Raw genomic sequence first — 234,480 nt, forward strand, 5'->3', positions numbered from 1 at the left:
GATGATCTCATGAGCACCACATACCACAGGCCACACCACAAGATGGAAACATCTCACAACCAGATTAAATGTAATAAAAAGAAATACACAGATGATCTACAATACTTCTGCAGCAAAGTTTTATGGACCAAGTGGAACCTCTCCCAAAGTGATGGAAAGGCCAAAGTGTAGAGGAAGAAAGGATCTGCTAATGGCCCAAATCAGACTGGCTCAGCACAGTGGTCTTAAGCGATTGTATCAGCAGAATGAATTCAGAGGTGAACAGAATGATTTTATCTGCATGTTTATGAGGAAATGCATCAAAATGAATTGAAAGGCGCTTCATCATAGAGCAAGACAGTGATCCAAGGTGTGTTTCCGACTCACCAAAGAACGTCATCAAAGGGAAAAAGTGAAAGTGTTTGGTTGGGACAAGTCAATCACCAGACCTTAATCCAAATGAACATGAATTTAACCTGCTGAGGAGAAGATTAAAGGGAGAAACTGCCAAAACAAACAACAACTGAGGGAGGCTGCAGTAAGAAGCCAACCATTTGATCATGTCTCTGATTCACTGATTTGATGTAGTTACTGCAAACAAGGAATTTGCATGAAACAAATTGCATTTGTATTAGTTTAATTTACAACAAAACTGTCTGTTCCATTTCTTCTGGAAGATGTAGAAGATCTGACACAAAAGGTGCTTTACCTTCTTTGTTGTTTAATGTATTGAGGTGTAAATACCATAAAAAAATCTTATTCTTTCTTCTTCCTTCATTTGATCTTTGATCTTAAACCCAAATGTCTTCAGTTCAGCAAAAACAAATAAATTAGCCTTGACGTTACTACACCTTTAGGGCACTGTATGCAATAATATTACAGTTTAAGGAAGATTTCGATTTACTGCCCTAGTGCCCAATAAAAACACTTCAAATTTGTAATTTTTTATCAAATACAAGAACTCATCAGATGTGATCCTTTAAAATTTAAATTGTATTGCATTTAAATTGTGATAATGAACAACAAACCTTGAATTTATGAATCACACAACAAACCTTTTCTCTTCATACATATACAATATGAAAAATGACAAAATAGAATTTAGAGTGGTGGACTTTAATGTTATTGCATCATTTAAAATCCTATTAATGTTGACCTTGGATGGAAATTTGATTTGGTGATCTGAAAAATAAACAGTGATTAAAACGAGGGGGGGGGGAATTACCACAGTCAAACAATTCAAACAGACATCCTCACTGAGAATAAATGATATTATATTTAATGTGAAGAACAATGCAATAATTCACTCATAATTGGAGGGAAAATTGAGGTTTTTGGCAACACAAAATAAAATCAAACAACACAGCTCTGTTGGACAAAACACTGCATCTTGTTTTAAGACAAACGTAAAAAAATATAAATCTCCTTTGTATCTGAATGTATAAAAACTGAACAGAAGGACAACTGCAAACGGAGCCTAAAAAGTAGGCATTGAAAAATAAATGACATGTTGAATAGCCACCAATACATAGCTTATCATCAATATCATCTTTAATATGTTGCCTCCATTACCCTGCAGGCAGATGTGACTTCAGAAAGTGGGAAAACTGTCTTTGGCCCCCGGTCTGCAGCGTTCACGTTCAAAAAAAAAAAAAAAATGACAAAGTTGATTCCAATCATCATTTACGGTATTTTAATGAATGCGTGTCCTAAATATTCGTGTGCCTAAAAACCGGAGGGTAGAGGGTGCTGGTCCAATGGGCAGGATCAGATACCGTCTGATCCTGAACTGGGTGTAAACTCTGAGTTCGAGGCGGGGAGAAGAAACCACAGCGGACCGGTGTTCCGGCAGCACTGGGAGTGTGTCAGGGAGGGACACTGGTGCCACTGGTTTCATTTCCAGTCCCGAAAAGTTGAAGAAGTTGGAATATTTTACAGAGAGGGAAGGAGACAAATATTTCTGTTTCCGGGAGGAAAGCCTGTACAAAGAGCCATGCTCCACGGAATATTTTGGATATTTTTCCTGTGATGTTCTGGGGAAACTTATATTGGACGATGTTTCTGCTACTTTTGGAAGATTATCCGTGTATGAAGTATATGTTTTTTATTCCGTAAGACCAGCATCTTATTTTACTGCCTCCAATATTTATACCGTAGCTGGTAATTAACATAATCTTGCATTGCTGTTAATTTCGACGAAATGACGGACAACACGGACTCCGGATTACCACCCAAACGCAGATTTTTGGCAGTTTATGAATGCAGCTGTAATCACCCAGGGGAGCCTCAAGTACTTAAATTGGTCCATCACGAGAAAGAGACAATCAAGCTCCTTTATGCCTCAAGATCAGCTGCAGTTTCTGCACATTGTCTCTTATGAATAGACCGATCTCCAATTGAGCCTCTTCACTTTAGAGATTTTTCGATTTTCGATTATACAGCTATTGAAATTAGGAGGCCCCGCTTTTTTCTCTCTTAGCTTGGTGGCTCGGTTGCCTTTTCTTGATTGACAGATGAAATTGACACTCGGGTTGCCTCTTATCAAGCGAAGCATTTCAAGCCATCGCTAATTGCAGATATAGTGCCATCCTTTCTTTTCACTGCGTTTGATTGCATTGGAATACAGCCTCCTATTGCGCACAAGAGGAATGATCGATCATATATAGTTTTTTTTTCCTTCTAATTGCATCAAAATGTCTTTTGTTGCCAGGGTTTAAATGCAGGAGAAACTGTTATTCGTTGTTTTGGACCGGATATAGTGTGGGTTGGGGCAGAGATGCGTAATGCGCAGAGCAAGCTCCATCTTCTCTCCAAATAGGCAGCGTTCAAGACCCGAAAATGGTGAGTCACAAACATCTGGACGAGTTTGGTTTGCAACCTTTTGATTTCTTTGTCTTTCAGGCTGTGTGAGGCTTTGTGGATTCCTCTTTCTGCTCTCTTCACAAACTTTTTGCATGCTGCATAGCCGTCGCAGGGCTGCGAAGGTTTGCCGAAGGCACAGGTTTATTCAGGAGGAGACTGTACCTATGCTCATTTATGATGGAGCGTGAAATCCAACACAACTCAATTCACCCACTTTTCATTTGCTAAATAAAGGTCCACAAGACGCAACATGTGAGGTTCGAGATCATGTAATTTAAATACATCATATGTGGATGTATAGTGTTCAGTTGATTGGAAATGTAACATACTCCCGAACAGTAGAGAAAAGAACCCTTTTCCGGAGAAGAAATCAAATTATTCTTTGTTAGAGACACAACATCGCTGGTTAGGACTAAAACATGTCACGGACCCACCGCAGCTGACTCCGTATTAATAAACGTATAAAGAAACCTGAAAGATGCGATGAAACTAGTCCTGGTGTTTTTTTTGACGCAGTCTAAGTCGGAGGTGAAGAAGGAGTCCGGCGAGTCCAGTTCGTCGGAGGCCGCCTGCCTCTGTTCTCCACCGGCAGCCAAGACCCAGTGCGCCAACTGCGGCATGGAGATCCATGACCGATACCTGCTGAAGGTGAGAAACTATACGACCCGCAGTGCCGAAAATGCCAAACATTTTAAAATATATTTCACCACAAATTGAGTTCTAGAACATGAGCGAAACACGTGGAAACAGGGGCGATAATATTTCAAATTTCCTTTGTCGAAATTGTCATCTTAGTCCTTCTTTCTAATTAAAAAAAATTGAATAAAGTGCACATAGACCTTGTTTAAATTATCTAAATTTTTAGATTAAGGAAACGTTATGGTACGTTGATGAACATCTTGATGAAAGTGTCTTTGCACTGTGCATAGTCTGTAAAGTGTGTGTGTTTGTGTGTGTGTAAAAATTATTGAATTTAATTCACATTCGCGCAGGTCAACAACCTGAACTGGCACTTGGGATGTTTGGAGTGTTCAGTCTGCAGAGCGTCTCTGCGCCAACACAGCAGCTGCTACGTTAAAAACAAAGAAATCTACTGCAAACTGGATTATTTCAGGTATGAACTGTTTTATTCTGTTTTATTTAATGGGCCTTATTATTTAAGGTCATCACTTGAGGCACGCATGGAAATTATTATTAATCAATTAATATTTTGTTTTCATCCTTTGAATGGAGTTCCGTGTTTTGCCAAATTATTGATATTATTTTTTCTAACCTTTATATTATTACAATTATTTTTTCTTGATTGCTTTGCGTCGATGTGTCAGTGTAAATTATTTACAAAAATAAACGGGTTCATCATACCCGCTTCATAAATATAAAAATAACGATTTTTAGCCTAAATGGCAAAAAAAAGACAAATTAAAAACCTAAATGACCGTCTCTTTTTTATATTTTTGTTTCCTACATTATTATTGCATCTCTGTGCACAATCTAGACAATTCAGATATCTTCTTGTTTTCTCTTTTAATAATTTTTATTGAGTCCCCAAAATCTTTGTAGGCCAATAATTTCTTCCATATTAAAAAAGCCACGCAGACAAACGTAATTTGCATTAAAATGCACATCAATCATTTAATTGCGTAGACTAATTATTTCTACATATGCAAGATTATATTCTGATGTTGATGAGTTTTTAAATACGTTTCCCAGACTTGGCTCAAGAGCTGTAATTTCTGCAATTTTATTGCAACAAAATGGACATTTCTTTATGCAAAGGAGAAACAATGATTGAAATGATCAGTTAAAGAAATTACATCTCAGAAATTAAGTTTAGTTTCAATATATCACAATGCATTTCTTTGAAACTCAGACCTAAATCTGATCAGTCAACACAAAGTTACAGTAAAACAGTACAGTAATGCTGACATAAGACAGGGGTAAATGGTGATTTCCCTTTGCATCCAACTGCATGTCCGTGGGTTTTAGTAATTTTATTAATGGCAAAGTTTCACTTTTAACGTCCAGCTTCAACTGCATTTTTAGCTGGTTTCATGGCCCCGTCTTCTTGTGGGACCCTGCATCCTAAAGGCAGTTGCAGAAGTATATTAATTTAGTTTCTATTGTGCTCCCACGGTCTATTATCCTTAATACAGTTATTTTAAATCAACTTACTACAAACTGGCGCAAGTTACTGTAGGATTCAAGAAATGTTGTCACGTTAAAAATACATATTTTTACCTCCACTATTTGCATTGTCTTCCTGTTGTATTGGCTTCCTACATCAATGTGAGAGAAGGTCTGAGTTGACACAAATAAATATACAGTCATGGAGGTCGCCTCCAGTTACCACAGTGCAATAAACACAAGCAGCAGTGAGTCAACTGGGAATTGTTTTGCCCTGAGTTTTACCTCTCAGGCTACACATAGACTGGTGAAACTAGATTTAAAGGCCATGCTGAGTTATGTTTTTCAAGAAGGACATCAATCAATGACAAAAAAGCAAATAACATCGTCTTTATTGAAAAGTAGTGTATGACAGCAAGTTCTCTGAGGTACTGGACAATAGTTTAATCTTTGAATGCCTCTGAAATTAAAATTGAACCTTTCAAACTTGGACAATTGCTTTTGGTTCATCTGCATTTGTGCACACATGTAATATGGGAAAAAGGTTTTAGTTCAAGGCTGTCTTGTTTTAAGGGGTTGTGTTTCGAAAAGTCAGCAACCAAAAGAACTACTAGAAAAAGATTTGGCATGAAGACCAATACTAATACAGGTAAAAAAAAGATCAGAAACATAAAATTTGGTGCTGTGGCATAATCTTTGAAATATCATACTAGTGGTCCTTTGTTCCTGCTATTAACCCGTTAAATGAACTGTGGTCTGCTTTGTTTTCTTCAGACATTGCCTGAGGAGACCAGATGAGGCATTTTAAAATAGAAGGACTGAAATATTAAGAACCTTTGTTTTAATCAACCTATGACCCCTCTGCTGATGAGCATTTTACACACTTTTCTGATTCCTGTTCCATATTTCCTGCCACAGAAGATCAGCAAAATATCTCACTTAGACAAATATATGACAACACAGCAAGCCATGCACAGTGTTATGGGCGACCACTGAAGAAAGCGCCACATATATAGTTTCTCTGCTGCTTTGTCTGTTTTCTTAAATGTTGTCTGCTCCGATGCTTAGCCTGAATTGTTATTATTCTAAAATGTGCGGTAGACATGGACAGAGAGCAGATTGCAATGAGCAAGGCAAAAAATATAAAAAGATTAAATTGGAGCAGTGAACTTGCACTGCACAATGGGATGGTTCAGTTAAAACATGTAAGGCAAAAATCCAATGGAAATATTCAATCTACTTTTGCACATTCAGGTTGAAGTATGATTGACATAAAAAAGCATCAAACTAAAGATAAAAACAGAAATGACCTTTGTTTACAGGAAAGTGGACCATAGGCAGCAATATGTTTGCATTTGGACTAATCCAACTGTTGTATCTGAGACTGTCAATTCTCATTGTAGCTGTCAATGTATTTGGATTATTTTATTGTAATGCATTATGTAAGGTGACATTTGCTGTAAAGATTTAAAAGCTGGATCTAAGCTTCACCTGCCTGTTTCCGTCTCCCCCACAGTAGGTTTGGCACTAAGTGTGCGCAGTGTGGCCGGCAGGTGTATGCCAGTGACTGGGTGCGGCGGGCCCGAGGCAGCGTGTACCACCTTGCCTGTTTTGCCTGTTTCTCCTGTAAGAGACAGCTGTCCACCGGGGAGGAGTTCGGCCTGGTGGAGGGCAGGGTGCTCTGCCGCAGCCACTACGACATCATGGTGGACAACCTCCGCAGAGCTGCAGAAAACGGTAATCAACAGTATGAAAGATATACATTAGCTCTGTGCATGGTCTTGAACAAAAATGACACAATAATACAGATGAGTAACGCCCATGGCTAAAATGCGATCCTGTAGAGGCCCCTGTTGACCCCCACTGCACCAGTCTGCAGTGGGGGCATCAATTCATCTAATGAATGTTTTAAGTCATTTTTTTCAGTAGTTTAAAGTAAAAATGACAAAACTTTACACATAGGATCATCTCGTATGTAAATCTTTGTTAGTGTGTGTGGTTTTTGCTGCTCGCTGGTGGTCGGACTATAGAGGAACCATATATTTTGGACATTTCTGAACCATTTCTTTCTTTTTGTTTATAAAACAAATAATGATCCACTTATTAATAAAAATAGCGGTTAATTGCAGTCTTGCAGTTCCACTGTGGTGCAGAAATACTGGCCAGTGATTTCTGGCCAACAGAAACACCAAAGCCATTTGATAAAAATACAACTTTACAACAAATGAACTCAATATAAACGAGTTAAGACCCTAAAATTATTTTGACACAGAGGCCACAAGATGGAGGATCTGCTGTATTTAACATTGCATTTTAATGATTTTCCAGCTAATTTTCAATCAATTAAATCAGAACCAAATGACATGTAGTAAACCTCGGGCTGTTTGGAGGCTGTGGTGGTCTGGGGCCCATACACAGGTTTGTCCGGTTGGTAATCCATCTTTGGTCAGGGCCGCAATGATAAATGGAACAAAATAATCAGACAAGTTTTGATCAATGAGCTCTAAAGTTTGCAGGGCTCCTAAATTTGCTTTTTTCCACACTGGCTGAAACTTCAGGTTTTGTATAAGAGCTTGATCCAGCTCCTTGTTGCAGCCACGTAGCACTGTTCATGATTAAAATACAAAGAATCATTTATTTGTTGTGGATTAATTCTTACATTTCTTAGTATCCTGACATGACTTATTAATATTTGATGTTTGTTAACATCTTGAACAAAGATCTGAGCTTTTGAACTCCTTCAACATCTGTAAAGTTTTGTTGTCTTAATTTGAAAAGGTTTTGAGGACTTTCAACCAAAATGCAGAAGTCATGTTTCCTATATTTCTTATCATGATAATAACTAGTTGCACTTTTGGGAGAATTAAGCAAACCATGATGTTATCAATACTTTAAACAGCGGTCGTTTAGCAAGAAAATAATTTATTATGTTTTGTGGTTGCTTGCACAAATTTCCAATGTTATGACACAACCGTCGTGGAGTTGTGAAACTGTTCACAGTGATGACTGAATTTTCACTGTTGGTGAAGTGACATGGGGAAACAAGTTGTGGTTTTCCCTGATTGTCTTCAGGCACAGGACTGACTCTGGAGGGAGCACTGCCCTCTGATCAGGACTGCCAACCAAAACCAGCAAAGAGGGCCCGGACGTCTTTCACTGCTGAGCAACTGCAGGTAGATCCCACTTCTTTAGTGAAGACAAACTCCACTCTATTACATGTAATTGACCTGACCTAAAAATGTCACTATAGTCAAAGTATGTTGTATAAATAGGAAAATGTTGTATTTTTACTCAAGCTGTACTATTTGGGCACAATTTAACTCTTTTTACTGGTTGAGGTGAATCAGATTTTGTGTCTTGGACTTCAGATGATAAATGAATAGTGTTGTCATACTGAATTAATTGCTCTTATTCTGCCTATTTATTTTGTTTGTAATACACATAAATGTCCATTACAAGTATTATAAAGCAGCCAACACCCCTTCAAAAGTCAAAGCAATTAGTCATTTTGAAGACAGTTTTTTTCCATAGCGACTTACTGCACTACTAAGTACCATACACTCAGGGGCAAGTTTGGAGTTTAGTGTCTTGCCCAAGGACACTTTGACATGCAGCCAGGAGGAATGGGCAGTTCTACCTCTGAACCTGTGGTTCGTGGATAACTGCACTACATACTGAGCTACAGTACATCTGCCCAATAGAGTTAATACTTTTCAGCCTGACTGAGGCAAAAAAGTTATGGTATGGAATGCAGACACGAAACACTCTCAGAAGTTTGCTACCTAAGAGCAGTGGCACAACCACGTTCATGGCCACAAATCAAAGCCGGGTCATGAGTGAGTGCAGAATCTTAGCCATTAGAGCATCAGTGACCAACTACAAAAGCACTGGGTTTATTGAAATCTTTAGGCATTAGAGTTGTAGGACTTGATGGATTATTGTCATGTGGGACTAGGAATTGCAGTAAACTTGACGGATCTGAAGGGTTGAAGCCATCAAATGTTTGGAAATATTATGTAAACAGTGACTTAAATATTTATGAACTTACCACCTGCTAATTGATTTAACATTATCTAGTGTAGTTCTGGAATAACCATGATCTGGGTACCTGAGAATGTTCACTCAGACTTAAGTTTTACCTGGTCTTCATGTGAGTGTAAAAGTAATTAAATCTGTCAGAAAAATGTAGGCCGGTAAAAAGTTTAATATTTCTATTAAATTTCTCTAGTATTTTAAGTATAATTAAAAAAATGTAATAGAACTTTACTCGAAATTAGCAGAGCACAATCACTCAAGTAATGCACACTACTTGAATAAATACACTTGTGTTGATTTATACCATCTGTGCTTGCAGGTGATGCAGACGCAGTTCGCTCAGGACAACAACCCTGACGCTCAGACGTTACAGAAACTGGCAGAAATGACAGGACTGAGCAGACGAGTCATACAGGTGGGCAATGGTAAAACATAGCTCCACAATATAGAAAATTCAGTCAGCAGTTTTCTTTTGAAGTGAAGATTTTGTTTGTCTCTTCACGTCTCTGAAATGTGTTCACATAAAGGGGAGATCACTCTCTGGTTGTAATGACCAGTCTGTCACTGATTTGTTTTAATGTGTTACAGGCTTTTTTTTAAGGGTTCGTAAACCAAAATGTTTGCGAACCATTATTCTAGGTAAAACCTACAAAGCAGATAAAGCCTACACAGCTGGGGGTTTTTTTTTTCTGGAATATAGTGTATTTCCAGATGTTGTGTCAGTGACTGATGAAGTGCTCGCATATTTTACAATAGCACAGTGATTAAATGCTGACAATACTGAATAAATCACTTTTTATAATATAAAAGTAGAAGTTCGTAGTATTAGAATATATTTAAAGTGTGCTAAGGAAAAAATTAATTAATAAGGAACTTTTAACAAAATGTTTAAAATACAGTTACTGGGGAAATTCATATTTGCCTCTGGAATGAAGTGTGAATTTATTGCAAATTAATTTCCTTATGGTGAGGTGGAATCATTTCTGAATTCTCGTGTGGATTAGTGGCTCCCAGTGTTTTTAGAGCAATTAAAAGAAAAGTTACATTCTAACACAGTTTTGTTATTGTGTTATTTGTTAATTTTTACCCCTTCAATAAAATTCTTAGAGAGGTTACAAGTTGTATTTTAGACTGAGTTTTATTGTGAGTTTACTCACTATCACCATTGCACAGATGTGTACAATCCTCCCAACCCACAGCTGGGGCAGGATGACTAACTGATTAACTGTTCAGTATTTAAATGTCAGAAGAAAATAGTGGAAAGACTTGAAAATGGCCATCATCATTCCCAGAATGCTATGTTGTTATGTTTTAAAATTCTTTTGTTGTCGGAGCAGCAGTCAAAAACTGTAATAAAATCTTAACCTTTGAGAAGCTGGTACCTGTAATTGTTTGGCTTTTTTTTTTTTTATCAATCATAAAAATTGTTTACAATGAATTTCTTCTCAAATAACTATTAAATGAACCAGCATAATATTTTAAGCTTTACAATACTCGACAGGTGCCCAAAACCAAACTCGGCCATGACACAGACAAAAAGACAAACAAATGGGGTTTGGTGTTTGGACCACAGTGAATCAGTCAAACCTTGGCTCTGATTTCCTGTGTATTATTAGTCATATCTCTGCTATCTGCATGTTCACATTATTTTTGATATTTCGTAGGTTTGGTTTCAAAATTGCCGTGCACGACACAAAAAGCAGCCGCCTCAGAGCAACTTCTCCCAGAGCGCTCCCCTCTCCAGGATGCCTCCATCGCTACCAGATGATATCCACTACTCACCTTTCAGCAGCCCCGACCGACCGCACCTGCTGGCCCTGCACGGATACCTGGACAGTGAGTGTTAGCTCTTTATGTCATTCCTGAACACACGTGAAAATTATAGTTGTTAATAACCAGACACTTATTAACACTACTTCAGATCCAAAAAATTTACTGTTTCAGTAGGTGTTGTTTTAATTAAGATTCAAAGGTTGTGTTTGTTATATTGTATCCAGTGGTAGGATTTACCTAAATACAATAAATCAAACACGTACTATAGTAAAAAAAGTTACTTTTACTTTACTTGAGTATTTAGATTCCCTGCTTTCATGCTTACTGTACTCAGTTGGACCCTATTTTGTAACAGAATTACGTCAGATACTCTTTTTTTAATTTCCATTGTTCTCAGTGCTGTAGTCCCATACTAATTAAAATGAAGCAAGCTATATTTACATAAAACCACCACTTTACACAACACACACTGCTATAGACTCATTAAAACTGTAAAAATACTGCGTATACAGTACATTAGTCAAATTTAACAGTAAAATAACTGTCTAAATTAACATCTAGTAAATTCATGGGGAGTAGAAAAAAATTAAAATGTTAGTTGAGCATTTTTGCATAGTAGTATGGTTTTAATAATTTTCCTTTGGTGGATTAGTTGTAAACACTGAGATCAGGAAGAATAGCCATCACATTAGTAGCAGCAAGTGAGGATTCAAATAAAAACATACTGTTGGAGTTTTGCTTAAGTGAAACATTTAATGCAGGATGTGTAAAGGACAAGGAGTTGGATTTTTATTGATTATTGTATTGAATGTTTCTATAATGTCTGGGGTTATTGTTACATGAAGGGATTGTAAAGCTGTGTGTGGAAAATACAAAAAGATTTTAAAAATCTAACAATTGAAACATAGTATTGTTGCTTTACATCTACTATGCATTCTGCATTATTTATTTCAGATGATTTCTAAGCTAGAATCTCTCTCTGTGGTTTAACTGAATGGTTGCTTTATCTCTCATTATAGTGTTTTTCTTTAGTTCTATGACATTAACATGGCCACACCGTTTCCCTAAATCCATGTTTCTCCTCGTCCTGTCTTCGTGCAGCTCACCCCTTCTCTGTCCTCGCTGCTCCAGGCCACTTGACCCATCCATCTATAGCTCTACCACAGCTTCCCATCAGCCGCTGACCTCCCGCATCTACTCTTCCGTCGTCACGACTGGTATTATTGTGACACAAAGAAAAAACAAATCGCGTGGGACATACTGTCAGAAATTAGCTCTGTTTTGGAGTCTAATCCTTGGCAGCAGGACCTTCGACAATCTGTTTTTAATCAGTTGGATTCTTCGATGTGAGTCTGCAGAGCTAAACTTTGTCTTTTTAAGACAGCTGACTGTGGTGATGGGAGAAACATGGGAGTTCATTTCAATTTTGTTTGGTTTTTTTATGATGCAGAGAAGACCACTCTTTGTTTTTCCTTATTGACGGGACACAGAACATTGCATCAGGTCAAGACTTTTTTGTTTTGTTTACTCACTCATGCAGTATTTTAATTACTGTAAATTGCTGCAATATGAGGTTTCAAAAAAGAAGACAAAATATGTGTTTTAGCAGTGTTACAGTAAAACCTCAGTTTTTTTTACCATTATGTACTGGTGATGAGCACATTTGCAGCTTTACTGTTGTTTGTTGTTGTATTGTTGTCAGAAAATGCAAACTCTTATTTATTCAGAACAGAAATTCACTTTTAAAAAGCACTTTTAAATGTGTCTTGAAATGGAATCGTTCAGTGGTTGTACATTGTAAATACCACTCTTGTTTAATAAAATGTATCAGATCTGTTATGAAAATGTTAATGATTGAGGATCTGGGTGTTTCTAATGTGTGCGTGTGGCTGAACATGTCAGGACAAACAAAGGAAGGTGAATGCATCTCCACTAAAAGCACATTATATCACTATTTTTACACCGAGACTACAAAATTCTAAAGGTCGCCTGTTGAGGCCAAGCACTTCCTGCAGTAACCTGTTATTGAGAGCAATATCCAGCCACAAACCTACACATCATTTCCCATTTACATGCTGTACTTAACGGGAAATGTAAAACGATTATAGATTATTTTCACTCAACGCTGTGATTGATCGGGCAGTTTGCTGGCTTCTATGAGACCTTTTCACACACCTTTGTTAGACTGGTTGACAGCACTTGAGCTGCAGTGAAGGCAAGAATGAATGAGTCAAAGGATATAATTAAATCTGAATTTGCCAAACTGGATCAATGTGCCCTTTGTAAATTCTCTAAGTGCGCCACGCCCGTACACTTATATTTTCACGGTCCTGTTCACATTTACACCACTGATACTCAGAGAGCAACTGCAACAACTAAAAGTAAAGGAGGATTTCAAGGTTCCTGGGAAGATTCCAATTTCTATGGCTAAAAACTGAGAAAATGGTTAATTTCTGCTAGTGTTCACTTATTTATTTATTTTTTTTACATAAAATGAAGAGCAAGAAATGTACTCAGCAGGACATTTGTCAGTGCTTTTGTGCACATGTGAGCAATATGTTTATTTAATACCTTAAAACAGTTGTCTTTGGTAATTCTTTAATTTGGAGCCACGTTGACAGGACAAAACGGGAGAGACACTTTTACTGTGAAAAACAGTGTGGAAAGAACCACACTATTTTTGGTAAATGATTTGGAAATGCCACAAAGGAACATCCAGCTTATGTAACCGCAGTTCATGCCTTCTCAGTATTCAGCATTACTGTAGCAATTTTTTACGGCAATGCTAGCTGCATAGTTGCATTGTCAAACTATTATTTTAAGTCCAACATTTCCTTACTGGGAAGGGATCTATGACATATGAATAGGGAGTTGGTACGGGGAAAAAGATTGATAGCAATTAATGGTAGCTGTTGATCTCTTAGCATAAAAACAAGCACATTTGCCCAGACGACGAGCCCCATAAGGAGAAAAATGCCTGCTCATTTAGGTTTTATATTTGGTCAAATGTTTGACTGGTTTCTTATTTGAGTGCTTGGTTTCAAAGAGTGAGATCACATCTGCATTTTAATACAGTTTCAGGTGTCAATAGTGTTTCTCCTGCTGCCTGAAGAGGAATGTCAGGAACTCGACAGTTTGACCCACAGTGCCATTCACATAACAGCAGAACCACAGCAGATAAAAACATGCAGACAATGGTTCTCCTCATGCTGCACAGAGATTTAATTAAAGATGCCCAAACACTGACTGGACCAGGTGTACGTGAGCGTGTGTTTAGTCACCGTTGTCTGATTTTTAGCTTTATGTACAGTGTGCGTGTCTTTTGGTAGAAGAGTATTGAATATCTGAGATTGGAGAACACCACATAAATAGAAGACTGATGGAGCACCCTTGTTCTTTCCTAAAACTTTACCTTTAGAGCAAATTTTTACTCTAATCAATCACTTTTAATCAATTCAATCCAGATGGAAAACGATGCTGCTCCTCGTGAAATCTTAGAACAAAAGCTGTCTCCATGCTGAGAGATGATTATCAGGCTGACACAGTTTGGGCCACCTGCCAGCACTACACTGTAAAAACATTTTTCTCCAACATTTCTTCCCCATTAAAGGCCCTCTCAGATACAACCGCTTAAAGCAGCATTTAGGCATGTCTCTCTCCATGCACAAGTATCCCTGAGCATATAAGCCGCCCCGTTTTGTCATCCTGTCATGCGTCCGCCTTGGTGATTGGCAGCTTGAAGTGGTTACAGATGAAAGCGGGCCCCCCATGCTAATGAATAGGCCCCTGATTGCAGAGCTGCTCACTCGCTGAATTACAGCGTCGCCCGCCTAATGAGCAGATACACTGCAGTGCCCCTCGTCTCTGCTTATTCACATTTCCCTCCTTCACGCTGATGAGCTCTCCCCTGCACAACAGTCAACAAAACCTCTGTGGTAGATTGCAATGTGAGCCATCTTCATCAGCACCGTCCTCCTCCCCCACCTCCTTCTCAAGTTTATTTCAGATGCTGCCATATGCTGGCAAGGTCTTTTCAATTTTTTTCTAGCTTTACTTGAGGATAATATTTGAGGGAACTGGTGATACCATGCAAAGTATATCGCTGGCTGATGAGTAAGAAAATGTCTGAGGTTAAATGTGAAATAAATAAAACGAGGGATATATTCAAGGCAAGTGAAGGGGACATATGCCATTAACAGTAGCTTACAGGTTATGTTTAAAAAAAACGTATTAATCTCTGGAACATCTAATTCGTGGACTTCAGTGCTCCTCCATCACAGTTCAGAACAATGTTGCTTTACCAAGCTCCAAGCTATTTTTGTTTAGGTTCCAACAGCTCAAAACTTGGATTGAATAGCACAAAGTCTGCCAAAAACATTATCCCTAATGCTCAAATCCTTTTATAAAGATAAAGCATAATAACATTAAATCATATCCACCACTTGCTTTTCTTAAACATAAAGCAAACCACTGGTGTAATATTAATAATACAAAACGTGGCTGTAGCGCAGTTGGTAAGGTAGTGGTCCACGGACCACAAGGTCAGTGGCTGCGTCAGGAAGGGCATCCGGCGTAAAAACTGTTCCAAATCAATGTGCGGACAATGATCCGCTGTGGCGACCCTGAACTCACATGATAAGCCGAAAGGACAAAAATAAATAAATAAGAAAATGTGTTGCTGGATGTGCTGGTGGTTTTCTTCACCTGAGAAATGATGGTATTACAGTATGTCATGTTCACTACATGAGCTATCTGAGTCACAATGTTTTTGTTTAAATGGATCGGTCAGAAAAACTAACATGAGAGAACCTGCATGTTTAAATAAGTAGCTAGTTAAGCTTTAATTAGCTTAACTAGCTACAGCTAAGGTTATTTTTCCAAATGACTTTATAATTTAATGATTTTAGCCTTTCCCGCTTTTTCCCTCTGTATATTCTTTTAGTCTTAGAACATATTCTTTTTTTAAACAGGTAAAAAAATCAGTGGCTACAGTCTTGAAAGGTTTGTATTAAGAGCAAGATTTTTCAGTAACACGTTTGTCGTTTGCCTTTACATTCTTACTGCAATTCATAATTACCATAACTTTTACAAAAAAAACACAAGTAGTGGCTACTGCGCAGTGTATACATGTAATCTCACAAAGCTGGGATTATAGCTAATAAATTAATGACGGAAATGAGAAACTAAGGGTTCATGGTTTAGAAAATGTAGTCTTTGACCGTTTAGCACGGTAAACTGTGACGTAACCTGATTGTCATAGCAACAGTAACAGGGGGCGGGGCTAAACTAAGGGTCACGTTTGATTAATTCAAAATGGCGACACAGCACTTTCCTGTACTAGTATCTTTTAACTCCAGACGCCTGGCACTTTTTCCTGTTTAGCTTTGAATTTCTCGTAGAGTTGGCCTTTACGTCAGACACTGATAGATTTTCTCTTCCTTTCTCTAATTTATAGGCTTGTTCTCCACCAAATATTGTACGTGTGCCATCTGGCTTCAAAATTTAGGGTGAGTTTTCCTTCAACAGCAGCCTATTCCTGGAACCACTTAGAGCATAATAGTAAAATGTCATGGTGTCTGTCAACTGCTTGGTGACACAAAAGAAAACCTACAATTTGAGCTACTTTCAGGCTGAGGGTGATTGTTTAGGCCTGGACTATGTGAGGCATCAGAGTTAGGACCACATCAACAAACACCAGTAGGCTATGAGGGTTAACACTACACGAGTGAACATTTTCAGGTGAAACATGTTTCCTTGAGGCAAACTGGACCACAATGAATTTACTTTGTGGCTTGGGGTGTTGTTAAAATGAAGATACTACATAGGCCTACGATTACTATACTGAGGAATAGAAGCTTGGCACAACTGTGTTTGATATCAAGTTTCCAAACAAAGTCAAAAGAAAGCTATATTAATTCAATTGAATCAATGTCTAGTAGGCTACATAGTGTGCTATAGACTGAGAAATATGCAAAGAAACCCTTCTCATGTGTAATTTATGACTCTTACAGTAGCACACAAGAGCAAGGGAAGGGTGCTCAAAAAGCAAGAAAATAGCTGAAACATATGATTCACTTCACCCAGGCTGACAGCCAATTGTACACTATGAGAAAATAAACATGGGACTCTACAGCAGGTTCCCAGAATGTGTTTATTCTGGTGGGGGACGACAGCAGCTTTTGAAATATCACAGCACGTCAGTTTGATTTATAAGAAGTTGGAGCAGGATCTAAATCACTCTCCCGAGGCATGTTGGAGGCAGAAATGCCTGGCTGGCTGCTGCACGCTAGGAACAGATGGTGGCGCTACATTAGAATCCATCCCTGAGCTATTTCCATCTTTTTCTCAGATGGTCAAAGTGGAAGAGCAAAACCCTCTGAAACTTTATGACTTTGAAACTGTGACTTGAATGTCACTTTAGCTGCAAAAGAGAATATAAATTATCCTCACAAATTCAGAAAAAAAGTATGACATTATTTAATCTAAATAAAATTACTAGGCTAGCTCATTCTAGGACAGGTCTGAACTTGTATGGTGTCCATATTTGCTAATCTGCCTCAATAAACAAGACGAGTAAGTCACCCAAACAATAGATATATTCTCACAATAGTAAAGTTTAGAACTATGCAATTAACCACTTGAGTTCCATTGTAGTTCAGGGCCAATGTCATGTAGCTGCTTAAAATATTTATTATTAATAAGAATAATATTAATGATGATGATAATTTAATATATTATTAAAAGTATCTGGTCAATAGGTTCTATGCTATACTGTTTGATATACTCTTAAGTTTTTATTTTTTAGTTTGTGTTCTTGTTCAGTTTGATGATGTTCTTACAAATTTGGGCCCAGAAGTCCACATAGGTTCTAATGAAGACGTTTTGTTCCTCTATGGATCCTGCAAGAAAAAGTGTCCAAATAGAGGAGTATTATATAAATTTCTAATTGGTTTGTTTGTTTGTTTTTAAAAGTTTCCTCTATTAGGACTGTTCTCAAGTTTGCTCAGACTTTTGATTCCTGGCAGGATGACACCCAACTCAAAACCCAATACCAAAATTAAATTTTCTTTACACAGTGGGCAGTGTAAAAAAACAGTGGGTCAGCTTGAACACTTTACAGAAGAATTTGCAGCATGCGAGCTGTGGGGCTTGTAATCTGTACTTTATGTAGTATGTTTTCCAACCCACAAGGTGGCAGTGTATCCTTGCTCCATCCTGTTTGTTTTATTGTGATTCATGGTGGTACACCTTACTGTAACCCTAGAAGGATGTGAGAAAGAATAGAACCTGGAAAAGGTTTTGTTGTTTTTTTTGGTTTTTTTTGGTATTTATTTCAAAGATAAAGTATTTAAAAATGTGTATGAATGCATATGCTCTATAATATGGATTAAGCCAACATATTTAAGAGCTTGACTTTAAAGGAGTTGATTGAAGCTGATTGTTGACAGAGCTAGATATAGTTAAAGTAATCATGTCTTTGTGTCTGACCCAAGTAAAAGATAACGCCTACATTCAGATTACAAACAGCTAAACGCACTGTCTACGAATCTCAAATCCAAGTGTAATGCTGAAATTACACCATTTTGACTCAGAGTTCATGTTTTAATTGGGTCATGTGGACTATTTTAATAGAAAAAAGGGCATTTCTTACAGCCTGTTGTCCTTGTCAGTGTTTTTGGGGTTGTGTGTGTTGCAGGCAGGGGTTGGTGGGGTTGGGTGGAGTGAGGCATGCAAGGCACCAAACCAGGTCAGTGTAACTGTGTGATTTGATCCTACAGAGAGAAAATTGCTCGGCAAAGGAATTTTACAATACAGTAATGGGGATTATACACTGTATAACAACAAGTAAGGGGCTGAGTGATAGTTGAAAGTTATCAAATTTACAAAAAGGTGTGTCTGTGACTATACAGGTTTCCAGTTCAACTAGACCTACGCCCTGCATTTCTCAGGGGTCTTTACTTTCTTTTCATTCCACACCTTCATTGTTCCTGCTTTGGTCTCCATCCTCAGGTGAAACTGGCTTCTCACATTGCTCTGAATACACTGTTTCAACGCTCAATGGAATCACTGTGGAGAAAGCGACATCCCTGTTTCCAGCCTGCTTGCCACACCAGTTTGTGATCCAGGTTTCACCCATTCAGGCCAGAGGAGCTCCTCAAGGGGGTTACTGTCACTGTGAGATAAGAGGCCAAATATAGCAGTGCTACTGTAACTTATACATTCATGCAAGCACTGCACTTATGGACAATTTACAGTTGCTTGTACTTGACTGTTTCTATTTTCTGGTGCTTTGTTTTTCTACTTAAATACATGTCAGAAAGAAATATACTTTTTATTTCACTACATTTTATTACTATAATTAATAGTTTCTTTCAGATAATAGTTTTTTACTTTCATGGATTTCAGTAAATTGTTAAAACTGCTGAACCAAAATATCAAAATATTTCTTACAGTTTACTAAACAATCAGTGGCAGTAAGCAAGTAGCTTTACTCAAGTACTGTATAAAAGTACAATATACTTGATTATTTGCAATTTCTGCTACTATATACTCCACTGAATTTTTAAGGCAAATACTTTCCAGTCTGCCGATTTTTTTTTTTTTTTTAAAGCTTTAGTTACTTAACAGTTTTAGAGCAAAATACTTAGAAGTAGTCACAGTTAGCCCCACTTCGGCCAGCTGAAACATTAATGACCAAGTTTTACTATTATAGGAAATAAATCAATCACATTTGTTACAGCTGCTGTTTGGACAACAAACTGCATTTATAATTGTAACACTGTGTTTTGTGTGCACCTCTTTGTTTTTTCCCTCCTCCACAAGGTATCATGTTGTATCCTCTTTTTGTTGCTTTGGGATTAGACACATCCCAAAGCATACAACAGTGGCTCCACCCCGACAAAGTGAGTTGTGCCTCTGCAGCCAAACTCACTTGTGAAATCTGGTCTTGCAACAGTGGTCACACCATCAGGGTTGAAACCTGACCGAGGAGGACAAGAAAAAAAACTCTGAAGAGCTGAGCTTGATGTAAGTATTGTTTTGTTCTTTTCTGCTCTGTTCTCACACTTTATAATACTAAGTTAAAAACAGAGTTTTAGCACAGAAGGAAGCAAATCAATGACAATAATGTAAAAAGACTTAATGAGACACAAAACTGTATTTTGCACACACCACATTGGCGTAGAAATTGAATGTTTATTCCAGGCCTATGTTTTCAAGATCAAGAATAAAATTTCAATCAGTCAGTTAAATGCATGTGATTAGTTTCTAGCACAGATAAACTTAACATTACTTTATATCTTCTGCAGTGGGCGACATGGCCTCCACCCTCTCTGTGCGCAGCTACTCTGTACGCCAGCCCTCCTTCTCCAGCATGTCTGTGAGGGACAGTGGGCGCAGCATCCGCTCCAAGCCTGCAGTCTCCCCACTGTCCACTGTCAGCACCTTGTCTCTGTCTCGCTCTCTCTCAGTGGGAAATGGCCTCAACTTGCTGGGATCCAGCTTCTCCCTCAATGGCCTCAGTGTGGGTGCCAGTGAGAAGGAGACCATGCGAGGTCTGAATGACCGGCTGGCCAACTACTTGGACAAGGTGCGCACGCTAGAGAGGTCCAATGCTGAACTGGAGGTGAAGATCAAGGAGCTCATGCTGGAGAGGAGTCCAAAAGGGCATGACATTGAGGGGATGATGGCCCAGGCACATGCCATTGGTCAAGAGGTCAGTGTCAGTAAATGTTTGTATCTCTGCACCTGACAGAAAAATAAATGTGCTAACTGGAACCAAAAATAGTTGTTGAGACTGATGCCATAGAAGAACCATTTTTGGTTCCACAAAGAACCTTTTAGAAGATGGTTCTTTGAAGAACCATTTTTTGTCAGTGGTTCACTGAAGAACCCTTAAAAGTGCCATAAATGGTGCCATTAAGAACCTTTCAGAAGATGGTTCTTCAAAGAACCCCTAAAGGTGCCTCAAAGAACTACCAAAAATAGGTTCTTTAAGGAACTTTATATGGTTGCTTAAAGAACTTATCTAAAAATGGTTCTTTGAGTAACCAATTTTAAGAAACCTTTCAAAATAAAATATATCATGAATTGATGTGTCAGGTAAAATAAGTACAAGAACGTTGATGTAAATGCTTTACTGACCATACTTGGCATACGCAGAAACAATAAAACCATTTCCACCATCAGCACAGCTATTAACATATTGGCAGTCCAAGCTGTCTTATACATAAATTCACAGTAAAACATGACAGAACACATTTTCAACTTTGGCTTGCACTGTTTTTTTATATGCAAACCCTTTATATATATATATTTTTTATGGTACATATTTTGTGTTACATTTCTTTAAAAATGTACCACATACAAAAAATGTAAGACCTCATGAGTATAATATAAAAATTATTTAGTACTAAAACAACCAAGAATTATATTATATAGGTTTATCTGTTTAGCAGCTTTTAACAATAAATAAATTAACAATGTAGTTAATAAAACATTCCGTTATTTCAAAATACACCCTGGCACCTAATGTGGCCTCCACAAAAATCTTTTTGTTTTTTTAAACAAAACAGTTTAAGAAACATTTTGCATGCCAATTTAAACTTCAACCTTAATATGAAGATAAAAACAGTTTTATTTATTTAAGCAGAATTATTATCTAACGATGGACTTACCAATCAGTTAATTATTCACCACGGCTTTTCTGTATCAAGATTTTAATGTTGGAATTATTGTTCAAGGTTAGTCCATTTTAGGACAATGCAAGGCTCTTCTTACAATTTGCTGGCACTAGGAGACTAGGACACATTAAGTGCATTTGCCACTCTTTGCACAGCTATTGGTGCAGTTGTAGTCAAAGTTTCAAGCTTCAGAACAAATACTTCCAAAAAGTATCCATCTGGACATTGACCTCAGTGCAGTCATTCTGGGGCTTGCCATCACTGGTGCTCAGGACAATGATGGACACTGGGCTGAGTGGATCCTAAAACACTAAATGACAAATCACACTCATAGCTCCAAATAATTTAATTTTCTAGAAATCATATTATTTATTATTAATTTTATAATTGTTAAAAATCACCTTAAAATTTTTAATTAATGACAAACAGATGGCAGTCTCTTTGAAAACAGAAGGCACGAGAAGTATCGCTGTGTTCACCATCTGACCTAAAAATGAACCAATGTAGAGATCACAGGGCAGGAGAAGAGCCTTTACACATTTTGGATACTGTATACAGTTATGAATGAAAGTTTACATACACTAATCATGGGCATGACTGTCATGACAACATTAGGATTTAAATTATTTCTTTGAGTTATGCTACGAGTTATACACCAAACATGTTTAATATGTAGCCATAACCAAGCTTGTGGTAGAAGTCTGGTTAGATATTTGGCAACTCTTCTTTTGGTAGAGCTAAATAAAATGTGTTGCTTTTGTGGCACAGACCTGATTCTTAAGCATGGTCAACATTATTCCAATAGGTTTAAAGTCAAGAATTTGGGAAAGCTAATCCAAAAGCTTAATGATACCCTGTCAACTTCCTGTTAGAGATCATGATTAAGAGGCCTTGGGGCTGGCAAATTAAAAGACATTTTCTATCAGATGTTCATGTCAGAGCCGTAAAAAGTGGCATTTGGGATGAAGCTGGAAAATCATTCTAGGACGTTATTGACGTATGTGCTTACCATTTCTTTTGTGTGTCTGTTTGGCTGTTGTCAACTGACTGTAGGCAGAGACGTTTGAGTTCACTGTTTGGTGCTATGGACACAAGCTTGTTTGGCAGCTTCCTGAATCCTCTGACTGCTTTGTCCGCAGCCATTTTAGGCAAAGCTGATGCCTCTTCAAGAACCTAAAATAAAAATAATATATTAGAATTTTACCATAATATCATGGAGTTGGAAAATGGGACCAACAATTAAAAAGTACATAATTTCAAACATCAATTAATATTTATACAAAAACTCAATCATGAAATGCCTTTGTGTTTTGTTGACCCTAGCACAGTCTGACCACAGGGTCAGTGGTTCGATCCCCGGTCCCAGCTATATGTCGAAGTGTCTCTGGGCAAGACATCAAACCGACATTAAACGCAGTACAAATACCAATGACAGTAACTGCTGTCACCAAGAAGTTTAATTTGGAAGAAAGTTCTCGTAGCTCGCTGACATTCTGCGTGTGTGCACCTCTTTTTTTTTTTTTTTGTAACTTACAGCGGAAAGGTCAAACACAAGTAATAAGTTGAACTTGACTAATATTCCACCATGTTTCCCTTCTTAGGTGAGAAAGAAGACACTGGAGAACGCCCGTATCATGTTGGAGATTGATAATGCCAAGCTGGCAGCCGATGACTTCAGGGTCAAGTTAGTGTCACACACATTCCCTTATTTTACTTGCTTGTGAGTGTTCACATGGGAGCTCCATACTGCAAAGCAATGTGAATAAATTACCTTTCTGTCAGGCTACAGAATAAGAGCCCCATTCCCACGGTGCTCAGGCAGACAGTGTAGAATGTAATGGGTTGTGCTGGTCAGAGAGACATCATCAATTTCTGAAGAGTCCACAGGTGAAGCTGGAGGAGACATGTTAGACTCAGGTTACATCCATTGCTGTTGTATTTCACATTGTGTTGATGGTATGTTCATTCGCATTGTGTGAAAATGAGTCAGCTGGCAGTGATTCATGGTGTTACCAAAAAACATTACATGAAAGGAAAATTTTCCCATGTGCATCTATAGCAGGGTTTTAAAAGTGGTTTTTTGTGTCTCTTTTTCATCATTGGGGGAAACGTATTATTGTTATGCTGTTACTAGGCCAGTACGATTCTGAAGCACTGGTACTTTATTAAACAGTTGTATTTCTGTTTTGTACTTTTGTGTCTATACTTGAGGTTAAATATTGTTTTTTTAATACCACTATATTTGCACATTTTTATTGCATATATGTTATGATGCTTTGTCACATTTTAAACCACCTACTAGTTTGTTTTTTGAAACCAGTGTCAGAGTGAAAGAATACGACAGTAAAATGTTGCTTCTGAGCTAATGAAGCAATTTTTATGACCTACTCTAATCAAGTCACTTTTTTTCACCAATCAAAATCAAAAGTTTCCCTCTAAGGTCTGTCCATCGCACCTTTATTCTCACCTCTACTTTTTACTACTTTTATTAAACTGTTTTTTGTTTTGGTTCTTGTAGTTGATTATTGTTACTATGTGTAGAGAACATCTAAAATAAGTAAGCATTACATTTACCACCACAGATTCTCATCAAAGTTGAGCTGCAGCAATGAGCTTGTGAGTTTTTTTTTGTTGTAAATCCCTGAATAATCCTATTGGATGTGACTCAAACATAATGACAATTCATGACCAACACAAAGTGTAACTAGACAGTTAGTCAACACACACACACACAGACACAGACACACAGACACAGTTACACTAAATTAAACAAATATTTTTAGAAATGTATCCTAGTTAAGCATTGAATTTCACAGAGGAACCTCAAACTGTGTGCTTTTCCCATACATTTTGATTAAAACCAACATGTCCTGTGATCCACAGTCATGGTTATTTTTTTATCTTTGCTGTTTTTTTATGCAGATGGGAGGCGGAGGCCACCTTGTGCCAGTCAGTGGAGAGGGACTGTCAGGCTCTGAAGAGAGCAAAGTCTGACCATGACCAGATCATTGCCACTCTGCGAGGAGATCTAGAGAGTCTGAAGGAGGAGCTTTATTTCCTCAAGAAAAATCACGATGAGGTGAGACCCTGCTCATGTCAGATATGATCAGTGAGTTACAAGGTTTCAAGTGTAAACCTGTTTAAATATATAATGTCTTCAAGACACAATGAGTTCTCTAATCTGCATAAAGGATAATTGTGTTGGCCTGAATATTATTAATATAATGTAAAAACCTCAGAGGTGTAATACATTACAGTGTATTTCTATATCCGCAACACAACTGAAACATAAAGCCTTGTGCTACTTTTTGTTGGGTCACAGTCAGGCCAGGGGTTTTAATGGTATTTAGTATCTGAAACACAAGAATGTTCACAGCCAGACCTTTTGTCTTTGTAACCTTTAAAATAGCAAGATAAAACCCATATATCACAGAGGACCCCATCCAGCTGGAGAGATTGTATGTACTTAGAAAGTCAGGTGTCCAGGATGTGGGCTAAGCCACACAGGTGCGTGCGCTGCTTCCTGCAGATGTATTTTAAACAAAGCTGTTACTGGAATTTTTATATTACATCTCACATACAGTATGATGAGATGATCAAAACTAAGGACAATAAAAATAGTTAGTTAATTGGGACGATCTAAATTGGTAAATAGTTTGTTCAGACACATGCTTGGTGGCTGATGTAATATCAATGAATGACATGTGGTAAAACAAAGCTTTAATAATATAAAATATATTTTGACAGGAAAGGCTGGAATTGATTAGAAATGCTGTACAATAAAAATGTCCTTAAAACACCTTATAACTGTTTATTATCAATGTAGTAAATGTTTCTATAATGCTTACGAAAGTTAAATAGAGTAACAATTAAAATCTAACCCAGCTCTAACCCACAGTTAAGTGAGGGTTGTTTCCTAGAAGTCCTGTGTATGGTAAGTGTATGGTATAGTGGACCCACCTCATTGATTACATCGTAGAATATAGTTAAGTTAGACAGTGCCAAAATAAAATCTAAATATCTCAGCCATTAACAGCTTTTCAGTGAGAGAAAGTAAGATTCTGCAGCTTTAAAAAGTACTTGGGCTTTCCTCTCTTTAAATCAATCCAGGAGATGAGCTGCCTCAAGGCACGTCTGGCTAATGAGCAGGTAAATGTAGAGGTGGATGCAGCTCAGGGTCCTGATCTGGGAGCCCTAATGGCTGAGCTGAGAGTTCAGTATGAAGGTATCGCTCGGAAGAACAAGGAGGAGACTGAGGCCTGGTACCTCAAGAAGGTAAGTTACTGCAATCTTTATTTTTCTAATGTCGCCACATTTTTATATTATTATGGACTATACAATGTAAATTACATTCTTTGTAATGTGGATATGTGCTTCTGCAGTTGGAAGCAGTGCAGTCAGAGGTCAAGGAGAACAATGAGGCTTTACGTTGTGCCCAAAGTGAGCTCGGCGAGAGGCGACGTTTTCTGCAGGCTCTTGAGGTCGAGCTCGACAATCTTCGCAAACAGGTACAGGACTGTGTAGCGCACAGGAAATTGCAGTGTGATCATGTGAACACTCATAGGTCAGAATCTATTTCTCTCTTAATATGATACATCCTAAGATAGTTTCCAACCTTTTAATCTGTGAGATTTATGGTTTCGTGTGATAGTCTTTCACTAAAGACACAGTAGTGGTTTTAGCAAAGGTAATCCTGGAATTCCCTAATCTTTATTTATTAAAATCTATTACAGTTGTCTTTAGATTTGCTCACATTTGTGCCACTCTGGGTGGCTTAATGTTGACATTTAAACCATCTATCCATTACTGTTTATTTTGGCTTTTATTCACCTGTTAACTAGTATTTCATATTCAGGCAGGAGACATAATCCTAGTAGTTTGCGAATTTTACACATCCTTATCTGTTCACAGCTGTGGGGTATAACTACTTTATAGAAAAGACTACTCACTATTCACAGGGTTAATTTTCACATTACCAACAAATTCTCTAATTTTTTTTTTAAAAACTTAAATGGTCTCATTTCTTTTCTTCTGCACACTGCAGATGTGTTAGACCTATCTTTAAATAACAGCTGCTTTCTCTGTGTCAACAATTTGACACTGTTCTAATAATCAATCTGTGTGACAAGAGCCAAGCAACTGCTTCATGTGACCACAGATCAAACCGCATAAAGAGGCGTTCTGTGTAGGCAAGTATAGCTCATGGGTGTTTGCTCAGCCTGATAGTGAGCACACAATTGTGAATGCAGGGATATTATTGTGCTGACAGTCTCTTGTACTGCGGGTTGAGCGGTGAGGAGTCATGAATAGATGAGCTCAACAGGTAAACATACAAAGCAATATTAGTTGGTAAAATGTACATAAAAGGTGTACTGATTGTTAGTTTGTGAGCACATAGTCCATCGTGCTCTGTGAACTGTATGAATCACGCTTAAACCTTCAATGTTTTAGCCACATATTTTTAGCATTTAAACTGCACTTTAATTTTCTTTTTCTTTTTTTTTTTTATTAAAACAATTCAGTGTAATGTGAAAGCAGTTGTTTGTACCGTCAGACCCACACAATTATCACCAAACTCTGTAGTCCCTCTTATCTCTGTAGAGCTTTGCAACACGAATCAGCTACAGCTCTACAGTTTAGGTTCCATGCGGTTTCATCAGAAATGATCTCATAGGTTCACTGTACACTACCAATCCAGTAGCGGAACAGCAAGCTAATGCAGGAACATTTAGCGGCTTAAACTCACATGCATTATTTACTAGTTGATGGAGACCAAAACAGAGCCAGTGGCCAGAAACTCAACTCCAAATGAATGGTAATGCTATTCTGTGTCTTCTGGATGAGCAAATAAGCCACCGTGTTTGCTTGCACCCTAAGTACATCACAGGATTCAGCATGTGTTAATTCAGCTTCTAATCTTCAAATGTGCATTAACAAGTGATTTCATAGACAGTTGAATGTGTTCCAGGTATTTAAACCTGCAAGGGTTTTTGGATGTAAATGTTTTGTCTCAGAAATCTTGTTCAAATGATTAATCAGTGCTTTAATGCTTTAATTTGAACCTACAAATTATACATTATAAATGATCATAAAGGGATTAATTTGAAAATGTTTATTTTGGTGACATTTTTGAACAAATAAATAAAAACACTGCTCCACTGTCTTATTGTGGTGTAGTTTTGTATTTCATAACCGTATAGTTGTGTGTGTTGTTGTCAGGTTGGTGTATTGGAAGGAAACCTGGGAGAAACGGGGCACAAGTACTCTGTGGAAATAGATGGTCTTCAGGCCATGCTTACCCAGCTCGAGGATGAGCTGTCTCAGCTGCGTTTGGACATGCAGCGCAACAAGACCGACTATGAACAGCTGCTGCGCATCAAACAGAACCTGGAGATGGAGATCGCCACCTACAGGAGGCTGCTGGAAGGAGAGGAAATGTAAGTGCAGGCCCAGAAAACACAGTCCTTCCTCAGAACTACATACGGTTCTATACCTCCCTATAGCTGATAAAATGATACAGTTAACATAGGTCAGTTGTAAGCTTTAGAAGTAGGCATATTTTGTTACCTTTTGTTGTGATTTAACCTAGCTGTTTAAAGTTCTCCTCCTAAACTTGGTTAACTACTGTAGCAATTGTAAACTGTACAGATATACTGTAAGAATAGCTAATCTCATGTTATGCAAAGAAGGGAATGTGCATATTCTGCTTGCTTCAGCTGTTACAATAAGTGCACATGAATTCTGTTTAGTACTTTGCTGTCTGTGATTATGTTGTCATATTCTGTTGTCCTACAGGGTGAAAGAAACACCTCCACCTCCCAAAAGTAAGTTTCATGCACGAAATGTATTTTAATGACTTGTGTGACAAGATAACCTATGTGACAAGATGTTCTTAAAGCAAACTGTTGTCTGTGGCCAAGTGGTAATTCAGCATTCAAGCATTTCTTATTTTTATTAATGTTTTGGCCCTAGTATATCAGTACAGCTTCTTAACTTCAGTATGACAAACTAACACTAGTGACAGTTTTCAGTGCTGATCCAGTCAAAAACAAAGGGCCATTCAGTGTTTTTGTAACTAACTCTGGTTTAACTTTGTTACAGAGGATCCTGATGTAAGAACCAGGAAGATTGTAAAAGTTGTCACCCAGACCATGATCAATGGCAAGGTGGTGGATGAGTCCAGTGAGGTGGAACAGATAGAGGAGCGCAAAAAATGAGCCAAAATGTACTGCAGGAAACAGTAATATCTCAAACCCAAAGTCCTTTCCAACTGTTGGTTAAATTATTTTATCTTAATGCCTCAAGTTTGTCAGAAAAGTAGTGAAATGGCAATTCTGACTAAATTAATTCTAATAATATGTCACATTTCTGTATACATGCATACTAAGTGTATGTACTTGATACTTTTTTCTACATTTTACAGGTAAAGATTATAAATACCAAACATGACCAGTTTATTGAATTTGATGCAGTTTAGTACATTATACACTATCCTGTTTTTCAACTCATTTTTGTCTTAGTTTACGGTCCTTTAAGTTTTCTTCTCTTAAAAATATATTTTAAAAGATACTTTAAAAGGCAAATCAAGTGTTTCAAGTATTTTTAAAATCATAATTTTATTGCAGCAAAGCAATTTTTACCTGTTTTTTAAAAAAATTAAGTTGTTAGGACTCGTGCATAATATATACTGTATATGTCTAATAAAAAACCTTCAGTGACATCATTTTTTAGTACTGTTTAATTTCTAAGAACATTTTGCTGATCACATTTTGTACTTTTTCTTGAATTCAGAAAATGAACTTGCATTAGAGAATTTAATGCATCACTGCTTTTACATTAGGCAGCAGTCAGTTAGCTTAACACTGTCTTCATGTTAAGCTAAACCGTTTTGACTGACTCGAACCCTGCCTCCCACCCTCTCCAATTCGCTGATGAAAAGATGACATGTTTTTTTAACTCATACAAAAACTTGAGTGTAAAGACTTTCTTGTATAGTACTGTAATCCTATTTTTTTAATATTCATTATTTTATTGTTAGATCAGTAACCAAAGCAGCTGTACAGTGTCAATAAAAGGCAGTGTTTAAAAATACATGCGCCAGTCATTTTAGAGAGATTTTGACTGAAATCGAACCCTGGACAAATTAGGGTGGCAAAACTAATAAATGCATGATTACACATCAAGAAGACCATATGTGCTGCAGTATCAGGTAACAGTTATTGTGCGTTTGTTTTTGTATACACATTAAGGGCTGTAGAATACCAGGAGATGAAATCAGAATCAGTAACTCAACTAAAGTACAACTAAGAGACATAAAACCACTGTAAAGAGACATTTTTCACAAAGTGGAATAAAACGGCTTAAAACATCTTAAAAGACATTCTGATCACAAAGTGAATGAAAATGACCATAGTCACAAAAAAGTCAGCAATGTAAAAACTGCTGCAAAGCAAATGATACCAACATAAAACAACTACAGAACATGCACAAAAACCAAAACGATCAATGATTCAGAATTATGACAAATGGCCATAAAGAGAAGGAAAAGGTTCAACACTAAACAAAACAACTACAGAGTCACAAACGTTTGACATGTTAGTGTACATAAACCCGTGTCATAATAAGTAGAATATTTGAAATGGCAACTATTATTATTATTTCATTTGATAAAGAGAATATTTAATCTTGGGGCAGCATGTTGCTGAAGTGGTTAGCGCTGCTGCTTCACCTGGCTAGCGGTGGTCTTTCTGTGTTGATTCTGCACGTTATGCTTATGCTGGAGCAATTTCCTCCCACAGTCCAAAGATGTGCACTTTAGATTAAATGTTTAGTCTAAACTGACCGTAGGTGTGAATGTGAGTGAGTCTATGTCGGATTTTTACTAAATTCTCCCCTTCTTTGAATCTGTGTCCCAGTCTGTCTGGCTTAGACAAAATGTGAAAGTGGGACAAACACAAAGGAACAGAACAAAATCCTACAGTATTGTGAATAAACCCTATTGTGCTGCCTCTGAGGGTCACTTTGATACAGGTCAGATGTCACTGCAACACAGAGAACCCACAGTTAAACAACAAAAGTTAGAAAATTGTGTCAAAGATTTATGTTCTCCCCCTGAGATTCGAGTAAATGGCTTTTTAGGGGTCAGCATGGATTATTCTGCGTATTTTCCAAACACTGTGTTGTGTTTGAAACCATGTCCCAACCAGTTTGACATTCACACCTGATCACATAAGCATTTTGACAGTGTGAGAAGTTTCACAGATGGGTGTGTGTGGTGAGGTTATGTACAGTACTGTGTATGTGCTATATATGTGTATTATGTGTGAGCTTTTCTACATGTTCTGGTAATTCATATGTGCCCCCATGTTGGACCAGTGACAGTGATCTTAAAGAACAGGTTCAGATTGAACCTACAAATAATCCATTCATGTTCATAATTGTCATTTAAAAATGATTTCCCTTTCATGTAAATGGAGATAAAATCAACAAACCTGTAGAAAGAATCAGAGTGAATAGGAGAAATTATTAATGAGCAAAAACAGTCCCAGCATTTAAAGAAATTGTAATGATTTTTAATTATCTTTAGGTTTCAAATCTAAAAAGTAGTTTAATCCATATTTTAGCTTCAGTCGTCACATTAACTCTTCTCTCTAACATCATCAGTGATTTACCTTTTTGTACTGAGACCCCTAAAGCTGCAGTTTTAGGGCTAATCACAAAAGGATATTTGTAGTGCTACAGCTAAAACTTTGCTGCATCATAAAAAGTTTTAAACACTCACTTGTACAGGCACTGTTTTTATTCTTATGTTTCATGAAATTCATGTTGAGTTTGAAAAATGCCATGCAAATAAAGCTACCTCAATTATTATTTAACGCTACTGTATGCAGAAATTAATCCATTCACCTTGATGAGAAACTAGTAAAATCTAAATATAGATGATTCTCACTGACCTTTTAATAATACATTAACCTCAACTGTCACACGAGGTCAAGATAATCAAGCAGGTGCAGGTGTTCTGTACAAACAGCAAAAGAAAAAGTATCACCTCTAATGAAGAAGCTGCGATCCATCGTTTATGTCACTGTCTGATTTCACTGTGTTATCCTTTGTTTTGGATTTGATGAACTAGAAAGGTAAAGCTAGTGGTGTAGTTATAAAGGCTCGGAGGTCAGAGGCTGGGGCCTTTCTGTGTGGAGTTTGCATGTTCTCCCGATGTGGGCATGCATTTCCCCTGGTTCTCTTACAGCCTGGAGACATGCAGTTAGATTAGCTGGGGGATGTAATGACCAGAATTGCTTGTAAATGCTGCCTGCACTGGTTTACTGATGACGTCTTTTCTATTAGTGTGGTGAAAATTTCCTCCTTGTGGTGGAAAACATACAGTGCCAATACAGAAAAAATAAAATAAATAAAACTGAAAATTTGGAAAAGGTTTGCCACAAGAGTCTTATTATTTCTCTGCTGGATTGATGTGTCTGCAAAATTTTGGATTTTGCCATGAGTTATGAAAACACATTGATACAGATTTATGTACACACAGCTTCCCTCTGGATAAACTTGCTTACATTTAATTTGTTGCAATGTGCTTGACCTTCACAATGTAATGATACACATCTGTCACTGACCTATAAATAATGTTATCGTACATTCAAACAGTGAAATGTGGTGAGAAATGTATTTATTATTATTTCAAATACATTTACACAGAGACTTTGTCTCACCTAGCACTGCTCATTTTCAACGTGATGAAATTAGCTGAATTCTTAAGTGTTTTATTTCATGCGTAGCCCTTCTTTATATTACTTTGTGTTGGCTTTATTTTAGGTAAAATTTGTATTGGTTTCCATAATGACTGTCCTTAACGTCTCCAGACAAATTTTCCGACTACGTTTTTCTTTAAAACTGTTTTGTAGTGAAAATAGGGGGGATTCGAAGTGAATTACATGAAAATTCAAAGAAAGGAACGTAACATTTTGAAATCTAAAAACGTGAAAGGAGCAAAGGATTTTGGTTGTAATCATCAGAATGAAAGAAAAAGCAGCTATCAACCAGCAAACAATAGTCAGCAATAACTTCCGTAACTTTCCGTAGTATATTTATTGACACATGAATGTAGCCTACTTTAAAGTGTAATTTTAGCCATTTGAAAAAGAAATTACAGTTTTTGATAATTTGTTTTAGTGTTCTTGACGCCCTTCATGTGGTTTGCTTATGAAATTAAATTATGTACCAGAGCGCATGCGTGGACGTTAAAGCCTTTCGTTTTTGCCGCGCAGAAAATGAAGCAGCAGCAGATTGTCGCCAATAGAAGATCTTTGACACATATTTCTCTCGCTCGACGTTTTGGTTATGATAAACAAATAACCTTAATACTGTATCATGTGAGTTTACTGTTAACCAGCAAATTTTGGTTATTTAGGCCGTATTTGTTTAATCTTAGCCAAATTATTTCTTGAAGATTTTAGAAAGAACGTAGCAAATTAACGTTCTATCTTTGCTAGCTTACCATGAGGAGATAGCTAACGCTACGCAAACAACGCTAAAGTTAAACTGTTAGGTAGCTAGCTTCATGTGAGCTATTTTATACATAATCGTCGAATTTGATTACATTTACCTTTTAGGGTGATACCTTATGTTGGTTGTTGCTAAGATAAGAAAACAAAACTTTAAAATTACATAACCTAAAACTAAGTTATATAATGGCGTTTATTTTTCCATTTTCGATGGTCACAGGTCCGATAACTGCAGCAGTTTTCCTCCTAAGTTCTTCTGTGCTATTAGATATAAAGCCGTGGACTATGTTTTTGAAGTGAGTCTGTGTTTTGGTGAAATTACTATATTATATGACATTAAACCTTAACACTTTGTTGTATGGAAAATCTAAGGGGGGGAAAAAATGACAATATTAAGTGACCATTGACCAATTTCCCCCCAGAATTTAATGTGAAAAACTGTTAAACATACATATATGATTAGCCCCTTATATTATCAGCCCCAATTTTTAAGATACCTACAACATTATTATTTTCTAATTAAAAAAAAAAAAGTTTTTGTCTGCCCTCATGAAATGGAAACTCTTTCATGAGTTTTTTTTACAACTCTGAACTTAAGTTTTAAACAGTGGCCAGGTTTTACCTAGGATGTCTCTATCTACTGTAATCTTAGTTTACTTTAAATGTCACCATTGCTTTTGGATCTGTAGAATTACATACCGACTTCACTGTTGTTCCTTTCTCCATCTTCCCTTTTGGTGTTTTCTTTCAGACCACCACCAGTATGAAAGTAATGATGAACTTGCTGGCACTACCAGTCCCTTACTTCACTGGTACCAGTGACCTGTATCCTCACAGTGGTGGGTTGCCTGACGTCACCTACAGGACACCATGGATCCGAGGTAAACAAGTCATGTAAAGAGAAATATATAACCTCTATGTTGAGTAACTTGGGCCCTGCTTTTGACCTGCAGGTGTTCATTTCAACTTAGTATGCTGCCCAAGATATTTTTGTCCATTCTGTTTTAATCTAACTACATATTTTGTTTGGATATATTGTAATATCTTTATAACATATTTTTATATTTGTCAGAAAAGGTGCTTTCTACCTGCAAACTCTCTATCAGTGGGTCTGTGCTTGGTGACCTGGGGGGAAAAAAACAACCAGTTGTTTCACCAGAAAGGTGCTGTAATTTTTACATTTAAAAGTGTTAAGTAGTTTTAAGTTATTGACTTTTAACACATTTTATAACACATTATATTTCAGATTTAATGTGAGACTGGGGGACATGAAGGATGATGTGGCAGTAATACCCAGGTCTAATCCTGACTCACTGCAGGATCCAGATGAGTATGTTTGCCATTTGAAAGAATCACAGATTAATGATCATCAGGAATCATTTTTCAAGTGGACAACTGACCAGATGAAAGCTGCAGATGAGAACAAAGGTAGACTAACACTCGACCTCATTAAATATAGATTTTTCTTAATCACAGGATATCTACAGGATATGTATGTCGTTGAAAAGTCTTAGAAAGCACTGAAAGGCCATGGATAGTATTTTAAAACTCCTAAAACACCTACTATACTTATTTTTTGAATACTGCCAGGAATTGTTGCTATATGCAAATGAGAAGACTGTTAAAGTTCACAAACTTTACTTAAGCAGAAAACCCACGTATTGTATATTGGAGTTTTCTCTTTAAAAACACATCTGTTATTTGCACATCTGCCAAAGACCTGCTGCTGCCAGAAGAGCTTGTGGTTGTTGATTACCTGCTACAATTTAGGAGACATTTACCAACACTAAGAGCCAAACTCTCCAGGTTGAGGACACTTCCTGTGGCCGACCCCCTGCTGATGTCAACAGGAGATAGCATCTCCAACGACATCCTATTCAGGTGTGTGCTGTATGTTGTCAAATTGGTTTTGCATCCTAATATTTAAATATCATTTATGTATTTATTATAAAAATGATTTTTTAATGTTAGCTATATTATCATACCCTGGTGGATTGTTTCTCTTTCAGGTGTCATCCATCCTATGAAAAACCTTCTTTTGTGAACACTTGTGACACTCAGATGTGTGCAAACATTCAGGAGGAGTTTGTTAAAGAATCACCTGTAGATGAAGAAGTAATTAAAAGAAGGATAAATGTCAAATGATGTGTGGAATTTCTTCATGGCTAATCGTTCTTCCTTTGTAGTTTCTCTTGTTGCCTGTTGTAGTGGATGCTGTTACACTGACTACAGAAAACTGTACCAGCTTTTCAAGCATTTGTGGCCGTATGAACATTCATCCTGAATTGTTGGATGAGCAGCCTCCAGTCCTGGATGTACTTAATCAAGGTTGAAGACCAGATTAGAAGGTTTTTAGATGGAAATAAAAACATGTGACTATTTAGAAGATGAACTGATTGTGAGCATTTCATTCAGCTTCTTTCTCAGAGACATCTGTGTCAGTGGACATTTCACGGTATAATGTTCCAGAGAAGGCCATCAATAAAGACAACAGGGATACAGGCCTGATAGAGTCAGAGCTTTCAGGTACAGTTTGAGAGAGCATACACAAAACATATAACCTTTGTTATGTCATGGTCCTGTGTAAAATCACAATGTACAGTTACAAAGTACCTTTATAAGTATTTTTACTTTACCATTCTCACCCCTTTTTTTTTTAATTTTATGTTTTCATAAGGATGTTTAGTCCCTCCAAGTGAAATGGAACTGGACCTGATTCTGACCCAGAGTCCAAAGAGCAGTCAAACCAGATACTGTCACACTATGTCTGAACTGCAGAAGGAAGAGTTGTCTCCACTCCGCAGACGGTGAGTGACAGCATGTGGTCGCCCTGCAGTGAAACTGCTATTACAGTGGTAACCCTGATGAGGTTTAGTGTATTTTCATATATCTAACAGTGACTAAACATACTAATAAAGTAATATATACACACACACACACACACATATATGTGTGTGTGTGTATCTATCTATCTATCTATCTATCTATATATATATATAGATAGATAGATAGATAGATAGATATATATATATATATATATATATATATATATATATATATATATATATATATATATATATATATATATATATATATATATATATATATATATATATATATATATATATATATATATATATATATATAGATACACACACACACACACACACATATATATATATAACGACATAATATACAAGATACACCACAAGCAAAATAAATACTACTTAAGACTGCTTAGTGGACATTATTCATTGTGTCATTGTGCAAATGAACACAATCCAAATGTAAATTTCTTTTACAACTGCAGATGACATTCATAGAAGATGAATGATTTAGTGACATTGTGTTCTTGTAGTGCACAATGAAGAAAAGCACTTATGACATTTACAATATTATTGTATTGATTGTGTTGTAGACGTTGGGTATCAGTGAGAGCTCAGAAAGAGATGGAGCTGGCCCTTTGGAGGTCAGAGAAACATCCAGCCTTTGTGGTCGGGTTTCTGTTGACAGGTAATTATGAGGTGTAATTTGTATAGTGTTTTATTTAATGTGGCACCCCCATTTTACACATCAATATCACTTCATATACTACAGTTCTGCAATCAATCCTCTCTTTGTGAAGGTGATAAAGTTTTTTTTTTCTGATTATTTAGGAGGGTATAAAATGTTCAGCATTATGCACTTCTCTGTAAATGCACTACACTATAATAGCAACACAAATGATAAAAAATGTTTTATTATGCACTTTGAACATAAGCCACTGCCTCAGCGTCAAAGCTGCTTTATATTTCGCAAGCCACTAGATGTCATTGTTGTTCATGAGTTTAAAGCTCTAAACTTAATAAGCCTTGATTCACCTGTCACTTATCATCATTGAGAACATCTGTGGCTCTCAACATCTCGAACTGGACTTAGAGACTTTACATGGGGGGGGAGGGTTTTTTTTTTTAACCAACTAGTGGTAAACCTGAAAATAATTTATATCCCAGGTGAAGGATATTTAATATATATATATATATATATATATATATATATATATATATATATATATATATATATATATATATATATATATATATATATATATATATATATATATATATATATATATATCATGCGCTCAAGTTTCATTATAGAAGTTTTAAAATATAACATTTTTGGATCTGGACTGGACAAAACCAAGGCATCTGCACTCAAGTGGAGTGCCCCTTTAGGAACAAACTTTCATTGATTATTACAGTAAACACACTTTTTATTATACAAACATCAAAATCAACAATGAATTGCCTCTACCCCCATGTAATGTATGTCAGACTGCAACCTGGATTTCCTGTTGTCCAAAAACTATTAATAGCAGAGTCAGAAACACTGTTCCACTGGGTGATGTTTTTTCGTTAAAAAAATTACCATAAAATCAAGTTGCCATAATTCCACTGAAGATCTTACACATGTACAATGAACTGGCTTACTGACCCACTGTACAAATTTATGAATCAGAACAGAATATTTGAGGCAACAACTATTTAAAAAAAAAGTTTAAATAGCTGAGCATGCGAAGAGCATGAGCCTTCTTTGTGTCCTTACTTTTTGAAGTTTTGTGCCTCCTGAGTACAATTCAGAATAGTTCAGAGGACAGTTTTGGAAACTTGTTTTCATGTTTGATGCAGCACATGGTGAATGCCTGAGTTTGGAAGGGACTGTATTAAAATCTAATCTGCTTCATTTCCTCACAGAGCCTCAAATATATGAACCAACCATTGACTTCCAGCCTTTGTCTGAAGCCTTGAAAGTCATTAAACTAGAGAAACAAAGTTTTAGCAGTATTGCTGCCAACCTGCAGTCACAGAAGATGAGTCAAGCCACACAGGTCTATTTATGCAATAACTGTGAGTTGATAGAGAGTATGAAAACTGAGTCTTTACCCATCAAGGTGAAGGAGACCATGGAAGACTTCAAAAAACTATCTGAACATGTTGACTGTGAGTATTTAGTAGATGACAGCTGCATCAAATGTGAGTTACTTAAAACAGGGCAAATGGATACGTTTTTCAAGAAAACTGTGTCCAATACCGACAAGACATTGAAGAAGCTATAACAGGACATGAATTTAGTGTGACTGTGTGTTCAACTATGTTAAGTCAATAAAGAGGTGTAATATATGTAAGGTGGGGTGGGGCAGCTATAGGTAGGTAAATGAGGAACACCACTACACTACTACGCATCCTTTTCTAATGGATTTAGTAACCCCAGTGGCTGTGGTTATACAGTACCAAGCACAGAACAGCACAGTAAATTATTACTTATTATTACTATAAAAAGGGAGTTTTATGACCAATCAATTGTTTAGGCAAGCTTTGAACGAGGATGGACATTTGCACTACTTGACATTTTACAGTTTCAACAAGTGGTTGATTAATGAAGAATATTAGCAGCTCAGTTGTTGGTTTCAGTGCAAGTAGTGTGTAAAGCCACTTTTTTGTTACAGTATGTTTTGCTTTAAGACCATTAACAGTTGGCTTTTTTACATATACGTGTTCTTTTCCTCATCATCGATTTCAGCTACAGTCAGCTCCGACAAAACTCCTTTAGCTCAGCTGGAGAAATCTGAATCTGCTGCTTTTCGTGCTAAAGCAATTACAGATGACATCACTGTCCACAAAGAACCTGTTATTGACATAGTCCAGAGCACCTGCCTGAAGCACAATGAGAAAGTCAGACCTGCAAACATCAAATTTTCCAAAACTTCTGCAACCACAAACGCTAAATATAAGGTTTCAGCCAAGATGTTTACAGAAGTTGAAGCAGTGTCCTCTGCTCATAACAACAACATCAACACAAATGAAGACAACTTTAGGACAGAGCAAAGCAGCCATGTCCCTGAGCAGCCTGTGTCCTTCAGACTGAATGACAGGGATCTGCTGGTTAAAAGACGTCCACCAGAGAAGGAGCTTGACCCTCTGTCCATCTTCATGATGCTGAGATCACATCATAAAGTTGTTGTTACTTCAGTCCCTCAGCCCAGCAGTCCAGGTACAGACTGTAGTGCGTCTCTGCATTATTTGGATCTCTCTGTGTGTGTGCGTGAGAGAGAGAGAATGGGTGAATGGGCGCTATTTAAGGAAACATAATTTAAAAACAGACAAGAATGTATGTTAAAACAGAAATATTTACTGATCATATCAAGAATGTAGCCACCACATATGAATAAACAGAAGTTATTTAACTGAAAACACAAAACACAGATAAATCGAATTAATATTTGATGTTTTGATACCCTCTACTTTTACAGCGGCATTGGGTATATTTGCCCATAGTTTCTCAGGATACAGGTACCGGCAGGTCGGTTGTTTCAGCATTTTGGAGAAATTAGATCTTTTGTGTCTTGACTGTGGTTTCCAGGATCAGAATGAATCTGTAAAAAGTCAGTCTTTTCCCTGGTGGGATTATGTGATTGATAGGAACCTAAACCTCTAAATTGCTTGAAACTTTATACCTTGACGTTACCTGCAGCATCCAACTTGCATCAGCACTTAGTATCCTTATGGCTTTTGTGTTAAAATTAAGACATTATTAATACTAAAATCAGCAAAGTAACTCCCACTAACATGTAATCTACTCATCTTTTTATCAGCACCAGAGGTTGACCAACAGACACCTGCCTTTGTGCAGTCTCCTTCAGAGCAGATGGAAAGATCAGACAGTAAGCACACATATAGAAGTGGTGCTGTGTCAGAAAATGTTATCAGAGAGCAGAAAGCAGTGGGTCAGACTATTGGTCACCTCTTCAGTCATCATGTCAATCAGTCAGAACCTCAGGAGAAGCAGGACAGCGAAGTAATGGAAGTACAAGCTACAGGTATGAAAAATTGACAACACCATCAGTGAAATCCTACTAGGAAAAAACAGGTCAATTTTTTTATTTGGTCATTTTAGTTTAGATTTAAGTTTCACTTAACTGAATTTGACAGTAATTAGGAGATGGTAAATGGTCTGCACTTATATAGCGCTTTTCTACCTATTGGCACTCAAAGTGCTTTACACTGCTTCTTATTTACCCATTCAAACTCACAATCGCACACACATTCATACACCGATGGGGGAGCTGCTATGCAGCTGGCCAACACTCACCGGGGGCAACTAAGTTGGGTGAGATTGGTGGACAACCGCTTTACCTTCCTGCGCCACAGTCGCAGATCAAAGATGAAAAATATAATTAAAAAATATAACTTAGATGTAGCACTCAGTGCAAAGTATTCGTGATGCTTGCTGTTTGATAGTAAACGTTGACTTTTTAAAAAAAAAAAAGTTGGAGAACTTTTAATCTAAAGTAGTGACTCAGTGGTAGAGCATTTGGCTGGCATGCAAAAGGCCGCAGGTTTGAATCCCAACCCACCAGGTGTGGGCAGCCTTGGTGACGGTCCTGAGCTTGGATAAAATGGGAAGGTTGCGACAGCAAGGGCATCTGGTGTAAAAACTTGTGCCAAAATCAAAGTGCAGAATATGTTCCACTGTGGTGATGCCTGAAGGGACAAGCCGAAAGCCGTTGATCTTTTTAGTGTGGACTTTTCCCCTTTATCAAAGTTGTTTCAGATGGGGGTTTAGGTTTGTTTATAAACCTCTGTGCTCCCCTGCAGACAGCCAGCGGCGTGCCTACTGTGAGCTGCTGGCCTTCACTCAGCCTTGTTTGAGCTCAGCTCGACAGCTGGGCCTCAAGTTTCCTGTGTGGGAAGACTTTAGCTGCCTGGCCCCGGACCAAACATACTTCCTCCTCAAACAGCAGGAGACGGCCCTTAGCAGGACACATGCACAGAGTGTAGAGCTGGTCAGAGGTATAAAATGTCTTTATCTTAATTGAGAAACCTTTGGTTTATTTTGCATTTATTATCTCTTAAACATCCATTTGAAAGCAGTACATTCCCACTGTGCTGCATGCAGATCAGGAACTGCTTTTCAACCAGGTGGCTCTGATCCATGTGCTGGTGACGTTCAAGGAACTACTGCTGAAGTGCGACCTCCCTTCTGCATTGGGTCAGTTTAAACTGCCATTTCTCCTGCAGTTTGACTTTAAAGCCTCTTTTTAAACCTAGTTTCACTTTTCTCTAACTTAAAATCTTTACTAGGAAAATACATAGTTTGACTCTCTGCTTAATGTCCTTTTATGAGGACATTATTTATTAGTAATTTGAACACATTTGATTAAAGCAGCTGGAAACATTGGCAACACCTTAACAATTGTCTTCACAATTTGATTGTCTGGTATATATTTATGTTTATCGTGCATCAATTTATTAACTAAATTCCCAAGGCTCACTATAACACGGTGTCGGTGCAGGTCTTGAAAAACAATGGATTCACTAATGAATCTTAAATTTTTTTGATTTATCTCCTGTAGGCACTAATGTTTTTATAACATTTTTGGGCTGTGAGGAAATGCTTTACTATAAACTAAAAATTAGACTGAGGATTGCTCTGTTGGAGGCGCTGTTGGAGGTTGCTTAAGTCGAGAGACTTGTTCCAAATGTTGTCACTTCTGTTACCTACAATCTCTAACAACAATCCATGTATTATAGTATTATAGTACTGCTTGTTTAAGCCCAGAATTTTATCATTCAGGAATTATTGATTTGTACTCCAGGGAAGTGCAAAAATAATTCCAGGCCAAATCTTTCTGACAGGTGTTCCATCATACTTTGGCCTGTAAGCTGGTGAAACCGCTTCTAGTTGGTGAACTCTGCTGAAACCTTAAACATCGTTTTACATCACATTGTGATATTTACAGCCTTCTCCTTATGCACTATAGATTACCTAATGCAAGCCTCCGAGTCTTGTGCAGAGCAGAGTCTGGAGCAGCTGATGAAGAGGCTGCAGATCATCCTTTTTCTAAGTCAAAAGAACCAGGAGTCCAACTTCAAACTGCAGGAACTGCAGCAGCTATTGGCTGCATGGCTGCACAGGAAAGGACACAGTAACATAGAAAAAGTGAGTATTCACAGCATGAGAAACACTGTGTTTGGTTTATGTGATTAATTGTTTTATCAACATTTTGTGTTTTATTCCATTTTATTATAAACATATTGGGGTTAAAAATCATCATCACAGTTCTACTAGAAAATAAAAAACTAGAAAATTTTCACCTTCAGATTCTTTTTTTATCAGTGAAACACTTGTCTTTCTGTAGATTTTGGTGCTTACATCAATTAACTCTGAGGAGAATAGATCAATAATCATCAACAGCTTGAGCCATGTGACTGGTAAGCGACTGATTTAACTTTCATCAGATATGTTGTAATTTAATTTAGTCTTGTGTGGACAAAAGAATTACATTTAAAATACTAATTAACTAAAATGTAATGTATTGAATTCTTCTGATCCGCCTGTGACAACTACACCATATGAAAATCCAGTATCATATAGCAGAGTGCCTTCCTTGTCTTTACATTTGCAGGAGCAGCTGTGACTGCATGTTGTCCTGAGGAGAACAAAACCAAACTGAATGGTGCCTGTGTGGTTAGCAGGTACATGTACTAGAGTGTTTTATTTTTTATATTTTTCTTCCGAGATCTGGCTACTTATAATATTGTGAATCTACCAAGCGTGATCCGATAGCTAAATTTACAAAAATTAGTACCCTTCAAAGTTTCTGCTGCTTTGGTGTTTCGCCTTCACTCTTGTACACAGGCATGTGTGAAAGTCTACAACATTTGCATTTGATTCACTTGCATTTGTTGAATAAGCAGTAGTAACAACCACTGAATGTGCAAAATAAAGATTTATCCTAGTTTAGGGGTTAAAAGGGGACATCAGCGTCAGCAGACATTGGTGTGTGAACTCTTAGCCAAAAACACAAAAAAAGTCATTATCAGTTTATAAAAAACGAGAATCTGAAAAATAAACAACTAGTTTTCTTGTGCTTCATTCTACTCAACATTCCAAAGGGGCTTTACACACTTTTTTGTGTAAAATGTATCTTGAAGCTTCCTAAGTTTGCTAATTCAACTTTTATACACAAAATATAATTGCCATTAAATTTTGGTGCGCTAAATAAAACCAAAGCAATACATAACCACTTTGCATAACACTTAAGGGCCTGTGCCAAACCTATCCTAAACACAGCATGAACAAATAAAGATCTCTAATGTAATATGAAATTTCTTTTCGCTGCACTTTCACCATGCTGTGTTATAAGCTGACATTTTACTTTGAATTATTTTTCAAGCTCCTGTGTTGAACAAAGTGTTGTGTTTTCATCCTGTTCCACCAGCGTGTGTGACTTTGTGTGTGTGGTGGTGTATGAGCAGCACATAGGCCCTGACTTCCCCTGGAACTGTTTTTCTTTGGTGGTGGAGTACGACCATCCAGGCCATTCTCCCTGGTCTACTATCTGTAGAGAGAAGAGCATCGGCCACCTCACCTTCAACACTGTGCTCCATGACACTGGTTTGTTGTTGGTAACCTGACAGACATTTACACTGTAGTGCAGCATCATCTGATTCACTGATGAATTTTTTCTGTTTGTCTTTTTCGGAAAGAGAAAACATCTTGGTGCCTGGAGGACAGTGTTCCCTATGTTTTGATTGTGACAGAGGGGCTCCTTAACAATCAGCCGTTGCTACAGATGCTGGAGTCAGGGTAAAGTTTCTCCTTTTCCCTGTCGAGTCTAGTTCCAGCATATTCACCTTGTCGGAATGGTGAAACCTAGATTTAATATGTTAATATATATTTGCATTAATATAATCTTTTGGAAGATCACAATCCAAGTCTGGTTTGTCAATAACAGTAAGAATGAAGTACAAATGAGGTGTTTTTGACTCCATTGTGTAGATTGTGGACAAAGGTTTATCCATCATACTGATGGATTGAAATTGTGGGTTGACTGGTGGCTCCTTCCCATCACCAGCTGTAGATTTTTAAGAATAGTTTGTTTTTTTTATAAAGTAAAATATTAATATTAGTCATGCATTTAAAGTCTCTTACTCATTTTTTGGTCTGGTCTTCTCTTCTTTTTCATATAAGTATTTAAATGATGTTATGTCAAATGCCTAGTTTTTAAGGGAAGTTTACCACAAATTGAGGGTCCTTTTCAAATCTCCCTGGATGTCTCTGACATTGATTTCGCTAACTGTTGTAAATATCTGAGCATCTGGCTTCATAGCACACTTTCATGTGAAACACACATAAATGTTCTGCCTACAAAGGTGAAATCGAGTATAGCTTCTCTCTTTCATAATAAATCCTCATATACTCATTCTGCAAAACATCTGGTTAAACTGACAGTTCTCGATGTTGTCTATAGGTCAGCATCTAAAACCCTCCTACATAAGCTCGATGTCCTTTACCACTCTGCCATACGCTTTGTATCCGGGGCTCCGTTTAATACTTATCACTGTGGCTTGTATTCATTGGTGAATTGGCCTTCACTCAACTCCCGCAGACAGACTCACTGATTTATAAAACCCTCATTGGAAAAACCCCCTCATACTTACACTCACTGCTCAATATTCCAATCACTAGTCGTAGTCTTCGCTCAAGTAGTTTAATTAACCTCTATATTCCAAAAGCACGTGCCTCCTTTGGTGGCACTTACTTTACGTTTCTGCAGCAAATGACTGGAATCATTTGCAACAAACTCAAAACGCTCAAATGACACTGCTCTTTTCCTTTGGTCAGGTCATCGTTGTAAATGAGAATTGGTTGTCAATAACCTCACCTGGTTAAACAAATAAATAAAAAATGAATTAACATGATGTGGCAGGAAATTACACGACAGCCAGACACAGGAGATATCAGGGAACGGTAGAATGCAACTGTAGATTCTATAATCTCATAGCTTTTATATACCATACGGTGAAACATGTGTTGTGTTACAGGTTTAATATCACTGTACTGGAGAGGACTCACTGTCCTTCATTGAAGATGCTTGGAGGTACCCATTACTATGCTGTCATCACAGTAGATGAAAGCACTGCTATTATCATTCAGGTACCGAGGGAGAGAGACGCCTACATATCCTTCAAAGCATAAACACACAAATCTGCTGTGATTCTGAATTTCCTCAATATCCTATGTCCATTTACTCACTTTCTGGACTGTTTTATGACATTGATGAACAATGAAGTCCAGTTGTGTCACTTTGTGTTGTAAGACACTGAGAGTTTCATAGCACCTTTTAGAAGTTATAGCCCATCCAAATCCACAACACTTACATCTGTGTATTAAACTTGCTTTTCCCAAAACAACAGTGCTCCATTCATCATCAACTACAAACCTTCTGTTTTTTCCCCTAATTCGAACAAATTAGCCCTAAGAAATGGTCATCAAATTGCCTCAAGGCGTACTTTTGAAAATCTGTGAATTTCTTGACAACTAATTTAACATAATTTAGTGAAATTACAGTTGGACAACTAGGATGACAGTTGTGTATGGAGTGTAACCATGTTGACGTAATTTTGTGTGTATCTCTGTGTGTGTGTGTGTGTCTAGGAGCAGGATGAACTGTGTCAGGATCGAGCCAGTGAGAGACTGGTGTTGAGGCTTACTGCTCTTTCTCTTCAGTACAGTTGCTGCTGGCTCATCCTGCACTGCCCAGACAGTCAGGAAGGAGGGTTAGTGTACACCTGCCCACACATACACAGCACACACATTGCACACAAAGTCTCGCCAATATATCTCCTCTTTGTGTGGTGGCAGATTTTCCAGCGATGCCTTCAGCAACTTGGTGTTGATTTATTCATCTCTGGTGCTGTTTGGGATGAAGTCGGGGGATCTTGATGTCAAGGTAGAGGACATACAAGACAGGCATGACTCATCGTTTTGTTGCTAACTGTACATGGTCCTAGTAAACAAACATTACTCAATTTAACCACTAATTGTTCATAACCACAACTATTGTGAACAATGTAGTGTATTGCAATTTGATCTATACAATCTCAGATAATTAATTAATGTCATAAAGATAACTTGATAATTATTAGTTTTTCACACTGTGTTTCAGGTGCTGATGGTGTCAGATGTGCTGGAAGTAGCCAAGAGCATCAGTCAGATCTGCTTCTACAGTCTGATGTCAAGTGACAGGGATCCTTTCAGCTACCTGAACAGGGACTGGCTTAATGTGATACCTTCACAGGTAACCACAAAATTAAAAAACCCAAAAAAACTTTACAGAAAAATAAAAGAGAAGACACATTACTTAGATGCTGTTTTGGCTCCATTCGGTTTTTCACTTCTGATGATAGTATATCTCAGCTAATAGTTAAAGACTTTTGGACTGTAAAAAGTTTAGTTTATCATCTGCCCAGTCTCTTTTTGGTCAGTGAAAAACATCTTTTTAATTGATTTTGTATATCCTGAACAGTACTATTTTTATAAAATCCATTAGGTTCAACATTTATTATGACTTTCAGGTTCTTTGTTAAAGCACTTTTTAACCAATCTACAAAAAGTTACCAATGATATAAATACTAAACCATACACCTACTAAATTCCTGTCAGTAAACAACCGTATTTGTTGTACTTTTTTTTCCATATCCTCAGGAGGAAAAGTGTTTGGTGAAGTTCCCGAGTATCAACCCTCTAGTTGGCCAACTAATGCTGAGGAGAGCACCGTCCTTCCAGTGGCTCCTGAGAGCCAGTCTGTCTCAGCTAAAGCAGCTTCTCCCTGAGGTGCCACTCAGAGTCATTAAGGTGAGCAAGGGACTACACGTAGTAAACGTGGGAGGAGTTGAAGTTAACTTGTAGCTCAAAGTTTCTATGTTCAGACTTGTGCGCCAAAGGCAAAAATTAGACAAATGCTCCCCATGCTGCACCGATTTCCCAGGTATTTAACACCTTGACTGTTGTTAATATCATATGTTGGTTGTTGACGTGTTTAGCCATCATTGTATCGTTACATTTGTAGGACTGTGTTTTAAGTGGATGTTAAGTATTGCTGTAGGCCTCCTCTATTGAAAGTGTGTCACTTCAGTTTGATGCTGGTGGCCTAAGATACTCTTCTTCAAACAATCTGTTTTTCTAAATGTAAACGTGGCTGCTTTCCTGTGTTACATCATGTGTTTGAGTGCGTATTCTTCACTGCCTTTAGATTTTATAGACTACATTGTCCTGCTTAGTGTTTTTTTCCTTAGAATGGACACAAACTTTGTTTTAAACTACATCTACATTAAGCTGGGTAGATTCTAAAAGGTTCATGCTCATTTTTTGTTCTGTAACAACATGCGTTCACCACAGACCCCCTACACATTAAAACTGTCAATATATCACAAAAAAGTGATTTTAGGAGTTTTTGGCATAGAGCCAAAGAACACCAAGAAAGGATCTTTGTAGATTTGACCAACCTCATTTTGAATAGCGACAGTTTTCTCTTGTAAAGTCCACAGCATTGTTATATTCTTGAAGGCTTCCACCACCTGTGTTTTACTTTTGACTAAGGTGTTATCTACATAAACCAGTGGGTTTGATGGAGCTTGTGGCCCTGGTCCCCAGTCCTCTACATGTAGACACTAGCTGCAACTAGGGACACTGGTGGGGCCATGACGCGCGTGCGTGAACTGGGATTGTACTTGAAATAGCGTTGCAGTTAGGCAGAGGTCTAGCAGGGTATACACATGGTCTGGTCTGGACATGTTGTCTTTTAATATTAGTTTTCACAGTGTTGACTGCCTAAAGCTTTCACTAAGACTGTTTTCACCAACTATGACATACAGTGACAGAAGTTAGAGATGTCACATTTCCCCTTAGAGGATGGAAGGGGGTGTTTTTGCTTGTTTAACTCGTCTTCTGCCAGGTTGTTATTCCTGATGACTGTGGCTATTAGGTTGTCTTCCACTAGCAGCTGCTCTGTTGTTAGTCAGTCAGTCACTTTGCTAGGAGATTTGTTGGTCGGGTAAGATCACTGTCTGACAGGTTCTTCACCCACATGTCATGAAACTGTGAAAGAGAAGTTAATTTTTCTGTCCCCTATAAACTGCTGATGCATGACTGAGTGTCTTTTATGCTTGGTGTATGGGGATAACTGTGTTTTACCAGCAAATGGTGAAACTTCCTCCAGGACTGAACTAGACTGGGATTTTGGTTTCACCTTTACATTACATGTATAGATTGTGAAATGAACCAGTCTCAATCTCCTGACTGAGGAGGTGGCAAAAGGTTTTCTGTAGGCTCTTTTCAGCTTGGTGCTCTTCACAGTGAAGCATGCACTGTGAATAAGGAAAAAAAAAAAAAGTACCTCCCCAATCATTCAAACTATTTTCAGAGGTAGTTCTGCATTTAATTCTCTTTCTCCTCTTCCTGGTTTTAGCTGTTCAGTGACACCACATCTTTGTACACACTGACCACAGACCCCAACCATCTGGAGTCTCAGACAGTTGTCACAGAGGCAAGCCAAAAACACAGCCTAAGGACTAGAACTGTTGAATCAGATCTCCATATAGAAACGTCCATTAACCCACATTCAGACCTACTTTGTAGTGACAACACCACCACCTTTCTGTTTGGAGCTGAGAGTGTAGACAAAAACTTTTGTGAACAAGACCCAGCGATGCAGGATGATTCAAAACTCAACGTGAACCGCTGGTCTTTCAGCACCCCAGATGTTGACCTGCAGAGGAGCTGGACCAGTAGTCAGAGCAAGGAGATGAATTTTCATGGATGGGGAAGCAGAGCTGGAGCTGTGGGCAAAGTTATTGAGAGAGTTAGTGATGAGTGGACATGTAAAGCTCCAACAAGCCTAAATGGCTACAATGACTACCTATATATATCTGATGACAGTCCTCTCAAACCAGACACCACCTTCAGTTACAGCTCCATCTTGCAGCAAGCAAACAGTCAAATGTCTACATCTACCACAGTCTACCGTGACTTCCACAGTATTGACGACCATCAAATTTCCTGCAACATGAGCCCTCAAGCAGGGGCCATGATGTGGGGGCAAAATCGGGGTGACAAGGACCGGTTGTCCAACAGTGGAGGGATGACAACAGTCTCAAAGTATGGCTCCAAATGCTGGATAGGACAGGAGAGGAAGAGAAGTGAAGAAGCTGCAGGTCTGGTTACAAGAGGTGAGTGATTGTGGCTACGGAGTGGACTGCAGATGTTTGATAAATTAAATAATTATATGATCTTTGAAGTTAAAAGTAGTACATTAACAACTGCTCCCATAACAAAAAAAGTCATTTTAAAAAACTCAAATGCTATTTCACTGCAACCTTTTAAATTAAAAAGTGTAGACACCGACTTATGTCAGTGCTGCATATTTTCTTATTTTTAAGCAAAATGAACTTACAATTTCTGTATCTAAAACTTGTACAATACGTGTTCTGTTTGTTATGATGCTGTTTTTGGTCTTCAAAAACATGTAAGTTATTATCGGTGGAGATGGAAGTGGTTGGATTGGGGTTCCCTCCAACCACTGAGTCAATTATGAACATGGAGGCTCGCACAAGTTCAAACACGAGTTTCAAAACATGCAAGGCAAGGATGACATACTTGTGAGGTGCGCTGGGTTTCGCTTTGACATCAAGTCATCCTTGTTCCATTATTTTCAACCACTTATCCAGGTTGCCAGTCTATCTCAGAGCCAACACACAAAGACATGGACAGACAACCATTCACACTCACAATTATACCTATAGGCAATTTAGAGTCACCAGTTAACCAAAACTGCATGTCTGTGGGGAAAAAGCCAGAGTACGTAAGCAGAGGAAGAACATGCAAACTCCACACAGAAAGGTTCTAGCTGTGATGACGCAGCGCTAACCACTCCACTGTACTACCCAATTTAGATCACCCACAATCACGAGTCAATGTAAAAAAAATTAGAGGTGCAAACTTCTAAAAGGCTGCATCTGTATCTAGTTTTATCTGTATTCTATATACAAATTAATAGATTTCTTTGTGTGTTTTGCAGTGTTGACTCCGCTGAAGAAGGGAAGGTTGAGCTATGAAAGGGTCCCTGGCAGAATTGATGGGCAGACGAGGCTTAAATTATTTTAGACATTAATAGCTGCTTCCTGATCTTTAAAGTTTTGTTAGGGTCAAGTTATTCATGTTGTGGCTTCTCAGTGTTCATTTAAATGAAAGTACATTTTAGATTGCATACGAAAACCGTGCAAACCAAATGTTCATGTTAGATATTAATTTAAAAAGCAACAGTTCTAAAGAGCATTATTGTTTAAAATCTAGAATTGGTAAAACTATTTTCATTGCAGCAAATCAGTATTGTCAGTTGCTGACAGTTGAAATCTATTGAGTTTTCATTAATCAGATTTTTAAAAATGTATTATTCCGTCTGTATTTCAAATTACATATACATTTGTTAGATCACTTGTTAATACTTCCTGTTTATCTGCCAATGCAACAATTTCCAAAATATGTTCTCAGATGTGATTATCAATACTGAATAAACACCAAGACAGTTTATACCTGCTTACGACTACACTGTGTTATAAACAATTAGTTTAAATTCTGCTAAATAAAATGTTTCCATTTTCTATTATTAAAAAAAAAGAAAAGATCGAGATTGCAGCTGTGCACATTTTGCCTTTGTTTTCCCCTACACAGCATGAACAGTAGTGGAAAACAAAGTGTGATTTATGGCTAGAGGAGTGTGATTGAGGGTCTTTCTAAGCTAAACTGATAGTCTCTCATTTTAGCAGCTCCAGTGGTGGGGCCATTTCTTTTTTCCCCATTTAGTGAAGCAATCCCCTTATCGTGGTCTCTCAGCGTGTGGAGAGTGCGCTTATCTTCGCGAGCCAGCAGAGTGAAGCCAGCTCCCTCAGGAATGATCCCCAGACAAAGACGACCCCCGGGGACATGGACTCCAAGCTTCCCTGCTTCTGGACATATAGCACTGGCTGACCACCATCAATAACCTGCCAGCTTCTTTCTCTCTCGCTACTTTTTTTTTTTTTTTTTAAATACATCTCTGTGTCTCTCTCTGTCTCTCTGGCCTCTGCCTTTCAACAAGCAGTGGACAAAGAGACCAACACTGTTTTGTTTTTTTAATGGCGTAGGAACAAAGGCAGTGGGCAGGATGGTCTGAGGAGTCCCTGCATGTGAAGGTTAGGTAAACAGCAGAGTAATGGTGCAGTAATTGTCCCTGACTGTTACTTTAGCACTGGACTGAATAGGGCAGGAGAGATATTGTGGGAATTACCAGGCTGTTTAAACCAAAGCTGTCCCTCAGATTTGGATCCTACTTTGGGCTGCAGCTGAAAGGTCACACAGCTGTTAGCAGTTAACAGAGTCACCTGGGTGTTTCCTCTCCTCCGTACATAACGGGGGTTTCCTGAAACATCTTTTTCCCCCTCAAACACAGCTTTTCAATAAGCATCCTACAAGGAAACTCGGATATGAAAGGTCTTTCTCGAAAAAATGTGTAATTTTAAGTGCCCCCTACTGATCATTTAAAAGCAGATAGATACTTTATTCATCCCAATGGGAAATTTACAAAATTCACAGTACATTAGCATTTAATAAAGTATAACAATGTAGTTATGTATAGCTATTTGTTTATTCGTTTATGGTATTATTGAACTAAGGAGACAAGAAGCCAGGAAGCTCAACCTCCCTTAATTTCATTTATGCGTTCAAGGTTATGACTAAAGCAAGCAGCATGGCCTAATATAAATCTTAAAATATATAAATAAATGTATGCAGTAAGTAAAATGATGATTAGACTAAACTTTTATAATTAATTCCAGTTGGGATTTTTACAGCTAGTCCTGCTTATCCTGCTTTCAGCCCTAACCTGTATGATGAATTACAGGTTCAGATGTAATTGTTAAACAGCCTTCTGATGATGGTCGACACACCAGCTAAACTACCCTACAGTGAGTCTGCAGATCTGCAGCAAAGGCTGAATGGAGCCAGAAAGGAGTGGCGCCTGGCCTGCAGGTGCAGCCTCTTGGACGTGCAGCAGGGCCCATGAATGGCAGATTCAAGAAACGGCCCCCACCAGCCCTGTTCTCCAGGCCCGGGGCTAATCCCAGCTCCTAATCGGATTATGTAAATTCCTACTCCACACAGAGACTTTTTTTTTTGGAAGGCTGTGTCTTTGAAACAACACTTGAAGGGTGTAAAAAGAACAGTGACAATTGGTTAAACTAGACTTGTTTTCTAAATCTGAACGGAGGTTGAAAGTGGGAGTCAGAGGAGAGTGGGGCGAGAGAAGGGTGGGGTGTGGTTGGAGAGAGGTGAGTCAGGACGCTGCACTTTCCCTGTTTCCTCTGTAATTTATGTGTGGCCCCTTGGAATGGCTCAACAAGATTACCATAGTCATAACAAAACCCATATTGTTCGACTGTCAATCTGGATATGGTATTTTTACCTTTTGTGGCCCAATCAGGGTGAACTCAATAGCAGAGCAGCCAGCAATATGAAGGACTTTTCCATGGTGGAGGGATGGTGGGTTGTCCATGCCTAATGTCAGAGAAACAGAAAGGAACAAGTGTCCACACCAGTAAGGGAAGGATCAGTGAGATGAACGTCTCAGTTTCACTTCAATGGGAATTTATTTGTCACCTTTAGTGCTAACCTTCAAGGATTAAATGAGCAATGAATCATAAAAGCTGCACAAATAGTCACTTAAAAGGCTGTTGAATCATGAAAGCTGTTTAAAAATGCCCACAGATGTAGCACAAAAACACCTAGGAAAATGATTTGAAGTGATGATTTATAGACAAGGCAGGCATACAGCAACTCAGCTGGTTGTAAATAACAGAGGTGAGGGGGGGTTTGGGTTTAAAAAAAAAAAAAAAATTTCACACAGCAACCACCAACCTCCACAACAGCACACGTCACACAATAGGGTTCACGCCGCTATAAAATGTGGGATGCGAACATGCAGCAGTTGTCCCCCCTTCTCTTTCCCTGTCTGTCTGCTCCCCATCCCTCCCACTGTTTCTCGTTTACACTCCTTCCCTCCCGTTCACAAGGACCTCAGCGAGCATGAGAAAACAGGACTAAGTGGACACTCTCGCCGGACTCTTGGACACGGATGACCAATCAACTTTGCATCTGACATCTCTACACATTTCTACACACAGGTTAGAAATGGTTTTGTTTTCCCTTGAGGCCATATGTTTCCACTTAAGTAAATAATTAATCAGCCAGGGTATGTATTAGCACAGCAGTGTGTGGCGCAATGTCTAAAATTTACTTCCAGTTATTGTGTAATAGTAAATAAGTAATATGCATTTTTAAAAGTCATTGCATAAAATGAAAAGTCAAATTGCCCGTTTTTAGTTTAATGGTTAATAATTAATGGTTATTAATGGAGTTAGCAATCATGATTACATTTTAATTGGTTAATACTACAGTGTTAATTATAAAAGTTTTCAGATGTTTTAATATAATAGCTGTGTTTTTATATTATGTGTCCATTTATGGAAAACAACAGGTTAAGTTACAGTTGCTGATCAGCAATTTAAAATCACTGTGGCTAACACTACATTAATGTGTTATTAAGCATTTACTAAAAGTTTATGCACTGTCTATATAAATAAAAAATATTGTTTACTCAGACAATTATGTTAAGTAAATATAAAAATATATGAGGACAAAAAGAGGAACAAGCATTTTTGGTATCTGTTCAAGGAATTTAAGTCACTGTCCTTTCTCTTACTCACCTAAGCATTAGGGCTGTAGTCAGTGACTTTTTTAGATTAATGTGCTGATTATTTTTTATAAATGTTAAGATCATGTATGATAATGGCAAGAAATATTCACATATACAAAGATGGAGCTTGTTCATGTTTGGAAATGTGTACATGCATGCATGCATACATACATGGTGATTCAATTACCAAAACAGCTGCTAATTAATCTTCTGTAAATATCTTTTCAGCTCCATCCAGCAACATGACCAGGAAAGTGTTCACCAACACGAGGGAGCGCTGGCGCCAGCACAACGTCAACACCGCCTTTGCCGAGCTCCGCAAGCTCATCCCCACCCATCCTCCGGAGAAGAAGCTAAGCAAGAACGAGATCCTGCGGCTGGCCATGCGGTACATCAACTTCCTGGTGCAGCTGCTGGAGAGCCAGAGTGGTCAGCCCGCCAGCCACTCCCCTGCCGCTCTGCTCACCTTTCTCAGAGGAAACATAGAGCAGCTGCAGTCCCCTGCACACCCCTGGGCCCTGACCAGTGACACAGAAGCTCCGTCACCTGGGTCCAGCTGCGACAGCTCTGAGGCCTGGTAGAAACACAGCCATGAAATTAAAAAATGATACCAACTTGAGTGGAATCTGTGATCTGTGATCCTTCTTCTTGGGTCTAAAAACTGATCTGGTCCCTTCTCAAGACATATGTTTGTCTCTGCATTTGTCGCCTGCGTATGGCTGCTGTTTCAGTGCAGAGGATGCAGTATAGTTTGGACTCCTCATGTGACTGCCTCCTCTCCGATCAGTGTTGAAATTTGATTTGCAGGTGAAAAATTAATATGTATACTGCATGGATGTGTAAAACCTGTACGATATTCCCTTTGTGTCTTCATGTTAATATTCCTTTTTGCCGACCCACCCAGAACTAATTTAGTTCTGCGGTGAGAGGGTGTTTTACCAATGAGGAAAATAGAAGGGATTAAGGAATTTCTCATTTCAAGCAATAGATTCAGGAAAGCATTTGAATAGATAATGGCTCAGCCAGTTCTCCAGGCTGCAATTGTTTCAAAATAGCCAAGAGCACAAGAAAAACAGAACATGCAAAAGAACTTTTTTTTTTGTGAAGACTAATTCTGACCTTTTCAATTATCAAGGTTATATGACTTTTGCTTTTCACTCTTTTTATAAAAAACTGTTCTGCATTTGTTGATTTATGATCACTAGGATTGAAGTGAGAAATGAAAACCCTCCTTTCGATTATTATTGTCTAAACCACACACAAACCTTCTCATTTACAGTACATGTGTTTTCATTTGAGGTTTTGTAAAATGCGCATGTCATATAGCCAAAGATTATGAACCAATTGTCCACTGTAAAGAGTGTGGTAATCATCTTCTGATACCTCATTTGTAAGTTATTTCAGTTTGCTTGTGAATACATAGTATGTTATTTATTTGAACTATTTATTTAATAAATGTTTTGTTTATAAAATTGAATGTTTAATATTTTTTGAGATGGGAACAAACTAGAGCCTAACATTTCTTATTGTACTCCATACTGTTTACTACATCTAATCATTGTTAGAATGGAAAATGACTAAAGTAAGTCTTAGCACCAATTGCCACCAAGTAAATGCAAAAGACAATTCCTAGAATAAGCATTGCTGCATATCTCAGCACTAGTCTGCATAAACTTTATCATTACCAGTTGATATGAGGCAGTTTAGTATGTTGATTTTTTTTTTTACTGTAAAATTACTTTCTTGGGATGGAATTGGAAATAGTGTTGGACTTCAATGAAATAATTGTCACGGTGTTGGACACAACTGACCTTATGTGAAGAGCAGAGCTGCTGCCTCCTTGTAAAAACTCTTTGTAATGCTCAGTAAGCCCAGAAACATTTATCCACAAGTCCTGTGAGGACCATATGGACACAAAGCTGACCTCTGCTCCCTGTCCACTGACCAGAGGCCTAAGAGAGATGTGCTGAAAGTGACAGCTTAACTTCTGACCACTGAGGTCAGAGGTCACTCTGGAGTCAAACACTGACCACTGGACCAATGTGCAGACAAAGATTTTAAGGAGAATGTTTACAGTGTTTAGATAGTACTGAAGTCATCATCATCCTCCAAAAATAAAAGATGAAAACTATTGTCAGGATTCCAACTAGATTTATCGATCAATTAATCGTGATAAAATGTCAGATAGTGGAAACAGTTGTTTACTAGTTTTGCCCAAACCATAAAGATTTATCAGTTCAGAATATGAAACAGAGAAAAGCTGCAGCTCATAACAGCTGGAGAAGCTGCTCTAAGCTCTGATATTTCACACTTAGCACTTATAAATGCCCATTTTACTAAAACAGTCGATTCATTTTAGGTCCATTGCTTAACTGATTGATGGACTTGATTCTGGTAGCAAAGCTAAAAACAAACAGTTTTCTTATGGACTCGCTTCTTGTTTTGCAGCCTTTAAACTGAGGTCAGATGTTCACATGCCTAATTGCCCTTTGTGGTTGCAGAAAATGTGGCCCACTTTTAGGCAAAAGGCTGCAACTAACTGAGCTGTAGAGTAAACACTGGGTTGGTGTTGGGGCGCTTTAACCCTGGCTCTTAAACTGTGGCTAATTGTGTGTGAGCAGAGCAGAGGGCAGCTGGACACACTGACTGGAAGCCTGTGGGAACTGACAGGTGAATCTTTGTAATCCTGCAAAAATACTAAATAAATCATATTATACTGGAAGAATGATGACTAGTGTACAGCAGCAGTCTGTCCCACAGCATGAATTTGGGAGGTATTTACCTCTTGTGTAATTTCACGCTGGATTGAGCAATTTCATGGTGAACTGAAATAATAGCAAACTAAAACTGCTGTGGTTATTAATAGATGGAACTCTCGGCAATATTAGACCATTTCAAAAAACGGTTTATGTCTTTGTGTGTTAAATGTATTAGAGCGATTCAGACTTTCCAATTATTCAATCATCATTTGAAACTGGATAGGATGGCGTGTGACAGCTTTTGGATACATGCTGTCAGGCTATGAAATGCATTTTGCTGATACACCTTATTTACGCCCAATCACAGCGCGAGCATTACTCTGACCTTAACTTTCTCGCAGGATTATGAATCCCTGCATTGAAAATAATAACAAAATCTGTACGCTTCTCGTTCCCTCCACCAAGTATAGTTTCCTGATTGACTATTCTCTCCCAAGTATGTGGGTAATCGTCTATTGAGAGCACATTTCCTTATCAGCGTCTAGCACACTGTCTGAATCCGTTATCACAATGGGCCAGATCAGTGCAGGCAGCCCCTCGCTCTCCCCGCTGAGGCACCCATGAAAAAGAATTTCTGGAGTTGGGTGCCAAACGATAGGCCCTGAGCTCTTTATCCCCTTAAAGCCAATTCACACTCTGCATGTTTAAATATCTCAGCTCAACCCCTGCCTTCCCACTCCCGTCATGCACTCAAACCCCCTCCTCCCGCTTTGCCTTGCCTCTCGCTCTCTCACCCCTCTACGGCTGCAAGTCCACGGGAAGGACTGCAGCCTCGGCCGACCTGCAGCCCTGGGTGGTTGGGTATTTGGGATGCAGGTGCAGGGCTGGTTGGAGAGTGAGAGAGGAGGGGAGTCCTCCATTGTTGGGCTGGACAGCACCCTCTCTCCTCTGGAGCACCCTCTGATGGGGAAGCCCAGTGACAATCACACATCCTAATCTGATTATGCAAATATCTACTTCAAAAAGCAATACGCTGTAACCCTTACCCTGTGGTGGCAAAACAGAGCGAGGAAGGAAGAATGGAAGGAAGGAAACAACAGAAATGTGGAGAGGAAAGGGAGGATGGTTAAATGCCAAATAAGGGCACAATGTACAGGTAGACACAGTGATCCTGAACTTTGGTATGCAGCACTTGGATATGCCCATCAGTTTTTCTCACATTTATTGCATCACCAGCGGAGGTCTGAGGACAAAACAGTACACGTTTACACACTCTGAAGGGCCAATGACTCCATCAACAGGGCATTGAATTCAATATTCAAATGCTTATTGTTTTTCCAGACGCTCCTGAATCAGGCGTCAAAAGGAATCTACAATGTTAATGAGGGGCCAAAGAAGCCAGACTAAGACTCAGACGCCCCAACAGTCTAAGGTGACACTTCCCAAGAGCACAGCTTCAACGACACTGATTGTAAAAGGCAACCCATGCTTTCCAAATATGCACACAAAGCTGACCCCTATGGCCTCAGCCAGTTGCTGTAAACAGTTGATTCATTCTTCTCGTGCTGAAAGGCGGCTCGAAAGGCTGTGTGAGGCTGTACCTGTCTGCGGGACCATAACTACAGTAATTTGAAAGATGTGCTGCGTGACAGAAAGTGTTTAGAAATGTCCCAAACAACCTCCGTGAAGTTTTTGATTGCTTAAGCTTTAGGCGCATGCTACGCAGCACGTCTCCTGACAAATGCCCTGTTCCTCTCTGCATCTCATTTTCCTCACTCTTTATCTAACTTGATACTGGATATTCTTACCTCCCAGCATCTCATGGGGACACACAGAGAATCACTTGGCCACTAGAATCTCTTGACCTTCAGTTTGTGCTTAAGTGTTTAACTACATACTGCATTGAAGCAACCTGCACCTTTTATTTAAAGCCAGATTGAATCTTCGTCATATTCTGCAAACCGAACCAAACCTCTCGTTATTTCATTAAATGCACAGTCAAAGACTCAGGCATGAGTTCAAACTATACATTTGTATAAAAAGAGTCAAAGCAGTAAAATGTTGTCTATATTAAAGACCCCTGGTTGCTTGAGGTGGAATAGGGGAGCAACTTGCATGGAAGCTGATTTCAACGGTATGATGTGTGTGTGTGTGAGTGAATGAGGAGATACATTTTAAGGAGCTTAGGATAAAAACACTATAGAAGCTCTTTAGTAAAAGTTAAAGTGCCGTTTCATGCTGACACAGTTAACTAAAGCTGTTACCTTTTACCTCTTAACACTTGCTTTAGTTGCATCGGTTATCTATTATGTCATGCTGTACAAAGAGGAACTGGATTACTAACCTGGCCTTGTTCAGTTAATCATTGTCTTTCTAGGAGCACCTATTAAAACCATAAGACCACAGCAGTCCTTACCCCCCAACTATGGAGCTGGGACAGCGAGTCTCAGCTTGTGTCCTGCTGGTTCTCTGTGTGACATGTAGCGCAGATGGAGGGAACATTTTAGTGTGGTACACTGAAGGAAGCCACTGGATTAATATGAAGCCCGTGCTGGACAATTTGATTGACAGGGGTCACACCGTGACGGTCCTTGTCCCGAGTGTGTCAATGTACATGAACAACAATGAAACCACTCGCTTTCACTATGAACCCTTCAATGTCTCCTTCTCTATAGAAGCTATGGAGAAACATCTTGAAGAGTTCCTTCACTTCTTCATGTACGAGATGAAACAAATGAACTACTTGCAGATTTACATAAGAGCCATGGATCTTATGAAGAACAACCTGTACTTTTCTCTTAAGTATTTGGACAGTGTGGTGAAATCAGACACCATCATGAAGAAGTTAAAAGAGGGAAAATATGACCTTCTCCTGGCTGACCCCATCTACCCTGGCAGTGACTTGACAGCAGAGATGTTGGGCATCCCTCTGGTGTTCACCCTTCGCTTTTCCCTAGGCAACAACTGGGAGAGACATTGTGGTCAACTACCTTCTCCACCTTCCTTTGTCCCCGCCGCTTTGAGCAAACTGACGGACAAGATGGACTTCTCAGAGAGACTGTGGAACTTTCTCTTCTATGCAGTGCAGGATATTGTGCTGGATAACACTTATTGGAAAGTATTAGATAAATATTACTCTGAAATCAAAGGTGAGCCAACTCGGATCCTTTTATGTGCACTTTGTAAACTATTTAATATTTAAAATAATTCATTAATGAACCATCTCATCTAAAGTACTGGTGATATCTTCTAATTGATGGCTGTTAATGTAAGTTTTGCATTCTGACAGGAACACCCACCAGTGCCTGTGAGATGATGAGCAGAGCAGACATATGGTTGATGCGAACCTACTGGGATTTTGATTTCCCTCGCCCTTTACTCCCCAACTTCAAATTTGTCGGTGGGATCCACTGCAGACCTGCTAAACCTTTACCAGAGGTACAGTAGGGCTGTCTCCAATATTAGTCAGTGTTCGCTCCTTAAAACAATAAAGAACAACAATCCATTTAAATGCAGAGAAGGAAAGAAAATGTTTCTTTTAGTTTGTGCTAGGACAATACTGTGCTTGTCTATTTGCAGGATATGGAAACGTTTGTGCAGAGTTCTGGAGACGATGGCATCGTGGTCTTTACTTTTGGATCCCTAATTAAAAATATCACTACTGAGAACGCAAACATGATAGCATCAGCCCTCGCTCAGATACCACAAAAGGTCAGAATACACACTTCAGGCACCAAGTATAATCAACTTGAAAGACCCCTGCAGTTTTCATGACTATAAGTCTATTCTGTCCTAGGTTTTGCATGGTTTAGCCTATTCATTGCAGATTCCTTGTTGTTTCAATTCAATTTCAATTCTACTTTATTTATATAGCGCCAATTTACAACAAAGTCACCTCAAGGCACTTTACAGAATAAAGTCAAGACTATAAAGATGTGTAGAGAGAACCCAACAATTCCCCTTTGAGCAAATCCTAGGCAACAGTGGAGAGGAAAAACTCCCTTTAACGGAAGAAAACTCCAGCAGAACCAGGCTAAGGGTGGGCGGCCATCTGCCTTGACTGGTTGGGGTGAGTGGAAAGTGAAGAGAGAGAAATGAAAAAGAGCAACAAAAGCAACAACAAGACATCAGGCAGGTTGGTAGGACCAACCTGTCCTATTTTAAATTTAATGGGAATGGAGAGAAGCTGGTGAAGGTGAACTATAATTTCTCTTGCTATTCCTAATTTTGGATTAATTGCAGGCTCTTTACGGAGTTACTGGGGCATCCTGAAAGTAGGGAATTACAGTAGTTCAACGTAGAAGTAACAAATGCATGGACTTATGCCTTCTAGAGTAACACTATGGTTGGACATCATATTTCTGTTTTTTTGGGGGGAGGCACCCAAATCCTATGACTTCAGTTTTGTCTGAGTTTAGAAGTAAAAAATTGTGGGACATCCAGGCTTTTATGTCTTGCGGTCATGCTTGAAACTTGATTAACTGCTTTTTTTCATCTGGTACCATAAATAGATAGAGCTGGGTATCATCAGCATAACAGTGGAAATTTATGGAGTGTTTTCTAATAATGTTGCCTAAAGGAGACATATATAAAGTATTGGTATTATAAAAAGTATTGGTCCTAAAACAGAGCCTTGTGGAACTCCATGCATGGAGGATTCATCATTAATTGAAGTCTATCAGATTGATAAGATTTAAACCAAACTAGTCTCTGTAATAAAATGTTGTGATCAAACAGTGAGTTTGTAAATTAATAATAAATATGACCCATTTACAGTGTACTTCAATAATAAAGTCTTTTTATAAAACGGAGCAAAGTATTTAATCGTTTGGAATGTAATAATAATAATAATGCTATATAAGATGATAGACTGTGACTGTACCGACTGTTTACAGGTGCTGTGGAGATACAGAGGAGAAAAACCAAAAACTCTGGGTGCAAACACCAGAATATATGACTGGATCCCTCAGAATGATCTACTAGGTAAACGAAGATTTTCTATAAAATTAAAAAACATTTTTTTCAATATTTAGTCTGAGAGTTCACTAGTATTTATCTAGTGTTTGGGATGGTTGTGGCCCTCGTCTGCAAACCACAGAGCCATTATTTCAATCCCTGCTTCTGCTGACCACATGCCAAAGTGTCCTTGGGTAAGATACTGAACCCCAGGAGTTGCCCTTGTAACTCGCCTTGGATAAAAGTGTGGGCTAAATGACAAATTGTAATTATTATTCAGCGCAGGCATGTTGTCACACTGTGTTCTGATTCCACACTGCATTCAACTAGTATGTTAAATAGAGTATTTGAAATTCACATGTACCCAGCAGTATTTTAGTACTTACAATTAGGTGCAAAAGTTTGCATCCCCTCATTTTAAAATGACAACTTCAAATTTAAATAACATGGTGGTAGTACTAATGTTCAAAGAAAGTAACAAGTTTTTTTTGTACCTTTACAAAAGGTAAATACTTCTCCCATCACTTACAGCCTGTTCTGATTGGAGAAACTAATCCATGTTTCATATTAGGTCACCCAAAGACCAGAGCTTTCATCACCCACGGTGGCACCAATGGGATTTATGAGGCCATCTACCACGGTGTTCCCATGGTGGGGATCCCCATGTTCGGCGATCAGCCTGAAAATATGATCCATATGAAGTATAAGGGAGCTGCAGTTATCGTGGACTTCACCTCCAAGACTGAGGACCTTAGAGATGCAGTCAATGCTGTTATCAAGGAGAAATTGTAAGTTGCCCTAAATACGTTTAGTTACCACAGGAAACCATTTACATTAACGCCGAAACCAGACTGACAACATGCCAGAATCGGCAAGAATCACCAAGTCAAGGTTTTTGACTGAAACACCAAAACAATTGACTTGAAAACCTCATGCAACACAATCTACTATCAATTCAGTCTAGAGCCGCAAATAATCAATTAGTAAAGAAACAAAAAAAAAAACAATAATATGTCAGTTCTATTTTGAAAAAATACTGTGTGCTCATGCTAAGCTCTGAAAAGTAGCAATGCTTGTACCCATTATTCACAATTTATTGACATTTCATTGAAAATCAACTACTTTAATAATAAAAAAGATGTATCAGTAAATAACTTAGTTGAAGCACTACAGCAATAAATAGGAGTAGTGCTTGTAAGTGGGGGTGTGTAGGGGTCACGATTGTGCATCATCCCCTGACCAGCCACAACATTAAAGAAGAACAGGTGAAGTTATTATTAACACTGATTATCTTATTACAATGAAACCTTCTTAAATGTGTAGAGAGCAGGAAAAATAGGAAACCATAAGGCTCTAAGCAACTTTGACAAGGGTCAAATTGTGAAACCCCGGGGTGTAGTGTTCAGTAACCATTAAAATGTGGTCCAAGGAAAGACAACCAGTGAAAGAATAAGTCACAGGTGGCCAAAGCTCACTGGTGTGCATTGGGAGCAAAGTGTAGCCCCCCTTGTCTGATCCCACGGAAGAGCTACACTGGGACAAAAATGCTGAAACATTCATGCTGGCCATGGTTGATAGGGGTCAGAACACAGCACATTGCAGCTTGCTGCTTTTGGGGGAGTTTTGTCAGACTGCTCAGGCTCACCCCTGTCCACCACTTTGTTGTGGTTAGAGATGTTTAATGATTTGTCATTTTAATTTTGCTCTTGGGACATTAGCCGTGATCTAAGAAATTCTGAAGAAATTACTAAATTAATAAATAAATCAAACTAAGTAGTCAACCGTTTTTTTTCAGTCCCCCCTCCCCATTCTTGGGAAAACAGACTTAAATATAAATGATCATCAAAAATACTTACAATAAAACACCTTTCCATCCCTCTGCTATATATCCACTTTTACAGGTATAAAGAACATGCCATGCAGCTTTCCAGTATCCACCGTGACAGACCAATGAGTCCTCTGAATGAGGCAGTATTCTGGATCGAGTACACCATGAGAAACAAAGGGGCCAAGCTCTTGAGAGTCCAGGCCCATGAACTCACCTGGTACCAGTATCACAGCCTTGATGTCCTGGCCTTCCTGCTCACTGTTGTTCTGTTTCTCATATTCCTCTTGGTCAAGTTCTGTGGACTCTGCTTCTGGTGGTCCTGTCGCAGAATAGGAAAGACAAAGAAAAAAGCTGAATAATAGGTTGAAGTGAATTGTAGTTGGTAAAAAAAAACTGAAAATAGTTAAATATGTACTATACTGCAATCACAATATAAAGTTTGGCCTTGGACCAGCAATAATTACAAGTTGGAAACAACTAATTAGGAAAAAAATGATGAGTTGACAAAAATCAAACAAATATACAGTGACCAAGATTGACTTTTTTTTTTTAAATGCCAAAGAATGGGGGTTTTGTGGTTTCACTTGTTGAATGTTTCAAATGTTGAAGTGAAAATGTCTACAATGCATTTCTAGGTGAACAGTAGACTCCTGTTGTGTGTTTGGTGCAACTCCAGAATTGATCCTTTGATGTATGACTATTGTTGCTATTGTTTTGTTTATTTCCATGATTGTAAGTTTTCCATATCAAGTATTTCTGTGTCTCCCATAACCCTGTGAAAAACTAATGCATTAAAAAAAAAAAAAGACAAAACAATGAAAACCGTCTTCGTCAGAAATAAATGACTGATTTCTCTGAGTGCACTGGTTACTCAAGTGCAAGTAAATGCAGTCACAGAGTTCAGCACCACACCACCACTTCCTGAGACCTGACATCCAGGTGGCCCCATGACTCCCTCGTTGCAAATGTGAGTCATCTGGCACGCTGACACTTTCAAATTATTTGAAATACTTAAAAAATGGTTTCAATGCAGTAAAACAATCATATGCTGGAATTTAAAACATAACTCGATTACATTTTATCAACACCTATTTTTTATTTTTATCATAAATATTCAAGCACAAACGTCAAAAAAGTTTAAGACTTCAAGTTTTTAGATGTGTTATTTTTTTTATGCTTTAGTAAACTGAACATCTTTAGTTTTTGCACTGTTGCTCAAAACAAGCTTTAATAATGATGCCTTGGAAGGTAGCTCTCAGACAGGCTTTTACACAACTCTGTGGCAGTTTTAAACCACGCAGTCAATCAACAAATTTATAACAATTGAAATGATAATTAAAATAAGTAAGCTGCAACCTTAAACAGCATACTCACTGTTCTCAGCTTCTTTCCCATAGAGGTTGTGCTTGTGTGTTTATCTGTTTGGCCCAGAGTGCATAGCCCCACATTGACAGCTGATCCTCTTGAGAGGTTTTCCCAACAAAAATGAAAAAACATAATTTAGAGAAAACACCACACAGAACCTTTGAGTGCCCTCTAGTGATACAACATGAGTAAACCATTAACATGGGCTTTCAGGGAGTTTGAGGATAGCTGGAGTAGAAACAGATGCTTTCAATCAGCCTTTTCTCAGTCAGATTGTAATGTGCCTAACTCTCATTCAATGCAATATCATTTAAGAAGCTGTTAAAATATATGACCAAAAAAATATTATTTGTCATTCTTACTATTTGCAGGGAGCCCTAGGTGACAGTGGAGAGAAAAACCTCACTTTAACGTAAGAAATCAGGCTCAGGGTGGGCGGCCATCGGCCTTGAGTGGTTGGGGGGAGAGGAAACAACACATGGGAACTATTGGAGAGCGGTACAGTAGAAGAATGAATGCTTGCAGGTTTAAATGAAATATGCTGGAGGGTTAGTCGTGTTATAGCGCTGCATTTCATTTTGTTGGAATAGGCAGCATCATGAATGCTGAAAAGTAGGAACAGTTTGATTTTTCATTTGGCTGTGTTTTTTTTTTTACCTCCAAGATGTGTGCACATTTGGCTGGGATTTCACAAACCTGTCTTTTGGGGATGGGGCCTTTTTACCCCTGTTACAACCCCACCTCAAAATGGGCCATGGGAAGTGGGGGCCATAGCACAAGACAACCAAAAGAAATGAAAAAAAGCCAGGGCAGATAAGGGAAGAAATACGGTTTATTCTCAGTGTGTTGAAAAAAACACAAAAACAAAAAAACAACTGCACACAAGAGTGGGGGACGACAAGACCAGGAGGTTGTGTCAACTCAAAGAAATGAATAAATCTGTTCTTACCTACAGCATGAGTAAGGGAACAAGAACTCAAAACAAAAGCCTGGCTTTCTAGGCTACAAACTGCTTCATTTAAAACGTGCAATGAGGCACCAACCTCTTAACGTAGTGTCTCTAAAGAAGGTCTCTTCTATGTCTTGCACATGTACAGGGTACCTCCAACTTACCTACATCCATCCTCTCACATCATAACTAAAAAATACAGAGCAAAACATGGCACGGCGCAGGAAAGAAGCTCACAAATAGGAAAGATTGGGGAAAGGAGCTGCGGCCTTTTGTAAAGCAGATGGGCAACAGAGTAGTTCAGGACGACCAAGGGGTGTGGACCAATTAAGTTCAAATATACCAATCAGTGAAGCCTCAGCACCTGGAAAGAAGAGACAAGAAAAAACAAAAGATGTCAATTTTTTTTTTGCCCCTCCCCCCAGGCAGCAACTGTAGACTTAGGATGATCAGTTGTTGACATTTTTATCTGCAGCAGGAAATATGTGAACAGATTAAAGATATGGAACGTGTCTGTCTTTCATAAACACCGTAAAGGGACATTTTAGGAACACTGTAGTTTTTCCTACATTTAGCTACAGCACTTCACTAGTTTCAGTGCATTCACTGCAACATCAAGCTTTCAGATTAGGATTTTAAACAGTTCTCTCCTCACCAAGGAAATAAAAACAATAACAGAACAGAAAAAACTTTTTTTTAAAATAGCCATCCTATATTGTGTTAGTGAAGAAGCATTCTGGCCAAACTATTCTCAAAGACACTGTTAATATTCTGTTGTTTAGCAGGTATAATGTTTAGTATCTTCAAAAGTAATTATTCACGTTACTCAATTCCCAAAACCACAAATGTACCTACACATGCTTCAATCTTTAGCTTATTGCTGCAAAATGTGGAGCTTATAACATTAGCTGCTAGAAAAAAATTAAACAGTGGGCCACAATTTGAAGAGCCTTCATATACTGTACATCATCTGAAACTTTCCATAACCATAAGAGGTTGTGTCAATATCAGCTGGTGGTGGACTTTTAAATTATAAAAGCAACTACAGTAGGAGTTATCGTCAGAGGCTCCATGAACATCTATGCAATGTTTATTTGTCTTATGTAATGCTCAGATTGGGTAAATGTGTCCGAACCCAAGGAGGTGAAATAACTCTCTTGTTCTCTCTCTCACTCACTCTCTCTCTCTCTCTCATAAGTTAATCATTGTCTTTGTACTTGGACCTATTAAAACATCAGATCACAGCAGTCCTTTAACCCAACCATGGAGCTGGGACAGCGATTCTCTGCTTGTGTCCTGCTGGTTCTCAGTGTGACATGGAGCACACACGGAGGAAACATTTTAGTGTGGTACACTGAAGGAAGCCACTGGATTAACCTGAAGCCTGTGCTGGACACCTTGACTGACAGAGGACACCAGGTCACAGTTCTTGTCCCAAGTGTATCTATTTACATGAGCAGCAATGAAACTTCTCGCTTTCGCTATGAACCCTTCAATGTCTCCTTCTCAATGGAAGCTATGGAGAAATATTTTGAAGAGTTCCTTCATTTTTCCATGTATGAGATGGACCAAATGAACTACTTGCAGATTTATATCAGATTCATAGAACTGATGAAAAGTGAGATGCACTTTTCTCTTAAGGTGTTGGATGGTGTGCTAAAATCAGACACCATCATGAAGAAGCTGAAGGAGGGAAATTATGACCTTCTCCTGGCTGATCCCCTCTACCCTGGCAGTGACTTGGCAGCAGATATTTTGAACATCCCTCTGGTTTTCTCACTGCGTTTTTCTTTAGCCCATAACTGGGAGAGACATTGTGGTCAACTACCTGCTCCACCTTCCTTTGTCCCTGCAGCTATGAGCAAACTCACGGACAAGATGGACTTCTCAGAGAGACTGTGGAACTTTCTCTTCTACGCAGTGCAGGATATTGTGCTGGATAACATTTTTTGGAAAGTATTAGATAAATATTACTCTGAAATCAAAGGTGAGCCAAGAACACACTTTTCATTGGGACTAGATGAAGCACTGTGTTTATTTAGCTGCTTTGGGTTATTGTGGTGCTCGTACGGCCAATCAATTTTGGTAACTATTTGATATTTTAGGTAATTAAAATTTACAAGAATGTCTTGTACACGCTTGACATCCGTTACTTTTGCATTCTGGCAGGAACACCCACCAGTGCCTGTGAGAGGATGAGTAGAGCAGATATCTGGCTGATGCGAACCTACTGGGATTTTGATTTCCCTCGCCCTTTTCTCCCCAACTTCAAATTTGTTGGAGGGATCCACTGCAGACCTGCTAAACCTTTGCCAGATGTAGGACTGTATCTCCATAATCTCTTGTTACACTTGAATCTCTATGCATAGTATGTTCCTCTCATTCTATTAATGATTGCAAAAGAATAACGCTGATCCAAGCTGTCTCTGGGCAAGACGGGTACCACCTGGATGGTTTATCCCAGGGCACAGCCAGAAAGCAAACTAGTCACCAATTAATCTAACCAGCATGTCATGACCCTACAGCCGTGACACAGGAGAACTAACTACTTATTTGTAAGGACTGGGAAAAAAAATTGTTTGTTTTGCACTTTGACAATACTGTACTTCTCTACTTGCAGGATATGGAAGAGTTTGTGCAGAGTTCTGGTGATGATGGCATTGTAGTCTTCACTTTGGGAACCTTGATCAACAACATCACTACAGAGAAAGCAAACCTGATTGCCTCAGCTCTTGCCAAGATCCCACAAAAGGTCAGAGTACAAACACTGAAAAGATACCAAGTGATTCTTTTATGACTAAGAAGTTAATCTGTTACACAGCCTAAACTGGGTTTTGAATCTTTTAACCAATTAACTGCAGATTATTTGTACTTTTCATTATTGTTTCATTACCACCATTATATCATTGTAGCATTATATCTGATATCAAAACTGCAAAAACTATAAGCCATATGAAAAGACTTGATGCCAAGGGTGGGGATGAGATTAGGTTCTGTAAATGTGTTAACTACAGACATATAATTTTCCAAATTAAGGTATTTAGGCTTTGCTGTTTTCCTTGGAACTGTAGTTTTAAAATCTATCTTTAAATGTGCTGCTCTACAAGATATTATGAAACAATATTAGTTAGTGTAATGGGATTTTACGATTGTTCGTAGGTGCTGTGGAGATACAGAGGAGAAAAACCAGAGTCTCTCGGAGCAAATACCAGAATATATGACTGGATCCCTCAGAATGACCTACTAGGTAAGGGAAGTGTCCATCAAAGCAGCTATAGTACACCCATCGTTAACAGTTAAAATCGTGGGTTTCAAATTGAAATGGCTTTTGATTGACACAGCAAAATCCAAGGGAAAAAAAACGCAAAAGCTTTACCAACCACTACACATACATAACGTAATTTGTTATAAACTGTCATTTATCCAAAGTTAAATATAGAGGCAGGTTCTTACACTATCACTGTGTACACGCCATACCAAAATTTTAATTACATATAGTACATACTTTTCTTTAATGAATACTTATTTGCAGTTAATAAACTGCCAATAAAAAACATTTTATATACAAAAGGATTTGTAGCATCAGATGTTACTAGGACTCTAACTATGGAAACCCCCTCCTTCACTTATAAGTTCTTGGGTCATTGTTACATTGGGATGTTTTACCTTCACTATGCAGATCAATATGGGCAGTTTGACACTAGAATGTTGTTTTCAAATTAGTCTGTTATAGAGGGAAAGTTTCTCTGTATTCACCTAAAATCAAGACTTTAAAAGCTTGTACATGCAGGTAGGATTTGTGACTGCATGACTAGTTTCTAGGACAGTGATAGTCTAGTATGCAGCTTACACAAATGTCAAACGTGAAGGCTGAACTCAAAAATACCCAAATTCCATTTGCAGTCAATAATTAATCAACATAGTCGGGGATGGCATTTCCCAATCCCCAGCCGTGCAGTGTCAGTACCAAGCCCGGTAGAACTTAAGGAGGGTTGCGTCAGGAAGGGCATCCGGCTTAAAAATCAACATGCGGACAATGATCTGCTGTGGTCACCCTGAACGTACGGGACAACTCGAAAGGAAAAAAAAAAATTAATAAATAAATACATTTTTAAAAAATATCAACATAGTCATTTATTAGAGCCATGAAGTCACAATTTACAGGTGTGAAAAGGTGCTTTTAAAGCCTGTTTATATGGGAGAAAGTAATCGATGTTTCATTTTAGGTCACAGTGTTCAGCTAAGACAAATGTGCATTCACAGCCTTTTTGTTTATTTATTTTGTTTTTTTAAATACTTCATATTTCATATTAGGTCACCCAAAGACCAGAGCTTTCATCAGCCATGGTGGCACCAATGGGATTTATGAGGCCATCTACCACGGTGTTCCCATGGTGGGCATCCCTATGTTTGCTGACCAGCCAGAAAATATGGTCCATATGAAGTCTAAGGGAGCTGCAGTTATCGTGGACCTTAAATCCATGACGACTGAGCACCTTAGAGACGCAGTCAACACTGTAATCAATATAAAATCGTAAGTTGTCCTAACTATATTTATTCTACTTTAGGGTATTTAGAGGGGTTAGATCTTTTTCAATGCGGTCGTTATGGAGAATTAATATAAATGATCTAGGCATAAGACAATGGGGGGCCTGGTGGCTCAGTGGTAGCGCATTGGGTTGGGATGGAGAAGGCAGCAGGTTCAAATCCCACCCCACCAGGTGTGGCCCCACCCAGCCACCAAGGGCAACCCTGGTTCCAGTCCCGAGCCCAGAAGAAAAAATGGGAGGGTTGCGGCAGGAAGGGCATCCGGCGTAAAAACACATGCCAAATCAACATGTGGAACATGTTCCGCTGTGGTGACCCCTGAAGGGACAGGCTGAAAGCCATTGATCTTTTTTGATCTAGGGATAAGACAGAAAACTAAGTAGAAAAGGACCCACCCAGGGGTGTTTTTAGGCACAGGACATATAGGCAGCCCAACTGAAAAGGGCACAGGAAGAGATGTTTTTACTTCTATTTTTTAATAATTTGAGTTTGAGCTACTTTTAAGATGGACTTGTTAGAATTTGCATGAAATAAACAGCACACATGTTCTTTCTAAGTACATTTTTTGTTTTTTCTAAGTACAGGTACTGACAATACACACTTCACACAGCTTCACTCTGCAACAGCAGTCAGACTGGGCTCATGTATAAAAATGACAGGTGGCTACACAACATTTGAGGAGGGGGCAATGAATTCAAACACACACACACACACACACCGCAGGAGTGCCTACTCAGCTCCACCTCCTTTTACTTACACAAATGTCTTCTTATCAGTTTGTTACCAATTTACCACAGGGCCTCAGTCCTCTGTCCTCTGAAACAGCTTTGCTTCACTCGTTACACTCTGCTCTGCTATGCACGACCCTTGAGGTAGCCATAGTTATCAATTTACAATACATGGGAATGCTAAGAAACTGAGCAGAAAGCGTTGCTCTTCTGTGAGCAACTACAAAAAGCCTTTATAACTGACATTACTGACTATTATTATTATTATTGTATTATCATAATATTAAGCATTTAGATTACATGTCACGCCCCTTTTTTTATTTTGCCCCCTGCTCTTGGTAAAACTAATATGAAAAGAAAAGCAAACAAAAATGAATAATTGACATTTTGACCACTGTGACGATTATTTACAGGTATAAAGAAAATGCCATGAGGCTTTCCAGTATTTATCACGACAGACCAATAAGTCCTCTGGATGAAGCGGTATTCTGGATCGAGTTCACTATGAGAAACAAAGGGGCCAAGCATTTGAAAGTTCAGGCCCATGAACTCACCTGGTACCAGTATCACAGCCTTGATGTCCTGGTCTTCCTCTTTGCTGTAGCTCTGCTTCTCATAATGCTCTTAATCAAGACCTGTGGGCTCTGCTTCTGGAGATGCTGTCTCAGAATGAGAAAGACAAGAGGAAAAGCTGGGAAATGGCAAAAGGTGAATTGAAGTTGGTAAAGAATGTATAGATGGAACAAAGTGTTTAATCGTTATCTTGTTGCTCTTGCTGTCTTGTTGTGTGGTGTACTTTTACTTTTTTACTGGAGATAAAATGTTGACGTTCACCTTAGTACTTTTACTTAAGTAAAAGATTTGAATCAGTACTAGTAGTGGACAGTTTTTTAGTCCAATAATTGCACATTTACATGAGTATTGAGTTTGTGTACTACTTCTTATGCACACATTGTATCACTTTTAATATAATATTAAATTAAAACAAAACACTACAAACAGTGACACACACGTAAAACAATAATCAATAAAGCGCACATCTTACAATGTGGAAAAGGCCTCTGTCTTGTTGTACCACCCGCCCCCGTCCATCTATTCATGAGATTTTTTCACTTCATATTTTACGTTGCAAAGCACTGAAAGTTCTGAGCATCAATCAAGGACACGAACTGGTTATTTAAGCATCAGCTTGTAAGACAGAAGGTCTTGACAAAGCAGCATACTTTGACACCTCTGAATGGAGAACAGCCTAGCTATCCCTGGAGAACTTTGTGATGGCTTGTCCAGCTTGGGCTTGGGAAGCTCAATCACCAGATCAAAACCTCATCAAGCTGCTGCGGGAGAAGCTGGAAAAATAATTTCAGGAACACTGCCCAACCAGCACAACGGACCTTTGGTAAGTGCTGCAAAATGCCTTGGAGAAAATCACACCTGAATATCTTCAAAACCTGATCAGCAGAATGCCACAAATTTGTCAGGCGGTTATTGCTGCAAAGGGCTTTTTTATGGTGGCAATGGTTAACATGCACACTTGATTTGGCATTATTCCCGGGGTTAAATATGCTTATAAAAATTGTTTTTCCTTGTGTGTTTTGTGAACCATTTACAAACACTTAATTCAGTAAAGTCTGTGTAGGTTTCTTGCCAGTGTATATAACATCCTGTGGTTTAGCAGGCATAATGTTCAGCATGTAAGGATTAAAAACTAATTAAAAGTTTATGTATGTAGCTCACTTCCAAAAACACACTTTTACCTATGTGGGCTTCTAGTAACATAAGCTGTGAGACAAAATAACACAGTGGGACATCACTTGAAGAGCCCTTTACCATTTTGACCTGCTTATGGTGATAATCTAATATATCTTCAAAGCAGTGACTGTTGGAGTCATCCTTGGAGGTTACATGACTTTTCTGTTATTGAAGCCCATAAATCTTGCAGGTTAAATATTTTAGTCTGCATGTGGGAATACTGACCGACCAACAATACCACCTTTGGGCCATGAAAATACAAAAATATTAAAACTGATAAGATGGAAAGGGTCCAACATCTTTTAAAATGTAACTTCAAACTAGAATAATTTCTCTTTGAATTCTAACAAACAATTCATATAAATCTTTGGCCAGTTTACATTGCTGGTGTCTGCAGAGAATTACTCAAAATGCTGTTATAGCATATTCATGTCATCTGCAAATTGTGTTAAATGTGTCCTGTGGTACAGTCAGATCAGATATACTCTCTTTCTCTCTCTCTAGGGAGAAACGGTAAAGTTTTCTGTTGTTATCGAAATTGATATCGAAAACTTTGTATTCGTTACTATTTACCTGCAAACTGCTTGGGGTGGAGCTATAAGTCTTGATAAGCCTGTGCTGGACAACTTGACTGACAGGGGACACCAGGTCACAGTTCTTGTCCCAAGTGTTTCTATTTACATGAGCAGCAATGAAACTTCTCGCTTTCGCTATGAACCCTTCAATGTCTCCTTCTCAATGGAAGCCAGGGTGAAATATTTTGAAGAGTTCCTTCAATTTTACATGTATGAGATGGACCGAATGAACTACTTGCAGATTTACACCAGATTCATGGAAATTATGAAAAGTCAGCTGTACTTTTCTCTTAACCATTTGGAGGGTGTGTTGAAATCAGACACCATCATGAAGAAGCTGAAGGAGGGAAATTATGACCTTCTCCTGGCTGATCCACTCTTACTTGGCAGTGACTTGGCAGCAGATATTTTGAACATCCCTCTGGTTTTCTCCCTGCGTTTTTCTTTAGCCCATAACTGGGAGAGACATTGTGGTCAACTACCTGCTCCACCTTCCTTTGTCCCTGCAGCTATGAGCAAACTCACAGACAAGATGGACTTCTCAGAGAGGCTGTGGAACTTTCTCTTCTACGCAGTGCAGGATATTGTGCTGGATAACATTTATTGGAAAGTATTAGATAAATATTACTCTGAAATCAAAGGTGAGCCAAGAACATACTTTTCTTGGGACTAGGTTTATTTAGCTGCTTTGGATTATTGTGGTGCTCGTGCGGCCAATCAATTTTGGTAACTATTTGATATTTTAGGTAATTAAAATTTACAAGAATGTCTTGTACAGCTTGACATCCATTACTTTTGCATTCTGGCAGGAACACCCACCAGTGCCTGTGAGATGATGAGTAGAGCAGATATCTGGCTGATGCGAACCTACTGGGATTTTGATTTCCCTCGCCCTTTCCTCCCCAACTTCAAATTTGTCGGTGGGATCCACTGCAGACCTGCTAAACCTTTGCCAGATGTAGGACTGTATCTCCATAATCTCTTGTTACACTTGAACGTCTATGCATAGTATGTTCCTCTCATTCTATTAATGATTGCAAAAGAATAACGCTGATCCAAGCTGTCTCTGGGCAAGACGGGTACCACTTGGATGGTTTATGCCAGGGCACAGCCAGAAAGCAAACTAGTCACCAATTAATCTAACCAGCATGTCATGACCCTACAGCTGTGACGCAGGAGAACTAACTACTTATTTGTAAGGACTGGGAAAAAAAATTGTTTGTTTTGCACATACTGTACTTCTCTACTTGCAGGATATGGAAGAGTTTGTGCAGAGTTCTGGTGATGATGGCATTGTAGTCTTCACTTTGGGAACCTTGATCAACAACATCAACTCAGAGAAAGCAAACCTGATTGCCTCAGCTCTTGCTCAGATCCCACAAAAGGTCAGAGTACACTCAGATGCATATTGTATGATCCCCTTTAAAATATGAATAATTAACTGCAGAGTATTTATATTAGCTCTATTAATTAAATGGAATTTTATCAGTGTAAAATAGGTGCTGTGGGGATACAGAGGAGAAAAACCAGAGACACGGGGTGCAAACACCAGGATATATGACTGGATCCCTCAAAATGATCTACTGGGTGAGGAAAGTGTGTTGTATTTTAGTAAAAAAGGTAAATGGCCACTTATATAGCGCTTTTATGCAAAGCGTTTTACAATTGATTTGATTCCGATTCACACACACACACACACACACACACACACACACTGATGGCAGTGGCTGCCACGCAACATGCTCACCTGACCCACCAGGACCAACTTGGGGTTCAGGGTCTCGCCCAAGGACACATTGACATGTAGCCAGGAGTATTTTAATTATATTTTAATATATTTAATAAAATGTAATATTTAATCAAATTTAATATTATACTTTAATATTTAATATATTAGCATTTTAATTGTATGATTGGATAATGGCTCTAAAGATCTGGAAAAAAAACACATGTATATGATCTGTGTTGAATTTTAGAACCACGTGGAAGTATTGATAGATTAATTGTAAAAGTGTTAGCTAGGACTAATGCAGAATCAAGGCTATGTGTCAATCATTTGATGATGGATACAGGATTGATTGACCTACTATTGCTCGTGTGCTAAGTTACAAGAAGAAAATCAACAATTGTATTATATTTATGTATTGCTTAAAAGCAATGTGTTAAACAGACTGTGAGAAGTGCATGGTGTTTGCAGGCAGTACACACTGTACTAGTACAGTACAGGGTGTGAGTGCCATTCAGGCATAGAGTCAGTTCATACTGGGGGAAAATGAAATGAATTCACCTGTAGTTTTGATGGAATTGCTTCCCAAATAGTTTTTCTTTCTAGGGAAAGTTTGGGACTTTCCACAGTTGACACTGCCCAAAGGGGAGAAACATTTTAGACTGGCAGTAAACTATGCATGTCCTGTAAAACATATCAAAATGGTTATATTTTGACACAATATTCTATAAATATATATTGTATAATCTCTATGTACAGATTTGGAAAAAAAGAACATTTCTCTGTATTCACTTAAAAGGTTAAAGCATGTACATGCAGGTAGGATTTGTGACTGCACAACCAGTTTCTAACTTACACAAAGTGGTTAAGATAATGGATGGATGAATGGATAAATAGATGGATAATACACAGTGAAAATTCTCAGATTTAGCAAGTTGTGTGTAACTGGATTTATGTTTGACTTATACCAACATAGTATATATAGGACAGAACAATACTTCACTTAACTCAAAGGCCCTAAAAAACAAACCATAAAACACAAGTTTCTATTTTTTAAACCTGAACTGTTTTAGTGTATGTTAACATGTGTAGTATTTTCTCCAACTACTTTACATTTACATTTAGCAGCAGACGCTTTTATCCAAAGCGACTTACAAGTGAGGTACAAGGCAAGCAAAAATCTAAGTCAAGGAGAAAAGTCCTATCAGAAAAGTGTTCACAATTCAAGAGATACAAGTGCAAGAGAGCAGAAAGGTTTTTTTTTTTTTTTTTTTTAAGAGATTTAAGTGCATAGGAAGATGCGGAAGAGTTCAGTTCACTTTAATTTTGTGTATTTACTGTAATGTCACGTTTTATCTGCCCAGTCTAACATATTTAGTTTTTTTTTTTGTTTAAATACTTCATGTTTCATATTAGGACACCCAAAGACCAGAGCTTTCATCACCCATGGTGGCACCAATGGGATTTATGAGGCCATCTACCACGGTGTTCCCATGGTGGGCATCCCTGTGTTTGCTGACCAGCCAGAAAATATGGTCCATATGAAGTCTAAGGGAGCTGCAGTTATCGTGGACCTTAAATCCATGACGACTGAGCACCTTAGAGATGCAGTCAACACTGTAATCAATATAAAATCGTAAGTTGTCTTAACTATATTAGGTCTGATTTAAGGTATTTAAAAAGGTGTTATTGTAGAATTTTCTTAATGCTGTTTTTGTGGAGAATTCACATAAATATTCCAGGTACAAGTCAGACAACTTATCAGAAAGAAGCCATGTTCTTAGAATCAATCGTTTTTAAAAACATTTTTTTTTACAAACTATTCAAAAGAACTTTGTACAATAAAACTATGTATATTGAGTAAGAAAAAGAACAGCGGGGGAAGTATGGGACATTTTACAGCACTTTTCATAAGTATTGAACAATAATTCCTATTATGTGAATTAACCACCTGGGCTTGGATAAGGAACAAAAAAAGTAATTCATTAATCAGTGTGTATTTACGCTATTGATTAAAACAAACATTGTCGTAGTATGAGATGAGCTCTCTAACTACTGTAACTAGCAACATTGACAGTGCGGGCTACAGCTCCAAAGGTGCTGAGGTTGTGCTGCTAACTCCATAACGTCATTCAGCACATTCCACTGCTGAATCTGGTTAAAGTCACAACTAATCGATCATCACAAAACTGACAAACTATTTTCAAATGTATTGTTTTCTAGCAAATTCTTTCAAAATGTTACACATGATCATGTTAAAAGCTTCAAAATAAGGATTTGCTGCATCTCTGCCCAAAACTAACTACAGTAGGCATAACAATGTTTTTAAAAAAATACATAATTCACAATTTACCCCTCTATTGTATATTTACAGGTATAAAGAAAATGCCATGCGGATTTCCAGTATTTATCATGATAGACCAATGGATCCCCTGAATGAGGCAGTATTCTGGATCGAGTTCACTATGAGAAACAAAGGGGCCAAACATTTGAGAGTCCAGGCCCATGAACTCACCTGGTACCAGTATCAAAGCCTTGATGTTCTGGCCTTCATCCTTGCTGTAGTTCTACTCTTCATATTCCTTTTGGTCAAGACCTGTAGATTCTCATTCTGGTGGTCCTGTTGCAGAATGGAAAAGACAAAGAGAAAGGCTGAATAGTGGTATAAAGTCAAATGTAGTTGGCGAATAACTGACATATGAAACAGTTCCCCGATTTTTTTGTTGATTCTAACTTAGCACTATAATGTAACCACAGTTTTCTGAAATTTTATTTCTGAATTTGTCACTAATTAAAAAAAAAAAAAAAAACTCTAAAAACCTTTTAATAGCAGTTACCAGTGTCCAGAATTTGTGTCAATGATTTTGTGGATTATCACCATAAACATAAAAAAGGTTTCAGTAAGAACACTGTTAACATATAGACAAATGCCATGCATTTGATTTATCGATGAAAGTAAATATTTATGTCCATTACGGCATCAACACTTAAACGTATTCTCATGGGTTCTCATCTCCGTTGACTTTCCATACCACTGTCACAGCCACATCTTCTACAGTGTCATGGCCACAAACCAGGAAAAGCTCACAATCATTAAATGCATACGATAGCCAACATCCTCAGCAATTTATTCTTCCTAAAACATACATTTTGATGAGACTTGAACTCAATTTTTCTTAGTTGACATGTGGTTGGCCTTCTCTGAATTTAGCTTCTGTTTCAGAGAGAAGCTACATTCCCTTCAAAATGTATTCAGAACCCCTTCCCTTTTTTTAAATTTTGTTATCTTGCAACCTGATACTACAATCACTGAAATTATTTTTTTGCCTCATTAATCTACACTCAGTACGTCATACTGACAAAGTGACAGTCAAGGTAGAAAATAAAATTTTCTACCTTGACTGTAGTAAGATAGTAAATTAGATTAATCAAAGCAACCCAGCACCTCCTATTGACCAGCAACCACGGATTTTGTCTCCAACTTTTGATCTTAAACATTGTTAGTGTACCACAAACACAAATGAAGTTGCCTTGTCATTCAATTACTTTTCCAGATTACATTATTTTCCACTTCCAATCCTTCCACAATAACATACCCCAAAATGGGAATCTTCGTGGCCCCCAAAAAACCCCATACGTTCTTGGCCTCACACTTCTACACCTCAGTGGTATGCAGGACATTTTTCACAGACACCCACATGCTCTCACAGCTTCCTACTGCAGGTTGAATCTTATTCATTTATTTAGGTAAACTTTAGCGCTTGTACAGCCATTACCTTTTACCTCCAAACATTAGCTTTGAGAGCAGCCAGTATCTCTGTCATACTGAACAAAGGGGAAACATGATAACTTGTTTAGTTAATGATTGTTCCTCTAAGAACGCATGTCACATCCACCCAAACATGGAGCTGGGACACCATGTCTCTGATTGTGTCCTGGTGGTTTTCTGTGTAACATGGAGTGTGAACCGAGGGTGTCGTACACTGACGGAAGCCACTGTAATTAACCCAAACACCTTGATTGACAGGGGTCACCAGGTGACAGCTCTTGTGCCAAGTGTATTAATACACATGAACAGCAATGAAGCCTCTTGCTTTAGCTATGAACCCTTCAAAGTCTCTGAAGATATCTGATGAGACAACTTTGGATGCTTTCATATGCACTTTTTGTCAGCTGTCATCGCTCAGCCAATAATGTTGCCTTGGAAGGTAGCTTTTAGACAGGCATTTTCATTAGGGGTACATTTTTGTTGCAACCTTAAACATCTATTGTCAGCTTCCTTCCCATAATAGCAGTGGTGGTGCATGTATCTGTTTGGTTCAGAGTGCATTGTCCCACAAAGGTTTTCCTAATAAAAAAAAGTTTATCATCAGAGAAAACTGTGCTGTGAGGAAACCCCGCACAGAACTATTGAGTGCCCTCTAGTGATACAACATGAGAAAACCATTAACATGGCCATTCAAGGGAGTTTGAGCATAGCTGGAGTAGAAACAGATGCTCTCAATCAGCCTTTTCTCAGTTTGCCTGAATGGAAAGGACAAAGCGAAAGGCTGAATAGTGGTATAAAGTAAAAGTAGTTGGTGAATAACTGACAGATGAAACAGTTCACTGATTATTATGTTGGTTCTAACTGTGCGCTATAATGTAACCACAGTATTTTGAATTTGTATTTTTAACCTGGGATCAGGTAATTTTTACCACTTTTAAAAATAAATAATTAGGAGAAAAGCTCTGTAAAAAGCTCTGATTGATTTTGTGGTTTATCACCTTAAACATAAAAAACAAACCTTGTTGTAAAACACATGAAAGCTCCCTTGGAGTTGGCAAAAAAGCAACTGAAGGAAACCAGGCATAATGGGCTTAATAAGCTTTTCTGATCAGAGAATAACTGTTTTGTGAAACAATCCACAGTGTGTTGTCCTCAAGTTCCAGAGCCACGGAGCAGCTGCTGAGAAAGTGAATATGCAGCACTGTGCTGCAGGTGTTTTATGATACCTGGTAGTCAGCTCCGTCTTCTATCCTTTGGTTTGCTGGGGCAGCAATATGAAGGTGGCAGACAGTAACAGACTGGACAATCTAAACGATGAGGGCTGGTTGTGTTCTGGGGGGAGGAGCTGGACCCTCTGCATGTTGTGGCTGAGAGGGGAACTCATCCCCCTTCTGTAAAAAGGAGCAGGACTAAATGGTCAAAATTGACAAATAGTATTGTTTTTATTTGATATATTTTTACTCCTCTAGCTGGGTTTTTTCTTACTTATTGATCCATAGAATGTACTTGTTTATTGTCTTTATTTGGTGGGAATTCTCAGATCAAGGTGAACCTGAAAGACAGCAACAGGCCAAGGCAATACCTTCATATGGCCCTTGGGCTATCACACCTGTTTCAAATAAACAAATTAAAAATCAAACCAAGACTACAAACAAATCCTCTGACTGGCAGATCAGTGACACAGTTACAATGATGCAGTAAAGTATGAATGTACTCTAAAACAAAATATTTCTATTGACATAATATTGTATAATATATATATATATTTAAATCTATGTCAAATTAAAAAAATAAAAGTAAATAAACAATAGTGTCAAATTTAGCAGGATGGCTATATTTAAAAAAAGGGGGTTAGAATTAAAGCCCCCCCTACCAAAAAAAAAAAAAAAAAAAAAGCTACAAAAGGCAGTGCACACCTCGGGCTAGTTAGGTCTGCTTCTTGGAACCATTCTTATGATTTACTGAGTGTGCTTTTTGCACCATTAATCATTTTTGCACTGGAAGTCTTCTGAAATAGCTTGTATTTGAAGATTATTATTTAAAAATAAGCCTTAAAATCAACTGGACAAGATTGGATCAATACAGAGGTCTTCAACAGCAAAAGTAATTAGTTTTAGTTTAAAATGGCTTTTGTTTGACAGTGCAAAATCCTTTGACACTTTGAAAATAAGAAAAACACATTATTTGCAAATGCACAAGAGTTCAGACACAAAAGATTTTCCAACCAATAAACATACTTTGTTATAAACTTGTAATTACTGGTACAGTACTTAAACCACAATTCTTATCCTCAGACATTTGTCTTAATGTTAAAAATCTCACCACTATCTAGATGACTGATCACCAGCCTGTTACTGAATCCCAGCTCCTTTATCCTTGTTTTTTTTCTGCTAAACACCTTTTAAAAATGCTAATGTGAGGACAACGTGTCCTTAGTGGCTACACTTCCCATCTCCTCATTCATTAACATGACCCACCTGCTGAACTGCAGCAACAGCTGGACTTGTTACAGTGAGAATGACAGAGACAGATCAGATAAATTGCAGGTCAAAAACTATTTACTACTCTCGCACTGTGGAAAAACCTATAGCTGCAAATAAGAGCCAAGCCTCAGGTCTCCTGATTGTCAAAAGGTCAGTGTCACTACGCTCATTTTACCAGAGCCCCGCACACAGGAAATATTAAGAATAATACCAGATTAACTGAATACATAAAAAAAAAATGCTATCAGGACCAGCACATGCATAAGAGTAAACAATTTACAAGCATGTTTTTTCTCCAGATAATCAAGAGGGGGCAGCAACTCCGCACCCTCGATTGTCTCCATCTTTTTATCTTACAACTAAAGGTCTTCAGTGAACAACAAGGTCTTCAGTGAACAACAGACAGAAATGAAGTTGCCTTGTTGTTCCATTACTTTTAGAGAGGACTGTATGAACCGTTACATTATTTTCAATCCTTCCAATCTAAAATGGGAAATCTTACATGGCTCCACAAAAATCCACGTGCTTGGCCTCTACACTTCAGTGGTATGCAAGACTTTTTTTTTTTTTTTACATGCACCCACATGCTCTCACAGTTTCCTCATATTATGCAACCGTGTACAAGCCCACAGAGCTGCAATCCGTATCCTTTTGGCTATTTTAAACTCCACCTCCACACAGAGAGCAGTAAGAAAACAGGGTTCTGAATTTTGTTTTCATCTTGTGCGGTTCTGGTGCAGGTTGGAGATTCTTCTTTTTTCTTTTAAGGCAATCTTTACAGCTTTTACAGCTATTACCTTTTACCTCTTACAACTTGCTTTGAGTGCACAGTATTATCTGTGTCATACTGAACAAAGGGGAAACATGAGCTGCAGTTCAGCCTTGTTTAGTTAATGATTGTTCTTCTAAGAGCACCTATAACAACGGATCAGACCGCCCTGACATATCCACCCAACCATGGAGTTGGGACAGCAATTCTCTGCTTGTGCCTTGCTTGTTCTTTGTGTGACATGGAGCGCAAATGGAGGGAATATTTTGGTGTGGTACACTGAAGGAAGCCACTGGATTAATATGAAGCCTTTGCTGGAGACCTTGATCGACAGGGGTCACAACGTGACGGTCCTGGTCCCGAGTGTATCGATGTACATGAACAGCAATGAAGCCTCCCGCTTTCACTATGAACCCTTCAATGTCTCCTTCTCAATGGAAGCCATGGAAGAGCATGTAAAAAATTTCCTTCACTTCTCCATGTATGAAATGGCTCGAATGAACTACTTGCAGATTTCCATGAGGCTCATGGATATAATGAAGGTAAACCTGCAGTTTTCTCTAACATATTTGGATGGCGTAGTGAAATCAGACACCATCATGAAGAAGCTGAAGGAGGGAAATTATGACCTTCTCCTAGCTGACCCCATCTACCCTGGCAGTGACTTGGCAGCAGAGATTTTGAACATCCCTCTGGTTTTCTCCCTGCGTTTTTCTTTAGCCCATAACTGGGAGAGACATTGTGGTCAACTACCTGCTCCACCTTCCTTTGTTCCTGCAGCTATGAGCAAACTCACGGACAAGATGGACTTCTCAGAGAGACTGTGGAACTTTCTCTTCTATGCGATGCAGGATATTCTGCTGGATAACATTTTTTGGAAAGTATTAGATAAATATTACTCTGAAGTCAAAGGTGAGTCAGCTCTGCAGTACAAAATAGCATCCAACACTTCTTTTATGCACCACATACAGGTGTACGTTTGCTTAAACTTCATTATTAAGTTGGTAGCCGATTCAATCACGTTTTTTCAACCACTAGAAATTGTAAGTAAATAAAATCTGTATTTTTGCATTCTGACAGGAACACCCACCAGTGCATGTGAGATGATGAGCAGAGCAGACATATGGTTGATGCGAACCTACTGGGATTTTGATTTCCCTCGCCCTTTACTCCCCAACTTTAAATTTGTCGGTGGGATCCACTGCAGACCAGCTAAACCTTTACCAGAGGTACACTAGGGCTGTCTCCAATATTAGTCAGTGTTCCCTTCTTAAAACAATAAAGAACAGCAATCCATTCAAATGCAAAGAAAAGGGAAAGAGAAAAAAAAATGCTTCTTTTAGTTTGGTCTAGATTTACACTGTTCTTTGCTTCTTGCAGGATTTGGAAAAGTTTGTGGAGAGTTCTGGAGATGATGGTATCGTGGTCTTCACTTTGGGATCCATAATCAATAACATCACTACAGAGAAGGCAAACATGATTGCATCAGCCCTCGCTCAGATCCCCCAAAAGGTCAGAATACAAACTTTAGCAAGAAACGTAATTAAATTAATATTACCAAGCATATTCAAGCCAGACAGAGTGAGTGTTTCATTAAATTGACGGCAGATCGATAGTCTTTCGGCTTGTCCCTTCAGGGGTCGCCACAGCCGAACATGTTCTGCACGTTGATTGAGGATGCATTTTTCCCCTGGATGCCCTTCCTATCGCAACCCTCCCATTTTATTTGGGCTTCTCTGGGTGGGGCCACACACATTACTTAGATGTTGTATTATCATTAACCATCTATTTTTTGCTAAATAAAAGTTGACACTTTGTTATAAAAGATATATATTTTTACTTTTTAATTTAGGCTCTGCAAGATATTATGAAACAAAATTAGCACTGTGTTGGTATAAAAGTAACTTTACTTTGGTTTATAGGTGCTATGGAGATACAGCGGAAAAGAACCAGAGACTCTGGGTGCCAACACCAGAATATATGACTGGCTCCCCCAGAATGACCTACTGGGTAAGGAACTGTTAAAAGCTACTGACCACGTATTCAAGTATTACCATAAAATGCAATTAAACTTTACCAGATTAAAATCTCAAAAAGACAGAGGAAAGAAAACACGTTGATTTTGTGAATTGTATGTTACTGGGATACAAGTTAGGTCTATGCCGGACAATGTGCCTGGAATGTGTACCACAACGGAAATCCAGTTCAGTATTATATCAAATCATTTCAGTCTATATAAATTAATTTATGCCAAGTTAGTTAGAAATTTGCTACACTTAAGTAAACTATGACTGGCATTCCATTGTTTATTTGGTAGCCCTGTTCTTGGAGAGGGACTAGTTTTAAGACCTGAATTAGTTTATAATGCAAATATATAGTTAAATATATAGTTTAGTTTTTAACAATTATGATAATTAAAAAAGTAATGCAATGCAGAGCCAACAACAAATCATTGCCCTGGTGCCATTTTAATCAAGTTTAATCTAGTCACGGAGTCACGAGGGCATGAAAACTTTGCATTAACATCCTGTTTTGATTGGATAATTTTATATTTGTTCTATATCAGGTCACCCAAAGACAAAAGCCTTTATCACCCATGGTGGCACAAATGGAATTTATGAAGCCATCTACCACGGTGTTCCCATGGTGGGTATCCCTGTGTTTGGCGATCAGCCAGAAAATATGGTCCATGTGAAGTCTAAGGGAGCTGCACTTATTGTGGACTTTGACTCCATGAAGACTGAGGACCTTAAAGATGCACTGAATGCTGTCATTAATGAGAAGTCGTAAGTCATTTTAACTATGATTAGATTGTTTTACAGCATTTAGTGGTGTCAAATATTTTCTATGCAGTTACACTGAGAACTAGCATAAATTACACAGATGCAAGACAAAAAAGGAACCATTGTGCAGTTATACATATATTGGTATATATACATATATATATGTAAATAAATAAACAAACACACACATATATATATATACACACACACACACATATATATACACACACACACATATATATATACACATACACACATATATATACACATACACACATATATATACAGACATATATATATATATACACACACACATATATATACACACACATATCTCTCTCTCTCTCTCTATATATATATTATATATATACACACACACACTAACATATGAAAATGTAATTTATTAACAATTCCATTTGTTTACTAAATATCCAAATTCACAGGTATAAAGAAAATGCCATACTGCTTTCCAGTATCCATCACGACAGACCATTGAGTCCTCTGAATGAGGCAATATTCTGGATCGAATTCACCATAAGAAACAAAGGGGCCAAGCACTTGAGAGTCCAGGCCCATAAACTCACCTGGTACCAGTATCACAGCATTGATGTCATGGCTTTCCTTGTTGCTGTTGTTATGTTCCTCATATTTCTCTTGGTCAAGACCTGTAGATTCTGCTTCTGGCGGTCCAGTCGTATAATGAAAAAATCTAAAAGAAAAGCTGAATAGTAAGCTGAATGTTTTGGTAAAAAAAAAAAACAATCTTTTCACTTGTCTTGTTTTGTGTAATATAATGTAACCACAATATCTGAATTTGAAACAACTGATTAGAAATGTGTTTTCCAAGTGTGATAAACATCAAATTGTTAAAAACCTTTGCCCCAATAGAGACAAACATGCATTTTTTTTCTGAAAATGGAACATCTCATTTAATTTAGTGATTAGTGCAATTTCTCACAGGTGTTTCATTTCAACTGCACCTGATGCCAATTCAGCAATAACAGCTAACAGTTGATTGGCTTGGGTAAGTTTGAAAAAAACAACACAAAGGAATTTCATTTACTGACTTTACTTTAATACTGATGAGACCCGACCCCTTAAGGTTTGCCTAGCATACAAAAGTGCCATCAGACTTTTTATATAGACACATAAAGTGCAAGTCACAATTTAACAGAAAATACTCATTAACCTAAGTGATATAATCAAAAACAAAATTGACACAAGTCCCTACAAATAGATGTGACGTTCAAATTTGCTTCGCCACATCCATTTCATGTAACAGTGTTTAATTTTTAATTTCCATCATTTTTTCAGTCTTCCATCTTCTTTGACCTTCCATAACATAAGCTCCATGCAGGCAGCAGCATCTTCTGCAGTGTCATGGCCACAAACTGGGACAAACAATACATTACAATACATTAAACAGATGCAAACAATGACCGTGAACATCTTAATCAACAGTTACGTTGGTTCAAAGACATACAGTTGCATATATATCCTCCAATTCTACATAATTTACTTTATTTGGATTTAAAATTTGATTTAAAAATGATAGTTTGTTTTTTGTCCTATGATTTCACACTTGCAAACAAAAACAAAAAAACACTTGTTTGGTGGCTGAGGTTTATCCATGATGACCCACCACTTTCTTGGATGATCCTCCGAAGGTATTCAGCAGTGAGGTCGTTGAGGGTCTGTTTGCGAGGGGGGCCCAGACGGTGCGGGAAGACTACTGACGTGTCCACAACCATCCCATGAAGCAACTACATCACAGAGGAATTTACCTGAAGCTTTTTTCAGTGTGTAAACCCTTGAAAGCATTGTTAAAACAAATAACTAAGCCAATTAAACATGTACTGCACTACTGCTACTGTATAATATGCAGCTCGAGCCACAATTACCACAAGACTATATATGCTCGATCACACTCCGCATAGCCATCAAACACAAAACTTACTAATGAAATGACAGAAATTCTCTGGCTAGAAAAGTAAGCCTTGCTCAAATGTCTGCAATACTGTTCTGTGAGTCGAACATCTGACTTTGGCAGCACTTCTTCACAGTGAGCAACTTTTTGAAATGGATGACTTCTATTAAAGAGAAATGACACAACTTGTTATAGTAACAGCAGTAGTGATAGACCACATTTAAAAGTAATGCCTGGTATTAATGCTTTTATAGGTGGATCACCTTGGTAAATGAACAAAAGCAGGATGTAGTTTCCACATCTGACTGCTGTTCCGCTTTACAATTACACATTAATATATACATATTTTTTAATAATCTGTTTATAATACTTTTGGCAGTCCTTTGGGCTGTACACCTTATTAATGTAGCTTCATAGCTAACTGAACATTGGAAACCAAATTTTACACTTGCCAATTCAAGTTTTTTTGACTATTCCTTCTTACAGGAATTCACGAGAGATATATCGCCACCCTGTATTTTATGACAAAACCATTCTCACCCTATAAGCTACTGAAATACAAAAACAAAATTTCTAGGTATGATAGAATTTCAACAACAACAACAAAAAAAGTGATGCACAATTTGTGCAATATTTTTGCTAAATTTCTTTAAAATAAACAAACCAAACAAAAAAAAAAAAAACAACAGAAAAATAAAAAGTATTTGCTGCTCAAACCCAAGGAGTGTAGTGTTCAGTTTGGATTTTTGTTACAAACCTTGTTTATGTAAACACACTACTGTCCGGCTTACAAAATCTATAATATTGTGTGAAAGTCCTTAATGCAAAAGAAAAAGAAACTTACCCCCCCCCCCCAAAAAAAGTTAGGAACATTGCAAAAAGCTTAGTCACCTTCAAGGCACAGAGGTCTGTTTCCAGGCCATGTCCAATCAGAATGGTGTCAGCACTGATGAAGCTCAGCAAAATCTGTTGGACTTCTTTGAGGGAGGTGTGGTTACCCTTCACATCTTCTTCACCGATACCTGAAAACCTAGACAAGTGGAATAAAATACTGTTAGACCAGTTGGCTGATTAAAAACACAATCTCAATTAGGGTACCCTTTTATTTTTTACCCTATAGTGGGAAAGACTGCACCTTAAAGTGCATCTCAAGTCTTGTAATACAAGTGGGTGCCTTTTGGATTGTAGCAATATTTGTGTTGACTACTGTATATTGCCCAACTTTTCTATTCAAAATTGAATTTTAAGATACTGCAAATGCTTTGTTTCAGGGGTACTCATTCTAGTTCTTCTTCCAACTTCTGATTCATTGAACACAGCTCATCTATGTAATTAGCAGTGGGTAATGTTGGCATAGTTGGAAACTTGAGGACCTAAAATGAGTATCTCTCTTCAAACCAGAGGGCTGCACAGAGCTGAAGCAAGTACACAGCACATTTAGGTCCTCCCTTAAAGAGGAAAAATACATACATTTTTTAAAAAAAATACAGCAATGAAAGCCAATTACCTACCTAGTATTGTAGTCGATGACTTCATTATCAGGTTTCACAAAGGTGTCGTAGATTACTTGCAGACTAGAATTGACCACCGTCACTCTGGACAGCTCAAGACCATGAATGGTGTAACACTATGAAGACAAACATTAGCATAATATTGTTTCCCTTCATACTTCGACAGGGTCAGGGCCAATTTATTAACATAATTGATTATGTCAAGCACATGAAAAGGTTAGGAAGAACAAAAAAAACAATATGCAGGTACAGTATACAGAGTATGTTTAGATCTTTAAAGAAGTGGAAAAAAGGTTAATCAAGTTTAACATCAGCAGTAATTAATTTGCAAGTGCTAGGCAGTTAAAATAGAGGAATTCAGCTTTTTCCTTTTTATATTCCTATATAACGTATAAGTAACAAATACTACAAGTGGATGTGGAGTTTGAGTAGTTTATCACTGAAAAGAAAATTATAGAAGCTTTAGCTGAAGTTTAACCTAAAAATTATTTACAAAACCCTGCCCATCGTGGCTCAGGATGTATTGATATCTTCCACGAATCTTCAGGTTAGTGATGTAACCCACAGCTCCTCCTGTCTATATGTTGGGCAAGACACTGAAACCCAACATTCTGCCTGGTGGGTCAGGCCAAGGCCTTGGAAAGCAGCTCCCATTCTCAAGTTGAGAGAATGGTGTGTAAATGACATTTGGGTACAGATGAGGTAGAAAAGCACATACAAGTTCAGACTAGTTAAACTGAAATTACCATTTCACAATCTAAAGAGTAGACCTTAGGACAGCTTCTGTCAGAGGGATGTCTGGGAACAGTTGACACAAACCCATCCAGGCTGAGGGAATCATGCACATGCAACTGGCAAAAAGATGAAAATTCCAATTAGTACATTTGATAAGTAATGGAAATTTATCACAATATAATTTCCTACCTTAAACACCTGACACCCAGGTGCTCCCATGACTCCCTCGCAGCAGCTATAACGTGTCTCAACTCCACCTGGAACTGTAATAGTAATTGACATCATAAAAGATGGTAACTACGCAAGACACATCATATATTTCCAAGCTTAAAACCGTAGTACTGCTATTATTAGTCAATTTACTTTTTTTTGTTTGTTTTGTTTTTTGAAAAATTGGAAACATTTAATGACCGACTAATCAAATGTGGTACTTTGTAAGTGTTCTTAGTCTTACATTTTAAATAATCTAAAGTGTTTAGATATGGAGTCAGTTTAAAAATAAACTAAAATGAAAGGAAGTATTAATGTACAAGGCATTTTCCCTTTTCCGATTCATGGCAGTGCCCAGAAGACCATTTAAAGATAAGACATTGAAATATTTATTAAAATAAGTGTTGCAGCCCTAAATGGCACTTTATACTAACCTTTATTCTCAACTCCTTTACCATAATGGTAGTTGCACTCCTCCTTGCGAATGTGTTTGCCTGTTTGGCTCACAGAATATGTAGCCCCACATCGACAGCAGATCTTCTTGAAAGCTTTTCCCAACAAAACAGAACAATTAAAAACAAAAAACAATGTGCTGTGAAAAGTCACTTGTGCACAGCTTGTGGGTGCCCTCCAGTGATACGATATGAGAATACACTCAATGTATTTTCTAGGAGTATAGCTGGAGTCTTATGTTTTCACTTACGGTCTGTGTTGCCTTTCTTACTGTCCGCAAAAAGAACAGCACAACCAGGTTTCTCTGGGTGCTGGACGGGATAGTTGCTCTCAATAAGCCTTTCTTCAGTCAAAATGTAATCTGTCAGACTCTCATACAATGCTGTATCGTCTACTGGAATTAAAATAGTTGTCAAAATATTTGAATTAATAAATAAAAATAAAAAAAGAATCTCTCAAACTAAATGGATTCTCACCATTTCCTTTAAAGCTCTTTACATTAAGAGGTACATTCCCTTTGGATCCCTGCCTGGTGACTTGATTTTCATCTGCATCAGAATAAATGGATATAAAGAATAAAAACCTTTTTATAAATTACCTTTTGATTTTGTTTCGGTTTCATTTATACTTTTTGTGAAAACCACAATGGGTTTTTTAGAGTTTTTCCACCTTTTGTTAAAACAGCACTTTGGTTTTTGAGCCTCTTCAGTGCATTCACTGCCACACTCAGATATTTCAGTTTGTTCACACTGCGATTGTAAACAGTCCTTTCTTCTGCAACGGCCTGTCAACAATAACAGCAGGGAAAATATTCACACTGTAGTTTGTCAGTGAGGATGACATTTGAGCCGTATACTCACCTTTTCAAAAGCATCATTAACATTGGCAGTTGTTTTGATGAACTCCTTTGTGAACAAGTTGACATAACGCTGTCTGACATCATGAGGGACTTTTTCTTTAGGAGCCTCAAACTGCTGCTTCAGCTTACGTTTATTAGGCACAGACTGAAAAAAATAAAAATTAAAAAACATTTAAGTCATATGATCTAAATGAATACTATCAAAATGGGCCTGTATGGGGCGCTACCTTAGCAGGAGCAGCATAAATGGCAGGCTGAGGACAAGTGAGAGCAGCTGGACTTGAGTGTGCCGAAGCAAAGGTGGTTGACAGCGAAGGTTTACATGTCGAAGCAGGGACGAACACAGGTGGTGCTGTGCGACATCTTTGCAAGGGGGTAATTGCAGGCGGACAATATGCATTTCTCACTGTGACAGTGCTCGTATGCACTTGATTGATAGGAGTTAGCACCGAGGTCACTGGGCAAGAACTGGAAGAAACAGGCAAAGGGAAAACACCCTCCGGAAGTATCAAGTGCAAGTTGTTACCCATGTCAATCACTGCAGTTCCCAAAGGTATGTAGTTCATATAAGCTGTGTGGTAAAAAAAACAAAACGCATGCATATATGGAACTTTTGAAACTGAAAGTACTACTAAATTAAATGCAGGGTTTTACATACAGAAAACTGAAAAGTTGCTACTTAACTGACATTCATACTACAAATATAATGTTTTTCAGTGGAAACTGAATTAAAATCTCCTGTGAAAGAAAATCTAAAATCACAACACAAAATTTACATTTAAATAGGGTCACTGTAAAGTGTGTTTGTATCACTGGCAAAATAATGGTTGAGATATACACATCATAGCCACTAGAGCCAACAGGTTATTACCATTTTGTACAGGAGCAAGCTGCAAGTTTTCAAGGGGTTGAGTCGAAGGAGGAGGTGCAGTCTGGGACTCTGGTTTCCTCTGACCGGTAGAGGAAATAAAAGCATGACCACCTTTAACTGATGCGGTTAGCATGGAGGCCCTTTGCTGTACTTGGTGGATTCTGGGAGTTACAGAGGGTTCAGGGCCAAATCCTGAAGTTGCTGGACCACGCAGAGGAACCAAAACCTGAGGCTGGGGTCTACTCTTAGCCCCTGGCTGGACAATGGAGCGTCAATCAGGAACTTATTGCAACTTCACCTAAAATTTTGATTTGTAATCTCAAGGTAGTAGTGTTCAAGAGCAAAATGGCCAGTCCACATTTCTAATCTGGTATTTCTTAAGTTAAACACATTAACAATGAATGAAAAGCAACATTCCTGATAAAAATATTACCAAGTTTTACTCGTTTTATCTTTTAGAGTGCCTTAAACATTTATGTAAAAGAAAACTTCTAAGATTAGCTTTGTCTTGTGTACGCAGAAAGTACCTCTATGTGTTTGGCCTCATGAGCCACCCTCTTCTTTCCCGGCAAAGCTTGAGTTTTCATATCTACCTCTGATTTCGCTGCATCCATAGCTCCAACCTAAAAATGACATGGTGAGGGAAGAGATCTGTACACAGTCCCTTTATATTAATGTTCCTCGTGTTTATTTAGAGCATACTTACAGATGTTTCAGGTTGTTCATTTCCCTTATTTTCATTGTTTGCCTCCATAAAGATCCTGTAACATTCTTCCATTGGGTCACTGTCAGACAGCTCCACTCCTGAATAACTGAGCTCTTCCTCAGAGCTAGAGTCTATCTCTATGACTTCTTCATTATCTGCTTTTGCCAAAAGCTGGTTAGTGGGTTTAGATTCATTGGTGTTAACCATATAAGGGCTGACAGATAAGTCTGCTGGATCATGGTATTGTACACAGGACGACACATGGTTAATAATGGCTTTTTCCTGCACCTGACCTGGTGTTTTGTATGTTTTCTGGGAGTCTGGTGCAAGTTGCTTGTGAGACAAGTGATTAGGAGCTTTGTTTTGAGCTCGCTGCTCTGTCTGGGCTTGCTTGGTGTGTTGCCTTGGTGGAGGATCTGCATTAGCAGCTGGTGCTTTGTAGAAAATTGAATTTTTCTGTGGAAAATCACATGGTTGCAGTGGATTCATATTTGCAACACTGTGGAGCAGCTCACACCTTGGTTCCTCAACCACAAGATTATAAGAACTATGCAATTGTTGGTCTGAGGTGGTAGAAAGACTAGCAGGTTCAGGACCGTTCTCAGCTTCTGTTCCAGCAGCCTGAAAAACATTAATTTTGCGATGTACACTTTCCTGGTCTTCTAAACATCCAGTTTCACTCCCAAAACTTAAAATATTTCCACCTTCTTTGCCTTTATAGGCATCAGAAGGATCATGATTCGCTTTGACTCTTAATGGGGTCTTGAATGTCTCAGCATTGGAAAAACACAATGGTAGAGAATTAACAAATAGAGACTCCGATTTATTCCCCAGTTCCTCTTCAGTATTCTGGGATTTGCCAGAAACACCGTTGGCAGGTTTCTGAGCTCGACTTCTCTTGTTTTCAGGCGAGGAAGGAATGTCAATAATCAGGACACTGTCTTCAATAGAGTCATCAAGTTGCTCTGGAGACCAAGAGGTTTGTTCTGCAAGTTGATTCTTTTGTTCACAAGATACAGAGTTTCTGGCTCTTTTTAAGCTTTGTCCTTTCTTAATGTGTTTTTGCTCCTTTCCCGATGAGCTGTAAGATCGCAGGCCCGCAGAAAAGTTGGACAAGGGGTCATACTCCAAATCAGTCCTTGGTTTTGAGTTGTCAACAACATACTTTCTTACTCTGGTGTCAGTTTTAGTAAAGTCTGTGCATGAAGACAAAATGTAAGAATCTACGTCTATAATTTTACCTGCAGTCTTAGACTTTGATACCGAGAAATCTAAAGGAGTGTTTTTGCTGTCCATCTGTTCAGTCTGGTAGCATGAAAGACGCCTCTGCTCCTGCTCCACCTCGTGTCTTACGGTTTCAATTTCCTTGTTGATACGCTCCAGCTCCTGGAGGCAGTCATCTGTGGTCTCATCATTCACTGACGCTCCACATCCCACATATGAATAGGTATTTTGGACTCCTGTTGAAAAACAATATGAACACAGACTTTTTTTTGTATTTTGGATACAGGGGAAAAGACAAGATGGCGCTAGAAATGGAAAACGATGGCGCTGACATGAGAAATTGGTAAAATTACAGTTTTAAAACAATAACCATTTAAAATACCAATCTCTCAATCATAACTGTAAAGCATTAGCGTTAGTACGAATTAAGCATACATCTTATTTTATTGCCCAATAAAACTCATTATGTTGCGGTTCTCAAACAATCCCCGTCCCCAGACTTGCTTAGCCAGGACTTGGTTTGTCCGAGTTAATTAGCTGACTCGTCATGCTTAAAACAATTAAATAAAAAAAAAGAAAAAAGGGAGAAAAAACACTTAAAAGTTACAGATTTTTTTCCACAAATATCGCCGGTTAAGTGACATTGGCGAAATTGAATTTTAGCTCTGTATGTTTGAGTTTATGCTAGGACAAAGCTACAGGTAGTAGCAAAGTTAAGTTATACCTCACGTACACTAACCTGCTGAGTCAACCACGGATGTGTTATACGTCCCGAACATATGCCGCATTTCTGTGACATGTTTGTACAGACAGTGAGGTCGGGCACAAGGCCCACGTTTTGAGAAAGGACACTGGATATCAACAAAAAGACCAGACGAGGGAAACATCGGCAAAGGCGCTATTTTCCACACTCCTGTTTGTTTGTTTAATTAACGACCGACAGGTGATGACTCCAACTGACCCTCGGGTGGGCGGTGTCACCCTCACTTATATAAGCTCTGCCCAGGTCGCGCGACGACAGTTAATAACTTGGGTAGTGGCTCCTACATTTACCAATAACGCTATATGTATAGTTTCAGGAAGTAAAACTAATTTAATCACGGAATCAATATAGTACACATGAGCCACTAGAGCGGTGTGTTTTGTACGACTTTTCTTTTTTGTTTTTATTTTTTACAAGTAATGGTGTCGCAGTAATTTCTCCGGGCCGGTAGGCAGCGCTAATGTACAAAACACATCCAGGGACGTGCTACATTTTTCTCCAGTTGCAGTTATACCTGAAGAAGAAGACTAATAACACCAGCACCACAACAACAACCTTACAGTAGCAGTAGTCTAAAATACCAAATTTCCGAAGTCTGAAATGGATATTAGCGAAGGTGAGATGGAAGAGGATGAAAACGAGTGGAAGAAAAGTTTCGTGGATTCTGAAGCGATGATCCCCGCTACTGCCCCTGGTAAAGTACGAGACCGAAACCAACCAGACAGGATACCTAATAATGTCACTCATTTAGCTGTTGACGCGGAGAAAAACTTCTTATCTTCCTGTTGGTAGCGCATAGGATGCTGTTTTCTCTACATTTACTCTATACTGTACAGTGTTTGTATTGCTGTGTGGAGAAGCCGAGGATAGTTTTCCCTTAAGAATGGGCAAGACCTTTCCTAACTAACTATGTTTCAGGTCCAAGCCTCAGTAAGCCATCAGGACCAACGCCTGCAGATAGGGTCATTCTGCATTTAGACCTTGACTGCTATTATGCTCAAGTAGAAATGATTAGAAACCCATCACTGAGAGAAGTGCCTCTAGGTAAGTTGATTAAACGGCATTAAAGTTGATTCTCCATCAAAGCCCAGAGTACTCTTGTGGCTCAGTAACGCATCTCATGTCATCAGGTATTCAGCAGAAATACATCATAGTTACCTGTAACTACTTGGCAAGGGAGCAGGGTCTCACCAAGCTGATGTCTGTGAGTGACGCAAAGGAGAAATGTCCTCAGCTGGTGTTGGTTAATGGAGAGGACCTGACACACTACAGAGAAATGTCCTACAAAGTGACAGGTGGGCAGAAGTTGTACTATTACTCAGTTCTCATAGAAAGTGCAGTATTTATTCAACTAGTTGAAATGGTATAAGTTGTCTGAAATATTTGTTTCAAGGGGGCTTCCAGTGTCTCATTCATTTAGCCAGTTGACTTAAAATTCAAACGTTTGGCAACTGATTAATCTTTTTAACCTGCTAGCTCATCAAATGTGAATATTTGCTAGTTTATACACCTGATAAACTTACATTTTGGGTTACATACTGTTCATCACATAATGAGCTATTTTAATGTTAATCACCATTATCACCACACCTCATTTATTAAAGATGTTTGTAAAATGTGTAATAAACTGAATAATACAACCTTGTTTGAGGTTTTCTCTAAGGTAAAACAAATGAAGCACTTGAATGAAACTTACACAATCTTCAAACTAGGTTTTAACCAAAGGTCTTTGATCATACAAGGGAAGGGGATAGAGATATTCTTAACCAGAAAATCAGCAAATTTTTTGAATTACTATATTTTCCCCAAAACATGAATAAAATCTTGCTGTTGGTGTTCCAGGGTAGTTGCTTGTTTTTTCCTCTTGAATAAATTCCATGCTAGAAAGACAATGCAAAATAGGATATCTTCTTTTTTCTCAGCTATAAATAAACCACGCTCTTGCTGTCCTATGAATATTAGTATTACATTTGTCTTATTTTCAAACATAGTATAACCCACCGATTAGTTTAAAGCATTTAGTGTAGAAGCTTAGTTTAAAAGTTTATTTTGCTTAGTTTCCTTTTGCCAAAATCGTACAGTATATATCATAAACTTTCTGTTTTGTGCTCATCCTACATTACCTTCTCCTGTGCTCGGTCTAGAGCTGCTGATGTCCTACTGTCCACTGGTGGAAAGGCTTGGATTTGATGAAAACTTCGTGGACATCACAGAGATGGTGGAAAGAAGGCGAGCACAGACACTGGGATCTAATGACTTTTCATTTAAAGGACATGTCTACAATCATTTGAGTAAGTCAGATTTGTGCCTATGAAGTCTAGTTACACTTCTTTGTACATCTGGCTCAAGGAAATTGAGAAATGGTTTGTGAAATAACCCAAGAAACTAAAACGTTTAAAATATTTGCATTGCACTTTCAGTTTCCCTGTTGTTTTTTTTTGGTTTCACACCCACAGACAATATATGGTAAATGTCTGTTTTTCTTTTCCTGCCCAGGTGCAGACATTAAAGCCAGTGACCACCCAAGGTTAGTTTTAGGTTCACACATTGCAGCAGAGCTGAGAGAAGTCATCTACAGCAAACTGGGCCTGAGTGGCTGTGCTGGCATTGCCACAAGCAAGCTACTGGCTAAACTGGTTTCAGGCACGTTCAAACCCAATCAGCAAACCACCCTGCTGCCAGAGAATGTCAGCGATATCATGGGCTCCCTGAGCAGTCTACTCAAAGTCCCAGGTATAGAACTCATCTCTAACGGTGAACATTATTCATCAGTAGATATTATCATGCAGTGGTAAAGAGAAATGACTACTACTGTGTATTCAAAGGTATAGATTTATTACATTTTACATTTATGCTTCCATCATTATTTATTAGGTGTTGGTTACCAAACTGCTAAGAAACTTAAAGCCCTGGGATTGGAAAGTGTGAAAGATCTGCAGCTCTTCCCAGTGAATGACTTAGTGAGAGAGTTTGGAGGTCCCACTGCTCAGCGCTTGAAGAATCTGGCCCTAGGCATTGATTCCTCACCTGTCACCCCTAGTGGAGCCCCACAGGTATTAGTTTAGTTAGTTTGTCATCTGCCATTGCTTGTTTGTAGTAACTTAAAAATATATAGTATCACCCAGGAAAAAGGTTTAATAGAAATTCCTGAATGAAATCTTATTTTCCTGTTTTAGTCCCTCAGTGATGAGGATTCCTTCAAAAAATTGTCATCAACTAAAGACGTTTTGAATAAGATTCAGCAACTTTTGAGCAGCCTGGTGGAGAGGTCAGAGCCCAACTATTCAACTTGAATCTGTCCTTTCAGTCTTTGAGGCATGCGTCACTGAATTTATCCTTTATCATCTGTTTGAAAACTAGAATGCACAAAGATGGGAGGCAACCACAAACCTTCCGACTCACCATTCGTAGATTCACAACGACCAACAAGTGGTTCAGTCGTGAGAGCCGACAATGTCCAATCCCAAATTACATAGGAAAAAAGATAATCTCTGGTAAGTTCATGCACTCTGTAACCTTCCACCAGTTCAGAATGCCTTATGTAGACTCTGTCTGTGTTTCCACTCACTGTAAATGCAGAGAATATTCCGGCTCATTTTCTCCAAATTTTGCCTTCTTAAAGTACAATTAAAGCATTATTTTCTGTGATGTTTCTACAGGTTGCACTGTTGATGCTGTGGTCCAGCTGATCCCATTAGCCATGAAGCTTTTCCACAAGATGGTTGACTGCAGTACTGCATTCCACCTCACCCTCATTAATGTCTGCTTCAGTAATCTGCAAGGCAGGGGAGCTGCTGTCAGCGGAAGAGGCTCTATAACGTCTTTCTTCACACATAGCACATCTTGCAGAAAAGCACAAAGCCAGGTAGCACAGTGAAGAAACACCAGTAAACAAAACTTTAAATATTTTGTCTTGCCTGCTTTATGTGGTAATATTAGTTGTTTTGGAACTGTCAGGAGACTTTATACAATGGGACAGTTTCAGAGCTGCAACTGTTATTTCCATTGTTTTATCAGTAATCTTTTTCTTTTGTAATAGTTAGAAATTACCAATCACAACTTTGCCAAACTCCTGGTGGTATCTTTTTGACATGGTGTCATCCAACCAACAATCCAAAACCTAAAGAGACTTGACAAACAAGTAAGCTAAAAGACATAATCAATATGTCAAAAATATCAAGTAAATCTGCAAGGTTCAGATTAAAATTGATTTCACTACTACTGAGTTTGGAAATAAATTCTTATCTTAAATCTTAGCTTTTTTGGGAAAAACTGCCTAGTTTTACCCTCTGTGGTGCTAATGAAAATTTTTAAATGCAACAATACATTTAAATGCCAAAACCTGCAGTGTCTTATTCATTTTATTTATTATGTCATCAGGAAGTATTGTTTGTTACTACTGGGATGAGCCAGAGATTATTCAATTGTCCATACTATTCTGCCATAATATTTAAAATCCTTGCATATTTTTTCATTATGGTATTATATTGCATTATTTGTGTGATTAAAAGGGTTAAAAAGATAAATTTAAATTTCTTGGTGCAAAAGAATGTCCTGTATGGTTACATCATGCTGTGCTGTTGCATCAGTGCCTGCAGACATACTATTTCCTTTCTTAGAAATAATGTGTCAGTATGCTGAATTAGGGTTATTTTTAAAATAATTACTGCTCCTCCTCTTTTACTCTCCAATAGGATGATTCCTCTCAGAGTGGGGGTGGTCACTGCATGCATCAACAGCCCAGCACACAAATCGGGATTACTCAACACACCTCACAAAAGACAGTAGCTGCAAGAAGCTCTGAAGCAGTATTATGTGGGTTCAAATGGAATCAAAGCTTCCTTGTTTCTGTAGAAGAGAATCCGAAATCAGGGCCAGACCCTGATGAAACAGATACTACTGTGGCACATAATTTGCCCCCAGCCATTGACCCAGAGGTTTTCAGACTTCTCCCTGGGGAAATCCAAAAGGAACTGTTATCTCCTGCCTACATGAACTCTTTTCCCAGCTCTTCCACCAGCCTATCAGTGCCAAGTACAGTACCTGATGGAGGGCATGTAACAAAAAACAAGTGTTCACAGCCATTTCAAGACTCACATGATACCAAAGACATAAAAGAGGTTGTAAACAAACTGGATCCATCCATGAGTCACCAACTGCCTGCAGGCATGTGTTCATGGTCAGGAGAAAATGTCATGGAACAAGGGGAACTTCCATTTCCCAAGTCTTCTGACTGTGAGTTCCCAGGAAATGTGGACCCTAAGGTGTTTTCTGAGCTTCCAGCAGATATTCAAAGAGAGTTGATGTCTGAATGGAAACAACAGAAGTTGGTCCTGAAGAACCCTTCCTCCAGGAAAGCAAGGAGCAACTCAATGACTAAAGATACTAAGGCCGCAGGAAAGAACTGTCAGCCAAACAGTTTATTGAAATATTTCAAACCCAGTTAGAAAGCAACATGCTGCAATCTAAAAGGAAATGTTACATGCCTTATTACGATTCTCTGTAAATCAGTATAAAAAGGAAGTTAAAATAAAAAGGAGGAACAAAATATATATATAATAAAATAATCTGATCAGTACATTCATTTAGTAAGTTGTTGATGTAACATTTGATCAGTATATTGACAAACCTACGATTTGTATGACACCTGTGAACCTCCATATACTAATTAGTAATAATAAATTGAATTCCAGTTACCTTGTTTGTCAGCTTCATTAAAAAAGCGGATACTCATAAAAACGTCCAGTTTTTAAAGATGAGAGTTAAGGTGTTTCTCTTTTTTCTCCACATGTCTGACAGATATAATACAACTTATAATTAAAAAAAATATATAATACTCATGGATTTTATCTATAAATATGAGGCCTAATTTGCATGTGCTTTGAACATGAAGCGTAACATTTCCCTGTAAGTCTATTTCTAAATGGTTTTTTAATGTAAAATATAGAATTAAAACAAAATAAAGTTTAAAAAGTCATTAATAGTTTAAGTCTTAAGCTCATAGTTGACCTTTTCCCTATTGTTTTCACACAGTGTATAGAAGGAAGATTACTTTGCTGAGCCTCTACGTTTTGGGCCCATTCCTTGGTTGGATGGTTTCCACTGAAATCCACAGACTTTCCCATTATTTGTCGGCAGGGGAAACAATCCCATTTTTAAAGAGACTTTTTTTCCTCGTGAGAAATACCAGAAAACACAAGGTCTGTAAGCACAGCCGTACTTGGTTCTTGCTGGATGAAACTCCTCCCTGAATCACATGTGAGAAGGGGGAAAGGTTCAGGAAATACTATGCGCCTTCACATCATCATCATAGTGAGTATTTTATTTGATTAGAACAAGTCGGTTGACCTCTGAATGGACGTTGGCACTTGCTGCAGATACTGCAGACTGGTAAGGATTCGTTTTTCTTTGTGATTTTTTTTTTATGTAGCTTTTGCATTATGTTATGTTTACTCAGGATAGTGTTTGATAATGCTTTTCACGTGGTCGTGTGAGTTGCCGGATTCTTTTACGTTAGAGGGTTGATTACTTGCCATTTCTTTAAGAAGCCTATACTGTGAATCATGCACATGACAACTGATCTCCAATATCATAGTGGCATCGCATGCACTAAAATCTTACCAGCATGTAGACTGGTTTAGAAAACAAAAAAATAAATGTTGATCATCAGCATTGTTTGTGCCTGGAGGGGCCCTCGAGCATCTCTTGCATAACCAAATCTGATATTCCATGCTGTGTTTATTGGCCTGACAAATGTAACTGAAGGATGGTAATGACATAAAGAGGCATCATGCTGAGCTCTTTCATTGACTTAAAGCCCATAGCGCTTTAAGTCAATCAAAGAAGTTATATTCTTCCCACAGCAAAGTTAGAGAAAAGTCTGGAGAGGCATTTGACTGCTCATGTGGAAGCCAGCTCTAGTCATGTGCTACTTGCTCTCTGATCGGTGCCTAATGAGTGGGGAGTCCAGCTAAGCCTGTGTGATGCTCTCACACCCCCAGATGGAAAACTGCAGCTTAGGTGGAAGAATTTCACCTTTGTTTTCTGGTTTAGCCACCCTGTAAGCAAGGCTGGATTACCAAACCAGGCAAATCTGGCAACTACCCAGGGACCTCCAAACCTTCAAAGTCCCGGGTTCTCTATTTTCCACCTGAGTTCAACATCTGATTTTAACTACTTAACATTTTTAAGTTTATTTTGAGTTTATTTCTTTTATAGTTTTGTTTCGTCAACTCCTTGGCTGGAACCATCTGGTATTTTAGTTATCGATATATTGTATCCTTAATCATTTTTGTTATGAGCGCGACTAAAAAAAGATTTTTAGTGTCATAGAAAACTGAAGAAACTAGCAAATACTAGCAAAGTTAGAGGCTAAGTGTCATTAATTTGTTTTTATTCGTTATTTATTATGTGATACTTCAGATCAGCTTGGGATTGCAATGTAAGTTTAACCTTGTGGCAGGTTGAACACTCAGCTGTGCAATGGCTGACTGGGACTATGACTATCTGATCAAGCTGCTGGCACTGGGGGACTCAGGGGTTGGAAAGACCACCTTTCTCTACAGGTACACTGACAACAAGTTCAACCGCAAGTTCACAACCACAGTGGGCATTGACTTCAGGGAAAAGAGAGTGGTGAGTGGTGCCTGATATAATATGTTCTCATGGACAAGACCTTAAATGTCATCTTGTCTGTTTTTAAAAAGCTCACTACCTTTGTGTTCTCGGCTTTGATTCAGATGTACACAGGGACTGGTGCTGATGGGACAACCGAGAAGAACTTCAAAGTACACCTTCAACTCTGGGACACAGCCGGACAAGAGAGGTAAATGTAGCCTCGTCTTTCTTTACTGCTCCTCCTCAGGTTTTCAGGTTTGATCCTAAATTGTGATTCAAAATTGCATGTAAGTTTCAATGTAAGCATGAATGGTTGTCTGCCTGTGTATGTCTCTCTGTGTTGGGCCCGAGATAGACTGGTGACCTGTCAAGGGCATACCCCACCTCAATGACAGCTGCAACAGGCTCCAGCCTCCTGTAGTAATTAAAGATAATAGATATATGTACATGCATGTAAATTGCAACTTGACCTTCTAGTTTTTTCCATTTAAACGTTTTGGGGGGAGTTTATCCTTATGTGATTCGAGGGTCTAAGCTGTGTAGATTTTACAGAAAGATTATGTGGGGTGGTAAAAACAATTTGACTTGATTTAAAATGTTTCAGTGAATTGCCTTCAATTGTACCTAAATGCAGTACTTGTGAACAATGTAGACCTCAAAATATCTTGGCTTTCCAGACATTTCCTCAGATATCTTACTCTGGAGCAAAGGTTGGACCAAATATCCAATTCTCATTTTGTGAGATTATGACTAAATAATTAATTTTCCTTCTGTGTTTAGGTTCCGCAGCCTCACTACAGCTTTCTTTAGAGACGCCATGGGCTTCCTGCTGATGTTTGACTTGACCAGTCAGCAAAGTTTTCTGAATGTCAGGAACTGGATGAGTATGTGTTACCTTTTTTCAATACTCTTCATCAATGTCTTCTATCCCACTAAGTGAGATCTCACGTTTTTCTTTGTCAGCTAGCTTCTCAGAGCACCAGTGCATGTGTGTTTTAACTATATGAGTTTTGGTAACTTGCCCTGTTGGTCCAGGTCAGCTACAGGCCAATGCGTACTGTGACAGTCCAGATATCGTGTTGGTGGGCACCAAGGCAGACCTTCGAGATGTCCGTGATGTTCACGCCAGACAGGCCAGAGAACTAGCAGAGAGATATGGGTGAGACAGTACACATGCGATTTTCTTTTCTTCTTCTTCTTCTTCTTATTATTATTACTTTCTTATTATTAGAGACACGGAGAAAAGATAAAATGTTATTTTGTTATGCCATAACACTTCACAAAGGATGCGTTAAAAAGCTCATTTTATATTGTTAACCCACACTCTGTTAGCACTGCGAAGTTATCACATATCTATGTTTTGGGAGACTGTGATCTGATGTCCCATCATGAGAACAATCCTGTGTATAAGTACATATAATCATCTCACATTAATGATTAATTAAGAGTTAACCATAAATTATTTTTAAGTTGTTTATATATATATATATATGTGTGTGTGTGTGTGTGTGTGTTGAATAAATAAATATAAATAGGTACAAATAGGTCATCCTAAAAAAGATAGTAAATATTCAGTATATTGAAGTCTTGCATTCTAATAACATTAATAAAAAATAATAATAATAATAATAATTTAATCTGACGTTTACTGGTGAATAACTGAACTTTAAATACAGGGTATTAAAATGTGTTATAGCATTGATTTCTGTCATTTGAAACTGTTTATAAAGTCACGCATGTTATTACCAAAGCTACAAATACAAATGTGGATGTGTTTGGGGCTACAGGAAGACTTTATGAATGAGATTATTGATCACATTTGACTGTTTTTTATTTCTCTGCTAAAATCCTGAAATGGGTCTGCACAAGTCCCACTTTGTCACCACATGATGGTGCCAGAGATCTGGTTTTAAATATTTTGTTTTTCCCATGAATCCTTTGAGTTTGCAACAGGATGTAGTCGTCAAAAAGGTCCAAGTAACTTGGAGTTAACAAGTTCAATGCTCTGTTAATGCTCAGTTAATGCTCAGAGCATTAACTGAGCATTTCTGAGGATTCTGTGACAAAAAAAAAAATTCTATATTTTTCTCTGAACTAGTGTGCATTCTCAGGTCTCTAAAATACATTTTAAACCAAACAATTTAGGAAATTTCCTATAACTGTTTTCTAAAACTATAGCATCCATCCATCTTATCACAGACCTTATCACAGCTGTCATAGGGCGAGAGTCAGGGTACATCCTGGACATGTTGCCAGTCTATCTCAGGGCCAACACAGAGAGACACACACAGACGGACAACCATTCACACTCACATTCACAACATGAGCAGTTTTAGAGCTACTAATTAACCTAACATGTGTATGTCTTTAGACTGTGGTAGGAAACCCACAAACTACACACAGAAAGGCCACGGTTGGTCGGGGTTTGAACCAGCAGCCTTGTATAGAAAGCGGTGATAGGATTTGTATTTGTAATACAGTATGGTGGTGTCTGATATAAGCGTTTTTTTAGAAAGACATTTTTTTTGCAGAGATATGATCTATAACTTAATGTGGAGGGGTGCTATTGATGCCTCCTGTGGCACCAAATCACACGCCAGCACAGGCAGCAGTTTTTGAAAGAGGGTCACCCATCTCTACATCGTCGCATGCAGATCTGAAACTACCTCGTGCGTATCTATGAGACAGGCTTTGACACAGGGTGAATTGGTTTCGAGTCTCATGCTACAGCTACATTTAATCCCAAGAGTTGCATGTTGTAGCTTTAAGGAAAACTTCTGGATATGCCCTCCACTGCCTAACAGACTGCTCTCTCCCCAGCATCCCCTACTTTGAGACGAGCGCAGTGACAGGTGCTGACGTAGACCGGGCTGTGACCACCCTGTTGGACCTGGTGATGAAGAGGATGGAGCAGAGCACATACGGAGGCCACAGCTCTGAAGCCAATGGCAGCCCCATCGCCAGCAATGAGGTGGAGGAGGCCCCAGTTCGGAGGAGGTGTGCCTGCTGATGTTGCTGGCAGATTAGCCGATCAGTAACATTTTCACACTCTGCAACAGTCGGTGAGGGAGGAGATGATTTAGGATCTTAAACCAACTGTTATCTGGTCCAAACTTTAGGGGAGCAGATCTTTGGGAATTCTGTCCTATTTCAGTTTAGGCAACATTGTCATGACAGTGTGAAACCTCTATTGATATCTTCTCTAATAGTGTTTATTCACAAAATGTGGGTAAGTGAGTTAGAGGTAGAGAGAGGGAGATGAGTAGTACAAGAACTTTACAATTACAAACTATTTATGGCCTTTGAAAGTGAAGGAGTTGGCTGCCACAGACTGTTAGAAATGTTTAAAACTTCTTTTTGTATCTGAATGCTCCTTCTTAACATTTTAACTGTTAACTAATTTTTTTGGATTTTAGCTGTATATCCAGATTCAGGTCCTATTCAGTAATGGAAAGTACATTTACCCAAGTTCTGTCCATAACTACAATTGTGAGGTACTTTACTTGAGTATTTTCATTTTATCTTTTACATTTCATAGGGAAATATTATACTTTTTACTTCACTGTTATATAAGTGTGACCTCCGTGTGCGACACCTTCTGTCTGCATTAATCATCCAGAGCTGATTAGATCTGTGCTAGCAGCAGGTTTATTCTGTATAATTGGAAAGGGACAAATGAATAAAATGGGTCATCTCATGTGGATAAACAGCGCATACTCTGGCGCTCTAGTAAATCCTCCGGTTTTTTCGTTTCCTTTTTCCTTTTGAGGATTACCCAAATTTACATATCTGGAAATTTACATCATTTATCAGCTTTGTTGTGATTGTAAAGTGAATAACATTCTGAAAATAAAATAAATGTAACAACAAAAATCTTTTCCTCTGCTAAAAGTTAAGAGAATAAATAAATCCTCAACCAAAATACTTAACCAAGTTACAGAATTAATGTAGGACACTTATTATCTAGCCCAATAATGCCAGTTGAACTTTTATGTGTTTTACAAATAAGTTAATATTATTTTACCCAGAGACACATTCAGACATGTTACCGCTCTTTTTTGAGGATTACTCATAATCCCTTGCTTTTACTACTACATGAACTTGCGACATTATATGGTGTTATTCCCTTTAGCAGGATTTACCATGAATACCTCTGAACTATGTGACATGAGCAGTACACAGTTTTCATATTACATTTTATTTGTCCTTTTGGCTCATCCTGTGAATTCAGTGTCGCCACAGCGGATCATTTGTTGGCATAAATGAATTCTGATGTATTATTATAAGATAAGAAAATTAGTGTATTAGTGTAATTAAAATTCTCAGAAACTTTCACAGCTGCAAAATTAAAGTGATGCACACAAACCAACAAATATAATGCAATAATATAATTTATATTATTCTGAAGATTAGTTATTCTGGTCATTCAGTGATTTCACTTTTGAAATATATTTTGCTAATAATGCTTTTGTATGTTTAGGATGTAAGACATTTACTTGTATTTCTACACTGGGGTATTACTGTTTCTACTCAAGAAAAACTGGTTACTTCTCTTCTTCCAGCACTGGGTATAATTGATAATAATTGTTTTTTTAATGTTGTTATTCAGCACTAGGAAATACAGAAAATGTTATATATTACAAAGAAATTTAGACTATATTATACAATTATTGTTTGACTGGTTTTAACATAAGAAGGTAATAAATTGGACTATGTGTGCTACTTAAAATGTCTTGAAAAGTCTTAGACGTATCACTTTCAAATGGGTCATATCAGAGAAAAATACCATTTTTATTTGGCACATTGAGGCATTGATAGAAGGAATATGCAGGCACATAATGCACAGTATATTTTTATCATGAGAGTATAATCCAAACCATTTGGGAGAAGGTTACATTGTCTATTTGTATATGGGTTATTGTTTTTGTTAGAACAAACAAGATAGCACAGTCCCTTACATGATTTATGATTTTTATACAACATGTAAACAAGCAGCCAAGTGTATTTATGCATTATGGAGGAATGTTGCCATGCATATCGAACACAAGTACAGAGAATGATAAAGGGTTATTGGAACACATCCTGTATAGTGCTGCATTTGGAATAAAGACAATATATGTTTAGGTTATGTATGTCTGGTCATTTAAATGTAATGCACAAAAAGCTATGCTACGAATTACAATCCTCACAGGTTGTGTTAGCAACATTTTCATTTACACAAATTCTGCACATTGCTTTTGAAAATGAAGAGAAATATTTGGAGAGACATATGCCAACATATAGCAAGACATTCATGGAGTCACTGACAGTTTTTGTTCAACGAAACTTATGTTCAGCGATTAAAAAAGACATAAAAACAAAAACAATAATAGTTGTTAGTAGCTGTTGTACATCTTCCAAAAAACCCAAATCACTCTGCTAAGTAAGATTTTCCTGTCTTTGGTTTCCTCACAAAACACTTCTAATGAAGGGACTAGAGTTTACTCTTAAATACGCACACCCGTGACATCATTTAAATAGCCTCGAAATGCAGCTACTCAAACATTTTCGTCAGTTATTTGTTTTTATGATTTGTGTGATGACTGCACAGTCGTTTGGAGACAAGACAAAAATTCTCAAATGTGCAGCCTTGACTATGGAAAATGCTTTGTGTGGGACAAGGCGGCAGGCAAATGCCTGCCACACTAAATCTAAATGAGCAAAAAAACACAGACTACATTTGGCAAGTGTAAATGACTGCATTGCTCTGTGTATTAAGCCCAACAGGGAGCACATGTTGCAAAGTCATGAGATGGTCATGTGGCCAGCTTTCACAAAGGGGACTAAGTCATCCACTGGTCTGCTTCAGTCTGGCCCAATTAGGTGGACTGTTTTTGAGAAGCCAAGTTTAGCTACAGTTATAAAAAATAAAGCTTGTTTATTTTAAAGTTTATCTGGAGAGGTTTGGTCCCATGTGGAATATAGCAGTAGGATTTGATTTTTTTTTTTTTTTGTAGCCTTCTCTCATACAAAGACACAGGTGATATTCTTAAGTATTATTTCCCGTCAGGATTACAAACAATAGCAATTAACGAAACATTACCCTCAAAACAATCTTCTAAAAGGTTGTATAAAACTAGCCTGAAAGATTTGTTAGTGCCTTACATGCAATGTCACTTAAATGGATCATGCTCTTTATACAAGCTGCAGTAATATAACATCCATTTATTATTCATTTTTATGTCACAAATATTCGAATTGATGGCTACTTGATGAATCAGTACTGTAACTTTCCCCAAGTCAACAAAAGCTCTAAAATAAATAATGTGTTGTCGTCTTAAGTAAATGAAATACGTAGTGGCAAACTTCTAGATCAGTTGGTGTATAGGTGCAAAATGTTTCCTGGTGTTTTTAGCGATTCATTCATTCATTCCTTGGCCCTACACTTCCTGTTTCTCTGGAGTCAGTTGCAGATATTTTTAAATTCAATACAAACTACAGTTTGTGTTACTTGAGCAGATATTTCATCATTAAATCAAAACATATGTTTATCACACAAACTAGTTCTAATGTAAGTGTTATTAAGTTTCAAACCTGGTAAACTGTCAGGTCTAACTGTTGGGTAGATAAGGAAACTTACTGACGAACCTAGTTTAACATCTGTCTTAAAAATGTAATAATTTGGCCTTTTCATTAATACAATACAATATAAGTGAAATTATAAATACTTATATCATTTACGTTGCACTAAATGAACAAATAACACGGCCAGAGTAACATAATCGATTTACGTAAAACCGCAAATACTACTATGTATTCGAAACACATTTGTTTTCCATGTGTATAAATGCAACATCAAAACTAACTACATTTACAAAGCATTGACAGATATTCCCCTAAACCGTGGTTGAAAAGTCGACAGCTCTCCTGTGCCTACAATAGCTCAGCTTACCCACAGACTGCAAACAAGTCACGCAGGCAACTACACAAAATCCATTTACCACAACCTCTCAAACCCATAATTAATGATTGATAGCATAAATTAACACAATCTATGGGACTTCGTTTTTTAATCTAAACACAAAGAAAGGACATTTCAGTTTCTTTGGCCAGGTGCAGTTCCTAAACCTGGTTTAAAACCTACTAGTAGTTAGTTAGAACTTTGAAATTTAGACAGAAAGTTAGTAACGAATTTAGAAATACCAGCACCAGTTTGTGATTCTGATGAATTGCTCTTGAATTCAAATCATTAAACCTAGTTTTCTGGTAAATTAATTTTAAAACCCAGATATTTATCCTCAACGACTTTCAAGTCTTCCTCAATTTGAGCAAAATTGCATGTTTACTAACCTTTAAGTACAGTATTTCTGTCTGTTATTGATCCACACTTTCTATAATTTAGAATTTTAGAATAAATTATATTATTTATTAATATTCCTAATAATAATAAATTCATATTATATTATTTATATTCTTCTAATATTCCTTTTTAGACATAAACACATAAAACCTTTTTAAATAATAATAGTTAACTTTAGGTTGGGGATTGTATTGATATTATTGTCAACAAATCCCATAATTGGACTAAAACAATGATTTACATCTACTAACTACGGTCTTTAAGTTAAATACCTGATCAAGCTTATTTGTCTGTGTCATAAATTCATTGTTGTCTTCAGACTTCAGACAGTCTACAGAGCGGGTTGTCAATAAACTACTGTACCCACTGTTTTTTATGATGAAGAAACAATGAAGATCTACGCTAACAACAAAATAAGCTACACCACGTTCTTGATTCACAAATTACATATTATTGATGGTCAAAGTCTTTTTATGGAATTTGTTGACAGTACTATTATAGAAAATCAAATGTTTCATCCTTTAACTCTAGAAAAACAATATTGTTAAACAATATTTTGGATTATTTATAAAGCGCTGGGTATTTTTCTCCAAAAATCAAAGCTCTATGACCTGAAACTAACTGCTACTGTGGCTATCGATTTGTAGTCTGGTAGGAATATATTTTAAATGATACATATATTATAGTCTCAGAACCTAATGTAGGCAAATACCACTTTCTAAAATTCTGTATTGAATGGAAAAAATATATATTAAGTCCATGAATTTATGGCTTATTGTTGGAATGTTAATTATTATTCCAATAATTTGAAGAGGACAGTTAACTGTCTAAAGAGAATAAAAGACACACAAGTATATTATATAATACATAAAGTACAGTCTTGTAAACAATAACCATCTAGTGCAGATTGTCTGACACCATATCGGGGGGGAAAACGTCTAAAAACAGAACCTGCACCTCTTTTGAGGCTTTGAATATGATACAAAAACACTGATCTAACTCCTTCCCTGAGATTAGGCAGTGATTTCAATGTACAGAATCCGTATACTGTTTTTTTAAAAGGCGAATAATCGAACAACACTGTATTAAACAGAGCCGGAAGATCTGACTATTTGTGTTTCCACAGCTGGACTCCTGTTGAAATAGACATTAGTTCTTTTTGAACTGTTAAGCCACGGCCAGCAGCCATGCAAAGGGGAGTAATGGAAGCAACTGAGCAGCATAATAGTCCTAACGCTAGTACTGAACACAACAATATATTAAAAGTGATTTACATCCAGAGCGGGCCTGGCAACTTTATGTGACATTACAGCGACATGTGTGTGTTTGTAGAATAATGGAGTCATAAATTGCTAAAACACATATCATGCATTGTGCATCACAACAGAAGTTTGAATGAGCAGATGTATCTGGATCGTGGTCTCTGGAGTCACATCTCAAACCATTCAACACTAACTGAAAATCTAAGCAGAGCAGTGCGTCAGGCTGATCCTGGTCACACCTTCCCTGTGCAGCTTGTAAAGCAGCTTGAATTCGCTGGGCAGCTGGTGGGTCTCCTGCCACTTGGTGGTAAATTTGGTCCCCTTCTTGTCATAGTAATGGTAAGGTAGGTCCTTGCCTGTGTTGGGGTCCCAGCCGAAGGGCCAGAAGCCATAAAGATGGATCTCATCACACATGGCGGAGGCCAGTGTGTACATGAGGATTCCAGTGCTTAGACGTTTGGGAGAGAGGTTTTTAGTCTTCCAGTATCTGTAAGGAGAAAACACAAGTTAGTTGGTCAAACGCAAGCCCCTGTATTTTATAGATAATTTCTTGACAGCTTTTCTCAAAGTTTCAGAAGTTCATAAGTTAAGAAATCCTCCACAAAATGCAATTGGGAAAAGCTTGTTTGAATTTTTAAGGAAAATCTGGGAAACTAAGTTATAGACAAGTAAAATAGTTTAGGAACTGACCAGAGATTCCAAAACACCTAAGGATAATTCCTAATTGTGCCACACTGAATGACTTTATGTCACAGGTTCAATTTGTGTTAATTAAGTATTTATGTGTTTATGTATAACTGCTGAGTTAGCAGCTAAATAGCAGCTGACTTAAGGGAAGTTTCCAGGAAATTTACTGGAAAATGTAAGACTTTTTTTAAAACGATCGATAACTCAAGCCCGCAATAAGCTCATATGATTTTATGTTCTTTATCTTGTCAAAATCAACAAACTATAAAAGTAGAAATGTGATGACAATAAACGTCTTTGTATTATTGTAAATTCCTCCCAAGAAAAATCCAAACGCAAGAAATTACACATCTGTCTTTATACTGTTTCCATTTAGAGTCTCGTGATACTTAAATTGTGCCTAAATGATCCGTCAGATCTTACTTGTTGACATCATGCATGATGTTTCCTGGCCAGGCCAGTTCGACCTTCAATTGGCCCTTGTGCTCCACAAAGAAGTCCACCAGGGTCCTGGTTACTGTGGCTGAGGTATGGAGGAAGAAGGCAGGGATCCACAGAATGGCCCCCTCCAGCTTCTTCAGATTGAGAAAGAAATTGTTCCGGTCTTGAATGGTCAGCAGGTTGTTGTAGTACCTCTCCAGGATGCTGGGGTTAAAGGTGGTCAGGTTGGTTTTCTTGCCCACATCCTTGGAATAGGTGTCCGTGGGGGCAAAGTTGCAGCGGAAGACAAAGTCGGCCTGGTCGATTTCTGGGCCGCAGTGGCTGCCTGTGAGGATGCCGCTGTTTCCAACCACAGCACACATGCTGTAGTGTTTGTTGAGGATAGGAGAAGTGTCTGGGAGCAGGGATTTGAAGTTGCTGCTGATGGAGAAGACATATTTGGGGCTGGAGTAGTCAAAGTGCATCAGCTGGCCCACATGAACACTGTTCTTTGTGAGGGAGAAGTTGTTAGGAATATCGATGTAGCTGAAGATGTCTTTCCTGAAAAAAGGTGTTATTTAAGTGTTATTTTTGTAGGTAAACACTGCATTTGCTGGTTTTCTCTATTCATTTTAAAGTGAATATTTTGGGGTTTGAAACTGGTGGTCGAAAAAACGCGCCATTTAAAGATTTCACCTTCAAGCAAATCATAATGACTGCTAATGATTTATAGATCAGACAGTTAGCAGGCTATTAATAACCTGTAGATTAAAGAAGATAATAGTACATGAGATGCAGCTTTAATTTTTGACCAATATCTATCTTTACATTTAACAAACAGGCAGCAGCTTAAAGCTTATTTTCGGGGGATTTAAAGATATTTGCAAACTAGTAAATACGATACTCTGACAGAACTATGTCATCAGTGCTGTATGTCCTGCAGGATGTCATGTTCGCAGAGGTAAAAAGAATGTAAAAGGAAATAGTTTAAATTGATAATTTCTTACCTCTGTTGATAAAAAGCAGTCTTGTTGAACTTCCATTTGAACAGTTTTTCTTGGAGCTCCTCGTTTAGGGCATTGGGCAAGGGGATGAACGAGGGATCCAGAAAATTCATGGCAAACTGAGACCTGAAACAACAATGATTTAAAGTGTGCTGAATCATCATTATATAAGGAACTTGTGTCTTGTTGTTAAATATTGGCTGCCAGTGCACAGATGGTTTTCTAAAATGAGATCAAATCTTTGGTCATTAATGAGATGTTTGATGGGAGGAACAAACGTTGTTTTATCCATCAGCATTAATGATTTGCATTATACGGGGAAAACAGAAAACAACAAATCCACCCTGCTTAAGGAATAAATGAAATTACATGATATTTTGTCATTAATGGAAAGAAGAACATTTCTTTGAATTAATGTAATCATACATTTCACACCAGCACAAAACTGGCAGTAGTGTTTAAGAGGCTTTTTATTTTTTACTTTTATTGATCTTGGTCTTGAAGGAACCTAAAATTTTAGTTTATATTAACAAATTAGTCTCTCATTTCTTTATCTATCACGGCTCCATGTTCTAATAATACACTCTTAATAAATGCTGTTTAGGGTAAAGAATTTATTAACACTTTATGAAAAAGACATTAATATCCACATTTGTCATTGAATGTAGATAAGTAAAGCTAACATAAAGTAGGGTGCCACAAAATGATGTATAATTATAATTACAAGGTGATAATATATTCGGCATGATGGACTAGTGCTACTACCTTTCTCAGATAAATGAACTGAGGTTAAATCGCACTCTGTCTTTAAGTGCATTTCCACAAGAAAACCCCCATGATACTTTTCTTTGCCAGTCCAGGAATTAAAGTTCAGAAACCTTCTTTTAAATTGTCATGACAACAATCATGGTAGCAGAACTATCATTACCACAGTGTAGAACTACAAGTGAGAGTCCTGCATTATAGTTAAAGTATAGAAGTATTAGAATATAATTATACCTTATACGTAAGTATGTAACCAAAATAACTGATTACTTATTATTGTAAATTGTTGTGCAGTACTTGACCTATCAGTGACGTTCAATGCTGCAGGCCCCATCCTGATAGTTCCTGGACCTTCGGAAAGCACTACCCCGTACGAAGGGACATAAGATCTGTTTCCACTGCAGGATTGTTTTCATGTCTGAGTTGTAATTATACAAGTGTTAATAGCGTCCTCAAATAAAATACAAGTACTTTAGGATTTAAGCATGGTACCTCCTTTGTTATTCTCCAACAGTGTTTTGAGCCAAAAATTTGGTTGTGATGCTGGTGACGATGCAGAACTGATATGTTTAAGTTGTGTTAATGAAATCAAGGATATCTTCTTTATATGCGGTCTACTTTCACATTACCATTCAGAACCAGGGCTTCAAGATCAGCACCTGGGACAGTTCAGTGTTTGAGTGACAGGAAGCGCGGTTCGCCCTCTACCACATCCAGGTTGAATCGTGCCCACTAGGCCCTTCCCCTGTGTTTCTAGGTACTGTACACCAGCTCTGCTCTGCATCATCCACTACCTACAATCTGCTGAAAATGAGAACTCACCGAAAGCCTGCATGAAACATAATCCTCGGGCCTCCCATGTAATATTTAGAGGAGTTGAAGAGGCTGTCTTTTCTCAGAGACACATAGCTGATGAGGGACAGTATGAGCACAGCGACGCACAGAACCACCAAACCCAGAGCCTTGGCGATGCGGACCATCTTGGGCGCGTTTTCATTCCCAGTATGTATCTGCAGCGAGGCGTCGGCCTATGCTGTCATGCTGATGCTCGTCTGCACGATACAGACAAACCGGCGCTCCTCGGCTCATAAACTGGTATAAAATGGACGGCTGGTGGTGCTGGGCTCCATAGTGAAGATGCAGCAGCTCGGTCCACTCTCATTCCTCCGCCCGCCGGGCCTCACACTGCTGCTGTTGCTGCTGCTTTACACTCCGCTGCGATTCCCCTCCACGCTGCCGGTGAGATCAAACAGATGGAGCAGAAATGCGTTTCAACACATGCAGGCAGCGAAAGGACAAGCCCCCGTCCACCGTCTCCACCAAGACCAGCAGCATCACCAGCGCCACCCAGGGCCAGCAACTGCGGCAAGATTCAAAAATGATATGAATTGCTGAAGAATATGTCAAACATATCCTTCTCCATGATTTAATCACAATGGCCGTCACAGATTGTTTACTGTCTTTTTTCTTTTTCTAAAAATGATTTTACTGATTGGAACTGGTGTTGCCCCGGGGTTCCATAAGGTTACCATGTAACAAACTGAATTAAGAGAGAGATGTGAGAAAACCAGCAGGTAAGAAATATTATATAATTGTAATTATAATGTGTGTCTGTGTGTGTAGACCTGCTTGGTGCGTTATGTGTATGTGGATTCACAGATTGCCCTCATATTGCATTATGCCTACACAGTGACACCTGTTTGCGTTATGCGTGTGGCATATTGGCCCTTGTTTGTTATAGCTGGCATGGTATGGAAGGCTACACAACATAGAGCAGAGATCACCAACCTTTTTGAAACCGAGAGCTACTTCTTGGGTATTGATTAATGCAAAGGGCTACCAGTTTAATACGTACTTTTGAAATAACACATTTGCTCAATTTACCGTTAATTATATGGTATTAATAATAATTAATTAAATTAATGATATTCATCTATGTGAAGACAAGGGTCATGTTACTGATTTCTTACAATGCCTATCAAATGTGATTTAAAAAAGAATAAAAACCAAAAAATTTGATGCAGCTCATTGGTAAGTGGCGCTATGGTGAGCTATTTTTTAAAACACCTACCTGACATAGAGGCTTTACAATAGTCAAGAATCCTAACTTGTAGCCTTTGGTGTTTAATCTGAGCATTAGGCAGCGGTGGAAAGTACATTTACTTGCTCAAGTAAATCTGAGGTTGTTTTTTTTTTTTAATTACTTATTCAAGTAGTTTTATCTTATGCTTCCTACTCAATGGCTCAGCGCAATCAGTACAGAGAAATGTGATGTACATATTGATTAACAGTCGTAGACAAAATTTCCCCGACTTCTTTTCCAATACCTTTGAGTGGATTAACCACAAAAAAGGTACTAAATTTGACATTTCTGTGGCACTTAAAAATCTTACACTTTTACTTTAATTCAGTTTACTTCATCGTCAAGCAGAAGTGAACTTAAAACCAGTGAGTCAGATCAGTTAAGTATATAAAGCTTTTTTTTTTATTTGAAGGGATTATTCTTTTGTCCTTCCAACATATTCAATATTAAATTCAACTTACATTATATTGCATTCACAAAAGATAAACTTTTTTTTCCTTTTACACATTATGTACATTTTATAACAGTTTTTACAGTTAGCTTATCTTGGTAAACATAAAACATCCACTCACAGTCACATACTGCAATGTTTCCATGCATATACAGTCTGATATTGTAAAACTAACATGTCGTACATGTCACATTAGACCTGTGTATACATACATAAACATACATGTTAAGAATAGAGAATATATGCATGTATGGTAGTGAGTATAAAAACTGTCGTAAAAAAAAGACTGAGGATGTGCTGGTATGTTAGCTGGTATTCAACAGTGAGGGCACATTCAGTTCGTTCTTGTGCTTCACCATTTTTCTTGGAATGTGTCGAGCTTGGACACAAACAAACACTGAGAGAACATCTGGGAACATGACATTCAGATGAATTCCCATCAAGCTGCCATGATATATTGCCAGTTTTCCATTTTGCATTATGATGATATGTTTTTATTTAAACAACATTAAAGTAATGGACTATAAACTGAATTACCACAGGCACTTCATAACTGAAACCTGTCACTTGGTATACCTAAAGAGGACAAGTGATGAGCAGTAACAATTCAGGAGACAAGTACACAGATATTGCTACTGCACAATGAGCAGCCATCACTTTTTGCTGCTGAGGAATGTGGAGGGGAAAAAGGCTCCTTCACCATCACTGCCTAGTGAGCCATATGGACTGTCTTCTCCACAGATGTCCTCACTAGAGTCCTCACTACGAGGCAAGAAGATAAAAAAATATTATGCTATGATACAGTGCAGGGGCCACATACGTGTGCAACGAACCATTATGACCATTCTAAAACCAATGTAAAAAACTAACCTCTCACTCTCATCCCAGCTCCCCTCAGGAATAGTTGGCAAACCCGGAACACTGAAGTGATTGGCCTGAAGATTTTGTGCTGTTCTCCTGGACACAATCCAAACAAGCCTTTTGTTGTTTGGTTTGTTGCATTCACTCGAGCGGTACTCTGTCATGCACTTGGCCACAAGTTCCTTCCAGTGGAGCAGCTCGCTGTCGCTGATCTGTGAGAATGACAAACAGTAACATCTGAGACTTTGCAGATGGAAAATGTCTTAATCTACTCTATCATCAATAAGAGTTGTTTCCCCCCCCCCCCATACGATTTTGCAGAGCCAAGGTACAAAACCTCAGTAATAATAATAATAATAATAGCAGCTTTATTTATAATGCACTTATCAAACAAAGTACTGTACAGTAAAATCAGGGTAGAAAATAAAATAAAAGAAAATACCCAAAATGACAGAATGTACTTCTTATACTAGAAAAAGAGTCTTCACATATCAAGTAAGGCAATTCGATAAAAGCTCATTTTAAGACAATACTTAAAAGATGACACTGATTCAGAGAGACTGATTGCCTCAGGCAGGTCATTCCAGAGTTTTGGAGACCGGCAATTGGAACAGACAACAATCTACTGTCTGATAATCTTACGTTTCATAATGGAACATTTGGAATTAAAAGATCAGAAATACAGGATGGAGCAAAACCATGCACAGCTTTATAAGTAATCGGTAAAGTCTTAAAATTGATCCTAAAACCAAGAAGGAACCCATCTGATTTAAGTCATTCAAAGGTTGTTGGACTAACTGAACTAACAGTGGGAATACTTGAAATGGAATCGCAAAGGACAAAAAAAAAAAGTTTGAATGCATTTAGCAAATATTTATTTAATTTTATTTAAAATGTCGACCCCAAATGACACTACAGCATGTGGTAAGTGATGTAATTCCGACAATTTCTACCTTCAGATGTCTTTGGAATTGCTGAACAATCTTCAATAGTGTGATGGAATGAAGAGCTTCAAACTCCTGAGCAATGAGGGACAGTGCCAGCACTGATGGCTGTAGAGCAAAAATACATTAAGTATATTACATAGAAATGAATTAAGTTCTGGGACTTTAAGTGAATGCGGGCTATGCTGTGAAACTCTGGCATGAGAACAATTCTTACTTTTGCTTTAGAGAAAACAAGCCGACATAAGCAGGCTTTTAGCTGGGCTTCTAGTTTCCCAATGCTTGGAATCTCCTCCCTTGAAACACAGAGCAAATCCTAATGTGATCTGCTAGTTCAAGTCTCATAAAGCAGAATCCTTCTGACCAACATTATGCAAAGTGACCAACCCACCAGCAATGACAACAAAAGTAAGCCAGAGAAAATAAAGCGTTTACCTTCCGGCAGGTGGGGATGCAAAGGCTGAGTAGTAGAGGTGCAGAAAGGTTAAGGCCGTCACCGCTTCGAGCTCCACACTGAGCTTCTCTGAGATGATCTTCTCCATGCGACAGAGGTCGGACACAGTGAACCTGCTTTGGCTGATTCTGATGAGGTCATGGGTGGATGATATGTTGCTCTCTTCCTCGACCATTTTAGCTGCAATGTGAAAACAGCCAACTCCAATACAGGGCAAGTGTTTGGGCTGCACCTGTAACAGTCACACAGCAGTAACATATGTGAGGATACAGCAACTGGGGTGTTTTTTTAATTTTAAAACAATGATGTTTCAACATATTGGTGATTCAAGCCCCTTTGCATTAAAAAAATGTTTTGTTTGACTTGGATGTTTAACTTCAGGAGGATCATGTATAAGCAGGCTAATATCAGTCTCATCAACGGTCTCGTAATTTACAGGACACCTACAATGAAAACGGATGCCAGGCTGAGATAGAAAATGTCATTTGAATAGGTAAACTATGAAAATTAAAAACACTGACGATCACTTTTTGACAATATTTTAGTGGGAAAAGAAAAAACTGACGGTATTTTACAGCACATACTTTTATGTAATACAGAGCAATAGCTGATGGGATAAAGAAATTCATTGTGAGGTTGCTTGAACCATAGACGACTCAAAGAGTCTTATGAAAGGACCTGAAGCCCGCTGAACAAAGTCAAAAAGTCAACGGCTTTCGGCTTGTCCGTTCAGGGGTCACCATAGCGAAACATGTTCCACACATGCATTTGGCATGTATTTTACGCCGGATGCCCTTCCTGCCATAACCCTCCCATTTTTATCCGGGCTCGGGACCATCAACAAGGTTGTCTTTGGAGGCTGGGCGGGGCCACACCTAGTAGGTGGGATTTGAATGAGTGGCCTTCTGCATCCCAACCCAATGCTCTATCACTGATCCACCAGGCCCCCTTGAACAATGGGAGTTGTAAATTTAAAAAAAAAAAATTTTTTGGACTCAGCACAAGTCCTGCAAATATCACTAAGAGGCATCTTAACATTCAAATATTACACATGTTGTCAACTTTTCTTGATAACAAAGTCAGCACTTTAATTTGTTTATCTGTAATTCTCAACATATCTATATTCTTCAGCAACCTCAACAATTTGTATTTGCCAAATACAAATATCTTAAGATTTACATCAATCCTGTAATGTTTTATTAAATTCCTACCTTCATAATGGTGAGGAATCTGTCAAACAAATTCACAGCTTGAACAAAAGTCTGGGTGCTGTAGCCAAAGAAACTGGTCAGGCCCCACAGTTCTTCCACTTGGTCATCTCTGCATTTTGCAGACACTCCACTGTGATTCTGAAAATCAGCCATTAAATTACATCACTGGAAATAGCATGCATTCCTAATAGATCCACACGCATGCACAGACAGGTAAAAATATCAAAGTAGGTCAGCGGGGTACCTCTGTGGAAGTAGACTCCATCAGCTTCAGGCCCGTCTCTCTGGGAAGAAAGTTGTCCTCTTTTGCACAACATGACTGCAACTCTTTCAAGAGCAGAGTTTCAATTGCTTGAAGATCCCTCATCCTGAAAATTTCAGCAGTGCTGCATTAAAATACGGAAAATCCACAACTGCTCCAGAAGCTGTGGAGTCGAGCTGTGATCTAAACAACAAACACTGTGTGTCACGTATCACTGAAAGACGACGCCCCCCACCCCACAAAATCGCACGTATAGCACGACGCTAAACCTGGTCTTTCTATTAGAATTCTCCGGTCCACCTTAAACGTGACAAAGCTGGACCATGGACTAGAAAAAGTTTAGAAAAACAGTTTTATAAATCCAAAATGTATCCGTTTATATTGTGGCAATTCCTTGTTATTATACTAGCATTAATATGTCCTATTTCCATTACTGCTAGTTGCTTGATAAATCTGTGGAAAACAACACTCAAGAAATTACACGGCACATTAAAGAGTACGATAATCCTGAAAATAAAGATTTGTTAAATAGCAGCTTATGGTTATAACCATCGGAACTTTCTGTTAATTTCTTATGGTTCTATCTGCCCAGTATTAAAAGGTTCGCAATAGACCAATACTCAAATATGTCAGGACCCATCACACAGCATCGAAAAGATGGATATTATAAAATTAACTATCGACAAAGCTACTTCTATCCGTTCCCTAATAGATTATGTGTTTAATATCTGATACGAAAAAATGTAAAAATGAAAATCATATGAACTTTTAGAAAATAACAAAGAGTTGTTTGTTCCATTTACGATGGATAGAAAATGGCTCAGTCGCGATGCCATTTTTAAGGTGGACCGGATAATTCCAAACAGAAACTGAATAGAAAATCTCAGAAAAACAGAAATATTGATGTTATTTCATCATTGCTCTATTATTAAAATGCTAAACTGCATGAACATGCATTGAGGAAAAATAATAAATCAAAGTTAATGTTGACATATGCAGTTTGGAGAGATGTAAATGTACTGAAACGTCTGTTTACAGAAACTAGGTCACACAATCAGTATAAAAGAGAGAATATTCAGAGAGAGGTTTTATTAACAGACTTGACGTTGGTGTTGACCTTCTAATCTCCTGAAACATGAAGTTTCCAAAATCTGCAAAAACCAAAAAGCTGAAGACGTCGCGAACACAGACAACATTAACGCTATAGCTTACATAGCTTGCTAGCGGGGAAAAAAGCAAAACCCTGTCTTACCTTGCCCTTAAGTGGTCGACGTGCAGGGTAATAGCGGTGCTGTAGCTTAAGTAGACTTCTCAGAGCTTCATCTTTTCATTTTGATCATGCATATGCACGGTAACTGTTAAAAACATGAACGTTATCCCTGCTGAAAAGACAGAGTCCGCCCTAAATCAACAAACACTGAACTGCTCGCGAACAACAACCCCCATAATGCATCGCTGGGAACGCCTAATCCAGCGTGGTTGCGTCACTAACTGTTGAAAAACAGCGGATGTTCGGGAGCTGTTCCAAAGTGTCGGTGCTAATGTTAAATATCCACCTATTTAATGTCATTGGACCGAGTAATGTTACTTACATGACTAAAATAATCGGTTTATAGTGTCCACGAATGTCGTTCTAATTGTAATTGGTTTAATTACAGGATAATGATAACTAGCATTTAGCTCGAATTGGCTAACTACTGATGCTGTTTCCATGGTGATGGACCTACGTTTAACGACAAGTTGCTGTCTTTTGCTAACTTCCATTTTGGAGAGTGGTCATTTTTATACAACAGAGCAAGATATATAAAGGTATATAAATGGGTTTGGTATTAATGTGAAGAGATATGTCCTTGGGGTTTCAGTCCTGCGGGCACCAGAGTTTGGGGCTTTCCCCTAAAAATGGCGCTGATATTTTACATTTTGAATCTCCACCGAGCTCAAACCTAAGACAAGCAACAGCAGTACGGATAAATGGTAAGCTAACATACATTTGGCGTTATGCAAGCACATCTGCCCATCAACCTGTTTTGTCTACACGTAAACAATACGTCGGACTTTATCTGCTTAATCTTTATAGAAACTAAAGACATCTCTCCTCGGCTGAGATTCAGCAGCCTGACACTGGCTGAACTCAGGTAACGTCACTGATCCATAGTTATTTCTTTCTTGCAGTAGTATTTAACAATTGCTAAAATGTTCCAGCGTCTCAAAGCAAAGTTTCCATGCTGCACAATAACAGGGTCCAAGGACCTGAGAGACAATCCACATTAATTGGAAAATCGGAAGTATATTGGAAGATTGGAAGTAATCGTATAATTAGGCAAGACAACAAGGTTCTTAAAATATAAGGAAAACTAACCAATGCATGGAATTTAAAATTGGTGTAGTAAATGTTTTGTCTTCTGGTCTTCTGGCAGTACAGTGGCAGCAGAGTTCTGAATCAATTGTAGCTGATTTATAACTTTTTTCAGGACTAGATAGAAGAACAATGCGGAACACCTGGTCTACTGGATGTAAAATTGTGTATTAGTCTCTGTTTCAATCACAGAGCTGCACTTTGCCTATATTTTTAAGCTTTTAAAAATTAGATTTAGTCACAAATCCCATAGGAGCCCTAAAGTTTATTTCTAAGTCAATAAATGTCCATGTCAAAATATCACATTGGTGTCTCAAGTGTAATTATTTAATAGTGAGGAGCTGGACAGACGCACCAAGGAAACCCAAAGACTGCAAGAAGAAGTAGAAAATGCAACTAGAGAAGCCTTGGAGAAGTTTGGCTGCACATTTGGCATCAGTAGCTCAGATGGACAAAGCTACCACAAGCAAAGGGTTAACCTTCGTGAGTACAAGTATCATCAGTCAACATTTTGTTTTTGCCAGAGAGAGAACAAATAATGTCTTAAGATGATACTTTTATTTTATTTTTTACAATATGATACAATCCCTAAAATTGTTAAAGCTGAAAGTTTATGTTGGTTATGCACATGAATTCAAAAAAGGTAGAAACTTGGGGGGAAGACTAACTGGGGACTGGGCTAGACATACTGTACAGATCTGTCTGAGAAACGACTTTGTAAAGGAACTATTTTTAAAGATATGAATATAAGCAAAACACTATACAACTTTAACAAATCTGCAGTGTATATTTTAAACTTCTTTTGTTCTTTTGGCAGGTGAAATACCAGATGATTTCACAGTATTTTCAACTCACCAGCAGGCATTAACTCAGCCTTGTGTCCAAGACAGTTTAAACCAATTGGTGGTTCAAAGTGATATCAACTGTGCTGGAAAGGAGGTGTTGGATAATACAATGGATGATTGTGTTCAACAGTTTTCTGACTTGCAGCTCAGCAAGGTTCACAATTGAATTTCAGAAATAACTCTTACAGCTTTGATGGTGTCTGAATGACTGTATTGGTATTGCTTTCTTGATGTAATGTAAAATTCTTTAACCCTCTTAAACATAGATACATGATCAATCTGAACAACAGACATTCAGCTTGGACAGAGCAATTTTGAATCTCCAGACTAAGTTGCATAAAGTTGAAATGGAGAAGGACGTCCAGTCTGACCTCAGGTGAACACACTGAAAAGATTTTACTTGTGTAAAGAAAGTGTTTACCACTTATCACTTTGACCCACAGATCTTTTTATTTACAGATTGAAAGATTCAAGGAAACACGCTGATCAAATGGAAAAGATGCTGAGCATGTTGGAAGAGCTACAAAAGATCAAAAGGGCTGCGGATGAAAAACGGTAAGAGATGGAGAATGAGACGTCGACACTTAACAGGAAAGTAGAGACATTTAACCAGGTTATAAAGGAAATGTACTCTTTACTTTTACCTCGTGGAAACAACACTACCACCAGTCCAAACATTGACAGAGGTTCAATACAACTATCTCCAGCTGCTACGATAACTGAAGAGTTTAGGAAAGAAACAGACCAACTACAGGGGAGAGTTTTTTCGGTAAGCACTATACCTCCCTTACAGTTGATTTTCAGTATACTTATGACTTAGACCTTTTTGCTTTTGTATTATTTACAGAAGTCAGTAGAACATCTGCGAAGTGAAGAACGCAATGGAATAAATGAGCAAAAAAGGTAATGTAAAGCTGCAGCAGTTATTCTGTTATCTGTTAATTTTTTTTTAATTTAAAGACATCATCCTTTTCATCTATTATCTGTAACCACTTATCCTGTTCAGGGTCACAGCGGGGATGGAGCCAGTCGCAGCTGTCATTAGGCAAGAGGCAGTGTACACCCTTGACACATCGCCAGTCTATCTCAGGGCCAACACAGAGAGACACACACAAACAGCCATTCACACTCACACTAACTCCTGTGTGCAGTTTAGAGTCATGACTTAACCTATCATGTGTGTCTTTGGACAGTGGGAGACCACATGTGCAAGCATGGGGCAACATGCAAACTCTGGACAAAAAGGCCGCAGCTGGACAGGAATTTGAACTAGAGACCCTCTAGCTGTGAGGCAGCAATGCTAACCACTCCTCCACCCTGCTGCCTGACATAATTATAGTGTAATTTTAATATACATTTTCTACACTAAACAATTTTTCCAGTTCATTGACAAAATAATTGTCTGATGAACTAATAATAAACTGTTTGGCTAAAATTAAAAAAATCATGAAATTAGTTCTAGTAACACATTTAATACTATAATTCGACGCTTAAATACCGTATCTGCATATTTTATGTAATACCTGCATCAAGTAGTACAGTTTTTCTATTCATTGTTGTTCATCTTTGGTTGAAAATATCAATTTGCCAGCAACACATTTTTGCTGATTATTGCACGACTTTAGTATTAGACCAACTCCTTTTGGCTTGTGGCCTTTTTTAGGATCTGTTAGAAGTACATGATGACAGGATTTACTTCTTTCCACACTGATCTCTCACAGAATGGACGACCTAATTGCAAGTCTAGGCCAGGAGGTGGAGCTGTTGACAGACAGACTGAGCTCATCAAAAAACAACAGTGTCAGTTTAAAGATTAAACTAGATCTGCTACAGTAAGTGCTATTTCTCAATTATGCTATGCCTTTTGTTTTTCTGATACAATTTGAAATTTTACACTAGTTATTTAAATTATTATAGTTGGATAACTGAATTACTGAAAGTGTGTTTATATGCCCAGGAAACTTGCAGAGGGACAGACATCACTCTACCAGTGTGAGGTCAGGGACCTTGAGTCAGCCGTCTCCAGCCATAAAGATAAGGCAAGGAAGAATGTACAATAATGTTACAAGCAATATTGTAAACTATAAGACCCTGAGGCTGCTGAACATTAATACTAACTTATGAAATTTACTAGATTTCTAGATAATTGAGACCAAAGTGACCTAAAGATAAGACAAACACAACATCCACCATGTGACCTTAACAGGATTGTGCTGGTTTGAAGAAAGGCAAGGCTGAAAGTGCTCTTGGTTGTGTTTGAAAATGCTCTAAATGTCTTGTAACATTGTGAAAGATTGCACTGTACCTAATGTCAGGTTAAACTGATTGTTGGACAAGGATTTTTTTAAAAATGAGAACATTGCGATTTAGAGACCAATAAAGCTTGGCTATTCTTCCTTAATTGAGTAGCCTAAACTCATGTGACTTCCTAATAGTGACTTAGGAAGTCACATGGTATGTGTCTTCCTGCTCAAAGTTTTGTTGGTACATTTTACGAAGTCCTAAGTGTAATCTTCAAGTCTTTCAAATAATGCCTCTAGTCTGCTCTACAAATGGTCTGGTCTGGTCTACAAATAGACAAAAGCAGAAAAGTTGCCTTTTTTTATATTTTAGAGGTTTTTAAGCTAAACCTTCATAGATTAGCGCAGCCTAGATAGCGAAAACACTGTAAAATTGCCATTGTCTTGCTTTTGAAAATAAAAGGTTTCACAAAACATTAAAAGGGGATTTCAAATTACATTAGGGCTTTGTATGATGTCTAACATTGTTTTACTAATATAATGGAATTCAAAAAAATTAGAATCAGACACTTAGTATTGTGCAGTAAATTTGTAACTTCCTATTTAATTGGAACATGCAAAGTGGAATTAATTGTTTATCTGCAGTTTATCCAGAGCATTGTGGGAATAAAACAGTTAATGAGAATGAGTAACTTTTTGTGCTTACTGTGTGATATAAATAAAGAAATGACAGACTCTTTTTATACTAGATTGAAAATTTAACATTTTTATGTGGCTTATGAATGTGATCCACTGCAGATTTGTTTTCTGGAGCAGCAGCTCATTCAGGCGCAGTCTCAACTGATGGAAGTCCAAAGAGAGAAAGAACAAACTTTACAACAAGCTGAGGTGCTTCAGTCCCAGCTTGGCCAGCTTAAGGTACTGCAAAAGATCATGAATGTGGAACAAAACCTTGAATCTTTCCCCTGTAATCACTGATATGTGATAAATGTTTACAGTGAATACGCTGAAATGGAAACATTATTACAAGATGTAATTCAAAGGATGCCTACATTCTTGGTAGCCTTATTAGGACAAAACCCGAATATGCTCTGAAGGTATGTAATTTGCTGGTACAACAGGTTCCTATGCTGGTTGCCGGCTCAGATGGACTCTTGAGTTTGTGAAAGGCATTTACACACAGAGAGAGAGAGAGTAGACAAACCACAGCTGCTGATGGGGTGATTGGTTCAGAAATAGTAATATTGTTGCAGAGCATCTTTGGTCCACCAAGCCAACAATAAAACACTTGTTGTTGAGATCATATTTTAATAGTCAGTTTACTGTGCTTCCTGCTTTATCCTCTAGAAGTGTGCTGAGCAGCAGCACTTTGAGCTGCAGGTGGAGATGAAAGCCCTGAGAGGATCACTGGAGGCATCAAGGGAACAGCTTTGCCAAGCCGGGGAGAAGAATACCTGCTTACAGGCCCTGCTGGAGCAAAGGGTACAGGAATGGAGGAAATCTCAGCAACTCCTTCAGGAGAAAGAAGAGGAACTCCAACTCAGACAGGAAGAAAACCACCAGGTGAGCATAACATTGTGTGTGTGGGGGTGAGATACTCTTTAAATGCCAGGTTTTTAAATCATAACATTAAGCTGAAATTATTGTTCCAGCACCTTTCTAGTTTGGAAAAGGCTCAGAGCAAGTATCAGACCCTGCATGAAGAAGGAGAGACCCTGAGGCTTCAGCTGGAAGACAGAGAGAAGAGGCTAAATATTCTGAGACTGCAAATACATGGCACTATCCAGACGGTAGAGCAGCACAGTCACACCATCGACAACCTACACCAAGATAACAGCCTCCTCAGCAACCAGCTAAATCAACACAAGCTAGAGATCCAGCAGCTCAGGGTCAGGGCCATGACAGAAATCTTTATTGAAATGTGATTAGATCATTGAAGTAAATGCCCTACCTATTTCCCTTACAACCCTTCTTACCAACTTTTATATTCTGTTTTCATCATCACTAACCTCCATCTTTTCTTCTCCTTGTGCCATATTCTGATCAGGGTGAGTTAGAAAAGCATAAATCAGACCTGGCTGCTGCGGAGCATGAGAAGCGGCAGCTACAGGCCTCCGTGGTTGAGCTAAGGCAACAAGTCCAGGAGGAGACTCTGGAGAAACAAAAGCTCATCACCCAGCTGGAGGTCCAGTTCATGAAGTTAAACACCTTAACAAGTGAGTTGACATCATCATCATTATACATGATACCAGTGTCCATCATATACACCAGACTATGGTTCTGAAAACAAACCAGGCCTTTTTTTTTTATTTTTCCCTTCACTGTTGCTGCTCTAACCCACTGGGAGCACCTTGAGGTTCAGTGTCTGGGGAAGTGCTGGGTTTTTTTTTAACAGCTGCTAATTAAAAAATAATTAGATATTGTGTGCTTATTAATTATGACATCCTACAGTATTCATTTTGGCTTTTACAATATTTATGAAGTCAAGCAACCATCATGACCTGTTGGACTTTTTACCTGTAAACACTGCACAGCACTATTAATCACACCAGCTTCTTCATTCACCAGGAATTATAATTCCCCACAGTATTATGTTTCTAGTAAGAGACCACCTCTCTTGTTTTTTTGCCAAATCAAATGGCCTTCTTGTCCTGCTGTGTTAGAAAAACAAAGAACACAATGTTTGGTATGTTTTCACTGTCAGCCAAGCCCTTCCATTGTTAAGTGTGTGCTTCTGCGTTAAAGTGTGTATCTCTCTGTCTGTGAATCTAATGCATGTATTTGTGTGGGCATGATTTCAGAGGAGCACAAGGAGCTGCAACAGATGCACAGCTGTAGGAAAGAGGAGCAACAGGGTGTGTTGCTGGAGCTTCAGAGTCAGCTAAGGGACACCCATGATGAGCTGGACCAGGTCAGGAGCAACCTGAGGACCCTGGAAGGAGCTGAAGGACACGGTTAGATCTATGCCATTATTTAAACTATTTAAGACTTGAAACCTCAAGTGCAAAGATGGGTCAGAAATTCCTCTGATTTAAATTCAATCTGTGATCAAATGGGTCAGATAAGTGATTTAGTTTTTTATTTTGGTTCTTAATAAAGGTTTGGAATGCAAACGCTTACACAATAAATTGATTAATGTAGTTCAATAAAATAGCAAAAATTATACTGCAGCATTCCAGTCGGAGATAACATCTGACATGTGTAATCATGAACAAATAGATGTACAAAGCCTGTCTTAAGCTGGGGACACACCTAAGACTAGCCAAGCCATTCAATGCAGAGTTCAGGCTTAAACCAGCTGTCTTAAGATTTCTAGCCTTTGGCGGTCTGGGAGGGGCTCAGACCTAATAACTGAGTAAATTGTTGGCATAACACTCAATGAATGGTCTATAATGAGTCAAAGTTCTAAAGACAGACAAAACTGCAAATCCTTACATGTTCTCATGCAAAAACAAAGATGGTGCCAATGGAGAACTTACTGTTTAACAACACCACAGTTGGGTTTGCGGGTAAAAGATGAAAAAAGCAATGAGATCCTTGATGGAAATATCTTGTGTACATCATACTCTTTCTGTCCTCTTTCTATGTGTCTCTGTTTCTCCACCGAAGCCCTCCAAGTAGCCATGGACATGCAAACTGAGATCACTGTCAAAAGAGAGCAGGTGGACTCTTTGCAGGGCAAAACCCAACATCTAAAGGAGGCTATGGAAAAACTTCACCAGGTGGAAAAAACATAAATACAGTGTTTGTATAGATTATTCACTTGGTGTCCTCCAGTCAAGTTAAAATTGACACAAATTTACACATTTATCTCTTAACTAGAAAAAAAAAATGAAACCATGATCGTTCAAACAGCAACTTCATTTGACATAGTTTAGGTGCTTTTGAAGCAGAGTAGCTATTTAAAAAAAAAAACAAAAAAAAAGTCTTCATTAGGCTTCATTTGTTTTTTGTTCTCTCTGTCTAGGAGAAGCTCTACCAGAATCTGGAGAACCAGCGTCATCTCCAAGAGCTTATGTTCATTAGGGAGGAGAAGAGACTACTTGCCCTTGAGCTTGAGGCCTTTCGCACCAAGGACCAACAGTTAAGGGAGCGGATAAGTGACCTGGAGGCAATCCTTCACAAGGTGAAATGTTTTACTTTTTATACTTTTTTTTCCTGAGAAATATTTTAAGTATTTTAAGTATTGGTGTTGCATTTCTCCAAGCTGTTTTCTGCCTCTGGAGGAAAGCAGAGTAATAAAAAGAAACTTATGGTGTCTGTTTTTTTTCTTATTAGCTAGCTATTGTTTCATGTTCTCTTTATCTTACCGAAGATGTCAGGGAGCTTTGCAAACTGTCAAGATTTCATCCAGCAGCAGGAGCAGGAGTTTTTTCGTCTGAAACTCCAACATGCACTGGACTTGAAGGTAGACTTAATCTAGTAATGTCATAACCTGGCCTCGACTCAAATTTAAAGGGAACTGAGCAACCTTCAACCAATATTGAGGTATTACAAATTTTACTGTTATTTTGTAGGAGCTCCGAGGTAAAAATTTGCACGCAGCTGCCAAGGAACCTCTACCTGTCCTGAACTCATCTGCAGGCACTGATCCTTTCCCCCAGCACGTGTCCAACACTCAGACCAAGGTGCATTCAGTAACTCTCTGCATCTCGCGTATCTCCTACAGTTCCAATCCATCAACTACATGTGTTTATCACTGTTTATTTGGCTGTTGAGACACAAGCTCAGCAGATCTGCTTGACCTTTAATTCCAAAACACACACACACACACACACACACACACACACACACACACACACAGCATTACACTCCTGTGGCAAAATGAGAAACCAGAATATAAATCATTTTAACACAGCAGTGAATTACTATTTAGTGTTTAGTCTCATTGTGTTACACAATGACACAATGAGACACACATTTTTGTGAGTTTTTTTTTTTTTTTTACTGACTTAGCATGATAAAATATCTTTTTAGATCTTGTCTCTTGCTATTTGATTATTCCTTCTCATCGCTGAATTCTTTGTTCTACTGCATGCCAATTGAATAAGACACCACAGACCTAAATTGACATTGTCTTTCCTTCTTCTCGCCTTTGGCTGCTGAAGTCAAAGAGGCAGCAGGAGAATCCCACCCAGGATCTTAGGTCTCTGGTCAAAGAGCTGCGAGGAGCGATTTCAGAGAACCACAGACCACACACCGACAACAGCGTCACTGACAACAGGGCCAACAGGAGGAGGTCTGCACCGGGGAGAGTGCACAGCACAGCATAGTACGTTTGTCTGTTTCCATACACTGAAAGGATTAGCTTCTTTCTTAGGCCAGCTCAGGTCATATCTGAAAATCATGTGATTCTACTAAGTAGAGTGAAAGTCATGGAGGAGCTGAGGGTCCATACATGAGTGGTTACACTGACCTCACTGAGCTTCACTGCTTGTAAATGGTCTGCAATTATCAGTCCCTTGAGGAATTCACAATGTTACATTTGCAACAATAATCCACCCAATCCCGTCATTTCTTTGCGACCTTGAAATTTAAAACATCATAAAAACATTGCTTGATGCATCACAGTTTTTCAGAAAATCTGTCATGAAATCAGACATTTTAGTGCTGCAACAATCAAGAAAAGGCCTGAAATCCTGAAAAGGCTGACTTGGTACTCAAAGCGATTTACTTTTGGCTTTTCACACATACACTCACATGCCAACAGTAGCCAAACTCCCAGTTGGTGAGTTTAACCCACTGGGGTCAACTTGAGGGTCAGTATCTGGGGATGAGCTGGGGATTGAACAAGCAATCCTGGGCGTAGTGATTGACTGCTTTGTTTCCTGAGCCACATCTAATTTCTTTTTAGAGAATATAATGGGTTCTTGTCTCACTGTATATTTTAATGGTCCCACCTGCAATCACAGTGCCAAAGAAGCAAAAGCTGACTCATTTGAATGCTTTAAGCATGACTTGAGGGTCACACCATCTATGCATGTGACCTTTTGCCCCTCATGCAACATGCAAGATGCTGCAAATTGCTTTCGGCCATGTCTGGTGATGTAATGAGTTGTTTGTTGTTTGTTTGTGCATTCCCTGTGTACAGTGAGCCACATTTGCTAATGACAGCTGAGCCGAACGGGAAAATAATCGGCAACAAATACTTTGGCGAAAGTGAGTTTTCCTCACCACTTTGTCATTTTCATTCAATCAATTTTTCCCAAATGTGTTTCTGTTTCTTTTTAAAAGTTTTGATAAAGCACTGAAACTATTCCTTAATTCAAGCTTTTCAAATATTAATAAATGCTGCTTTTGTCTGTCATTAAAAATAGACATTGGTGGGCAGACCACCCAAGCAATTTCAGTTCAAATTGGACAAATATAGTAAAAATAGTAAAAATAATAATGTCTTGGAATCTTACATGAAGCAGCAACACATTCTTCATTTTTAGCAAATACCATTATTTAATTTGTTGTAACACAGACACTGCCTTTTCTAGTCACATCCTCCCCGCAGCTCTTCTCACTTGGCCGCAGGTCACCTGTCCACTGTCTCCTGACGTCTGACCCAAACAGCTAACACTGGCTCCTTGTATCAGTAAGTTAATATTGTATACCATTTATACAGTTGAACGTGTCCCCATGAACACTTTGCAATAGATTGTTTTATCATACTTTAGTAAACCACTTAGTGTGGTTAAACTATAAAATAAAATCCCATACATTAACCATGTGCAGTAATGAGTAATGTTAATTGGTGATAAGTAGTGAGTTCCATTTGCATTAGGGCTGAGATGACCGTTCAAGACTGTATGAACTTGAAAGAAAAGCTGAATGGTACCCACACAACAGTCAAATACCTTATAGTTGATGGTAACATATAACTGGTCATACAGACATTGTTTCAGATCAATTATTTAAAATAACTCGAGGACTTCAACAAATGCCACAAAACACAAGTCTTGAGCTCTTGAAAGAATGTTATCAAATGAATCAATAAAATCAAATCAAATGAATTTATTTATTTATTTATTTTAAGCATTAGCTGTGTTACTCTTCAGCAGCTCACAAAAGTTGTGTAAAAGCTATTAATCATAATCTACATAGTAATCTCAGACTCCAGAATTAATTTAAACACTTTACATTTTTTGTTTTGCAGCTCATTTCACAAATGGTTTACCCGATGAAATTTGATGTCTCAACGATGTTTTATAAAAATCTTCAATTAGGTGTATTTCATAATTTATTACTTAAATAAAGTGCTTGTTTAATAAAGTGTTTCATTCATTATTTTGTGTCAGTTTTAATGAGTCTTAACACACACTTGCATATATTTAGTATTATTTCTCATATAATGTATCCAAACATACTTAGGAAGTAAAGCTACGTTTAATCTGATGTAGTAAAACTAGAAAAACAAATAGAGTAGGTACAACATAGAAAAAGAGTCAACAGTTCACACTAAATGTAAAATCTTCCTAACCCGCTCCCTTGGCTAGTTATTTAAATTCCAGCTTCTTGAAAATGTAGATTACAGGCTCCAATGGCTACTAATCTTTGTTTATGGCTGATATTGAATTCTTTATCTGACAAACTTTTGGCGTCCTCCAGTTGAATGAAGAAGGTTGGACTTGAAGGGTCTCAAAAGCCACTGTCACAATGTCTATGTGGCAAGTTTAGCAACACTAATCTCTTTATTCTGCAAGAGTAAAACACAAGATAAATACAGTCACATCATGATTATGTTGATTCTTGCCTGAGGCTGAATAATTAATAACATTTATCTTTTGAGTTTGTTTAATGTTACAGATTCTTACCGGAGAGGCAAACCATTTAGTGAAAAGTTTGGCAGCTAGCTTCATGTCCTCATTGGTACTTGGTTGATTCACATTGACCATCTGTCCTTTCCTAGTACCAATTCCATTTATCTGTAGTATATAATGGTTTCTAGGACTTTGGGCATCGGGGCTGCTGTAAAATCATTACGAAATATTTTATAGTGAGGTGTTTATGATTAAATTAGGGAAGATTATATTGCTACCAGTGTACTTGCATTTTATTAGAAGATGTGCCTTGTTTTGCTTTGTCTACTTCTTCCTTACTTGACTTTATACACATTTCCTCTTCTTTCTCCTTTGCATTGTCTCCTGAAGGAAGTGCAGAGACGCTATTAACGCAAATGTCTGGATCCAAAATGGATACCACCTTATCAAATAACTGTTGAGAAAAAGATCAAGTAAATATGTTTTAAAGGATACGTGTAGTCAGTTTTATTCGGGCCTTATTATTTAATTTGCCTCTTAACTTGTAATGTGGTGCTCATTGTTCACCTACCTCTGGAGTGATGTGATCCTTATAGTGTGGGTACATAGCTAGAGGATGCTGTTTGAGTTTTTCTTCCATAGCGGTCACGTATTCTCTGCGAATCTGCTTTTGGATCATGCCCTTTGAGAAGCAAGCATGCTCTTTTGAGATGCACGTTCTAAGCTTTTGACTGGCCTTTTGTTTTGGATTGTTGTTGAAGATAACTGGTGAAGGACCTCTCTGGACCCAGGATAACACTGACGAGCTATCACTGAAGTCCTCAGTGCTCATGTTTACAAAATGCCAACAACTGCTGGCCAAGGAAATCTTGCTGGTTGGCTCTTTGAGATACTTGGTCTGCAACCTCTCCTTGTACCTGTACATTAATAAAAAATAAAAAAAAACTTATGCTTTATGAGACAACAGCTTAGACTCCGTATTCTATATAAATTATATTCTCACTTTGGGAATATTGTGCAAAAAACAAAAATTGTAACAATCTCACTTATAGTTGCACCTCAGCACTAAAAATTGGCTCATTTTTTAGACTTATACACTGTGTTTCCCTAGATATAATATGTTTCAATTATTAAAGTTTGTCAAAAGTTACAAATGTAACGTAAAAGCCGCAAACGATGAGTAACTTTTTTTTTTGTCTTTTTACTTTGTCGTTCAGTACAGATCCCTTAAGGAGCTAGCAGCGGTTAGCAGGCAAAATAGACACCATTGTAAGAATATACAGAAGAAAGACAATGTCACTCACCAAGGGAAAATGGGCTGCGTGGTTTTTGCCCCCATGTTATTTATCAATCCGTTTAGCGAAGGAAACGTAACAATAAACAAACTAGTCCTCGACAGGTCCCATGAGGTTTGTTGCTTGGTAACCATGGTAAACGGGGGTGGGGTGGGGTGATGTGACGTAACAGTGGATGGGCGTTACCACGAGAATACGTAAGTCAGTCGTTTGAAGTTGAATAAGCGACTGGAAACATTATCTTTACCAAAGGAAAGTAACTTCAAAAATAGACAGAGACATGGTGGCAGCTGTTTTGTTGCATGCTTCAACAGGAGCACGCACATGAAACAATAAATACAGGTGATGGTCGTTTTAAAATAGAATTAAAAGCGCGAAATGAAAAACTTCCTCTTCCTTTGTTTGAATAGCTTTTATTCTTATGTGCCAAGTTTTATTACGAAACGCCTGGACTGGGATATAGATACATTTGAACTTTTAACTCATCCCAACCAGGGTACACTCCACCAAAGAGCTCAAGTGTTGGTCAGGGTTCCCTGAGAGCTGCCATTAAGATTGCGATAGACGTTTCTGTCAATATGATGAGCAAAGAGATGACTGTAGTTATAAATGATACTGAAAAAAGCAAAAAACATGTCGGAGAAATGCAACTTGTTAGTTTGCCAAGGGTTGAGCACGTTCATTAAAAACGGGAAAACAAGAAGGAAAAAAATGACTTATGACAAACCAGCAAGTGGTCTGATCTTCAGGATGTAGGTGTTGCTCATGCTTCCATGTCAACCGTCAAAAGAACACAACCACTGATGATTCACTGAACAATGAAACCCCTGATAAATTTCAAAAGTAGAAATGCAAATTTGCCCATCACATAGGCATAAAAATGGCTGAGAAAATCAGCCTCTTTTAAACTATTAGAAAGAAGAACAGCTTATGACCAAAAGTCGCAGTTGTCAAATAGGGTAGTTGTGGCTGTGTGGCCGCCCAGAAGTCGCAAAGCATCTGCTGATAAATATGAGTCAAAGGCTTCAAGAGGTCATTGTCAGCAAAAGATATTTCACAAAATGTTAAACAAGATGGTGTCGTTTGACAGCACTGTGGTGGATTAGTTGGCGCTGCCCAACTCATAGCTGGAAAGCACCTGGTTTGAATCCCTTGCTGTCTGTGGCCTCTGTTTTCCCTGTGCTTACATAAGTTGCCTCTGGGAACTTCCCCCACAGTCCAAAGACATACATGTTAGCTTAATTAGTGACTCTAAATAGCCCGTAGGTGTCAATGTGAGCGTCAGTGGCTGTCTGTGTTGGCCCTGAGACAGACTGGAGAGGTATCCCAGGTGTACAACCACGACCCTGAACAGGATAAGTGGTTACGGATGATGGATGGATGGATGGATTTTGTTTGACTGTATGTGTACAATAATGAACTATGTAGTTTTTAAGCTGTAAACCTTGGGCACTGTGCATTCAAATGAATACATTTCACTTACAAATCATACTGCATTAATGTAAACCTACTCCAAGCCTTGGCATTATTTCATAAACTGAATATGTTTAGGAACACAGTCTGTAGAACATAACATGTGTACCTGTCCAGATATTTATAGCTTGCACAGTATGATCAGCTTTTAAAGTCCAAAACTAACCTTCTTCTGTTTGGGTTTTTTTTTGTGGTCTCATTTCAATACCTGTTCAAAGGATCCAAAATGACACTAAAAAATCAAAGGTCAGAAAAAATACTGATAACAGATTTTGTGTTTGTTATGTCTCTCAATAATCTTATCACAACTTAGCCCTTTAGAAAGGCCTGAACTCAAGGTGGGACTAAACTGGACTAAACTGACCGACTCAATAATGTATTGGCAACTACCTTCGCCATGAGCAGCTATGACAGTAAATCATACATAATATTATCTTCTGACACTTTAAGGACACAAGTATTTGTTCCACTGGCAAAGTGTATTATTTTATGTTAATGTTATGCTGAACATGCATTAGCTTTGTGTGCAGTATAGACATTGGTCCACATTTGGCTGTGTAGCATAAACTGTTGATACTTGTTTAGTTATGGGTCCATTTTTAGACTGTATTTGCAGCTTTTGTTTTGTTTGAGTTACAGTTGCTATAGTATAATAATACAGTCGGAAAAAAAGGACCCACACACTCAACTCTGAATTTTCCTGTGTGACACCTACTGTGCAATTGTCTTGTTAGATGATTTTGTAGATACAATTATTTGGTCTGTGCAGGAGCCCAGGCAAACCATCAGCTGCAACCACTGCTAATAAAGATCTTTAATTGCTTTATTATCCAACCTAAACATTAGTAAGTTTCAGCAGTTCAGCATGTATTTTAAGTCCTTTGCTTCAGTTGAAGTGAAACAACAATGCGAGCATATTATGAAAACAAACAAAAGTCTTGCCTTCAAAATCTAGCCAAATTTATAAATATTATGAATGATATGAACTTAACCAATAAGAAGCACTTTACATTATTAAAAACATCATATATTGTCTGATGATCATATGTTTTTATGTAACATATTCATCTGAAGACAAAGTAGAAACTGTAGCTGTTGACACTGCAGGCAGGTGGTTTCATGTACAATAAAAAGTACCCTAAATTTGTAGTTACCATTTGCAGTACTTGACTAATTGTTATATTCCGCCACAGCTTATTGTTACATTAATTATCAATGCTAGACTTTCTACTTCTGCAAATCTCTCTCTTGCCAGAACTGTCAACTTCCCTCTTAATTAGTACTTCCTTAAGTTTAATGTTACTATGATAAAATTCATAACAACATCTGGTACATAGAATTGTAGTATCTGTTACTGGCTCTGTTTAATTACATGTTAGTCCCTTCAGAGTTGGTAAATTAACAAATTAGCCTGAGAGTCCCAGGACTCTCCCGCTGCTCAAACACCAGGAAAAACGCATAAGGGACTCAGAGAATATTTTTTCCTGTCCTCCTCATGCCTATTTATGGCCACAAATTAACTTAGTAAACAACTTCATTGGAAACAGTAAACTGTCTGATATAGTTTTTTTTTGTTTGCCAGTGACAACCCTAAAAGAGTGACGTTTGAATACACCAGCATAGACAGCTTCAGTTTGTAATACTCACTACTGAAGTGGTTGAAGAAGCGGTTAACACACTGGAAATAAAACTAATGTCTCTTGTCTATACTGTTTTTTACTGGTTCCCTTTGTATGCATTTACATAACTGTAGAGACCCATCAGAAGCACCAGGTGCTACAGTCTCCTATAGTATGGCTAGAATGGCTATCCTATTAGAATGGTTGTCAGTGGTTTGACTTCCTGTTTCTCTGGGCTACATGTCAAAGTCTTCTTGGGCAAAACACTGCCCCCCCCCCCACTCAGCCTTGGTGAGTGCTCCTTACCCATAAGTTGCTTTGGATAAAAGTGTCTGCTGAATTGTATAGGAAAACACTTAAAACATAAAGCTTCTGAAGGTTGTTAAAGTTTTATCTGCACGAATGCAGCTGAAATTTCTTTCCTTAAGTGGAAACAAAGAAAAGATCCGTCCATCCAACCATTGTATGTATCCCCTTATCCTGTTTAGGATTGCAGAGGGCTGGAGCATATCCCAGCTGTCACAGGATGAGAGATGGGGTACACTCTGGAAAGGTCACCAGTCTATCTCAGGGTCAACACAGAGATAACGGAGATTATGCAAGCAACCACAGGAAGAACATGCAAAATCCACGCAGAAAAGCCACAGATGGCCGGGGATGCGAACCTGCAACCTTTTAGCTGTGAGGTGGCAGAGTTAACCACCACCGTACTGCCCACAAAGAAAAGATGACACAAAATATAATTAAGAGTGTAAACATTTTAACTCTGCTTGACAGGGCATTTTTCTGTAAAGTTTGTTTGACTCTGGGGTTGACTTCTTATTTTCAATTATGGAGGTGTTCCGGTTTGACGGTGTTAATGATAAAAACACAAGAAATGAAACAGTAACACAGTCTATTAATATATAAAGTGATCTTCTAAGAACTTTGTTCTTATGCTTATTGGAAAATAATCGGCTAATTTAAAAGTAGAGAAAATGATGACTTTATTGTCTTTTTGAATTGGTCACGAAACGTTGATTAAAACCACTGAATGCTCAGTTTAAAAATAAAAAGTAAATGCCCGCAGCCTCCAGTAGGGTCTATGTAGACAGAGAATGGATCTGTTTATCACTCCAGTCATCCTGAGCTTCTTCTTCTTGCCTATAGATTCCTCGTGCTGTCACAGGGCTTGATGCAGCAGCAGCAGCAACAGCAACAACACACATCTATGAATGGATAATGTAGCGTGATGCTACATCAGTATGGCAACATTTCTTTGGAGACACTTCATGTGACTGTGTTTTAGCAGCTTTCTCCTGTTGGCTGTGTTGCCTGTGTCATACGGTGATCTGCAAAGGTCGGATGTCGAATTTGGAATTTTTCCTTCTCTCTTCTTTGCTGACAACCCTATTTTCTGTTTTTTCAGAAGTTCAGCACGCGTAAAAACTAGTGCATGAAGTGACATTTTTTACTGTATTTACTGACATTTGACCTCTTTATTTGTGCATATTCTCAATGAGAAACAAACAGTTTAGTTTGGATGTCTAAGCTTTGAATAAGACTAGACCAGCCCATCTCTGTATAAATGCAGTCTATACATATAACTGTAAAACAGGTTATTTTCACGTTAATTTATGCAATAATGCACAATTGGACATATGCAAGTGGTCAAGCTATAAATCAGGCTTTTTTTTAGAGCTTGCGTGCGTACTGTTTTATTTTTGCACATTTTAATTCTCTTATCTGCCTCCAATCATTGCCGTAAGGAAACGCTTGAAACTATGTGTACTTTCCTCTTCAGAAGGATATCCTTCTCTGCCCTGGACTGTTGAATATTTGAATGTGATACAAGTATAACTGGTTACTGTTTACAGAGTCTTCTCTAAATGGCTGCATCATGATAGCCTGACTTGGGAAAGCTCAGCCCCTTTGGAAAAAAAAATGTGTGGACAAGTATTAGGATGTGGGTAACACATGCAGACATCTGTGTTTGCTGATATGCCTGTGTTTGCTGATATGCCTGTGGTCACTGTGTCTACAATACGTGGGTAGTGTGTCATACTTTTATAAATTGATCCAAATATAAATCCAACATTTTTCTGAGGGATCAATGCATTAGATGCAATGTTTGAACGATCAACTTGTACTTATCTCATCCAGAAGGAGCGGCTGTAAAAGGAAGCTGTTTCATGATCTGTGTTTGTTTGCTTATTTATTCCACACATAAAAAAGAAAGTAACAGGACAAGATTAATTTTCCTCTAGAGATGACTTTCTACTTCTTATTGGTGACTAAAGTACAATTGAGGGAAACTGCTGTTATACACAGGATGTGTTTTTGTTTGTGGTAAAATCAGAGGGTTTTGCCGCATGTTGACTTTAGAGTGAAAATGTGTTTATTGCTACATTTACCAGTCTTTGACAGCCTTGAGGATGTTCAGCAATGGTAGAAAACAAAACAACAGAGAGGATGTGCAAACCTCCCCACGCTACAGGATATAATAGAGGTGTGGCACCACTGGTCCCCCCTCTTTTTCAATGTCCTATTGTCAAGGTCAACCTTTGGTCAAGTGTAATTTGTTTTTCTGACCTCTACTCCACCTTCAAACCTTGCCCATGCTACATTATATTTTATTGGGCACAAAACTGACACAGCTTCCTCATGTTTTTACCTTGTGCAACAGTAGAATTTAGAAAATAGGACTCAAGTTTGATCTCACTTGCCTTTCTGCAACAGTTAGGGTGTTTTTTTAGTAATTTAGTAATGTTTGTATGTCTCTTACCTTTGACTATGTCTACTCAACTCCTTATTTTCAATCTATGTCCCAACTTTTTTACATATGTCCAATAGAAATATTCTTTAACATCTTTTTTGGCTTTTGCCTTTATTGATAGGGGACAGTGGAGAGCAGACAAGAAACATGAGGGTATGAGGTACAAAGGTTGACAGTCAGACTTTGCAGTAAGTCAACATGAACAATAACCATCTGCCTACTGGTGCACACCTAGATATTCACTTCAAGGCAAGGCTCGCCCTTCTAAACAATCAGAGAATGGCAATTATTTCAGCTTGATTAGTACATTTAAGAGTATTTTAATTATTAGTTGGTAATGATGGCAAGCCGAATTTGGGATTTGTAATATAGAGTGGTGTAGAATTGAGTCCAAAACCCAGAAATCTACATTTTCACACTTTGTTTCCTTCGTCCTGAAGTCTTTTTGAATGGTTGTTTGGTTACATGTCTGAAATAAGGCCTGTAGTTAATGGGCAGTCAAGAGATTTTCATGTTTTGAACTACAAAATAAAATTAATCACATGTGCTATTGTATTTACACGCCTTAAAAAAAAAGGTGTCTAATTGAGACTACAGAGGTTGTTGTTGGGAACATTGGATGTCATCATGCCACACACTTTTTCAGTTTGGTGAATTTGTAGTTCATGATCACTCACTTTCTCGGGTCACTATAAGAAAAAAGTGTATAAGAGGTAACTGAGCAAATACAAATTTCATGTTTAGTGAAGACGATGTTGAAGTGATGTTTAGTTCTTTTGTAGTCCAACAATAGATTTTTACATCTGGGAAGTCATTTTAGGCTTCAAAAATCATAAACGTGGGCTTTATCTGTGTATATTATCTTGCTGACTGGAATAAAGCAAAATTTATTTTTCAAGTTTCATTTTCACAATAATCCAAATACTGAACTTTTTGTCGAGGAAACCAGGACAATGCTACAAAAAAAAACACTCTGTGCAGCTATCAACAAAACTTTTGTCTAACATTGTTTTGTACCCCCAGTAACTAATTCAGTTTATAATAATTATAAAATCTTTGCCCTTCTTGTTTGATTTAATTGCCTACTTGCAGTTTAATTTTATGTTAAATGTCTAATCAAATAAACATTTCACAGATAATATCACATATTCTTACAGCTTGTTCATGTAGACCACTTGTTATTTTTACCTTATTTCTTACTAATACCAAATGAATTTTGTATTTCACCGGACTGGTTACTATGGTTTACGTCTTGCAGCCTCAGTTTTCCCCGTCACAGCAGAATTGCAGGTCAGCTTTGTCCAAATAATGCACAATGCATACATTGTTGCATAATTCTCCTCTCAATTCTTGGGACTACAGGGCAAAGCAAGGTCTCTGTGGAAAAAATGTTATCACAAAAAATGCTTTACATGTTTTTAAAATTTGCTGTTAGGGAGATTTTTCTGTGTGAGATCAGTGCCTCCTTAAATTCCTTAATTAATACTTTGTCGCTGTGTGTGGGAACAATGACTCCCTTACATTAGTTGAATTGTGGGAAATGAACCGCACCTAAAGGAATTCTATGTTCAGCGCATCACTTAACCCCTGTTGAGAAAACAAACAAAAAGGTCTGAGCATGAGAAAGCATTTACAACACAGGATGAAGACTGTGTGTAACCTCAGCTTTTCTTTTTGCAGAACCTTTTGATTTTCGGTGTTACATAATGGTTATTTGGTCTGCTGCAACAAGTGATGGAAGTTTCCCGTGCTTTTGATTCACTGTCATCCTATGTTTTCTGACTCACAGGTCACAGAGTTTAAAGGAAGATTTCTCTGAGCTCATTCAGTATTTTACAGGCTAACGCCAATAATTAAACCAACTATTATTATATACAGTCATACACTAGTTTATACTACAGTCAGTAAAATGCACTGTAAAACATACTGTAATTTGCTGTTGTACTTGAATTGAAAGTGATTGACTGCATTGCCAGAGGGTAAAAGGTAAACAGGTCCTGAGATGTTTAACAGAGCTGAAATAAAGAAAAACAAAGTTTTTACCAGCTAATTTATAATAAATTATTGAATCATTTTAAATATTTGAGCCTCAAACTGTTTAAATATAATCAGAAAAGACTAGTGAGGAAAAAACTTTCTGGTCAAACTGCTACTACTTTGTACTACGAGTTCACATTCAAAGTTTGTCCAAATTTTGACACAATTACCATAAAATCTGCAAAAAAAAAATGCAAGTGGTTCCTGTATGGTTCCTATGAGTTCCTGTGAATCACTGCACACAAAACAGGAGCCTTTATATGAAGAGCACTGTTCCAATAATGTGGAAAACGTAATATACGTTATACGTTAATTCCATGAATTGTATATATTGAAGACTATCTCACAGATGTGTTTTTATCTGCCACAATTTTTTGCTTTTCAGCAGAAACTTCAGTGGACATTTATGTCACATGCTTCATGTACCTGTCGACCTTTTCCTTTTTTCTTTGAGAATGTTTGAAAGTTTCCTTTGATACACTGACATGCATTTCCACACTCAATTTCTTTTATCCACAACTTGAAAATGTGCACTAATAGCATTTATAGCTAAAACATAACGGAGGTCAAGTACAAGTCCTTCAATTTGTACTTTTTAGTGTGTATTTAGTTACTCTTATCAACTGCAGTTTACTTTTCACTATTTGGAATTTCTCAAATTAGGTTTTTTTTTGTGTGTTACAACACAACAAGTTCTTTCGGTCACTGTGAACCTCTCCAGGGAGAGCCAGGAATGGATTTATCCAGAAATAAATTTAGTGTAGTGTACTCTTCCCATAGCAGTTACTGGCTCTGTTTGCATTAATCACTTTCAGTGAAAAGGTCTGCGACTCCTCACAAGTCTCCACTCCCACAACTATGCCTGTATATCAGTCTGTGGCCTCACAAAGACGGTCTCAGTCTAGAAAGTATTATGCTTAATGTTCAGTACCAGGCTCCACTGTGGTGCAGCCCTGTGGGGTGGAGGAGCAAGGCAGTATTTACAGAAAGAGTTAATGTTGTTTCTGTTGTGCTGATATTAGAAGGGAGCTGTGGACAGGGAGACGAGACGAGACTGTTGATAGATGTGGTTGTTTTTTTATATACTGTATATATTTTTTTCATCTTAAAACCATAGATTGTTGGTGCCAAGTAAAAATACTGCTCCTCCGAAAGTTCTGTGTTTAAGGAAGGCAGCTTCGATGCAGATTGAGTTTGCTTGGTTCAAACACGGGTTTGAACGGCTTTTCTATGACAAAGTTAGTCCAATTTAGACAGAAAACTGAAGCTTATAAGCTTGTAAGGTAAGCTGCAGTTTATGCTATTCTCACACCACTTTCACAACCCCAAGTTATTAACACTATGTCATTTCCCAGTGGTTTCAGTGATGGGGCCCACGGCTGTGGAGGTTTCTCAAGCCTGGCCCAGCCATCTGTGTCAGATGGCTGGTCAGTTCATCATTTAGATTCAGGCTATCGGATGGATGGCCGTGACATTTTATACAGACATTTATGGTGCTCTGAGAATGAATTCACGCTATTGACTGGTGACCCCCTGACCTTTCCCCTAGTGCCATTATGACATTGACGTTTGTGGTTACAAGCGCAATATTTTGACAACTACAGTATAGATTGCTATGCAGTTGGTTACACCCTCTCAGCATCATGTGTAACTTTTTGATCATCAAATAACATGTCAGATTTCCAGTTTTTGGTTCATGACTAAATACCCTCAGAAACGTACAACATTTCCATCAGCCACAGCTGTGCTCTGCATTTAGTGCTGTTAGCAAAGACACTAAACCAAAATGAGCTAAACCATAATAAAAAACCATTTTGCACACATCATACGTCCTCTGCATCATCATGTTAGCGTTGTCACTGAGAGCAGCTGAGGATGATGATGTCAATATTAAGGTCACAGAGCTTCTAGCTTGTGAATTAACTTGTCAATTGCCTCAATTCCAACACACCTGTTTATTTCTGCTGCCTGATTGCTACATAAAGATATAACCTCAGATAGCTTTGTGAGCCAGGGCGTTGTGCAGACCTGCCGAGGTATAGAGTGTAACTCATTTTAATTTGAGGGAGAAGTTGCTCTGAAAGACATGAATCAGTGTTTGCAAACTGCGTGTTATTTCTTATCCTTTAGTGGGTTAAAGTGTTTACATTTGGTTACTCCAAAGTTCACAGTGAACACACCCATCAATCCTCAAACATGATTTGTGTCACATTTCTCTGCGTATTAACTGGATAAAAACTTCCTGTTCTCCAAGTGAAAAAGAACGGAAGGTTTTCGACGTACTGAGTTTCAGTCAAACTCCTTTGATAATTATAGAGTGTGTGAAATCGGTGACCTTAAATTGCTCCTAAACACAATGTGAAGTAATTCCCACATGGGTTAGCCTATAACCTAGTCTTGCACTGTTATCAGGAATGATTTGGGAAAGCTGACTGTGCAGAGTGTAAGAAACATTGTGAGAATACTTTATTTTTCAGACTTATGAATGAACATTTGTGTCCAAATCAATGTGCTCGCTGTTGTGCCACATTTGCACTTCAGGCCTGCCTTCAAAGTGCACATCAAAAACTATTGGTGTGTTTTTTAAGTGGGGGTCAGAATGCACCAGAGCACAGTGAATGTTATGTGGGGACAACAGACCCTAGTTTAAAAACCTTTCCAAAATTATTTAGCCTCTGGAGAAAAGCCTCCTTGTTGTCTCCTTTTAATGATGCTGTGTGTAGAGATATTCACGTGAAAAAGTGATGTCTAGTCACTGAATAGCTGTGTGTAGGCCTTCGAAACTGGGTGTCTGCAGCTTCCAACTAGTCCAACAACAAAAAAAATCTGTGTCGCTCTACTGAGCTAACATAAAAAGAGACCATTACAAAGGTTGAACTGTTTTACCCCTCTTCATCCTCCCACCCTTTTTCTTTTGGCAGAAACAATGTTGCTGCATTACTTGACTGTTATCCTTCCCCCCTGATGATTTTCTTTAGCATTTTTTACTCCTCTTGTTTGAACAGATGCCGCCCCCTCCCTCCTGCAGCCCCCATCCTCTGGGACTGCCATAAGGCTTAGTACAATGAGGTAACGCTCAATTACATTAATGTTAAGAGTCCAGCCCAGTTAGTTCCTTCCAGAATAAAAACATCAAACAATATGATGTATATCACTTGCTGAGGAAAAATTGTAGTGTTTTGTCCTTTTCTATTCATGAATGGATTATCAAAGGGGCGTCTGAATGACCGTGCTCACCTTTCAGTTTGTCCACTGCTGCTAGAGCAAACCAAACCTCAAATAAAGCCTGGTCAATGAGAAACAGATCAGCGGTGAGATAAGATATCGTTGCTAAGAATGAGTGCAATTCATTGCAGATAAGAGTTAAAAGCAGTCTGATCAATCTGCAAATAACTGGTCAAACTGGAGAGTGGATTCAGCTTCAGACAAGTCTTCTCATCTCATTAGACAACCTAGTATCCTAAATAGAATCTCATTCACTGGCATTTAAGGTATGAACTTACTCTTGAGATAAGCACCTGGCGTTGTCTGTCGGCGGGTCACAATTTTCAAAGTATCCGCCTGGTGAGCTGCTTCAAGTGCAACAGAATCCAAAAGGCACTGAAGAATCTCCGAGTAGTGTCACCTTTGATCTTTTGACTTTTGGCCTTTGGCTTGAAAACTTGATAGCATTTCGACCAGATTCTGGTAACACATTCATGCGCTTGACACTGTGAGGAACTGACGGGATTTGGAGGTGTGAAACATGTGGCCATGTATCAGTGTACTGTTGGTTCTAGTGCAGCTAGGACCATGTTACAGTGAAAAATGAACACAGCAGAATTTGCTTTGAACAAAAATCTATAAAGCTACAGCTCTGAGTAAAGTATCCAACCAGCAGGCAAAGGCAGCATAACACCAATATGCGTTTGCTGTCCTGAAACAATTACTTTAAAATGCAGCTATAAAATGTATTTCATCACCATGTTTTTCTGGTTGTCACATTGAGGCCTCATATTTTCTTCTTGCATCTGCTTTCATTAAAATTCTACAGGTTATAACTTGTATTTCACCAAAGTGGAATGACACACATAAAAACACAGAACATGAACATGGTTGCTACACAGGGGTGGATTATGACATAATGGGATTTGCATTGTTGATTTGATACTCTATAATTTCATAATTAGTATCAAATTCTAAATATTTGTGGTAATTAATAAGAAAGAATCCAGTGAACGTTCAGATAAATGTTGTTAGTTAATGTGCAAAAACTCGGCTAATGAGTTTTATCATGACTCTGGGAGTCTGGTTTGATCAGATCTGACTGACAGTGGACTGAAAAAATAAGCAAATACTTCCACAGTGCATCCTGTTTTGATTCAAGTGTTAAAAGAAGTTTGTGCACAGAAATACATTCTGCTACGCCAGGCCTGCTCACTTCAAACCATTAGGAAAAACTAAGGCAAAGCACAAAACACTGCAAATATCTCCTGTAACATAAGTAAAACTTTAACAGAAAATGTTCGCACTATTACTCAGAAAAAGAAATTTTGAAGAAGAAGAAAGGACATTTTTAGCCTGTTCAGCTGCACCATGACACTACAAGCAAACAAACATGTATATTATTTGGACATGAGTGGTTCATACACATTACATTTCCATATTTTTGTATTCACACCTCTGCAAAAGCCTGGTCAGGAATCCTTGGAAACTGAGCTAAGAGATGTCAATAGTTACTGCATATTGCTCTATCATTCTGCAAATAGAAAGAAACAATTTAATCTCGTAGTCACATGTAGTCTTATGGACACGTTTGGGATTACTATTATAAATATCGTGTAGTTTTCAAGTGACAAGCAGTCAGTGATAAGCGACTGAGTAGGATGCCCTGAACCTTTACCCATGGCACAGTTAGAGTTTAATTGTGTCCTTTTCATGCTCTGGAAATAAGATTTACCAGTGTATTACGTCAATTCAGACAGTAGCCGTTGGTTTCTCTAAATGATGCTTAACCCTAAATGTGTTAAAATCCCTGAAGATCATTTAAAAATGATTACTGTTCTGTTCCATCCTGCCAGCATCACCAGAGGTTCCTCTAACCATCTGGAGAAAGCATGTTTTGTCCACCGCACAATGAACATGATTTTTCACCTGCTTCCTACATTGTGCTTGTGTTTCCTTTCCACATCTTTGTCAAGCCGACGTCTCGGATTTGACTCACAAACTATGGGGCCACTTGGGAAACGAGTTAAATGTCTTTTTCGATTATATTACTGTTTTTAATTCAGACACATATAGAACAAACACTAGTTACTTAAGAGAAAACAATGTGAAGATAATGTGTGTGAACACATGAAACTGGGACTAATGGAGCATTAACATTTGAAGATGCTCCTTGTATCTGTCTGCTTGCTGCAGGGGTTGCACTGTTTAGTTCTTTTCACCTCAAACACCAATGTGCAATTGGCTCTGAGATGCCTGGGTGTAATAATCCACTTTCAACAGTTTAGTGTAGAAAGCTGTTCTATAAATGTCAAAGTGTTTTTGTGTGGGTCTGTTAATTCCAACACTTTGTTTCCAGGTTAAATTCTGTTTTGTCAACAGTATTGTTGATACCCAAACATTGACACTTTCCCCCTGCAGGGAAAACGCGAGATGTTCTTCATATGATTTATATGCCTCACTGTGTAGGGGGTCTTTGACTATGATGATGATGGTGATGATGATAATAATGCAGGCCACAAATTATAATCATTCATTCCTCCGTTTTCCACTAAAACATCACGCGTGGTTAATGTGGGCTCCACGGCAGCCGCTCAGCATCCACTGGGTTGGTTTGCGGAGTGTCGCGTCGCCCGGTTCCCCCTTTATAGGAGCCCCGCCCCGAAATCAGTCGATCAAATTCAACATCGCGCACGCCAGCGTCAGACCAATCAGCGCAGAGGAGGGTGGTCCTGAGCCGGTGGTCCGGGATGCCGGTAGCCAATGAGATCGTCTGCTGGTCGGACACAGCGCTGGCGTCAACGATCGTTGGTTGTTTGAATGGCTAATTATTCATGTCCTGGGTGAGCTTATTTAAGGAGACACGATGAGGCGAGATAGCGGTATCACTATAAAAGCTAACGGATCTCCGCTGTGACTGCACATTTCCTGTGTGCGTGTGTGGCGATGAGGTGTTTGTGCTTTTAATGTTTAAGTGAGAATTTAAATATAATGTGCATAGACACGCGCCCCGTTAACTTCACTTAAAAGAACTTCACTAGCAACCACCGCCATGTGGACGAGCATGCTGCCGCTAATTCATTCATAACCCCGCTCGGCTTGCATGTCGTATTATAAACCCAGTTTACATTCCCACAACAGTTTAAAGAATAAAAAGTGTGAAGTTTCCCAGCTGCACCAAACGCCAATCAAACTGTGCGCAAAGGCGCACAAAAGTATAAAAATAAGCGAAATCGTTGTAGAATGACCATATTGTTATCATCAGTGACATAAGCGATGTTAGCGAACGCAGCACCACCTTCTTTTATTTTACACACACACTGTGCACCGCCCATGCAGCCTCCCAGAGCGACGCCTTACGCCTGACCGACTTCATTTATGCATAGAGGAAGGGGCAGGTCCACGGGTCTTCTAACAGCCGGTGTGCTGAACGGTACAGTTTCATTTCGCCGCCGCCTCCAAGCAGCTCGGTTCTTCCTCACCTATCAGTGTTTTCATGAAAGGTGCCAACATTTTTGATACTACTTCCACCTCCAGCCTCGCCGGGTAGACCACGCCAGCGCGGCGAAGAGAGAAGTTCAACCCTCCTCCAGCTGCTGCTCAGGAGACGGCGGATCGGTCCTATACGTCGCCTTCACTCTCTTTAAACAAATTTGTTTGAACATTAGCATCGACTTCAGTGAAGTTTATATTTTGTCCCAGAGGACAGAACATCCGCTCGGCATCATGACTCGGAGATCCTGTGCCATTTACGCCACCGGCATTGTGTGCGCTCACCTTCTGATAGTCGGAATCGCCCTGGTCATAGCTCAAGTCTTCCAAACAATGATACACAGCCGGTTAAAAAAGGTGAGTTGTAAAATTTTAACTTTCAAAAACCAAAAATTAAATCCCTTCAGTGTGTTTTTCAGGCTTCATTACTTCTTCCACCAGTCACACTTCAGTGATTTACAGCTTAAAGCTGTTCATGCACATTCAGCATCCAACATGCGGGTTTACAAGGTGTGTGTGTGTGTGTGTGTGTGTGTGTGTGTGTGTGTGTTGTCTGATTTTTAGCTGTTTAGTAGTAATTTCCAATTTGCTGCATTCTGCACCTTCAGCTCTGCGGGATGAACCTACAGCGTTTTTCCTCCATCACTCCGCATGATTTAGGGTTGTGCAAGCGTTTAAATGTATTTGTCCAAGCAGGTGATTTATTTATTTTTTTTTTCAGCGTGTGTGTGTTTTTACATCAAACGAAGCCCCGATGAAAGCTTGACTTTAGGTAGAAATCCCCTGAAACTCTAACATCGGGCAGAATGTTTGTCACTTTCATATACAATCTGAGTTACGGCGATATCGCCCCATTTTCTGTCGTTTGTATCTCCTCTGGCATCCCTTTAAGTTTCCGTCGTGGATTTCTGCAGCATTTGACCAGGCATCTCAGGATTCATTCACGTTTTATTGAACAGAGCGGATTGATGAAAATGGTAGCAATGCACGATATGTTTTTTTTTCCTTCCTGGCTGATATCAAAGCCAACATGACCTGCTGTCATTTATCTTAAATACAGGCTCGATATGCTTAGTTCCTAAGGGTCACCGGCATTAATAGTAGAAATCTCAGCCGCCGGGGACACTGAATGTAGGGGGGAGGTGTGCAGGAGGAATGGGGGAAGGGGGTTTCTGTGAGTGTGTAAGAACTGAGGAGTCCCTGACTTCGAGTGGTGGCTCTGGTTGGCTTTACATCCTTCATCTTTCTGAAAATGAAGCCTCTAAGTAGTAGAAATCAGACAAAAAAGCATGAATTTGACTGGTGTAGCCCCTCGTAATTTAAAAGCCAAATAAACATTGATTTAAGGGAGATTTAATGGGCTAAATGATGGGGATGGGGGGGGGGGGGGGGTGGTATGTGTAGGTCCTTTTGTATTTTGAGTCTTCACTGTTTAACTTATCAATCCAGTCTTGATCAGCAGTTTTTCCTGTATGAGATAAAAATGCACATTGTATCTACACATTGTAAGACACAGGCTTTATGTTGGTGAATTTGTTGACTTTTTGCAATGAAATTTCAGCCGAACATGGAATACAGTAAGGCTAAACCTTTTATTTCTGACTTGGATTTGCAATTTAAAACTACTAATTTCAGTCCCGCAGCTGGACACACAAATGTACTGCAGTTTGCAGTCACTCTTGACCTCGACGTTCAAAATAAGGGAAATGGTTCAGAGGTTTACTTGTGTCTCAGAGGAGGGTTTTGTTTTTAGACACTGTTACATGAGTTTAAGGCACGTAATGTAATGGGTGGGGGGTGTTGCCAGACGACACCCTAGCCCACCCTAAACATCCATCACTGCCCTCTGCCCTTTAAAATGCTCCACTTACTGACATTGTTGTATGTGCTGTGAAAGTCTGAATCTGTACTTTAAAATCTGTCTGCTTCTTTGCCCCTTCACAAAGTCACTTCCCTCCCTTCTTAAGAAGAAGACCAAAACAGCTCAGCAGAGAAGCCGGACACACTATTTGTCCACACTGGGGACTCTTAAACAGATGCTTCACTGTCACACCACTCCCCCTCTAGTAGTTAAAATTAGGTCTGGGTCACATTTTCTCTCATTCTAAATCGTGGCAGCATCCCAGGGGACCCACATTAGGAGTTAGTCAAACTTCATCAGCAGGGGACATCATTCTGATGAAGCTGGCAAATGCACAAAATGACAGCATAGCTAATCCTCTTCCTCCGCAGTCATCCTATTGAATTAAGCAGGCACAGACATGTTGAACTCCAGCCCGAAAAATCTATCTAATCGGATGCCAAATGTGCCTCTTGTATTCTAATGAGGGAGCCTCGTGCAGCACAAAGCTTCCTCCAGGACACAGGTTCCCTGAGCTGGGCGTGGAGGGCAGAAGCGGAAAAGTCATGTGAGGAATTTAACAGACTTCTTAGCCTCAGGGGCATGCTTTTTTTTTATTACTGGCGAGCAAGCTGGTAGTACCTTGTTGTTGTTGTTCCTGCCTCGGCTTAACCTCAGTCGTTCTGCCCAGGTGAGGAGACTGAAAAGAATTGCACGCCCCCGTGCCACTCCTCTCCTGCTTGAGAGAGGAGCTTTTCAAGGTAGCGTGACTTGCAGAGCTGCAAGAGTTCAAGAACAAGGTCCTGCTGGTAAAACACAGCTTGTTTGTGGATCAAGATGTGCCACTGATACACAATTTAAATGTAAGTGTCACTTGTGATCTTTAATTTTTTATTTTTTTTCCCCTCCCACATGTTGCACCACACCTAAGCTGTTTGACTTAAGCATAAGTCACCTTACAGTCACTGTTTAGTTTAAATCATGCAGCCTTTAACAAACAAACACTGCATCCGGGTTACACTGACAAACCTTTCCATCTTTCTAAGGTCTTTTTGAAAGACCTCTGTTCAAGGCGGCCCAACACAGGGACTTTATATTTTGTTTTCACATAGGTCATGGCCGCTGGTTTGGCATGATTTAAAGCAGTCCTACAGGGCATTGACTTTTCATGAGGGTCACATGCTTCTTTTGCAACAGCTGGTTTTACTCCAGTAATAATTAAGGAACATACTTTGAGTATCAAAGTTGTTAAATACCTTAAGTTCCCTTTTTTTAAGTGTTAAGCAAATCTGTATGACATTGTATATCACTGTAAACTGAGTGGTTTTGGTTTATGTCATGTTGTTTGGACAAAAGACATTTTTGGGCTCCTGTAAATTATAATGATTATATGATGATTATAAGTTTACACAATTTCTGGGCAATTTACAGATTAACTAATCAAATTGCAGCAAAATAACTTAATTATGAGTAATTAATAGTTGCACCTAAACTACTAAATTCACATTTTTAAATTGTTCAGTTGTTAAGATTAAATGGTGTAATTCACAATTACATGTTATACCATCTCACTTTTTTTTTTTATGCGGACTATCAAAGTAGACATTTCCATTGGCCCTTATAACATCTTGGGTTTTTTTTTTTTCTCAAATAACAAGGCTTAGGTGATGCAAACAATTGTATAGAGAAAGACCTGTTTGAACGTCGGAAATAGAACAAAAACAGGAAGTGCAAGCCACTCCCCTCATCTTTATTTTCTCAACTTCTCCAGTGCTTTTGAGCAAGTGAAGAACACAATGTATGGCCCCTCTCCCTGACGGCACAGGGTTTTTCAGGAACTCTCAATGCAAAAGGCATGAAAGGAAGTGGGCCATATCTCATTTACCAGGTTTAAAAATACAACAATGGAAAATGCTTGTGTACATTCCTTCCTATAGATTCAGTTTGTGATATGTGGCAACAATGTGTGAGTGAAACCACTTTGTGCATGTCATTTTGGCTTGTGAGTAGTACAGCCCTCATAAGGTATTTTAAATGTAGTTTTCTGGATAATGCCGCTCAGATGCCATGTATTGTTATGATTGCGCTCAGACAGATTCCTGTCTCTGCTTGCTGAGGATTGCGACTGTGTGCGGTTTTTGCGAAGGCGAAAGCTTGTCCTGGCGTTTTGCTTCAGCTGTGAAGGGCTCTTCTCTGCTTCCCTCTGGGTTTTGGTGTCTTGGCGCGCCACCAGCTCCTTGCAGAAAAGTGCTATGTGTGCTGTCAGATGGTGCTCGTTTAGAATAGTGAAGTGCTTTGAAAGTGCCCAGATGTGGTGGGGTGGGACATCGTAGGATTGGAGGAAAGCAAGCTGTTCTGTTTAATTTCAGATCTTGAAACATTTCGAATTATGCATTTTTTTTTTTTCCCCCGCTGATTTTCAATATGAATGTGTGTTTTGTTTTTTTTCTGATAGGAAATCACTTTGACAGAGAAAAGCCAAGTGTTTGAATCATGGAAGAATCCGCCTCCACCTGTTTATATGGAGTATTACTTCTTCAATGTGACCAATCCAGTCGAGTTTTTGGAAGGGAAAAAGGCCATTGTGAAACAAATTGGACCCTATACTTACAGGTAAGCCTGATAGACACCAAACGTCCTATTTAAGGAAAACTTTTTTTCACCGGGGATTATTTTTCCCAACTCTTTTGTCAATGTTGTGAAATCAAAACAAAAGACATCTGGACTAAATGGCCGATGTGCTTTCCGCAACAGGGAATACAGACCAAGGGAAAATGTTACTTTCCTCGAGAACGGCACCAAAGTTTACGCCCTGAACCCTAAAACTTTCGTCTTTGTGCCTGAGAAGTCTGCTGGTGACCCCGCCGCTGATATCCTCACAACCGTTAACATCCCATTTGTGGTAAGGCACTGTGTGTGTGGATGTGTAATTTGACCATCAGGGTCACTTGGATATGATTGTGATTCTTTGACTTCTGTGAGCTTTCTGTAAATTTTAATGTGTCTCTTCCTTAGGCGGTTATGAATGAGCTCAACTCCTACTCCTTCCTCCTGCGTACTTTTGTCTCCATGTACATGAAGAGCCAGGGCATCGAGCTGTTCATGAAGCGCTCTGTGCACGAGATTTTGTGGGGCTTCAAAGACCCTCTTCTCACAAAGCTCCACTCCTTGAAGCCTGACGTAGACGAGTATTTTGGGCTGATGTGGAAGGTAATGTTCCCAAATTTGCTTTCAAAGCCAAGACGGGGGGGTCTTACTGAAACAGACAGGAAGACGCTACAGTCACATTACGTTAGAGAAGTGAGACTGAGCCGCATGCTGATGGAAGATGCTTATAGTTCCTTTTTAAGTGCAGTGTCTAAACACCAGCCTTGTGATGCCAAAGGATGCACTGTGGTTTTGGAAATGCTAACTAATTGTTTCCAGTAGTGCCAAAAATGTAGTTTCACCATCATATCTGATGCTGAACACAATAATTTGGGAATTTTGAATTTTGGTTTTAATTAGTGTTTTAAGGACATCAACTAATGGCCATTTTTCACGAGAAGTTTTATCTATGAAAATGTATCAAATGAAATGCAGCCCTAAACATAGACTGCTCTCAGATACACACAGCTTGCTCAAAACTGCTTTAGGTTCAGTTTTGTCAATTACTAATACCTTATTTCATAAGAGTGTGAGAATATGCTAAGGGCATGCTAATGACAAATACAAACCAGTTTTTCTTTCATAATTCCCAAAGTTGCTTGTGACTCAGCGCTTCTCTGTTGTGTCCTAAACACTTGTTCGTCACAGCAGTTTTGTCTGAACCTCGTGTCTCATCTTGTTTTCCACAGAAAAATGGCACCCATGAAGGAGAGTTTGTGTTCCACACAGGCGAGGAGAACTACTTGGATTATGGCAAGATCGAGACGTGGAACGGCCTGAGGTAAAGACTCAGACAGAGCCGACTGTCTGCTTTTTGGGGGGGGGGGGAGAAACACTTCTTGTTTTCCCTTTTCCTGATTTTCTAAGTGACAGGAACCACTTTTATGTGAGTACATGGGTTCCACGTTGTCCTTGTATACTTTTCTAGTTACACAACCTGTACCTGAAAGCCCACAGGGGAAAGCCTTTGCACTTTGGCTTTTGGTAGTGCAGGATTGCAAAATAAATGTTTGGAAATCTGGCTTTGCACTTTGAATGTAATCAGCACATGTAGATAGAAATGTTAAGACCCTTAACTTGCGTAAATGTATCAATACAACAAATTTACAAATAGTTGAACATAAAAGTCCTGCATTCAGAATCTTACTTGCATTTAAATACAGAAGTGCAGTATTTGCAGCGAAGCATAAGGCCTGTGACTGATGTTACATCTTTCTTAAAACTAATGCACAATTTACTGTTGGTGTGAGCTCACTTTGACTGTAGTAATTGTTGGGTTCTGAAAACCACAATGGGGCTGATAACACCTGGAAATACAGTTCAACAACAGTGAAATAAGAAACAAGAGTCGACTTTTGTGTTTTACTTGCACAAGGGCAGCCCGGCGGGGTCTTAGTGACTTAACACTCTCTCAGCCAACTCCACCGGGCTCTTCCTTGTCTACACTATTTATTGGAAAATAGAGATCAAAGCAGAAAAACAACTCCTTACAAGTATAGGCCAATGAAAAATGCAATTCAGCACATAATGATTATATAGAGTTGCATTGTTTCCTTGACCACTGTCAACAGACTTTAAAGGTAAACTACAAAGGCAACTATCAAAGGCAAACTATCAAAGCTACATGACGTCTTTAATGACATCATCAGTACATAGACACATCACAAACATACATTACATTACACACAGGCAAACATTAGATTTAATGTTGGAAACAATTAACAAACCCTAACAGTAATTAACTGCAGTGGTTACCAACCCGTAGTTCATGCATTTGCAAAAGTGAGATAATTGTTGCATGATGAAAAAAATGAAGAAAAACATCTCTTGCATCACAAATGCTATAATTTCTTGGTGTCTTGACTGTTAGTCTGACAGATGTAACATTCAACAGATTGAATGAGTCTTAGGTTGTGTTCATCAATGTGGCATTTCAAATATCAGCAAGAATTATTATTTCATACGTGCCAGCAAGGTGAATCTTTGCAGGTGTTTCATTGTTGGTCGAACAACAATGAGTAATTTGATAATTAAGTGCCATTTTTCATATTTTCATGTGCATTATGTTAGGAAAAAAACTAACTCGTAGATAAATTGCAATGATAAGAGAATTATTTTTTGCACGCCCAATTTAAAAAGGTTTTTACCATGAAGTTAGTTTTTGTGTATTTTTTTTTTTTTTTTTTTTTTTTTTTAACCTGTCATGCACTTACCAGGTGTGTGTGTATGTGTGGTTTTATTTTTATTAATCAATAGGAAGATGTCGTGGTGGTCTTCCAATCAGAGCAACATGATCAACGGTACAGACGGTGCTGTCTTCCACCCTCTGATCAACAGGAACGAGTTGCTCTACATCTTTGCTGCTGATCTCTGCAGGTGTGTGCACGTGTCTTAGTGGTTATAAATTTGTTTATAGTCAAAGTTTCCCTGACAGGGCAGTGACCAGCAGTTCCAGTTAGGTTTAAGTTGAGAATTGGCACCTGAGTCATACACTATAAAACTTACACATCCACTGATAAGAATCTGTATTACAGCTTCTCACGAGGCTTGATATGAACTTCGAACACCAGTGGGAAACCATTTTTGTTCTGGACACACCTAGAAGGCTTTATGGAATCATACAGGAACAGGATGTCCTGTATCTTACATTTAACAACAAAGTTGCATCCCTTTTATTTATTGCTCTTAATGTGGACTTATTTTTGGTTTTAATTTGATGCTGAGCTCTTTTTTTTCTTTCTTTTTTTTTTTTTTTTTTTTTCTCTCCCAGGTCGATCCATCTAGCCTACGTGAAAGACGTGGAGGTGAAAGGCATTCAGGCTTACCGCTTTGCCCCCCCCAGTGATGTCCTCATGAGTCCGAAAGACAACCCCACTAATGAGGGCTTCTGTGTGCCAGCTGGAGACTGTCTCGGCACCGGGGTGCTTAAAGTCAGCGTTTGTCGAGAAGGTATGAACACTACCCAGCCCCTCCCCCCATTAGTTACCTTAAAGCCTGAGCCAGTTTCCCACCACTTTGATAACTCTGAACCAACCTCATGACACAGTGCCCCCCCCCCCCCCCCACTCCCCATCCAAAAAATGTCCTTTCAGTCATGTCCCCTGCCCTCGTTCTCATTCCCACTGCTTGAGGCTGCCCAATTTTACTCAATACACAGTTTAATGATTAACCGTGCTGACTGTGCGGTGGCTATTGAAGTATTTGATGGTGGTCATTGAGGGGAGTCTGATAGCGCTGATAAGACAATCTCCACTGGCACTGACCCACGGAAGTCATTGAGTATGGTTGAGAGATATGCTACTGTAACGCCAGGAATCTGCTGTTTGTACAATAGTTTTATATATTTCTTTTAAATTGTGTATTTGTCTTTTTTGTTTTGTTTGTTTAAACATACAACCAGGATGAAAATGGGTTTAAAACAATGTCAAAACATTGCATAGTTTGAGTTTAGAAAACGTTTGAGCTGGTTGAACTCTTATCGACGCTTACAGCTGACTGGCTGTCACAACCAGTTCAAATGAGGTAAACACCCCTGATTAGCTGTTAAAGAAGGTTCAAAAAAATTCCACCAACAGGCATCAGGAAATTGCAGAACCACCCCCATTTGACACATGACAAAAAGGGCCTAAGTGGGTAAAATGTATTTTCCTTAACTATGCTGCTTACATTGGTCTAAAAACATTCATTTGTAGTGTATGAAATAAGAAAAGACTGAAACTTTTGGACCTTCATGATCGATAAATATAAGCTTAATAATTAAAAGAGATCTTTTGGTCAGTCTTGTCAGAGAGGGCTTGGGTAGTGTTATTGCAGGGAGGGTTGCTTTCTATCTGGGATTTCCAAAATTTTAGCTACAGCCCTGTCCATTTAGCAAAAGAATTAATAAAGTAATCATTATCTCAGCCTAATACAACCTCGAACCCACATTAATTCATTCTGATACAGCACATCTATTACTGATATCTGCAGATCTACTTGACACAATTACCACAGTTGTATTATCTCACGTTTATCCTGATTATGACACTTGTTTAGACAGTGTTTTCCGGATATGAACTCTGACTCCCCTTTGTCTTTTCTCTCTTCAGGCGCTCCAATTGTGGTATCTTTCCCTCACTTTTATCAAGCGGACCCTGTGTACATCAATGCTGTGGACGGGCTCAATCCCAACAAGGAAGAGCATGAAACGTACCTCGACCTTCAACCGGTACGAGTAATATTTTATGTCCCAACAAGCTACAGCCTGCCTGTTAAACCTTGATTTGCTAGTTCAGGATGGTCATTTTCAATTGTTGGGACATATTTGTTTGTCTTAGTTTGCATTCAAGGTGCTTATGTACTTTTCTAACATTACCATTGCTTAACTCAACTTCGTCATCAGTTGACAGAAGCTCAACGAGCGACTTTTTGGTTACATATTTGCTTAAAAGTCCAGATTTTTGCAAAAAAAATATAGCAATTTCTAGCTTCTCAATATGGGGATTTGAAATCAACATGATGATATTCAGAGTTTATTGCAAAATGAAAATATAAAATATAGGAGGAAAACAAAGACCTAGAAAGTGATAAAAGTATGAAAAACACTAAATAAAACATAAGTACCAGTCATCATTAATTAATCTTTTATTTTAAATAATTGCCCAGGGTCATCAGCAGTCTTGTCCCCATGTATTTTGTTGAGCAGCTTGTTTCATCTACCGAGAATGTGAATCACTGGTTGTTCAGTGTGATAGACATTCTTTTATATTTGAATATTATAAATTATCCCAAAGGTGTAAAATGTTTTAGTTTAAAGCTGTAGGGCAGGGGTCAAGTTCTTAAACCAAATTTTATCTTGGCATGGTTTTGTTTGGGGGAACAAATTGTGAGGTGTAGCAAGTTTTACCAAAACTCTTTCTGGTCGGTCTCTTCTCAGACCACAGGAGTTCCCATTCGCGCCTGCAAGCGAGCCCAGCTCAATATCATCCTGAAGAGAATATCAGGCTTCCCGTAAGTCGGTTTTTATTGAACTCTGTCCCACTTTGCTGTTGCCACATTCTGTCAGCGTTTCAGCCAAGCTGAGCCAATATCCTCCCTGACCTTCCCGTCTGTCTTTTTGCACCACAGCCAAACCAAGTTCATCAACGAGACAATTTTCCCCATTATGTTTGTCAACGAGGTGAGCATCCGCCCCCTGCTTTAGCACAGTCTGTAACAGATCTGTTCTGATAAGTGAACTTTAAGTCAACGCTGTCTTCTTTTTCGACCCCAGACAGCAACTATTGATGATGCTTCAGCAGCCCAGATGAGGACTCTGCTCCTAATCGTGACCCTCGTGTCAAACTTCCCTGTGCTCATCGTGGGCATGGGCATCATTCTGCTGTTTGTGCTCGTCGTCTTGTTCTGCCGAAACCGCCAGAAGAAGGTAAGAGCAGGTGCCCATATCCCACCCACTGACATTTGCTCGAAGTGTAAATGGGACCTACGCTAATTCTAAAGTTGTAATATATTACAATAAATGGTCGAGTTTTTAAAGTTTTTGCATGTTTACCAGTTTCTTGTATTAATCTCACTGTGCTGCTGCAGGTTTAACCGCGAGCATTTCAACACTGCATGTTTCCTGCACCGCAAAACAAGCATGAGCATTTGGCTTTTATCAAAATGGGGTTTTGTTTTTCTTGCTGAATGTTTTCTATCAGTCAGTGCATCTCAGTTCCCTTTTGGTCAGTGCAGCGTTAAGCTATCTTAGCAATTTTTGGTACCAAAGTGCATTGAACTAAAATAGCCCTGAAACTAATGGACAGCAACTGTTTGCCCCCCATTTCTAGTTTTGTAGGATAGTTCATTTGAACCTTGGCCTCATTGCCTTTTTAGATTATCACAGTCCAGGTTATTTACAGTCCAAAGGCCCTCCACATACACATTAAAGGATAGTTTTACAACATAATTTGGAAAATGCTTTTTTTTTTTTTCTTCTTACTGCCTGGAGACAGTTAGCTTAGCATTGCTAAACGTCTGCCAAAAAGAGCCTGAAATTGTGTTGCTTTAACAATATGGGTTTTGTAGAAGTGGCTCAAACAAGGTCAAACCTGTTGGTGGGCTGTGGAAGGGCTGTTTAACACTTTTTAACTCTGGACTGTGCCACGCTAAGCTATGCTAAGCTAACCAGCATCTACAGTAGCTTCATATTTAGCTTTAATATACGCAGATGCAGATAGGTTTTTGCTGTTATCTTTGCGTTGACTGAATTTTAAAGAAATGCTTAATTGCAATGTTAAAGTATTTGTTGTATTAACAGTGTTCTAATTTAAAGTTTCTGTAACCCCCCCCTTTTTTCTTTTTCTGTTTTAGAATGAAGTAAAACGTATTGATTTTACTGAAGCTTTTCATTCTTTTTCTGTAAGTCTTCATTTTTGCCTCATTTGCTGTTTAATTTGTTATACATCATCTTTATTATTTTTAATTATCTTCATGGGATATAATATTGCTTTCAGTGCCTACTTCAGTGTAATTGGTTTATTTTTAATTTAAGCTTTTCTGTGGTGGTTTTTTGTCCTTATATTCCCATTTCTATGTCGGTGACTATAAAGCAATATTTGTACATGTATCCATTTCGATGGTTTTAATAATATTTTCTCTCCTCCTGGCTTTTCCCGTCCAGACGGCAAAAGATGACACGGCTTATACTCAGGTCAGCGACAAACCCGACGAGCCATCGGAAACGCCGGCCAACCAACCAGTGAGAAACGGCTCCTACATTGCCATGTCTCCAGTGGAAGCCCAGAAGTGTTGATTGAGGACCCCCCCCCCCCTCCCCAAGCTCAGGAAGGGGGCTGAGGGAGCAGCATGGGGGTGTTACTTTACCATGGGTGGGGGTTTACACACACAGTGGGCTCCTTTTCACTTATTTTTGGGGGTGGGGAGGATGGGGGGAGTAGGTGGTACACAAGCCCAAGTAAATGTTTAGTCAACAAAGACAGAGCTCCTCTCACTGAGCCCTCTTATGACTGTCTGTCCTCCTGTACTCTACCTGCTGAGCATGGCGCTTACGCCTGCTGTAGTGCAACACAAACTCCCACACCTTTACTCCTCTTTTCTGTCCCAGTCAGCCCTAAAGACGAAGGGACTCTGGGTGGGCTCGACCGGGACGCGCCTTTTTCCGTAATTCCTCAGAGGGAACACGGTAGCATAGGTGTCATTGCTCCGCACACACGTGCTTAATCTTCTGAGCAGACTCTGATGACTAACGTTGCTCCAAGAGTATGTTCAGCTGAACAACAGTGGGTGTTGTTACAGTTGTATTCTTGCTTTCCTTTTCATCAGTGTTGCGTGAGGCGAAAACTTCAACAGATAAAAAACTAAAATATTGAAATAACCTGTAAACTGAATCCTTAATACAAAAGTCTTAAGCTCCTAGGTTCAGAAGATAAGAGTTTTGCTAACAAAACTAAACTTATATCATTTTGTAAAAAAAAAAAAATAAATAAAATTTAAGAGAAAAAGAAAACCGACTGAGCCAAACTATTTATAGCATTTTTGCCTTTTTTTCCTAAGATGAATTGGTGCATCCACATGCACACACTTCCAGTTTAAATACGTGAAAGTGTGTGGACTTCTTCTCACGCTTCCGTGTCCTGTTTTGATGGACAATAAGTGACTATTTTTCATGACACAGGCACGTTGAATTGTGACACCTGGGAATTTATCCACCCGCCGCTCCACTTTTTTTTTTTTTTGTTGTTGTTGTTAGCCAGAACACTAGTTACAGATATTCGGAGACCTCAGCTACATCAAGTCCTCATTAGTTCAGTTGATGAATAGCCAGTTGTGAAATTGTTAGGCTTGGCAACAGTAGCTTGACAAAATTGCACGTATAGGCATTCGTAACCTATTCAAAACAAAAAGGAAGAAAAACGAACACCCACAGAACTTACAAGGGAGACTTGAACCAGATTTTTCATTTTTTTTTTTTGCCTTACAGTGGGTCTTTATGTTCAAATAAGCTGGAAATCTTTTTGTTTTTTTTGTTCTTGTTTTACATAATGTAAAGGGGGAATGTTGGAATACCTATGATCAAATCCAGCGAGCAGTCCTCCTAGATGTGCTGAGACACACTAACTTTGCTCTGGTGTCGGGCACTCCTTTTCCTTATTAGAGAAAGCACAACTGGGATTGCTAAAATCATTCCTCACACTAGCCCATCGGTTTTGTTTGTTTTCTTATTACGTTAATGGACACACCTGATCTCTCAAAAGACACTATCAAGTGCCCTGATTAGTAAAAGTGTGAAATCATTGGGTGTTGGAAGAGGTTGCCCCTGTGCTGCTGTGCAGTCATTCACTTTGCCAAGGAGCATTAGATATTCAAACGCAGCACACAGGGCTTGTATCACTGTCTTACATTTCATGTTGTCTTTTCCTTTTTCTGTCCGCAACACTGAATTTAAGGCCATAACACTGTCTGTGTGGAAACCTGCCTGGAAATTGTGCCCAGTGTTTTGTCATTGTCTTTTGTTTTTTTTTGTTAATGCTTATGTTATGGTCATTTCAATGCAGGTGGTCCATATAGTCAGTACATTTCAACGGTTTATCCTGGCTAGTATTGGTTATCAGGGATATTGTTGCCAATAGACACAAACATCCCTGCCTCTGTGTTAATCGATTGTTAGCACATGGAGAGTCTTTTGATATAATTTTGTATTTGTTATTGCTGCTAAATCATACTTTAACCTGGGATATTTGTATGAGTATTTAGCATAGTGTGCTCGGTTTCAGGCTGAAAATACAGATGCTTAAATCTCCAAAGTTTCCTGTGTTGCCAAACCTTTGCCACATGAGCACAACATACAAAGCCCAAAGCTTGCTATCATATATCAGAATTAGCAATTATACTAGCCACATTTAGTTTAACATGATCACACTTGATTATTTGTTACTCTAACACGTGATCCAACCATATCACATGTATTTGGGTTTTTTCTGGGGTTGGCAAATGTAACATTTCTCTGGCAGGACAAGCTACTTTACCTAAGATTGGTGTCAGGAGTCTGATCCAGAGTTTGATCACACTGTGGTGGAGAGTCCTTTTAAAGTAAAGGTTTGACCCTTTAGGAAATATGCTTGTTTGGTTTTAGGTGGGGGAGCTTAATGAAATGATTGATACTGCCCCTTTGTTTGTCTAAACGTGAAGGTGCAGCCTAGATATGTGGTAACCTGGAAACTGGGGTAAACTGAGCTATAAAGCTATTTCACTAAATGGTTTTTAAAATATTAAAATAGTTTCATCTGCCTATAATGGGTGGTTATGTTCTCTAATATTTCAAGGTCCCTGCATCAAGAAACATTCTGAACATACTCATCCATTAAAACTATTTTTGCACAGATTTAAGTGTGCAAAATGTTTTGGAAGTTGTTTTTCCTCAGTTTCCTGTCTTTATGCTATCCTAAGCTAACCTGCTGCTATCTGATGTGTATCTATTCAAGAGTTATTATCCTTACCTTATGTATTTCCTAAAATGTCAAACTATTGCTTTAAAGTTAAATCACTAAAGGCCTTTTACTTCACCTACATACAAGAAACTACCACCTTGTGCAAACCGAAGATTTGACTTAAACCTTAAAGACCTTAATCCAACTAAGAAAGTTGTGCGTCTGTTTCTTGTACTTGCTTGCTGTTTATACACACACCGGAGCCATTACTCCTCCAATTGTGTGACTTCTACTACACCAACCTTTTGAGTCCAATGCTTCAAGCTTAATGGCTCGTCCCTGGTTGACCAAAGATAACCCACATACATCTGCCCCAGCGCCATGTTTACTCTCCTCTGATTACAGCCGTGCCACAAAGCCATCACCTACTTTTTTTGTAATTATTAATAGTGCCACCACCTGTGGAGAATTTGCAGCAGTGTTGTGTTAGCGTGAACTTGTGTGTATGTGCCTTTTTACATCAAGGCAAAATTGGGTATCAGTTGTTTGATGGGTATTGCTGTTTTTCAACCAGTGCAAGAGCAAACAAGTAATCAATGCTCTTGGAGCAGAAAAATATCTCAGTATTATGTAAGACAAAGCAATACAGAGTTATAATGTTATAAATAAATTGTGGATGTTTTGTGAGGGGCCACTCAATATTTATGTTTTTTTTTTTTCTGAATTTGTGTTTTGTTAGTTTCTTTTGTATATGAGTATTTCCTTTTTTCTGTAGTGATTAAGTCACTTAGTTTGATTTATTCAGCTCTAGTACATTTCAATTTTGATGATTTCATGAATTTGTTTTTTTTATTACACTGAAGAGATGAAACTATGGACCAGTATGCCAGATCAGTCAGTCTTATGTCTGCAAGAGTGTTCGAGTGATGTACGAGTTGGGTGTTGGACGAGTATGAATTGTTGTGCGTAAAAAGTTGTGTTTGTGGAGCCAAATGCAGAGTTTCTGTCGAACTGGAGTGACTTAATGGAAGGCTGATTATCTTATTGACTGAGAAAAGAGAAGCATCAATGCAGTCTTGCCTGTCTAGATGAATGAAGCCCTCCTTTCAGGGATGAGCACTAGTGCCATACTCTCCTTTTCTTATTGTTACTTTTTCTCAATTGCTTATTGGTGTATAAACAAAACACATCTGCCCATATTGATATTCAGAAGTCACTAACAGAGATTTTCTTCTTGAGATATACTAATTTATTTTGCTGCTGAAAATGACAATCCCCTTTGTCATGTTAGGTGCAAAATGATTTCAAATATCCATTTTTAGTTTTGATAATTTACACTGCACAGATGTTTCTACAGTGCTTTTGTAAACATTTCTAGTGTATTTGCAAAAAAATTAAAGTTGCAATTAAGTGCAAAATTCACATGATCGTCTGTCTTTTGTATAACTGACAATTGTCTGAGAACGATTTTACCTCCCAAGTGTATGTATGGGGGAAATTTACCATTTAAATTCCTTATTGTGGGTCTCACCTCTACAGAATCATCTGACTCTACTGCACTTTAGATGAGTTTCAAAGTTTAATACTTTACTAAATACTAAATACTAAAAAAAAAAAGCCTTTTCTTCTTACAAAGCATTTCTATTTGAAGTTTTAAACCTGGTCAGATGGTCTAGATTTAAACTGAGATTTAAAACAGCTTAACTAGTATTTGCAAGAATGTTTAGTGAAGTGCTGAAATGTATGCACATTTGCTTTTGTATCAGGAATCCAGAAAAATTCTGATAAATCTGACGGTACAGTTGGGTGCAAAATTTGTAGCCCCTTATTTTGAATTGGATTTTTTTTTTTCTTTAATCAACATACTATTTCACACATTTATCTGGTACAAATGTTCTGTCATCAGTTAAATTTTGATTAATTAAGAAGGAATGCTATCTTTTGCAACCAACTGTTTGTCTTAAATAGCTATAGGCTATAGCCAGTATTTGTTAGCTTAGCATGAAGATAATCCTCATCTATTGGTTTGTACAAAGAATTAGAGGTGTAACATGTTAATTAGTGAACTTCAGAGGTGCTGGAAGCTGGATTTTGTTGCCACTTGCATCAACTGATTTATTCTCATTACCAGTTTTAATGCTAAGCTAACCAGCACCTCGCAGTAGTTGTAAATGAGAGGTGTCAGTTTTCTCAACTACCGCTTGGGGAAAAGAAAATACAAAGTGTAGTACCACTAGGTACAAATTTAAATGTTCTTTATCATGAAGTTGCTTATAAATTCAGATTCTTACCTTTTATTACTTCCTTATGTGAACATGTAACTGGCTTTCATCATCTATTTATAAAAGTCTGATTAAACACAGTCTTGATTTTGAAATCTCCTTCAAACTGTGATTAAATAAACAGTAGTGGGACAAAGACTTAATGTTTCTGTGAGTAAGTACAGAAATGTTAAAGTACACAAATAGTGTACTGTACTGTCCAAAAAATAATTGAGGGTATCTAAACTTACTGCCTCCACGATTTCAAACCTTTTTGTGATAGTTGTGGCCTAGAATGCTTGATTTTTTGTGACAGCTTTTCTAAACAAATTTTGATGCTCATTGCTTTGTTTCTATCATATTTTAAAGTTGCAAGGCTGCATCAAAATCAAGGGATTAGTGGAACTAATTGTTGCAACATCACAAAATCCTGGAGGGACTGACATGGACTTTACTACAGCTAGGGGATATTTTTTTACTGTGTTGCAATTAGTTAAGAAATCCAGCTAGGTTTTTCCAGATGTGCATGCATATTAAAATGGAACTAGGTATTTGTAAAAAGGCTAAATGTCAGGGTATAAATGGAACGTATGTAAGTTAAGCATAAATCTAAAAGTCACAAACTTAAGGTATGGTAAAACTATATATATAAAATATAATTTCATTTAAATGACTATTCTGAATAGGAATGGGAATATTTCCCTGCAAAATACAAAAAATAAATTTAGCAGAACTATGTTCTTTCAATCTGATGACCCTGTACATTTGTCTTGTGACCCATTGAAAGAGTTCAACCCCATGACAGTTAAATGCTGCTCATATTGTGATAAGAACCTGTCCTTTTCTTACTTCAGTAAATAGGGTTTTGAATGCAGGACATGTACGTAATGGAGCACGTTTAGACTGCTGTTTTGTACTTTTACTTAATAGATATGTATATCGAATTACACACAGTCTTGACAATGCTTCCGAAAAAAGCATTTGGTAATAGACCTTATTCCTGAGTCAAAGCTGTTTCATTTGTTTTTCTTGTGAACATCTGGATAAACACACAACGATTAAAGAGAAAGGAGTTTTGCCAGAGTCGTTTTTGCAAAAACATTTAATAAACTCCGGGAAAACCCTCCATTTCCCCCACATGTGAGACCTACATCTGAACAGGTTTGTACAGGTTTTCAGGGACTATGCGAGGTCACACTATTCAGTTCATTCAGTGATAAACCCAAAACTCACAAGGGCACACATGTGTACACAGTGTCAACTTTCTGTTCACTATTCCACCTGGTAGCCTCGGGGGAGTTGTGTTCTGTGTGTCTGAACTACTTGTATGTTTCTGGCCTTGAGATGATCATGTCACGGTCTGCAGACGTCAACACATACGTACATTCTCCTTCAGCTTTATTAACACGTGGTGTCATAGGCTGCTGACACTGCAAGTCACTTCTGCTGATTGCCTAATTCATTCGCTTGCAACTGTTGCGTTTTTTTTTTATTGATGTTTGTTAAGCAATATTTAAACTGCACACACCCACCACAACTTCTCATTTTGTGTCTTTAACAGTAGTAAGCAAAAGAACACAAGGAAAATGACACAAATCTAAAGAAATGTAGGATTCATTAACATTAATAAGCCCTCAAATTATTAAGAACGCAAGATAAAGTGATGGTGAAAGCACTGTCAACATAGCGGACACATCATGCAGAATGAAAGAAAACAGCAAACATTAATAATACACAATATTACAACAGAAAAAAACAGTCAAGCAACATCACTCAATACTTAAAAGCGCAAGTATATGTAAATACTGTGGTGGAAAGTAACATTAAGTAAGTAAACTACATCTACTTACATTTTGTTTACATTACTTATGTTTCTACCGGAGTTTTTCCACTTTTTGGTACTTCTATGTTACTCATTTTCAGAGGCAATATAATTTTATTACAGCTCATTTTATACTGTAGGGACATTTCAGATTCAGAGTAATAAGAAATGCTACATATTCACCAGACTTTGATTCCTGATGTGAATTTCTAAAGCTACACAGCAGTATTTAAAGTAATTAAGATCTTCATCAAACCACTGAATATAGTTTTTTAAATCATTTCCATCGCTACCAGATTGCAACATAGACACATGAATGTATCAATAGTTATAATCTAATGTGACTCAATCTAATCTAATCAATGTGATAAAAGCCTTTTTCTTATTAAGAACACTTGATTTTGTTATTTGAAGTATTCTATGATCTAATACATTTGTACTTCAACTTCAGTAATATTTTACATGTAGAACATCATCAACAGTGTATAACTGTAGTATTGTTTTTTTATTTTACTTTTTACTTACTAACTACATGCATGTACTCTATAAGAAACAGAAACTTTTAAAGACTATTAAACTCTATGTTGTTGATGACAATGGGAAGGTTTAGCCCAGAGCTGTTTTACAAAATATCTCAAAATAATACATCAAATACAGTACTTGAGCAAATGTACTTAGTTATTTACCACATCACACATGCAGAGCACACAGGCCTGATGAAACTTTATCTAAAGTGAAGACCTTTTTTTTTTTACCATTTTCTACTGGTGTCCTGGCTAATTTCCTGTAAAAACTGTTATAATTTTGAAATATTATGCTATTAAAGCATAGGTGCCCTCACAACTCACTGAATACTCATTCCATGAATAGACACAGCTTAATTAAAATTGCATTATGAAGTATACTCAGGCTTTCAGTTTATGCTAAATCTGACACTGTGAAGCTCTAAGAAGCTGAACATATCTTCATTAGAAGCCTCACAGCTAAGACCACCTGCAGACAGTGAACAATTCGTGCCCTCTCCACTAGAACACTAGGTCTAACTGTGTGCTTCTCGTGTTCTAGATTTCACCAGTGTGTGATTGATGGTGATGGGGGTGGAGGCTGGGTGTGAAAAGATGCAGTTGGGGGAAGGTGACGTTTCTAAAGAAGATCTCACTTACATGTTCCATGTGTCAAAAAGGTTGATTAAAAGATAAAACACTTTTAATAATGGAAATTAACTAAGTAGTAATGGTATTTTTACTTTACTTACTAGGATCTGAAAATTTCCCCCACCTGCTTCTTGTTGTCTGACAGTTGTGTTTATGCACTTTTGTACCCTCTGCTGGTGAATCTGAAAACCAACCCGATTGATCAGAAGGGACGTCTGGAAAAACACAATTATCAACAACTAATTTAGTTGATAAAAACACACGTTACTTGTTCCAGCTTTAAAAATGATCTTAACAGAGAAGATAATAGGGGTTTTGTTACTGTGGCCCTGAGGTGCAAACACAACATTTTAGAAAACACAATTTAAGCTATTGACGAGACAAAATAGGCAATGTCACTTTTGAGTGCGGAAAACTTGTATAGGAAGAAATGTTAGGGTTTAAAGATCAGTGGTCTGTGTTTTCAGCAAAGCTACACTCATACAAATGAGTTATAATTCCCTCCATAATCATCATTATTGGACAGCTGTCAGTTTTTAAATTGTTCAAACCCTTGAATGAATTTTACCTGAAACATCCACACAAGTGAATTTTGACAGATTTATTCACAGTAAATACAGCATGCTAAAAAAAAACCTGCAATAAAATACCCATATTTTACACACAACAAAACTGCAAAGAAGTACACTGATTTTAACTTTTCATGTCTCGTTTGCTTTTGTAAAGGATGTCAAACTCTGTCAGATCTAATTCAAACGGATAAAATGTACCTTTATTTAATCTAAGTGTCTTAAAAGAATCAAGACAGTTTGGTTATTAGCTGGCAGTTAGCTTTGCTTAGCTTAGCATACAGACTACAAACAGGGCAAAATAATCTGCTTACCAGCTTCTTGTTTTGTATGTACTACTGAACATGTTACCATGTAAAAAACACTGGCTGTTTGCCTTTATTTCTGCTCATACATTAAGCTAAGCTAAGCTAGGCTAAGCTAACTAGCTGCTACATGTGTCTTCACAATGAACCTGTACAGATTTAACTCACTGCAATACAAGTGCATTTCTCAAAATATCAAATTACTCCAGTAAAACATGATGACAGTTCTGGGCCTTAAAGCACAATTTTGAAGGTACACGTATTATTCTAAGCATTAGTTTCATTAAAATGTGAGTTCTCGGTTCTGGACAAGGGTTCGTATCCCACCTGAGACAAAGAGGGACCCCATTACTTCAATGGCAGCTGACACAAAACGTCATCAGTGTTTCCATGACTTATGTCATCTCAAGAAGTTAAAAAGTTTCAGCTGCTAAGGCACCAGCAACATTTAGTTGCAAGTATTTAGTAATGATGAGCTGCACAATTATTGTTATAGATTAGTAGTTTTTAGTATTTTTGAATTCTTTAAAATGAGTGTAGTTACACAGAGGGAAAAAAACTAAGCTACTAGAAATTGATGAACAGAGTATGACCTGCACACTGACTCAGAGACGTTTAAAATAGAGAAGACTCAAATACAGGAAATTACTAAAACATTTCCTATTTTGGAAAATGAGGTAGATGTCACAAGTGTGAAGATTTTGTGGTTTTCAGTCTGAGGAAAAGAGTTCCTTTAAAAATAATTTTTACTTTTCCCTTTATGTTATGTACTTTTTGACAGAGCATAGATTAACTATTCTAATAACTGATTCATTTGTTCATGCTCTTGGGATAAAAATGAAAAGTCTTGTTAGAGTCATAAATTTAAACACTACCTAATTTGTCTTAACATGATGCTAAATTGAATTTTTCAATTTTTGAATTTTTATTGAGAGAAGTTATAAATTAGGAATCTAATCAAGTAATTGCAAAAATCATCAACAGATTAGTCAATAATGATAAACATTACGACTTGATGAAACACCAGTGGGAATTAAAACGTACGTTTAAAAACATCTGGAGTCAGGGTGCAGCTGTTACTCTTTTAATATTGAAATTATTTACATAAGCTGTAAAAATAATGATGAATTTAGATAAAAATATAAAACTCCTTATAAGAGCTGTGATCACAATATCTAATAATGGTATTTTAATACTCATGAAGCCTAAGCATGATACCTTTTTGTGTCTGTGTAGTTTCTAACTATATATCACTTCTTGTTCATGCAGCTTTAGCTCGCCCACACTTCTTCGATCAATAAAACAAAATGAGCAGTTGCTGTCAAAAACCCTGAACTCTAACCTTCCTCCTAATCCCGTGTGATCCACGCAGCTCTCGCTCAGCTTCATCCTACGTCTTAAAGTGCGTCATTAAAGCTGCTTGCATTGGCTGCGTCTCCCCACCTGCCCCTTCTGTGCCTGGCTGCACAAGAATCTGAGCTGGGGTCGCTCTCCGTTTTTATTCCTCCCTCCCAATCTCTGCTAAAACACTGGGATCTCCCTCCAGCTTGGTGAGCTCAGAGGTGGTGCCCATGAACATGCTGCGTCCTCGTTCCAGTCGGCTCTTCTTGTCCGTGAGGCGGAAGGCCTCCATGAACTCATCAATGTCAATGCTGCCGTCCTTGTTGCTGTCGATGGTGATGGCTAGGTCAGAGATGGCCTCGTCTGTGATCTCCATCTTCAAGTAGACGCTCAGCAGCTTCCAGGTCTGCCGAAAATCCTCAATGGTGATGAAGCCTGCGGGAGAGGAGGTTAAACCCAAAAAGCTGAAACAGGTGGATGCTGATGGAGGAAAATGTGTGTGTCACTGTGTCACTGTGTGTGGTTTTCAGAGGGATAGAAATAGTAGATCAGTGGGTTAATCCTCATCTGGGACGATTAAAACCGTGACCGGCTGTGGCCTATTTTGAATGCTGTAGAGAAGTGAACTCAGTAAACATCTCTATGTTGACACAACAAACCCTTTAAAAAGCCCTGACACACTTTATGCTGAACCAAACTGTCTTTTATGAGATTACGTCTGTGAGTCAGTGCTCTAAGTTGTTGATCATAAGGCTGTTTTATTTTCCAGTTGATGAAGAATGACTGAGGCATTATTGAAGCTTGATGGAAAAAAACAGCTTTCTGGCCTTCAAAAGATTTAATGACAAAATAATTAACGCCACGCTCCCTTTATGGTCCTAAGAAACTCCATTCATGTAAAATTAAGTTAGTAAAATACAAGTTGGTTTGTAATGTCATAAGGATTAAAGGGCCACTATTTTAGAAGTAAATTTTTTGGAGTGCCCCTTTAATCTTCATGACATCTATTCTTTTTTAAATTGTTATGATCTTATTAGTCTTATTAATGGTGAGCACAATTTCTTCTACAACAAACTTTGCTGCTATTTGCAAATAAAACAGTTTTCCCTGTATAATCTCTATATGTGGTTACAAAATGTTTTTTATTGTACTGATTTCTGGGTCACTGGTGGTAAAATATAATATTTCTCTGAATTTCTATTTCTAACATAGAGATACATTTTTATCTGATTTCATGTCTTGATTTGTTTGCCAAAAAACATTTTAGCTGGATTTTAGCCTTAAAAGAAACAGAACATACTGCTGATTAATAGTGTGCACAATGTTCCCAGCTGATATGCAACTCATTTTACCTGAGTTGTCTGTGTCTACAATCCTGAAGATTGTCTCCAAGGTGGAGCGGTGCCGATACAATGTCTCAAGCAGACTCTGGTCAATGTGCTGCAGGATGAGAACGGTAAAACAAAGTGAGATGTCCTAGTGGCGAATATTTAGCAACACAATAGAAGTTAGAATCTCTCTTAATCGTTCGCTCATATCTCCCTCATTCTCCAAAAATACTGTATAAGCAATATTTATTCGAAAGGTAACAATCCCACATTAGTATTTCTGCAACCATCATCCATTCTCGCTTCCTTACATCTGTGTTGGGCCTTTTGATTGCGAGCTGGTTGAACCAGTCCTGGTAGTCAATCATGCCGTCACTGGTTTTGCAGGTGACCAGCTGCGAACGCATCATCCTCCAGGGCAGATCGAGGTGCATCACACTCTCCACTGCAAAGGCCCAGTTGTTCAGAGACACAAGACCTGATAACCGGACAATAACAAAAACGTTATTTTCTTTGTGATCTGCTACAGAAAAATTGTAGGGTGGCTAGTTTCAAAACATCAGATTTAAGCCTAATTATTGTTAGACTGTAGCATCTTTTTTCTCTCTGATTGCTTCGCTTCCTCACAGAACATCCTCATGGCAATTAAAACTCCAAATATCATGCTAATTAATATTATCAGACACGGTTTTTAAATATTAAACACTACCTCATATTTACACTATGCAATATTATTGTTATTATCATTATTATAATACCATTGTTGTAATGCAGATGCATCTCATTACTGAACCTAGAGATGATGTCAAACTGCTACAGTACCCTGCTACACTGTGTCCGATACTCACACACACCTGATTATCATTTAAAGATTTTAAAACAGGGTTGCAAGAAGATAAATCACTGTAATAGTTCAGTTTCGAATATTTCATGCTTCTGTGAAACTGTCCATGGATCTGGGAGTAGGTTAGTCCTGTTGTTTTTTTACTGAATAGGGATTATGATGTTCCACACCGAAACAAAGATGTCGACTCACATTTCTCCCTAGCTAGACATAGACACTGTCCTTTGGGAACCATGAGAAAGAGAGAGGTTTATGTAAGGTCTGTAATAAAATTACACTTGATCTGCTGAGGGCTAAAGTGGTTCATGAAACATACGTCACACACCTGTGTTCTCACTGTCAAACTTTCTGAAGGCACATATGAGGTCAGATTTGTGCGCAAACAACTGCTCTCGTAGGACTTTGAGTGCCGAGCGCTCAGTCCTTCCAACACTGCAGACAGGATAACAGACAAAGAACCGAATTAAAGGCACATTCAAAGCAGCCAGGAAACAGTAAGCAAGTAAATCTATATAAAATACACAAAGTAAATTCAAATTATTTTTACATAAAGTAAAGCAATGCTTCAAACCAGCAACTGATTAACTGGTAAGTTGTAAAAAGTGATCAGATAATGTATTTGCAGATCAGGTGGAATGATTTACAGTTCGGATGAAGACTTTTCTGGTAGTTTTTTTTTTTTTTTTTTACCTTTGTCTTACAGTGAGCTCTCTGGTCATGCTGCTGGCCTGGTACTGAATCACATAAGGCACAAGGTCTGGACCCAGCTTGACGTAGGCCCCCCTGTTGCTTCCCACATCATAGTAATTGGAAGCAGAGAACAGGGTCAGAACCTAAGACAAATAAAGACTTCATGTTTTAGTGCATTTTTAAGCCTCCTCAGCGATGAACAAGACAAAGTATGTAGGTATGACACATCTGCAAACCTTTTCTCACACTCATGTATTTATGTGGAAGATTACTAAACTGTGAGAGTCTCTGTGGGCCATCAGAATCTAAATTCACCTTACGGTTGTGGCAGAACTCATACCCATCCTGTTTACACTCATGGGAGCGGATGAGGAGCTGTAGGTTGTGTCTGCTTAGAAAGTCCTCTGTGACATCAGGGCCCCAGTAGCAGCCTCCACCCCGCACCTCGTTGGGTATGCAGCCATCCTGAGTCATTGGGTCACTCCACAGCAGGTCCAGGATCTGGAGGCACACAGAAATGACTTTTGACTTGGGTAAAGTTTGTTTTGTTTTTCTATTACAGCTGAAGTGGCACAAATCTATCTGATCAAATTAAAATAAAGGATATAATAAATATTAACCCCCTTTAAAAGGAACTCAAGGAAATCCTCACAGGCAAATAGTTCTTTTTATAGGCACTGTAGACTGCAAACACAAATAAAATAATTTAAAAAAGCAGCTTTGTGATCCTTTTAATTTACACTTAACACTATAATAAAACTTGTGTGTCCACTATTTCGAGATGTCCTATCAAATACCTGCTAAAATCTGCTTTACTTTATGCTTGAGGCTAACATGCTAATCAAAGATCATAGGAAACTTTCTCCTGCTCTTACTTCTGTTTCCACTGCTTCAGTGCATACAAACACCTCAAAGCATCACTATTTACAGTGATTGAGCAGGCTTAGACTTGAGCCCCCATGAGGCAACATACTGTGGACATCAGACAGTCCTTAAGGTGGTGGCAGTCTGAAAAGTAGATTGACCTCATGGCAGAGGGATTAATGACATGTTGGATTACAACAAGTTAAGGTCCACAGCACCTCCTCTAAGGTGAGTGATGATTTCTAAAGTAAGCCTTTATCAGGTCGTGACTCAGGAGAGATTTAATCCATTGAAACTGCGCCAAGTGACAAAATCCATGACCTCTGACAAAAATAACTTCTTTTCTGAACAACAAGGTCCCAAACAATTTTGGTAGTTGTTCTTTAAGGCCTGAGAACACACAGAAACGAACTTGCAGCAAACAGTCTTCTTGCCCCATTGGGTTGCAACAGTGGTTTAGTTTCCTTTTCTTTATCACAACTTATTGGCTTTTAAAGCACCTACTGTATATTAAATAATGTTTGTCACTTACAGTGTTGGTCCAACAATCTTTAGGAGCAATAATAATACAATTCTCGAGTATCTGAGTAAAGATCAGTTTTTTATTCCTTTATCACCTGTTTCCACTCGTCCCTAGCACTGTCACTATTGACAGAGTCAAACGAGACAGATGTCTCTTTTTCTGAGGTATTGACTGCTGGGTTGAACATGGACTGTCTCCTCCTGCGGCTCTCCAGGCTGTCCTCCCTGTTCACTTTGATCCGGTCGGAGAAGTCCTGCAGCGAGCGGTTCTGGAAGCTGTTGCGTGCTCCCATAGGTTTGGGAAAAGTGAGGGAGGCCCGACGGTGGAAGACCCTGTTAGAGGACCAAATGTCCTCTTCCATGTCTGAGTCAATAGATGTCCCTGTTGAGCTTGCGTTTTTTTTTTTTGGAGGCCTCAGCGCTGAAATATACTGGGAAAGAGAGGAGATCACAAAATTCAGGAGATCCCAATGATTCCTAAAAGGCCAAAAATGAAAATCTATTTTATCCAGCATATATTCACATTGTGTCTGTCCACTCTGGCGAGCACATTTAGGTCTGTGGTGTCTGAGATCCCTCCGTGGAGGACCAGCACCTTCTGATCGATCACCGTCGCTAACGGCAACCAGCTAAAAATCTTCTGCAGCAGCTTCAGGATCCGTTTGCCATGCATCTGGTCAGAAACACACACTTGGGAAGTGACTTTCATCATCCTCCTCGTTTTAAAAAAATAAAAAAAATCAGTTTTACTGCAGTTGATGGTTTTATGTTATAGGCTATATTTGGGTTTGTGCTTTTCTCTCTTTGAGGGTTACAACTTTCTCATAACGCAGTGGGTCTAAAAGCTTTCTTAATGACACAATGGTTTAAAACTGTAAAAGCATCGTCTAAATCATTTAATAGATTAGTTATTAGCCACAGCAAAGAAATACTCTTACTTGACTTACTTTGAAAAACTCTTGTCAAACTCTTTAGAATTTGAAAACTTATCTCTTGGAAAAGGACCAAGATCATTTTAGAAACTATTGTAACAAACATATTGTGTCCATTTATTAAACAGGGGTATTCATATAGAATTAAAACACAATATCCAAAAAATAGATTTTCTAAATAGATTTGCGGTCACTTTTCTGGGTCTGATTCATGAGAAGCCAACAGAGTTATCTGGTTTAATGATGTCGAATCAAAGCTGTGAAGAGGAGTGACCAGATTTGTGCTGGGAATAAAGAACGGCTATACAGTATTCGGTTTTACTGGGAAAATAAACACCAAGGTGATTGCGACCATTTTAGGTTGCTGCTGCAAAAATAGCAGGGATAAACACATATTGTGGCCGTGTTGGCTCGCTTGCATGGATCAGAAGGGGATTTAGGTTTACATGATACGAACCCACCTTGTATTTACTCAACACCTCCTTTGTGAAGCCGTACCTACGTGAGCCAGAAAAACACAAGAGAACTTTCAGAAATAGAGGTTTTTGATTACACCTGGTGAATCTGGACAACAGGAAACTAGAAAAGGTGGTTCTGAGATTAAATCCACCAGTGTTGAATTTCATTTTACCTAAGGTTGACAATGTGGTCCTCGTGATTCCCTCTGTTGAGGTAGACGTCACTCGGATAAACGAGCAGGAATGAAAACAGAATGAGAAGGATCTCGATGGAGTCTTTGCCTCGGTCTACAAAGTCTCCGTTAAACACGTAGGGTTTCTCCAAGGATGGCATGCCATTCTGTAATGTAAAGAAAGTATACCAAACATTACCTGACTATAGCTTGTCAAATGTAAGAATTGTAGGGTTTTATTTTTAAAGTGAGGTGTTGGACAAAACATTTGTTTCATGATGTCACAGTGACAGTTTCTTAACAGTCGACTACATAAAAAAATAATAATTTAAAAGAAAAAAATGGCCAACAGATTACTTAATGATGACATTGTTTTTTAGCAGTACTTACAACCCTACTGAGTTCATAATTTGTTTTTAAAATGTTGTGGCTCTAAGTCAGTTTTTAAAAATTTGTAATTGTAAAAGATTGGACCTTGTAGAAAATCAGCAGCAGGTCTTCCAGTTGCCCATGTAAATCACCTGAAAAAAGGGCATTTTATTAAAAAAGCAACAAACTGAAAGAAAATATTTATATTTCTGTCTGGACACGAATAAAGCTTTATAACAATTGATTCTTGCTCTGAAATAACTCCTCTTGAACTGTAGTTAGATGAATGTACAGTAGTGGTGCCTTAAGGGTTTCAATCAGCGCTACAACAAAAATGTGAACCAGCACTGCCTCTTATAAACCCCTTCACCTGTTCTTTATTTGGCAATTAGCTCCTCTACAACAAACCTGACTAGATTGCTGATTAGTTTCTATGAATTACTAATTATTTCTCTGTTTAAGAAGCTGATCACTTCCATACTATTTCTCTCAATCTAAGGTCAAATCAATCAAGCTCACCACAAACTGTGATTTCTTTGCTGTGGCAGGTGGAAACTCGGTTGATGTTTGGCAACAATCTGAGCAGTTTCCATGTCTCTAGCAGGAGCTGGAGGACATAGCGTGAGTGCAGCTGCTACTGGGAGAGACACTGGTTAGCAAGTCAGTTTTGGGCATGAAAAGGAAGTCAAACTACAGTGTTTTATAAGTGCTGTGATATTCTGATATGACCAGCTTTCTGGCTGCTACCTGATGAAAACAGACATTACAAAATGTAATATCTGATTTCTTTTTGGACACTTTATATGCTTAACTTCCATTTAGCAACACTTTTATAACTTGGTTAGCTTTCATTTGATTGGGAATTCTACTTAATACAGAAAATCTTGTTGAGGAGACAATGCCGACTCCTTCTTAAACATATAAGCATGGTGTTATTGTTAGTTTCATCCAATTGCAGAGCACATGTTGGGCCCAGTGATGCAAGTTGTGCATTTGTCTTCCATCAACTACAATGTAAATATCACATTTGCTTTAGTATCAACAAAGCTTACTGAATTGTAGTGAAGTAAAAGTAACATACAATGGAAATAGTTTACTTAATATCTGAGTATATTTACTTGTGTGTTATTTGATTATTATCCAACAGCATTGAATAATCACTTCAAAGAAACACCTTTAAAAATTGTGAACTAGTTATAAACCCTGGTAACCAAGCCCCCTAACCTGCTTGTTTTCTAGCTCCCTGACCCACCCACTGCCTAGGTGAGGTGTGTATGATCAATCAGCAGCTGAAAGATAGCAGGTGGGGTAAAAACATAAAAAAATAAGCAGACCAGGGAGCCTTGAGAACCAGGGTTTAGAACCCCTATACTAGTGCACTATAACTGTTCCTTTAATTTCACAAATCATAGATTTTTCTGTTTTTGCATCTGTATAAATTAAAAATAGGTTTTCTCTTATATGATTTATCGATGCTATTTAGAATTAACAGAGTAGGGATTACTGTACACTGTGCAATGCTGATGGGAGTAAAATAATGTCCCATCTCCGAGCACAGTGAAACCAAACTAATGGGTGTCACAGGCTGGTTAAAAGTAATGTATTGTTGTGCTCTTACTTTTTTGTTCCTGAAGGCCTCCACCAGCCAGACTGCCTGCTCCACGGTCAGTGGGAAGGTGAGATGAGGTCCTGAGTAAATCTCCGGGACCTCGATGTTCTTGTAGCAGAAGTACCTCTCCCACTCCGTGTCCCGACATATTTCATTTTCTCTAAAGATGTGTGAGATCAAATTTCCTAGAAGATAACAGTTCAGAGATTCTGTTTTGCAAAAGCCAAACAGATATCCGTGAATCCAAACTTCGAATCAGTGTAGAAATCTTACGTTCATTGCTTGATGGTGTGAAATTGTCCATGAGATAGCCGAGGAAATTATAAAGCTGCACAGTGAAGAGAGAGGAGTTCAGACTGTAGTTTACCCAGTAACATACTGAGCTTTAAATCATCTCTGGTAGTTTCTCACCTTTATCTGAGCCTGTTCTCCAGAGTATTCGATGGATTGAAAAATGTGCCAGGTATATCTCCTCCTCATCTCTGTGCGGGCTACATACTGACGATACCATCGCTGAATCAGAACAGCAGCTTTTATAGCTGAGACAGAGACAACAGGCACTCAGAAAATATTAAATATAAATAAATATTTCTATTAAATCACGTTGATGATTTTACATATGTTTGCAACACATAAAAAAATAAAGATATTGTGATATTCTGTTATATTGCTTACTCTCGGAAACATTCAAAGACCATAACTTACAAAACAAAAGAGGAAAATCCTAGTATTAAGATAATTTGTTAATCCAGTTTAATATTTTGACAATATCCATTAGACTCATGCTGGTACTGGTGACCCTGGAACTGTTATTTTGTTTGCACACATTTTTGGTTGTCTTAAATTTCCCTCTGGATCAATAAAGTATCCATGTAAACCTAATATTTTTTGTTTAGTTTTACTAGACAATACATCTACGGATCAAACTAATAAGCAGAGTAATTTCATGTTGCCGCCCTACTTTCCTACTGTCAATTAACATTATACATTGCTTCACTTCAGTTTTACCTGAGTTATAACTTTTGTTTATTTTTTTGCTTAAATTTGACGTTTGATTTCTCTACTCCATCAATTCTGACCATGGTGAGGTTTATATCATAGGAACAACAGCAACACAACAAACAATGTAAGACAGGTGTTGCTTACTTGTAACAGCTGCAGGCAGTAATAGAGAAAGATAAGAAATGCAGGCATGTTAATATAATAAACTTAATAGACTGCAGTTAAATTGTGAGGAGGAGGTTAAAAGCGCTGCATTTGCCTGTGTTTTATGAAGGATCATACTTTTACCTTTTTTAGATTGCCTGTGGAACTGGTCGGACTTTGAGACACCACATCCCATGACTGTTCCTGTTCAAAACACCAAATCACTTACTGAAATTAACTTCAACATGTGGCCATAATATTTTTTTATTCTTCTAGATTCAGAACACTTTTTATTATTTTTTTGTTTATAGTTGTGTCCAAGATGATTTTGAAAATAAGCTCCTTAAATGGGCGTTTTGTTAATCATGTCTACATTTAATTGAACATGTGACTACATATTTACTAATTCAGATACACACCCACAACTCTTGCATGAACATTTCCTATTACATTACCAGCCTCTTCAAAACATGTCCATTCACATAGTGGAAATTCACTCGTGTCAGCAGCTTTGTTCCCTTTTAATCTCGTTATCTGCTGGTTCACGCCAATCCTGCATCAGAGGACTGTTTTTGTCTGAATTCTACAGAGGCTTACATAATGGAATTTATAAAACTGAAGAGGCAGGAAACATCCTGTGCTGTTATTTTGCTGAAACACGACAATTACAACTAATGACAATTACAAGCAAAATTTTCCAAAAGAATGAAAAACTATGAGACAAATTTTACACAACTCTAAGAAAAAGCACTTTAAACTAATATTTTGACCAGGACTAGTCCTCAGGTGCTTTAATTTTTCTTCTGACCAAATGAAGATCAGAAAATGAGCAAATCTGAGAGTTATGCCATCTAATACCCTGCCTGCATATTAGACAGGACTAATTTACCTCCTAAAAAAGTAATACAAAACTGTAAATGAGCCGTTTACTTACGTGGGAACCTCCTCTATCCAGTCACCAGCTCCCAAATTGTTTGGCTGTGTGTTAGTATTTAAACAGCCATTTGCTCTGTTTCATCCTCCACCCGGATCAGGTCAAGAACTGCAGGGTGTCAGTCAGAGCGGTCATCGTATGTGGAGGAATGATTCACCAGAGTCTTCATGTATGAGCTCCCTCAGTCTGTGCTGTAGCTGGTTTAGTCTGCACCAAGCCACAAGTAGATTACTTGAGCTAATTACTTGATGCGACTAGAGTGGTCTTTATATAGGAAGACGGCAGAGAGCAGAGTGCAGGTTGGTGTTGGCATGTTGGTGTTCAGGAGTAGGACCCAACCACATCTCCCAAGAAGTTTCTGACTGGTTTCTGATGAGGCCTAACACTGAGTCAAATGATTTATTGCAGCATAAAATGCTGCTGCTCAGGTGAAGCCCAACTAAAAAAAAAAAATGCCAAAAAGACTTTCCAGGAAACAAGTTCATATCAATTATTTGAGTACATACCTAACCTATTTTGTGTAATTATGTGTCTTTTTAGATTTTTCAATGGTTTCCAAAATATGAACCCAACAATACAGCGATCATCAGTTATAAAAAACACATTACTTTTATTTCAGTCCTTTTGCCCAGTGCCAATAGAATAATTCAACCATATACTGTATATGTGGCCTTAAGAAAAAACAATGTTTATATATCTGAAACACAGACTTGCACAGGGCCAGAACCCGTACAAAAGGTTGTAAAAATATCAGAGCAGACTTTGACAAAGCTACCGGCAGAAAAATGATCAAACTAACATATTTCTGCTACAAAATGTTATTTCTAAGCCGAAGATTCTTTTAATGTTTAACTTTTCTGTTAAATCCTGTTCATATTCACTTCTTCAGGACTAGAAATAAATCAAATAAAAAAACTGGTAGAAATAGGTAGACACTGACCAATATTATTTGAGACGTAGTATTTATTCATGTGAGCAGTAATTATAAAATAAAATTAATACTTTTTTATATAACTAATTGAATTAATATAGTAATGCTAAGATGATTTAACTCATGTTTTGCATGGTATATAGCCTATGACTACAACAGTTGCATTGTGAGCTTGAGAGAGCTTGTTTTGTATTTTAAATAAACAATTAAATTCAATAAATTTACAACGTAGCTTGAAAAGACTCTGTTTAATACAAGTATATAAAGGATCCAAGCGGCATCCTGCTACAGGAGGAATTTTTTTACAATCTTGAAACCCCAAAAACTGATTTCTGTCCTATGATGAATTCATATTAATATCAGTTTATGTTTAACAGATTAATGGTTTTGTATCAAATAGCCACTGGATATTGTTATTTTCTGACCAGTATGTTATCTTAGCTAACGCTAACGTTGCTTGAACCTAACACAAACGTTAACTGTCACTTTAGATTAGCTTCGTTAGCTGGGTGCTAGTTTTACACTAAAATATACACTTTGAAATGTTAGCTGTATAGTAGTTAGGACACAGAATTGAATGCCATTTCAAATTAGATTATATTCATTCAACACATAATTGGAAGAAAAAAAAAACGGTGCTTTACAAACACACCTGAACGCTGCCGCTCTTGAACGAACCCCTTCACTGACTAGACGTGGCCAAGGTGAGTTTAGCTAATGTTTGTTTGTCAAGTGTACCAACTTTCAATTCCTATAATAAAAAGTATTTTTATCCGTGGAAAACCTAACTGGAAGATGCAGTGTTCTGGCTAATTTTGAGCAAGTTGAAGCTATGGCTGTTGTTCCCCTTGCGATATAACAAATGCATTTAAAGTAAGGGCGTGTTCGAGTTGCTAAAAACACACAACACATCATCACCGTGGTTAGACGGCTGTTGTTCATGACCGCAGTTTAAGGCTTAACACCTTGATCTAAACTCACCAAGGTTTAACCCTCAGCTGTCTGGATCAAAAGCACACGGTCTATCCATCACACTTAAAGCTTTGCTTTAAATTACACCTGTCTGTGCTTCTAGGTTGAACCCAATTTCTGCTTTGTCCGCTAAAAACAAAAACCTAAACACCTGTAGAGGTCACTATAGTTCAGGTGAAACTTAAATGGTAGGTTCACAAGTGTGTCTCCCTTTTTGTGATTTGCAGGATGCTGTTTCTCTTCTGAGCTACAGGGGAAACCAAAAAAGCACTTTACTTTTTCTATCCCATACTTCCACAGTCCCACTTCAGAGAACCATTGAAATGTGATTATGCACAGAAACGTGAATTTTATTTACAATGAAAGTTTATTTAGGATTGACCTCAGGTCATTTTATTCAGGATGAAAGGTGTAGCATGTACATCCCCAATTCAAAAAGTTGGGGCGATGTGTAAAATGTAAATAAAAGCAGAATGAAATGATTTGCAAATCTCATCAAACCAAATTTTATTCACAGTAGAACATAAACAACATATCAGATGTTGAAACTGAGATATTTGGCCATTTCATGGAAAATATCAGCTCATTTTGAATTTGATGGGAGCAACACATTTCACAAATGTACGTATTTGTGAATTTAAAATTGAAAAGTGTCACTTTATCCTGAGTTTAATTTGAAGAGAGAATCAGGGTTAATTATAATTGGACGCACATAACCGTTTTTAATTAATGCACTGCCCCATATCATATGCCTTGATGAAGCAGAGAAGGTAAACTCCTACTTAAACATCACCTGAAAGCATCCAAATGGGGGTTGTGCCATCTGCAACCAAGCAGATACAGTAAAGCAGGTACTTTTTGAATGCCCAGTAATGAGAGACAGTCTCCATGACAAGGAAATTAGATGAAGAAGGAATAAAATTTTTGGATAACAAATACTTCATCTCAAGCTTTCTTCTGATTGATTTACAGCTTATCAAGTGGAAACTAGAAACTATGGTGTGAAAAAATGTTAACAGTGGGTGGTCATGATGCTTTATGTGGTGGCAAAGAAGATAAAATGTGAGTTTAGGAAATGGCAACACCAATATAATTAGTATATTATACAACCACTCTGTTGTGTGTTTAAGTTCCCTTGATTGTACTGTACTAAACTGTAACACGAGTGTGTGTTGTAGTCGCGTGCTAGGTGTTACCAATACACGTCAATCGATATTTATTTATCGTCTGACGTCAGCACAGTCTAGTAACTGTGACATAGACGACTTCTTCTGTGCAGACGTGGAAGTGCTTGTATTTATGGGGCGACGTTTTATTTCATATCATTTACATTTGAGGTGGGATTTTTCGTATTTGCATGCAGTGCAGTTTGCAAATACCACCATCCTGACGAGCCAATCACGTCTGCTGCAGGATGCATTGTGGGATACCTTAGGGGCGTCAAGCGACACAGTGAAATTTGATTTATTTGACAATTAAATGACGATTAAAATGGACATCTCAAACACTCTCAAAGCTGTCCTTCCTTCTGTTTATTTTTTTCTTTCCCTGTGATGAAAGAAGTTTTGGGATTTATTTTTTACCAATGTGTTGCTATGCGGTTGCTATGGTGCTAAAAGTAGTTGTCAGGGTTTACCAGGGTTTGCCTTTGTTGTGGCAGTATCTAGATTCATTTATGTCTGCGGTGGGGGTGAAAAGTAGCGTCGGCACATCCCCGCTAATAATGTTAATATGTGATCTGATTTTGTTGATTAGTTTTGTTCTCTGATGAGCCAGTAGGGTGAGCCCTGCTTACAGTTTTTTAGAAGCAAACTAAAGCAAACTAAAGCCCCTGCTAGTACTGTTCGTCTGTGTAACAGGAGGCTTCGACTGCACCTCTCCACATTAAGATAAGTGTTGGAGCATTTTTCTGTTAAAGAAGAAGTAGTCATACCACAGTGTAAAAGTATTCTCTTGCGTTTCACTTCATTAAAAGTACAAAAATATTAGTGGCATAATTTACTTAAAGTAGAAAAGAAATAAGGTGCTTATTATTCAGAATGGTAATGTATATTACATTATTGGACTGTAATTACTCAGGCTTTATAGGGTCAGTGGTTCGATCACGTAACGAAGTGTCCTTGGGCAAATCAACATTGTAAAGCGCTTTGGATAAAAGTGAGCATTTAGTATAGTAAGCTACAGACCTCATAAGATGGCACCTGTGTCCCCCTACAGTTGTAACCTGACTTCATACTCTCTATACCAACAGCTGTTTTTATTCCACACAGTCTCCAGATAACTGGTGTCTTTGTCTCTTTAATTAGAAATTGAAGTAGCACTTTATTGGAAAAAGTAACGACAACACTGGGCTTTTGGTGTCACTAAACATCAACGTCATGAAGAAAGCCATTGCTTTTAGTATAACCATTTACACAAGACGTTCGAAGAACATGGCTTCACTAAAGCAGCACTGCAAGACAAAATGGTCAAAAGCTCCTGTTGAACATTTTCCAGGTGTAATCACAGCAACAGGAAGTGTTTGCTTTAGGTTGTTTCTTCCAAAGGTGGTTCAACCAGTGATTAAAACACTGTTCCCATTACTTTTTTTTAATGTTTAATGGGTGTGTTCAATAGAGACATAAAAGGTCATGACTGTGTTTTATCAGCTTCAAAATACTGTATTGTGTTTGTTGATATCTGTGACTTTAGTAAAGATCAGATCCCAAATTTTCTGCATAAAAAATCCTGGCACTGTTAATAAATGTCCTGGTTTTCTGCAGGAAAACCCACTGTGGCAGCATCAACACCTTGGGAACAGTTTCCTAACCAACATGTGAGATTCAGTTAACAATATGTGCCCAGTGTCTCAGTCGAACATCTGACCAAGAAGCTCGTTATCTGTGCCGCTGCAGAAACAATCCGTTTGGCCCGGTCTGGGTACAACAATGGTTCAGTGTTCGCTGTCCTCGCCCAGTTTAACAGAAGTTTTTATGTCTGACGTAGACTTGTGAGGCTCTTGAGCATTTTTCTCACTGCACGTCAGTAGTTTTCAGATGTGACTAATGATTGAACAATCTGATAAGACAAAAAGCATTACCTGTGTGTCATGTTTTGAACTTCAGATTTTTTTTCAATTTCAGATGATGAGGGTTGAGGAAGATTGCTGGTTAAAGTAACAACAATTTGTAACAATGTAACGCTTGTTTCAATCAGTTGTGTTAACAGTTGTACAAAGAGGCAACAATTGTTTTCTGATTCCATGCTATGAAATTTGGGGGGTCGGTATTTCCCTGTCTGGTATAGCTACAAATTAAAATGTTTTGAATTATTACTTGGACAAATAAATGTTGGATAAATAGATAAAATGTCTGAATACATCACCTTGAACTTTGCCAACTTATGCCGCAGAGCTCTGTTTTCTGCCATTTCATAAGTCAGTCAGTCCTAATCAATGAAGTGTTAAGTGTAGCATTCATTTAAATTTTAAACACAATCAAATCAGTCATAGCAAACCTGAATTCCTTAGTGAGGGCTTTTTTATTGCACTGTAATAATCAGTCTTTACGCTTGTACTTTACAAAACAGGGAGGGAACTTCAGTGCAGTTAGTTTGAGAGGTGGGAGCATTCAACACATCGTCTACTGATCAGGCCTGACTGAGCTCTCTGTGTCAGTCTTGAGGATGAAAATCACTGTGCTGGGAGCCACTGGGCATACTGGACAGTATCTGGTCCGCCAAGCACTACAGCAAGGTCACACAGTCACCGCCGTTGTCAGGAACCCAGGAAAACTCACTGTGCATCATGACAACCTCAAGGTAAAATATCACAGAGTACGCCTTTGTCATATTCTGCTGCATGTCTTTTAGTGCTGCCGGTCCCTGCACGCTAGGTTCAAAGTTCAACGTATTGTCACATGGTAAATGTTGTGTTCATAAAGGTTTATATGAGGCAAAATCTTAAGTAGTTTTTACGTTCGTGAACAGCACGCACAACTGCTGTTGTAGGAAAACATCTGTATGTGTTTCTGTGCACACAACAAAACACTCCAAAGATAACCCTGATGCTTTTTCTCCAGCACAATGAACCATGGGACTGTTGTTATTTTGTCCTTTCTGCTTATCTTGTGAGTTCAGGGTCACCACAGCGGATCATTGTCCGCATGTTGATTTGGCACAGTTTTTACTGCCCCTACTGACGCAACCCTTCCCAATTTCCATCGGACTGCAACTGGCACTTTGACATATAGCCGGGACCGGGGATCGAACCACTGATCCTGATCTCAAACAGACATACAAATCCTAATGTTGTAAATACTCATTGAGTCTTATATACTTACATCACAAGATCACAAACATCACATGCATCCTGTTTTGACCTTTGGCCCTTGCGAACAGAGATTCTTCCTGATTTTCTGAATCTTTTGATGATATTATATACTGTAGATGGTGGATCTTCAAAGTCTTCTTAAAATGTAACATTGAGGAACATTTTTCTGAAACTGTTCCACAATGTTTAGACACAGTTTGTCCCAGATTGGTGAATCTCTGCTCATCATTACATTTGAGAGGTGCTGCCTCTCTGAAATGCTCCTTTTATATCCAGTCATGCTACTGAGCTGTTGCCAATTAACCTAATTAGTTGTCAAATGCTCCTCCATTTGTTTTTTTTATTTGCTGCAATTACTTTTCCAGCCTTTTGTTGCCCATGTTTTAACTCTTTAGAGACGTTTCGCTGCCATCAAATTCAAAATGTGCTAATGTGTTACATCAAATGATAAAATATCTCAGTTTCTACATCTGATATGTTGTTTGTGTTCTATTGTGAATAAAATGTGGGTTGATGAGATTTGCAAATCATTGGATTCTCTTTTTATTTATGTTTTACACATCGTCCCAACTTTTTTTGAATTGGGGTTGTATATATGTAGGTATATCTACTAAGTACTAATCTGTTGGTATTCAGGTGGTGGAAGCTGACATTTTCTCTGCAGACAGTCTGAAGACTCATTTTAAAGGCCAGGATGTGATCATGTCCTGTCTTGGCTTCCCAACCTACTTCTTCTCTGCTGTGACTGGCTACACCCTGTCGATGAACGCTACGATCAGTGCCATGCGAGAGGCTCAGGTCAACAGGATCATCACCATGACCTCCTGGTACACTGAGTGTAAGGTTTTTTTTGGGTTTTTTTATGTTCTGAGAGTTGTTTTGTTGTCACAGTAAATAGGTTTAGAGGCTTTGCAATTATTTTCCACATACTCCAGAGGTCAGATGTGAGAACACTGGAAGACAAGCTGACCAAAAAGCTATGTTGCTTTGTGGTCTTTTCACATGTTATTAGATTCAATGTCAGTTGATTGTCTGGAGGGGGATTGTCTATGTTTGATGGTTTAGCGTAAATTAAACGTCTGCAAAGAGAAAATAATTAAAGTACACTTAAAGCCACATCCCTTCTCTTGTTAGATAACTCTAGAACTGAGTCACCTTATCTCATCCGGTTCCTTCTGTTGCCGATGATCCGAAGCGTCCTCACCAACATGTTTGAGATGGAACAGCTTTTGCAAAAGACTGAGGACATCAACTGGACTGTGGTCCGCCCACCTGGCTTGAAGAACCTGCCAGCCTCAGGTAAAAGCAGACAGGCAGTTACTAACAGACAAACCCACGAACCTACAAAACTGAACTGAGCATTTCTTTTACAAGCCCAGGAGGCAGTCAGTGTGGAGTCAGGGCGACATTAAAAAGGATAGCAGAGCTTAATTTAGTGTTTAAGCCTTTTCACCTCAGCATTTAATTTGTCATCGTTCAAGCTTATTAGCTGTCATTAGCCAATGCAGTCTTTATGGGGATTAAAGGGCTTCATTTTCATCTAAGACCATTTCTTTTTGCCAGGTTTCATCATATGTTTAGCAGTACTGTTCAGTAAAGTTTATTATCATTGTGTCCTCTTCAGCTCAAGAGTTTCTGACCCATGAGGGATACTTTGTGCCTGACAGCAACGGTTACCCCGCGGGCAGCGCAGTGGCGAGAGGAGATGTGGCTCGCTTCATGCTCTCTCTGCTCAACAGCAATGCCTGGGTCAAGAAGGGAGTTGCCATTGTTACCAAATGAGAAAGAAGAAGCCAAATACAAAAACTGTATTTACCAATCAATCTCTGGTTGTGTTTTCTTGTGCAGATGTTCTCTTTGATACTCTAGGGTTTGGGAAATCCACTTTTTTTTGCTTTCAACCAAATGGAAGATTCAATATAGTCAGATCTAACTTTTCCCAAAAATATAGCACCAGCCAACAGGTTTGCATTGCATGATCCATCCATCCATTATCCGTAACCACTTATCCTGTTTAGGATTTGCAGGGGGCTGGAGCCTATCCCATCTGTCATAGGGCAAGAGGGTTACAAACCTTGGACAGGTCTCCTGTCTATCTCAGAGCCAACACATAGAGACGAACAGAAACAGACATTCACACTAACAAGCAATTTAGAGTCCCCAATTAACCTAGCATGCATGTCTTTGGACTGTGGGAGAAAACCCACACAAGCACGGGGAGAACATGCAAACTCCACAAAGGGATGCTAACCCACGACCTTCTAGCTGTGAGGTGGCAGACCTAACCACTCCACCACCGTGCTGCTCTACATTGCATTGATAAAGTTAAACAGAACTATCTGCATGGTGAGATAGAGCTAAGTACGTAAAAGTAGTGTATTTGCCTTCACAGTCTGTCATAACTGCCTTAATCTGATAAATGTCGTTTTTTACTCTTGTTTAACATATTCCTATTTTTATAATAAATAAATTGCTTCACGAGGGTCTGCTGCCCATACACATGTGGCTGTGTAAAAAAAGAACAAGAAGTCTAGTTGCTTTTCTGTATTATCTGTTTTTCTGAGCAAGATTAGCAAGTTTTGGGAACCTTTTAAAACATTGTGAGCTTCATTATTAACAATGGGAAAATTAATTACTACATCATTTTTGTGAGCCTTATGCTTGGTGTTTGATTTGGATTCATAGGAAACTTTGCTGGCCATGAAGACATGTCTTGAGAGACAAGATTTGGAATCTTTGCAGCTCAAGCTGGCCATTATCTGTCTCTGCAGTTGACTTTTGGAACCTGTTAATGTTCATTTTACATTTACACTTTTTTTTGTCAGTTTCATCTCTTTTTGGTCTCTTTCTCTACTCATCTTGCATCCTGTAGTTGTCCTTTTGTATTTCTTTGCATTTATTTAGAATGTCTGTATTAAGTGTATACACACTCTTGTCAGTTCCATCTATTTTTGGTTGATTTCTCTTAGTCTGTGGCTGGTTTAATTTCTCTGTGCTGCTTTGTGTTTCTTATTAGTTTTTGTTTTTTTGAATCTTTATCAATATGTGCTAAAGCCTGCTTCTGCAAAATAAGACGCAGTAAAAGAATCAAACTCTAATTCCGTAAAGATAAAAACCCTAAATCATGTAAAAAGCTGCTTATAAGATAAATCTGTTGCTAGCATTTTAAAAATTATATCAATATCACTATTTGTTTATTTCACATTGTCCTTTTAAGTGTGATAGGAATCTTTCAATTGCTAAACTTGTAAAATACCAGAAAACTAGTCTTACCATTAATCATATTGGTTAAAGGTAATATGCAACATAATATGTGGCTCCTGAGTGTCTGTGCATAATGTGCATTCACTGCATGAAAAATTGGTAAACAGAGTTTGTCTGGATCACTTGCTTTTTATTAACAATTGAAGAACATCTCTCAGAAAATAAACATTTCAGTATTTGTCAAACTGTACATGGAGAAGCACAAATGAAAAAAGTTCTAATTTGCAACTAGAGAAATTCAGATTATTGATATTATTTCTTTATAAAAAATTATTACTCTGCGTCTTTGCCACGTGAGGATTATCTTGCATGCACAACACTAGACTGAAAACTGGCAATTACTGCTGTAAAATATTATATAGATACTGTTGGTTCAAAAAATACTTTGACTAAGTTGAGACAGTGTCATTTGCCAGGCCACACCACATTATAATTGACAAGATTTCCTTTAAAAATAAATCTGTTTGCTTCCATAAATGATCAGTGTTTATTTTTATCCTTAATGCAGCCTGCATGAATGACAGTGTACAATTCACCTGTACAGAAAATGGTAAAATTTGGTTTTGCTTTTGAGATTTTTTTTTTTTTTACAAAAAGTACACTATTACTGTGAAAACATCTGTACATTTAACTGCTAAACTTCTCTGCAGCTTGAGCAAAAGGCAACATATTAAACATAGCAGCACAAACCTCTATTTCAGTAGATAACAGAATCAAGGCCGTTCTTTAAATTACAAACCTCTTTTGGTTTGGAGATTGATCATTTATTAACATCTCATCTCATTCTACTGTTCCGTGGCCACTGCATACATTTCATTTATTTTTTCCTGATACATCTTCACAACGATGGGCCGCCTGAGTTTCATGGTGGGTCCTGCACAGATTAGGAAGAAAAGCAGGTTATTTTAATTCTGGTCTGAAAATGTTCAGTTTCTGCTGAGCAACACACACATACAGATATAATAACAATGTGATCCACTATAAAGTGTTTAAGGAAATTCAGTCACTATTAAACTAACTTCTCTGGATTATTGTCAGGTGTGTTTCACAGTAAAAGCCGTGGTTAAAACCACTGGTAACGTGGTCCCTCTCCTGCTAAGCTTCTTGAGACTGGGAATCACAGGTTAACAGGTTAAGATCATTTAAAATAACCACTTGTGTGACCAAATATTCATAAAATATAAGGCCAGTTTTTTATATTCTACTGTATGTGTGGCATAATGAACACATCTTGTACTCTTGCATGCATCTCTAATATTCAGTGTGAGAAGCTGGTGGAGTAAGCAAAGGGGACTTTTCTTACTTCAGAGGCTGACCAAAGACCTTTTGTTATTCTCATAGATTTTAGGTAACATACTGACCTCTATGGTGCAGAAAAATAAGCTAAACCAGATTTTAAGATTGATGGACATTATCTGTGAGTTGACGCAACCAATTTTAGTGCAAAGTCTCCTTAAGAAAATTTTTTGTAACAGTCAAAATATAGAAAATGAGTGTCCTTATCCTTGTCAAACACAGGTTTGGCGCTTTTCCCACATTTTTAATATAATCTAATGTAGATGTAATTTATTTAAAGGATTTAATGTGCTACCCTTTAACTTGAAAATTAATACAATTATTTTTAAAATGCTACAAGGCTATATATGTTTTTGCAGGAGCCATCATTTATTTCTTCTGTTTGCTTGCCTGTCGTAGATGAATGAATCTACAACATGCTACAGGAACCAAAACAAAACCCTAAAAACCCACCCAGTTCTCCTCCACTGATGGAGAAGTCTCGCTCCAGAATGACCCACTTCTGGATCTTCTGGGCGTTGGATGTTGCTCTGGCGTTGACGCGCTCCACACCCTCCTTAATGGCGTTGTAGATGACCGGCTCCTTATTGGCTATGATCTCTGACACCTTTGTCGCTGTGATGCCGTGCTGCTGACAGAAGTCCAAAACCTCGGGGCTCAGCTCATCTGAGGGTTCACCGCTGTCATCCAAAACACACTATGCAAACAGAACAGGCTTAGTGCATTTATTTAATTATTCATTAACTGCGACTGTTTGTAGTGATGAAGGTGTGGTTACTTTGAGAGTGAGCAGCATAGAGAGGAATTTGAGTTTGTCTCCAATCAGCATGCTGTTGCTGATGATGGGCACCTCAGCCTTCAGTGCATCCTCAATGGGCAAAGGAGGAATGTTCTCTCCACCAGCGGTGATGATCAGTTCTGTTTTTGTGGGGTCAGAAGGCACAAAGGTTGGGAACCACTTTTAGTCACGATTAAATAATTTGTTCAGAGAAATCTAAGGTTCTATTTTTGAAATATACATAAATCAGTCCAGCTGGGGACCTTTGCTGCACACCGTACTAAGTCTGTCAAATAAAAGTAGTGGACTAATAAGTACAAAACACCCTCTGAAATGCAGAGGGATAACAACATGCATTCATTAATAATATCTAGGTAAACTAAAATAAAACATTATTAAACTAGAAAAAGCATTTCCAAGAAGAAAATGCACTGTGATTGATTCAGCATTGAAAGGATTTAACAAGAAATGCTGAAAAAATAAAAAAAAATGAAAATGAAAAATTATGCTGAAAAAAAAAAAGTCATGAAGATGTCCATGGGATGCACAGTGCATGAATAGAATATAAATTATATGTAAGCGTAAAAGACACTGGATTCAATAAGTTTTACTTTAAAAAAAATCATGCCATAAGCTGTTAAACAGCAAAAATCATCACCAAATCAAAAAAAGGGTTGAGAAAAATGTACAAAAATGCCTGAAGAGGGGACAAGGGTTAATATAAGGCTTGATTTACTTGTCACCATTCAGATCAGTGTGGTAACCTTCTGTTTCTGTCTTTTAAAAAGTTAAAGAGCAGAAGTTAAAGTACCTGATGTCATCACCACTCTGTTGGAGTAGAGCAGAAATTTCCAAATGTTTTCACTGGGGCACTTTTCTAAACTATGACGTGAAGATGATTTTTTTCTTACCCTTTATTCTTCCTGTGATGTACACGAAATTGTTCTGATCGAGTTTTCCCAGGTCTCCAGAATGCAGCCAGCCATCCTGGTCGACAGCCTCTGTGGTATTGTTCGGCATGTTTAAGTAGCCCATGAAGACGTTCCGACCCCATAAACACACCTCTCCGTTCCCTTCACTGTCCGGATTCTCCAGCTTTACTTTGCAGCCATGCAGCACCTTCCCACAGCTGGAAGGACAAAAGTAAACAACATTTTGATGTTACATGACAAAAATAGGTGCTGTCAAGTTAAGTTTAGTTTTAAAATGAGATAATATGTCATTTAAAGAAGTGATTTTACCTTGTGACAACTTGACAACAAATGTGATTGCATCACATTAAACAATGTTGAATTGTCCTAAATCAAAAGCGAGATTAACAACATACACTGGGATCTTAGATTTTAAAACGCAGAGGGAGGATTTTCTTTTGTGACCATTAAAAACTGAAATATCTGTATCTTCTAAATAAAAAGTCTAAAACATGAGATGTTAACTTGTTAGTCTTGGGTTTGCAGCTTGTTTCTGTTGCTGGAAAAAATATAACACTGCAAGTTTCATGTTTGCTTGTGATTTTTGTTTGGAGCACAGATTTTTATTACTGTGACTAAGCATGGAATGTCCCAAACTTGAGGCATCATATGTCTCGTGCAGGTTTAACACGGTTACTTTCTCACACAGCACAACAGTTACTTTCTTTGAAGTTAAGGACAAAAATGTGACTATTTCTATTCTCCTTCCCTGTCAAAGCCTGGTTTTCACAACTATTTGCATTATTCTCACATGCGACATGTTTATTACTGATGTTGACATGTTGCATAAAGTATTGGTGCTGACCTTGTGACCCGATATTCACTGTTAGTAGAGATGGTGTGTGGACCGGAGCTTTCACTCATGCCATACAGCTCCAACAACGGGATATTCAGGCTCATGAAGTACTCCAGGGTGTCTTTGGTGATGGGGGCGGCACCTGTATAGCAGGTCCTGCAGCGGTCTAATCCCAGAGCAGCACGAACCTTCTTTAAAACCAGATTATTAGCCAGCATAAAGCCCCACGGCACCTGATTCTCCCTGTAACCAAAATGAGAAAGTCAAATTTAGACCAGCGTCTTGACCTGTGCCAGGAATTCAGACCTGAACATGAAACATCTTCATTTTTTCATCATCCTGTAAAAGCAAACATCAGACTATTGGTTGACCACTATGTTCCAGGAAGGATTATTTCAGCAACGTGTGGGTAGATCATCATGAGTAATGCACAAACTGTGAAAGGAAAATGCAAAACACCTTGGGGATCACTTTGCTTTTTATCTAGAACAACTACAAAGTTCACACTTTGAAATTTGGTGTAAACATACATTTTCCTCAAAATGAAAAATGTCCACACAGCCAGGTGTGCAGAGCTTGTAACTGCTGAAGGAGCCATTACAAAGTGCTGGACTAATTCTCGGAATATTTTATAAAAGAGATTTCAATTATTCTTGTTTCAGTTATTCATAATTATGAAATACAGAACTCATAACTGTGTGATAAAATCTCCAACACGTTTTCTATGGTGAATAAAAATTGAGGCAGTAATGTGTTTATCATTTTAATGTTGCAGTTGGCAATGATAGAGCTTTTTTTTAACAATCTTAAAAACGTGTGATCATAAATTAACTTAATTAACTATAAATTGAAATACTTTACACACTTCTGGGCAGGATTCCTTATGTTGCCTCACCCATTCATGATGCTATAGTTGTACTGCAGGCCTCTGGACTTGGCCCAGTCAGCTACTGTCCTCCTCATCAGGGATCCCTTGGCACCAACAGCCTTCATCTTCTCCTGCATCTTCTCCCACACGCGAGGAACCCCCATGAAACAAGTGGGACGAGCCTCTTTCATCGTAGTTAGTAAGGAGCCCTGGGCAAATAAATAGAGGTTATAATGAGAACAGGAAACCTTTATAGCTATTTCCATGTATGTCTGGACAGCAATGGTTTTTTTCTTACCTTGAGGGCGTCTGGCTCTGCGAAGTATGCTGCCCCGGCAAAACGCATACCGATCCATATGTCAATCATCTGGGCTGCCACGTGGCTGAGTGGTAGGTAACTGACCACCACCTCCTCACCACGTGTAATATTTGCCATGGTAGCTGATGAATGGGCTGTCCATGTCAGCTGCACATTAAAAATGGGAGAGTGGTTTTCAGTTTTCAATTTTCAAAAATAAGCAAAGTGGTCACACACCAATATCGCCCACAGCCTACAAATACCCCATACATGCATAATATCACAGGAAAAAGACAGTTTTAAAAAAAGCACAGAAAAGGTTTCAGGAATCTAATAAAGCTGCTTGAGCTGAGATTGGTATGATTTAGCTGTTTTACTTGAAGGTTTGCAGTTACTCTTTACTTTCCAGCCTAAATTAATTGGATTGTGCTTTAGGTGGTTTCTGTGTTTTTCAGTTGGCACCTTTTGCTTCCTACTAAGAAAAGTCATTTAATTTGGGCTTAAGTTAGACAATATATCTAAAGAATTTCATAAATGATTTAACATGAAATAGAAAGTAAATCCAAAATAGAAACATAAAACCATTTACACGTGCTTATTTTTAGCTCTACATTATCCTTCTATTACTGCCTTCTTTACAGTCGTATAATTTATCTCAGGCTACTTGGGTCAATACACACGTTTTAAAAAGATTCTTCATATTTTATTTTGACTGTAGAGACTAACAATCACCATAAGAGCAACATCTGGCATTCTCACTGCCTTCCAAATAAACTTTAGATTTATTTATCATTATTTCAATATCTCTGCTTTTAATGATTATTTTACTATATTCAGCCCATTTTACAGCTATAAAGGCATTAACTGCAAGAAACACCTGAGGTTGAACATCTATAGGTCCTAGGATCACAAATTCCACTCCATGTTATTTTGTGAATCCCCGGTATGTTTTTAAAGAACGTTAAAAAAGTATCGTTGTCAACTTTCAGTACCTTTGTGTTTAAATATCTACAGAACCTTCTGGTTTGAGTGCATGAATGCTGCTTTTTAGTTATTTTGGTCCTGAAATAGATGCTGCTGTGATGACAATGCTTTTTTTATGGGAGCCGTGCCTTTTTGCTCAGCCGACACATCTCGTGATATCTCCTTGTATTTTAAACTGTTAGTTTTCATATAAATGTCGATGTCTTTTAAATTTTAAATAAAGAATCCCATGAAGCAGAACATTAAAGACTAAACTGAAGATTTTATTTAGTTTCTAAAATGTTGTCTGTGTCCGCCTCAGGAACCAATTCATACGCATTCTTCAGATGACAAAGCTGCATATGCCTCTAGAGCAACGTTGGTGAATTCCAGGGCTGGAAAGCCACAGCCCTGCTTATTTTCCAACTATCCCCGCACTACTTACACTGCTGATTACCTGGAGCCGGTCTGTTCAATCTGTCAGAAGCTGGAAAATAAGTTGTATATATATTGTTTGCTTACCAACACTATAGTCTCCTTTAAGCAGCCCATACTTAACTATTATAATGTTCTTCAACAACTGTTCCTTAGTACTTTGTTCCAACCAAGTGTCAGAAGAAAGATAACAACAAAAGACCTGCTATTACATTATATATCACAAATTATTAAGAAAATACCAATTTCATTGAATCTACTAAAAGTAAGCAGTTTAACTCAAAACCAAGCTGAAGCAGAGTCTCCACCCTGGTCTAACCGATGCATGAACCAGACCAGTTCTCTCTACAAATAAAGCTCTCAAACTATGTGACCTCTCCTACAAAACCTTTTTAAAAAAAACCCCATTTCTCACAACCTCACTCAAAACAAGGACAAATAGCTGAGATACTCACATGACTTTTATACTTAAGTATTTATTTAACTTAATACAAATGACATGAGGAATGTCTAAAATATGCTATGACACTGGTGGTGTAGTGAGCATATGAATGTGTGCAAATGAAAGTGAAATGAAGAATAAAACAAATAAAAGGCAACTTAGGAAAAACCATATGGCCTGAAATGTGAGAGATGGCTTCCCCCTTTATATAATACAAGACTTTGCTTCCTCCTTCTACACTTAAAGTAATTAAGTTGCGTCTAAGCAACAAAAGCTACAAACTTACATTGTCATGGCTCAGCATGACTCCTTTAGGGTTACCAGTGGTTCCAGATGTGTAGATGAGAGTACAGCACTCATTTGCTCGAAGGCTGTCGATCACAGCATTCAGCTGATGGTCAGGCACCTCCTCTCCCAGCTTCATGAACTCTGCCCACTATAGAAACAAACAGGCATGTTTAAAAAGTGTGTCTGAGTACAAGTGTAACTGTAACTATACTGCAGTTCCGTACTTTAGTCACTTATACAGTAGGTTATCGTTTGCAATTATAATACCACCAGTAAGACATATAATTACTCTGCCTTTACAATGGCCATGTTTAGCTGCAGGCATCACATAAAAATTATGAGAATTGTTCAAACCCGACGATCATTAGTATGTAAACGTACTGTGTAAAGGAACGGTGCTTTCTGCTTCAGCTCGCCTTTGTACTGGACAATAGCTTTCAGGTGAGGTAGCTGATCTTTAACCTGTTGGGAAAGACAAATTAAGAATTCTGTCTGTGCAAATAGTTGTTACAGGGACACCAAGGACAGCTGCTGCAGTAAAGCTCCTGACCTGCAGGATTTTGTCAAGCTGTTTCTGGTTCTCCACAACCAGGATGTTGGCCTCACTGTGGGCAGCCACATACTGACAAGCCTCTGGCGAATTGGTTGTGTAAATACCGACAGCCAGACCCCTGTGACACAAATCAGATGCAGAAAAATAAAATAAAAAAATCCACATATTTTTGTGTGCTACTGAAAAAACTCACAACCCTGTAGTGTACAGTGACTACAAAATGTTTTTACTCTACGTTTTCACTTTTGGAGCCTTTTTAATTCAATGATTTTTGATTTAATGTAGCAATAAAGCTGAAGTATTTCTTAGGTAGGAGAACGTACTTTATAGGTACCACACATGTTATATAATATTACTGCATATTTCTTTTAATGGTACCTCATCTAATGTTGACAACAATTGCAAACTAAACTTACCATTGTTGTTTAAATTGTAATTGTTTTTATGAATTCTTGTCAATTAGTTATTTGAGAACAATGACTGGATATCAAATACTGACAATGCTTACTTTTTCTAGAAAGCAATAAAGAACCTAGACTCTAAACACTCAGATCAGGTTTCCTGAAAGTTTAAACTAAACAGTCATGGGCCACAGAGATGGAATATGAGATAAGCATTGGAAAGAAACAATTGTGTTAGGTGAGACAGTGCTGATACATATCAAGCATGAAAGTGGACTGTAAAGAATACATGGGAACTTCTACCATAGTACTTTATGATAAAGAGATATGATCTTACCCGGCCAAGATGGAGCCAATGTTGGAGATGAACCACTCAGGGGAGTTGAAACCCAGAATCCCAACACCATGGTAACGCTCCAGCCCCAACTTTTAAAAAAAAGAAACAGTTTTTTTTTTTGTTTTTATGAAAGGGAACACCTAACTTTAATGACACATCAGCCTCCGATATGTTTGATGTCCTTTCAAAAGCCACTCCAGCCCATTGGACAAGAACAGGGCCACTCCACAGGGAAACATAAAAAAAACTGTGAATTTCACACACACAAGTGTTAGTTTTCATTCTCACATCAATAAGAAGATCACTGAAAGAAGTTCTGTTACAAAGCAGGTGTCTGGAATTAAAGGTTTTGTGTTGCCTGTAATTCTTGTGTAGCCTGTAATTATAGCTCATGTGCACCAACAGGTGTTAAATGAGTGTTAAAGCTATTTAAATAGGATTATGTCGTATGTTCCTTGCTGCTTATGTAATTTATGCTTCAGTTGAGTAAAAATGTCTGAGAGCACATAGCAAATCAACCTCAATGGCACCTCGTCCTCTGTCCACTTTGCTGACTGTGAGTCTTTGTTTGGCCAAATCTGTGTCTATGATGAAGTTTTCGGTCTCTCTGAGATTAACTTTGGTAGATCTGATCTGGATTCCACAAAATCGCTTAGAAACCTTCAGTCTGGTCAAAATATGAACAATATATATTATGAACAATTTAATTTCTGAAATATGCTTCTAATGCTTGCATGTTTTACCACTATCAAAATGTCATTGATATTCTGCAGGAAACATTAGGCACAACAACAATGGCAATAACTTAATTTTCATTCTAATGTGGAGTAAGAAGTTACCATGGTCAGCATCTTAGATTTGCTTGAATTTGATTTCTGACCTGCAATTAGCGAAAAATCCTAAATATTTCTGTAATGTTTTACATGTATTGTGTTTTCATTTCTTCTAACTTACTAATTATTAAGGCTTACGTGAAAATATCACAGATTTACAATATGGTCAAAGATATATAAATTCTATAAATTTACTGCATAGACAGGAGAGAAGAACAGTTTAGCAGATTGTAAACCTCTGGCCTTCCAGCCAGGGTGTGTCTTTAGTTTTTGTCCATAGATGGAGACCTGTTCTACACATAGCTTACTTGTTAACACGTGGTGCAGCAGAGAACGAAACTAAATGTCTAGAAGTCTCTGTGGATTATACACACGGTCTCTGAATGTGTAATTGGTCCTGAAGTAATCAATAAATGCCTGATCTGAGACACAATCAAATGTCGATATAATGTACAGTGCAGCCAGACCTCAGCCAAAGCTGGTGACATTTTCACTGGTTTTGAATGAAACAGTGACTCTGAGCTTTAATGGTGTTCAGCAGTACCTGCATGCATTTTGGATCGACTTGTGAATTTATCTCTAATCCAGTAGTTGTAGGATAATGCAGGGTAATAGTGATCCTAAACTTACAAACAAATACAAATAAAAAGTGGCTGCAGTAAAGGTCTAGAAGAGCATTACTGAAACATAACAGGTGTCTGCTGATATTTTCAGTTGCATTATGGAAACTCGTCACACTTAACACTTAACCGCCAACATAATAAAAATTTATCACTTGCACTACACTTCAAGTGCACAGTAATCTAATTTGTGGATAATACATGCAGAGGTAACTTGCAAACATACCTTGAGAAAACTTTTAGCAGCTGCCCGACACTGCTGGTAGTACTGCCTCCATGTCAGGGTCACCCATTGGCCCTCTTTTTTGGAAACCAAGGCTGGATGATCACCGTAGTTTTCCAGAGTCTCCAGGAACAGCTGATGGACAGTGAGGGGAGTCTCCGAGCCTGGGCCGGAGCTCTCCATCCTCAGCCTGACTGCCTTGTCTCTGCTGGAACTCCATAGCTCATCGGCTGGGGACAGAGTTGTTACTGCAAGAGCTGTCGAGAGGGAAACTCCTTTGGATTTTTCTGCATTGGGACAACAGGGGCAGAGGCATTTACCTGCCATTAAATCAAATTCAGAAAGCACCTGCACCACACTGAGTCACAACAAGCTTGTCTTTCAAGAGTCAGGTGAATGAGAGGAGTGCAGGCATCTCTTGACTAACTCTGTCTCAGAGAAACATCCTTTGCAGGTTGTGCACAGAACAGGGGATGGACCTCGTGTTACCTGAGACAAAACCTACCGATCAGGTTTTGTTTGAGGAAACACCAAGTCAATGCTTAAAGATTTTTCTCATATTCCCTCATGTTATTTTATTGTACATCATGTTATTTACTTTCTTGTCTTTCACAAAAACTGGATGATACTGACTCTTGTTTCTCCTTTTTGCCACAGTTTTGCTCTCTTTGAGTGAGTCGAAAGGCTAGATTTATGGATCTCAATTCTCTAGAAAACCCATCAAACCTGTTCTCAACAATTTATCCCCAAGCATCAGATCTATTTTTACAGCTCTTTTACTGCACATGGATATTCTTCTTGTGAGTGAGGCACGTGGGAGTAAGTCTAATTTACAAAATTAATTCTTCACCAAACAGCTACTGTTTTCATAGGTCAGGAATTTCTGTCAGTTGTTGCAAACAAAGTTGAGCAAACAACTTGTCTTCTGTTTGGATTTCTCCTTTATAACATGTAATCTACCACACAGCCCTGCATGACCTAGTAAAACAAAGTTTTTCTCTATTTTAGTTTCCCTAATAATGTGATCAACAAGTGCATGCTGCAAAAATATTTCCCTCTAAAGTTTTGTGACCCAAAATGCTGCCTGAGATCCCCTTAGGTTTAACACCAAACTGAATTTTGTTCCAAAACTGCCGCTAAAAACAAGGGGATTTAATGTAAAGGTTCTTCATTTAGTTTTTTGCCAAAGGACAAATTTTAAAGTCACAGCATTTGATTCTGCAGAAGTAAGTGCTCACATTATCCGTATCTTTGGTCATACCAATGCCCCTGCACCAAACTATTAATATCACACCCATTTTAGCCTCCTCGTGCTGTGTTTTCTTATTAATTTTAAACAAAATTTTAAAAAGTGACAGTTGTGCAACGTGTATTTAAAAAAACAAAACTTTAAACTCGCTGTTGCTTAACATGAACACTTTTTATCACTTCACAACAAAAACTGAAATTACTAAGAACTCAATACTGTGGAAATACTAGAAGACCTGGGACTTATTAACCGCTCCGCTTTCCCTGAATTTGTACAAACTCATTTTAAAATCTTTTTGAGATCTGCTTTAAGGTTTTCTAAATTTTCTTTTTGATTCATTACCTGAAACACCTGTCAATCGAATGCACTGAAAGTAAAATCTACCCTTTTGACCTTTTAAATTGACTTCATGTCATTCACCTTTTTTCCAGCTCCTTTATATGTTCTCAGGTTGTATTCTTTCAGTAGTATTTAAAGGCCTGAAGAGGCTGAAGACAAAACTGTGGAGCAGCGTCAACTCAGTTTTGCAACCCTTGCGGAAAACCACTGTGCTCTACAATCATTTTGTTTTCACATTGGATTAGTTCAAACTTGGCTTCTTACCTGCTGAAAGTCCTGGAGTGGCTCCATCCACCCCAGGAGATCTGGGATGTTTGGCCTCAGTGTCACTGGAATGAGTCTCCTGTTTCTTGGAAGCAGCACTGATGCCAGCTGTGGTGGCTTCTCCGTTGAGGATGAGAGTGGAATGCATCTTTAGGTTTGTAGAGTCTGGCGTCGTCTTTATCTTATGTGAAGGGATTCTGTGAATTAAGGTATTGATTGACATCCAACTGTTAATGAAGGTTACTTTTTTTGATACACAGCTTAAAATCACATGGTAGGTGAAATAAAAATCCTTCAAACTAGTTTATGATTTGTTTCCAATTTTGTGACGTGCATCGTTTCACGTACCTGTCAGTGTTACTAGCCATGACTCTGACACCATTGCTCGTGATCAAACCTTCTTGAACACTCATCTTGTATTTGCTGGAAACCGAGAAAACTATGTTTTAAATTGGCATTAAAACACCTCAGACGAACTCGACAGAGGGTTGTCCACACACAGGAGTTTATCAATAATGGCACAGCCTCGCGTTGCTCATTTATACCAGACTGACATTGGACAATGTCATTGCAACAGGTCAGAGTGAATGACAGCCAATGGTAGTAATCACGTACAGCTATGGGCTAAGTTTTGAAACGCCAGACAGCATTGGGACATCTGTATACACTATTTATACTCTCTGACTTCTATTACAAGTACCTTTGACCTAAATATTCAGATTTTTTTGCAGAAGCAAAAAATGCTGCATCCTAGTTATCAGCAGTTAATAAAAATTAACTAAGTGATGTTTAAGCCGGTGTTTGAGATATGAAATCTAAATTCTGCCAAAAGGGTAAGTGTATGGTTTGTCATCTTATTCAACTTGTTTCCATCATGTCTGTCCTGCAGACACTGAAATAATGCCATCTTTTGTTTGTTGATCGTAACAGTGGAAATAAATCAAATCCGGCACACATATGGAGCACTGCATTGTCAAAGTGTTTAACCTGCATTAGCAGAGAACCTAACAACACATCATACACCATTCACTGATATGTAAGACAGTCATATTAGATGAGGAAATGTCAGCAGATCCTCTCAGTCTGACCTCAGGGTTTTAAAATACCTTTGGTCAAGATTTCTCTCGACCAAAGTTCGTACAACTTACAAAACTACAGCATGGGGACACGAAGTGGCAACAGCAGTCTTTGCTCTGGATTATGCAAAAAATATTAAAGGTCAAAAAGTACATTTCTGTTTCATTTATTACTTGAATTAATACATTACACATAGAGGGGATTTTTCATAAAAATGTTCAATTTAATTTCAAAAAATGTAAGTTTAAAATACACAATACAATGTTTAGTAAAGATAGTGGAGAAGAAAGACACAGTTTCTCAGTGGACTAAATAAAAGCAGAGGAGCCTGTTCGGGTCAAAGGGTTTATTACTGTTACACATGTGGTGCATCAAACATATTTACTTTACAGAACATCCACTGGGGCTGATAAATGCACTCTACATCTTTTTAAATGCCAGAGAGAGTTGCTTTCCTTTTGGTTTTATATGAAACAGTGAAATTCAGAACAGTCTGCTCGAGGATAAATAAGCAGTAAAATGTCAATAAACAGATTTTCTATGTGCATTAAATGATTTGCTCTGTTAGGTTTTTGTTACATACACTGCATTGGTATTTTTGCATCTCAAACCTTTAAAGGGACACAATGTCTATTCATCATGGGCTTTCTTTTTTTTAACAAGTTAGTTTTTTAACAAGAGGAAAAAACTATTTAGAATTTCACAACAGATAGGAGGTTATGCATTTTGTTCTTAGAAACAGCCTTTTTGGAGGATTTATTTCAGTTCCCATTAGTTCTTCAGTCCTAGCATTCACATCTAAACATGGTCTGGATGTTCTCATACACATCATTTTTTCACAATGTAGCATAAAAAAAAGACGGAAATGTTTTGTAAATACATTCCTACCTTCTCTGGTGATGGAGCTCAAAGACATTAACGTGACACGAGCACTCAGGTGCAGAACAGACCTATGTCAACCACAATATTACCCCAGGGGAAAATATCTGCTGATAGCCGACTTCTATGAGGACATGCCAAGTTCCCCTGCACTTACGCCTCATACAGAGCTATAGGGCATTGCACAATCACCAGCAGGTGCTTAGGTGAGGCCGTTTTGACCAGTTAAATATCCACCAACGCGAGGTTATGGCTAATCAAGGTGAAGAAGACCTGCAACCTGACACACAAACAGATGCAGTGAGTACCAACATGCTTTGTTTACAATAACCATTGTAGCTGACAACTGCTGGCACTAGTAACACATTTTAGAAAGGCTGAGTGTTTCAGTGCGACATTTATGATCCCAAATTAACTCTAAAAACCTGTCACAAGGCCTACAACATAAATAATGGTAAAATTAGATACATTCTCTCAGGTTTATGAGGATAGAGGGGACTTTGACCCGTATAAAAAGTATCCAGCAGTTTAACAAAGTGTGTGCAACATCAGTGTTTTCCACAAGACTGACACATCACAAATATGTTGGCAACATAAGCTAAAATCCATAGAATGTGGTGAATGCTTTTCTGATATATTTTGTTATAATGACCAGTATAATCAGTTTTTTTTATTTTGGAGAATTTTGCAGGTGTACATTATGAAAACACTTTAACATGTTCAAAAATCTGATTCCGAATTCTCTCCGTTTGTCATTAAAACAGGGCTTCCTCTTTTTATCCTGAGCAACACATTTATCTCACATTCACATGACACACAGCTGTGTCCAAGGAGGTGACCACTGTTTTGAGAGTAAATATAGGGGAAAGTTCAACTCTCTTTCTTAAACGACACACATTTACCTTGCTCACGGGTGCCAAGGTCAGTGAATCGTACCACCAACTCACACCACATCTGTCCCGACTCCGACCCTCACTGCTACTATCTGGACACACACAGACACTGTGGAAGTTGTGAAAGATTCCTAAGAGAGACTCATCTGTGCCAGCTAAAGGAAACAAAATAAAATGTTTTTTAAACAAATGCTGTAATGTGCCTTAATCTAATAGTAATAAGTAAACCAGAAAATAAAAAGTGTATCTTAAAAGTAAAAATATTTTATAACGCAGGAGTTTTACAGTTCTATATAAATAGTATCCAAAGCCTACACTTACGTGTCATGTACATGTTTAATTTAGTATGTTTACATTTAAATATGTAAAAGTTCAAGTTGACTTTGTCACTTTAGTACAATAGCAAAGTGTTGTTTTACATTGGAAAGGTTTCAAGTTACCTATAAAAACTTACAAAACTGTCTTAGTAAATTAACCATTTCTGTTTAAGTTACATTTAATGCAACAGATGCTAGTTTGCTTGAATTAAGCCTGACAAAAGTTTTAGTTTGTCAAGATTCTACCTGTTATTACCTGTGTAACATTAATCACATGATGCATATGCTAGACATCAGATTAAAGAAGAGAGATGACTTTTTAGCTTTTCAAATTAAAAATCTTGTCTTTATTTGCAGCATATCAAACAAAATATCTTACACTTCAAGATATATACATTTACATTTCATACGGACCACAGGGTGAGTAGTTTGATCCCCCGCCCCAGCTATATGTTGAAGTGTCCCTGGGCAAGACACTGAACCCCTAACAGCCCGTTCCCCTCCCCAGCTGTGCAGTGCCGATCCAAGCCCGGTAGAAATTGGGGTGGGTTGCGTCAGGAAGGGCATCCAGCGTAAAAACTGTGCCAAATCAACATGCGGACAATGATCCGCTGTGGCGACCCTGAACTCACAGGATAAGCCGAAAGGACAAAAAAATAAAAAATAAAAAAAATTTGCGTGCTAAAATGTTAGTACAAAAAATGGAAATCAAACATTTTTAGTATGTAAGTAACCAAAAGGAAAGAGAGAGAGAAAAGTCACAGGCACATTAATGGACAGGGTGGCAATAACAATTTTCTTGACTAATTGATTCAACATTTGGTCAATAAAATGTCCCCAAATGGCAAAAAAACATTTGTGTTCGAGTCAGAGCCTGAGGTGATGTCAGAAATCTTGTTCAATTGTCATTAGAAAACCCCCAAAACTAACAATGCTCACATGGGAACAAGCACAATTTTGGCATGTTTGCTTGAAAAATGATTGAAACATGAATTGTAAAATCAGCTGCTGATTAATTTTCTGATAAGTAACGGACTAATTATTTCCATTATGTTCACATACACATCAAGCAGTTATCCTGGTGGCCATTTCATCTGTCTTCCTCCCAGGACGTGGATGTGGAGATGGTAAACGGACTGAGAGCCATGTTTTCCATCATTGATCACTGCAGAGGGCAAAATCATACACTGCATTTAATGTTTAAGCAGTAAACAGCCTTTAGTTACGTTCATCAACTAACAACTTACCCATTCTGTATCCTTCACTTAGAGATTCTTTCTGTGCCATGTTTTTGGCAACAACCACCAAATGTCCCAAGAGCTGAAATTGGGAAAAAAAAGGAAGGATGTGCAGGCTATTAAAGCAACATCTCATTGGCCACAATGCTGGAATCAAACATTGTTTCCACACACACATTTAGATATAGTGTGGTGTGACAACCTATCACAACACCTAAGCAGTTGAGGGGTCCACTTACGTCAGCATCGTCATCTTTGGCCTGACTTATTCTGGGAATAGGGACCCTGGGAATGACCAGGAAGTGAACAGGGGCCTGGGGGTTAATATCCCTGAATGCCACACACTGATAAACACACACAGAAAAATGTTTTATTAGTCACACATGATAACAGGACAGGAAGCAGTGTGCATGTGGTTATAAACATAACTCGAAAGAGCAAGCATGACTAGTAAAGTAACAACAACAGTTGAATTGTAAATTATTCAGTATTTTATGATTAAAAACTTCTCTCTCTTGTAAACCTTTGTCGCTGACCTCAAACTCACAAGTTTACTGCTGCAGTTATAAAACGAACAAAAACGAATTCTTGAAGTACTTGTTTAAGAACACCCGAAAATTACCCTTAATATTTGAGGTGTATATTTGAGGCTGAAGTAGTTTTAAAAGACTGACTCGTTTTAAATGGGGAAAAAGTATTAATAGCAGTTTTTGGGAAGGTGGTATTTTTTGTCATTAGGGACGAATGTGTTGGGATATTACGACCTCCTAAGGCTTAATTCTAGTACATTTCAAATTCTATATATTATTATTATTATTTTTATAGGTATCTTAGGCAAAGACTGAAGCTGACATTGTGCTGCAGGGGGTCAGAGGGGGGCCAACAACGAACTCTTAGGGCCGCTTAACGATTAAATCCAGCAATGAGAAAGGATCCGGTATGTTTAAAGGGTGTGTTGCGACGTTTACCTTCTCATCCTCATAAATGATGTCAGCAGCGATGCTTTTGTCAATCACTTTAGAAAAGATGGTCGGAGCCAAGGAGCCATACTTCTTGCTGGCCTCCTCTGCCAGCTTCACCTCGTCCCTTTTGGTGCACAGGGCTCTCTGTGGGTCACAAAGTACAAGCTAACGCCTGCTACTAGCATACAAAACCAAACCGCTCATAAAGCTGGACACAATAAGCCCATACCTCTCGGTGGTTGCGGGCTGCGGGTTTTTCCACCGCCGCCACCAGTGCTGGTAGGACTGGTGCTGGCAAAACGCACTAATGTGCTTAGCGAAATCAAAATGCTCATAAGAGAGAGAACATGGCGGTTTCTATTTAGAGCAGCTAAAGTTACCTGTGCTCGACAAACACGGTGCACACGGGGGAGTTGGACCGTTCCCGTTCCCACGATCTGTGTGCGCAAAATCTGACGAAAATACATAATAAGCAAGCTAATATTGGTACTGCTGCTATAACGCTAAGTAACCAACTCACAGGCGAACATAAAAACAGCGTACGTTGATGATGCCTTCACAGACCCCGCTATTTAGTTAGGGTCGAATTGAACTTCTTCTACTTGCGTGTTTGTCAAAGAAAGACACCTCATAGGGAAGTGTATAATTGTTATTTCATAAGAGTCATCATGTAATATTTTAAGACCTTTAATAAATTACGGGTAACGCTAACGTGGTGAGCGATGCTCGACTCAGGCGAAGGATTGCTAAACTCGTAATTTACTGGCTAACAGAGAAAACGTTTTCCCAACTAGATATACGTAAATTCAGTAATACCTGTTTTTAAATTTTACAAACGATAACGTACATTTTGGTTCTCCGTGTTTCGTTCTTTTTGTGATAATTTTGTGCCTAGCTCTAATTTGTACGGCATTTCTGAATGCGACCGAAGGCAGCGTGTGAGGCTCGCTTCAAGAGCGACAGTGTTCTTGTAGCGGTAACCATGACACTCAGTAACAATATAAAAGTAAATCGTGTAATGTGGCCTGATTCTAAAATAAACATGACTAGTTAATTTACGCTTAACGTTTTATATGAAGGTTTTTTGGATAGCAAAAATATTATTGGGACTTTTTTTTTTTTTTTTTTTGGAACTTGGGGGCGCTGTTTTGGGAGCCCACTAGTTCATTTGTCAGCGGAAAGGGGAAAATAAACTGACGTCATAGTAGAAACATGGCGGCCCGCACACGACTGTCCTTGCTGCTCCCTCAAAACCTGCCTCCGATTAGAACCTTAAAGCTTGTTCACACCGAGGCTGCGGTTAAGGAGCCCGCGTATCCTCCCCTCGTCCCCTCTCTTACGGCTAAAAGCAACTCTGCCCGGCGGCGACAGATTGAGGAGCAAGTCAAAAAGATCAGCGCCTCACCGGTAGAGGAGAAGTTGTCCCTCATCACTCGTATTCAGCGGCTGAAATTCGTGGTTTACCCTCAGACTTTTGCACGGAACGCAGACAAATGGTACCAGCACTTCACCAAAACCGCATATATCTCAGGCCTGCCTGAGACATTCACCCAGGGCACAGAGAAGGCCGTGGGAGAGGATGGGGCTGCAGCGGGGATTGGTGATGAAGCCTTCGCGGACATACGCTCCTTAGTGACCCATGTGATTTTAAATGAGCACTTGGAGACAAGAAAGCGCAAACCGTTCCTGTACCGACAGCAGGAGCAGTTGGTCGGGCCTTTTCTGAAAAACCTGGTGATTGCACTCACCCATAGTCTGGCCAAATACAACCCACTGCTCCAACGCTCCAGTCTAGGTATGAATGATCCGTGGAGCAAGAAGTACATTTGTGTGTATCAAATGTAGAAGTTCTCAATTCTCAAGTACTGCATCAAAACTACTGCCTAACTAAGAGTCAATCATCAGCTGTGTTTTTATGATTTTCCGTGTTTGATCACAGCAGTTTGAGTGTTTTTTGGTTTTGGACTGTTTGTCAGTCAAAATAAGAAAAGAGTAAATGTGACCTCGGCTTTACTGACATTTGTGATCTAAGTAATGAAAATACACTTAAAATACCAACAGTAAAGATGACTGTTCTGCAGAATTTCCAGTTTTAGAATAAGATAAGTCAAGATAAGATTAACCTTTATTTGTCCCACAGTGGGGACATTGGTGTGTGTATTATGAATTATTAATGCATTGCAGACTGCAAACCGTTGCTCATTTCAGTTAGTTTATGCTTACAAATTTACTCTCAAGGAAATCTAGTCTCTGCTTTAGTCAATTAATCCGTCAATAGAAAATTGTCAGCTCTTGCTATGACATTTGACGATTTCCAGGTTCCCAAATATGAGCACTTTATACTTTTCTGTTTTAACTTCAGTTATAATGCATCTCTTTTCATTTTGGACTGTTAGGAAAAATGACAGCAGCAAGAAATCACCTTGGCATGGATATTTATCACTGATAACTGACAACAAAACAAAATAATCAGCACATAAATTGACAGTTAAACTATTGTTAGTTAGTTGCAGCCTTACAATTTCATATAATCATTATGCAGAATGGCCCATTTCATAATGATACGTATTATGTTTTGTTTCTGATAATAATTTCTTTATCAGATATTAGTCCCCAGGTCAACTTTTATTGGAGGAGAGGAAAGAGAATCATCCCAAAGGGGCACCGGAGAGGCCGGCCAGAGCCAATCAGGTTCCAGATTGACGACAACCCTCATAGTCAGATTAGAGTAGCTCAACAGCTGCCACAGGTAAAAATCGCTTTCACACCAAGGAGTCTATGTTTTTAAAGAAACAGAAGAACACATTTCATTGTATTTTAAATGCATTTTAAGATTAGAGGCTTAAAATATTCATGGTAGTTTTCCCTTCAATGCAAAACACAGTTTGCTCCACTTGAGGCATCATATTCTGCTGACGTTCCAGAGATCACACTTGCTCCCAACTTGATGCCTCTGTTTAGAAGACAGTACGACAACCACATTTTCACAGGTAACACCGCTATCAGTCACATTCACTATAGGAATAACAGTTGAATCAGAGTCTTTGTGTGGACAGTCCTTTGTGCCTTTTCCCAAATCATCTCAAGGCCAAGGTGATCATAAAATCTTTCAAGTTTTCTCACATTTAGCACACATTAGACATAACTGTAGTAAAACAAGAGCCTCCTACACCCTCAGAAAACACAAGAAGCAGGAGGAACAGGGAGTTCTTAAAAACTTGGTAACCTGTTAGACTGAATATCAGGAACAGTATAGGTCCCGTGCTGGTGTTTCATATACTGCAAGTTTAATTTGAAACTTTTAGTAATGCGTCGTTATTACTAGGGTCCGCCAACATACAATAATTCAGATCAGTGTGTGATCAGTTGTGCAAAAAGCCTTTAGCAATATTGAAAATACTTCTTAACATGCACATTGTTTCTAAAATCTATTGATGAATAAGTTTGTCAATAGAACAGCATCAAATTTTGACTGTCAGTCTTGAACGACTAAAAAGGTTCTTCAATTTACTTTCCTGTAAGATAAAGAAAAGCAGCAAAGTCTTACATTTCTGGAGTTGAAACTTACAACTTTACACTTTTGTAAAACTGCTTAGATTAATGCTCACGTCAAAAGCCAAACAAAATGACAAACATTTGTCATTTGTTGGATCCAGCTCGGCTCTGTTGTGAGGATTTAAACTTTTCTTTGTCATATATGAAAAAACACGAATATATAATTTGGTTTTTACCGGTCTCTTAATTAAATAATCTCTGACTGTTTTTATGCTCTGTACACATTAAGCCTGCCGTCTCTTATTACAGGTGCTAAGCTGCCGGATCCAGCCTGCTATGGTCACACACAGTTCCACCTGGTTCCTGACCGGTACCACCGAGACCGGATGACTCGAAACCAGCACTCTGACCAGATTGAAGTCTTCCTTAGAGCCAATGGGCTCGCCAGCCTCTTTGCCTGGACAGGAGCTCAGGCCATGTACCAGGGTGCGTTATTAGATGTGGGTTTTGTGCAGGTTTTTCTGCTGGGGATAGTATTAGGAACTCGATTTTATCCTAAATTAATCTTATGTCTATTGTTTTTATGGGAGTTTTTACTAAATACCTTTACTGTCATTGTTTTACTGAAAACATTTAAAACCCTGGATTAGTAGATTAGGGAGCAAAGAGCAAGCATAGCAAGAATTTTAAGTCAGTCTCATGTTGTAGACTCCTCCTCTTCATCATTCTCTTTAAATTATATCTGTGTTCTAATGTCATTAGGGAGATCTGAGGGCCACTTAGTGGGAAATAGAGTGGGAGTATAATATGATATAGGGGTCAGTTTTATTTATTTTGGTTATTCTGAGTCCTTACGGTCGGCTGAAAATCATTATAATGGACTTCAGTGGTCATTCCTCCCTCTTGTGTCTGTAGGTTTCTGGAACCACGAGGACGTCACCAGGCCGTTCGTGTCCCAGGCTGTGATCACTGACGGCCACTACTTCTCTTTCTTCTGCTACCAGCTCAACACAGTGGCCCTCTCTGTGGAAACCGATGCCAACAACCCCAGGAAAAACCTTCTGTGGGGCACGGAGAGTCTGCGACTATACGAGAGTGTAGAGGACAAAGAAGTCGTGGGCCTGAACGATGCCGTAATCAAGCTTCTGGTTCAGTTTCTCATGAACCAGCCATAGTCATTGTGTTGGTTTGTTTTTAACTCTGTTTGCCATTAAAAATATTCACTTCTTCAAGGCACTGGGAAATGCAATAGACAAAAAGAGCTTTCAAAGGGCCCAGCATGGCAGACATGAAGATTGTCCAAGATGTAAAGTTAAGAAAAAGAAAGAAAAATGTATCTGGCTAAGCTGAGTTCAAGTGGCTTATGAGTTCAAAATTAAAAGTACTGCACAAATACTGTACACATGTCTTGGTTTGATATTGTGCAGTTTGTATTTATGCAAAAATAAAATAACACTTTACAAATTGACCCTTGCTTTGTTCAAAGTTAGATCAGTCAGATCAGTTTGAACTTTTACAAGAATTGTTTTTTCTCATTCATGAACGTGTTTCCCCAGACACAGTTTCACAATCCAGTGGAAAAGTTTAATTTCTTCATACATTTACTTACAAAGGAGTCAACTTATTTGTTCAAGATTTTAATAAGTTTATTGAAGTGGTTTGAAGCATTAAAGACAAAATGATCCAGAATACTACATGTACAACTGTTTTTAATCCATTTGTATACAGTGGCATATCATCATGATTAAGTGCAGGCGGACAACTCAACACACGTAAAGTTGTATTTAAAAGGAAATACCACATTTTTACACATTGACATAAAGATGCACAAACATCTGGATATACCGTATGATGACATCTAAATAAAAGGTAACAAACAGTATGGAGACACAGCATTTCAACGACAAACACTAAAAGTCATTGCAAGCAGAGAATAAATGGCTAGTTAATTGCTTTTTGAGTGTAAGGCACTGCTCACAAATCACAATGCATAAATATCACATAGAAGTTGTGTTGAGGTTTAAGTGAGAAAGTAAAGAACTTCAGTTTCAGCAAAGGCAGAGATAGTATTCAACCACAAAATGTCGGTTTCTTCACAGGAAGTTAAAAGTTTTCAAGATAAAAAAAAAAGGGTACGTGTGCACTTCTGTTATTGTGATGCCAATGTCAATTAAAAAACCCCAGCATGTCAAAACATTTTTTAACTGGAAAAAAAGGCTAAGTGGGCACCCATAAAAGGTTGAAAGTGACAGTTATTGCATTGTTTGGTAAGAATATTTTGGCTTTAAGTGACGGATTGCGATACAATAGTGCTTTTTGAACTCTGTAGTTCATAACAGTTTTAAAGAAGCTGCTGGATTTAAGCGTCTGTACCCTTTAAACTTTGCGCTGTCTCACAGAAGAATTCCCTTCTGGTTCTTCCTGTGTCCTAATGAAAGCCCAAATTGTACATAATGAATAACTCAAATTTATACACACATAGAGAGAGAGACAGCAGCATCACTTTCTAGTTATGCACCTTTTCACCCTTTTGATACTATTTATCAAAAGGATTTAAACTTTTGCAACTATGTTACTATGACTGTCTTTATACATCCCTTGACCATTTTTGTTACTCTGAGGATAAAAGAACAAGTGTGTTATTATGTTAAGTTTAGGGTTAAGTTTGCATACACTTACATTAAAATGGCATTGAAGAGAATGCAAACTAGTTATGCACCCAACTATAAATAAGAGAACGACACAAATAAAGGCAGTTTCTCGCAGTTTCAGAAAGTAATATGTAATTATAAACATTAATAAAACATGGCTTCTATAATCTATCAAGTCTTTAGTTGTTACTAAATGGTTTATATTTCTAAAACTGTTGGTCAAAGCGTCATGCTGGAGGAGGATTTTACACATACTGGTAACAAAAAAGTTTTTCTTATTAATGGCTCGTAGCTCAAAAATCCATGCATTACTTATAAAACCTTTGTAAAATGACCCTTCTCAGAAAGTGAAAAATCCCATAGTACTTACGGTGCGTTTGTTTCCTCGGCATTCGCCCCATTTTCTGAGAATAAGGGCGACAAGTCAAAGTTAAAACACAACATACATAAACAACATATACGCTGATAGAAACAAAAGCATCTGTGTAACTTCTAAATACCTTCTGCATGGTTTTTCTTAGACTGACTTCGCTCATAAAGCGCAATGGCAGCAACCAGGATGATGACTTCCACCAGGATGGCTATAAAGGGTTTTAGAGGCTCCCAGTAAGTGATGACCTTCAAATGGGGATTAAGACATATTTCAATTTTTGTCATATTAGTACAACAATGTAAAAATGTTCTTCTAAACATTACAAGCAGAAGTAAAACTTTTGTAAATTGGACATAAAGAAGTCTTGTCATCAAATCTTCTTTAAGTGTTATTAGTGATTTATCAAAGTGTGGGCAAATATTTATTACTAGAAATATGCTGCAAAACTTAACTCTTAGTGTGGAACTTATTGAACATCACTGAGCCAAGTAACTATTTAAATTAAACTAGAGCCAAAACGTAGCCAAAAATACTGGGAACCATATATTTGATCTGTTACACATAGGTATTACATGCTGATTTTTGTTTTTTTAGTGTTTTTTTAGAAATTCTAACAAGTCATTAGAGCTTTTTAAATAAATGTGGTGGAGTAAAATACACAAAATATTTCCTCTGAAATGTAATCAATGAAAGTTGAAGTGTAAATTACTATAAACTAGGACGTCTTAGGTAGAAGTACTGAAATATTGTACCTAAGCACAGTACGACAAAACACTTTGAACTTTTCACAACCGACCTTTAGCTCCACAGGGGTGATTGTAATACTGATGCCATACACAGCGCCGCAGTAATACAAGCCAGAGTCAGCCTCTGTCAGGTTTTCCACCACCAGTTTGGTGTCATAGTCTTCACTTTTGATATTATAATGGTGAGGTTCTGCAGTGGTGACAATTTGAAGCTGCAAAACAAAATCATCCGCAGCTTCTTAAATGCCATGCGCTCGGGTCAATAGATAGTAGGTCATACTAGATTTTTATCTTTTTTTCATTGTTGCTGTATCATTTGTAAGGGGTAATGAACATCACCTTCGGGTTATGACCGATTAAAACATTATAATGTTGGAGCTTGCCAGAAAGGGGCTCACTCACCTTTTCGGTCCCATTTTCTCTGTACCAGTTCCAGGTAATGGGCTTTGGTTTGGTGTCCTCCATATGACATGTCATCACCACAGAATCCCCCACGTAGCCTATTATCGGCTTATCTCGGATGTAACCAGCCTGTGGAGCTGGTTAGACAATGAGAAAAGAATTAAATTATGTTAATATTCATTCTAAATAGCACTATGCATTTTGACTGGGTATTTTTTAAAATATTATATATACATGTCATAAAATGATGTTATCTGTACCTGATAAAATGAAATCTATTTTTGCTTCATCTCCAAACACACATGAGTAATTTCCAAGGTTTTCTTCACTCACAATGCTAAAACTGTCGGGCAAAAATAAATAGACAATAGTGTTTCTTACCAATTTATTTGAATAATAAAGTTGCACTGGCTCAGACCATATACCTATAAATATTGACAGAAATTGAGATAAAATTGGCTGAAAGAAAGAGCACACAAACACTTACACTCGTGTGAGATTATATTGTCCATTCTCCAGCTGCACCGTGAGACGACTGTCCTCGATTTCCTTTCCATTAAATCTCCAATAGCCAGTTATATTCTGCGGTTTGTTCTGATTACCACTCCATATACATTGTAATTCTAGTTGGACGGGGCTCATCAATTCAACTTTTTCAGTGTGATTGTAACCTGTGTGGAGGGTTATGGAAATATGGGGGAAAAAATCAGTTCTTTCAGAAAAATTTGATTATATTTAAAAGGACAAGCAATCATCAAAAGAAGACACCAATCTCCATCATAACACTACATGTAAAATAACCAAATAGTCAAAATCTTCTGCTGTTATTATAAGATTCTTTAGCAGTATTTACCAATTACCAAAATGCGTGAAACCAGTTACCTTCAAGCACAACACTCCTAGCGTCTGTTGGTAAAGGGCTGATGGGAACCGGTGTTGTGGGCACTGGGCCTGCTGACTCTGACAATAAAAGGAATAAACAGACACAAACGTGACAACTTGATGCAAGAATAAAATATAACAGTAATTACAGTATATATAAGAAAACAAGCTATATGTTCTGTAAAATAAAAACAATTATGTACAAGAAGTCCAAAGTTGCTATTTCACTTTGGTCTTAACGTGTTGGTAAGGAAATACTTTGTGGTTGTTACGATATAATCATTATTGCTAAGGTGTTACTATATGGTTGCTAAGGTGATGAAAATGGTTGTCAGGGTGTTTATGGTGGTTACTGAGGGGAATATTAATATTATAATTTTAATATTATATAGGTAGTTTAGTTTCTAGCGGTGCTACGTTAATAGCAGGAAGGGTTTGGTTTGGCTTCTTGGTGGAGTTGCACCTTCATTTCTAATCTTTTTCATCATATTATCATCAAATTATAGTAGTGAAGAACAAAAAGTAAAGGACAACATGTTTGAAATTGTTTATTAGATGATGTTCTGTATTTCTCTTAAGTCTGCTGATTGTGTCTGTTTTCATAGTGTTAGTGAACAAAGTTTAGCTTTTCTGTTCAAATGGATGTTTGCTCTGTTGTTGTTAGTTTCAGCACAGTAATCACAGAGCATTTAAACCTTTTACCCAACAAAGGCACACAAATTTGGTTTCCCTGAGGGCTGCACCATCTGCACCCTTAGACACTGGGAACCATGAGATCTTCCTCCTCCCATGGCCTGGTCCAAGTCCTACCTATCTAAATAAATCTTAAAGGTATCTTGGCAGGGGTATGTTTCTAATTCTCAGGGTCTCTCCACTGTTGTGCCACAGGGCTCAATTCTGGTCCTCAATTCGTTGCCTCAGTCTTAATATTGAAAAGAAAAAAACAGAAGTCTTCTGCAACTTCCTATGCGAACAGAAACAAACTAACCTAAAACAAACAAAAAAAACTAAATGTATATCAAATGCTGCAGCACTATATTATTGTGTGGAATCCTATGACATTTTCTTGTACTGCTCACAAGGTTACAGGACATTTGGTAAAAAAAAAAAAGAGAGAGAGATAGAGCTTCAACACATACAAATACAATTAAACCTAAATATCATTTACTTGTATTGATGTGTCTGCAGGAGATGAGAAGCAGGATCAGAAAAAAGAGTTTTTTCCAGGAAGCTGGCATGATTATTATCCCTCAGTCCTCAGTACGAGTGGGTTCCTCACTTAGCCTCCTTCCCCTGTCTTCTGCCTGCTGCAGTGTCTGGCCAACCCACCCCCTCCTCCATCAGCTTCACAAGTGACGCAGCCATGAGATCACCCTGCAGCATGTGGATGGCTCCATCCATTATTCAGAGAGGTTTACCTCTAGATGCTAAGCTCCAATGTGTCCTATCCTGCAGGGTTATGCATCAAAGCAAAATAACCGCTCAAAGCAAAATAACCGCTCCTGTACTTTGAAAAAAATGCAGTTCTTTGTGTACTTTGTTTAAAAATAACTGTTACACCCCTAACAAACAATATTGTTCTACTACCACTGTGCAGCTTTCTGCAAGGTGTCCACTCAAGTTACATGAGAAGAGCTGGGAGCTGAAAAGTCACATTATCTCTTTGTCCTCAGACAAATGAAACTGCAAAGGGAAAACAAACCTAATATTCCAGTAATTGATTCCATTTTTGATACAACTTTAAATATTTTTCAGCTGGAAGAGCTGTTAAATAGATTTTATAAAATTATACACTGTGCAAAGGTTTCAGGCTGTGAGTGAGGATGCAAGATTCTAAGCTGTGTATAGAGACACTTATATCAACACAAACAAGCAAAAGTTCTCACCACTGTACATGTTCCTATCACTAAAATAACACCATGGGCTGAGGCCATTTGTCTTCATCACACTTGTTTGCTCTTATGGTATTTTGTTAGTTTTTGCATTAGTACATTTTGTAATCTAATTTTTTTCTGTCCTAGCAGGTTTTTGTCAATTTCCTTTTCATCTCTTCCTCCTTTTCATATTTCTCAATTATTATTTCCGCTAACTTTTAGACGTAACATTTAAGGGAACAAATGCAGTGCAATCGTTTATACTGTTCAAACTGTTTTTCCTCATGTTCAACCAGGCGAGAAACACAGTGACTCAGCAGGTCAAAGTTATTTCAGTCTTGAAAATAAGAATCGTAACTTCTCATCAAATGACCCAGCTTCAGTGCGGAGAGGCCTACATTCCCCTATACTGCAGGGAACCATAAATTTGCTTGAGACCAGAATTCTTCTACAGCTATAACAATACACCCAGAATCTGCTCCACCCTCAGAAACCAACAGCCCAAAACAATTTTCTCCCTCCTCCTCACTGACCCCCCCACCAGTATTAAGGATATACATGAGATACATAGTTAAGTCTCCAGGTCCAGACAGAGCGTCTACATTATGTCTTAAAGTCTGTGCTAACCAGCTGACCTTGTTGTTACCAGCACCAGGTAAATCCACAACTAGTAAATATAGTCAGCCCCTGAGAAAAGAGCATTGGTGCCAAACTGCCCAATATTAAGGGCCTTGTAAATCTTGATTTATTTCCAGCATTCTTTGCCTCTTCACTTAGTTGATTGCTGTCTTCTAGTTACCTCTTCTCACAAAGTTATTTACGACTCGCGCCAAAGTACGTTTCCTCACTTGGCATTAAATTACCGTATTGTGGATTATCTACTTCATTGCTCAGCTTTCCCTTTTCTTTTTAGTTCCTGTGCCTGTTGTATCTTTACATTCTATGGTGAAATAAACCCATTGTTCCACACCAAAAGTTGGTCCTATGGTCTGCATCTGCGTCTAAAAGTCTAAAACTGTGACATAAGCAGGACTCATTGTTGCTACTAATCCAAGCAGCTTCTTCAGTCTAGCTGACTAGGGTGGTCCAGTTATATCATTCAGAGTTGGCTTTATTTTGCAACCAGCTCGAATAGGCTCTTTAGGTGGATAATAAGGAAGGTGAGAGCAGGACGGAGGAGGGGGAAGTCTCAGGCACAATCTGTCTCCCAAATATCATCCATCCCCAGGAAGATTAAGAGTTTACAGATCCACCAAGCAGGCCGCACCTAATGATCTTCTCCTTGGGGGATGAAGGGAGTTGTGCTTACATCCCAATGACTCCGCCCTTCTTTTACCTTCCTTATTATCCACATAATGAGCCAGGTGAGGAACAATGGCCCACCCTGGAGGATTTAACTGGGCCCATGCCAACTTTCACTCAAACTGAAGATGCTGATTAGATGAGTAGTATAACATTTCCAACCAAGGAGAAAGAAATACAGTTAACATGACTTAACCTTTCTCCAAATATTTTTTTTCTCTGGCATAAGAATTTGATTTGAATGCTTCATCATGAGACACATTCAACATTTTTTTCAGTGTTTTCATGTGCTTTTTTAGTTTTTTAGTTTTAATACATTTCCAAAGATTTCAAACAAACGTATTTCACGTCATCATCATGGGGTATTGTTTGTAGAATTTTGAGTAAAATAATGTATTTCATTCATTTTGGAATAAAGCTGTAGCATAAAATGTGGAAATATGTGTGAACGCTGGAGAAAAGTGCCAATGAAAACAATTGTGACTGTTAATCATTTTAGGATGTGTCATAAATTTTTTGAGAAACCTGACCCCCTGCTTGGGAACCACTGAATTACAGAACCTTATATAGAGAAATTAAAACTTATACACTGATGCATTATTTTGTTTTCGCCTTAGGTTTATTTTGTAATCCAGCATCAGATGGAATCAGAAGATTAGTGTACAGCAGAGGGAGCCTCTGCTCAGCTCTTCCACCGAATGCATAATTTCTTGCAGATTTGTTTCTAGTGCGCTTCCTGAAATGAAGGCAAGGAAACACTTGTATGTAGATTCCTCACCCATTATCTTCTTCATCCTAATGCTCTTTATTTGGTGTGCGCATATTCATAGTTAAATCATTTTAACTGGTACAATTACAGTGCTATGGAAACAAAATACACCACAAAGGTAATATTCTCTTATCAATGTTAATTTTTCTAAAAATCTATACATAAAATGTACATTTAAGGTACAGTGTCAGTATACAAGACAAGTAATGCTTTTCAACTTGAGAATTTATTATTATTATTTTTTTATCATTATTTGTCCTTTCGGCTTATCCCGTGAGTTCAGGGTCGCCACAGCGGATCATTGTCCGTATGATGATTTGGCACAGTTTTTACACCGTATGCCCTTCCTGACGCAACCCTCCCCAATTTCTACTGGTCTTGGAACCGGCACTGCACAGCTGGGCAGGGGAATGGGCTGTTAGGGGTTCAGTGTCCTGCTAAGAGACACTTCGACATATAGCCGGGACTGGGGATTGAACCACTGACCCCATTCGATACACAAAATGTAAAAAATTTGTTCTGAGAAATAAAAATGACATCTAGCTGCTGTTTCACTGCTGCTGAAGCTGCAGGCTGTTGATGAACACAGTCTGCAGCTCAGTGATGTCATCACTAGCCTCTATAGGGATGCTGAGCTTGCTTAACGGCCCACCAGCAGAGTTGTAGTTAGGCTCATAGTGACACTGGCTTAGATTATCATAAAAAGAGCCTCCTGTTGCACCCTGAAGACTCTCACCGATGTCCAGGCAGGGGTGCTGTGGGCAGAGACGGGTGTAGTCCTGGACCTGGTGGGACCCATAATGGAGATGATGATGGTGTTCAGGCCCGGGGCTGTGACAGGGGCTGTGGGAGGGGCTGTGAGGCATCAAGCAGGTCTGCAGGCAGCTATTCCTCCGCACTGCCCGGTGGAGGTCCAGTCGAGCAATCAGTGGTTTCCCGATGTTGATGCTTTTGGTCCAATGGACGGGATCATCATCCATGGCCGTGAAGGTGCCCTGAAGGCACACAGTGAAGACCAGCTCCTCCTGATGGTATGTGACATGAGATGGCAAAAACACAATTAGCTCCTTCTGTGTTTTTATGGTCAAGAATCGTTTATGTTGGTCTGAATTTAAACACCAGGATAAGAATTACATTACTGCCAATGTTTTCACTGGGACAAAACAAGGCTGTTGCTCTGCTTTTGAAGCTTTCATACAATATTTTAATGATAAAATGGCTTATGGAAAACTAAGTTTGTGTTTTTACCCTAAGCTTCTGCAGGGAGCTGAGTCTGGTGTAAAGACAGTGCTGTGGCAGGCTACTTGACAGGAGATAGATCCCCGTCTCCTCTGGAGTTTCTCTGTTCATCTCTTTAGGATCCACATCAAGGTCCTACAGGAAAAACAGGGGTCAGTGTGCAGAGCGGACCAGAACAAAAACATGCATTCAATCTCAAAAGAGATTTACTGTATTTGACTTCAACTGTATACCATTTGTTGCTTTGTTTATACCATCATTGTCTTTTGGTGGCTCAAGGTTAAAGTGAAAAAGTAAATATTAATCAAACTCTAAGTAAAAGACCTGCATTATAAATTCCACTTTAATGAAAGTGTGCAATCAGGAAAGTATTAAAATGAATTATTAGAGGATTTACATAAGTAGTATTTCATTGTGGAAACTTGTTGAAGTGGATCTAGTTTTTAATTATTTTGCAACTAACCAAATAATGTAAATCTACTAGTATTTACAGTTGAAAAGTTTAATCAGTACCAAAGAAGCATATTTTCAAAGCACTTCATACTGTATATTTTGTTAGTAAATAACACTGTCAAAGTATATTATTTCCCTCTGAAATGCAAATTCTTTGTTTCCTTTCTTAATAAACCATCGTCATTAAAACACACTGACCTGCGAGAAGTCAGTGACGTGAGCCTGGCAGAATGACATGTCCTCAGGTTTCTTTATGATGTGAGTGTAAATAACAAGTACGTTGGAGAACTCCGCAGCAAAGCCCAACTTGATCTGAGCACCACAGTCAAAGTTGAGGCACATTGTCTCAGGAAGCTCTGGATAAAAAATTAATAAAAAAAAAACATTTCAAGCACTATACATCCCATTTATTTTATACTTCATTCCACTAGATTTTATGCTCCATTCACAAATTATCAGGTAGTGAAATTGTAAATTGTCTTTGAATAAGCTCATTTACTATGAATGTTAGCCAAACAGAAAAACCCACCTAAGTGTACAAACATTAATAAATAGTTTATAACACACAAAGAAATAAATGAAGATGTAGGAATATTTCAGATGTTGATACACGTAAAAGATATCATAACAGTTATAAATCATTATCATAGACAATAATATTATAGTGCATGTTTTACCATATTGTCATCCTGTGCCCACAAGACGACTTATAGTTACAGTATGAAGTATGAAGCAAATACGTGTGCAGGTTTAATTTATTTGCCTGGATATCTTGTGACTAAATAGAATACAACCAATTTAAAAAAAAATTGTGCAAACAGGAAGTTAAATGATTAACTACGAAACTGTACGTTTGATACTCCCACTAAGGTTTCTTGTTAGTTCAGACACAAAACGTCACAGGAAAAAGGAAACAAAGTCTGAATCTTAAAAAAGGGGGTGTGAATTACGAATCCCATACCACTTTGTTACTGAAACAACTCCTCAAATAAATCAGCTTCAGAAAGAATAATCAATAATTCACTGAAACTGTTTATTTTTTATGATAAAACTAAGTCTATAATCTGTGGTGCTGAGTCACTTCTTTTTATGGGAGAACCACTCTACAGCACCGTGTAGTCTACAACACCAGTCTAGAAGAGCTCACAATTTGTAAGACTGCAGAATGTTTCACTTCTCATGTTTTGTGTAATCGGTGATTCTTCCAAACAGAATGCTGGAAAAATCAAGAAAAACAAACAGCAGAAGCGAGAAAGTGTTCTATAAGGAAATATTTACTAGCTGACAGAAGAGGAAGCGATGATAATATTGTCTCTAGTTGATTCTCACTCTTCCAAACTGCTCACAACAGTGTGATTGTCTTAATAAGTCAGTGTGTGTGCACTTGTGTGTATAATGCCAGAGAATTGTGTGCTTAGTTAACATCAACCAGTCGGCATTTGAATGAGTGTGCAGCACAAAGCCACAGTAAACAAACTGGGGATTTCCACTGCTCTGATAACAAATAAGAAGCAAATATTTTAAAACTGCAGAAGAGAGACTCACCATGAGCTTTTGCCCACTGGCGGCTGTGACCATGATCCGCGCTGTCACCAGGCATTATGGGATCGGTCAGAGCTCTTCTCTCTGACAAGCTGCTGCGGATCTCCAGGGCCTGCTTACCCTTCGTAGCATCAAACTGACCCATGTCTACGCACAAGAAATTAGAAATCACATGTCAGTGTCTCAGCCTGCTTTGATTGTAACACTTAAAATATCTAAAACACTATGACATTAGCTTAAACTGGATCAAACATTACTCTAAGACTCAAATTTTATGCATAACATAAATGTTTCATATCAAAGACCTAATTTTGATATGTATAACAAAAACAACCTCCATGTAATTAACTTTATTACCTTTCCCCTAAAAATAAACTGACCTACATTCTGGGGCAAACACAGCAGCTGCAAAACAATGACATTCCATAGCCAAACACTGTGAAGCTGTCCTTTGATTATGTTATCATAATTCATCGTTATAATCCCATCTAAACTACATGTAATAAACACATTTTCAGTTGGGTTTGGCCTCCTTCAAGGTTGTCCCTTTCTTTTTTGCAATGACAATATAGTTTCTATTCTATTTCGTGGACAGGATCTCGAGGTGCAGAGGAGGAGAGGAAATGTTCGTCCTTTTCGATGGGAGTAAGCTAATGCCCCAAGGGAAAGAGTTTAAATACGTCTGTGAGAGGGCAAAATGGATGTCAGGTTTGGCAGAGTGAAGGACACAACTGACACAAGAGACAAGTCTTATGATTCACTTATCAATCTATATTATAATCCCCTTGTGATTCACGCATCTCATCAAGATGAAGCCTGGACTTGTTTAATTAGTGGTTTTGTGGGGTGTATTTAACTGTTAGTAAATGCTGAAGAAATAATACTGAATGAATCAATCAAACATTGGATTTATAGCGCACCTTTGTATAGATTAATGCAATTCAAAGTGTAGATCTCATAAGGAGGATGGATAGCGTGATTATGCAACTTTGACATTACCATGGATAAATATATGGATTAATAATCATTTGTGTTTCTGTTTTTTCTCACCTTCGGCGACTCGGTCCAGGACCACAGTGATTTTCTCATCATCTAGAAGTCGCTTCTTCAGAAACTTGACAAACACACCATTAGTGAAGCCACTGGAGCTCAATTCAAAGGCCTCGGCATCTTGGCACCTGGAGAACCAAACAACAAACAAACAGTTTATATTTTTGAAAAAATATATAATTTTGTTTGCTCTATGAATTTATGTATGAAATTAGTTTTGAACTCACGTCGCGTATCCAAAAACAATGTTGGCCGTGACCCTGAGAACAACGTTTTGTGTGCTGTCATCATGAATATTTCTGGAAAACAAATAAATAAATACGACAGGTGAGATGCAAACAAATGCAATAAATCCTTGGGCAGCATAACAGCCAAGACAGAAAAATTTTTCTGATTTCATTTCTCAAAGCCACCTTATCCAAGGGTTGGATTTCACACACATAAAACAATGCCTGCGTGTTTATAACAATGTTATAAACATAACATCTTTTTTTTTAATTTTTATTTATTAAAACTGTAATATAAAAACATGTCCTGCTTCTAAGATTCCAATATTTGCTAGTTGTCATAGTCTTCTATGATAATAAACTGATGGGATAACAAATGTAAAGGAATCACCCACTGACTCACCTTTTCCTGCACATGTCAAGCAGAAAAACATTGAGGCCTGTCTCCTTCTCCTGCATCAGTTTTAGGATGCTCTGCACACATAAACAGTTGGCTGACCGGTACGGGTTTGGTGCATCTACTGGCACCATGAAACTGTTGCCATAGTTCTCATATCCATGACCAGCATAGTAGAGCAGACCTAAAGAATAAGATATGTATTTAATTAGCCATGTGCTGGTATCTTCCCATTAGGGTTGATTTAGTTTTGTTATGAATGTTTTATTTCCTGCTTCACAGGCAGTGACATTCACTTTTACAGTAGCACTACGATTTGGGTCACACCTCGGTTTTGTTTTTGTTTTTAAATTACCAATTTGGAACTTTCAAAATCTCTCGTTAAAAAAGGGGAGGGGGGGGGGTCTACACTTTGTAGTATTCGTGAATAACTCAAACCCAGTGCACCACATCTGCGGCTGTGACAGACAACTAACACAATGTTACTTTCTTAAGTGGTGGCTGCGTTTACGACAAGTACAGGGGAAAGATCACAGGTACAGTATCAAATCTATGAACTTTGATCTAGGCCCACATACAAAACAAGCCCAGATCTTATAATCCTTCACTTCCATGAAAAACTAAATCTGATGCACTTGGGGGTAAAAAGTACTGTGAACATAGCCCTAATCCGAACATACCATAAACTCCTTTGTGAAGCAGCAACAGGAACTCATCAACAGCGTTTCTCATCTCCGACTCTGTGAGGTCTAGCAATGAAACCACCTTGAAGTTTAGCTGCCGCAAGAGGTTGGTGAGGTCGTACACATCCACCATAGGAGCTTTGAGCTGTGGGTGATTTTGGTATGAGAGGTTGCCAATCAGCAGGGCCACTTTGTCAGTTGCTGGGATGGGACACGAGAGAGGGAGAAATTTTACATTAAACTACACGGAGGAAAAGAACTCACACATAATATACCTCAATGAAACACATTTAAACTTAAGTATAAACTAGGAATATTAAATAATTTAAGGGGACAGTAAAAGTAAGTATTTTAATGTACTGTAAATAAAGGAAACTCACAAATAGTCAACACACACAATATATATATATATATATATATATATATATATATATATATATATATATATATATATATATATATATATATATATATATATACACACACACACACACACACACACACACACTGTATGATGTAGTTTTATTAAAGGGTGACTTCACAAATTTCCAACTTGCTTTCTATGGCTTTAGTTTAGGGTGTGAATGTACATTAAAGCTTTTAAACTAGTGACTTTTGTATATCAAAGTATTTTTCTACTTCTAGCTGAAAAACTCCTACAGATTACATCACGCGGAGGACTTTTCATCATTAGGAGTTCAGATGATGCAATCTGGACGAGCTCTGGAAAAGCAGGTTCAACATGATTACAAACTTCATAGTAAGAGCAATGAGATGACATAATCTGAACTGAAGGTTCCTCAAAGTGATGTTATCTGGAGGCATTTTTCAGCTCGAAGTAGAAAGGTATTTTAATATAGGGAAGTCAAAGGGAGGTTTAGTGGCATTTATTTACATGTACTACCCAAACTAGAACTAAAAGAATCTAATTCAAAATCAGTGAAGGGTTCCTTTAACTATACTATGTATAACTATGCATGAAGTATTCTATTATATAAAAACTATTCTAGCATAGCATATGAAATCACATGTACCATCCTTATTCTGTATAGAAATGAAAAGGGAAGTGCATGCATTTTCTAAAAAAGCCGCAAAGAGTCACTACAGATTTCCTAGCTGTTAGCTTTGCCTACTTCATAAAACCTGCACAATCTTCAAAAAGATGTACAAAATAACTGGAATGCTACAGGGTTTTTGAGGCCAGTATCCATGTATGTAGGTATCAATATTGGAAGGATTAAAGTTTTCAGGTCATTTGCACTGTATGTTTATTCAAAAACAAAAAATGAAAAACAGCAGTAAAAATATGAACTTAGTAATACTGATACCGTTTGTGGCTAACTAAAGGAAGTCATGATAAGAATCAGAATTATAAAGAAAACCCATCAGGAAGGAAGTGGGTCCTGTTACAATAAAAAAAGATGTCTGTTTTCAAAGCTGGTAATCTTTTTGAGTTGTGAGAGAGATTTGACCACCTGTGCATCTCACCAAATTGAAAAACTACAAAGTTCATTAACGTGTTAATAAAAATAAAAATAAAACATAACTGGGAATCATGGTGATCAAATTTTTATAGAACGCCTGCATAAACAAATAAAAAAGACTCACCATAAAGTTGTTCCGGAACACTATTCAGGAACAATTCACTTGAACCTAAAATTGCAATGTTACAGTAAAAACACAACAGAAGAGATACAATAGTACCTGCTGTGCAAGCACAATATGTGCTCCAAAACATTTGTTTACATTTTGAGACATATATGATTTAACGTACCTCCTCCAAAAGCGTAAACATCATCTAGGAATCAGACAAACAAATGCATTACTTTCGCATCAGAGTATTTATAAGGGTGATCAAGTAATTAGTCAAAGGGAAGGTAACAGTAGAAGAGCTGTCAAACCTTATAAAAAAATTAATTTACAAATAAAAAAAGTATTGTTGTAGTTATTGCCAATACATTCCATGATTAATTAATCCCACAATGTAGCTCTTCAAAGGTGATATGTGAGCTCTGATACACAGTCACTATATAACTGTTGAGTTAGTAGGATCAATTCATTCTTTTTATGAGATTTGTTGACAATGAGACAAGTATAGGACAGTTACAGTACATATTTTATAGTTGATTTAAAATGCATGCACCTGGAGATTGAACCTGTGAACCTTGTGCTAGTTGCCGTTGTTATATTAATCATCCAGATAATGACCCACATGCTGTTACAGGAACAATTTAGACTTCCTAACAAATGGTATGATGGAGATTTGCATGCTGTAACTGCACACTAATTGTTAATGTTCCCATTCAATACACCGTACACCAGGTTTTGTAACTCTACCTTCAGAGCACTCCACTGCCCCTGAAATCTGGATAGATATCCTCGGTGCTTTCAGTCAAGAATAGAGCAAACAATCACTCAAGCATAACAATAATAGAGATGATTTTACTAAACGGTAATTGCAGTATCAGAAAACATATTGAAACACGACATACCTATCAAAACATTGACTTCATTGGTCCACATTCTCTCAGCGCTGCCGCTGATCTCACAGCGATACCTGCCGTAACGATCCTGCATCACGTGAGGAATCTGACATGTACAGACACTTATCAAACCATGCTCCCCAAAACGGTCACAAGTAACAATAGTGAACGACAGAAGCAATCAACTATTAACGACGATCAATCAACGATTAACAGAAACAAGAATTGAAATGCACTTAATACGTTCTGTAACAAACTTTCCTCACCATTAGATTCCGCTTTGTGGCATTAGGAATCGGGACCCCATTTCTGTGCCACTGGTATCGAGGGATCGGCCGTCCAACAGCTCCGCACTCCAGCTGCAGGGTTTCCCCTGTATATAACTGTTTGGACTGAGGCTGGATCACCAACTTTAGCCGACCATCTAATGATTGATAACTTTGCCCTGAGAGAGCCAGGAGAGGAGAAATCTGATTTATCACATACAGTGGTTAAAATCAACTATTTACTGTACATGATTTGCCATAATTATCTAAATCACTATAGGTTAAAAAGTACATTTGTTTTCTTAGTGGAGTAATTTTACTTTTGTACTTGGAGATATTTGCACTTTTACATTAGTAATGATTTTGTGTATTTGTACCATCTCTCCACACAATGCATCACATTCTGCTGTGTATACGGGGCTGTGTAGCTACAGACGGCTAAGAGTGGACATGCTGACTCTTGTCTTTCTTGACATTATTAAGACCACCAGTATGAATGTAATGGCTCTTCGGTGCATATCCAGTTTTGTGCCTGAGCCCCCAAAAATATGTGAAGCAAGGGTGCAGTTAGAAAGTACACAGTACACAGAGCAGGAAATAGGACTCACAAGTGAGACTTAATCACCTACAATATCTTACCATAAGACATGGCGACATTTAGGACGTCCACCTGAGCCCACTGACTGAATTCAAAAACATCTCCACAGTTGACCCTGCAGATATAGAAGCCAGCATCCTTCTGATGGACTGGACTTATCACCAGGTCTGGAGAGCAGCTGTTTGGTACCTGAGGTTGTGAAAATGTGAATCAAATGTACACTTTGGTAAATATGCAGACTGAAACCTTTTCTCCTTTTTCCATGCTGCAGAAAGAATTACTCTGGGACAAGTGCTGCAAGGGCTCCATATGTTGAATGTTGCCATCTTTAAAAACAGCAGTCAAAAACTATTTCCAGGTTTAAAAAAAGGTATGTTTGTTATTAAAAAAGGGAAGTAATGAGTATTGTGATAGGGAACAGTGCACTTTCAGTGACCCAGCATTTATTATACAGTAAAATGCAAATTTGAGGGTTATGTTGGAAGTATTGTAGTTTTAGTAGACTTTACTAAGACTTTACTCATTGGGTTAGTCTCTAGGCAACAGTTTTACCAAATGATTTTACATCCTGTGTTTGATCTTTATCTACTTTTCTTTCTCAAATAAAGTAAAACAGAGGCAGGGGAACCTGTAAAGTATTGTCAATAAATCTTAAAATCTGTAGAATTACAGTTGCAGCAAGGACCTAATACTAGAAACCCTTTTGCATCTGAGCATTTGAGGAATACTGTTGTAAATTGAAAAACATTATGTGAGAAATCTTTAACAAAAGGACCAAGGAATTTAAAAAGTAGTAGGAGATAATACAAAACAATTAAGGCAGCTGACCTAAAAAAACTGACTTAAAAAAATAGTCATTATAAAACTTAGAAACTAACACGAACACTCTTCTTTTGACAGTGTGTGTGTGTGTGTGTGTGTGTGTATGTGTGTGTTTGGCCATAGCTCACCTCTTCCTTACCCTTGAACCACTGGTACTGTACTGGGGATTTGCCCACAGCATGACAGGTGAGGCGCAGATTGTGGCCAGATAGGAGAGCCACCGACTGGGGCTGAATAAGGATCTGCAAGGCTGTACATCGACAGAAGTTGACTGTGACTGTTCTTACACACAAATTATAGATGGTCCACAAGGATCGACAGCTTCTAAGTAAAGTTGGCAAGTAGGTTTCCCTTACTCTAACAATAATACAACTCAGGAGTAAACACATCTGTTTTCTTTTTCGAATTGATCCAACAATGACAATTAACGGACAAACTTGTACAATTGTGAATTGACTGGCAATCGTTATTTCCTTAAAGCCAATAAAAAAAAAAAACAACACAAAGCTTTGGTTGGCTGACTATGCAGCAATAACACATTACTGTACCTGATGGTTTCACGCACTCCAGGGCCTCGGAGTTACCCAGAGTTTGGAGGTAGTCCATCAGGTGACCCACACTGCACCCTCGCTCTCCCATCAGCCTCAGCAGCATGCGGCTCGGGCTGCCTTCCACCTCCAACACCTTTAGGGAGCACATCTCCATGTCGTCCGAGCTGGGGAATGATGCGGGGGATCGACAGCACATAATTTTTCCGATATTAGAGTTAAATGTGGTGACACAAAAGGACTGGCCATTTACACATTTTTCAAAGATTCAGATTCGGGTTAACAAGGACAAGAAATCTATAGTTATCACAAAAAGGGATAGGTTTGGATAGACTGACTAGATTTGGACAACAGAAATACATCATCTGACTGTTATTTTATGTCACAGCTGCTAAATGATAATACTTTATGAGGTTTGATTCTTGCAATGAAAAAGTAAAGATCGGGTCTTTAATTTCAAGAAGAATTTTACATTCACTTGGAGATGCAGATATATTTCAGTTCTTCATCTTTCACCTTGATATGCAACACAAAGAATGCTCAGTAATGTTGCTATGAACATTATTACCCATTTGTGCGCTTTTTTCCATCAACGTCTGTTTTCGACGTTGCGACAGAAACATTAAATAACTGACACCTTCATAAACCACAATACCACACACTTAGTGTCTTCAAACACTTTCATCAAATACTTCCTTCATAAACTGAACTGGCAATTGACCGAGGTCATACCCAAGCGCGGTTTAGCATTTAGCCATAAATCGAAGACATTATTTACTACTGTTACCAACATTTGACATATATTAGCGAGACACTATAAGGTAAATTACGCCGCACATGTATAATCGCTACACGCAGGCAATGTTGCTTTGTACTACGTAGCTTACAATAGAAAGCTTTTTTTTTTTTTTTTTTACCGCACCTGACTTTAAACCGTCTGTCATTGCCGACGATCTCTCCAAGTTTTCGCCATCCTTTACTTTTGGATTTGTCCAACACTTCGCACAGCCTCCTCACAACCTGCTCCTTCAACAAGTGGATCTTGGTGGACCGCTCCAAAGTATCCGACATGGCAGCCAGCCGAGAAAAGCGGCGGGGAAAGAAATCGAGGAGTTTCTACCAAACGTGAGACACCATTACTCTAGTCAACAAGTCACTTCTAATCAAAAAAAAAAAAAAAAACAAAATCTAAAACGTGTGCTTCCTGGAAGAAACCGTAAAAACGATACAGACACACCTACTGCAGTCTTGACTTTTCCGTTGCGCAGCTGCAGGCGGCTGCCGCTGCCAAAGAGTGTGTGTGTGTCAAGATAAGACCTGGAACGTTCACCCAGGTTTGTTTAAAAGGATAGTGGGGTTTTTTTTGTTGTTGTTGTTGTTCGAGACAAAAAGTCATTGTCAAGACGATGTTAACTTGGTCAGATTCGATCTACTTTCTTATTAAACAAATGCCACCTATGGAATATGTTGACAGCATGCTCTGTTGATTATACAGGGTATTACAGACATAACACTGAACCCCTAAGAGCCCATTCCCCTCCCCAGCTGTGGGTCCAAGCCCGGTAGAAATTGGGGAGGGTTGCGTCAGGAAGTGCATCCGGCGTAAAAACTGTGCCAAATCAACATGCGGACAATGATCCGCTGTGGCGACCCTGAACTCACGGGATAAGCCGAAACGACAAAAAAAAAAAAAATTACAGACATAACTAGAAGTGTGAAAGTAAAAGCAAATCATCTTGTGTAGAACCGGGGTGGTGGAACAGTGTCCTATATATTAAAACCTAGACAACTAAAATCAGTGGCTTCTAGCCTGAAAAAAAAACACACAATAGGGCAGATACAATACGTTTACAGATAAAGGTACAAAACTAGGCTGCAGGAAAAAGCTGATAATCCATTGGAGATCTTGTGCATCGGCAGGCGTACAGGCCCTCCCACATACATTCTTGACAACCACATGATGAACTCATATTTTGATAAAACATTCTACATTTGGTGTATTATTTAATTCTTTGTTGTTGACATTTGCAAGGAAATACGCACAAACGGATGGATGCATGAAGAAAATTATGTTTCTCACTAGACCACTGCACACACAGTTAGGGAAGGAAGATAACAATGGTCACACCTAAAACATTAGTATGAGAATGTTTTAATTTTCCTTTCCAAACATGTTTTACTACAGGCTAAATCCAACCCTAATTGACAGGGAACTGGAAAACTACCAGCGCTCTTGTTCAGATACTTGTGCTCAGTCAGCTGGACACAAATTTTTGTTGCTATGCAAGTAATCCTGCAGACTTCAAATATTTCCCCTGTGCGATTCCCATTTACACTGGCCTTACTGCAGAAGGCCAATACAGATTGTTTAATACTGTTCAGTACATGTTTAACGAAATACTGTGTTATTGGGCAGAATGTAAGTCCATACATTATGCAAAATTCACTGTGTGGTCACTTTGTATTGACATTTATACGGTTCTTTGGTGTATTTAGACATAGAAACTTTGGCCAAGTGTTTTCTTAATAGCATCTAAAAAAAGACAGGGGCATGTTAGCAATTTTCTGTCAAGCTTTGGTTTTTACTTTTCTTCAGGAGCCGGTTGAGCTCAGAACAAAATAATATGTTTAATATTAGAGGATCTCATGGTTCTTGTGTAATTTGTACCTATTTGCTAAAAATATATACACCAGATATACACAGGAAAGCTGTTGAAAGGACAGTATTTGTAATGTCACATTACTGCAGTTATTATTCTGCAGATCTGTTTCACTTCGGCATGAAATGTTAATCGGCAGCATCCCTGTGTCTCCCCTGCCATCACCCTGTTGTCTCTTCTAACATTGCTTTCCATTGCTAATTTTAACTTATTGTTTGTTAATTGTTGCACTGGGAAGTCTTCAGTATATAATATTAGAAGCTTTTATGATGTTACAACAGGAGTTATGCTCTAAGTCAGATGCTTTCTTTAGTTTCTTCAATGTGTTTCTTTTTTCTTATGATTTATTAGATTAGCCAAAATTGAGACTACACATGTTAGAGTAAACGGTGCCTGCTCAGAGGACCACCACTGCTACATCTACTGGCACAAAGGTATCTATAGACATCACAACAGGTTTGGAGGTGAATATATTACAAGTGGTTTTGAAAAAAGGCAGCCTTGATTAGTTAGCGTATCTCTACAATACATTTTTCTAATGTCTTATTGTTCTTCATGATTTTGTGTGCTGCAAAGAGCCCATGATATGGTCAATCTAAAATGTCTTTCCACCTCCTTATTAGTCGCAGCAGCTCTTTACTATTACAGTTTTAGAGAATTGTTAAGTTATTAGTATAATTTTTTTTTTATAATAATGAATAGTTTATGCACAAGTTATGTTATTATTTAGATCTCGGGACATGTTGTTACAACACAGTGCAATTACCATATGGGTGACTGTGATCACATTAAATATATTACAATATTTGTAAAACCTCTTCTGTGAATCCATATTTATTATGCAGAGTATCTGATAGAGAGCAATCTCGGGACATACTCAAAAACCCGTGTGTGACAAATAACCTGGCAAACCTGTGTATGGTGCGTTACATTTACCTTTAACCTGGGACTAACGTCACACCCGAGTTTACTGCATTCCAGTTGAACAGCTTGTTTAGTTCACTTCAGGTTACCAACAAATTAATTCCAAAATTACGTAACTGGCTGCAGGGATGCCTTGGGATGAAAAAAATTAGGTTTTAAAATTATATCCATACGTTTAAAGATTATGCTAATGCTTGCTTTTCTGGTGCTGCTGTGTTTGGTGTTTTCACAAAATAACATGAACGCCACTGTAGGCCATAGGTGATTCTGGCATATTTGTGCTATGGGTTCAGATTTCAGAGAGGCTGCCAAAAGGGTGCGTGGGATCCACACATCATCTGATTAGTATTTCAGCTAAAAACTTCAACACATTTAGCAGACCTCCAAGAACTATTAAAACCTGTTAAAAAGGGAATAAAGTGAAACCTGTAACTTTTGTCAAGTTAAAAAAAAAAAAAACAACACACTTGGCTACACGTAAGTCAATGAAAGTCATAAATCATTTCTTTTAAATAACCTCAGAATGTCCCAAAAACTAGACTTTGCTTTTGTAAAAGAAACACAGCTTTAAGGTGGTGAATGCAGTCAAGTCTTAGAAGTGTGTCCTCATAATTTCTGCTTTGAATAAGTGAATATTGGGCTAGCTGTAGTTTTAGAATGCCCCAAGGTTTCTGTAAACACAGAAACTGGTTTGGAGGTTCTAACATTTTTAATTTACAGTACTACCCCTGTATAATAAAAACAATAACAAATGCAACCAGAAGGGGACACAAGCCAGTGTCTTTTCATTTTCAAGTCCCAAGTCTGGATAAATGCGGAGGGTTGTGTCAGGAAGGGCATCCAACATAAAACACATGCCAAATTAAGCATGTGAGTCATGACTTCCACACCAAATGAAGGCAGAGGTGGCAAAGGCCAAACAAAAAGCATATGAAGACTTGTATGCTAGGTTGGACACTTAGGAGGGAGAGGTGGATTTATACAGGTTGGCGAGACAAAGATATAGAGATGGAAAGGATGGAAATGTATTGACAGCTGCCAGGAGCGTGATGGGAAGATGGAAGGAGAACTTTGAAGAGTTGATGAATGGGAAAATAAAAGAGAACAAAGAGTAGAAGAGGTGACTGCTGTGGAGCAGGAAGTATCAAAGATTAATGAGAGACATTGACATGGGAGATGTGCAGAGCTGTGGTAACTACAGAGGAATAAAGCTGATGAGCCAAACAATGAAGTTGGGGGAAGAGTAGTGGAAGCTCGGCTAAGGGCAGAGGTGAGCATTTGTGAGCAGCAATATGGTTTCATGCCTAGAAAGAGTACAACAGATGCAGTATTTGTTTTGAGGATGCTGACGGAGAAGTACAGAGAGGGTCATAGGGAGTTGCATTGTG

General features: G+C 38.3%; 23 protein-coding genes across 39 annotated transcripts; 14 read left to right on the forward strand and 9 right to left on the reverse strand.

Annotated features, from left to right (window-relative positions):
- Positions 1 to 1,739: 1,739 nt before the first annotated feature.
- On the forward strand, positions 1,740 to 13,005 carry lhx6b (LIM homeobox 6b). 2 transcript variants are annotated; one of them, XR_010915618.1, is made up of 8 exons: positions 1,740 to 2,820; positions 3,358 to 3,489; positions 3,834 to 3,955; positions 6,482 to 6,702; positions 8,038 to 8,138; positions 9,320 to 9,425; positions 10,665 to 10,836; positions 11,875 to 13,005. XR_010915618.1 is itself a non-coding variant. In XM_067522378.1 (8 exons), the coding sequence occupies exons 1-8, from the start codon at positions 2,818 to 2,820 to the stop codon at positions 11,955 to 11,957; spliced, it is 930 nt and encodes a 309-aa protein (XP_067378479.1). In that variant the 5' UTR covers positions 1,752 to 2,817; the 3' UTR covers positions 11,958 to 13,002. The 2 variants fall into 2 exon arrangements, 1 of the variants encoding a protein (XP_067378479.1); XM_067522378.1 differs by having other exon boundaries at positions 1,752 to 2,820; positions 9,320 to 9,415; positions 11,875 to 13,002.
- Positions 13,006 to 19,645: 6,640 nt separating this feature from the next.
- On the forward strand, positions 19,646 to 29,195 carry krt1-c5 (keratin, type 1, gene c5). Its single transcript, XM_067522433.1, has 9 exons — positions 19,646 to 19,800; positions 20,082 to 20,488; positions 23,057 to 23,139; positions 24,378 to 24,534; positions 25,566 to 25,730; positions 25,838 to 25,963; positions 27,675 to 27,892; positions 28,251 to 28,279; positions 28,557 to 29,195. The coding sequence occupies exons 2-9, from the start codon at positions 20,090 to 20,092 to the stop codon at positions 28,670 to 28,672; spliced, it is 1,293 nt and encodes a 430-aa protein (XP_067378534.1). The 5' UTR covers positions 19,646 to 19,800; positions 20,082 to 20,089; the 3' UTR covers positions 28,673 to 29,195.
- Positions 29,196 to 32,118: 2,923 nt separating this feature from the next.
- Positions 32,119 to 52,540, forward strand: LOC137136188 (protein shortage in chiasmata 1 ortholog). Its single transcript, XM_067521326.1, has 29 exons — positions 32,119 to 32,123; positions 33,192 to 33,267; positions 33,723 to 33,852; positions 34,044 to 34,134; positions 34,218 to 34,399; positions 34,690 to 34,852; positions 34,981 to 35,086; positions 35,158 to 35,299; positions 35,387 to 35,497; positions 35,649 to 35,778; positions 36,390 to 36,484; positions 37,708 to 38,062; positions 38,216 to 38,240; positions 38,434 to 39,004; positions 39,606 to 39,830; positions 40,609 to 40,803; positions 40,910 to 41,002; positions 41,775 to 41,953; positions 42,153 to 42,225; positions 42,420 to 42,489; positions 43,236 to 43,411; positions 43,504 to 43,603; positions 44,842 to 44,953; positions 45,455 to 45,576; positions 45,662 to 45,749; positions 45,966 to 46,097; positions 46,505 to 46,654; positions 48,267 to 49,026; positions 49,875 to 52,540. The coding sequence occupies exons 1-29, from the start codon at positions 32,119 to 32,121 to the stop codon at positions 49,958 to 49,960; spliced, it is 4,743 nt and encodes a 1,580-aa protein (XP_067377427.1). The 3' UTR covers positions 49,961 to 52,540.
- A 281-nt stretch (positions 52,541 to 52,821) lies between these two features.
- Positions 52,822 to 56,291, forward strand: tal2 (T-cell acute lymphocytic leukemia 2). The gene is made up of 2 exons (XM_067522028.1): positions 52,822 to 53,013; positions 53,814 to 56,291. The coding sequence occupies exon 2, from the start codon at positions 53,828 to 53,830 to the stop codon at positions 54,164 to 54,166; it is 339 nt and encodes a 112-aa protein (XP_067378129.1). The 5' UTR covers positions 52,822 to 53,013; positions 53,814 to 53,827; the 3' UTR covers positions 54,167 to 56,291.
- A 2,392-nt stretch (positions 56,292 to 58,683) lies between these two features.
- LOC137136551 (UDP-glucuronosyltransferase 2A1-like) lies at positions 58,684 to 63,881 on the forward strand. Its single transcript, XM_067522022.1, has 6 exons — positions 58,684 to 59,433; positions 59,574 to 59,722; positions 59,864 to 59,995; positions 61,180 to 61,267; positions 61,812 to 62,028; positions 63,142 to 63,881. The coding sequence occupies exons 1-6, from the start codon at positions 58,710 to 58,712 to the stop codon at positions 63,425 to 63,427; spliced, it is 1,596 nt and encodes a 531-aa protein (XP_067378123.1). The 5' UTR covers positions 58,684 to 58,709; the 3' UTR covers positions 63,428 to 63,881.
- Positions 63,882 to 66,603: 2,722 nt separating this feature from the next.
- Positions 66,604 to 74,367, forward strand: ugt2b3 (UDP glucuronosyltransferase 2 family, polypeptide B3). Of its 4 annotated transcripts, none has more exons than XR_010915602.1 (8): positions 66,604 to 67,369; positions 67,552 to 67,700; positions 68,003 to 68,134; positions 68,542 to 68,629; positions 69,697 to 69,916; positions 71,072 to 71,366; positions 73,792 to 73,940; positions 74,236 to 74,367. XR_010915602.1 is itself a non-coding variant. In XM_067522019.1 (7 exons), the coding sequence occupies exons 1-7, from the start codon at positions 66,646 to 66,648 to the stop codon at positions 73,495 to 73,497; spliced, it is 1,674 nt and encodes a 557-aa protein (XP_067378120.1). In that variant the 5' UTR covers positions 66,604 to 66,645; the 3' UTR covers positions 73,498 to 73,615. The 4 variants fall into 4 exon arrangements, 2 of the variants coding, with proteins under 2 accessions (XP_067378120.1, XP_067378121.1); XR_010915603.1 differs by lacking the exons at positions 73,792 to 73,940; positions 74,236 to 74,367 and adding exons at positions 71,793 to 72,054; positions 73,432 to 73,572 and having other exon boundaries at positions 66,605 to 67,369; XM_067522019.1 differs by lacking the exons at positions 73,792 to 73,940; positions 74,236 to 74,367 and adding an exon at positions 73,432 to 73,615.
- LOC137136189 (UDP-glucuronosyltransferase 2A1-like) lies at positions 73,818 to 77,497 on the forward strand. Its single transcript, XM_067521327.1, has 5 exons — positions 73,818 to 73,940; positions 74,236 to 74,367; positions 74,482 to 74,569; positions 76,125 to 76,344; positions 77,083 to 77,497. Exons 1-5 carry the CDS (start codon positions 73,818 to 73,820, stop codon positions 77,366 to 77,368), a joined length of 849 nt encoding a protein of 282 aa, XP_067377428.1. The 3' UTR covers positions 77,369 to 77,497.
- A 4,108-nt stretch (positions 77,498 to 81,605) lies between these two features.
- LOC137136549 (UDP-glucuronosyltransferase 2A1-like) lies at positions 81,606 to 85,386 on the forward strand. Its single transcript, XM_067522021.1, has 6 exons — positions 81,606 to 82,641; positions 82,810 to 82,958; positions 83,110 to 83,241; positions 83,652 to 83,739; positions 84,296 to 84,515; positions 84,956 to 85,386. Exons 1-6 carry the CDS (start codon positions 81,918 to 81,920, stop codon positions 85,239 to 85,241), a joined length of 1,599 nt encoding a protein of 532 aa, XP_067378122.1. The 5' UTR covers positions 81,606 to 81,917; the 3' UTR covers positions 85,242 to 85,386.
- A 376-nt stretch (positions 85,387 to 85,762) lies between these two features.
- On the reverse strand, positions 85,763 to 96,030 carry zgc:152968 (uncharacterized protein LOC564848 homolog). Of its 3 annotated transcripts, none has more exons than XM_067522012.1 (16): positions 95,895 to 96,030; positions 91,785 to 93,244; positions 91,606 to 91,701; positions 91,079 to 91,334; positions 90,435 to 90,778; positions 90,209 to 90,352; positions 90,018 to 90,132; positions 89,825 to 89,896; positions 89,599 to 89,742; positions 89,330 to 89,443; positions 88,875 to 88,948; positions 88,697 to 88,801; positions 87,951 to 88,066; positions 87,331 to 87,469; positions 86,155 to 86,275; positions 85,763 to 85,903 (listed from the first exon to the last, which is right to left on the reverse strand). In XM_067522012.1, exons 2-16 carry the CDS (start codon positions 93,078 to 93,080, stop codon positions 85,815 to 85,817), a joined length of 3,225 nt encoding a protein of 1,074 aa, XP_067378113.1. In that variant the 5' UTR covers positions 93,081 to 93,244; positions 95,895 to 96,030; the 3' UTR covers positions 85,763 to 85,814. The 3 variants fall into 3 exon arrangements, with proteins under 3 accessions (XP_067378113.1, XP_067378112.1, XP_067378111.1); XM_067522011.1 differs by lacking the exon at positions 95,895 to 96,030 and adding an exon at positions 93,748 to 94,161 and having other exon boundaries at positions 89,599 to 89,739; XM_067522010.1 differs by lacking the exon at positions 95,895 to 96,030 and adding an exon at positions 93,748 to 94,161.
- poli (polymerase (DNA directed) iota) lies at positions 94,201 to 99,467 on the forward strand. Of its 3 annotated transcripts, XR_010915601.1 has the most exons (11): positions 94,201 to 94,465; positions 94,690 to 94,815; positions 94,902 to 95,066; positions 95,916 to 96,062; positions 96,268 to 96,504; positions 96,646 to 96,824; positions 96,948 to 97,039; positions 97,132 to 97,265; positions 97,431 to 97,636; positions 97,811 to 97,912; positions 98,466 to 98,604. XR_010915601.1 is itself a non-coding variant. In XM_067522017.1 (10 exons), the coding sequence occupies exons 1-10, from the start codon at positions 94,372 to 94,374 to the stop codon at positions 99,216 to 99,218; spliced, it is 2,133 nt and encodes a 710-aa protein (XP_067378118.1). In that variant the 5' UTR covers positions 94,259 to 94,371; the 3' UTR covers positions 99,219 to 99,467. The 3 variants fall into 3 exon arrangements, 2 of the variants coding, with proteins under 2 accessions (XP_067378118.1, XP_067378119.1); XM_067522017.1 differs by lacking the exon at positions 97,811 to 97,912 and having other exon boundaries at positions 94,259 to 94,465; positions 98,466 to 99,467; XM_067522018.1 differs by lacking the exon at positions 97,811 to 97,912 and having other exon boundaries at positions 94,316 to 94,470; positions 98,466 to 99,467.
- A 138-nt stretch (positions 99,468 to 99,605) lies between these two features.
- Positions 99,606 to 106,077, forward strand: LOC137136555 (ras-related protein Rab-27B-like). The gene is made up of 6 exons (XM_067522027.1): positions 99,606 to 100,161; positions 101,234 to 101,406; positions 101,511 to 101,596; positions 102,169 to 102,272; positions 102,424 to 102,547; positions 104,209 to 106,077. Exons 2-6 carry the CDS (start codon positions 101,254 to 101,256, stop codon positions 104,396 to 104,398), a joined length of 657 nt encoding a protein of 218 aa, XP_067378128.1. The 5' UTR covers positions 99,606 to 100,161; positions 101,234 to 101,253; the 3' UTR covers positions 104,399 to 106,077.
- Positions 106,078 to 106,160: 83 nt separating this feature from the next.
- LOC137136552 (alpha-N-acetylneuraminate alpha-2,8-sialyltransferase ST8SIA3-like) lies at positions 106,161 to 114,371 on the reverse strand. The gene is made up of 4 exons (XM_067522023.1): positions 113,688 to 114,371; positions 112,104 to 112,226; positions 111,100 to 111,657; positions 106,161 to 110,476 (listed from the first exon to the last, which is right to left on the reverse strand). Exons 1-4 carry the CDS (start codon positions 113,843 to 113,845, stop codon positions 110,191 to 110,193), a joined length of 1,125 nt encoding a protein of 374 aa, XP_067378124.1. The 5' UTR covers positions 113,846 to 114,371; the 3' UTR covers positions 106,161 to 110,190.
- A 956-nt stretch (positions 114,372 to 115,327) lies between these two features.
- On the reverse strand, positions 115,328 to 120,547 carry LOC137136553 (cyclin-G2-like). The gene is made up of 8 exons (XM_067522024.1): positions 120,384 to 120,547; positions 119,114 to 119,237; positions 118,870 to 119,007; positions 117,640 to 117,890; positions 117,422 to 117,500; positions 117,214 to 117,312; positions 116,270 to 116,472; positions 115,328 to 116,161 (listed from the first exon to the last, which is right to left on the reverse strand). Exons 2-8 carry the CDS (start codon positions 119,234 to 119,236, stop codon positions 116,053 to 116,055), a joined length of 1,002 nt encoding a protein of 333 aa, XP_067378125.1. The 5' UTR covers position 119,237; positions 120,384 to 120,547; the 3' UTR covers positions 115,328 to 116,052.
- A 98-nt stretch (positions 120,548 to 120,645) lies between these two features.
- Positions 120,646 to 140,451, forward strand: LOC137136546 (coiled-coil domain-containing protein 158-like). 4 transcript variants are annotated; one of them, XM_067522014.1, is made up of 24 exons: positions 120,646 to 121,105; positions 121,209 to 121,266; positions 121,822 to 121,970; positions 122,305 to 122,486; positions 122,599 to 122,708; positions 122,792 to 122,887; positions 123,002 to 123,101; positions 123,180 to 123,235; positions 123,339 to 123,377; positions 124,054 to 124,164; positions 124,290 to 124,371; positions 125,371 to 125,490; positions 125,920 to 126,135; positions 126,225 to 126,461; positions 126,620 to 126,788; positions 127,374 to 127,526; positions 128,182 to 128,294; positions 128,540 to 128,698; positions 128,888 to 128,980; positions 129,090 to 129,200; positions 129,681 to 129,844; positions 130,664 to 130,731; positions 131,058 to 131,155; positions 137,857 to 140,451. In XM_067522014.1, exons 1-23 carry the CDS (start codon positions 120,976 to 120,978, stop codon positions 131,135 to 131,137), a joined length of 2,796 nt encoding a protein of 931 aa, XP_067378115.1. In that variant the 5' UTR covers positions 120,646 to 120,975; the 3' UTR covers positions 131,138 to 131,155; positions 137,857 to 140,451. The 4 variants fall into 4 exon arrangements, 3 of the variants coding, with proteins under 3 accessions (XP_067378115.1, XP_067378114.1, XP_067378117.1); XM_067522013.1 differs by lacking the exon at positions 137,857 to 140,451 and adding an exon at positions 131,717 to 131,832; XM_067522016.1 differs by lacking the exons at positions 123,339 to 123,377; positions 137,857 to 140,451 and adding an exon at positions 131,717 to 131,832.
- On the reverse strand, positions 131,565 to 133,909 carry zgc:158260 (uncharacterized protein LOC571389 homolog). Its single transcript, XM_067522026.1, has 5 exons — positions 133,625 to 133,909; positions 132,892 to 133,237; positions 132,611 to 132,774; positions 132,375 to 132,528; positions 131,565 to 132,256 (listed from the first exon to the last, which is right to left on the reverse strand). The coding sequence occupies exons 1-5, from the start codon at positions 133,747 to 133,749 to the stop codon at positions 132,221 to 132,223; spliced, it is 825 nt and encodes a 274-aa protein (XP_067378127.1). The 5' UTR covers positions 133,750 to 133,909; the 3' UTR covers positions 131,565 to 132,220.
- A 7,639-nt stretch (positions 140,452 to 148,090) lies between the features above and the next one.
- Positions 148,091 to 164,011, forward strand: scarb2a (scavenger receptor class B, member 2a). Of its 2 annotated transcripts, XM_067521774.1 has the most exons (13): positions 148,092 to 148,552; positions 152,491 to 152,648; positions 152,790 to 152,937; positions 153,051 to 153,245; positions 153,872 to 153,963; positions 155,439 to 155,558; positions 155,953 to 156,131; positions 157,271 to 157,389; positions 158,098 to 158,171; positions 158,289 to 158,340; positions 158,434 to 158,586; positions 159,513 to 159,560; positions 159,823 to 164,011. In XM_067521774.1, exons 1-13 carry the CDS (start codon positions 148,430 to 148,432, stop codon positions 159,952 to 159,954), a joined length of 1,593 nt encoding a protein of 530 aa, XP_067377875.1. In that variant the 5' UTR covers positions 148,092 to 148,429; the 3' UTR covers positions 159,955 to 164,011. The 2 variants fall into 2 exon arrangements, with proteins under 2 accessions (XP_067377877.1, XP_067377875.1); XM_067521776.1 differs by lacking the exon at positions 159,513 to 159,560 and having other exon boundaries at positions 148,091 to 148,552.
- Positions 164,012 to 164,643: 632 nt separating this feature from the next.
- On the reverse strand, positions 164,644 to 179,001 carry ppef2a (protein phosphatase with EF-hand domain 2a). Its single transcript, XM_067521773.1, has 15 exons — positions 178,242 to 179,001; positions 178,104 to 178,158; positions 177,840 to 178,015; positions 176,741 to 176,855; positions 176,327 to 176,373; positions 175,853 to 176,019; positions 175,683 to 175,719; positions 174,813 to 174,962; positions 174,385 to 174,720; positions 173,219 to 173,404; positions 172,904 to 173,046; positions 172,539 to 172,645; positions 171,681 to 171,847; positions 171,394 to 171,481; positions 164,644 to 170,476 (listed from the first exon to the last, which is right to left on the reverse strand). The coding sequence occupies exons 1-15, from the start codon at positions 178,308 to 178,310 to the stop codon at positions 170,199 to 170,201; spliced, it is 2,121 nt and encodes a 706-aa protein (XP_067377874.1). The 5' UTR covers positions 178,311 to 179,001; the 3' UTR covers positions 164,644 to 170,198.
- A 2,500-nt stretch (positions 179,002 to 181,501) lies between these two features.
- On the forward strand, positions 181,502 to 188,604 carry LOC137136429 (flavin reductase (NADPH)-like). The gene is made up of 5 exons (XM_067521780.1): positions 181,502 to 181,545; positions 185,381 to 185,611; positions 186,759 to 186,960; positions 187,257 to 187,421; positions 187,747 to 188,604. Exons 2-5 carry the CDS (start codon positions 185,477 to 185,479, stop codon positions 187,902 to 187,904), a joined length of 660 nt encoding a protein of 219 aa, XP_067377881.1. The 5' UTR covers positions 181,502 to 181,545; positions 185,381 to 185,476; the 3' UTR covers positions 187,905 to 188,604.
- Positions 188,605 to 189,846: 1,242 nt separating this feature from the next.
- LOC137136424 (long-chain-fatty-acid--CoA ligase ACSBG2-like) lies at positions 189,847 to 204,700 on the reverse strand. 2 transcript variants are annotated; one of them, XM_067521771.1, is made up of 16 exons: positions 204,199 to 204,700; positions 203,306 to 203,576; positions 201,689 to 201,763; positions 201,341 to 201,537; positions 199,492 to 199,775; positions 197,813 to 197,901; positions 197,072 to 197,192; positions 196,903 to 196,983; positions 196,520 to 196,669; positions 194,394 to 194,561; positions 194,123 to 194,304; positions 193,237 to 193,470; positions 192,372 to 192,589; positions 191,461 to 191,600; positions 191,136 to 191,379; positions 189,847 to 190,260 (listed from the first exon to the last, which is right to left on the reverse strand). In XM_067521771.1, the coding sequence occupies exons 3-16, from the start codon at positions 201,751 to 201,753 to the stop codon at positions 190,172 to 190,174; spliced, it is 2,262 nt and encodes a 753-aa protein (XP_067377872.1). In that variant the 5' UTR covers positions 201,754 to 201,763; positions 203,306 to 203,576; positions 204,199 to 204,700; the 3' UTR covers positions 189,847 to 190,171. The 2 variants fall into 2 exon arrangements, with proteins under 2 accessions (XP_067377872.1, XP_067377873.1); XM_067521772.1 differs by lacking the exons at positions 203,306 to 203,576; positions 204,199 to 204,700 and having other exon boundaries at positions 201,689 to 201,941.
- A 130-nt stretch (positions 204,701 to 204,830) lies between these two features.
- On the reverse strand, positions 204,831 to 207,647 carry hint2 (histidine triad nucleotide binding protein 2). 2 transcript variants are annotated; one of them, XM_067521781.1, is made up of 6 exons: positions 207,087 to 207,406; positions 206,713 to 206,850; positions 205,984 to 206,088; positions 205,754 to 205,826; positions 205,569 to 205,671; positions 204,831 to 205,187 (listed from the first exon to the last, which is right to left on the reverse strand). In XM_067521781.1, exons 1-5 carry the CDS (start codon positions 207,171 to 207,173, stop codon positions 205,580 to 205,582), a joined length of 495 nt encoding a protein of 164 aa, XP_067377882.1. In that variant the 5' UTR covers positions 207,174 to 207,406; the 3' UTR covers positions 204,831 to 205,187; positions 205,569 to 205,579. The 2 variants fall into 2 exon arrangements, with proteins under 2 accessions (XP_067377882.1, XP_067377883.1); XM_067521782.1 differs by lacking the exon at positions 207,087 to 207,406 and adding an exon at positions 207,554 to 207,647 and having other exon boundaries at positions 204,831 to 205,671.
- A 239-nt stretch (positions 207,648 to 207,886) lies between these two features.
- Positions 207,887 to 211,892, forward strand: mrps30 (mitochondrial ribosomal protein S30). Its single transcript, XM_067521777.1, has 5 exons — positions 207,887 to 208,501; positions 209,310 to 209,455; positions 209,591 to 209,696; positions 210,511 to 210,687; positions 211,117 to 211,892. The coding sequence occupies exons 1-5, from the start codon at positions 207,919 to 207,921 to the stop codon at positions 211,374 to 211,376; spliced, it is 1,272 nt and encodes a 423-aa protein (XP_067377878.1). The 5' UTR covers positions 207,887 to 207,918; the 3' UTR covers positions 211,377 to 211,892.
- A 6-nt stretch (positions 211,893 to 211,898) lies between these two features.
- Positions 211,899 to 216,585, reverse strand: emb (embigin). Of its 2 annotated transcripts, none has more exons than XM_067521779.1 (9): positions 216,424 to 216,585; positions 215,256 to 215,327; positions 214,861 to 215,044; positions 214,634 to 214,716; positions 214,374 to 214,510; positions 214,022 to 214,183; positions 213,353 to 213,470; positions 213,223 to 213,256; positions 211,899 to 212,629 (listed from the first exon to the last, which is right to left on the reverse strand). In XM_067521779.1, the coding sequence occupies exons 1-9, from the start codon at positions 216,491 to 216,493 to the stop codon at positions 212,578 to 212,580; spliced, it is 912 nt and encodes a 303-aa protein (XP_067377880.1). In that variant the 5' UTR covers positions 216,494 to 216,585; the 3' UTR covers positions 211,899 to 212,577. The 2 variants fall into 2 exon arrangements, with proteins under 2 accessions (XP_067377880.1, XP_067377879.1); XM_067521778.1 differs by having other exon boundaries at positions 211,904 to 212,629; positions 215,256 to 215,333; positions 216,424 to 216,584.
- Positions 216,586 to 219,049: 2,464 nt separating this feature from the next.
- Positions 219,050 to 230,759, reverse strand: malt1 (MALT paracaspase 1). Of its 2 annotated transcripts, XM_067521866.1 has the most exons (17): positions 230,431 to 230,759; positions 229,509 to 229,675; positions 229,089 to 229,210; positions 228,180 to 228,327; positions 227,541 to 227,719; positions 227,284 to 227,380; positions 227,129 to 227,176; positions 226,566 to 226,589; positions 226,400 to 226,444; positions 224,789 to 224,992; positions 224,115 to 224,292; positions 223,712 to 223,783; positions 223,485 to 223,612; positions 222,438 to 222,581; positions 221,091 to 221,248; positions 220,449 to 220,574; positions 219,050 to 220,225 (listed from the first exon to the last, which is right to left on the reverse strand). In XM_067521866.1, exons 1-17 carry the CDS (start codon positions 230,577 to 230,579, stop codon positions 219,752 to 219,754), a joined length of 2,463 nt encoding a protein of 820 aa, XP_067377967.1. In that variant the 5' UTR covers positions 230,580 to 230,759; the 3' UTR covers positions 219,050 to 219,751. The 2 variants fall into 2 exon arrangements, with proteins under 2 accessions (XP_067377967.1, XP_067377968.1); XM_067521867.1 differs by lacking the exon at positions 227,129 to 227,176.
- Between the last annotated feature and the right edge of the window lie 3,721 nt (positions 230,760 to 234,480).

This window comes from Channa argus, chromosome 11 (assembly GCF_033026475.1).
Source record: "Channa argus isolate prfri chromosome 11, Channa argus male v1.0, whole genome shotgun sequence".
In the NCBI taxonomy this organism is placed as follows: Eukaryota; Metazoa; Chordata; class Actinopteri; order Anabantiformes; family Channidae; genus Channa; species Channa argus.

What these genes read in the sequence shown, in the direction of transcription:
- lhx6b (XM_067522378.1), top strand. An exon ending in CCGCAGAGCTGCAGAAAACG is followed by an intron (nt 6,703 to 8,037) that starts GTAATCAACAGT and finishes GATTGTCTTCAG; the next exon opens with GCACAGGACTGACTCTGGAG. An exon ending in TCACTGCTGAGCAACTGCAG is followed by an intron (nt 8,139 to 9,319) that starts GTAGATCCCACT and finishes CTGTGCTTGCAG; the next exon opens with GTGATGCAGACGCAGTTCGC.
- ugt2b3 (XM_067522019.1), top strand. Translation starts at nt 66,646, where the DNA reads ATGGAGCTGGGACAGCGATTCTCTGCTTGTGTCCTGCTGGTTCTCAGT. An exon ending in CTGCTAAACCTTTGCCAGAT is followed by an intron (nt 67,701 to 68,002) that starts GTAGGACTGTAT and finishes CTCTACTTGCAG; the next exon opens with GATATGGAAGAGTTTGTGCA. An exon ending in ACTGTAATCAATATAAAATC is followed by an intron (nt 69,917 to 71,071) that starts GTAAGTTGTCCT and finishes GATTATTTACAG; the next exon opens with GTATAAAGAAAATGCCATGA.
- malt1 (XM_067521866.1), bottom strand. Translation starts at nt 230,579, where the DNA reads ATGTCGGATACTTTGGAGCGGTCCACCAAGATCCACTTGTTGAAGGAG. An exon ending in TGAAGTCAATGTTTTGATAG is followed by an intron (nt 227,177 to 227,283) that starts GTATGTCGTGTT and finishes CTTGACTGAAAG; the next exon opens with CACCGAGGATATCTATCCAG. An exon ending in TGTTCCGGAACAACTTTATG is followed by an intron (nt 224,993 to 226,399) that starts GTGAGTCTTTTT and finishes GTCCCATCCCAG; the next exon opens with CAACTGACAAAGTGGCCCTG.
- LOC137136546 (XM_067522014.1), top strand. Translation starts at nt 120,976, where the DNA reads ATGTCCTTGGGGTTTCAGTCCTGCGGGCACCAGAGTTTGGGGCTTTCC. An exon ending in TAGAGATCCAGCAGCTCAGG is followed by an intron (nt 126,462 to 126,619) that starts GTCAGGGCCATG and finishes TATTCTGATCAG; the next exon opens with GGTGAGTTAGAAAAGCATAA. An exon ending in AACATGCACTGGACTTGAAG is followed by an intron (nt 128,981 to 129,089) that starts GTAGACTTAATC and finishes GTTATTTTGTAG; the next exon opens with GAGCTCCGAGGTAAAAATTT.
- LOC137136424 (XM_067521771.1), bottom strand. Translation starts at nt 201,753, where the DNA reads ATGAGTGTTCAAGAAGGTTTGATCACGAGCAATGGTGTCAGAGTCATG. An exon ending in AGTGAATATCGGGTCACAAG is followed by an intron (nt 192,590 to 193,236) that starts GTCAGCACCAAT and finishes TTGTCCTTCCAG; the next exon opens with CTGTGGGAAGGTGCTGCATG. An exon ending in CTATGCTGCTCACTCTCAAA is followed by an intron (nt 191,380 to 191,460) that starts GTAACCACACCT and finishes CTGTTTGCATAG; the next exon opens with TGTGTTTTGGATGACAGCGG.
- ppef2a (XM_067521773.1), bottom strand. Translation starts at nt 178,310, where the DNA reads ATGAGGAGGAGATATACCTGGCACATTTTTCAATCCATCGAATACTCT. An exon ending in CACACCATCAAGCAATGAAC is followed by an intron (nt 178,016 to 178,103) that starts GTAAGATTTCTA and finishes GTTATCTTCTAG; the next exon opens with GAAATTTGATCTCACACATC. An exon ending in TGCTGCTGATTTTCTACAAG is followed by an intron (nt 176,020 to 176,326) that starts GTCCAATCTTTT and finishes TTTACATTACAG; the next exon opens with AATGGCATGCCATCCTTGGA.
- LOC137136549 (XM_067522021.1), top strand. Translation starts at nt 81,918, where the DNA reads ATGGAGTTGGGACAGCAATTCTCTGCTTGTGCCTTGCTTGTTCTTTGT. An exon ending in ATATTACTCTGAAGTCAAAG is followed by an intron (nt 82,642 to 82,809) that starts GTGAGTCAGCTC and finishes GCATTCTGACAG; the next exon opens with GAACACCCACCAGTGCATGT. An exon ending in CCCCCAGAATGACCTACTGG is followed by an intron (nt 83,740 to 84,295) that starts GTAAGGAACTGT and finishes GTTCTATATCAG; the next exon opens with GTCACCCAAAGACAAAAGCC.
- LOC137136555 (XM_067522027.1), top strand. Translation starts at nt 101,254, where the DNA reads ATGGCTGACTGGGACTATGACTATCTGATCAAGCTGCTGGCACTGGGG. An exon ending in ACTTCAGGGAAAAGAGAGTG is followed by an intron (nt 101,407 to 101,510) that starts GTGAGTGGTGCC and finishes GCTTTGATTCAG; the next exon opens with ATGTACACAGGGACTGGTGC. An exon ending in GAACTAGCAGAGAGATATGG is followed by an intron (nt 102,548 to 104,208) that starts GTGAGACAGTAC and finishes CTCTCTCCCCAG; the next exon opens with CATCCCCTACTTTGAGACGA.
- LOC137136552 (XM_067522023.1), bottom strand. Translation starts at nt 113,845, where the DNA reads ATGGTCCGCATCGCCAAGGCTCTGGGTTTGGTGGTTCTGTGCGTCGCT. An exon ending in ATGTTTCATGCAGGCTTTCG is followed by an intron (nt 112,227 to 113,687) that starts GTGAGTTCTCAT and finishes TTGTTGTTTCAG; the next exon opens with GTCTCAGTTTGCCATGAATT. An exon ending in ACTGCTTTTTATCAACAGAG is followed by an intron (nt 111,658 to 112,103) that starts GTAAGAAATTAT and finishes ACCTTTTTTCAG; the next exon opens with GAAAGACATCTTCAGCTACA.
- LOC137136553 (XM_067522024.1), bottom strand. Translation starts at nt 119,236, where the DNA reads ATGAGGGATCTTCAAGCAATTGAAACTCTGCTCTTGAAAGAGTTGCAG. An exon ending in GCATCCCCACCTGCCGGAAG is followed by an intron (nt 117,501 to 117,639) that starts GTAAACGCTTTA and finishes CTGTGTTTCAAG; the next exon opens with GGAGGAGATTCCAAGCATTG. An exon ending in AGCTGGGATGAGAGTGAGAG is followed by an intron (nt 116,162 to 116,269) that starts GTTAGTTTTTTA and finishes CTTGCCTCGTAG; the next exon opens with TGAGGACTCTAGTGAGGACA.
- hint2 (XM_067521781.1), bottom strand. Translation starts at nt 207,173, where the DNA reads ATGTATTTTCGTCAGATTTTGCGCACACAGATCGTGGGAACGGGAACG. An exon ending in TCATTTATGAGGATGAGAAG is followed by an intron (nt 206,089 to 206,712) that starts GTAAACGTCGCA and finishes TGTGTTTATCAG; the next exon opens with TGTGTGGCATTCAGGGATAT. An exon ending in CCAAAGATGACGATGCTGAC is followed by an intron (nt 205,827 to 205,983) that starts GTAAGTGGACCC and finishes TCCCAATTTCAG; the next exon opens with CTCTTGGGACATTTGGTGGT.
- mrps30 (XM_067521777.1), top strand. Translation starts at nt 207,919, where the DNA reads ATGGCGGCCCGCACACGACTGTCCTTGCTGCTCCCTCAAAACCTGCCT. An exon ending in TAGCTCAACAGCTGCCACAG is followed by an intron (nt 209,456 to 209,590) that starts GTAAAAATCGCT and finishes TGCAAAACACAG; the next exon opens with TTTGCTCCACTTGAGGCATC. An exon ending in CGACAACCACATTTTCACAG is followed by an intron (nt 209,697 to 210,510) that starts GTAACACCGCTA and finishes CTCTTATTACAG; the next exon opens with GTGCTAAGCTGCCGGATCCA.
- LOC137136188 (XM_067521326.1), top strand. An exon ending in CAGCTTGAGCCATGTGACTG is followed by an intron (nt 42,226 to 42,419) that starts GTAAGCGACTGA and finishes TTACATTTGCAG; the next exon opens with GAGCAGCTGTGACTGCATGT. An exon ending in TTAATGTGATACCTTCACAG is followed by an intron (nt 46,098 to 46,504) that starts GTAACCACAAAA and finishes CCATATCCTCAG; the next exon opens with GAGGAAAAGTGTTTGGTGAA.
- scarb2a (XM_067521774.1), top strand. Translation starts at nt 148,430, where the DNA reads ATGACTCGGAGATCCTGTGCCATTTACGCCACCGGCATTGTGTGCGCT. An exon ending in AGTCAGCGTTTGTCGAGAAG is followed by an intron (nt 156,132 to 157,270) that starts GTATGAACACTA and finishes TTCTCTCTTCAG; the next exon opens with GCGCTCCAATTGTGGTATCT. An exon ending in CGTACCTCGACCTTCAACCG is followed by an intron (nt 157,390 to 158,097) that starts GTACGAGTAATA and finishes GTCTCTTCTCAG; the next exon opens with ACCACAGGAGTTCCCATTCG.
- zgc:158260 (XM_067522026.1), bottom strand. Translation starts at nt 133,749, where the DNA reads ATGGTTACCAAGCAACAAACCTCATGGGACCTGTCGAGGACTAGTTTG. An exon ending in ACGCAGCCCATTTTCCCTTG is followed by an intron (nt 133,238 to 133,624) that starts GTGAGTGACATT and finishes ATTAATGTACAG; the next exon opens with GTACAAGGAGAGGTTGCAGA. An exon ending in CTAAATGGTTTGCCTCTCCG is followed by an intron (nt 132,257 to 132,374) that starts GTAAGAATCTGT and finishes TTACTCTTGCAG; the next exon opens with AATAAAGAGATTAGTGTTGC.
- zgc:152968 (XM_067522010.1), bottom strand. Translation starts at nt 93,895, where the DNA reads ATGTTTCCCTCGTCTGGTCTTTTTGTTGATATCCAGTGTCCTTTCTCA. An exon ending in ATGAGGCCAAACACATAGAG is followed by an intron (nt 91,335 to 91,605) that starts GTACTTTCTGCG and finishes TCCATTGTCCAG; the next exon opens with CCAGGGGCTAAGAGTAGACC. An exon ending in CAGACCTCTGTGCCTTGAAG is followed by an intron (nt 86,276 to 87,330) that starts GTGACTAAGCTT and finishes TCTGTGATGTAG; the next exon opens with TTGCTTCATGGGATGGTTGT.
- LOC137136429 (XM_067521780.1), top strand. Translation starts at nt 185,477, where the DNA reads ATGAAAATCACTGTGCTGGGAGCCACTGGGCATACTGGACAGTATCTG. An exon ending in TGCATCATGACAACCTCAAG is followed by an intron (nt 185,612 to 186,758) that starts GTAAAATATCAC and finishes GTTGGTATTCAG; the next exon opens with GTGGTGGAAGCTGACATTTT. An exon ending in GAAGAACCTGCCAGCCTCAG is followed by an intron (nt 187,422 to 187,746) that starts GTAAAAGCAGAC and finishes TGTCCTCTTCAG; the next exon opens with CTCAAGAGTTTCTGACCCAT.
- LOC137136551 (XM_067522022.1), top strand. Translation starts at nt 58,710, where the DNA reads ATGGAGCTGGGACAGCGAGTCTCAGCTTGTGTCCTGCTGGTTCTCTGT. An exon ending in ATATTACTCTGAAATCAAAG is followed by an intron (nt 59,434 to 59,573) that starts GTGAGCCAACTC and finishes GCATTCTGACAG; the next exon opens with GAACACCCACCAGTGCCTGT. An exon ending in TCGCTCAGATACCACAAAAG is followed by an intron (nt 59,996 to 61,179) that starts GTCAGAATACAC and finishes GACTGTTTACAG; the next exon opens with GTGCTGTGGAGATACAGAGG.
- LOC137136189 (XM_067521327.1), top strand. Translation starts at nt 73,818, where the DNA reads ATGAGTAGAGCAGATATCTGGCTGATGCGAACCTACTGGGATTTTGAT. An exon ending in CTGCTAAACCTTTGCCAGAT is followed by an intron (nt 73,941 to 74,235) that starts GTAGGACTGTAT and finishes CTCTACTTGCAG; the next exon opens with GATATGGAAGAGTTTGTGCA. An exon ending in TTGCTCAGATCCCACAAAAG is followed by an intron (nt 74,368 to 74,481) that starts GTCAGAGTACAC and finishes AGTGTAAAATAG; the next exon opens with GTGCTGTGGGGATACAGAGG.
- tal2 (XM_067522028.1), top strand. Translation starts at nt 53,828, where the DNA reads ATGACCAGGAAAGTGTTCACCAACACGAGGGAGCGCTGGCGCCAGCAC.
- krt1-c5 (XM_067522433.1), top strand. Translation starts at nt 20,090, where the DNA reads ATGGCCTCCACCCTCTCTGTGCGCAGCTACTCTGTACGCCAGCCCTCC. An exon ending in CACATGCCATTGGTCAAGAG is followed by an intron (nt 20,489 to 23,056) that starts GTCAGTGTCAGT and finishes TTCCCTTCTTAG; the next exon opens with GTGAGAAAGAAGACACTGGA. An exon ending in AGGCCTGGTACCTCAAGAAG is followed by an intron (nt 25,731 to 25,837) that starts GTAAGTTACTGC and finishes GTGCTTCTGCAG; the next exon opens with TTGGAAGCAGTGCAGTCAGA.
- emb (XM_067521778.1), bottom strand. Translation starts at nt 216,493, where the DNA reads ATGCCAGCTTCCTGGAAAAAACTCTTTTTTCTGATCCTGCTTCTCATC. An exon ending in CAATATAATCTCACACGAGT is followed by an intron (nt 214,717 to 214,860) that starts GTAAGTGTTTGT and finishes TTTGCCCGACAG; the next exon opens with TTTTAGCATTGTGAGTGAAG. An exon ending in GCCGAGGAAACAAACGCACC is followed by an intron (nt 212,630 to 213,222) that starts GTAAGTACTATG and finishes GGCTTTCATTAG; the next exon opens with GACACAGGAAGAACCAGAAG.
- poli (XM_067522017.1), top strand. Translation starts at nt 94,372, where the DNA reads ATGGATATTAGCGAAGGTGAGATGGAAGAGGATGAAAACGAGTGGAAG. An exon ending in AATGTCCTACAAAGTGACAG is followed by an intron (nt 95,067 to 95,915) that starts GTGGGCAGAAGT and finishes TGCTCGGTCTAG; the next exon opens with AGCTGCTGATGTCCTACTGT. An exon ending in GCAGAAAAGCACAAAGCCAG is followed by an intron (nt 97,637 to 98,465) that starts GTAGCACAGTGA and finishes ACTCTCCAATAG; the next exon opens with GATGATTCCTCTCAGAGTGG.